The sequence below is a fragment of the Nomascus leucogenys genome, chromosome 5, assembly GCF_006542625.1.
Source record: "Nomascus leucogenys isolate Asia chromosome 5, Asia_NLE_v1, whole genome shotgun sequence".
Classification (NCBI taxonomy): Eukaryota; Metazoa; Chordata; class Mammalia; order Primates; family Hylobatidae; genus Nomascus; species Nomascus leucogenys.
Genome location: NC_044385.1, coordinates 31,922,618 through 32,210,975, shown reverse-complemented (window position 1 = coordinate 32,210,975; position 288,358 = coordinate 31,922,618). Strand labels below are relative to the sequence as shown.

Below are 288,358 nucleotides of genomic sequence, written 5' to 3'. Positions count from 1 at the left end.
AGATAAATATGTTATTTGTATTAAAGTGTTATCATCTCTTTCCACCTTTATGTGAATTATGTGACAAAGCTTCTATTACCCTTGTTTAGTGAATGATGGGTTTAAGAGCAAATGAGATCAGGTAGTTTGTACAATCTCAGACAGCTGGCATGGGGGCAGAACCAGGAATGAATACACTAACTCCATGTGGTTTCCATTCTACCAGTCTATGGTTGTGCCAAGAATATTCTAGGCTCCTTGAAAACAATGATTATTTTTAACATTTATGTTTCATTTTGTGCCAAATACCACTCTGGGAGTGGATGGTTTGATTTCCTCAATTTATGACACTACTTTCTAGGGATTTGTAGGTTACTATACCAAAAAAAGTCAAAATATGAAACTATAAAAACCCACTGTCTAACATCTTGTGTTCTTTGAATAAAGTACTGTCAAGAACTGTGAAGGGCCTGAGATTTCATCCTACTTGTAAGCTATCAAGTTAGTCTATCACAGCTTCCTGGAGGCTGGTAGAAGACACAGATTCCTTAGAACGGTAGCAGTAGCCAAAGCATCAGCATTTCTCATGCTATTTCCCTGAGCCTCAATTTCTACAGAGTACTGCCAAGAGGGCCAGATAACAACTGCACATGTAATGGATTGCATTGTAGAAGGGGAATCCTGAGCCCAAGATTACCCAAATCTTTTATAGTGGGCAGTGAGCATGCCTGCTCTTTGCTCCAGAGGGAGACACTATCTCTATCTTCCAAAGTTGTTTACTTACAAACATCCTTGAAATGATAGTCCAGAACAAAGGGCAGTTAGGCAGCTTGCAAGATGTGTACTTGCAACTCGAAGACAATTCATGGAGGATTGTCTCAGAATATATTCTCAATTCCTTACATATTTATATAATCAAGCTTCTCCTTACCTCTGCAGCCTCCTTTAGAGATCCTTCCAGCAGCACTTGCTGTGCTCTGGGCACTCCAGTCCTTTCTTAGCTCTTGAGTTGTGCCATGCTCCATTCCTTCAGAGGTCTGCCACAGGGTTTCCTCTGTGCAAAAGTAATCAACCTCCACCCTTGACTCCTTATTCTTCAGGTCCCAGCTTCAATCTAAGTTCCTTAGGAAAATTTCTGACTTCCCACCAGCCCCTCGGTGCCTTGAATGATTTGAGCTATTACCTTATGTGTAAGCTAACAAGTTACTCTGCTAGTTCATAGATGCTGGCAGAAGACATGAGCCTCCTGGGTCAGATATAACTTCATTACTCACAGTACAGCAGGCAGCCGAGCTGCATGTTCTCCTCAGTTTCCCTTGTCCCTGAAGTCTCATTAGGGTGATGCAGAGCAGCCCAGGTCAATGCTGCACACAAGTGGGTTTGCATCAAAGCTGAGGAAACTTGAGCTTAAGAAACCCTGATATTCTGGAGGAGAATGCCAGCAAATCTGTCCAATCTTTTCCCTGGAAGGAGACATTGTCTTTACTGTACTAGTCAGGAAATAAATCTTCCCTCTGCTTCAGAAAGAGGCATTATCATTATCTTCCAAGGCTGTTTATTATACAAACATCCTGAAAAAGAAAGTTTTGAACAAAAAATGAGAAAAGATGTGCATAAATGTAAAAGACCCACACACGACAGTCTTCCAACACCTCTCCACTACACTGTCTATATTACAGTAGGTTTACCTTGTAATAAACTTTTACAAAGCTGTTTATTTCTTGATAGCACTTCCTACAATTATATTTAGGAAAGTGTTAGTGCAATTATTTGTTTAATTTCTATCTTCCTCACTAAGTTCTAAATTACATGCCAATAGAGACCATATTTATTTTGTGTCATAAACATGTAACTCTTTGCAAAGCCTATCTGAGCTGTACTGTAGAAGCTTGTTGAATGAGGAGGGAATATGATCACGGCCTCCCTGATGGCTTGGAGCCTCCTTTGCGAAGCCTCCTAGCATTACAGTCCCTGTACAATTGCAATGATTCCTTTGCTTCTCTGAATCGTCTACTAGATTTGAAGCTTCTCCACAGCAGAGTCATCATTTCTTTCCCAGTGGCTAAAACAATGCCTTGCACAGAGTAGCAGCTTAGTGAATATGTATTTTTATCAATACATATGTAAAACTCCATATTAAAGCAGTCTTAAGATGGTAAACTGCTTTTGCAGCTCATTTCCTAATGTCCTGTAAGAAAAGAGATAAATGAATAAAAAATCTAAAATTATATCATTTTGATTCTGTGTTTCATTCATACTTAACTGAAAGTGGAAAAGTAGGTAGCTTATTTGGACAGCAGCAATTGTTTGATTTGAGATTATCAAATCTTTATCAAGTAAATGTGATCAATAGCTTAGATTTTTAAATTTTCTTATGTATCTGACATTTTTAAATTATTTGTTTTATTTATTACCCCATTGTTTAAAATATTTAGCTCAAATTGTTTTTATTTTAATGTGTGGCATCATAGCTTTCTGAAAGTGAATGGGCTTTGGATTGGAAACACTAGGATTTCAATTTTGCCTTGGTCATTGTGAATTCAGATAAGTTGTACCTCTTGTTTTTTTTCAACTCAAAAATAGGGGGATATTATACTTGTTTTATTGTGCCAGGAAATGAGCACTTATCATTTGTTTGGGAAAAACAACATCCTTTGGTTTAACATTGGGGAAATTCTTTACCTTGTGTTTTGGGGGTGGTGGAGACCTCCTTCCCCTAGAAAGCTGGAGATCACCTTTATACTAAGGCACAGGGATGTAACAGAGGATCTGCTAGGCAGGTTCACCCACTCCAGTTTTTGACTTTGTAATTAGTGACACAATATAGTCACTAGTGACACAATGTGCTTCCTCTCTGTCCCTCTTTCTGTTGAAGTGGTCAGTAGCCATGATCGTGAGGCATAGGTCTTGGCACAGAAGTGACAGGGTAGGAGAGGGAGCCAAGATGGCTGAATAGGAACAGCTCCAGTCTATAGCTCCCAGCGTGAACGACGCAGAAGACGGATATTTCTGCATTTCCATCTGAGGTACCGGGTCCATCTCACTAGGGAGTGCCAGACAGTGGGTGCAGGACAGTGGGTGCAGCACACTGTGAGTGAGCCGAAGCAGGGTGAGGCATTGCCTCCCTCGGGAAGCGCAAGGGGTCAGGGAGTTCCCTTTCCTAGTCAAAGAAAGGGGTGACAGACGGCACCTGGAATATCAGGTCACTCCCACCCTAATACTGTGCTTTTCTGACGGGCTTAAAAAACGGCACACCAGAAGATTATATCCCACACCTGGCTCAGAGGGTCCTACGCCCATGGAGTCTTGCTGATTGCTAGCACAGCAGTCTGAGATCAAACTGCAAGGCAGCAGCGAGGCTGGGGGAGGGGCGCCCGCCATTGCCCAGCCTTGCTTAGGTAAACAAAGCAGCCAGGAAGCTCGATCTGGGTGGAGTCAACCACAGCTCAAAGAGGCCTGCCTGCCTCTGTAGGCTCCACCTCTGGGGGCAGGGCACAGACAAACAAAAAGACAGCAGGAACCTCTGCAGACTTAAATGTCCCTGTCTGACAGCTTTGAAGAGAGTAGTGGTTCTCCCAGCATGCAGCTAGAGATCTGAGAATGGGCAGACTGCCTCCTCAAGTGGGTCCCTGACCCCTGACCCCCGAGCAGCCTAACTGGGAGGCACCCCCAAGTAGGGGCAGACTGACACCTCACACGGCTGGGTTCTCTTCTGAGACAAAACTTCCAGAGGAACAATCAGGCAGCAGCATTCGCGGTTCATGAAAATCTGCTGTTCTACAGCCACGCTGCAGATACCCAGGCAAACAGGGTCTGGAGTGGACCTCTAGCAAACTCCAACAGACCTGCAGCTGAGGGTCCTGTCCGTTAGAAGGAAAACTAACAAACAGAAAGGACATCCACACCAAAAACCCATCTGTACATCACCATCATCAAAGACCAAAAGTAGATAAAACCACAAAGATGGGGAAAAAACAGAGCAGAAAAATTGGAAATTCTAAAAAGCAGAGTGCCTCTCCTCCTCCAAAGGAACGCAGTTCCTCACCAGCAACGGAACAAAGCTGGACGGAGAATGACTTTGATGAGTTGAGAGAAGAAGGCTTCAGACAATCAAACTACTCCGAGCTACAGGAGGAAATTCAAACCAAAGGCAAAGAAGTTAAAAACTTTGAAAAAAATTTAGACGAACGTATAACTAGAATAACCAATACAGAGAAGTGCTTAAAGGAGCTGATGGAGCTGAAAGCCAAGGCTCAAGAACTACGTGAAGAATGCAGAAGCCTCAGGAGCTGATGCGATCAACTGGAAGAAAGGGTATCAGTGATGGAAGATGAAATGAATGAAATGAAATGAGAAGGGAAGTTTAGAGAAAAAAGAATAAAAAGAAATGAACGAAGCCTCCAAGAAATATGGGACTATGTGAGAAGACCAAATCTACGTCTGATTGGTGTACCTGAAAGTGATGGGGAGAATGGAACCAAGTTGGAAAACACCCTGCAGGATATTATCCAGGAGAACTTCCCCAATCTAGCAAGGCAGGCCAACATTCAGATTCAGGAAATACAGAGAACGCCACAAAGATACTCCTCGAGAAGAGCAACTCCAAGACACATAATTGTCAGATTCACCAAAGTTGAAATGAAGGAAAAAATGTTAAGGGCAGCCAGAGAGAAAGGTCAGGTTACCCACAAAGGGAAGCCCATCAGACTAACAGCGGATCTCTCGGCAGAAACTCTACAAGCCAGAAGAGAGTGGGGGCCAATATTCAACATTCTTAAAGAAAAGAATTTTCAACCCAGAATTTCATATCCAGCCAAACTAAGCTTCATAAGTGAAGGAGAAATAAAATACTTTACAGACAAGCAAATGCTGAGTGATTTTGTCACCACCAGGCCTGCCTTACAAGAGCTCCTGAAGGAAGCACTAAACATGGAAAGGAACAACCGGTACCACCCACTGCAAAATCATGCCAAATTGTAAAGATCTTCGAGGCTAGGAGGAAACTGCATCAACTAACGAGCAAAATAACCAGCTAACATCATAATGACAGGATCAGATTCACACATAACAATATTAACTTTAAATGTAAATGGACTAAATGCTCCAATTAAAAGACACAGACTGGCAAATTGGATAAAGAGTCAAGACCATCAGTGTGCTGTATTCAGGAAACCCATCTCACGTGAAGAGACACACATAGGCTCAAAATAAAAGGAGGGAGGAAGATCTACCAAGCAAATGGAAAACAAAAAAGGCAGGGGTTGCAATCCTAGTCTCTGATAAAAGAGACTTTAAACCAACAAAGATCAAAAGAGACAAGGCCATTACATAATGGCAAAGGGATCAATTCAACAAGAAGAGCTAACTATCCTAAATATATATGCACGCAATACAGGAGCACCTAGATTCATAAAGCAAGTCCTGAGTGACCTACAAAGAGACTTAGACTCCCACACGATAATAATGGGAGACTTTAACACCCCACTGTCAACATTAGACAGATCAACGACACAGAAAGTTAACAAGGATACCCAGGAATTGAACCCAGCTCTGCACCAAGTGGACCTAATAGACATCTACAGAACTTTCCACCCCAAATCAACAGAATATACATTTTTTTCAGCACCACACCACACCTATTCCAAAATTGACCACATAGTTGGAAGTAAAGCTCTCCTCAGCAAATGTAAAAGAACAGAAATTATAACAAACTGTCTCTCAGACCACAGTGCAATCAAACTAGAACTCAGGATTAACAAACTCACTCAAAACCACTCAACTACATGGAAACTGAACAACCTGCTCCTGAATGACTACTGGGTACATAATGAAATGAAGGCAGAAATAAAGATGTTCTTTGAAACCAACGAGAACAAAGACACAACGTACTAGAATCTCTGGGACACATTCAAAGCAGTGTGTAGAGGGAAATTTATAGCACTAAATGCCCACAAGAGAAAGCAGGAAAGATCCAAAATTGACACCCTAACATCACAATTAAAAGAACTAGAAAAGCAAGAGCAAGCACATTCAAAAGCTAGCAGAAGGCAAGAAATAACTAAAATCAGAGCAGAACTGAAGGAAATAGAGGCACAAAAAAACCTTCAAAAATTAATAAATACAGGAGCTGGTTTTTTGAAAAGATCAACAAAATTGATAGACTGCTAGCAAGACTAATAAAGAAGAAAAGAGAGAAGAATCAAATAGACGCAATAAAAAGTGATAAAGGGGATATCACCACTGATCCCACAGAAATACAAACTACCATCAGAGAATACTACAAACACCTCTACGCAAATAAACTAGAAAATCTAAAAGAAATGGATAAATTCCTCGACAAATACACCCTCCCAAGACTACACCAGGAAGAAGTTGAATCTCTGAATAGACCAATAACAGGCTCTGAAATTATGGCAATAATGAATAGCTTACCAACCAAAAAGAGTCCAGGACCAGATGGATTCACAGCTGAATTCTACCAGAGGTACAAGGAGGAACTGGTACCATTCCTTCTGAAACTATTCCAATCGATAGGAAAAGAGGGAATCCTCCCTAACACATTTTATGAGGCCAGCATCATCCTGATGCCAAAGCCGGGCAGAGACACAACCAAAAAAGAGAATTTTAGACCAATATCCTTGATGAACGCTGATGCAAAAATCCTCAATGAAATACTGGCAAACTGAATCCAGCAGCACATCAAAAGGCTTATCCACTATGATCAAGTGGGCTTCATCCCTGGGATGCAAGGCTGGTTCAACATATGCAAATCAATAAATGTAATCCAGCATATAAACAGAACCAAAGACAAAAACCACATGATTATCTCAATAGATGCAGAAAAGGCCTTTGACAAAATTCAACAACCCTTCATGCTAAAAACTCTCAATAAATTAGGTATTGATGGGACGTATCTCAAAATAATAAGAGCTATCTATGACAAGCCCACAGCCAATATCATACTGAATGGGCAAAAACTGGAAGCATTCCCTCTGAAAACTGGCACAAGACAGGGATGCCCTCTCTCACCACTCCTATTCAACATAGTGTTGAAAGTTCTGGCCAGGGCAATCAGGACAAGGAAGTAAAGGGTATTCAATTAGGAAAAGAGGAAGTCAAATTGTCCCTGTGTGCAGATGACATGATTGTATATCTAGAAAACCCCATTGTCTCAGCCCAAAATCTCCTTAGGCTGATAAGCAACTTCAGCAAAGTCTCAGGATACAAAATCAATGTGCAAAAGTCACAAGCATTCTTATACACCAATAACAGACAAACAGAGAGCCAAATCATGAGTGAACTTCCATTCACAATTGCTTCAAAGAGAATAAAATACCTAGGAATCCAACTTACAAGGGATGTGAAGGACCTCTTCAAGGAGAACTACAAACCACTGCTCAATGAAATAAAAGAGGATACAAACAAATGGAAGAACATTCCATGCTCATGGGTTGGAAGAATCAATATTGTGAAAATGGCCATACTGCCCAAGGTAATTTATAGATTCAATGCCATCCCCATCAAGCTACCAATGACTTTCTTCACAGAATTGGAAAAAACTACTTTAAAGTTCATATGGAACCAAAAAAGAGCCCGCATCGCCAAGTCAATCCTAAGCCAAAAGAACAAAGCTGGAGGCATCACGCTACCTGACTTCAAACTATACTACAAGGCTACAGTAACCAAAACAGCATGGTACTGGTACCAAAACAGAGGTATAGATCAATGGAACAGAACAGAGCCCTCAGAAATAATGCCACATATCTACAACAATCTGATCTTTGACAAACCTGACAAAAACAAGCAATGGGGAAAGGATTCCCTACTTAATAAATGGTGCTGGGAAAACTGGCTAGCCATATGTAGAAAGCTGAAACTGGATCCCTTCCTTACACCTTATACAAAAATTAATTCAAGATGGATTAAAGACTTACATGTTAGATCTAAAACCATAAAAACCCAAGAAAAAATCTAGTCATTACAATTCAGGACATAGGCATGGGCAAGGACTTCATGTCTAAAACACCAAAAGCAATGGCAACAAAAGCCAAAATTGACAAATGGGATCTAATTAAAGAGCTTCTGCACAGCAAAAGAAACTACCATCAGAGTGAATAGGCAACCTACAAAATGGGAGAAAATTTTTGCAACCTACTCGTCTGACAAAGGGCTAATATCCAGAATCCACAATGTACTCAAACAAATTTACAAGAAAAAAACAAACAGCCCCATCAAAAAGTGGGCGAAGGACATGAACAGACACTTCTCAAAAGAAGACATTTATGCAGGCAAAACACACATGAAAAAATGCTCATCATCACTGGCCATCAGAGAAATGCAAATCAAAACCACAATGAGATACCATCTGACACCAGTTAGAATGGCCATCATTAAAAAGTCAGGAAACAACAGGTGCTGGAGAGGCTGTGGAGAAATAGGAACACTTTTACACTGTTGGTGGGACTGTAAACTAGTTCAACCATTGTGGAAGTCAGTGTGGCGATTCCTCAGGGATCTAGAACTAGAAATACCATTTGACCCAGCCATCCCATTACTGGGTATATACCCAAAGGACTATAAATCATGCTGCTATAAAGACACATGCACACGTATGTTTATTGCGGCATTATTCACAATAGCAAAGACTTGGAACCAACCTAAATGTCCAACAGTGATAGGCTGGATTAAGAAAATGTGGCACATATACACCATGGAATACTATGCAGCCATAAAAAATGATGAGTTCATATCCTTTGTAGGGACATGGATGAAACTGGAAAACATCATTCTCAGTAAACTATCACAATGACAAAAAACCAAACACCGCATGTTCTCACTCATAGGTGGGAATTGAACAATGAGAACACATGGACACAGGAAGAGGAACATCACACTCCAGGGACTGTTGTGGGGTGGGGGGAAGGGGGAGGGATAGCATTAGGAGATATACCTAATGCCAAATGACAAGTTAATGGGTGCAGCACACCAACATGGCACATGGATACATATGTAACAAATGTGCACATTGTGCACATGTACCCTAAAACTTATAATAATAATAAAATAAAAAAAAAGTGACAGGGTAATGTCCAATGCTTGATGGTGGCAGCAACCCTTTCCTCATCACATCAGTCCTGCAGCACAGTTTTGGTGATCATTTCCAAAAACACATTCAGCTTGGTTCTCTACACTCCCGCTGATTCTGAGAGCTTCTTTTGATACCTTTAATTTCGTTTTCTGCCTACTCAGTCCAAGTCAGCTTCTGTTGAAAACCTCGAGTGATACAGTACTCAGCAGATGCATCATTCCAGTTTATGTAGGTCCAATGGGTTTGGCATGTGAAAGTCAGGCTCGTAGGATTAGGTTAAGCCTGGGTTAGGAAGCTTCCAGCGAGCCCTGAGCCTGGGGCCTTAAATGGCTAATATTATAAGCATTGCATACAATTATTTGGTTCAGAAAGATGAGAATGGGACAGTGTTCTATGATTCAGGCAAACACATATATTCTTTCTTTTGACTTTGTTTTTTCTAACATTTGGTCTGACTTAATGCTGAGAATCAAATGTACTGTTCATCTGCCAGGAAAGTGTGGACAAAAGATGTTCAGTAAGTATGAAATGCTGCTGTCTAAACAGGAAGGGACAGCCAGTTTGGGGGACACTTCAGTAACTCCATTGAAATGGAAGCACTTAAAAAGTTCTCAAATTGCCCAACATTTGCACCAAACTATGCATTTTGGGGTGGAAGTGTTTAGTTTCCCTGATCATTAGTATGAAACTTTATGTGCAGAGTTAGCCTTTAATTTTGCTTTTAAAGAGTTTGTAAATTCTCTAACACTACAAAAAATAATAAACTATAAAAAAATCTACACAATTCAGCTTTAGAGAAATCGGGGTGTAAAAATGAGAGACAAGGTGTCTTTTAGAGCCCTGGACTTAGACACATGAGGCTCTGATTTCTTCTCCCCTAACTCACCTACTCCCCAGCTCTACGATAGATAGCAAGATGCTTACACCCTCCTTGCCTCAGTTTCCCCATCTGTGAGAGTGGGTAACAATTTTTTTTTTTTTTTTTTGAGAAGGAGTTTTGCTCTTGTTGCCCAGACTGGAGTGCAATGGCACAGTCTCAGCTCACCGAAACCTCCACCTCCCAGGTTCAAAGGATTCTCCTGCCTCAGCCTCCTGAGTAGCTGGGATTACAGGCATGTGCCACCACGCCTGGCTAATTTTGTATTTTCAGTAGAGACAGGGTTTCTGCATGTTGGTCAGGCTGATCTCAAACTCCTGACCTCAGGTGATCCTCCTTGACCTCCCAAAGTGCTGGGATTATAGGCATGAGCCACTGTGCCCAGCCTAAATTGATTTTTTTAATAGACTTTGATTTTTAGAGGAGATTTAAGTTCACAGTAAAATGGAGGAGAAAGCACATAAAATTCCCGTTTACTTCCTTCCCCACACATGCACAACCCTTCCCACTGTCAACTTCCAGTGCCAGAGTGGCACATTTGTTATAATTGATGAAGATACATTGACACATCATCACCCAATTCCACAGTTCACATTAGGCTTCACTCTTGGTGTTGTAAATTCTATAGGTTTGGACAAATGTATTACGACACATATCCACCATTTTAGTGTCACACAGTGTAGTTTCACTACCCTAAAAGTCCTCTGTGCTCTGCCTATTCATCCCTCCTTCCTGACTAATTCCTGGTGGCCACTGGCCGTTTTACTGTCTCCATTGTTTTGCCTTTTCCAGAGTGTCGTATAGTTGGAATCATATAACATGTTGCCTTTTCAGATTCGCTTCTTTCCTCTAGTGATATGCATTTAAGATCCCCCCATGTGTATTTATGTCTTGATAGCTCACTTTTAGCACTGAATACTATTCCATTGTCTGGATGTACCACATTTTATTTATCAGTTCACCCACTGAAGAACATGCTGATTGCTTCCAAGTTTTGGCCACTAGAAATAAAGCTGCTATAAATATCCGTGTGTAGGTTTTGTGTGGACCTAAGTTTTCAACTCACTTTCAACTGACTCCTAAGTACCAAGGGTGAGACTGCTAGATCGTATATTAAAATCTTGTCTACTTTTATGGGAAACTGACAGTTTTCCACAGTGGCTGTACCATTCTGCATTCCCACTAGCAATGAATGAGAGTTCATGTTTTTCCACATCTTTGCCAGTTTTCGATATTGTCAGCATTTTCGATTTTAGTCATTCAAATAGGTGTGTAGTGGCATCTCATTTGTTGTTTTAATTTGCAATTCCCTAATGACACTTGGATGTTAAACATCTTTTCTTATTTGCCATCTATATATCTATTTTGATGACATATATGTTCAGAACTTTGGTCCATTTTTTATTTGGATCTTTCATTTTCTTATTGTTGAGCCTTATAAGTTCTCTGTACATTTTGAATAATAGTCCTTTACCAGATATGTGTTTTGCAAGTATTCTCTCCCAGTTTGTGGCTTGTCCTCATTCTCTTGAGAGGGTGAGTTGATTTCGATTCTGAAACTATTCTGAAATCACTGAAGGTGAGCAATAGACCAAAGATTTTATATAGTACAAGGGAGAAATGTAAGATTCTTCTGTTTTGCCATTAACACAGATTTTCAAAAAAATATTCCTTTTGCTATTTGTATTTTTTCACAATCTTAACAAATGAACCCAAACCTATTGTTTTAAGTCTTTATTTTTATAAGGGAGTGGAATCCCATAGCTATTCCTGCTATGGGAACAGCAGGACTGGGGCTACAGGGAGACAAGAGTCAAATTATAAAGAATTGGGACTACATAGACAGAAATTTGTGTCTTAGTGGTTGGAGGGAAGGTGGCATGGGAAGTGAGGGGTAGCCTGAAAGGGGGAGCAATCCTATATTTGTGTCTTTGTTTTCTGCTTCTGAGCAGCAACACTACACATGCAATACGGATCAGCACTCCCTTTCTATCTTCTCTCTCAAAGCACAGGAACAATTTGCTACTGTCCTACAGCTTGCAATTACTGAATCTAAACCCGCACATACTAATATCAAGAAGGAGTAGCAGTTACAGGTTGAAAGTATTAAAGAGCTGAGAACATTGAAGAGCTGGTGTTATCTTGAGAAACCCCTTTGAGTTTGAGTGGATAGACGTGTGTTACATGAACTGTCTTGGAGAAGGGGATTTGCTTGTGCTTTGTTGTGTGGCCAGAGTTATTCCTAGGGCTTCTCATTGTGTAATGCTGGCTTGAAGCCTTTGCTTGACCAGGGCCAGCTCCTAGCTCCTCCTGCCAGCTGCTATTGTTAGTGCTGTCTCCCAGCATTCTGAGACAGCTTTGTCCCAGCAGTGCTTCATTGCACTCTTAAGTTATTACTTTTTCTTAGTACAATCTTGCTCAGGCTATTTCAGTTTTCTTGACAATCTCTTGTGAGAACTGTTCTATTGGGGAATGAGATTCTTCATCTTCTGCCTGGAATTCTAAAAAAACAAAAGTTGTTAAAGAACAGCAAGGGAAGTCTTGCTCCACAGCATCAGGCACAAACCTTCATGTATGTCATTAGTTCTGTGAGTGGGAATATTTGCTGTTCATGGAGCCTCAACTCAAGTAGCATGGATGTCTTTGTCTGTTTGGAGCTGCTATTACAGAATACCACAGACTGAGTAATTTACAAAGAAAATAAATGTATTTGCCACCGTTCTGGAGGCTGGGAAGTCTCATATCAAGTGCTGGCATCTGGTGAGGGCCTTCTTGCAGTGTCATCTCATGGTGGAAGGGAAGAGGTTGACAGAGTGAGAGAGGGGCAGCAAGAGGAAGGCAAACTCACTGTTTTCTTAATCTCAGTTTTTGTTTACGCTTTGCCGCCGGCAAGCTCACTTTTACAACAAACCTGCTCTCAGGATAACAACATTAATCCATTCACGAGGACAGAGCTCTCATGGCCGAATCACTTCTTAAAGGTTCCAACTGTCAACATTGTTGCATGGGGACTAAGTTTCCAACACTTGAACTTTAGGGAACACATTCAAACCACAGCAGTAGATGTGCCTGGCTCAAGGGGCTTCTCTTGCCTGTGAAGGAGGGGGCTTCCTTGGAGTTCTTCTGGAGTCCCTCTGAGTTAGGCGCCTCAGAAAGGCTTCAGGTATTCAGATCCCTACCTGAGACTTCTAACTATCTCAATGTTGAGTCAAGGGCAAGGCAGCTACTTGAAGAGCTCATTCAGGGGCAGAAATGCTCCTTTCTTATGGCTACACCACTGAGCTGTTCACCTTCTCTTCCCCTCCTGGACAGCTTGTATTTCTCCCCTTCAACCAGATTTCCTTGCTTTCATCAGGAGATCTGCTTTCATATAGGATACAACATTTAACTGGGCATTTGAAGCATTTTTACAAGCTGATACTGATTCTCATTTATCTGCAGGTAAAGTTACCCATCTTCTCCTTCAAGTTATATTGAGGTTCCCCCAAAGAGACCACTTGAAGTAATGAATAGCTTTGGAATTATGCAGTCCCAGATTTGATTCCCAACTCCGCTTCTTACAAGCTTTGTGAACTTGGGGCTTAATCAGTTTCCCCAAGCCTCAGTTTTAGCATCTCAAAAATGGGGATAATGTCTTCTATCACACAGGATTGCTTTGAAGATTACATAAAATAATGGTTTGAAATCACTTGACGTATCTTAGGCACTCAAGAAATGTGAGTTCCCTTCTCTTCATGTTTGGAATGATTACAATTTCTCCCCCTTAGGGATGACTCCACCATCTGTTTTCTGTATGTGCCATGCTAGGGAGATGGTGCTGAATTACATACTGAACAATTCGGCAGTGTTGTCCAGTAAAAAACTAATAAGACCTGTTAATCAACTAGATTTTTTTCAGCCCCATGCTTTTGTAGAACAAGACAAATGAAAGTGATTAGGAAATGATTGTCATATCAGCTGAAATGAAAAGGAGATTTTAAGGCGTGCACTGAGAGCTTGTGTTCGGAATGATCTCAGTTGTATGCGTAGTATTGTACTGGGGTCACCAATGAATGTTTTGAGTGTTAACTCTGAACACACTTAGATTCCTAATTACCAAATAAAAACACCACATTCATTATTCACTCTCATATTTGATTGGCCTAGATGATTCTGATGATTAGAGGATTCCAAATTCTTGAACTTCCAGCTAACCAAGGTTTCCTTAAATAAATGTCCAATTAGCACTAGTAACCACTGCTTCACTTAGAGATGAAGACTGGTTGCCAGAGATGGATACTGACTCTCATATAACTAATTTCAAGGCCACAATAAAAAAAATCCAGAAGCTTCTAGTCAGAGAGTAACAGCTAATTACACTCAAGATCCCATTAGAAATTTTAGCTTCATTTAAATATCTTTCTGATTTAAATATAAGTGTTAGTAATTTGGTTATAATTTTTAGTAATTTAGTGTTAAAGTATAAGAAACAGTAATGTAATAGACGACAAGGCAAAACTATGTCTGCATGATCACTGATGCATTGCTATACTATTTCCAATTCAGTAGAGAGTCAATTTATTCAAAAATTATAATACTAAGTCTAATATTTTCTGAGATGGCAGGATTTCATCAGGGTGTATCTATAATGATTTTCAATGGATTGGCAAATTTATCAATAAGAGACCAAAGTTCTGCCTCAAAATTTAGCATACTTAGTAGCAATTAGACTTGTATATGAAGTATCAGTAGAAAACACCAGCTATGATTTGAATGTGTCCCCCAAAATTTATGCATTGGCAGCTTAATTCCCAGTGTGACAGTGTTGGGAGGTGGGGCCTAATGGGAGGTGTTTAGGTCATGAAGGCAGAGCGCTCATGACCTAAACACCTCCCATTATCTGAGTTTAAGCAACTCAGATAAACTGAAAAGAACTTAGACATGAGTGATGAAAATGATGAAGGAGGTGGAAAAACTGATTTATGAGGGAAGATGAAAAGATTTTTAACATGGATAGCTTGGCTAAGTGGAGAACGTAGATCCTTTGATTAATAACTATGCATTCTTGAAGTGCGTAAGCACTAAGAAAAAATCAGTAACATTTTGGGTGTGGAAACATGAATAATGGAATCAATTAGCTACAGGAAAATAGGCTGAATATAAAATTTAAAACATCTATTTCTGGATTTTTCAGATGTGCCTCCTGAGGCGCTTTCAATGTTAAATATTTTCAAGTAAAATGGATAGGTTCTTAATATTTTTAAGCTTAAATAAAAAAGCAAAAGAAGCAAAAGCTCTGAAGGGTTTTTAAAGGATACATTTTGTTTGCAGGGGCAAGTGACTGGATTTTGTATCCTAAACCTAGTATAATTGTGTGTAAAGCCACAGAAGGGATTCTAGTTTCTCTCTGGAAAGTTTATCTTGGGGATCTGGAGGAGATTGAGAAAAATGACTGCCAGAGCTTTGCCACTAGTGATTCAGGCCTGAATGCACTTTGTCACCTTTTATGAGCCATCTGGTTTCATTCAGAAGTCGGGAAAGTCTAGAATTCAAAAATATTAATGAAATATATTGGCATGATGATACTAGGATGTGACTGCCAAGACAGAGGCTGCAAATGACCTGAGATAGGGCAGGAGGGAATTCAGAGATTCCAGGCAGGGTGGCACAATGACTTAACAGATGTATTTGGATGTCAGTCGACCCCAAAAACCCAACACACCTTGAAACTCAGGGTGCACATAACTTTCATTTCAGGCAAGTGCCTAAACTTTCCAAGCCTCAGTTTCTTCTTCTGTAAAGTGGGGCGGCTCTAGGGTTGTTGTGAGGATTATATTCAAGATTGTATGTAGTGAGCTCAGTGCAGCACCTGATTCATAGTTCAGTAAGTCTTGGTAATTGTTGTTATGAGCCCTGCACTCTATGTCCTACTCACTTTGGCCACACATCTTCTATAGGTGAGTATTAGTAATGGGCCGCTGGGGAGGTTGATCTGGGAGAGAAGAGATTCTCATCAGTCTATGAGAAAGCATGGGCTATTTTACATTTTCTGTGTTACAGTAAATCCTCCATGGTTTAAACTAAAATCTGAATAACCTGACATGCTTCAATTAAAATATTCTAATAGGATTTTAGTTTTATAATATTTCATTATGTATAATTGATCTGTTCATTTTTCTTCTTTTCCTGACTCTTAATTTTCTAGCTTTATTTGTATTCCTTCTGTTACTGATTTTTAAGTTTCTAATTTATATTTTACTACGACTTTGTATTTCCTGGTCTTCTTATAAGTTACCTAAATTCCTTTGTGGAAGAAGTTAGGATATAAACAAATAAATGAAATATACACAGTTTAAAAACTTATAAAACATAGTTTTATATATATATAGTTTAAGTATATATGCGGTCAGGCGTGGTGGCTGACGCCTGTAATCCCAGCACTTTGGGAGGCTGAGGTGGGCAGATCATCTGAAATTAGGAGTTCGAGACCAGCCTGGCTAACATGGTGAACCCCCATCTCTACTAAAATACAAAAATTAGCTGGGTGTGGTTGCCGGCGCCTGTTTCCCAGCTTCTTGGGAGGCCAAGGCAGGAGCTAATCACTTGAATCCTGGAGGCAGAGGTTGCATCAAGCCGAGATCGTGCCACTGCACTCCAGCCTGGGTGACAGAGCAAGACTTTGTCTTGGCAAAAAATCAAAAGCAAACAAACAAAAAAGAAAATATGCTTGTGGCATCCAAGAATAAAGAAATTCATGTCGATGAAAAATAGCAAATTCAGGATGCTGATTTCTTCCTGGGGAAGAAAATGGAATTTGGGAAAGAGAATCCAGAGGACTTTAGCTATCTTGGTAATGTTTTGAGTGGATATGGGGAAATCAGTGGAGTGTAGGCTTGGATAAAATGACACGATCTTCACTTTCATGAAACTGGGAAAGTTGTGTAAAGGCTGACTAACAATACTAATATTAACAATCCAAAGGTGATGAGGATTCTGAAGCACAGTTGGCTTCTGCACGTGTGATTTGTTCTCTGTGCTTCAGCTTGAACCTTCTGATAGTGCTAATGTTCCTTGCTGGTATGAATATTTTGTCATTATTTTATTTTCTGAGAACTCTCTGTACATACAAAGGTTCTATTAACAGCTTTGACATCTAAAGTTGTTAACACCAAATGCTTTACAAGCACCATCTAATTCAATCACTACTTAAATATCTTTATTTTCTCCTCCTAAGTTCTTTGTGGATTCTATTCTCAGAGCAGAATCAATTAAATTGAAAGTCTGTCCTCTCCAAGAAGGATACTCAGCAGTGATGTCAAGGAATGCATTTTTAGGTATAGGACTTGGCTGAACTGGCTTGCCTGGGTTAATTGCTGTGAAAGCATAGCTCTGGATTAGGAAGGCCTAGAAAAGGAGCAATTGGAAATTAGAACTGGAAATTGGAAAATAACAGGAAAAGAGATTGAAGCATAAGATGGGATCTGTTTGCCAAGCACAGTTGGATACCTGGACAAGAAATTAAGTTTGGTAAACCAATAAACATCTAAAATGTGAGTCAGATCAGAACATCAGATGAGGAAACCAAGGCTTTGAGAACATAACTTATATGTTGATGGCCACATAGCTAGTAATTGGCAGAGCTGGTCTCAAATATATATCTGTCTTACACTAGAGCTCCTTCCCATGATCTCTATGTTATGAATTTATGTACAAATATTTGTTACTTTTACTCAGCTGAGCAAATATGTAAATTCATTTGTTTTTCTATAAAAACTTAATTTCTGTCTCAAGCCCTTGTTTCTGATGCAAACATTTTAATTTAGTCATCATCAGGGAATCTCAGTCACATTTATGTTTGCTGTCTGTCATTTCAGGTTTGAAGTTGTTTGACTGCACCTTTCTTTTCCCTGGAGTTAATGCTGTACTCAGAAGGCTATGCAAATGGAGGAGAGATGTTTATTTCATGATTTGGATTTGTCTTGGTGGCCTGCTGGGGCCCATTCATTTGGCCCTAAGGCTTGTTTCTACCATAATGGTGCCTGTGACATTTTGACAGCATTTTCAGCAGAACCCCTACAGTATGGGCCACCTTGCAGTCCCTGCATCAGCACTCCTGTTGTAGTTTCCTGCAGCCCGCTAGCTCTCTGTCTTTCAGACAACTGCTATGCCCAGTCTAGGGAACCTCAGCAACCTTTGTATGGTTTCCTACTGCTTCTAGGGCTAGGTGCCCCCAGATCTCCCCTTTTCTACTCTGTGATGGCCACATCCCATTGGCAGAGCCAACTGCTTTCCAGAGACTTCACCTGAAAATGGGCGCCCTGATCCTCTTAACTTTGGATACAAACATTTAATTGAAGGGCTGAAGGCATTTTTGGCTCCCCAGGGGGCCTGAGCCTGAGGACGCAAGGAATTAGGAAACAGCCTCCTTGACCCCAACCCCTCTCATGAATTGTTAACTCTCACAGCATTCTCTATCTAGACTGGGGTAGGGGTGGAGAATCAGTCTGACAACATCTACTTCCTAATCCTTTGGTCTTATTGGTGGATCTAAAAACTTTTGAAATTGCTTGTCCAGTTGTTTCTTTGTGAGACTCTCTCTCTTAGGGCAAAATGGCCTCTGGGATCCCAGTCTAAGTAGGGGAGGGCCACTTCAGTGAGGGGTAGGGACAGAACAGTACAGTTAGTACTTGCATGTCATTTTCCAATTTAAGTGAAATAATTACACCATGTTAGAGACATCCTTTTCGGGGGAATTACTGAGAATTCATAATATTTTATAGAAGTTGCTGATGTTGAAAATTTGCCTAAATACTTAGGACATTATAAATTTAGCAAAAGTTACTTAATGTGCTGCTCTACTATTCAGGAACCTTGACATTTGAGGCAAATAAAAGGGAATAGTTATGTAAGTTATAAAATTAACAAGTCTCTGGCAGTTCATGAAATACCTGAACCAAGTTTGTCTTAGCGCAGGTGTTGGGAATTCAAGGGTAAGAAAAAGTTAGCATTGACAAGGGATGCTGATTATGTAGGCTTGTGCAGCGTATACCATCAATCATCCCCGTATGCACAAGAAAAACCCCTGTTACATGATTCTCAAGGAATTGTCCAGATTCTTTTGTCCTCTTTTAAATGGTCTTATCCTGGACTCTTCTGTCATTTCCACATTCAAGCAGAAACCAAATGCTATCTCCAAATATTTGTCCTGGCTTTTCTATCCACATTAATACCACCTTAGTTTAGACCTTCATCATTGCTTGCTTAGAATATTATAGTAGCCACCTGACTTTTCCTGCTTCACCCAGTCTATCCTCTGCTTATATCAGGTATTCTTTGTAAAATACAAACTTGATATTTACTCCCTCCTTTAGAAACTGTGATCGCTCTCTGCCATTTACAGAGTAAAATGCCAATCCCTGAGCAAAGTGTGCAAGCAGTTTTCTTTTTGTGTCCAACCTGTGTCAGCATGTGGATATGTATTCATTCATTCACTCATTCAATAGATATTTATTCAATGCTTTATGGAAACACATACAAATATAAATGGACACAATTTCAGCCCAGGTGAGGGGGGAACACAAGTGAGAAATAGGCAGAAGGGAAAGATATATGGAAACATGCAAAAGATATAGTGGAAACATTGGACAAATTCTTCCAAGAAAGTTGGGAAAGGCTCATCTTCCCCTACTACTTACTTTCCTTCTCCAATGTGTGCTTTAATTCAGCTGCTCCACGTGCATGTTCTTTTACCTCTGCTAGATTGTGAGCTACTTGATTGGCAGGTTCTTCTTTCTCATCTTTGTATTCTTGGCATTGCCTAACACAGTTCTGGCACATGGTGGCACACGGCAACCCTTGATTGAATTAAAACATTATACCTAATTTTCCCTGAAATAAACGAAAGTTGGGAGATATATTTGTTATTGAGGGATGTTCAATACACAATGTACATTGTAAATTATGTAACAAATGCATAATAAATGGCATTTGTTACTGACAAATAATATAGTTGATATTTCCCCTTAGTGCACCTTTAGATTTTTGCCTTAATAGCTTCATTCCTTTTGAACCACAGCTGAAAGCTATGTGTAATTTATTTATTCATGCTAATCATCTAGACTCTATACTTAGCATTTTCAAGGTGTGGAATTCTGATATTTGTAGAGGGGTAAGCTACCTGATGATAAGAACAAACTTAATATAATAGAGCAAATATGGTGGCAAAAGTACTGAGGAGTGGAGGAAAGAAGTCAGATTGGTCATAGAAAGCTTCATGGAGAAAGTAAGCTTCAAGCCGGATTTTCAAAGAGGGACAGGTGAAGAATGACAAGTTGAAGCCAGGAGAAAAATATCCCATGAAAAGCAGTTCATATGCAGAGATCAGAATTATGCTTAGGGTATGAGAAACAAATTGGTAAGACTACAGGTAGTTAAGAGGACATTTAATATTTATAAATGCTTATATTTGTGCTTGCTTATATTTAGTTTTTAAAGATCTATTTTGTGCTTATGAGGCACTTGGTCAGCAATTTCTTGATTGCCTGGATTAATGGCAGGTGGTAGGAAAAAAAGGAAAAAAATTAAAGTTCAGATAGAATAGCTTGGACACTACATTAAATTAATTTTAAATGCATAATGTTTCTTATTTTAAAGCAGAATTTTAGTATAAGCTGGTACAGTGAACCATCATTAATGTCTCCCAAACTGCCCTCCTTGCTTCTAGAACAGCATTCCCCTTCCTTTTGAAAGCCTCTCCAATCCCCTTTTGTACCTTGTGTTCCTGCTGGAAGGTTTGAATATTAGTAACCTCTTGTCTGGACATAGGGGTTAACATCGGACCCAAGCTGAACCAGTTCATTCCAGGGTCTTTCCAAAATGGACTAAGGGAAGAAAGGTAATCCCTTTTGGTGATGCGTGAAGCTCTGAGATAAGAAGTGAGGAGCAGTAAACTGACCTGTTTCTGACCCTCTAAATAAGGCAGTCTGAATGAAAGAAGCTGGAACTCCAGAGAGAAGACATGAGAGATTGCAGAGCATCCTGGTCGTGCTCATTCTGTTGGTAATGAGCCCCACCTATTTTCTTTAAATACAGCTGACATCTGGCACTATCCACAGCCAAAAAATTCTCCCTTTTGCTATGCAGGGTTCAGTTGGGTTTCTGTCATTTGCAGTAGAAGCTGACCTGGGTAGCTGAATGACTAACAGAATGATAAAAGGGACTTTATATTATTGTCAGGAGACTAAAATGAGGGCTAATCAGTTTTTACTTTCTACTATTATCAATGTCTCTGATTCAAAAGAATGCCCAACCATTGTTAGGATGGTCTACATTAGAGCACCAATCCCTCAACTTCTAGAAATGCAGGTCGTTAAGAGTCATCTTCTCGCACTGGGTCTGAATATCAGCTTTCTCAGTGTGGTACCAAAAAAAAAAAAAAAAGACTTTAGACTGTAGAAAAGAGAATCTGTTTCCTGGCAACTCAGGGTCCAATAGGCTCTTGTTGCTTTAGGTGCATCTGACATTCTACAAGAGGACAAAAGGACCCCTGCCGTGGCCAGATTGTTTTCATGTTTTATCTGTTTTCTTTTGGAAAAGATTGCACCGTCTACTTTGTTTTGTGATGTCTAGGGGTGCTGTGTTTATGTGGTTTTTGGCAAGTTTGCTTGACCCTGAATTCCTCAAAGTGTCGTTCTCTGAAGCAACAGAATACGTACTGAAGACTCTCTTAAAAAACAAAAAGCTTTCAGGAGGCCCTTGATTGGCTAAGGGGTAATTATTAGCCAGAATGAATATACTATTACTGAAACATTTTGAAGTAGAAGCAAAACATTAAAAAAAATCCAGCATTAATAAATCCATGCAAGAATGCTAGGATGTCTTTCAATGATCTCTTAAGACTTATATTATCATTACCAACTTTGCATCAAACATTGATTTAGTAGGGTGTAATAAAGAACATTTTGCCAAGATGTGGGGATACCAAAATGAATATATTTCTCAACTTGTAGGGGACTACAGTCCTATACAGAAATCAAGACAAAGTTTGGTATAACCAGAGTATCCCCAGGCTACACAGGAAAAAAAGTTCACAATAGTAGTAAAAAGCAAATACCAACACTAGCAATATTTACTCTAGCTCATCTACTATGGATAGTGGCTTAATATTTCCACCTCAAATTTCTCACAGCTAGTTTAGGAATCCCTGAGAAAGGATCTCTCTTGTAATAACCAACACAGACTTTTTGTTTACTTAAGTAGAGTCCGAGGGTCTCATCATGCCTTGCTGGGAAAGGTCTTCTGGCCAGTTGGAAAGCCTAACATGTTCTCTCTTTTGCTTTTGGTTTTTCCTGGATGTCTTGCCAGCATTTATCTGTAATGTCATCCTCTCTTCTTCTTTCCATGTGTAGGTCAATCTGGCTTCCTAATCAGGCTTCTGTGATTCTCTCTCTTTTGATGTCTCATGGATCCCTGCCTCCTGCTCAAGACAGGAAAATGCTTTCCATGCCCACTTGTTGTTATGGCTTATTGCCTGGGCTAAAAAGAAGCATTGCTTTGTATACTCTGTGTGTTATAGAGATCCTAATGGAGCAGCACTTTTATTTATTTACTTTACAAACTCTAAGTCTCCAAATTTCTGAGTAAGTTCTGCTAGAGTTACTGGACAGCTGGGCCAGGGGACAATGAAAATAACACACTTCAGGTGGCCCTTAAAACTACCCTCCTCTCCCACATGGACCTGCTGGGCTTGAATGAATCTTTGTTAATAATAAATTACTTTCATAAGCTGCTTCTTTGCCTTTTAGGCGTATAGGTCTCCTGCTATCTTACCTCAATGACTCTCTACACATCTATTTATTCAATAAAATTATATCAAGTACCTACTACGTATCAGTTACCATGCTAGGGCTTGGGGATATGGTGGTTGATGAAAGAGTCTCAGTTTCTGACATCATGTATCTTAGCAGGAAAGATTACAGCTCCAAATGTCTGAATATTTAGTGGATAGACACCTTTTGTTGGCTTCTAACCTCTGCTGCAGAATAGATGAACAGAAGGTTGTATTTGTTAAATGCCAAAGAAAGAGGTGCCATAGGATTGTAGAGAAACAGTTGATCACTGCAAAGGCAGGACCAAACTCTGTGAAGGAGAAGAGAATTGAGACTTGAGGGAAAGAGAAGACTAGATATCTGGAAATGAACAGGAATGGCATTCCAGGAAAAATGCATATGGCAGGTCCAAGAAGAGAGACGCCATATAGTACACATGCAGGTCACGAAAGATGCTCAGGACATATGGAGTCACACTGACCTTGATTGAAATCTTAGTTTGGCCACTTGTATGGATGCATAACCTTAGACTAGTTCATTAAATTCTCTGAGCCTCAATTTCCTCATCTGTAAAATAAGGATATCAAGACCTACTTCTTGGGTTTTCACAAGGATTCTAAGAGCACAAAGTCTATAAATAGAAATAAAACACAAATAATAGTGTCTAGCATGTAGTAAGTGCTCAAAACCTTATGGGTATTGCCAGTTTGGTGGAGCAGATGATGAGTGTAGGGCAAAAGAAGTATTACTCATTTTGTATTTCTTTTTTCAGAGTTTACCCATTGCTGTTGAGTGGGTGAAAATGACTAAGAAACACTCTTTGCTTTGTTTCCCACAAGAGGAGAAAAAAAATCAGATGAAAAAATAAATGAGGGAAATGGACTGTTTTCTTTAACTTCTATCAACCTCTCATGTGTTGAGAACTTGAATTACTGAGGCTGATTCTGTTTGTGCACAGGACAAGACACATCCTGGACAAGCTGGAGGCTGGGGAAGGAGACTCCTTTCTCCCAATGCTCTTTCCTTGCCTGACAAAGCTGGGGGCACTGAGGAGGGTGGACTATTGTAGATTTTAAGGCGATCTGACCATATCACTGTCATGTCAGAATATCAAGTTGAGTCACTGGAATTTAAAAAGCTATTAATAAACAGGGCTCTATGCTTCTCCTTCCCCTCTTAAAACACCAGTTTCTAAACACTCTGCTTTATTTGCTCCAATTTTGTCTTAACCATTTATTTGTGGAAAAATGAATTTTACTGACCAAGTGAACTTGCTCAATCCTACTGTTGGCTTCTAATCTGTTTCATTCCAATCACTTTAACCTCAAAATCAATTGTAGTGCCATATAAACGACAACTTCAAAGTAACGATTACATTTTACACTGAAAGTACAAAACAGATCAACACCTACATTTCTCTTTTAGATTCTTCATACACAGGCTTCAAACAAGTCTTTGTTGAAATCTCATCCAAGTTGCTGTTGGAGGTACAATAAAGTGATATTAGCAGGATCAGAACCAGAAATAATAAGTGTGGTTCTGTTTAGTTCTTAATGTCTCTTTGCTAAAATAATGCAAACTCATCCCAGAAAATCTAAGAAAGAAAAGCCGAGAATTATCAGTTGGAGTAAGACATTTGATAGTTGCAATAGAAATAACCAAAGCCAGGAAGAAAGTGAATGTATTCTGTAAAACAAAAGAACAAAAACAAAAAGTAGGATAAAAGAATCATTCACCATAGGTGAATAGTCCACAAATAAGACAAATCGTAAAGAATTATTGCAAGGACAATGGTACACCAATATTGGGGAATGTCTTTTCTGAACTAAATGAGATAGAAGCCATTGAGTCTAAGGGATTGATTATAAGAGGAAGAATCAAATGGAATTACTAATTCCAGTGGGTTACTTTTATTTTGAATTACCAGCAGATAGAAGAGCTCAGATGATTTAATTAGCCAAGGCATCACTGAATTTTTATTTCCTGCCCTTTATGTTCCTATTATGGCTTCTTAGCCTTTTTTTTTTTCTGATTTTAAGCACCATTGTATTATAGTAAATTGATTAAGCATCTCGTTGTGGCTTGCCAGTGAGAACTTTGAAGGCATGAAACATGTCATGTTGAGTGTCCTGTGCCTGACTCAAGACTGGGCATGAATTAGGTGTTCTGCAAAAATTGTCATGTGAATGAATAAATGAGTGTCCCTTTTGCCTGACCAATCATGCTTTCAACCCACTTCCTTGAGTACTCTTTAGACAGTCTGTTTATTCTTTCATGTCCTCTCAGTGAGAGTGAATTACCTCTGAAATCCAAGAAACATTCAAAAAAAAAAAAAAAAAAAAGGAAATACAAAGTCACAAGACTTTGATTCCCAAAAGGATTTCTCCACTAACACAAAGCGTTTCATGTGTGTGAGGAGAGAACCAAAATCAGTCTGGCACCTTAGTGACAATAATTGACAGGCTAACAAGCCATGCTTTGCCTGATAAATCGCAGAGGACTGGGTGTGTTTTCATACCCTGCCAGTTTTAAGCTTCTATCTGACAGCTGTCTGTCAAGCTACAGCAAGAAGAATGGGCCCCAGGGAGACCCAGTGCTGCTCCCGAAAGCCCGGCTGGATATGAAAACTGGCCTTGCTTTCGCTACGATGCCATCTTTTTCTCTGGGTCTGAAACCTGAGATATTTTCATTATCTCAATTTGTTAGAAAGGTGGGTCTCTGGGGTTTAGAGTCAGTTGCAGTGACAGGAACTTGCTTGTCCTTAAATTCTACTGCCTGGAGACAGCCTACTAAAGGAGATACAGATTTGAGAATCAGAGAGACAATTTTAGGTGTGTGAAAGTAAGCAAATATCAATGCATTCATGAGTCTGTCAATAAGAAGTGTGTATGACACTTGTTTCACAGAACTGTTGTGAGACTGGAGGTAACAAGACTGGAGTTTTGTTTGGCAATGTCTAGAGACGTTTTTGTCTGTCAGAACTGGTGCTGCTGGCATCTAGAAGGTAGAGACTAGAGATGCTGCTCAACATCCTACAATGCACAGGCCACTTCCTCATAAGAAAGAGGTGTCCAGCTCAAGCGTTATAGTGCTGAGGCTGAGAAACCCTGCTGGAGACCACTCCTGCTCTAGCCCTGTGCAGAAGCTCATGGGTTTACTTTCTAGAAAGTTTGCGGCCTTTTTCTCTTTAAATAAAGCCCTCTTTGGAAACCCACCAGCCAACCAGTGCTCCCCATTTAAAAAGGATTTGGGCTTTAATCTCTTAAAATTAGGTGAAACTAAGATTTAATTTTATATGTTCTGTAACAACTCTATTTTAGTGATTCAAAGAGCCATGGTATTCCTCAGATCTGAAACCTGTGCTATCTTCTTATGGTCTCACAAAATCCTCCGGAATATCTCCTCATACCAATGCTCATCCCTGGACACTCTCCATGGTGTGATGTGTGGGGTGTCTGCTCATGTGGGATCTGCTTTCTGGCTCCTCGCTTACTGTAATTATGGTGTCATTTTGTTGGAAGTGTTTACTCACCACTCTCAGTTTACTGGTCTCTTATGGGCTGAATTGCCAATCCCCCTGCAATTCATATGTTGGAGTCCTAACCCCTAATACCTCAGTATTTGGAGCCAGGGTCTTTCAAGACATAATTAAGTTAAAATGAGGTCAGATAGATGGGCCTTAATTAATATGATTGGTTTCTTTATAAGAAGAGGGGATTAGGACACAAACACAGAGAGAAGACCATGCGGAGACACAGGGAGAAGATCGCCATCTATAAGCAAAGGAGAGAGGCCTCAGAGGGAACCAACCCTGCTGACAGCTTGATCTCAGACTTCCAGCCTCCAGAACTGAGAGCCAATAGACTACTGTTGTTTAATCCACCCAATCTGTGCAACTTGGTTATGGCAGCCGTAGCAAATTAATACACCAGCCTTCATATTAAGTACACCATCCTCTAAGTGGAAGTAGGTGCATGTCTTCTGATTTATCCAGTCCTTCTTTTTACTTCTTCTGCATCCCTTTCTTTTTCTGTTCTTTCTTTCTTGTACTGGCCTGAGCTCTCCTTATACCACACTAGAAATCATGAAGGGAACTTTGAGGGAAGGCCTGTCCTTTCACCTTCCCTAGGTTTTCATCACTCCTGAAGTACACAGTGTTTTAATATAGTGGTATTCAATGTGTGGTCCCTGGGCCGGTAGCATCAGCGTCACCAGGGAACTTATTAAAAATGCAAATTCTCAGGCTCTCCCTCAGACCTACTGAATCAGAAACTCTAGGGATAAAGCTCAGAAATCTTCGTGTTTAAGACTTCCTGGGGATTCTTATGCATACTCAAATTTGAGACTCTAGTAATGGTGTCTCAAATTCTCAGAGAATTCTTTTTTTGTTCTCCACACAATCACTTCTGCCTACAAAGACTCTTCCATATCTGAATCTTGGAGATCCCCCCCAGAGTGACATATCTTCCTTTCATTCAAACATCCTTCAGCTGCTTTAACACAGGGAAATCAGCAGTAGGTTCAAAGATATGGTGGCAGAAAACTCAATTCTCTAATCATCCTTCCACCAAGATAGGAGCATTGGCTATTGCTTCTCCTGGAAGTTATTTTTCCAGTTATTTAAAGACAAGTAGAAATGTCTTTATCCCAAGTTGCAATGTTAAATATCCTTTTGTATTATCATCAGGCCAAATTTCTGTGGTTTCAGATGAAAGGAAGAGGGGTGGGGATCTTAGTCATTTTAGATAAACAGTAAGAACTTCAAATTGTAAAGCATTTCTTAGGTACAAAGCTCTTTTTACATCCTGAAACATTAGTTTTCTGGTCTGTAGAGTAATACAGATAAGTAGATAAGTAAAAGAGATAATGAACTCACAAGTTTATTTTAAAGCCTTATTAGCAAGCTAATAAACTAAAGCTAAAGCTAAGCTAAAGCTTGCCCATAAGGCTTTAAAACAAACTTATGAGTTTCATTCTCTATCTCCCAGATGGGAAACTGAGGCTCAGATAAGTCATATGACTCAAATGGTCAGTCCTGGAAAGAGATAACTTGGGCCGCATTCTCTCTAACTGATACTATCTGCTATGGTTTGGCTGTTTCTCAATCCAAATCTCATATTGAATTGTAGCTCCCATAATTCCCATGTGTTGTGGGAGGGACCCGGTGGGAGATAAAATTGAATCATGGGGGTGGTTTCCCCCATACTGTTCTTGTGGTAGTGAATAAGTCTCATGAGATCTGAGGGTTTCATTAGGGGCTTCGGCTTTTGCATTCTCCTCATTTATTCTTGCTGCCACCATGTAAGAAGTGCCTTTCACCTCTTACCATGACTCTGAGGCCTCCCCAACCATGTGGAAGTGTAAGTCCAATTCAGCCTCTTTTTCTTCCCAGTCTCAGGTATGTCTTTATCAGCAGGATGAACATGGACTAATACAGTAAATTGGTACCAGTAGAGTGGGGCATTGCTGAAAAGATACATGAAAATGTGGAAGCGACTTTGGAACTAGGTAACAGGTAGAGGTTGGAACAGTTTGAAGGGCTCAGAAGAAGACAGGAAAATGTGGGGGAAGTTTGGGACTTCCTAGAGACTTGTTGAATGGCTTTGACACAAATGCTAGTAGTGATATGGACAATAAGGTCCAGGGTGAGGTGGTCTCAGATGGAGATGAGGAACTTGTTGGGAGCTAGAGCAAAGAGGACACTGGTTATGTTTTAGCAAAGAAACTGCTGGCATTTTGCCTCTGCCCTAGAGATATGTGGAACTTTGAAATTGAGAGAGATAATTTAGGTATCTGGCAGAAGAAATTTCTAAGCAGCAAAACATTCAAGAGGTGACTTGGGTGCTGTTAAGGGCATTCAGTTTTAAAAGGGAAGCAGAGCATAACAGTTCAGAAAATTTGCAGCCTGACAATGTGATAGAAAATAAAAATCCATTTTTCCGAGAAGAAATTCAAGTCGGCTGCAGAAATTTGCATGAGTAACGTGGAGCCAAATGTTAATCCCCAAGACAATGGGGAAAATATCTCCAGGGAATGTCAGAACTCTTCATGGCAGCCCCTCCCATCACAGGCCTGGAGGCCTAGGAAAAAATGGTTGTGTGGGTTGGGCCCAGGTGTCTGCAGCCTAGCAACTTGGTACCCTGCATCCCAGACACTCCAGCCATGACTAAAAGGGGCCAAGGTACAGCTCAGACTGCTGCTTCAGAGGGTGGAAGCCCCAATTCTTGGCAGCTTCCACATGGTGTTGAGTCTGAGGGTACACAGAAATCAAGAACTGAGGTTTAGAACCTGCACCTAGATTTCAGAAGATGTGTGGATGCCCAGGTAAAAGTTTGCTGCAGGGGTGGGGCCCTCATGGAGAATCTCTGCTAGGGCAGTGCACAAGGGAAATGTGGGGTCAGAGCCCCCACACAGAGTCCATACTGGGACACTGCCTATTGGAGATGTGAGAAGAGGTCACTGTCCACACCCCTGAATGGTAGATCCACTGACAGCCTGCACTGTCAAAGTCGCAGGCTCTCAATGCCAGCCTGTGAAAGCACCCAGGAGGGGGATTATACCCTGCAAAGCCACAGGGGCAGAGCTGCCCGAACCATGGGAACTCACCTCTTGCATCAGCATGACCTGGATATGAGATCTGGAGTCAAAGAAGATCATTTTGGAGCTTTAGAATTTGACAGCCTGTTGGATTTCAGGCTTACATGGGCCCTGTAATGCCTTTGTTTTGGCCAGTTTCTCCCATTTGGAATGGCTGTATTTACCCAATACCTGTACCCTCATTTTATGTAGGAAGTAATAGCTTGCTTTGGATTTTACAGGCTCATAGGTGGAAGGGACTTGCCTTGTCTCAGATGAGACTTTGGACTGTGGACATTTGGGTTAATGCTGAAATGAGTTAAGACTTTTTTTTTTTTTTTTGAGATGGAGTCTCGCACTGTCGCCCAGGCTGGAGTGCAGTGGCGCGATCTCGGCTCACTGCATGCTCAGCTTCCTGGGTTCACGCCATTCTCCTACCTTAGCCTCCAGAGTAGCTGGGACTACAGGTGCCTGCTACCATGCCTGGCTAAGTTTTTTTTGTATTTTTTTGTAGAGACGGGGTTTCACCGTGTTGCCCAGGATGGTCTCGATCTCCTGACCTTGTGATTTGCCTGCCTTGGCCTCCCAAAGTGCTGGGATTACAGGCGTGAGCCACTGCGCCTGGCCTGAAATGAGTTAAGACTTTGAGGGAAGTATTGGGAAGGCATGATTGGTTTTGAAATGTAAGGACATGAGATTTGGAGGGGCTAGGGGCAGAATGCTATGGTTTGGCTCTGTGTCCCCACCCAAATCTCATCTTGAATTGTATTCCCATAATTCTCATGTATTGTAGGAGGGACCTGGTAGGAGGTAATTTGAATTATGGGGACAGTTTCCCCCATACTGTTCTTGTGGTAGTAAATAAGTCTCACGAGATCTGATGGTTATATCAGAGGTTTCCGCTTTTGCATCCTCCTCATTTTCTCTTGCCGCCATCATGTAAGAAGTGCCTTTCCCCTCCTGCCATGATTCTGAGGTCTCCCCAGCCAAAGAGAACTGTAAGTCCAATTAAATCTCTTTTTCTTCCCAGTCTCAGGTATGTCTTTATCAGCAGTGTGAAAACAGACTAATACACTATCATTAAAAAACCAAGACAAAGCCCATTTGCTTTGTTTTTAGTACTGAACAGGAACAGTCCTGCCATTCAGGAGTCTTACTGACATGTGCTTGGGAAATGAATTATGTTTCTTTCTTCTTCTAGCTATGGATTCATGGCCTCACTATATACAACTAAGCTGTGTATCCATGGCCTCACTATAAGTAACTAAAATGTACAGGCTCTGAGGGCCCTGCTTTCAATTCTTTTCTGTAAATTTACAGAGGAAAGAAGACAGAATTCTTACTCTAGCTAATTGGGACTAGAGCTGGCTGAGTTAAAAAAAAATGAGTTGTGACAAATGCAAACCATAAGTAGCATGGTACTGTCAGTGGTAGTGGGACTTTGGAGGGCTGGTGACAAACAGCTGCAGGATGCCCTGGAGATGAAAGTGCCTTTTCCTGAACTCACTGGTCGCCTACATAAAGGAGCCTCAGGAACTTCAGGGAAGGAGGTGGGACACAGTTCTCCACAAGTGGGACAGTTGTTTCTATATTTGAATATTGACCATTGTCTGATGCAAAAACTCTGGTTGACACTACAAATAATTTACAAATAATTACTGAAAAGGCAACAAGATACCTTCATGTAGAACACTTTGCAGGAAACTGGAAAGCCCTGCTGAAACTTCAGTGGAGTAGCAGAATGAGAGAGAGTGGTTCTTGTGTGTGCATGTGTGTGTGTGTGTGTGTATGTATATCAGATTGTCCTTGCAGAAACACAAATTTCTCAGAGCCATGGAAATAGAAATGGAATTTTCCTAGGTTCTCTTAAGGAGAAATGGATGCCAAGATTTAGGGTATAATTAGAATTTGTTAAAGTGTGTTCTTGGCAATCACCTATTTTGTAGGTATTTTATGTCTTTTTTTTTTTCACCCTCCACTTCAAGGTGAGAGTCAATTGTTTGCCATTTTTTAGCTTTACTTTAAATATTTTTAAAGAAGACATATGTTTTGTTGATATGATGAAATATGAGCAAAAAAGTCATGGCATATCTGAAAACCACATTAAGTTGGTATAGAGTCATGTTTTCTCCCCGGGAGTTCACCAAATATCTACAAAATGTGTTCACGGAGAAATGGGTTAGATTATCATTTGTGATTGACAATAATTTTCTCAATTCTATAAAATCGTATCTACCTCAATGAAGGCAATCTACCCTAAATGCCATATTGAGCTTATTTGCATAAAAAGCGCAAAAATCACCCAGAAAGCAAGAAGCATAGAGAAATAGAAAATATTCTAATGGGTAAAGATAAGAGATACAGAGGATCAGTACTGAACTTCAATATCCAATTCATAGGAATTCCGGAAGAGTGTAATAGAGAAAAGCAAAGGGAGAAAATTACGGAGGAAATAATAGAAGACAGTTTCTCAAGACTCAAGAATGACATAAATTTTTAATTTGAAAGAGGATCATTGAGAGCCATGTGGAATGAAGGGAGACATCTAGACACAGCAACAAGGGTAAGAGAAGTGACAAAATACCCGAGGAAGGAAAGTAAAACATAACTTAAAACAAATAAAAAGTACCTCATCTTTCTTACTAGCAGCAGCAGTCCTCCAGTTTCTGAAGAATTATTTGAAATTTAAAATGTGATGGCCTGTAAAATAAGAAATCAGGTATGACAAATTAATAATCAGGTGTCCTTTTCAGACACACAGGTAAGTACTCAGAAAGTTTATATCCTGGAGACTTTGCTGAGAATGTTCTCCAGAAAAACCAAACAAATAACTGAAAAAAAAGAAAAAAAAGATGGGAACAAGAATCAGTGGATCTATCTCAGGGACTCAATGAAAATAAAGTACATTTCTATGATAATGACATTGGGGATTGTCTCTAGATTCCCCACCCCTAAATGTGGGCAGGTATATTCCTTCTCTTAATGTGGGAAAGAGGAACAGTTAGGAAGTGAATGCCTCTAGATCTTCAGGGACTTCTTGAGTTCTGTGTTTAGTCAATTTCATACCAAGCAAATTGTACTATCTGAACTCTTGTGTGTTTTGTGAAAGTACACACAAATTGATATGGAGTATTTTTCATTTACCATAGAATAATGCAATCCTGTATTTTATGCGATTGCATTTTTTTGGACTCCAGTCATTGAGTAATGGTGTGTTTTCTGTGAATCCCAGAAAAGAAACATTATGTGCAATTCATGTGAAAAGCAAATGATTCAACAGTTTTTTAAACTTTTACTTTAGGATCAAGAGTACATGTGTGGGTTTCTTATATAAATAAACTCGTGTCACAGGAGTTTGTTGTACAGATTATTTCATTTGTTGTACTGATTATTTTGTACCCAATAGATTATTTTTTCTGATCCTCTCCCTCCTCCCAATCTCCACCCTCAGGTGGGCCCTTGTCTGTTGTTCCCCTCTTTGTGTCCATGTGTTCTCAAAATGATCCATATTCTTATTGGTAGCCTATTACTCCCTTACCACTGAAGCATAATTTTGACTTTGCTTCAAGAGCACCATGCCTTCCTGGTTGTCCCAGTACCTCGTAGCCACCCCTTCTCAGACTGCTTTGCTGTTTCCTTGTTGTTTCATTCTCTAAAATGATGGAAGATCCCGGACACAATTCTTATATGGCTTCTTTTCTCTATCTGTACTCATCACTCTATACTCACTCCCTGGGTGATTTCATCTCATCTCGTGGCTTTTGATACCATCTCAATACAGATTAATCTAAAATTAATATTTTCATTTCAGAATGTTCCCCAAATTTCAGACTTGTTTATCCAACTGTCTGCCTCTTGTTTGTTTGGTGGGCCTATTAGATAGCACCCTCTTGACACATCCAAAATGCAACTACAGAATCTTTCAGTAAATGACAACCTCATTCAACAAAGCTTTAAAATGTGCCGTCATTCCTGACTCTTTCTTCCACATCTCACATCTATTTCCTCAGCAAATCTTGCTAGCTGTACCCTCGAAAACTATCCAGGGTCTTAATGTTTCTTAGCATCTTCACTGCTATTACCCTCCAAGCCACTATCATCTCTTGCTGGAATTATCACAGCCTTCTCCTCACAGTTACCCTGTGTGTGCACTTTGCTTCTCATGTTCTATTCACAAGGCAACTGACGGAGGGATCCTCTTAAAAGGCAAACCAGATCTTGTTATGCTTAAAACCCTCCACCAGCTTCCTAATTCTCCCAGTGTAGCAGCCAAAACCATCTCCATGGCCAGCAAAACTTTACATGATCCCTTGAGGTGACCTCCATTGCCTCTCTGATCTTGTCTATTCCTCCCCCTCTCCTCTGTCCATTCCAGTGGATGCCTTGCTTTTCTTCAAGCATGCGAGGGAGGTATGCTCCCAGCTCTGAGGCTTTGTATTTCCTGCCTGGATTCTCTTTCCCTGAGTATGTCACCTCCCTACCTCCTTCCTGAACTGCCAGCAGCATCTGATAATTTATCACACTTTCTTTCTTTCTCTTGTAACTTCAAGTCACCACACTCTCTCGATTTTTCAACTCAGTCATTTTTGCTAGTACCTTCTCATGTATTTGAGTACTAAACATGTTCTATTTCATTCTATGCCCATTCCTACATGGTTTTGTCTATTACCATGGCTTTAAATACCATCTATATGTTGATGACTCCCAAATTTCTGTCCCTAGACCCAACTGGCACCCTGAATTCTAAAGTTCAAACAGACACTCAAATATTTACTCACCATATTCATTTTGATGATTAATAGGCATCCAAAATGGAGATCCTGTGTATTCCAACCCATACCTCCTTCTTTATGGTCATTCCTATTTGAGTTGATGGTAACCTCATTCTTCCATGAGCAATGGCCAGAAACCTTGAGTTACCCTTGGCTTTTTTTTTTTTTTTCTCTTTTACACCACATCCAAGCTGACAGCAAACTCCGTTGGCTCTACATCAAAATGCATCCAGAATTTGACCACTTGACATCTTCTCCACTGCCATTACTCTGCTCCATGCCATCATCAATGTTGCCTGGATCATGTAGGAGCCTCCTAACTGGTTTTGCCTTTTCTCTTGTCCCATGGAGTTCATTGGAGAATGAACAGCACCAGACTGATCCTGCTAAACCTTAGTTAGATCTTATCACTCCTCTACTCAAATCTTTTCAGCGATTTCCTCTCTAGCTCAGAGTATAAAACAAAGCCCTTATAATGATTTAAAAACACTTCCATGATTAGCCCACGATTATCTTTTGGATCTAAATTCCTACTCACTCTGTTCTTGCCACACTAACTTCTTTGCCATTTGCTTAAACACTCCAGGCATATAGTTCCACTCCAGGTGGTTTTCGCTACACTTGAGCTCTCTTTGCCTGGAGTGTTTTCCTCCAGGTATTCACATTGCTTCCTTCCTCACGTCCCTGAAGTCATTACTCAAAGATCACAATTCTGGTGGCATGTTATTGTACGTTATAATTCTCTCCCCTGTGGTTTCACTCTCCCTTTCATTTCTTTTCTTTTTTCTTTTTTTTTGAGACTGAGTTACTCTGTCACCCAGGCTGGAGTGCAGTGGTGCAATCTCGGCTCACTGCAACCTCCACCCTCCCAGGCTAAAGGGATTCTCCTGCCTCAGCCTCCCAAGTAGCTGAAATTACAGGCACCCACCACCACGCCTAGCTAATTTTTGCATTTTTAGTAGAGGCAAGGTTTCACTATGTTGGCCACACTGGTCTCGAACTCCTTGTCTCAAGTGATCTGCCTGCCCTAGCCTACCAATGTGCTGGGATTAAAGATGTGAACCACCGTGCCCGGCCTACTGCCTTTCATTTATTTTCTTCTTGCCTTACAACTCAGCACTATCCAACATTTGGTTCATTTTATCTACTTCTGTTGCTCATTGTCTCTCTTCCTTACTAGAATATAAACTTCAGGAAGGTGGAAATCGTGCCACTTTTGCTGTATCCCAGCATCTACAGCAGTGCCTGGCACATGATAGGGACTTCATAGGTATTTATTGGAAAATAAAAATGAAAAATGTGAGCTCTTCATTTCAAAAAAAGTATTTCCACTCATCCACAGGTCTAAGGAATAATTTAAAATTCTTATACTTTTAACAAAGAATTTACGTGTTTTTGCGACAACTTTGTTAAAGCCTATGCCTCCCTCTTGTTTCTTAGCAACATGAGAGCTGCAACTGGGTCTGTTTTGCTTACAACTGTCTAGGGTGAGGACTAAGTGAGGGAAGCAAAGTACTTGTTTTGGGCATAAAAATAAATTTGGGGTTGGCGGTGGGTAGAAGAACAAGCCCAAAGGACTCCATAATCAAGATAGATTATATATTTTAATGAAAGATTTTTAAAAAGTCAAAATTAATGCAAAAATCTGTGATAACATCATACCCAAATTTTGAGTAAAATTGGATCAGTATTACCAAATTCCTTCACCTCAAATTCCAATATGACTCTGTTTGGTGTTGATTGTATCCATTGGCACCTGATAATCATTTGTTGAATGAATAAATAAACCCAGCAGAGGTGCGGTAGGGTAAGAGGATATCTCTTGTGCTTTGGCTTTAATAACTAGAGCAACCAACACTGACTATGGCTCAGGCACTGATCAAAGTGTCACACACATATGACAACTTATGTAAGCCCTCCCCAAACCCTATAAATAGTTATTATTATTAGCATCCCCATTTACAGATACAGAAACTGAGGTCCAGAGAGACAAAACAACTTGTGTGAGTTCATACACTAGTAAGTGGCAGAGCTAGGCTTGATAGTAGCATTGTCAGGTCTTCTATGGATAGGAAACCTGATGGGTCTGCAAGACACAAGGAGACATTCCAGGAAAAGGGAATCTAAGCAAATTCCTTTTAACATTATACAGCAAGTTTGTACAGACACCAAAATGAATCATGAAAACATAGGAAAAAGCAGATGTCACGATCCACACACTAGGCTGGAGAAACTAATGTGGAATTATTTTATGAAGCATGTCAAACATATGGAAGAAATTACAAAGTAGGGCCATTATAGTTGTTTTGCTTTTTAAGTTCCATTGGCTTCAAGAGCCAAGGTATAGTATAGAAAAAGAAAAAAATGAAGGAAAGGAAATTATCCTATCCTCTGTAGTAGCAGACAGAGGTTGCTCTGATTTTTTTTTTTTTTCATTATAAACTTTAAACCAGGGGTTCTCAACCCCCTGGACCATGGACCAATATTGGTCCATGGCCTGTTAAGAACTGGGCCACACAGCCCAGCAGTGGTGAGCAGTGAGTGAGCAGTGGGTGAGTGAGCTTCATCAATATTTACTTCATCTATATCTATATTTACTGTATCTATATTACTATATTTATATCTATATACACTTGATCTATATCTGTATTTACAGCTGCTCCCCATCACTCATATTACCGCCTGAGCTCTGCCTCCTGTCAGATCAGCTGTGGCATTAGATTCTCGTAAGAGTGTGAGCCTTATTGTAAACTGTGCATGTGAGGGTTCTAGGTTGCACACTCCTTATGAGAATCTAATGCCTGATGATTTGTCACTGTCTCTCATCACCCCCAGATGGGACCATTTAGTTGCAGGAAAATAGGCTCAGGACTCCCACTGATTCTACATTATGGTGAGTTGTATAATTCTTTCATTGTATATTACAATGTAATAATAATAGAAATAACGTGCACAATAAATATAATGTGCTTGAATCAATCCAAAACCATCCCCCCTGAAATGGTCAGTGGAAAAACAGTCTTCCATAAAACCAGTCCCTGGTGCCAAAAAAGTTGGGGACCGCTGCCTTAAGCCATCTTTCCCAGTGAGAAATTATTTATGGTATCCTTAGGAGAATTCAAGCACCTCACTATGCTCTAAATGGTTTTGCATATAAATGGTGAGATCACAGGTGGAGATCACTTGCTAGAGATTATTTACCAGTCTATTCATAGCAAATGCCATTGACTTTAGCCACACTAATTTAGAATTTATGCTACAGGGGTTCTGTTGAGGTTTATTATCCTATAGAAGAATTACCATTCAAAATGTGTAAGCAAGTTTTTAGGAAGTAACATTAGCATATTTAATCTAATATAATCTCTATACCCTTATCAGAGCATGGCCTCCCTTGCTGTGCGTGAAATAGTTTTATTGCATTTCTTGAATGTTGGGTGATAACAGATATAACAGATAATAGATGTAAGTCTTACAGAAACACATTAAGGATAAACAAATGTGGGAGGACTTTCCTATTTGAAGTCTATATCTTGAAACAAGTGGCAAAATACTTGAGTAGTCACATCAATTTGAATTCCAGGCCTTCAGCAAAAGCTTTTGATTCCCCTTTCCTGACCCTTCCCAAACCTTGCCTGCAGATGTATATTCAACTTGGACCCTGAAGCCACAGGCTCACCCTCCTGGGTGCCAAAACTATCCACACTGGCAGTTCCACCTATGTGTTTGCACTAGAAAAAAATAAGAAAATAGAAAAGTAAAATAATAATAAGAAAATAAAAGAAAATGTATCCAACCTTGGTCTCCAAGTGCAAGTTTGTATTTTAATCTAACTTGTTTTAAGATGTGTTAAAATAAAGTCAGATTTTCTTTACTCCGCTTTTATTTTTACATGAATTTCTGGGACCCTTTGGGAGCCCAAGGGGATTGACACACTGCTTAGTGGTTTTCACAAGACTCTGTGGGTGCTTACCCACCAGCACCAATTTTTTGCCATGTGTTCTTGGGAAGTGAAAGTCAGATTTGTTGATTTTTGCTAGATGCAGGGAATGATTCTTGTCTAGAGTCACTAAAAGCTCCCGTGGAAATAGACACATTTTAAAGCAATGATTTCAAAAGAGGAACATAGGCCCAAAGTGCCATTTTTCAATGTAAGATGTAAACTAACTTAGTATCTCTCAACAGCAAAATAAGATTCAGGGAATGCTGAGACCGGGTTTCTTTGATATTTCTTCAACTAAGCATATGGCTCTAAGAAAAAGCAAGAGATTTATAATAGCGGTTCTGTTAGGCAATATCAAAATAGATTGCAGTCCTAAGTTACAGGCTGTAAGAGGGCTGAGGCAAACTTGCTAAAATCACTCTGCTATAAATTAGTTGTGTGGCCTTGGGCAAGACGTTTATCTTTTCTGGGACTTGGAGTTTTGTGGGGTTTTTCTTCCCTCTATAATTTTTTTCTCACATTTATGTAAGATGAAATTAATAAGTTCTCAGATATAATTTCATTTATCCATTTGCTGAACAAATAAATGTATATTGATCATCTACTTTGGGACCATGCTATGACCAGGTCCTGATAATTCAGTGACAACTAGGACCAAGCTAGGGTTTAGAATTTAGTGAGGAAAGACATACATTAATCAAACATCATTTGAAAGGAAAGTTATAAATGTAATAACTTCAAAGGAGGAAAATGCTTTGAGCTATGAAAGCACCTATTAATAAAATGGGAAACTGAGCGAGTCTACCATGGGTGTTATATTTTGTGCAAGGGATAATTTAGGAAAAATAAAGTGTTTATGATCATATTTTTTCACTCAAAAATAGCTTTACTAAATTTCATAGAACAAAATTTATGTTCTTACTTCATAATAGGGAGGAAAAATGTTTTAGTAGCATATATGAGAACTGAACTGCCTATAGGTAAAAATACAATTTCATTAGGAAAAACTAAGCTCTCAAAGCCTACGTATAGATGAGAGAGAAAATGGGGCACATTTCTTCACAGCACTGAAGATGTAGGATAAGGAGAGGCAATGTCTGGAGCGGAGTGGCCAAGATGACAGTTGGTGAAGCAATGTGAGATGTGCCGCTCTTATGATCCTTTAGGCATTAGGGCTACTAAATCCCACAAATCAAGGCTGTATGTCTTTGGGCTTTGACAAAAGTATAGCATTGGCTTTGAGGTAAAGTTCAATAAAATTTCTGTGGGGAAGTGGGTCCAGAAAAACGTCTGAATTATACTATAATTCAAATTATATGGTCGGGCGTGGTGGCTCACGCCTGTAATCTCTGCATTTTAGGAAGTAGAGGCGAGTGAATCACCTGAGGTCAGGAGTTTGAGACCAGCCTGACCAACATGGTGAAACCCCATCTCTATTAAATACAAAAAGATTAGCTGGGAGTGGTGCTGCGTGCCTGTAATCCCAGCTACTTGGGAGGCTGAGGCAGGAGAATTGCTTGAACCTGGGAGGCGGAGGTTGCAGTGAGCCAAGAATGCACCATTGCACTACAGCCTGGCCAACAAGAGCGAAACTCCATCTCAAACAAATAAAAATAAATAAATAAATAAATAAATAAATAAATAAAATGCTATATTAAGTAGAAGAGTGCTAAAGAGAAAATCAACCCTGGTTTTTAACTACTGAAATGGTATCTGGTCTCTCTGATGCTTGTATTCACGTCCTCTCAGCTTCGCTTCAATGTGGACTTCAACACACCTCATGACAATAGTATTTTCTCTTATGTGTACATTTCTTTTTACAGGTTGAGGACTACTCACTTGTCAAACATTTGTTTGTACCTAGAAGTGAGCAGATGAACACCTTGGGGCATCCCTTAGGGAATGTGGGAACAGATGAATAAATTCCCAAGCTGATCCTCAGGTGAACAATTCTAAGAGGCAATAATAAGCTTTTCATAAGGCCTCCAGCAAGACCAAGTGTTCATTATCCATAGCAGTGACGTACTAAAAAATTAGATTTTCCCTTTTTCGTGATTCTTTCCATTCCTTCTCTCCTGCTCCTTGGAATTACTCCTCAAATTGACTATCTACAGACAAGTCCTTATCTCAGGATTTGCTTTGGGGAGAAAGCCAAAGTATGACAAAAAATAAAATCTGTGCATTATTTGGAAGAAAGCAACCTGGATGCAGCTTTCTATCTTTTGACCTCTGAATTTGTTAAGTCTTTTGGAATTCACAAGGTGATGTCATATTATTATTGCATTTCATCCTTGAAATTATCCTGAGTAAGAATTATTATTATCCTCACTGTAGAGATGGAGAAACTAAGCCTCAAAGTGAGAAAGTGACAAGTGACTTGCTCAATGGCACGTGGAAGTTGCCTACATAGACCTAAGATTAGGAAATCCATTCAATAAAACCTTCATGACATGCCTATTATGTTCCAGGCCCTGATCTAGCCACAGATGCTCTCTCTTCCCCTCTTCCCCCTGGACTCTCTCTCTTTATGTCGTAGGTTCTTTTCTTTCATTGGGCTGCCCTAGACCATGTCCAGAAAAAAAGGGGCACACTGGCTTCAGAAGTCTCCAGCCCCTGGAAGGACTAATTGTTAGGACACTCAGGGTGCCATCTTCCCAGTGATGCTTCTGCCCTCAGAGGGCCAGAGACCCAATTTCTTCTTCCTTTACCTCAGGGGTGGCTTTGCCTCTGCCTTGATTTTACTCTTTGAGGCATGCTCAGGCTGACAGCCTAGGATCAACAATTCTAAAAGACTCCTCATCAAAAAGGTTGTCTTGGTAGCTTTTCTTTTCTAATTCCTCTGGTTGGTAAGTGTTAAAATGTTGTGATTGAAATTAGATGATGGAATTTATCTCAAGGCTGTGTAGATCATGGTTCACTCCTAACTGTTTTGTTTTTGTTTTTTTTTGTGGGGGATGGAGTTTCACTCCTGTTGCCCAGGCTGGAGTGCAATGGCGTGATCTTGGCTCACTGCAACCTCTGCCTCCCGGGTTCATGCAGTTTTCCTGCCTCAGCCTCCCGAGTAGCTGGGATTATAGGCCTAATTGTTTTGAAGTGTGTTGACTCTACTGTAGGTTATGAATGAATATTAAGTTATTCTTCAACCACAGACAGGGAACAACCAAGTACAAATGGTCTAATTCCTAAAAATGAACCATAAATGTGGCATAAAATTTAAGTAAATTGATCCTGATTTGGATCAATAATACTGAACTGCCAGCTGGCAAACTAATATGTATGCCCTTTTTCAGAAATGAGAAATAAGAAGGATGAAAATCAAACCACTGGCAAGGGCATGGTGGCCCATGCCTGTAAGCCCAGCACTTTGGAAGGCTGAGGTGGGCAAATCACTTGAGGTCAGGAGTTCCAGACCGCCCTGACCAACGTAGTGAAACCCTGTCTCTACTAAAAATACAAAAATTAGCCAGGCATAGTGGCATGCACCTGTAGTTCCAGCTACTCAGGAGGCTGAGGCAGGAGAATCACTTGAACCCCAGAGGCGGAGGTTGCAGTGAGCCGAGACCACGCCACTGCACTCTGGCCTGAGCAACAGAGCAAGACTCTGTAAAAAAAAAAGCAAAAAACAAAAAACAAAACAACAACAACAACAACAAAAAACCCGAAACTCTGGAGCTTCTGTAGTTCATAAATTCTTCACTTTAATATCTTACTTCTTAACATCTCCATACAGTACTTAACAATTTTACATGGTACAAGTTTTGTATATAATAGCAAAGGGAAATAAATGATTATACATATAAAACATCGTGTATCTATATATAACTCTATATAATTACATATAAATACATATCTCTTTATATAAAAGTACTTATGTCTAACCATATGTGTAGAATTATACACATACATATATACACACAGATGTCTTACCTGGACTCCCTTGAAAATTGAGCTTGAGACAAGAGTTAAATGCTAATGTTTCATTGGGAAAAGAATCCCAAGATGACTAGAGTAAGGGAAAGGAAAAGGAGGCAGAGAAAAGTGGGAGGCAAATACAAGACAGTGTGTTACCATGCTGACCATGGCTTCACAAAGATCCACAAAGAGACACAGTCATGCCATCATCAGCTGCATCCCTGCTTGGCCTGTGTGGCATTGTTTGTACAAATGGTGTGGCAAAACTCTGCATCTAAACAGCCATCTAGGGGAAGAAGTGAGATGACACTGGTATGCCACCTCTATTCTATCTTCTGCTTGCTGTGGGTGAAAGTTTGCCCCCTGGAAGTTGTCTCCCCAACACTTAAGAAGTTGAATTACTTTGTCCTTTGGCAGCTTTGGGGAGAATTACTTTGTCCTTTGGCAGCTTTGGGGAAGCCAGATCCTACTCCATGTGGTGTGTATTTCTGGAATCTAAGTTTGGAAGTGATTGGAGGAACCAGGGACTCCAGAAATGTTGCTTATTTGGCCTCAGGTATAAAACCATGCAGCAGTCTCAAACATAGGGGTCAGGTCAGTGGCTGAGATGGAGGAAGTTGCTGAGAGTCTGAGAAGTAGGTGAGATCAAGAGAATATATAGGACTATAAGGTGTGTTTGACACAACACAAGTGTATGTATCTAGACACAGCAATAACTATAGTATCAACATAATATACATTTTTAAATTTCTGCGTTAATGGTGAAGAAAGAGCTGTATATAAGCTTGTATAGAATAGAATACAAAATATATCAAGCTTTAGAATTTGTTTTTGTTATTACTGAGATCCAAGTAAAAGCCTAAATACAGAATAATAAAGACATATTTAGAAGACCTGGTTTAGGAAGCTAACGAAAGCTATCTTTACCTCCCTATTTTTGCCCTTGGGTTAACCACTTGCAGTAAAATCATGGTTTCCTGGAAATAGACAGAATGGTCTTCCCCAAAATGCCAAGAATAAAATGCCTAGGATGAGATTTCTTCCCAGAGCAGAAGAAATAGATCTTTGGATTTCAAAGAGCTTCCCTCCAGGTTGCCTAGAGAATAAACAAAAAGAACCAAGGAGCCAACCACGCAAGTGAAGAAGCTGAATCAATAAACTTAAAATCCAGAAAACTGCAATGTAGGTAATAGACTTTTGGTATACAAGACCAAGAGTTGTGAATACTTAATTATAAATATATTTTCCAGATGCTATAGGAAGAGATCTATGTAGGAAAAAGTTTGCATTCTGGAAACTAAAACTGTAAGACATCAAAATACAATTGTTAGACCAATATACCTATAAACAGAAATTTAATACGTGATCAAATGTCAAAAGTAAGTTGATTTTAAAAATAAAGGGCAATTAGGTTTGGGGTGGAGTTCTGGAAGTACCCAGCCAAGTTTCATATGGAGAATGGAAGAATGCAAACTCTTGAAATGCAAAAGGTTTGGGGAGATAAAAGTACTTTTTTAGAAGTCTTTTTTTTTTTTTTTGAGACGGAGTCTTTAATTGTGTGTTTGGTACTCAAGAATGCTGCGATCACTGTTTTTATTTATTGATGTCAGTCCTAGTACAGGAATTTGGACAGCCAGTTTAAGATAGATAGAGGTTGCCCCATGGAAATGAAACCTCTACAGTCTGGAGTTCCAGACTGGTGGCCTATGGGGTAAATCATGCCTACAGGTGTTTTTCAAAGTGTTTTAAAAATCAGGAAATATTACATAAAATTTCAGGCTTCTTTAAAAAAATTTAAGATCTGGCCATTCTATGCACTCAGTCCTTCAGGGAAACCATTGGCTGGAGTTGAGTAGCCCGAGTGCCTGTAATACAATGCTCTCCAGTGACCTTATTCTCACCACTCTTTTATATTGAATCAAATCCATTCAATCATTCTTGTCTCCTGTAGGCAATTGATGTTGTGACTGCTCTCCTACCCAAACAACCGTCCTTCTTAAAATCACCCCAGAGAAATGTCATCTTTTAACTGCTTGTTAGTGTTTGTCAACTTTGGTTCCACCATTCTGAGTGGTTTTATTTCGTTCTAATTATATGTTCTTCATTGCGGTGTCTGGCCATATCTCTAACTCAGTTTCTGACACAGGTGTCATAGATTGGTGTTTTGTCTGTGCTTTCTTGGGACACATCCCACCCACTCCAACTTGGGGTTTGGTTTCTCTTTTCTGCCCTGGTACTGAAAGCTAACTCTAGTTTCACATGTTGAGGCATTTGATACTGTCCTGGGTCCATCCAACTGACTGAATATGACTCGCTTCCTACCATCAATGTGCCTATGGTTAATTGGTTGCATGAATAGCTCCAACTTTCCATGCCTCCATATATGCCCACATCCCTTGGTAGTGAGTACCTTCCCACACTGACTCTGAGTTTGACCTTGTATCTTGCTTTGGCCAATATGACCTTAACAAATTGACCCAAATGCAGGCTTTAAAATGTACTCGTCCTTTTTCACTTCCCCTCTTGGCTCTGGTTGCCTTGAAATCATGCTTAAGTTAGGTTAAGAACATGCTTGGGCTTGCCTGTGCAAGGAAAATGAAAGATCTGTACAAGTGAGGCAACCTTATATCAGCCTGCAGTCAGCTCACTTTCATGTTAATGAGTTTGGCCAAGATCAGCAATCACCTACACAACCTGCAACTCACTGCCCGAATGAGCCCAGATGAGATCAGAATTGTCATGTTGACCTGTAGAATAGCAAAAAACAATAAATGCCTATTGTTCTAAGCCATTCCATTTTGTAGTAGGTGTGTTGTATAGCAATATCTGATACAGTGTCCCAATTAGTGAGATTTTGGTTATATTTATGACATAACTTTCTCATGAGAAATGAGCCTATTGGAAGAGCTTGTGCAGTTACACACTTAACAATATGCCAAAAATAATTCTCGTTATATTTTGAAGTCACCCAGAAGAAAAAGAACAGAAAATAATTGAAGGGTTGCTTTGGGGTAGGTTGTTTAGATTCTGGAGAATGTAAACATGGCTCATCTAAAAACTGAACATATTCTGGGGACATTCAAACCCAATGTTTGTGTTGTAAGTGGCGTTCCAAACCCATTTCCACAAAGGTAAGAAGGATTGTGGGCTGGCATACAGAAAATATTTCCAACAAACCATTGAATGTCCTGTTACTTCGAGGTCTTTATGTAGAAATGCAAATGGATATAAGTGCATTGGGGGACCTCAGAAGGTTTGGCAGTGCATTTTAGATGCTTATCTGAGCCACACGAGTTAGGAATCTGGGATGGAAATCTCCTAAGAATAACCATTCTCACGAAATTTCCAATCCCTCTTGTTTTTGGCAGAATTTAAAATTCCGTGGAAATGGCTCATGTCACAAGACTTCTGTGTGGTGCTGGCCAGCACCAGGAAGGAGAGCAGCCCAGGAAAGGAAAACCAAACCAATGTGGCTGCATGTTTTCACGCCTTTGAAAAGGTTTGGGTTTGGCTCAAATGAAGAAAAAGCACTTGGGGTTTTTATTTTGTGCCAGCTTTTTCAAATACCATTTACCTGACTCATGAAGCTTTGAACATCAGGAAGAAACAAGGGAGTGAATAAATTTTCAATATTCTTGAGGTTCAAACCTACTTGGAACAGGACTCCTTGCTGGGAGAAAGAACAGAATACCATTGGAGCAAGATGTGTTCATCCCCTCCCTTGCTGGGGGTCACAGTGACAATGCAATTTGTTTATCAGTCAACTCATTATGTACCAGTAATAGAGGTGAGATCAAGGTGTACAAGACTTAGTTTTTCCCTTTAGATAGATCACATGAGTAACAGGGACTAACCTGGATTATCCTGTCATTTCCAGAATTCCTCTGCAATTTTATTGTTTTTTTGTTTGTTTATTTTTGTTTTTGTTTTGTTTTGTGTTTTTGAGATGGAGTTTTGCTCTTGTTGCCCAGGCTAGAGTGTGGTGGTGCAATCTCAGCTCACTGCAACCTCCGCCTCCTGGGTTCAAGAGATTATCCTGCCTCAGCCCCCCGAGTAGCTGGGATTACAGGCCCGCGCCACCATACCTGGCTAATTTTTTGTATTTTTAGTAGAGACAGGGTTTTACCACGTTGGCCAGGCTGGTCTTGAACTCCTGATCTCAGGTGATCCACCGACCTCAGCCTCCCAAAGTGCTGGGATGATAAGCTTGAGCCACTGCACCTGGCCCTGCTTTGGGATTTTAGAATCCAGTAATGCACATTATTTGTGTTTTTGAGAATAATTTTGCCATTTCACTCATCTCACTATTGCATATGCTAACTCCATGGCCTGTAATGTTCTACCACCTGTCATCTGCTTGGAAAACTCCAGTTTCTCTCCCAAGTCCAGTTAAGACTCATCCTTAATCTTGCCAAATGGAATTAACTCCTCCCTCATCTTTGCTACTTCCCTACTTTGTACATATTTATATTATTGCATTTAACACACAACATTGCATTCTTAACACAGTGCCTGGGGCATAGTAGATGGTGGATAAATAGAGATGGATTGCGCAATACACCACTATAAAAATTTTCCCTTTCTGTAACACGGAGGCCCTCAATCAACATTAGCCTCATCCTTATCTCTCAACCAAATACTAATCTACCATTTGTCATTCCCGACATGACTGTTGTCTCAGCAGCTTCCACACACTTTCTCTGTCCTTCAAGTCCCTCTGTCAGCCTTCTCATGTACAAATATAAAAGGTCAGCAAATGCTTGTGGAATAGTACTTTTCCATCAGTTGGCCCAATTCTAAGGTGCTAATTTAAAGCGATCTTAACTTCCGGACACTAGCACCATTTATAGCGCTGCATTATTTAATGTCTTATGTTATGGTAATATTTGGATTTACAATACAGAAACTCTTTCCCATGAAGTTATAACAGGAGAAGGATAATTTGATTTAGTTTCTTTTTCAGGTTGCCAGTGACTGAGTACTTCAGATTATAGTGTGAGATAGTACTGATGAGGCAAAGGTCAGGGGTTCACATCTCTGTCTGGTCCACGTCATATTATTATTTTTCAATTCTCTTTCCATTCCTCTCAATCTCAGCCAAATTTCTTACAAATTAGGGCAATTGAGTAAAGGGGTATCCAGAAAACAAGGCACAAGAAGGGCCTAGTAAAAACTTATTACTGGAAAAAAGCAGCTGACAGTTTATGTGCTATTGCTGTGTGTGTGTATATGTGTGTGTGTGTGTGTGTGTGCACATGAATGTGTGCCCATGGGAGGGTCATTTTTTGCATGTGCACAAAAATAAGTGTCTATTTCTCATATGATCTGAAAAGTATTCATTATTTCAGTCAGATGGAAGGATTATGTTACTTGAACACTGGTATTTAATGTACATTATCACATTTATTACCATATCAAAACCAGATGTTTAAAATTGGGGCTAGAAATTCCATCATACAGATTGTGTTACTTCAGGACTACCCCACTACCTAATGTTCAGCTGTATTTTGTTATGGCTTTAATAGAGCAATAATGTGTTTCCACAAGTCTTAGTCTGGTATTAGATGACATGTGGGCTAAATTTGGTGGGTTCAGCAGACTGGTAGGGGGTTATACAAACCAGAGCAACAATAAGCAAATATGTGAAAAATTACTGCTAATAGTCAAGGCCTCTCCCTCTCTCTCTGTTGCTCTCACTTTTGCTGTCTCTCCTTTTCTCTTCTCTTCTCTTTTATTCACTTTTCACTCCTTAAGATTTGTTGTCGTTTTTACTGTCTCCAAATGTCCCTTAAACTTCTTCCAGAGGCAGAATCTACCTCTAATTACTAACTTTCTTATCTCAGCAAAAACTATTTAAAACTTTCCTCTTATTTGACTTTTTTACATGGCTTCTATACTAATAAAACAAGCATGCTCAGAAAACTGATAACATTTCTGATTTTAAAAATTATAATCAATGCAGTTTAGATAAGGTAAGATAAAAAATAAAAGCCTATGTGGAACGCAGCCAACGATTCATCTGTTTGCATTAATAGGTTCCAGCAATGGTACTACAGGCACGGAAAGCCAAGCCGGTTTGCCACTGCACTTAGCAAGCACATGAGCTTAAAAATAAACTTTTGACAATGCAGATCTCTTTGTCCTTTCAGGAATGGAAAACATTATGTACTTCAAAGCATACTAAGCCTGATTTGAAAATATAGTTGGGATATTGTTACTGTAGCAATTGGGAGGGTCTTTAGCCTGCACACAGTACGTGGATGCTTCGTGTGTAAATGCTTGAGCCACAAACTTGTGAGAATAAGTGACGCTGGCAACTTCGATATGCTCATTCATAAGGAAGAAACTTCTGTCTTTTAAATTCTCTGGAACAACTGGGATATAGTTCCTCATTTTAATCAGGGAATTTCTTCCTGAACCAGACTGTAAAAACAGAGGATTTGAGTAGCATATTTCACTTGCATACAGCAGTGTTTGTTCATTTTGAGTGTTTTTGTACAGGAAACTGATCTACAGGGTAACATTCACACACAAAAAGGAAACAGTATGGGACGATGGCTTGTTAGTACAAGTGACTCTGTTTTGGAAATTACGGACAAGAAACCTTGGAGGAAGAACGGCATTAAAGATCAAAAGCATGATGACTCCTGATGAAAACATCACCAAATGATGAACCCACGAGCAAAAAGGAATTTCTACTGTGAGTATCTTTGCAATAATCAAGTACCTTGTTTGTTTTGAAATTTTCTAGAGTAGGCTGAGTAGATTTCCAAGCAAGTATTTGATGTAAGGAGTCTTCATTATATAAAAGTCTATAATTAAACTCATTGGGTGGTTCCAACAGAGGGTTAGTTGCTGGAATTTTTTCCATGACCTTGCAACACTGAAATAAATTGCACATTAATTCGAGCATGTTTTATACAACAGGCATGTTACATCAGGCTTTTATTTGTGATGTATTACTTCTGGCAATGTAAAAATTGATCAACATGTGTATCTATAAATTCCATTGCATTTAGATTCTGGTAATTTATGTTTACTTTGGTTTCATGCTGTGGTTAGTCCTGTCATCAATTTGTTCATATACGGATTTACACATATTATTTGTAGTTTACTTAGAATATTAGTTATTTCCTGAGGGAATCTTATGTGTATAGTGGGAAAAAGGTGGCTTAGAATCTTGGAAATGGGGAAGAAAAGGTATGATAGTTTAAACTAAATCTTGAGAACTAAGACCTAAGTTCTTTTTACATTTCCATAGTTTATTTAGCAAGTAGTCGTATTTGCAATTATTTAGCTGTCTTTATATAAGACTTCTCACCTCACGAGAATACTGTTGTGGTCTTAGAAATGTGAATAAAACTCATCAAAGTATAATCCTATGTACATATTAAATGTAGCAAAGTCCATCTTTAGTGCCTGTCATATAGTATGTACTAAATAAATATTTTTTGAATGCTGAATAAATGCTGGTGTTGGGTAATAGGACACGTTTCCTGTTTGTACAGTAATCATTTTAAAGCAGGGTTTAATTTTATGAATTTATCTTTGAGTGTGATTGAATTCTATTTAACAAGAACTATATAATAATGGCATTACATTGTGTCACTTCTTTTCCATAAGGAATTTTCTCAAAAATGAAATTTCTGGTTAATTGCTATTCTTCATTGTTTTTCTCTTGAAATACAGAAGAGTTTGTTCCACATATTATTTGGAAGGGTATCACTAAGTTTGGGGACCAAGTCACTGTATATATATATATATATATATATATATATATATATATATATGCTTATTTCCAATTAGTATGTAATGTTCAGGCTCTGTTTTGTGGCATTGGGACTTGGAATCAGCACTTCTGGGGCCCCCTTTGCTGAGGGTTGATGGGTTGCACAAGACACTGGCCAAGTCCTCATGGGATGAAGACTACTTTTTAGGTTTAAGGAGCATGAACTACTTTTTAGGTTTAAGGAGCATGAAAATAAACTCAGAGGTGAAGATGAGAGATCAAAAGGCTCTTGGAGTTAAATTGAGTAGCTCTTGGAGTCAAATTTCTAGAGTGGCAGAAGAGAAACAAGAGGTATGGAGAGAGCTGGAGAGGTTAGGTCAAGCTACAGATGCCATCTCCATCTTATCTTGTGCCAGCTAACACTGTTCTAGTACTCTAATTTCTTCTCATATCACTTAGTATAGACATGTGCTAAACTGAACACATGTCCTTCTGCTGCCACAAGTAGGAAACAAAAATGCTGTATATGTGATTTGATTGCATCTGATTAGAAGTAGTGGTGAAATCCTTTGGGTAGAAACTGACCTCAACTTCAACTAAGCAACGGTTATTATTAAGGTAAACTACTTTTGGATAATCATCTATAGCATTGGATATAAGCTTAATGTTGGATAAGCTTATATTATATAAATGTATATAACATCATTAGATAAATTTAAATTATCCCATCAACAGTTCTGTTCAGTCTATTACAGTAAATTAATCCAGGCAAATTGCAAATCTTTCGGATGCAATTCTAATTAAAACAAGGCATTCTACAGGAATAGCTTGGAAGTTCTTTTAAGAATTAGGAAGTTGGTTGATAATCTACATGAACACTTTTTCAGGCTAAAAGCATCTGGATTTATTATGCAAAATTCTGGGACCTTGATCAAGAAATGACGCAATATTACAGAAGTCCTAAGTCTTTTTTTTTTTTTTTTTTTTTTTTTTTTAAGGAAAAGGAAGCCATCTGATTATAATTTGAAAGCCAAGTAAGGTATGGTAGAATGATTATGATTTTGAGGATTATCTTCAAAAGGAAAACTGTAGGTTTAGATCCTCCCACAAGCAGGATCAGGATGTAGTTATTGATGACAAATGATAACTTTAGTTTTTATGGCATGCTATATTTTTTTCTGGTTACTTGTTTGACATCAAAATATCTATAACTAGAGCCATCTAAAAATTTGTTGTTCCAGGAGGAATGAGTTTCCTGCCACTAGTGAAATGTAGATGAGGGGGCTCAGCAAGGAGGAAAAAGCAAGTATTTTCAGTCAGACAAATTAGTGATGGAATTCCAGACCTCCTACTTATAAACAGAGTGACTTTGGGCAAGTTACCTAACTACCAAGACTGTGGTTCCCCATATATAAAACAGGATTAATAGTTCTTCCCTCCTGTACTTTTTGTGAAGATTAAATGAGATAATTAATGTCAACTTTTTGGTAGATAGTAAGCATGTGATAAGATGGTTAAATGACATGGGCTTCAGAGACCTTTCTAACTTTGAGGTCCTAGAAATTCTAGTTGTTTAAAGTAACCTAAATTCCTCCATTGTGCTCAATACTATTCAAAGTTGCAACTCAATAGAAATATCTATTCTCCACCTAGTAGATTTCTAATAGAAAGTTGTAAAGCAAATCTACATGTGCAGTAAAAACATGAGTAAGGCAATCAGAATGAGTGATTTTTTTTTTAAAGAAAGTAATGTGTTCTTTTTGCTTTAGATGTTTTAGATGTGTAGGTGATCTAAATCAATTTGATTTGCCATTCTATAGTCCTTGATGATTAAGAGAGTGGAAACACCAGATTGACCATTGCTAATTGATTTTCCCTTTCATCTTTGGAATATAACCATGTCTAATCGTCTTAGAAAAGCCACTGTAGCCAACAAAGTCATTCTCAGAAGAAATGATTTTTTTTTGAAAGTTTAAGGGCTGAAACTGTTCATCTTTAAAATGTATCCTATAGTAGCTTTCTATGGTGTCTGCAAAAATCACTATTAGGTGGGGAGTGTATTTTGATGATTCAGTTTATTGTGTCGATTTGTTCCAAACACATATGCAAAGCACTTGGGCAGAACCACCATTTTTATACTACTACTTAAACTGGCTTAAGCGATGCTTACACATCACAGATATGAAATAACAATCTAGCTGTTAGATTTGCTATCTGGAAAATTACTGTATTTGTGAGAGTGTCAGCAGCAGCTATTAAAGAAAATAATATCTTGCATAGATATAGTGCCATTTTCTTTACAAAACCATTTACATATATATATCGTTTCATTTTATCTCACTTTGAAGTGGAGAGAGAAGCTATGTTTACTTCATTTGCTGCATAATGTGAATAATAAGCCCAGAAATTAAGCAGAGTTGTCCAATGAAAACGGATATGGAGTAATGAGACTTTGCATCTAGTATAATTTGTTTAATAGTCTTATGGCCATCTCTGATTTTTATCCGGAAATATATGATTCACCTCCTTCTCTAATGCTTTAATAGTGGTCTTAAACTTGAGAACTAATTAACTCTTACTTTGTATTATGTCATCCACAGAGGCCCAACCAATCTGGCACAAAAAAAGATATAGCATAATTGAGTACAGGCCCAATTAGGTGTGCAGAAAAACCTGAGTGTCTGGAATTCTCTGTCTCCTCTACTATAAGTATATCCCAGACACTTCAAGAGAATGAAGTTACTCGTATTTATTCACTTATATTTTTCATTTTACAAAGGAGTCAATTACAAATGTGCTCTTGCTACCTTTCCTGGCTGCTGAGATAACATGGACTTGGACAACTGTATTTTATGTGTGTATGTGTCTCAAATTAACAGTGACAACATCAGCTAAAACAATGCTTCACAGTTCCTCAAAAGCTGATAAACTACCTCTTAATAGGAATAGATTTTGAGGCTTGGGGCATAGTTACATCTGTTTATTTGAGTCTAGTAATCAGATGTCTTCCTTGGTATGAATGAGAGTTTCAGCCAGGTGCAAGAGAAAAACATAAAACTATGAAGCAGCAGGTCCAGATATTTTTCGCAAGTTAACCACCAGGTTATTTAGAAGAGAAGTATTGAATTTTTTATATGAGTAGCTATGTATTTGCAATATTCTTTTAGTTCGGTTTTTAATTTTCTTTCACTTAAAAGCTTAACATTACGCATTCTGTACAATGCTTCTGATTGGTGGCATTTCATGAGAATGCAGTCTTAAAGAGGAAATCATAGAATAGAGGGCTTCGATGCATTTTGAATTTCATTGAATGAATCTTAGAGAAGAACTTGCTCTGCATGTGCATAGCTCAGACTGTCTTATCCTTATTATTCCTCCCTCCTATGAGAGAAACAGACTCTAAGGTTAGACTAAGTGCAGCAGAGCTAATAGAGGTGCGATTACAGGTCATTAAATACCATGACGCCAAAGTGTTTTGTTTCCATTAGGCTGCTTTTGTTCTTTTGAAACCCGTGGTAAGAGGTCAAGGTGAATTGAACTGCAATGTGTAAAAAGCAACCAGCAACTTTTCATACCTTGGCTTTCAAGAGTTCTGAGTAGTGTGAGCCTGAGTTCTCACTTCTTTTCCTTCATGTTTTTAAGGTTTGTTTTATTTTTGAGAAGGGTATAGGAGCCTCACTCCTTCAGGGTAGGATTGTCTGCTCACAGGACACAGGTTTTTTTTTTTTTTTGTGTGTGTGTGTGTGTGTGTGTGTGTGTGTGTATGTGTGTGTATATAAACACATATATATTTAAGTTACTTTATATTAACTAATATATATTATATATTACATAATATAAATAGAATAATAAAATATACTTATATATAATATTGTATTAAATATATATATTTAAGTTACTTTTAAATTTACATCAAGTAAAATTCACTATTTTTTGTGCGTATAGTTCTATGAGTTTTGATATAGAGTCTTGTACCACAACCACAATCAAGATATAGAACAGGACCTTCACCCCAAAAATATTCCTTTGTGCTGCCCTTTTGTGGTCAAAACCTCCTCCATGTCAAACTCCTGGGACAACTTATTTGTTTTTTGTCTTTATAGTTTTACCTTTTCTAGAATTTTAGTATAAATGAAATCATACAGTTTACAGTCTTTTGAGTCTGATTTCTTTTTTCGTTGAGACAGGGTCTCACACTGGTTGTCCAGGCTGGAGTGCGGTGGCACTGCCTTGGCTAACTGCATCCTCCACCTCCTGGGCTCAGGTGATTCTCCCATCTCAGCTTCCTGAGTAGCTGGGATTACAGGCGCACACCACCACATTGGCTAAATTTTTATATTTTTAGCAGAGATGGGGTTTTGCTATGTTGCCCAGGCTGGTCTCAAACTCCTGGACTCAAGAATCTACCTGCCTCAGCCTCCCAGAGTGCTGGGATTACAGGCGTGAGTCACCATGCCCGGCCTTGAGTCTGATTTTTTTTTTTTTTTTTTGAGATGCAGTCTCACTCTGTCGCCCAAGCTGGAGTGCAGTGGCACCATCTCGGTTCACTGCAACCTCTGCCTCCTGGGTTCAAGTGATTCTCCCGCTTCAGCCTCCCTAGTAGCTGGGACTACAGGCGCGTGCTACCACGCCCAGCTATTTTTTTTTGTATTTTTAGTAGAGACGGGGTTTCACCATGTTGGTCAGGATGGTCTTGATCTCCTGACCTCGTTATCCACCCGCCTCGGCCTCCCAAAGTGCTGGGTTTACAGGCGTGAGTCACGGCGCCCGGCCTTGAGTCTCATTTTTTTCACTTAGAGGAGTGCGTTTACATTCATCCTTCTTCTTCTTGTTGTTGTGTGTGTTTATCAGTAGTTTGTTTCTTTTTATTGCTGAGAAGTATTTTGTTGTACCAGGGTAACTCTGGTACAATAAAACACCAGTGAAGAACATTCAGGCTGTTGCCAGTTTTTGATGATTAGGAACAATGCTGCTTTTACTGTGCTCTGGACATAGTTTTTTTGTATAAATGCAAGTTTTCGTTCTTCTAAATACCTAGGAGTGGGATTGCAGATCATAAGGTAAATGTACGTATAACTTTATGAGAAATTACCAAATCGTTTTCCAGAGTGGCTTGACCATTTTGCATGTCCACCACTAGGGTATGAGGGTCCTAGTTACTTCGCATTTTTGCCAGTGCTTGGTATTGATGGTTTTTTTGTTTTTGTTTTTATTTCTTATCCGTTCTAATAGGTGTATAGTGGAATCTCACTGTGGTTTTAACATGTTGAATATCTTTTCATGTGTTATTTGCAATCTGATTATCTTCTTTAGTGAAATATCTGTTCAAATCTTTTTTTTTTTTTTGAGACAGGGTCTTACTCTGTCACCCAGATTGGAGTGAAGTGAACAATCATAGTTCACAGCAGCCTCTAACTTCTGGGCTCAAGTGATCCTCCTGCCTCAGCCTGCCAAGTAGCTGGGACTACTGGTGCACACCACCACACCCAGCTAATTTTTTAGTTTTAGTTGTTTTTTTTTCTGTAGAGTCTTGCTATGTTGCCCAGTTTCGTTCATCGTTATTTTTTTTTTAACTGGACAGTTGCTTTCTTATTGTTGTTTTTGAGAGTTCATTTTAAATTAAGGATTTAAGCCCTTTATTAGATTTGTGATTATCAGGTATTTTCATTAGGTTGTGTTTTTCATTCCCTTAGCCATCTTTTATGGAGAAAAAGATTTTAGTTTTGATGAAGTACAATTGATCAACTTTTTTCTGTTATGGGTCATACTCTTGCTGTCACAGTTAAGAATTTTTTCCTAATTCAAATTTCTGAAAATTTTTTTTTGTGTTTTCGTTTTTCATAATATTTGTAATTTTATGTTTTACATTTAGGTCTATGATTCACTTCAAGTTAATTTTGTATAATTCAAATTTATGAAAAATCTCTTTTGTGTTTTCTTTTTTCAAAATATTTGTAATTTTGTGTTTACATTTAGATCTATGATTCACTTCAAGTTAATTTTGTATAAGATATGAGGTGTGGGTCAAGCTATGTATTTTTTGGCATATGAATGTCCGATTGTATTAACACAATCTGTTGGAAGGATTATCATTTTTGTATAAAATTGCCTTTGCACTTGTACTAAAAATCATTTGACTTGTATACCATAATTTAGTACCACTAATATCATATTGTCTTGACTGATACAGCTTTAGTGTAAGTCATGAAATCAAGTAGTGTGAATCTTCTAAATTTGTTCTTCTTTTAAAAAAATGTTTTCTAGGTCATTTATCTTTCCACACAAATTTTAGAATCAGCTTGACAGTATTTATGAAAACCCTGCTGGGATTTTACTTGGGGTATGTGTTCAATCTATAGATAAATTTGGAAAAAATTGATATCTAAACAATACCGAGCCTTCCAGAAGAAGTGAGCCTTATTTAGCTCTTCCTTGATTTCTCTTATTTGGCTCTTGTTTGATTTCTCTTTGAAAACCACCAAACAGATTTTGCATATTTTTGTTAGATTAATATCTAGGTATTTCATTTTTAGGGCCATTATAAATGGAACTTTGAAAAATGCCTTTTTCCAATTTTCATTGCTAGTATATAAATATATGCTGGATTGATTTTTGCATATTGACATGTGTCTTACAAATTTGCTAAACTCATTTCTTACTTCTAGAAGGTTTTTGGAAAATTATTTAGGTTTTCTATATCAATCATGACATCTATGAATAGGATAATTTTATTTCTTCATTTCCAGTCAATGTGCCTTTTATTTCTTTTACTTACCTTGTTGAACTGGCTAGGGTTTCGGTACTATGCCAAATAGGAGTTGCGGGAGCAAACGTCTTTGTGTTCTTCCTTACATTGGTGGGAAAAGACGTAGTCTTCATTATTACATGTGTTAGCTGTAGTTTTTTAAATAGATACTCTTTATCAGGTTAAGGAAATTCTCTTTTTTCTTAGTTTGCTGAGAGTGTTTATTATAGATGAGTTTCAGTTTTTTCAAATGCTTTTCCTGCCTCGTTTAATATGATCATATGATTTTTCTCCTATCGTTTGTTAGTATGGTGAATGATATTGATTGAATTTTGAATGTTGAGCCAGCCTTCCATTTCCAGGATTAACCCCACTTAACTGTAAGACATTTCTCTTTTTTGCATACTGTTGGATTAAATTTGCTAATATTTTGTTGAGAATTTTTACATATATGTACATGAGAGGCATTCATCTGTAGTTTTCTTTTTCTATACTGCCTTTCTCCTGCTTGGTGTCAGTGTATTTTTGGCCTCAAAAATGTCAAAAATTCTCAATTTAAGGCTCTCAGAATGTACTGATGGTATTGTAGTGTTATATTTAAGTTAACGGAAATTAATGATCAGCTGTGGAACAATACTGTTCCATCGAGAGGATAGTAGTCTAGAAATATGTAATAAACAAAAACAAGTGAAACACATAATTGATCAAGTTTAATGAACTGGGCTCAAAAAATTGATTGTTTATCATGCAATCCAAATGTGATGTGAATTAAGAAACCACATCCAGCCAGAAAGACTGCTCATTCTCACCCCACTGTAATCAGGTTTTACTTATACAAGGAGTCCATCTGGTAATTTTTCCATGAACTGATAAGGGTGTGTTCCTTTGGTGTTTCCATCTGTCCTGAGCAGCATAATAGGTAAGTTCCATAGAGAGATGAATTTTCCACTGTTGGTGGAAACCCATATTTATCTTTCTGTCCAGTTGACAATACAGCTGTAAGTTGTTTTAATGATATTATGATGTCAAATATAAGAATATTAGCTAAAGAAAGAGAGCTCTAAACTCCGAAATTAGAGTAAGATAGGCTAGTATTGTAGAAGTCAGCCCCTTTCATCTAGGCACAATGTGAGAGGTCAGGAAAGCATATCATAATGGTTATGAAAGTGAACTCTGCCCTTAGATTGTCTGGTTTGAACTTGTGAGCTGGCTGACGTTAGGTAAGTCACTAAACATTATATTGGACGTTTTAAACACAACTAGTTTAAAGGTCCTTTCAATTTCTCTCTTATCTCTAGTGTCTCAGATGTGAATTCTCTGTTTTTGGGGGTCTGAGCCTTTGGAATTTCTTTTCTTTCTTGGACTCCCTCATGTTATATCCTTAAATTCCTCACTTTGCTAGGAAAAATTTCCTCTCTAGTCCATTGTGTGCACTGGCTGTGGTTCCATCTCTATGGAGTGATTTTTGGTAATCCCAGATCATATCTGATTGAATTAGCAGGTTCTAAGCCATTTTTCGTGTCAACTTTTTAGCTTGAGATTTCTGAACCACATAAAATTGAGGCTTCCACATAAACCATACAGGCTCTGGGGTCTTTGGCGGGTAACTCTGTATCCATTCATGACCTGAGATTGATAATTAATTTCTAGATGAGCCCATGGTTAGCAGGTGGACATTTTTTCTTCTCTGTTAAAAATCTCAGTGACAGAGATGTGTGCTCCCAGCATCATTTTGCCCATGGAGCTTCAATTCTTTCTTATCACCTTTGACTCCCTCTCAGTTGACAGCACTTGTAGATTCTTTGTTGTGTTAGAGCTGAAAAAGTTACAAAAAGGATCTTTAATGTATCGAAGGGTTAGCAGAAACTAGATGAGATCCAAGAGGAACAAGTAAAAGCAAAGAAGAATAACTATGGACTGAAATGATAATACTGAGCAAACATAAAATTGAGGGTTACCTTGGAGGCAAATACCAATACCAGTGCAGAGATCACGAGCTTGGTCTCTGTCTCAACTGGAAACCTCTCCATTAAGTAAAAGCCTTGGAAGGAAGCTAAAGTGGTTTCAGATCAGTAATCCCTCTAGCTTCTTTCTGGAGAAAAGCATTTCCAGGTCAGGCCCCCACGATCAAGTGAAACAAAATGTATATGTATAATCAAAACTTACTGAATACCCAAGGCAACAAGCCACATGACTGAAAGTCAATAAAAACAACAAACAACAAATTAGGGATCTAGCAACTAAAAATGTAATAGTTGAAACACAAAACTCAATTAACAGGTTGAACACAAAAGAGAGGATTAATGAATTGGAAGGTATGTCTAAAGAAACTATTCAGAGCATGAAGCATACGGAGACAAAAAAATGAAAAATACAAGAGTTAAGAGATATAGAGGATGCAATAAGAACACATAAGCAATCTTGAGCAAAAAGAACAAAACTGGAGGCATCACATTCCCTGATTTCAAAATCTACTATAAAGCTACAGGAATAATAAAACAGCATGGTACTGGTATAAAAACAGACACATACACCAGTGGAACAGAATAGAAAGCCTAGAAATAAATCTACCAGTTTATGGTCAACTGATTTTTGACAGATGCCAAGAACACACAACAAGGAAAGGGCCAGTTACTTTAATAAATGATGTCGGGAAAACGGAATATTCACATGCAGAAGGATAAAATCAGACCCTCATCTCACATAATATATAAAAATTAACTCAAATGGATTAAAGATTTAAACATAAGACCTGAAGTTGTAAAACCCCTGGATAAAGCATGGGAAAACTCCATGACGTTGGTCTGGACAATGTTTTGTATATGAACCCCAAAGCACAGGCAAATGAAAGCAAAAACAGACAAATGGAATTACATCAAACCGAAAGCTTCTGAACAGCAAAGGAAACAGTTAACAGAATGAAGAGATACTGTAAGGAAAAGAAGAAAATATTTGCAAACAATTCACTAATAAGGGGTTAATATCCAAAATATGTAAGGAACTCAAAGAACTCAAGAGCAAGAAAACAAATAACCCAATTAACAAATGGGCAAAGGACCTGAGTAGACATTTCTCAAAAGAAGACATACAGACTGGTGTATAAAAATATGCTTAACATCACCAATCATTAGGGAAATGCAAATTAAAACCACAATGAGATATCACCTCACCCTATCAGAATGGCTATTATCAAAAAAGATGAAAAATAACAAGTGTCAGTGAAGATGTGAAGAAAAGGGAACTCTTACACACTGTTGGAGGGAAGGTGTATAAGTACAGCCCTTTTGGAAACAGTATTGTGGTTCCTCAAAAATTTAAAAATAGAGATATCATATGAGCTAGCAGTCCCACTGTTGGGTGTATATCCCAAAGAAAGAAAATCATTTTATCAAAGAGATAGCTGCATTCCCATGTTTACTGCAGCACTATTCATAATAGTCAAGGTATTAAATCAACATAAGTGTCCATCAGCAGATGAATTGATAAAGAAAATGTGGTATATGTACAATAGAATACTGTTTAGCTGTTAAAAAAAAGTAGGAAATCCTATCATTTGTACAAATGGATGAACCTGAAGGACATTGTGTTGTATAAAAGAAGTCAGGCAGAGATGGTAACTATTACATGACTTCACTTATATGTGGAATCTCAAAACATTGAGCTCATAGAAGGAGAAAATAGAATGGTGGTTACCAGAGACTGGGGTTTGGGAAGATTATAGAAATGTTGGTCAAAGGATACAAAATTTCAGTTAGACAGGTGGAATAAATTCAAGAGATTATTGTACAACATGTATAGACTATAGCTAATAATGTATACTTGAAAATTACTAGGAGAATAGATTTCGTGTTCTCACCAGAAAACAAGTATGTGAGGTAATGCATATATTAATTATCCTGAATAGCCCTTCCACAATGTATACATACATCAAAACATTATGTTATACACCATACATGTATAATTTTTACTTGTCAACTGAAGTAAATAAATAGTGTCCAACAGACACAACATGAAATGCCAAAAATGGTGGGCAGATACATGTGAAATACTCCTTGGACAATTGATAAAGGATGAAAAAATAACACACATCAAGTATTCAATTAGAGATGTATTTTGAGAGAATGAAGGAAAAGTAGTCTGCAAATAATTAGTGGCTGATAATTTTACATAAGTTGCATATGCACAATTGAGAACATATGTAATAAAGTATGTATGTAATAATATGTATGATGTAGATATCAATATATTTCCTAGCTATGTCCACTATAAAGGTCTAGAAAAAAATTATCAGACATCCAGTAGCAAAATAAATCTTCAGTGTTAAAATTGTGGTTTTGATTGCGAATGAGAATCTTTAGCATCAAAGTTGTGGTTTTGTCATTTTCCCACTAAAAGAATCCAAACATCTTTGAGAAATGCATGGGTCCAAGCGTGGATCAAGAAATGTAGAATATCAGCCTGGAACATCTTACATTAGGTAGTAAAGAAGCTCTCATGACTAATTATAGGGTCTTGTGATTGGTTCCTGCCTGTCGAACCAATTTTAAAAGGCCACTGTTAGTGGGACAATTTGAGCAGGATAATAATTGCAATAAATGGAAATCCATCAAATATTTAAATGCGTGAGTTCATGATGATAAGAAAATAATTAGAGACTCAGGGAACTCCTCTTTAAAAATGATATTTAAGGCCGGGCGCGGTGGCTCACGCCTGTAAACCCGGCACTTTGGGAGGCCAAGGCGGGCGGATCACGAGGTCAGGAGATCGAGACCATCCTGGCTAACACGGTGAAACCCCGTCTCCACCAAAAATACAAAAAAATTAGCCGGGCGAGGTGGCGGGCGCCTGTAGTCCCAGCTACGCGGGAGGCCGAGGCAGGAGAATGGCGTGAACCCCGGGGGAGCAGAGCCTGCAGTGAGCCGAGATCGCGCCACTGCACTCCAGCCTGGGTGAAAGAGCGAGACTCTGTCTCAAAAATAAATAAATAAATAAAAATAAAAAGCAAAAAATAAAAATGATAGTTAATTGGAAATGGAAGGGTAAGTAAGATAGAGCCAGTGAGAATGCCACAGATAGTATATGTGCACAGTATGAGGATGGAAGGATTCAGTCCTGTGTATTGGGAGACAAGTGAGTGGACAGGAGAGGGGTTCAAAATGAGGTTGGGGAATTACGCATGGCCAGTCATTTCAGGATCATTTAGTCACGCTAAGGATTTGGTCTTTCAATTCTAAACATAATGGGAACTTCTTGGAAAGTTTCCTGCAAGTAAGAGTCATGATCAAATTTGCATTCTTAAAAGATCACCTTGGCTGCTATGTGGCCAATGGATTGGAGGGGTCAAGAGCAGAATCACAGAAGGGGAGAGCTCAGGGCCACTGCAGGTGAGAGATGAAGCTGGCTAGACCTGACAAGCACTTGTGGGGTGCAATTCTCTCTCAACATGAAAAAAAAAAACATTTAAGAAAGACCCTTTGCTCTCTGGAGTAACTTCATAACTTGCCATGTCCTACGTATCTGATAAAATGAGCCCTCTTGTCCTTATTCCACTGTTATCGATAACTGGTTTTCTCCAACAGAAGGTAGATTCCATGTAATGTTTATACTTATAGTAAAAAATTGGTAGGTCCTCTTCAAAGAACAGCTGTCTAGTAGAGTTATATCACTTTGCTTTTAAAGTCTTCTGAGCAGATAAAATTGCCTACATTATACTTCGTTTTTACCTTTTCTGATGCAAACTATAGACCTTCAAAAAAAGCATGTTGCAATAGAGATTTTGTGTTTCTTACTGAGCTCACATATATAGAAAAAAACTTGTTTGTATGTAAAAAGGAGTTATTCTCCCCTAGAGAAACACCATGAGCAGGGCTAATAATCAGCTGAGACACCCAATATGACAATGTCAGTTAATGGCTAGTGTCCATTAGTTGCCGCATCTGTTCCGACTGGTCAGTGTCTATGCGCTCATGGTTGTTAAGTATTTAAAACTCATTCTGTTCATGAATATTGAATCATATTTGCAATTTTCATTTGGAATACATTTTAATTCATTCACCTTCTATGTGATTGGAATTAGAGGGAGAGAATAGACAACATTCAGAAATGCCACATACAATCCTTTCTTTGGAGAGGCAAGGAAAGATTGCTAAAGAGATTTATTGTAGACACATTATAGGCTGTCTCTTCTTGCATTCTCTGGTTTTTGGTATGCTTGGTTATTCTCCATGAAGAAACATTCTATGTGCCTTGCCTCTCTTATGCTTTTCCTCCTTTCTTTGGCACAATATTATTGTTCTGTTTTTAAAAAGGAGACTATAATTTTTCAAAAATTTCAAGTTATATTTTAGATATAGAGGGTACATGAGCAGAGGGACCACTATATATATATATATATATGTTTACCATATTGTATTTAAGAGAAAAAAAGAATAAACAAAATAATTTATTTCACCCTGAGTCGTTATAGATCTATTCATCAAAGTTCATAGCATTAATTATCCCTTTTTTCCCCTTGTTGAGTGAGTGTACATTTTCTACCATTTCTGCCAAACCCCTGGTAATTCGTTAGGTTCCTTTCAGAGGTGTGGCGCTTTGGATGTTTTCAATGGGAGCATTCTTTAAGGATGGCTTTGTGCTGTGAACTCTGTTAATAATGCTTTGGACCAAATCTATTGAACAAATGTATCAAGCTTAAAAATATTATTAATAATCAAAGATAAAGTCTGGCTACAAAGATATTTAGACTTCTTGAATGGCTTCTAAATTGGTGATAACACTTATTTTCTTGTGGGTCTCATATACTGTCTCAGAAGCAAACTTCGAAAGAGGAATCCCCAAAATATGTTGAGCCTCAGTACATTTCTTTATTTAATTTACTTTTTGACACAGGGTCTGACTCTGTTGCTTAGGCTGGAGTTCAGTGGCACAATCTTGGCTTGTTGCAACCTCTGCCTCCTGAGTTCAAGCGATTATTGTGCCTCAGCCTCTTGAGTAGCTGGGGCTACAGATACGCGCCACCATGCCTAGCTAATTTTTTGTATTTTAGTAGGCACAAGATTTCACCATGTTGCCCAGGTTGGTTTTGAACTCCTGAGCTCAGGCAATCCACCCACCTCAGCCTCTCAGTGTTAGGATTATAGGAGTGAGACAACATCAAACCTCAATACCTTTAGATCTCAATGGTTTTCCAGTGTGACAACTGAAAAATGATACTCATTTGGATGTGTAAATTATAGAGTTTGCTTTATACTTTATGCTATGTTCTCACCATATACTGTCAGATGCATTATTGGGATTAAAGACTCTCCAAGTAAAATGTCATACATAGGATATCATCTTTCAATTTCACTTTATAAGTCTCCTGGTCTGCCTACCTCCAATCTTCTAGTATAATAAAAAAAAATTCAATCGTGGTGGGAAGACAATAATTTCAATTACTTTAAATAATTCAAATTTTTTAAATCACAGAGTTTATATTTTCAATGATGGATGAGAGTTGGATATTAGATATTAAGAACATATTTTTTAACTTTACAGTAATTTTCATCTATGTTTAGACAGTGAAAAATTATGCTTCAGGTAGTCATATTAAGTACCTGCAATGCTCAGCTTACAGATGCAACTATTTAACAAATATGATTTTATTTTTCTATAAGTGAACTTAAGTTATATTTCAAGTTCCCCATTTCATCTGTTTGAAATTCAATCTTGGTCAATGGGATGGTTGATTTTAGGTGTCAACTTGACTGGGTTAAGGGTTACCCAGACAGCTGGTAAAGCATTATGTCTGGACACATCTCTGAGGGTGTTTCCAGAAGAGGTTGGCATCTGAATCAGTGGGCTGAGTAAGGAAGATCTGCCCTTACCCAAGGTGGGCAGGCACCATTGTATTTGTTGAGGTCCTTGCTAGGACAAAAAGGCAGAGGAAAGATGGATTTGCCCTCTCTTCTGGAGCTGGGACAACCATCTTTTTTTTTTTTTTTTTTTTTTTTTTTCTTTTGAGACGGAGTCTTGCTCTGTCGCCCAGGCTGGAGTGCAGTGGCGCGATCTCCACTCACTGCAAGCTCCACCTCCCAGGTTCATGCCATTCTCCTGCCTCAGCTTCCCGATTAAGTGGGACTACAGGCACCCACCACCACGCCTGGCTAATTCTTTTTAGTATTTTTAGTAGAGATGGGGTTTCACCATGTTAGCAAGGATGGTCTCGATCTCCTGAGCTCGTGATCTGCCCACCTCGGCCTCCCAAAGTGCTGGGACTGCAGGCGTGAGCCACCGCGCCTGGCCACAACCATCTTTATCTGCCCTTGAATATCAGAATTCCAGGGTCTTAGACCTTTGGGTTCTGACACTTATACCAGCAGCACTCAGTTTCTTAGGCCTCAGCCTTAGGCTGAGACTTACGGCACTGGCTGCACTGGTTTTCAGGCATTTGGACTCAACTGTATTGTACCACCAGTTTCCTTGGTTCTCCGCTTGCAGATGACACACACTGGGACTTGGCCTCCATAATCATGTGAGCCAATTGCCACAATAAATCCCCTCTTTGTCTGTCTGTCTATCTATCTATCTATCTATCTATCTATCTATCTATCTATCTATCTATCTATCTATCATCTAATCTATCTATCTATCCTATTGTCTCTCTTTCTTAGGAGCACCCTAACAGTCAATTTGGAGTTTCTTCCATTGTTTCAAGGTCTTTTCCAAGTCAATTCAGGATCTTCCCAAATCCCATGTTTTCTTCTGGGTTCTAGAGCTTCAAAAGGCCCAAGATCTTGCTGTGGTTATTTTGACATCTGCCTTGGAAGTATTTGCTGTGACATCACTGTTTGTTTAGTCCTCCACAGGTTGTGACCATGTCTTCCTTGTGTTATGTATCAGATCTCTTCAAATCTGCTTGGCAATTTGTGAGCTCCTCTTGTGAGACAAGAGACGTGTGGCTCTTCTCTTGTGCCATTCTAGGTCCACAGGGGATTTTCAAATTTGTCTCAGCCTTTTTTTGGCTGAATACCTTATGGAGCCATTACTATTCAAATGCTATCATGCTAAGGAGGGTACAGAATATTTTTTTAAAATGCCCTCCCTTACTAAGTTCCACGTCACAGGCTCCATTGAAATCCCTAAACTTGTCTGAAGATGTGCAGCCTTCCTTCTGCCTAACTTGGCCTATGGTTTGGGGAAGGTACATGGCCCTTTCCCAAAAAGCCAGGAACATCTAATTGTCTTCTCCCTGATTTTTCTCTTCTTTTCCAGCCCAGATAATCTTTATCTTATCTAAAATGGGAAAGAAAGAAACAAACCCTGGATTTCACAACTTTAATGTTTATGCAAAGGACTTTGACTTTTAAAGTGAAAGTCAGTGATTTACTTCTTCCTTCTTTCCTTTCTAGAGGCCGTGAATCTAAAAGAGACTTTATTAGTGGAGTTAGAATCACATGGGTAAAAAAGAATTACTAGAAATGAAAAGAAACAACTCAGTGATACAATATCTAAGTATGAGCAGTATGCCCGTTAACACGTGGATTTCCACAGCCTACAGATTTTGAAACTGAAGTAGCTGGCCCTGAAATATGAGCCTTTTGTTTCAATGGAGCTATTGCTACTGTAAAACAACTGTATAAATCCTTTCCAAAAAATCCCTTCTTGCATTTTAGGAACTTTCTCTAAGGCTTGTTATTATTATTTTTTGTATCTTTTTTTCCTGTATGGTGAGAGAATGAAATTTGTTCTTGGAAATACATAAGCTCTTTGGGCTCCGGCCAGCGCTCTACTACAAAGGAATCTTCCTGTGCACTTTTCTTGACAAAGAGAACCCTGCCATATAATCCAGCTGTGCATAACTGAATGTGCCAGTTCAGTAATCCTTTAATGAATCACCTTTTAAAATCTGCCCCTCAGCCATAAATATGTCACTTCAACATCATTTTATACTCTGAACTGAGTTACATTAAAGCAGTTAGAGCATGGAAAGAGGCAAGAGTATTTTACATTAAATCACTGGACAACAATCATAATCAATAGTTGAGTGCCCTAGTTAGTGAGCCCGACCATGTTATAAACTGATTTGGCATCGAAGACTCTTCTAGCTAAAGTCCAGCAACCAGTGAATGTCATTGCGTAAGCACCAAATTCCTGAATTTGTTTTGACATATATTCTCATCAATAATGGCAATGATGCGGAACAATTGCACAATTTTAAAAATAAAATTTTTGGTTTGCAAAACACTTGGCTTTCCAGGTGAAGAAATTTGCATGAGAGGTGGCTCAAAGCTATGTTGATTTAGATGCAGCTTTTATCTGAGATGTGTCCAACCTAAATCCCACATTATGATCTATTTTGTTTTGCTTTGTCTCCCCTCCACTTCACCTTGCTGCCTTTAATGTTCTTGTCATTAGGACACAAAAGAGGAGAAGGATGAAATCTGCATACCTAGCTCTGAGGATTTTCCTAACCATTGCCAGGAAAATCTGGCAGAGTGCAGAAGTAAAACTGCTGCCAAGGAGTAGGCAGGAGAAAGGAAACATGGTCCTTTATGGATGGGGCATTTATTTTGCTTCTGGCAGAGTAAGGTGGCATGAACTTCCTAAGGCAGGTATAAGGATCTGAGTGGAGCAAGTGCTTCTGCACTGACACCTGACACCCTGTGGACTCACTAGAACTACCACATGTTCCATGTGGAACAAGGGTAACAAGAGACACATGGAATAAAACAATCTTTGAATGGGGCCAGTATTTGGTTAAGGACTTCCAGGCTGGAGCCAAGCCTAGGACTATCCCTGGTGTCAAGGCTGCATCCATATCAGCCTCTCATAGGGTTATTGCACAGTTTTAAGAGGTCCAGTATTGCAGGAGCCCAGTTCATTTATGCAGTGAACAATATGTTTCTAATCCTAGCATTCAAAGCTGTAAAAGCCTATGCCGTCTTTCATACTTCTAACATTGCTTTCATACAAAAACACTTGCTATAGCCCAGGTTATTGAAGGAGTAGGCTTAAAGATGTCTTGCAATATTTTGCCATAATTTTTTTCATGTTATTGTTCTGACATCTCAAAATCTTACCTATATACTAAGTGCCACCTCCTTTATAAAGCTTTTCATGCCTGGAATTCCCATTGAATAAATGTTGCTTAAATATCAAAGAGCCCTAAATGAGAAAAACAAAACAAAACAAAACATGTCAGCAAATAATTTTTATACACTGTGCAGGAGACTATCTTAGTACTTATCAAACATGTTTTAGTGATATATAAAACCAAAACCAATTGCCCCACTCTTGTCTTTATATCCATCTCCACCCACCAGAGCTAACAAATTTAATAGCCTATGGACTAAACTACATCTTTCTTCTTGCTCAAACAAATATATGTCTATAAAACATATGCTCATTATGTATCTACAGGAGTTTTTTTTTTTACTGAAATAAAACTGTATTATACATATTATGTTGCAATTTGTGAATTTAGCCTTATAATACGTCTTGGACATAAATTTGTTAAAAGCTAAGCTATCTGATGGTTAAGTGCCAAGGTTTTAGGGTCACAGTGCCTGGGTTCAAATCCAAACCCTGGACCTAAATAATCATATAACTGTTGATAAATTACTTACTTAACCTCTTAATTTTCTCATTGGTTAAATGAGGATTATATTTTCAATATTATTGTGGGATTATGGTGGTGGTTAAATAAGTTCAGACATATAAAGTACTCTAGAAGAGCACACTCAATAAAGGTGCTATGCATTGCTCCTCCAGGTCAGAAAATATGCATACACACAGACTTTTATACTTTTACGTAAGTGATATTATTATAAGGCTTTCTTTTCAGTATAACGTTTTCTTTCCTTTTTCTGTTTCCTTATTTGTTCCCTATTCCCTGTCTTCACTCTCCTATATTTACCGCTCCTACACCACTTACTTTAAGTAATATAAATATTAATACCTGTAAACTCCCTGAACTAGTGTGGACTAATATATGTTATTCTGTATTATTTCAAATGATTACCTAAATTTATGTCACATTATATATTATGTGCATACATATACACATATATGTGGGTATGTTTTTGTCATTATTTGCACTACAGAAATAAACCATATTGTACACAATTTTTCTTGCATCTTACTTTTTTCTGAATCAGTAATAACTTTTGGAAATCCATTAGGTCCGAAAGTATAGCTGAATAATATTCTGTGCTGTGGATTACCATGATTTATTCCTTTGTGTACATATTTTTGCCACTACAAAGAGTGCTGCAATAAACATCTGGATTCATGTGTCCTTATTTACTGGCAGCTGTATTTCTATGGAATATATACCAAGGAGTGGGATTGCTTGGTCAAAAGGTTTATGTATTTTTACATTTTAATAAATGTTGCCCAATCGCTTTCTTAAAAAGCTGTACCAATTTACATTTTTAGCAGCAATGTAGAACATGCTTTGTTCCACATATCCCTACCAACAGTGTTATCACTATTTAAAATTTGTGTTGGCCTCTTAGGGTTAAAGTGATCATTTATTATTACTTCAGTTTCTGTTTCCGTGTTAGTGAATTTAAAATATATATACACACATTTTTTGGCCATTTGGAGTTGCTCAACTGTGAATAGCTTATTTATATCTGTTGCTCATTTTTCCCGTCAGGTGGTTGTTTGTTTCTTATCCATTTTTAAAGCTCTCTTCATTTAATTATAGCTTTTAAACTCTTATCTGTCGTCTGCATTGCAAACATGTTTCCTACATCTACCATTTGTTTACTGTCTTTATTAATAATATCTTCTGCTACACAAGTTTTTTATTAGCTTCTTTCCTGGTCTTCCGCAGAAATCCTAGTAAAACAGTAATATCATATTTATATTTAACACTTTAATCCATTTGATGTTTTTGTAAATAACATGATACAGGTTTATTAATTTTTTTAGAATGAATACTTGGTTTGGGGAGAAATTTTTTAAATAGGTCACCTTTTTTTCTCCCTGAAATTGAATAACCCCTGGACCAATATTCAATTCTAATGTATACACTCTGTCTTTTCTGGATTCTTTCTCTGTTCCACTGATTTACTTTTTCGTATATCTGCCATCCCTATATTGTTTTGATTTCAGTAGCTTTATGGTATATCCTGATACCTGGTTAGGCAAATATCCCTTTATTCTAATTTTAGTTTATCCATAGGCATTTTCATTCCATATGAACTTTAAGTTTTTATGCAATTGAAGTTGAAATGAAACATAACTGGATCTTGGGATTCTATTGAGAATGACATCATGTGTGTGTGTGTGTATGTGTAAACAAACATATACATACATCTTTATCTTAGGAAGACTAATTTTTATGTTAATTTGTTCCATTTGAAAACAGGGCATGTAATTTTATTTTTTCAGATCATTTTTCATTCTTACAACAGGATTTACAGCTTTCATGGGCTCTATCCCTCGCTTATTCTATTTAGTTTACATGGTCATTTTCAAGGCATTTTTTTTCTCCTTTCTTTTTCCAAGTATGTTATCAGGAAGGAAAAATTTATTAAGTCTGCTTACCTTGTTTATACACAGTTGTTCTATCAAATATTCTTATCAGTGCCAGTAGTTTTTTTCTGTTTGTAAATCTCTTGGATTTTTAAGTACATAATCATATCAGCAAAATGGAGATCATTTTTTCTCTTCATTTACAATATTTCTAACAACTCATTTCCTTATCTCATTGTTTTCATTGGAGTTCACAAATTAATATTGAATAAATACAGTGATAACAAGCTTTCTGCTTGATTCCTGGGTTTTATTGGATTCTTTCTATCGTTTTGATGTTGAGAATACATTGACTCTTGGTTTTGGTAAATATTGGAAATATTTCCATTATTAACTTTTCTGTTACCTAAAGATTTTTATTGGGATTAGATGTTAAATATTATCAAATGTCATTCCAACATCTATTAATGTGATCATATGAGATATTCTGGAATTTGCTGAAATACTAAATTATGTGGATGCTCATTTGAACCTCTTGCACACCCAGAGTAAACCCTACTTGGCCAGTTTGGGGTTTTCTGTTGACATACAGCTGGGTTCTATTTGTTAATATTCTATTTAAAATATTCATGTGTACATTCCTCCGTGTGATTGCTCTATTTCAATCATGTTCATACTTAATTTATGCTAGATATATATAAAATTGGGAAGCTTTCCATATTTTCTGTAGTATAGATAGAATAAATTTCATTTTTTAAAAGGAGGTTTGATAGACCTCATCTATGAGACTATCTGGTGGATCTTACTTGCCTTCCATTCACTTCTGTAGAAATCGGCCAACACAAGTTTCTTTACTTTACATTGATAACTTTGAATTTCACTAAATGTGAAATTTCAAGTTAAATGCCATAGATTTGTTCACAATATATCTTTATATTATTTTAATTCTTTCTGGAGTTGTGTGTGGTTGTCTCGTTTCTCATTCCTAAAAATATTGTTTTTTCTTTTTTTTTCTTTTGGAACTAAGATTAACATATTTATCTAATTTAATGTTCTTTAAAAATAGCTTGGGCTGGGCGCGGTGGCTCCCGCCTGTAATCCCAGCACTTTGGGAGGCCGAGATGGGTGGATCACCTGAGGTCAGGGTTCGAAACCAGCCTGGCCAACGTGGTGAAACCCCAACTCTACTAAAAATACAAAACTCAGCCGAGCGTGGTGGCGGGTCTGTAATCCCAGTTACTCAGGAGGCTGAGGCAGGAGAATCGCTTGAACCTGGGAGGTGGAGGTTGCAGTGAGCTGAGATTGTGCCATTGCGCTCCAGCCTGGGCGACAAGGGCAAAACTCTGTCTCAAAAAATAAAATAAAATAAAAAAATAAAAGAATAACTTTTGGGATTCTGTCTCAATTTTATTATTATATTTTATAAGATGTTTGCACTTTAATCTCAGCATCATGTTTCTTAATTTCCTCCTTCTACTTTGTCTTGTTTTGTCATTGTCGTTTTAATTCTTATGAAGCCTACTAACCTAAATTACTTTTAGTTCTTCCTCTTTAATAACAGAGACATTTAAAAACTATGCATATATCTTTGAATAAAATTTTCATGTTTGACCTATTATATTCAGTGAAATGCACAAATCATAAATGTACAGTTCAGTTTTGATAAATGCATTTACCATGTGACTTATATCCCATTAAGATAAAGAAAATTTTCACCACCTCAGAGAGTTCACTCATGACCTTTTCTAGGAAATCCCTTCCCACTCCCAGGCAACATTGTTCTGATTTCTATACACCATAGACAGATCTTGCTGTGTTTGAATTTCATATAAATTGAATAATTTAATAATTCATTTAAATGTAAGCTTTATTTCATTTAGAATAATGTTTTTGAAATTCACTTATTTTAAAACACAGTCTTTTTTTTTTTTTAGAAGAGTTTTAAGTTCACAGCAAAATTCACTGAAGGGTACAGAAATTTCCCACATACCCCTTACCCCTGCCTCCATACATGAAAAGCTTCCTGCAATATCAACATCCCCCACCAGACTTTTTTTAAAATTGGCAAACCTACGTTGATACATCATTATCTCCCAGAGTTGATAATTTAATTTAGGGTTCACTTTTGGTGTTGTACATCCTATGACTTTGAACAAAATCCACCAGCATAGTAATCATACAGAGGAGTTTCATTTTCACTGCCCTAAAAATTCTCTGTATTTCACCTATTCATCCCTCCCTCCCCAACCCCATGGTAACCGCTGATCTTTTTCCTATCCCCATAGTTTTGCCTTTTCGAGATGTCATATACTTGGAATCACATAGTATATAGTCTATTTGGATTCGTTTCTTTCACTTAGTGGTATTAATTTAAGTGTCGCTCATGTATTTTCATGGCTTGACGGCTCATTTCTGCTTAGTGCTGAATAATATTCTGTTAAGTATTTATATAAATAACAGAATATATTTAGATATTTAAATATAAATATATCCAAATATATCAAATATATTTATATATTTAATATACAGATATAAATATTTGATATATTTAACATATTTGGATATATTTAAATTTCCATAACAGAATATTATTTTTAAAATTAAATTACTATCACTTAATATGATTATTAATATGAAACAAATTAATATCATTAAGTAAAAGAAGCCAATCTAAATAAACTCCAGACTGTATGATTCCACAGTGTATTTCCATCCACCTCATGAAAGACATCTTTGTTGCTTGCAAGTTTTGACCATAACAAATAAAGCCTCTATAAACCTCTGTGTAGGTTTTTGTGTGGACATGTTTTTGATTCCTTTGGATAATAAGAAGGAACACGATTACTGGATCATATGGTAGGAGTATGTTTAGCTTTGTGAGAAATTGCCAAACTGTCTTCCAAAGTGGCTGTACTGTTTTTCAAGCCAGAAATGAACAAGGGTTCTTGTTATTCCACATCCTTGCCAGCATTTGATGCTGTCAGTGTTCTGGATTTGGGCCATTCTAAGAGGTAGTATCTTATTGTTATCTTAATTTGCATTTTCCTGATGAAATGTAATATGAAGCATCTTTTCATATGCTTATTTGTCATTTGTGTATCTTCTCTGATGAGGTGTCTGTTACAGTCTTTGACCCGTTTTTTAATTGGGTTGTCTCTTTTCTCATTGCTGAGTTTTAAGAGTTCTTTTATTTTGGAATACAGTCCGTTATCAGATACATCCATTGCAAATATTTTCTCCCAGCTTGTGGCTTGTCTTTCCCTTCTCTTGACAGTCTCTTTTGCCAAGCAGAAAATTTTAATGTAATAAGCTTTATTGTTTATAAATGCTTTCTATTATGGATTGTGCCTTTGGTATTGTTATCTAAAAAGTCATCACCAAAGCCACAGCCAGCCTGCTTAGTGTTTTAATGATAATAATAACAAATTTTCTATGTTACTTATCTTTTTTTTTGAGACAGAGTTTCACTCTGTGGCCCAGGCTGGAGTGTAGTGGTGTGATCATGGATCACTGCAGCCTCAACCTCCCAGGCTCAAGTAATTCTCCCACCTCAGCCTCCCGAGTAGCTGGGACTACAGGTATGCACCACTATAGCAAACTAATTTTTTTTTTTTTTTTTTTTTAGAGACTGGGTTTGTCATGTTGCCCAGACTGATCTCAAACTCCTGGGCTCAAGTGATCTGTCCACCTCAGCCTCCCAAAGTGCTGGGGATTATAGGCATGAGTGACTACATCCAGCCTCTTGTGTTATCTTTTACAAGTTTTATAGTTTTGTGTTTTACATTCAGTTCTGTGATTTCTTTTGGGTTTTTATGAAGGATGTAAGATCTGCATCTAGATTCAGTTTTTTTTACATGTGGATACTCAGTTGTCCAGCATCATTTGTTGACAAGACCTTTTTTTCTCCATGGTATTTCCTTTGCTTCATTGTGGAAGAACTGTTGACCATATCTATATGGGTCTGTTTCTGGGCTTTCTTTTCTGTTCCATTGATTGATTTGTCTATTCTTTCTCCTTATTGTCTTGATTACTGTAGCTTTATAGTAAGTCTTGAAGTCGGTGATTATCAGTCCTCTGACTTTTTTACCTGCAATATTATGTTGGCTATTCTAGGTCTTTTGCATTGCCACATAAATTTTAGCATCAGTTTGTTGATAGCCACATAATAATTTACTGGGATTTTGGTCAGGATGGCATTGAATCTACAGATTAAGAAGCTGTGAAGGACTGACATCTTGACTATATAGAGTCTTCCTAGCCATGAACATGAAATATCTTTCCCTTTATTTAGCTCTTCGATTTCTTTCATGAGTTTTGCCATTTTCCTCCTAGAGATCTCATATCATTTTTTAGGCTTACACCTAAATATTTTGGGGTGCTAATATAAATAGTACAGGTTGAGTAACCCTAATCTGAAAAGGTGAAATCCAAAATATTCTAAAATCCAAAACGTTTTGAGCACCAACAAGATGCTTCTTATTTTTGGATTAGGGTGCTGAGTTGGCATAATGCAAATTCTTCAAAATCTGAAACAATATGAAATCCTAAATATTTCAGTCCAAAGATTGGAAATAAAGGATATTCAACCTGTATTGTGTTTTTAATTTCAAATTCCACTTGTTCATTACTGGTATATAGGATACCAATTGATTTTTGTATATTAACTTATATTCTGCAACCTTGCTAAGATTGTTCAGTAGTTCCGGGAGTTATTTTTTTAATTCTTTTGGATTTTCTTATTATATTTCTTATTTTACTTTTTAAAATGCTTGTCCTAGAGTTTCCAATATATGTTTACAGTTAATCCAAGTCCACTTTCAAATAACATTATACTACTTCACTGCTAGTGCCAGTACCTTATAATAATACAAAATAATTCTAAATTTTCCCTCCTGTTCTTGTATCATTGCTGTCAATCATTTCACTTGCACATAAGCATACACAATCAAGTACAGTATATTGATGCTATTATTATTTTGAACAAACTGTTATCTGTTACATCAATTAAGGTTTTGTTTTTTTTTTTTTAAAGACAGGCACAGTGGTTCATACCTATAATCCTGGCACATTGGGAGGCAGAGGCAGGAGGATCACTTGAGCCCAGGAGTTTGATACCAGCCGAGGCAACATAGGGAGACCCTGTGTCTACAAAAAATGTTTTAAAATTAGGCGGTATGGTGGCACATGTCTGTGGTCCCAGCTACTAGGAAGGCTGAGGTGGAGAATCGCTTGGGCTCAGTAGTTCAAGGCTGCAGTGAGCTGTGATCATGCCGCTGTACTCCAGCCTGGGTGACAGAATGAGATCCTGTCTCAAAACAAAAACAAAAACAAAACAGTAAACATTTTTTTTTATAATTTTACCTTCACTTATTCTTTCACTTAAACTCTGCCTTTCTGTATGTAGATTCGAGTTTCTGATCCATATCATTTCTCTTCTCTCTAAAATACTTCTTTTAACACTTTCAAGGAAGGCCAACTAACAACAGACTTCTTCAATTTTTGTTTGTCAGAAAAATATTTCTCCTTTACTTTTGAAGGATAATTTCCCAGGGTATGAAATTGAGGTTGGTGGATTTTTTTTCTCTCAGTATTTTAAATATTTCACTCCACTTTCTTCTTGTTTGCATGGTTTTCAAGAAGTTCGATGTAATTATTATTTGTGCTCCTCTGTAGGTAAGGTGTTCTTTTTCCCTCTATCCTCTCTAAGAATTTTTTCTTTATCCTAATTTTTTTTGTAGTTTGAAAATAATATGCCTAGGTGTAGGTTTTTTTGACATTTATCTTGAATGATGTTCTCTGCGATTCCATTAATTTGAAGAAATTCTCTGTCATTATTGTTTCATATATGTCTCCATTTCCTTTCTTTATTCTTTCGATATTCTCATTATATGTAGGTTACACTTTTTGTAGTTGTCCCACAATTCTTGAATTTTCTGTTCTGTTTTTCAGTCTTTTTTTTTTTTCTCTTCACTTTCAGTTTTGGAGGTTTCTATTGACATACTCTCAAGCTCAGAAATTCTTTCCTCATACATGTCCAGTCTATTAATGAGCCCGTCAAAGGCATTCTTCATTTCTGTTACAGTGGTTTTGATCTCTACCAGTTTCTTTTCTTTTATTTCTTTTTTGTTTGTGGTTATTTCTAAAAAAATTAATCTCTCTGCTTACATTGTCTCTGTTCTTACATGGTGTCTACTTCATCAATTAGAGTCCTCAGCATATTAGTCATAGTTGTTCAAATTCCCAATTTGATCATTTCAGCAGCCCTGCCATACTTGAATTTGGTTCTGATGCTTACTCTGTCTCTTTTAACTGTGTTTATTTTTTATTTTTTATTTTTTTTGCCTTTTGGTATGTGATTTTTTTTCTTGAAAGCCAGACATAATGTACTGGGTACAAATAACTGTTGTAAATAGGCTTTTAGTAATGTGGTGGTAAGGTATGAGGGGAGGAGAAGTATTTTACATTGCCATGATTCCATTTCAGTCTTTTAGCAAGCCTGTGCTTCCAACTGTGACTGCGAACTTCACACCTGCTTCTCCGTACCTCAGTAACTCCCCACCCCATTAGATGGGACAGGATGGCTAGAGGCCTGGAGTTGCTTATTTCTCTTCTTCCATGTGGAAGGATAGAGGGGACTGGGGTTGAATATTTAGTCTCTGATAAAACCCCAGCAGGTAGGCTCTGGTTAAATAATTTCTCCTGAGGGCAGATCTTCCCTAGTAAGAACAGAATGCTCTGATATATTTCAAAATGATTCCTTATTAACTTTTGCCTGTCTGAAGCATGAGGGCATTTCTCCCAGTATTCACTGTTATGGGCCCCGGATACTCACAAAACTGTGGGGACCTCCAATGACTGGATCCCTTTGCAAGTTTTATCTCTCAGTCTTATCTACACTATGTCTTCAGTAATTCATCAATTACATTCCAGGTTTCCCTACATAGTTTCCTTGGTGGTTTCTGTTCCAGTGAGTTGCCCTTCTTTGTATTCTCCTCTTGTTCTCTCCAATTTAGGGGGAATAGGTTTGTTCCATGATCTCAATTCTTTGATGGATCTAAAAAGAGTTGTTGACTTTTTTAGTTTAGTCAGCTTTTTACTGGTTAGAATGGAGTGGTGACTTCCAAGTTTCTTATTTGCCAAGAATAGAAACTGGAAGTTCATGTTTTAAAATCTCTCAGTAATTCAATACTTTTCATTGATGAGTAGTATTCTATTCTATCTATATACCAAAATTGTTTGTACTCTCCCCAATTGATGGACACTTATATTGTTTTCATTTTTTTTGCTAGTGTGAATACAGTTACTATTTTGTACAAGTTTTTTGTGACCTTATTTATTGACTTCTCTTGATTCAATATTAAGAACGGAGTAGTTGAATCCTAATGTAAGCATATATCTAACTTTATAAGTAACCGTCTGTTTTTTTGAAGGAGTTTTTATCATTTTACAGTATCACCAGAGGGCTTGAAAGTTCTGGTTGCTGCACATGCATGCCAATATTTTGTGCTGTCAGTCTCTGTAATTCAAGTCATTCTAATGTCTAGTTGTTCCAGCACCATTTGTTGAAAAGACATTTCCTTCCTCCACTGAAATTCTTTGATGCCTTTGTTGAAACCAGTCATCCATCTATGTGTAAGTTTGTATTTGAACTCTCTATTCTGTTTCATTTATCTATTTTTTATCTTTCCATTAATATTGCTTTATCTTTGGACAGAACAAGGGAATGTATGAATGTTTACTAACCCATGTACATACATATCTCTATATTTCTGTATCTACTTATCTGTAATATTTTAAAATATACATGCATTCGTGTTTGTATTGATTATCCCAATCCAGCCTCACGGATTCTAATTGCCCTCACCTATTGCTTATTTGTAACACTTTTTCTCTGACAGTGAAAAACCTGGCTTCCATTATCTACAATTTATTTACTTATTGGTTCACTTCTAGTATACATATAGTTTCAAATTTGCTAAGTCCTACCCCTGTGAGAAACAAATTTACTAACTCGATTTAGTGTTTGTATACACATAATTTTGTCTTTGTACTTACAGTATCCAGTAAAAACAATTTCCCAAAGTTAAGTCAAAAAGTTTTTTACCTTTCAGTGATGTAACATCAAACATTTGTTAAGACTTGTTTGTTGTAGTCCACATGCTATCCTGTCAACCCCTGACATCCTGGTTAATCTTTATAAGTTTGCAGAGTTCACTTTTTGTATTGTACAGTTCAGTGAGAATTTGACAAGCACATAGAGTCATGAATATACCACCCCAGTGCCATACAGAATAATTCAATCACTCTACAAATTCCTCTATGTAGCTCCTTCGTTGTCTTCTTTTTCATCTTCTAATTCCCGGAAACCACTGATCTGTTCTCCTTTCCTATAGTTTTGCCCTTTTCATAATGTCATATGATTGAATCTTACATATGTAGTCTTTTGGTCTGCCTTCTTTCACCTGGCAAAATATACTTAAGGTTCATCCACATTGTTGCACAAATCACCTGAGTAGTAACCCATTGTATAGATATACCATAGTTTGTTTATATATTCACCTGTTGAATGAAATCTTGGTGGTTTCCAGTTTATAATATTTGAATGAAGCTGCCATAAACATTGGTGGGCAAGTTTTTGTATGAACATATGTGTTCAATTCACTTGTGAGAATAGAAGTGAGATTGCTGGTTTCTATGGTAAGTATAGGTTTAAATTTATAAGAATATGTTAAATTACTTTCGAACCCAGCTGTGTATTTTCACATTTCCAAAAGCAGTGAATGACAGTTTCTATTGCTCTGCATCTTATCAGCATTTGGTATTGTGGATTTTGATTGGTTTTGAGGAGTTTTTTTTTAATATATTCTGAGTATTTGTCCTTTGTCAGATATATGCATAGGAAACATATTTTCCTAGTCTACTGTTTGTCTATTCATTTTCTCACCGATATCTTTTGATATGCAGAAGGTTTTAATTTTGATGAATTCCAATTTATAATTTTTTTATGGTTAGTGCTGTCTGTTAACTGTGTAAAAAATCTTTGCCTACTTCAAGATTATGAAGATGCTCTCGTGTTTTTTTTTTTCCTAGAAAATTTATAATTTTAGCTTTTACTTTTAGGTCTGTAATTCCCCTCAAATTGATTTTTTTGAGTGTGTATGGTGAGATAAACATCATGATTCATGTGTTTTCCATACGGATATCCAGTTGTTCCAGCACTATTTGTTGAAACGACATTCCCTTCCTCCACTGAAATTCTTTGATGCCTTTGGTGAAACCAGTCATCTTGAACTTCTATTCTGTTCCATTGATCTATTTTTCTATCTTTACATCAGCATGGCCCCATCTTAACATTCGCTTCATAAAAAGTTTTAACATTAGTTTAAGTTCTCCAATTTTGTTCTTTTTTTTTTAACTTTGTTGTAGCTATTCTATATATTTTGGATTTTAAAATATATTTTAGAATCAGCTTGTCGATTTCTTTAGTGTGCCTGTTTAGATTTTGAATTGACATGTGTTAAATCTGTAGATCAATTTGGGGAGAATATTTATGTCAACAGGATTGATTCGTCTAATCTTTGAATATGTTATAACTCTCCATTTACTTAAATCTTTAATGCCTATCAACAATGTTTTGTAGTATTCAATGTACGGATTTTACAAACATTTTATTAAATTTTCCCTTAGTATTTCATATATTTTGATGTTTTTGTGTATGTTATTGTTTAGTTAATTTGATTTTCCAATTGTTTGTACTAGTATATAGAAATTACACTGATTTTATGTTTTCAGCTTGTATCCTGCAACCTTGATAAATTCACTTATTTGTTCTAATATTTGCTTTGTAGATGCCTTAGAATTTACTAAGTGATGCCATCTGTAGATTTATTTTACTTCTTCCTTTTCATTCTTAATGCCTTTTATTCCTTTTTTTGCCTTATTGTACTTGCTAAAATCCCAGTCCAATACTGAAGTGGTAAGAATGAATATTCTCATCTTGCTCCTGATCTTAGAAGGGCAAAGCATTTATTTTTCAATATTTCATCATTAAGTGTGCTATGAGCCATAAGGTTTTGGTGTTTCTTGTTTGTTTTCTTTTTGTAGTCAATTATTTATCTGGTTTAGAAAATTGCTGAGAGCTTTTTCTTTGTGATTATGAATGATTGGTGAGATGATTTTTCTATATCTATTCCAATGATTGTATGATTTTACTTTATCCTTTATTATTTCAATGAAGTGAATTATACTTATAGATTTTCAAATGTTAAGCCAATCTTTTGCTCCTGAAATAAACTCTGATTGGTTGTGATGAATTGACTTTATTATATATTTCTGGGTTTGAGATATTAATATTTTGTTAAGGATTTATAGGTCTAAGTTCATGAGGGATATTGATTTCACGTCTTCTGTTTTATAATGTCATTGCAAGATTTTGATAAGGGTTATCTTGACCTCATATGTTAAATGTTAAATATGTTAAAATTCCTTTCTCCACTATTTTCTGAAAGAGTTGTGTATATTATTTCTTACTAAGTGTTTGACAGAATTCACCAGTGAAGTTACCTGAGCTTAGACCTTTCCTTGTGGGAGGTTTTAAATTGTGAATTTAATTATATCTTGAGATATACCTTAGGTGGTAGAAGGCAGCTGGTGTGTTCAGTGATGTAGGTTGTCAGTCTTCTTCCAAGACACAAGGAAGAAGCTTCTAGCTCTTCAGTCTCCTTATGTTCTCCTAATCTGGGGGCAAGAGCAGAAAATTCAGTCTACCTCTTTATCTTCAACTCTTTATCTTAATTTTTTCTTCAACTTTTTAGAGATTAGAGACCCTGAATCTCATTAGGAGCATTGTAGACCCACCAATCCCCTCCAGGGCTTTAAAAATCTCAGCAAGTAAGCCTCCCTATAGTAGTCCTCATTCAGTTCCTTGCCTTAGGGCTCATCAATATCATCCTCTGAGCTTTAGTCAGGTCCCACATGAAGGAAGTTCATGACTCTTTTGTTCATGTCACCTAGGAAGGTCTTACTTGCTGTTTCCAGCAGGTGCTGGGCTTTCAGGAGATAGAGAACTATGGTAAGAGTTGAGAGTGAATGGAAATAGTATGTTCAGGGGGTAGCCCCTTCCATTTTCTGGGTCCAAACTTTATTCTTTAAATTTAAATTTGTGAACATCATCTAGAAAGTTCTGTCTAAAGATTCACCTAACATTTCCAGCATTGAAGACAAGCTCTGGAGTCACTCCTTGTTTTTAATCTCTATATATCTAATTTTGTTCCCAATGAGTTTGCAAAGGGACATAAAAACAGAACCAATGGATTATACTTCTAGAACAGGGAAGCCTTTTCCTTTGTTCTTTGGTATATTTTAAAGAAATGTTCTTAATTAATGATAAATGTGTATGATTATCTGAAATTTTCTCTCAATTTGATCCTTCTTTAAACATCACTGAAACCACTGAAAAACATTTTATTCCCAGCACTTCTGCTTTTTGAATGCCACTTTATTTGCTTCTATTTCTCCTCTCTCTCTCTTCTGTTATAAGGTCATTTACATAAAAATGGAATCTTCAGATGGTTTATCAATATGTTATGATCATTTTTACCTGCAGCAGAGAATACTCACATTTGTTGTTGCCATGGAAGCAATTATGCTATCAAAAAGAAAAGAATGAAGATTTCAGTTTGGGTAGAATTTAGGTTGGACTGACAATGTCGGAGAAATGAAAAGATGCCTACTATTTGTACCTGAAGGAAAACAAGATACAAATCTGATAGTAATTATTCATTTTGTTTTAAGACTATCTATAAGAATGCAAAGTCAAATTTGGAATCAATTTGTAAGTCTTGTCCATACACTGAAGCTAACAAGAGAGTGCCATTTGGTGTCCTGATTGGTCTTTAACCTTTATCAACTACATTGACCTAAAAAAAATTACTCCAACTTGAATATACTCCTAACAAGCTAATCTTGAAAAACAAAATTAATCTTGAAAGATGAAGGGTAGCTCGATCAGCCACTTATCAGAGGAGCCACTGAGTTATACAATAATTTCCTTAGCACCTCCGCTTGGGATAATCTTTTTTCTAGTTTTGCAATAAACCCCATCTATAGTTATGTTTCCATTATATTCCAAACTAGAAAGGAATCATTGCCAAATAACATAGTATTGGATGTTGAAGAGAAGTAACTTGAAGGTAAGCTATTTTGTAATTTGATAGAGGAACTCAGTTGAAATATAAAGGTAATCACAACACTTAGAGAGGAGGCAGAGAAGAGAACACTTTATGACTTCAGAATACCATTAACATTATCCTCAGAAACCAAACACAATTTTTTTAATGGACGATTTAAATATTTTTTCTCTTTAAATTCCCTTTCTACAAGTGCTTTTCTCAATTCAGACTGTGGATAGTTCAGAACTTGGATCTTTGCCATCGCATGCAATTTGCTTTCTAATAATTTTTTATTTACATCCTGGAGAACTCATCTTCTCTGAATATCCTGAGATCTAGGTGCTTGGGACAGAGGAGGGAGGAATGAAGGCTTTTTCTATCATTGTTTGTTGCCTTCCAGGAGAGTGGAATTTCTACAGTGATTTACAATTAACTGGAGACTGAGCAATCTGGAAGTGCCACTTTGCAGAACATTATGGAATGCCATTCTTTGGACATTTTTACAAGTGGGGAGGGATAAGCATGGTATAAGAGAAGGAGCTCTGGATTGAGGTTTTAATGTATTTCAGTTCCCGTGCTAAGTACTTTACATCACATTACAGTGACACCATGGTCACAGGCTTTTGAGCCAGGCAGTCTGGGTTGGATGTGAGCTCCCCACTTAGCATTATGGGATGTTAGGTGAGTTATTTAACCCATCTCTGCTTTGTACCCTTATCTAATAAGAAAATAATAATTTATCAGCCTTAGAAACTTGTTGTAAAGCACAGTGTTATACAACATCTGCTCTTACCATTAATTCTTAAATGTGTCCATAAGACAAATAATACTATTGTTTCCACTTTACAGATGACAAAACATGATTAGAGAGGTTGCATAACTTGCCCAAGGTCACACTCCTAGTTCAATGGCAAGATGGAATCTGAGCCTAGGCCAGTTTGACTTTAAAGACATTATTCATTAGGATTACACCAGATGTGGCTCAGCTTCTAAGTAACTGTGTGATATTAGGAAAGATAATTATTCCTTCAGAGCCTCAATTTACATAACTGTGTGGCTAATGGGAATCCTGGGGCTTAATGGAAACAGAGATACTTCCAGTTAATGGAAGTATCTGCTCATGAAGCAGGCAAGTGGCTATCACTAGAAGTGAAGACTACCCCTGTGAACTGGCATGATGTAGTAGGAAGTGCTTTGTGGGTTTAGATACAGTGTGGCCACTTGCTAGCTATGAGGTCTTGAGCAAACCAGTTCTCACATCTGTAACTGAGACTCAGCTGGATATCAACTTTCAATGCCCACCAGCATTAAAATATACAACAGATGTGTCAAATTCTGAAGACCGTTTGAGATTCAAATCCAACATTTGACAGGACACCGCTGTTTGGGCAACGTCTGTGTTTGGCAAATGTGAAGGAACCATGCTCTGTGTGGAGTGCTCTTTGGTCATTCCCCAACTTGAACTAGCCAAGCAAAGAAGGTCTGAATGAGAACTTCAAGCAACAGCATGAGACCTCAGACCCAAGGCTTCACTTTCTTTTGAACTTTTGCATACTTATGTTTCACTCTTCTCCTCATCTACCATCTTATTTCTGGCTAAATTAAGGAAAACCATTAGATGTCCAGCATCAGCACTCATTGTGTCAGAAATCAAACACTCACTTAGAAGATTATGCCTCATTTCATTTTTCCATTTTGTTTTCTTTTTGGAGATTAAGTAAGTGGCTCTGCCACTTCTTAGCGATTTATTTAGAGTAAGTAACTTTTCTTCACTAGGCCTCAGTTTTCCTGTCTATAAACTGAGGATAATAAAAGCCACTTCCAGAAGTTGTAATAAAAATTAAATATGATAGTACACATAAAGTTCATAACAGAGTGCCTGGTACATAGTGTGTGCTAACCTGTAGTTAGCTGGTAAGAGGAGCTCAGAAGTATAAAATGAGGTAAAAATCAAGTGTTGGTAAGTTTTGTTTCTTGTGAGCAATTCTGATCCACAGTGATAGGAAAGGCCAACTTAACTTTTTCCTAAAATGAGGTTGGGAAACTTTCTTGGATTCATATTATCTCTATCTACCTTAATGTGGACACTCAAGAAAATCATATGTAGTCAGATTTTGATATTAGCTAGCTGAAAATGTTGAATTTTAAACTCAGATATTTGCCCTTAAACTATGTGTTGAATTATTTAATTTATATGTGCCTGGATTATGCACAAAGTTAAGACTTCATTTCTATTCAATTGCCTCCCACAGGTTCCCTCCCATGACTCGTGGGAATTATGGGAACTACAATTCGAGGTGAGCCAAGCCCTATCAGATGCTATAAGATGTATGCTAAGCAAATGCAGAAAGACACAGATAGGACATAAGATCAAGGACACATGTACTGAGCAAATAATATTTATTCAGAAATACACAGATAGGACATAAGATCAGGGGCACAAGTACTGAACAAATCATTCCGTTGCATTTTGTAGATGTGGGTTGCCCAGACAGGGTGTTGTCATTGGAGGCCCTAGTTAAGAAAACAAGGGGTAGGAAAAGAAACTTGGTAAGGTTCATGGAGGAAGAAGAGTGTCACAGGATGGGTCAGTGATAAAGTCAAAAGGGCCTGATGATTTGTGGAAACAAAGAACATATTCTGGTCCAAATAAAACATTGAGAAAGGGCATCAGCAGAAGTAAAATGAGTAGACAAAGGAAGCACTGAATTAATTTGACTAAGCATAAGAGTAGAAGAGTAGAAAGAATAAACACTCTGTTTTTACAATCACATTTTAAAATTTCAGTCACTGGCACTATTGCTTGATGCTTATTCAGGACACTAAACTTAGTGTCACCTTTTACTTCTCCCTCTTTTATCACATCCTGCTTCTCATTTTATAAACCCTCTTGGGTTGGTGTACCTACTTTATTCTCTCATAAAATCATGACTTATCTTGACATTTCCTAAGTGGGCTTACCTCCAGAAAATTTTTTGCAAATACTGTGTTTTAGCCTAATTAACTTTTTCTAAATTCACAATGGCTCCTGCTTACAAGGATACAAGACAAAATGCCAATGTATCCTTCCATTCTAGGCTCTCTTGTTGAATTTAATGTTATCTCTTATGACATTGTATAACAAACATTTACTATGTTTATTGCTATGCAGCCTCTATGTATTTCCCACTCTCCAGGTGCCCATGATCATGTGATAAACTGGTATGTGCCCTCACAGGTCTAGCAGTCAATATTCAAATCACCTCTTACAATGCAAGTGACTTCTTAGATGGCTATTAGAGGGAAAAAAGCAAAAATTAAGAAGTGTTAGAGAAGATGTGGAGAAGCTGGAATGCTTGTGCACTGCTGGTGAAACTGTAAAATATAGCTGCTGTGAAAAACAGTACGGTAGTTCCTCAAAAAACTAAACATAGGATTACCATTGATCCAGCAATTTCATTTCTGGGTATACAGCCAAAAGATTTGAAAGCAGGGAGTCGAACAGATATTTGTACACCATGTTCATAACAGCATTATTCACAATAGCCAAAAGGTGAAAACAACCCAAATATCCATCAGCAGATGGGTGATAAACAAAATGTAGTATATGCATACAATGGAATATTACTCAGCCTTCAAAAGGAAGGAAATTCTGACACATACTATGACATAGATGAATCATAAGAACATTATGCTAAGTGAAACAAGCCATTCACCAAAGGACAAATACAACTGCCCTTATATGAGATACCTAGAGTAGTCAAAATCATAGAGACAGAGAGTAGAATGATGGTTGCCATGGGCTTGGGGGAGGGAGGAACAGAGTTAGTGGTTAAGAGGTACAGAGTTTCAGTTGAAGAAGATGAAAAAATTCTGTAGATGTATGATGGTAGACGCTTGCACAACCATCTGAATGTATTTAATGCCATATACTATACAATTATAATTGGATGAAATGCTAAAATGTTATTGTTATGTATATTTTACCACAATAAGAAGTCTAAAGAAATCTTGGGGTAGTAAACAAAAAGTTAGATTCTTCCCCCAAATTGACTTAGCAACATTAACGACAAATGCAAGAAATCTGTAGATGATGCCAAAAATATTAACACAATAAAAAAGATGAGAGAAAAGATAGATGTATAATAAGAATCTCCAAAAGATATAGAAAATAAGGGGATCAAACAAAGATAACAAATAAGAATAATGGAAGAAAATAAGAAATAGCAGAGAAATTTTGCTGAGTTGAGGATGGACACAAGGTTACAAAAATGTACAGGTTCTTTAAGTACAATGAATTAATGAATATGGAAAAGAACCACATACTTTAATGTGTTTTTTTTCCCAAAGTATGTTTAGGAAAATACTAGTCCTACATGCTAGTCTGAGCAGGCAGAGAAAGGGCAACCACATGTTAATAATTTTCGGAAGCAGTGTAAATATTATACCCTTCTTGGTGCTTTGTACAAAACATCAGATCTAGGAATTCCAGTGGTGAAGAAATCTGTTAATCTTTATTAAGTCCAGAATTTCCCTGGTTTAGTTGAACAAAACACCTAGTAATATCTCAATACTCCCTTTGGAAAGAATGATGTAATTGATGAAAGTACACGGGATTTTTGAGTTAGCACCTGGATTTGCATGTTAGTTCTCTGTGTCTCTCGATTTTCTCATATCAAATGGGAATGATAATAACAATAATAATAATACCTATATTATAGGTAGATATTTCCTATTAGGGTGCACATTAGAAGTTGTGGTTGCTTGGTAAAGTAACCCATTAATTGATTTAATTAATAGATTAACCAATTATCACCGGTTATAATACCATGCAGTAAAAAGTGAAATCCTGAAAAAGTGGAACTACAAATTGATACCATTTGATGGGAACATATAAAAGTTGGACCATAATTAAGGATCCTGATGGGCTGTGGTGGTTTTCTATAACTAGGTACTTGGGTGTGTGTGTGTGTGTGTGTGTGTGCATGCACATGTGTGTTGATGACGAGTTGGCAAGAATTTCTTAAAAGATTAACAGAGTTAGGCCAGGCGCAGTGGCTCACACCTGTAATCCCAGCACTTTGGGAGGCCGAGGCGGGTGGATCACGAGGCCAGGAGATCAAGACCATCCTGGCTAACACGGTGAAACCCCGTCTCTACCAAAAAAAAAAAAAAAAAAATACAAAAAATTAGCTGGGCGCAGTGGCGGGCGCCTGTAGTCCCAGCTACTCCGGAGGCTGAGGCAGGAGAATGGCGTGAACCCAGGAGGCTGAGCTTGCAGTGAGCCGAGATCGTGCCACTGAACTCCAGCCTGGGTGACAGAGCGAGACTCCGTCTCACAAAACAATCAAACAACCAAAAAACCAAAAAAAAAAAAAAAACACACACACACATAAAAAACAAAAAACAAAAGATGAACAGAGTTAAAGGCAACTTTGGGACTATCCAAATTGTGAGGCAGCAACTATTCTTATCAATAAAATAACCCTTGGTAGTCCAATATGAAACCCAATACTGGCGTTGGGGTGTAATTTGTCTGGGTCTTTGTACTATTAATTATGTCCCTGTATGAGCTGCTGGAGGAATCTAATTTCATTTCTGAATGTGACAATTTTCCTTTGCAAACGAAAATTCAAAGAGAACTGTAATCCTGCTTGTTGCTGTTCATCAAAAGATGACCTTGTAATATTTGAGATAATGATTTTTAAGGATTATGCATATCTTGGCTTATTCCTAAATGCATATGAAATAACTCAAAATATCCATATAACCCTTGTTTGGTTTGATAGACAGCATATGAAAAACCTGTCCTTGAATTATCTAAATGCCCTCTTTAATTTGTGTAGAATGTGGTCTTGAATAATTTTTTTAAATAAAATAATGCCCCTTAATAGTTATTCAAGATGCTCTATGTGTTCACAATAGGTTTTCCTGGGCTCTCACCTATAAATAAATTTTCCATTCTATTGTCCTTGGATTTGCCGTGCTAACAAATGTGTGACTTCTGTAAAAGTGCTGATGTGTGTTTTATGAACGTGTCCCTTGATGCTAATATCAGTACAGTCAATTTGCAGTAATTACTCTGTTGAAGAATTCACCACTAGCAAAACACGGACACACATTATATTGTAAAAATACCTCCAGAATGTAACACATGGAATTCTACAGCTTTCTGCTGGTTGAATTACACATATTAATGGTTCATGTAACCATGGAAAAATCTGGTATAACAAGAATTGTTCACAATACGGGAGTGATTTACAAATATTTAGATCTTAAGCTGTACTCAGACTTGTAAATTCTAGGTCATTGCCAGGAAAATAGGCCTAATGGAATTGTCCTCTGGAGTGAATAGAAATATCTGTTACCAAATGTTTTTGATTTGGAAAATATGATTTGAGAAATACGGCAGCTCTACATTTAATAGAGATGGCCCTTGGCATAAAAAGGTATGTATCTGGGAAAAATCCTCGAAGAATATATACATATACACAAATATGTGTATATATTCATGAATTTTGGTTTTCAATGCTATATCAGTTTAATATTTTCCAGGTCTTGTGAATATAGTTGGGGACTATGTTTCACTAAGGTCAAGTTTGATCTTAGTATTTAAGCATATAGAACTTGGGGAGACTTCATTTTCTGATATAAAATACTCATTTTGTTGCTTGTACTTTCAACTTTGAAAGCTCACAGGCCAAAAACTACATATAGCATAGTTAGGAGAAGGCTGTTGTTAGAATAAACAGGTACAGGTTTTTTGGATTATCGCCATATTCATAGGTTCAGATCAGTTTTCTCAGCTTTTAAAATCTGTATTACTTTGTATAAATAAGATGTTATGTCTTCCTCTTATGTAAAATTTAGAAAAACAAATAACATGACTTAAAGACTAAGGTAATGGTAAAAAAATTACATCAAAAGATACATTTCTTGGCTTTACCATGGGATATGAGTTTGAGCTTTGGATTTGTTTGCTTGTCACAAGCTTTTGATCCAAGGAAGTATTGAAGTTTGAGCAGGTTATAGATCACTTTCAGTGTTAAGCTTGTTGTAAAAAGAGAAATGAATATTTCTGAAAATGGAATGATGACTTTATATATCCCTTGTTTCAGGGGTTAAAAACATCTCTATAGTGATGTTCTAGAAATTATCTAAGATGATCAAGACAAAGTTAACTTCACAACTTCTTAGAGTCTGGAAAACATTGAAAATCATTAAGAATGTGGCTCCTTTTTAAACTCAAAATTGGAAATTTCAGCATCATAATGGGAAACTATTGCCTGATTTTAACTTACAGAAAATTAAATATGATTTAATGTTCTCCTTGAAAAGATTTAACACAGAGAATGGACAGCTATATTAGCATAAATTCTCATAATAATAATGGGTTTTGGACAATACTAATAAAAATAATGTCCTAACTGAATACTTGCCATGTGGCCATTGTGCTAAGCATTTTGCATTAGTTTTAAAAGATACAGAACTTTAGCATCTTTGAATTTTGTAATTTAATTCTGAAAACAACTGAAGAAAGAGTTAACATAATTATCTTCATTTTAGAGTTGAGGCATAGTAAGGTTTAGGAACTGAAGTTTTGAGAGATTAGGTAACTTGCCCAAGGTCACACACCTAGCAAATAACAGAACCTAGATTTGAACCTAGATTTCTTTGATTTTTAAGTCTTTAATCTTAATCATAACTTCAGAGTATACATCAATCCTATTAAGCAATGTAAGCAATGGTATTGATGTTTGCTCCCTCTATTAGTACATTAAAACTTCAAATATCCTAGAAAATTTGCCAAGCTTCTGAAAATTACTTTTTACATGTTAGAGTAATTGAACTTTTCCTCTTTTTTAAATAATGCATACACCTCAGCTCTTATCTTGCACATCGAATCAATCATATTTTCCCTTAACAATTTTTACATGGAATGAAATATTTCAATATAGATATATTATATGTCTATAGATAGAACTCTGTGAATAGTGGTTAGATATGTATCAAGGGAGGCAAATAAGCTGGTGTTTCACACACTGTGCAGAGTTTGGAAGTCAATGTGTGTGGATGAAAATGCAGAGAATTTCTCCACAATATTGTTTTCTTCATGGAATTTTACCAACCATATTGATCAGAAACCCAGAATTTATGGAGTAACGTCAGTGAACATTCTGATAATATTATTTCCAATTAAGTTTATTGGCTTGACAGGCCTTCGAAGATATGCCTGGGTTTTAATAGTGGCCTCCTTGGCTTAAGAAAACAGTCTTTATTTTTCCCATACTTGAATGAACACATAGCTGCGTACAATCCCTCATCAACAGATGCATCACTACTAATTACAAAAAAAGTTATACTTTTTTCTTTTATCAATTGTGAATTTGTTATTGACTCTAAGTCATCAGTTCAGCACTTAACCATAGAATTGAAGAATAAATATTGTGAAGATCTTTTTTTGTTTTCTCTCTAAGCAAAGTGTGAATAGCATTCAGACTAAAAGCCTTCATGAGAACTCCAGTGGTGTGAGATTTAAAAAAAATGCTTAGTAATTAAAGGGAAAATTTCATGCGAAATTTTCAGAGCCTTTGTGGTTTTCTGAATATATGTCTAACACCAGCTGATCTTACGTGTTGCTGAGAATCATACTTTAGCAAAAAACAATTACGTACAACAACAACAAATAAAACCTCTCTCACATTTCTGTTTTTTAAAAAGGCTTGTATGAATTTTGACTTAGATTTTATTCAAGTCAAATGGGCCACAAGTGTTTTACACAAATAATATCCAGAGAAAACTGTATGCCCTTTTTTGCTAAGACTGTGCCTTACCATTGAGTGCTCAACTGAGAGGATAGTCGGGATTAAAATCCAGCCCTACTAATTCATAAAGCTCTGTTCCCTGCTCAGGCTGCGTCAGCCTGGGAGAATTCATCCCAGCCTGGACATGCATCTGAGTTTGCATGTATCAATAGCTTATACTTTGTTTTAATCGCTGAGTGGTATCCCATGGCATGATGTACCAAACTGTTTAACCATTCACCCATCAAGAGCATCTGGGGCACTTCCAGTGTTTGACTATTATAAATAAATCCACAATGGACATTGCATGTAGGTTTTTGTAGGCACATAAGTTTTCATTTCCTTGATGCAGAAGAACACAATTGCTGGGTCTTAGGATCATGTTTTTATAAGAAATTGTCAAATTATTTTCCAGAGTAGGTATAATATTTTACATTCCCATCAGCATTATATGAGTGATCCAGTTTCTTCACATTTTTGTCAGCATTTGATATTGTCACTAAGTTTTATTTTAGCCTATCTGATAGATATATAGTGATAGCTATCAGATATTGTATTGTGCTTTAATTTGCATTTTCCTAATGGCTGAATGAAGTTAAACATATTTTCATGTGCTTACTTGCCATCTTACATCCACTTCAGTGAATTGTGTTTTTCCTGTCTTTTGCTCATTTTCTAACTAGATTTTGTTTACATTGTTTTGAGAGATCTTTATATATTATAGATACTAGTCCACTGTCAGATATTTGGTTTACAAATATTTCCTCCCAGTCTGTAGCTTGACTTTTTATTCTTTTAACAGGGTCTTTCACTGAACAAAAGTTGATCATTTTGATGAGGTCCAATTTATTAATTTTTTTCTTTTATGGATTGTGCTTTTTGTGTCAAGTCAAATAACCCTTTTCATAGCTCTAGGTCTTAGAGCTTTTCTCTTATTTTTCTCTAAAAGTTTTACACCTGTACATTTTACAGTGAGGCATGTATTTCACTTTGAGTGAATTTTTGAATAAAATATGAGGTTTAGATTTAAGTTATTTATTTATTTATTTTTTAGCCAATGAAAGTCCACTTGCTTCCCTACCATTTGATGAAGATCTTTCCTCCTTCCATGAAATTGCTTTTACATCTTTGTGAAAAATTAGTTGGGGCTATTTGTGTGGATTTATTTGTGGGTTCTCTATTATGTTCTCAGAATCTGTGTGTTTATCCTTCCATCAATATCACATTACCTTAATTACTATAGCTTTACAATAGGTCTTCATATTAAGTAGAGTGATTCCTACCACTTTATTCTTATTTGTCAAGATTGTTTCAGTTATCCTAGAGCCTGTGCCTTCCTCCGTAAATTTTATAATAAGCTTATCTATGTCTATAAAAAGCTTTGGTGAGATTTTGATAGGAGTTGTATTAAACCTATAGATCAACATGGGGAGAACTGAGATTTTTGCTATGTTGAGTCTTCTAACCCATGAAATTCTATTTTTTGTCTCCTTTGATTTTTTAATTAACATTTTGTAATTTTCAGCATACAGATTCTATACATATTTTTGTTAAGGGTATATCTAAGTATATCATTTTATTTGGAGTAATCATAAATGGTACTGTATTTTAATGTCAGTTTCTACATGTTAATATATAGAAAAAATGACCGATTTGGGGGTTTGAATGATTTTTCAAAAAGTTTTCCGAACTCAAAGATCTCTTGTAGTGTTATGTTGTAACTATTCATTAGTTAAGTCATTCAACAGATATTTGCTGGGAGACTTCTCTGTTCCAAGAAGTACTATAGGTGATGGGGACAGTACAATAAAAAGAAATAGATAAAGTTCCTGTACTTCATTCTTTCATATTTTAGTAGAGGAATAGGATGAAAGGGAGGATACAGAGAGATAAAAAGAGAGACAGAACCATTAAAAAAAGTTTGATGTGCCAGATGGTGATTCATGCCACTGAAAAAAATAGTGCAGATTAAAGCTATGCTCAATTTATCTTTCAAACTGGGACATTTTTGAGGATGAGAGCTGTCAGTAACCAAATGACATATAAAATCAAGAGGTGTAATCTTGGACTCTCCCCAGCAAACTGAGACATATGATCATCTTACTTAAGGTCATGTTAAGTACTCATTGGAGTTGGGGGTTGCTATTGCCGATGTCCTCGAAGCAAGTCCACTGTAAACAAACTTGTATTTGAACAAAGTTGAGTTTATTAGCTCCTGGCATCATTACACTATGGGGGAACTGTGGGATGTCACAGTAATAGGTTGTTAACAAGGGCTTATTATTGTATTTGAGCTTGTATGAGGTGGATGTTTCAAGGAAGTGTGGTTTTGATCTTGATTGAGTACTGTCAGAGAGTCAAAGCAATTATTAAAAAGATTAATAATCTTTTTAAAGCTTATTTATTTTTATTTTGTAGACAGGGTCTTGTTGCCCATGCTGGAGGACAGTGGCCATTCACAGGTGCAATCATTTTATACCGCCACCTCGAACTCCTAGATTCAAGCAGTCCTCCTGCTTCAGCCTCCTGAGTAGCTGGGATTACAGATGTGCACCACCATGCATGGATCTTAATATTAATAATTTTATGTGGAAGATGGAAGGAACAAAGTGTACTGAAACTAAAATTGATGAAGATAAAGCAGTCACTCATATTAGCAGGAACAAGGAAAATATTTGAGTGTTTCATTAATTTTTCTCTGCTCAGACACAATTACAGAGCTGTCTTGTTTTTGTCTTGATCCATTATATTACAGAGTAAATTTGTCAAATGTGGGTGTACTATAAAATTGTTTATATTCAAAAGGGGAATGCCATACCTAGCCATTAGAGCCAGGGCAGCTCCAAGCTGACAGTAGCCAGGAGCTGCTTTTTCTTTCTTATTACTGTCTATAAAGTAATTGATGACAGCCCTTATGACAAGAGGATGCTTGACCAGAAACCTGGAGGACATGAAAGAGTGAGTTCTGGGATATCTGGGGCACAACATTCAGGCTTGGGAAGCAGCAGATGCAAAGTTCTGAAATGGGAATGTAGCATGTTTGGGAATAAAAGAAGATCCGTATATGGCTAGAGTGAAGTGTGTGGCATGGGAGGGTTAGAAAATTATGTCAAGAAAGTAGTAGTTGTCCAGCTCAGGGGATCTTGCAGGTGATTGGAACAGTTTATACTTTAATTCGAGGTGAGATAAGAAAATTTTGGATTGTATTGAATAGATTTGGTAATATAAAAACAATATATTATTTTAAGTAAAGAATATGCTCACCTGCAAACAGATAACATTTATTATTATTTCTAACATTTAGTAATTTATTCATCCAGCAAACATTCATTAAGTACCTACTATGTGCCAGGTGGCTGCTCTAGCCCATGGGTGATATTGCAGTAAATAATATGGATATGATATTTCCTGTCATGGAGCTTACATTATAGCAGGTAAGACAGGTGAAAAATGAACAAGTAATATAATTTCAAATAGAGATGATGAATGTAATCACACCAAAAATTAACACGGTGAAACCGGTGAAACTAGAGAATCATGGATTGGGGGAGGTTTGTTCTAGATGATGGTAGAGTGAGCATTTCTCAATGTAGCAAGAAGCCATTGGAAGTTTTTAAGAAGAGAAATTTCATAACTTGATTGCAGTTTTAAAAATATCACACTGCCTATAGAGCAGAGGATGGACTGATGGGATGCCATGGAAAATGACTGTAGTGGTCCAAGTGAGAGAAGCTGCGGCTTAGATCTAGGTCACATGATGGATTTTGTGGGAGAGATTCAGATTCAGGATAAACATTGGAATTTCAGCTTTCAGGACTTGCTATTAGATTCAGTGGTTCTCAACAGGGGGTGATTTTCAACCCCAGTGGATATCTGAAAATGTATGCTGACATTTTTTGGTGATAACTGTGGAGGTGCTACTAGCATACAGAGGCCAGAGATGCTGCTAAATATCCTAAAATGAACAGGACACCCCCCTACAACAGGAATTCTTAGCCCCCTAAAAGGTCAGCAGTGCCAAGGTTGAGAAACCTTGGATTAGAAGTCGTGGGAAAGGATTGTAGATTCCTAGGTTTGGGACATCAGCAACGAGAGAATAGTATTTATTAGTCATTTATTTTTGTAATGAGGAAGAATGGAGGAGGAATAGTTTTGCATCATGACTATTGGGTAGAATTAAGGAGCATATGATAGTTGAGCATAATTGTGGATATTTCTCTTGAGCTTTTGCCAGAGTACCAGATTCCTCTTTTTTTCTTTTCTGTAAACAGTAGTTATGTGAAAGTTGGATGGTTGGATGCAGGAGATGAGCAATAATTTACTCATTTTCTCCAAAGTCAGAGGATGCAAACTTCTCATGTTCTCACCTGCAGGTTTTTTTGGTTTCTTTTCTTTTCTTTTTTTTTTTTTTAATTAATTTAATTTTAAGTTCCAGGATATATGTGCAGGACGTGCAGGTTAGTTCAGCCATTTAACGATGAGTCTGTGGCTTCCATCTGTAAAATGCAGGCAAGGTGAACAAGTCCACGGAAAGACATGAAAACCAAACTCTCAGAAGGGAATGCTACGTGCCTCCTGGAAATTCTCCTGGGATAAGAGTGACAGTGATTGATGCATCTTCCCTAGATATTGTGGGTGGTGGGAGGGAGATAGCAGAAATGAATTAGTCAACTGACAAATGTTTGAGGCTCTAGCGTGGGCTAGGACCTGGGTTTAGCCATTGGGAACTTTGTTGACTAAGCAGTAAATGAACAAATGAACAGATAAGTGGGTGATAAGAGATAAAGTGGACAAGGCAAATTAAAACAGGTGGTGGAAGATGTTAAATGTACAAGATATTGAATGTTTTTTTGAACAGAGAATTCCTCTGGAAAAGTGATATTTCTATGCTTGAACTCAAATCACAATTGCAACTAGGAAATTCTAGCAAAAGAAAAATTGATAAATAAATGAATGCTTCCTCTCTTTTGCATTGTGTTTCCAGCTTACAAAGGTAGAGCAAAAGCCTTAGATAGGCATTCTTGAACTCAGTACAATCCCTGGCCGAGGCAGGCAGATCACTTAAGGCCAGGAGTTTGGGACCAGCCTGGCCAACATGGCAAAACCCTACTAAAAATACAAAAATTAGCCGGGCATGGTGACGCATGCCTGTAATCCCAGCTACTTGGGAGGCTGAGGCAGGAGAACCTCTGGAGGCCGGGAGGCAGAGGTTGCAGTGAGCCAAGACCGCACCCCTGCACTCCAGCCTGGGCGACAGAGCAAGACTCCATCTCAAAAAAACAAAGTACAATCCCTGACTGTTGTGCTTTGAGTGTATTGAGGATTTTAAAGCTGTGTGTTTTCTCAGTTAATCAAAATGGGTTTTCACCTTAAATAAATGACAGCATAGACATCATAAGATACAAGTCTGTAATTTTTGAGCTGCAGCTATATTATTCGAGCTGTGCTATTTCTCTAGGTATTAATTCATGATTAAAGAAACCTATGATTGCCAAGATTTCCCTTAATGCAGAATTGTCAATGTCATGTTCTTTGATGGAGAGGAATTTGGTAGTTAGAAGACTGTCAAAGGGAGTTTTGAGTCCTTCTCCACCAAGTCTGAAACAGTTACTTACACACAGCTCCTTTTAAATGTTAGCTTTGATTGCAGAAACCCCCAGCCCAGTTTGGAAAACTGGTGAGAGTTTTTCAAAGGCTGCTTTGTTTTCAGGACCATCCCTGCACCAGGAGCACATAATTCATCACATGAGTATAAAAGGTGCTATATTCTGTTCAGTGTATAGGGAACTTAGCTTCCTCACACATATACCAAATGCATGTTTGAGATTTCCGATTCTCCCGTAGGCTGCACTGCCCACCCACCACTGTTCTACCAAGCTTTGCTGGGGACAGGAAAGCACCAACCATGAGTTACTGTGCAGAGGGAAAAGTTTGCAAGTTCTGTGTCAAGGTAGCCAGTGTATCTTTCTATAAATAACAAGTGATAATGGAAATCATGTAAATCTGTGGAGACAATGAAAATATGACCTGAATGGAGACAGGTTTTGAGTTAGAAGGGGGAAATTTTTAGCCTTTTTCCACACAAACCAATCAAGGCTTGCTCAAAAAGACTCTTCTCAGTGCATGTGTGCTTTAAATTGTTTTTCATTTTTTCTAATGTATTCTTCCTACAAGGTTTGTTTCTACTTGTCTTTACCAAATACTATGAATGTTCATGAAACCATATCATTAAATCACTAATTTGAACGTTGAGCACACAACTTAAGTGTTAAATCACTAATTTGAATAATGAACATAGAATTAAAATTCTGTGGTAATTGGATCAGATGAATTGCTTATTTAAGCACATTATATGAATATCATAACTTATTATTAAATCTAAAATACATGGAAACTCTGAAAGTTTTGACCTTGAATAACTAGTTTGTGTTATTTTAAAAGTATCTATGGTACTTTGTCTCTTAAAATATACTACCAGTAGACCTGGGTACACAGCAAAGAAAGACTTAAGATTTATCACTATTTGAGTCTGTTTATGGCACCTTTACACAAATGTCTTTTATGTCCCAATCACTGTTTGCAATTAGAAATTCTCACTAGATGCTGAGAATGTGTCCCCATTTCACAGAGGATATGACAGATATCAGTTCTTCACGAATACAAAGTAAGCTGTGAAAAAGAACTAACAAAGGAATGTTGCACTGCTCATTGGTTTTAAACAAGATGCAATATGGCATCCCCACAGAACTGCTTCTGTAGCTTCAGGTACATTCTCAGGAGCTCACATAGGTAACAGAGGAAAGGAACTGGCTTTTCTAGTTACTGGTTGAAGAGCTTTCATTTTATTATAAGGAAGTAAAATAGGCCCCAGGATGCCCTTTACAGATTCTTATATTCTTTAAGGTCTCACTTTTCTCCACTTGAATAAAGAGAGAAAGTTTTCTAGTCTTTCTTCTTTCCATGCTTTCCTCCCACCCTCTATTCATGGCAGTTCAAACCCTTTGCTTCCTGGTTGGATTTCTGTATCTGGTAGGAATGTTTGTTAGGTCTAGCAGAGGAATGCTTAGCACCTGCCATTGACCTTTTGATGTACTTGAGAAATGGCTACAACCAATGAGCATGGAAATTTAAATTCAGTGATCATACATGGCATCATCCTTGATGGAGTCCTCCCTTGTGGCACAGAAAACTCCTGGAGATTTCTCTTTTATGTACAATGGCTTGTGGGCTGCAAATCCTAAAGTATACATTTAAAGCCTAAGGTCACCTCAAAGATAAATTCATCTGCATTTCATTTTTAAAAATATGTCAGCCGGGAGCGGTGGCTCACACCTGTAATCCCAGCACTTTGGGAGGCCAAGGTGGGCAGATCACCTGAGGTCAGGAATTCGAGACCAGCCTGACCAAGATGGAGAAACCCCGTCTCTACTAAAAATACAAAATTAGCCAGGCATGGTGGTGCATGCTTGTAATCCCAGCTACTTAGGAGGCTGAAGCAGGAGAATCGTTTGAACCCAGGAAAGGGAGGTTACAGTGAGCCGAGATCGCGCCATTGCACTCCAGCCTGGGCAACAAGAGCGAAATGCCGTCTAAAAAAAAAAAAAAAAAAAAAAAAAAAAAAGAAATTCATATTACCTGAAGGGAACACTAGAGGCATAAGATTATCTAGAGTAGCTTGTTGTGTACATAAACTGGGAGATGGAGGTTGCAGGGGGCAAAGATTGTACCAGTATACTCTAGGCAACAAAGTGAGACTCAGTCTCAAAAAAAAAAAAAAAAAAAGAGAAATGAGTTAATGCAATAATGCCATAGTCATCTAAATGTTTTAATGTATAAAACAGTTGTAAAGGATAGTATCCACTTTTTTTTTTTGGTAGTGATGGGGTCTCCTTATGTTGTCCAGACTGGTCTTTCACTCCTAGGCTCAAATGATCCTCCTGCCTCAGCCTCCTGAAGTGTTGGGATTACAGGCGTGAGCCATCACATCCAGTCATCCACTCTGTTTTCGAGGCAGGATGTATATGGGGTAAAAAGTTCAGTCAGGCTGCAGAGACCACAGAACCACATTCAAATCCTGCTTACTATCCCAGAAGCTGAACTGCTTTATAGGTAGAATAGGAATATATGAGTAATTATCTAAAATGTTTACTATCCAGAAGCTAAGAAATAGAATATATGAGTAATTATCTAAAATGTTTACTATCCCAGAAACTGAACTGCTTTATAGGTAGAATAGGAATAATATGAGTATTTATCTAAAATGTTTATTTAAGAACTACATGTAAATGACTTAACATCTATCTAACTAAGAGTGAGTTTGTGTAAGTTTATTACTTTGCCCTTTCATTCTTTTTTAAATGTAGACACCGCTACTCCTTTCCTAAACCTGCCCCTAGCCATTTCCTAGCTATATTCATTGTGTTGCCTATTACCCCAAAGTTGGATTAAGCCCATGCTTGGGACAATAGCAAACCAGAGGTACAAGTATTTTTTTTTTTTTTTTTGGAGTGAAGTTGGGATATGCATATTTAAGCATAGAAGAGTTATAGGATAATCATATTTAAAAAAAAAGATGAAAAATGATCTTTTAAGTGCTTATAATCCTGGTTAGAAATGTGACAAATGTCCTATAAATGCAGAGGAACTGAACTGGAGGTCAGGGCAGAAGGAGTAGAGTCTCTGCAGACAGCATGGCTTTGGGTGTGACAGCTGAGGCAGGACCCATGTGGGTGACAGTGAAATATACGGTTTCTGCCTCAATCTGTTTCTGTACATCAGGAACAGTGATTTTGTGGAGTGGAAGCTACAGTGACCTGCTTTTATGTCGACTCCGCCACTGAAGTTCTTTCTGCTTGAATAGTCTACAGCTTCTATCTTCTGTTTATAATAATAGAAAATTCCATATTAACAATGGCAAGATGGAAGAAACAAAGGTAAGAGAAGAAAGCTCAGGGGCTGCATCAGGGAGAGAAAGGGCAGTGCGGGAAGGAGAAGGGTGCTGTACAGCAGTGGAGGACAGGATGAGAACACTGGCTTCAGAGTTAGACAGACCTGTTTGCACATTTTGGCTCTGCTCCCTGGCCTGGCAACTTTGGGCAAGCTGCTTCATCTCACCAAGCCCAAAGGGGGTTAATCATATCTTCCTTACAGGGAAGCTGCAAGAAATAATTCAGACAATAAATGTGTACCAGTTTAGTGCTCAGTGAGTAATAATGACAATGAGGGTGATGGTGAGGGGGATGCTGACAATATGATGATGAGGATGATGAAGGGCAAAAGTGAGAGTAATAAAGAGATGGAGAAGCAGCCCCAGTAGTAGGGAGTGGGAAAGTAGACTATAAGGAATGAAAAGTGAAAAGGAGAACATGAGAAATTTGTTTTTGAATGCTAGTGGACCTAATTGAAGCTTTGCCTCAAGCTCTCTTCAAAAGATACCATCTCTCTGTCCTCACAGCCATGCCCCCTCACTAGATAAATACTTGTGATTCACCCATTCACTGGTTGGCAGAGGTCCTCACTCCTCATGTTTGTGACTTTTTACCCCTTCCTCTTTTCCTTTTAGGAGATTCAGGATTGCATCTTGCACTTGTGTCTTTTAGCGGCAGGAGCTGAGAGTTAATTGAAGACAGAATCCAGGACCATTAGTTATGCAGATTGGAGATGGATATATGCTTTTTCTCCTCTATATATCTTTTCAGAGAATTCCTTATTCCTCTTTCCCTCACCCATCAATACATTCTAAATCCTGTTATTTTTACTTCCAAAGCATGCACTAAACTTATCCGCTACCTGTTTCTACTACTATCTCACTACCACAAGGATTTCTATAATGACCTTTGTTTCCATTTTTGCCGCCTTCAATCTTTCTTCAAAGATAAAGTAATCCCCCACTTCCAATTAAACCTTTGCAATGGCTTCCCATTATACTATGTTTAAAATCCAAACCCTTTCTCCTTGTCTACAAAGCCCTACATAATCACCCCCCTGACCTTTCCAATTTCATTCCACTTTTCTCCTTGCAATCTACCCTGGAGCAACAGTGAAGATGTTTTTCTCTGTGGTTCTTCAACTTGCCAAGTGTTGTTCTTTTCCCCTTTAGGGGCTTTTGAATGCCTGTTTCTTTTCTTTCTTATCTTCGTAGCCAGACTCCTTCCTGTCATCCTGATTTTAGCTTAGAAGTCACTCTCTGAGGGGCTTTAGATTACCACTCCATGTGAAAGTCACTCAATCTTTTGAGTCACAGTCCACTATTGTGTTTCTTTACATGAGGTCTTCTCACTTGTTTTTCTGTTGTGTGTATGTGAGTGTATGTATATATGTGTGTATGTACATATGTGTGTGTGTGTGTCTATATATATATACATGCACATATATATATATATTTTTTCCCCTGTCCGTAGAATTTTAGCTCCAGGAGAGCAGAGGCCTTGCCCATCTAGTTCACAGAATCTTTCCCCAGTGCCAAGATATGTGTCTAGCATATAATCTGAACCTAATTATTACTTTAGTGAACGCTGAATTAATGATTTAACCTCTGAACACAGAATCCTTGCCAGCATTTGAAATTTATAGGTAATCAACACTATATTTAAGCCAATAAGTGTGAGAGCCTTCTGAGTGCTCCCTTAATTTGGTAAGTTAGTAATGAGTAAAATTTGCTAAGTCAATAGTCAGAAAATAACATGATATACTATATAGAGAAAAATATTAAGAAGATATTTTCTACTTTCAATGTACACACAGTTCTCCCAAATCAGCTCAAGGTATCCATCTACCCTGGGGTGAAATTGGGATTAGAAATGTTTGGAGACTGTTGAAAGAGAAATGATTTTCTAAAATTCTATAGCCCCCATTTAATGGTTCAAAAGACCTGGCCCAACTAGATCACAGAATTTTATTTATGGGCAAAAAGAAGAGGAAGTAAAAGAAAAGGCCACGTTATCTGGGCCTAGACAAGGGGAGAAAGATAGAAAAGAAGAACTGGGAGGTAGAAGGTCAGAACCCAGAAATGCATCCTCTTTTCTCCTCTGGTCTGAACCCCAGGACTTCAGATGTGTGTTTTACACAAGCCTGGGGAACACCCACGGCTGACGGTCTGTGGCATCTGTTCCCTTTTAGTGAAGAGACCCTCCAGCAGGGAGGTTCTGAGGCAATGTAGACAGGTGGGCGTGGGGCTTCCGATGCAGTTGACAGCACATCAGCATGGCCAGAGACATGGAATGTCCAGGTTGCGATAGAAAGTAGAGGTACTCCCTCTTCTTATTTGTGATGTTTGCTCCCTTCACTTTCCCTGTGGCTCAGGTACTGAGGTGAGAGCCAACAGACCTGCCCTGGACCTGTAGACTTGGCAGAGATTCAGTCTGCAGTGCCAGCCAGAAAGCGCTGAGAGGAGGCTAAATGAGCAGGCAGAACCTCGGCTGCAACTAAGCAGAGAAAAATGAGTCTAGATGTATTGGCCAGAGGAGTCAAGGGGAGATGCTAGCAGTAGGCTCCAGGAGAGACCAGGCTGATACTTCAGAAGCATCAGCTAATGCAAAACGAAGGCGTGGCATGACCAGTTGTTTCTATCCTCCTGCCACCAAGAGATGAGGTAAACATTTTCTTGTAGCCTAGACACTGTCTTTGAAAGGATCAAAAGAAGAAAAGAGTCTGAAGGCCAGTGCAAATGTTCCCAAAGGACTGAGTAACACCTAGATGCGGGATATACATTATTGGCTCAAAAATATACTTTAAAAGTTAATTGGATCCAGTTTCCTTTTAAGAAATGTTCATGCCATGTAGGAGGCGAGGGCTTTGAGGAAGATCAGAGTAGCTGTAGAAAAAATTATGAATCTATATTTATCTACATGCCTGAGAGCAGTGTGTGTTACTTTTGTATCATCTAGTCCACAGTGTTCACCTGAAACTCATTCTTTGTTCTGATGACTTGGGTATTCATTGAATATAAATTACCTTCTCTATAAAATATGGGACTAATAATATTAGCACAGAATCTGGTTTCTTAGGTACATCACTATAAAAATATGAAAGAATAAGTTTGGGAAGACAATGAACTATTTAAGCTAAATATTAAGACTATATGATTGTGCAACTAGAAGATTATTTATATATTTTTAAAATTTCTAAGTAAGTTTTCTAATTACAGAAGACGTGAATCTTAGGAAAACTTGGATCACACAACTGTATTTTAATAGAAATACATACCTTCAAAAGTAGTATTTAATGTGTATATAATATACAACAACATATAGATATTGTGATTTTTTGACCATTGCTCTAATGATGAACATAAACTTACTACACAATTTTTCCTATTAGAAATACTTTTGTGTATACATAAAACTTTGCAATTTTATCTAATCAGTCAGGAAATGGTAACATGTTAACTAGCTTATATGAGAATGAAAGTTCAGTATTAATGGATTTGTCATTACCACCAAGTATCAACTTCAAACAATATGGCCTTGGCTTAATTCTCAAAATGTTTTGAAGCATCTGCTTTCAGCTTTTATGTAAAAAAAAAATCAAGTTTGTCATTCTTTAAATTTTGGAGTTAGTTAGAAGTGTGAGTTTTCCAGTATTTATATGGTTTCTTTTTCAAATTGAGTTTCAATGTTCCTCTTAAAGGGACTTTGGTTTTTTGGGAGGAAGGGGTTCAGAAATAAGACTATCACATGTTTCTGGGTTTAAAAGTTAAAAGAAAAAAAATCTCCAGACAAAGAACAAGTATTTTAATTGCTTTATTGGCATGGGATTTTTGTGATTCAAAAATCATTTATAAAGCTTAAAAAAGAAACTTCTGATAGTCTGTCAAATATGCAAATTGTCTTGAGAATTAAAAGTTAATCAATTCACTAGCAGCAACTCTTGGGGCCTTCATATAAAAATATTTTAGAGTTAATTTTGTAGTTTGGATAATTCAACAGATTTAAAAGGGATGTAAATTGTTTTTTAAAAAATTTCAGAATAAAAGATGATTGTCCTTGTTACTAGTTAGTTTTAATAATAAAGGGTAAGACTGAGATGCCATGGCTCAGGATGCTTCTTAGGAGAAAATGATATAGGAAATTGTCTAGGGGTAGGAGGAATAAAGAAGGAATAATTAGTGGATTTCATTTGTTTTACTTTTAAAAGGAAATCATCTTGGAATTACAGATTGATTAAACACGGACTCTAAATTCTAAAAATTATTAATAAATTATACAACAGTTTGAAGTAATTTGTAATATAATAATAGATGCTAACAATCTTCAACACAACATTATGATTAGAATGGTAACACTCTCCCTTTCTGCTCTAACCAATACATGGCTTTCATTAAATACCAGACAGGTCTCTGACAGAGTTAATTGTCTAACCCTGTTCAAAAGGCCGAAAATTGCTCTCTGGGAATAAAAAACATAATACTGGAAACCAAAGACAAGATAAGAGTCTGGGCTTTAATTTAAAGAGAGGAGATGAATGCTGTGCAGCAAACAGAGGCAGTCAGTACTGGTTTGAACTTTTTTTTTTTTAATGTACCACTTTGGATCAGTTTAAACTATTTCAGATATGAAGAAGGCATGTGCTCAGCTCATGAGCTAAACTTGTTGAATCCTATGGCTAGTACCTTAGCTAGTCTACCACATCAGATATTTACACACAGGTAGAACACACTGGGAAAATAAATATCGAATCAGGCTTCAAAAAAGGGCAACCTCTAAGCGGAAGGTGGGATGAACGTAGAAACAAGAACTCTACGCCTGAAATGATTTAGATAGTAGTGATTTAGATACTACCTAAATCATTTCAGGCGTAGAGCTCTTGTTTTAGGCTTAGAGTTTTATTTATGATAATTAGATGTGGGATGGGCTAAAGTTAATTTTATCACTATTGAGACAGAGTTGGCTACAGAACTGTGTAAATAAGACCACAGAAGTTTTGCTTAAAGGCCTGCTTTTACATTGCTTTGGTATTTTTAATTTTTGCTGATTCCAAACTCGTTTATTCACTTTTTAAACATGTGTTACAACACCAACTCAACTATGTTTTGGGTGCTGGTCAGAAATTTTGAAATACGGGAAGGAAAAGATAGAGACCCTGATTTTATAGGAGAATGAACACGCCAGAAAACCAATGAGTACACACAATATAGTGGGATGAGAATAAAAAGGATAAACTTGGGTCTAGAAGAGGGATTCCAGAAAGGTTCCTGTGAGAGAAGGAAAAACAGGGAAAGCAATGCTCAATCTTGAAAGGAATTTTGAAGGTTGAGTGGAAGTTAGCCTGATGGATTTGAGTCAAGGAGTGAGAGAATGAAGAATGGGAGAGTGGTCTGTTTGTGGGAATGGTGAGCAATAAACAATAACAAAGCTGGGAACTAGGGTACTGCAGCAGCAAGGCAGTATACAAAGCTGGAGAAACATGCAATTGAAGAACCTTCTATTTCTTGCCAGTAGCTTGAATTTTATCCCTAAGGCTGTGAGAAGCCACTGGCAGGTTTTCAGCTGGATTGTACTATTGTCAGAGCTGTAGTCTGACCACAGCAAGGAGAAAAGATTAGAAACAGATATGGTGGTGGCAGGAGCACCAACTTGGAGACTGCTGCATTCACCCAGGTGAACAGGATGAGGTAACAGGTCCATCTCACTTACCTGTCCCCATCCACATCTCCATGAATGCTTGCATTTTGGATTTTCTACTCAACATATCATGATTACCTGAAAGCTACCTTCTCCTGCTTTTTCAGGGAGGAACTGTGCTAACAGTAATAATACTATTAAATTCTCTAAGGAAGACCTCCTTGAAACGCACCTATATTGTCTGAAAGAAGCAATGATCATAAACGAACATACCATGTTAGCTAGTCCTCTCTCGATCAGACTCCTCTGAAAGAATGGCATGCAGAGCAGGTCTCTTGTGACTGGGACGAGAACAGAGGAGAGGTATATAATACATGGTATGTTAGCTTTCTTTTCCTTAATGGAGTGTCATACTGAGGGTCCTGGCAAGCATTAGAACCGGAGGGATAGGGTGCCAAATGGAAATGGAGAAAGAAAGCAAAGAAACAGAGCTCCCTTCACAATATTTTCAAAGGGAAACCAAAATTAACAGCTGGTTAGATTTGTAAAGGTCACAGATAAAGTGTCACCAGAGGGGCAAGAGGCATACGGAGCATGTCTGGGAAGATTTTATGGATGAAATCACTTGAGTAGAGTTCAAACGTAGGAAAAGTACTGTGATGTGTGTATGAGGGGAATGTGTGTGTGACAAGACTAAGGAAAAATAAATCACTGTTATCTATCAGGTTTTTAGCATTTTTTTGATCGTAATAGAAAGAAGCTATGTTGATTCACTTGTGGTGGTGCAAAGAAAATTAGAGAAAGGAGATTCTGTGTGAAACATTTACGCTAAAGTACCGCTTTTACCTGTAACATTTAAAATATCTTGATAACTGAGACAAAAGTGTGTCAATTTTGCATTTTCAACAATTTTTTGTGCTATAATGCCTCAGGGGTGTGTGTGTGCGTGTTTGTGTTTGTGTGTGTGTGCATGTCTGTGTTTCTGTGTGTGTGTAATATGAATCCAACCAAAAAAAATTAAACAACTGGATTTCATGTAGTTCAGAAAATTTAGAAACTGCCCAAGTCCTAGACAGGATGTTTGACTGCATCACCTCGGTGAAGAAACTGCAGTATCCACTGCCTAGATTTTGCACGAGGCACCATTGGCTTCCCTGAGTGATTCCAACAGGCCTGGACTTGTTCAGTATTTTCCAGGGAGCTCACTACTCAGACATAGAGCTGATCCGTAAAGAAATGCAGGTAACACAGAAAACCACAGCTTGCTGGCACCTGGGTCAGGGAAGAAAAGGATGATACCATCTAAGAGTATAGTCTTTAGGGAGCTGAGAAACAGGGACCACTCTGTTTTTCTTAAACATCAAGGCCAAGCTTCATTGACAGCACAGTTGTTTTATATTGAAACGTCCACTCTGAAGTCCCTATCTTGTAATTACATTATATTATTACATTCCTTTGCCATTCCAAACAGAAAAGTTTCTAACTTCCTCTTCCTCCCAGTTTCTTGCCCCTGTATGCCTTCTTTATTTCTTGTGTTTGTGGGATGCCACAGTATTGTGTTAAAGTGTTTTAATATTAACTGTGTTTTGTCAAACAGATTCATTTGTTATTTGATTTGGAGAATCTTTGAAAGTAATACAGGATTTAAACATTTTAGGTATTTCAATATAGCATTTATTTAAAGTAGTTCTAAGCTGGGAAATTAGACGTTATATAATCAAGGCTTTGTTTTCTTACTCTTACATAGCTATCTAAATACTTTCAGAAAGTATTTTAAAAATTTCTTGTAAACAGAACTCTGAAAATGGAACAAGATTTTTAGGGGCACTCCTAATTTGTAGAAGCCCTGAGATAAATCTTACAAAGCCAGTGGCTGTCATCTATTTTATCTGTTTTCAAAGTTTGATTTTGTACATTTGTTCTTTAAATATGTACACCTGTGAACCAGAAGTTACGGAGAAATTTATATGCTCTTTAAATTTCCACAAATGACTTAGACTTGACCTTTAGCCTTACTCAAATATTCAGAAAAAAAAAGAAAAGGAAGAAGTGAAGTTAAGCATCAAATTCATGAATTGAGATATGAAATATATTTATTGGAGCATTTAGGACCTCAAAACCAAAGTTCTTTCCTTAGCAGTGATTGTCTGGTTACTGACTAGAGGTGAATTATGACTTAATGTCTCAGTTTCATGTTAAATGAGAATTAGGTGCCCAGGAACCACATGGTAAAAGGGACTTTGTGAAGGCAAATGATTTTAGGAACTTGTTCATGTAATTAACTACCAAGTCTCTCTAAGTCACTGCCTTGTTCTTACAAATGTTATATATCTTTATTAGATGGCAAAATTTGGACACCTTGCCTCAGTAACCCATGCTTTGACTTGGTCTGGCTAGTGACAAGATATATGTTTTTGGAAGAAAAGTGGGAGGAAAGAAAGGAAGGATGTCTCTTCTAAAATTTCAAAGAAAGCCAGATGTAATGACATGCATCTTTAGTCCCACCTACTCAGGAAGCTGAACTGGGAGGATTGCTTGAGCCTAGAAGTTTGAGTCCAGCCTGGGCAACATGGTAAGACTCTGTCTCTAAAAAAATTGATGAAGCTGGAAGCCATCATTCTCAGCAAACTATCACAAGTACAGAAAACCAAACACCGGATGTTCTCACTCGTAAGTGAGAGTTGAACAATGAGAACACATGGACACAGGGAGGGGAACATCACACACCAGGGGCTGTTGGGAGGTGCAGGGCTAGGGGAGGGATAACATTAGGAGAAATACCTAATGCAGGTGATGGGTTGATGAATGCAGCACACCACCATGGCACGTGTATACCTATGTAACAAACCTGCACGTTCTGCACATGTACCCAGAACTTAAAGTACAATAAAAAAAGATATAACTGATATTCAATAATTTCCTGTTTGAATAAAAGAATAAGTGCACAAAATAATTAATAAAAACATATGATATAACTGTTTAAAAGGCTACCAAATTTACCCCTGTATTCCTGTTTATTTTGGCTACTGAATGTAACCAAAATCAATATGGATACTGAGAAATGTTATTTAATAAAGACATAAATTAGACTGCTAAAAAAAATTAAAGAAATTTCAAAAGAGAATCCACCTCTCTTCCTTGCCAGTGCTCAAAAGTGAGTGTGAATCTGGTGGTTGTGGGGCTGTTTTTGGTGTGGCTCTTTGGGCCAGCCTGCCTGGTGATTCAAGCCTGCCTCTCATTTCCGATTCCTGGCTCCAAACTCGGGATTTTTTGCTTCCATGCAATAGTCAGTAGAGAGGACTGAGCAAGGTAGTCTGATAGTGTGAAAATGTGTAAAAAGGACTCTTTGCCCCTTTTTCTTTGCCTTGGAATCTTCTTTTATTTTTTATAACTTCAGGCCAGGTAGTAGATTTTGGAGGATAAGGATTTTTACTCTAAATTTGATTAGGGAAAATGTGTCATTCAGAAAAAGCTCTGCATGTCTCAACATGTGTCAATCTTGACAACATACATTTTCAATAAAAAAAAAGAAAGTTGAAAAGAATTCATACGATGTAATTTTTGTAAATTTTAAAACACTGTATATTTTTATGGTCACATACATACATCAGAAAAATACATTTATTCCCACAAGAAAGATGAACACCAACTCCAGGAGAATGATTATTTTGTGGAGAGGGGGAAGAAAAAAACAAACGGGGTGGACTGGGCTGAACTGGGACTATGGCTGTAACTGTTTTTCCTCAAAAGGAGGAAATCTATCTAAAGCAAATCTGCCAACTGTTAGTACTTTTAAAATCCAGGTTTATACTATTTTCAGTTCTTTTTTGTACTTTGAAATATTTACTAATTAAACATTTACATAATTCATATATCAAAATATCACATGTATCCCATTAAGTATGTACAGTTATTATTTATCAATTTAAAAATTACATGATATATATAATTTTTTAAAAAAGTCTCTGAGGCTGCTGAAATAGTTTGAGAATCTACCATGCATTAGATATTGAGAACACAAGTATCAGGGTTATGGGGACTCTACCTGAAGGACCTCATTGTCAAGAGGGAAGAGGGATATAACAAATACTCACAATAAAATGTGATGATCACAATCATATGTAATGGCTTCTAAATAGAATGATTGACTCTATGATGACCCTTTCCTAGAAAACTTTGAGGAAATCTAGGTCAGAGTCATGGCAAAAAAATCATCACACTTGTTGAATTTTTAAAAATTTACTTTCTTGGGAGGCTGAGGCGGGTGGATCACCTGAGGACAGGAGTTCAAGACCAGCCTGGCCAACATGGTGAAACTCCATCTCTACTAAAAAAATATAAAAACTAGCTAGACTTGGTGGTAGGTGCTTGTAATCCCAGCTACTCGGGAGGCTGAGGCAGGAGAATTGCTTGAACCCAGGAAATGGAGGTTGCAGTGAGCCAACACGGTGCCACTGTACTCCAGCCTCAGTGACAGAGTGAGACTCCATCTCAAAAAAAAATTACTTTCATATTTAATATTTCAAACTAATTGCAAACAAAATATTGTTAGTGAGAGATCCTCAAAATACAACTGGGAAATGCTCCCATGTAATTTATTTCAATAAATGTTATCTACCTTAGCATATGTTTCTATATGGTCTTCTCCAAGTCTGTTGTCTTTATGTTTCTTTTCCTTTTTTTTTTTTTTTTTAATTTCTTGGAAATGTATCTCCCAGCTAGATATCCAACTCTTCAGTAAGGGCTATCTGGTTTTCATATATTAATCACCCACTCTCTGGAGTGTTTAGTGTAGTACTATATAAATGATAATGATGGTTCAATTCTTATGTAATTCCTACTATGTGTTATGAGAACACAGTAAAGGGGTACTCAACCCCAAACTGAATTTTTGGGGCCACTCTCTCCAGATAAGACATGTGGAGTTAAGATTCACATTGCCAGAAATATGCAGGTACAGTATATGAAGAATATAATGCCACATATGAAAATGGTACAGAGGACATCCATCACTTCAGGTGAAAGAAACACTATAGTTAATTACCAAGAAGGTTGGCAAGGCATTCTGGAATCTGAACAATGCACTATTGGCTCTCAATAGAAAACACTAAACACTAAACAAGTTTTTTTTTGTTTTTGTTTTTCACTCAACAAAAAGACACCAAAAAACTTAGCATTCCATTGTTGGGGTAGATAGAAAAACAAACAAACAAAAATATAATTTATTCTATTAATAGCTACACTTGGTGGCTGGTAGATTTTCATTGGCAATTGTTAAAAATAGAGCAGTAAACATTTGACATCTCAGTCTTAATTAAGATGAGCATAATGTGATACTGGGGTGATAGGGATAAGGGACATCCCTGATAAATCTGTAAAGAAGAAACAGATATAACATATGAGTCTTAGTAATATATACCTATTATACCTGTTGACTTAATAGAAAACTCCCTTCCTGGGGCCCTTATTGTGTTTATATGTTATTTTCACACTTTGTTCCCCTTAGCAATCAGCTACTTGGGGTTACAAAAGTTTTACTTTAACTGAAATCCTGTTTGTGGAAAAGTTTTATCAGTGTCCAGAAAACAACATTGATAACAATGAAAGGAAATAAAAATCAAGCAAACCCAAAGCATTTAAAGCAATCATGGTTGCTAAGGAGATGGAAAATAAAGTCAACACAATTTAATGGACAGTTTCAGATAGCGGCAGTCCAAATGTACTCAGGGAAATCTGAGTATGTCCATGGTAAAGAAGGTGGCATCCTCACATCTTTAACAGTGAGGATAGATGCAAAGACACCCAGTGTAGCCTTGTGAACACCCCTACTGTCTCCCTTTCTAACGGAACTGGCTCTCACCTATCTGCCCTTTTTGGCTGCATCTTGGTAAGGACTTCTCCCACATCAGGGTGTCTAGCAAAAGCTCCCCGCCCTAGGAAGGAGCTGCCTAAGTTGCAGGGTCCTCTCCTGTCTGGAATAGAGGGGCTGGAATTTGACTCCCTCTTTTGCAACCTGAATTACCTGATTACTTCCTGAATTGCAATTGCTCATTTGATTCCTAAAAGCCAGCTTCCAGTGTTTTCTGGGCCAAGCCCCAGAGGATAATTGGCCTCCTTCTTTTTGTGTTCTCTTCCCAGACCCATCTTCCTTCCCTCTTTCTGTGGTTCAGTTCTGTCAGTGGTAATACTAGTATTAACAGTGACTAATGTTTATTGAGTTCTTAATATATTTGGGCACTATTCTAAACACATTTTCAAATATTAACTCTTTTGGGTCTCATTAACAAGTTGGGGTTTATATAATTTTCACCCCTATTTTGCAGCTGAAGAAACCAAGGCACAACTAACAATTGGCTGGGCCCGAATTCAAATCTAGGTAGTTCACAGTCTTTATCTGTAAACAATGCTGATTTTCATGTGAATCTATGTTGTAATAGAATTACTTGGGATAACGAAGGTCATGGAAGGAACACGATGACTTTCCATGTACCCGAAGTCTCTTGGTGTGAATTAAAATGCTTTTTGATGATAAAAGTCATGGTTATGATGAAATCTTTCTTGGAGTTAATAAGAACTGGTGATTTTGTGTGTATTGGGGTAATGGTGGTTACTTACACTCATTAAAAAATATTTGAATACTCATCATGTGCACTAAGAAATCAAAGAAGAATTCAGATGAGATGCTGTATTAGTCTGTTCTCACACTGTTGATAAAGACATGCTAGAGACTGGGTAATTTATATAGGAAAGAGGTTTAGGCCAGGCGCGGTGGTTCATGCCTGTAATCCCAGCACTTTGGGAGGCCAAGGCAGGCGGATCATGAGGTCAGCAGATTGTAGCCATCCTGGCTAACACGGTGAAACTCCGTCTCTACTAAAAAAAATACGAAAAGAAATTAGCCAGGTGTGGTGGTGGGTGCCTGTAGTCCCAGCTACTCAGGAGGCTGAGGCAGGAGAACGGCATGAACCCAGGAGGCGGAGCTTGCAGTGAGCCGAGATCATGCCACTGCACTCCAGCCTGGGTGATAGAGCGAGCTTCTGTCTTAAAAAAAAAAAAAAGAAAAAGAAAAAAAGGAAAGAGGTTTAATTGACTTACAGTTCCACATGGCTGGGGAGGCCTCACAATCATGGCTGAAGGTGAATGAGGAGCAAGTTATGTCTTACATGGTGGCAGGTAAGAGAGCTTGTGGAGGAGAGCTCCCCTTTATAAAACCATCAGATTTTGTGAGAGTTAATCACTATCACGAGACCAGCACTGGAAAGATTTGACTCTGTGATTCAATTATGTCCCACTGGGTCCCTCCTATGACACATGGGAATTATGGGAGCTACAATTCAAGATGAGACTTGGGTAGAGACACAGACAAACCATGTCAGATGCCTTCCTTCAGCTGCCCAATTAGCCTTCAGTTTAGTAGAGGAAGTCAGACATATAGACAAAAAGATACACAGCATAAAAATGCTATGAGCATACATCAAGACACATGCAATTACGAACAAATTTATCAGAGGTAAAGAAGAGGGAAAGTTTCACAGAGGCATATACTCAGAATATATGATCAGGCAATTGTCCTGAGCAAATTAAATTAATCAAATCAATTATTAATCTAATTAAATTTTTCTAATTAATTTACTTCTAATACACGAAGAAACAGATTCCATGGGAACTTGCGGCCAAGCTTAATTTTCCTCATCATATCTTGTTCTTATTCAAATTATAGTTACCAGAATTCTGAACTAGTGGAGTTTCCATGCTGGTTCCAATTGTTCTCCCAATGGTGTTTTGACAGTCCATAAATATATTTGCATAATTGGCTACGTTAGTTCTGGTGTGATTTTGACATGTCTTGTGATTCTCAAGGTCTGAGAGAAGCTTGTGACAACCCTGAATCAACATTTTGTCCTCAGTTATTACCTAATCATGCACATTATCACATAGAGGGGTTTGCAGGGATGATAGATGAGAGTGTCTATATTTTGAGTGACTGCTTTGGAAAGGTCAGAAGTGCTTTCTATAATATCAAGCCTTAAAACACTTCAGATGTGATTTCCGAGCTGAGAGCTGAATCAACATAAGAGCATTCCATGGTAACTAGCCTGCATCTGTTATGCATCAGTAGCAGGCTGTTGCAGGACTAGAAACACATCCCCATCTGAAGCATCTAGTAGTGTTGTAGAAGTCAGCAGGTAATAAGCAGGAGCCTAGGAGAAAGCTATAATTATAGCAATTCCATCAGAAGTGAGTGGTACCACCTTGTAGGAAAAGAAATGATTTATTCTTTCAGAGAAGGGAGATGAACAGAGAATCTGCAGAAGGCATAAATCGCATCATCAAAATTTCAGTGCGGTGCATGTTTGGGCATAAAATTTTGGGTGGATGAGGAGCTGCTTCTTTTGTCATGTACCACAATACCTGGAGCTCCAGGAAGGGGGAATCAATGCAATAGAAGATAGGTCCCATAAACAGTGATCCAGCGGCGAGGGTAAATGTCAGTGAAACAGGCAAGCAGGCAAGGATTAGGGTAAGGCGAGTGAGGCCAACTTGTGCAAGTGCAAGGTTAGATCCTGCCTTTGTCTGTAATTGTAATCTTTTGTTCATCATGGAGTTTTGTATTAATGTTGATTTTTAAAATATTGCATTATTTATTTTGATTAGTGTATGTTTTGACACTATTTACATTTTGCTCCAGAGGAGAGTATCTCCTTAGTGCTGGCCCTGCATGACTGCTGTTGAAGTGAGATATTTTAACACTTACACTATATGAGTAAATAGAACCGTTGCATTTTATTGTCGGTGTGATCTCACAGGATATCCGATGTTACCTGTATTAGTCTGTTCTCATGCTGCTAATAAAGACATACTCGAGACTGGGTAATTTATATAGGAAAGAGGTTTAATTGACTTACAGTTCCACATGGCTGGGAAGGCCTCACAATCATGGCTGAAGGCGAATGAGGAGCAAGTTATGTCTTACATGGTGGCAGGCAAGAGAGCTTGTGCAGAAGCTGCAACCAGGAGAACTTAAGACCATGTTTAGCCTGCAAACACATTTTATTTGCCATAAACAATGTTTATTTTTAAAAATTGAATTAGTTGCCTCTCTTAAAATTGGAAAATTTCTTCTAAAAACAATTTGGATGTCAGGCTTCTCTTGAAAAGTTGGAAGGTCTAACACACTGGATCTATGTTCTCTCACAGCAGTAATCAACTAAAGCTGATGAGAATATTTTCTCCAGTTCTCTGGGCCCACTTCATGTGGACATGTTACCTGCCTGGTGCTGTAGGTATCGGAAATCCGGAGATTCTGAATTCTGCTTAACTACAGCGTCCTTACAATATACCTCTTAAAGATAGTCTTGCATTCTTTTAATAAATAATGATTTTTATGCATACTACGTGTAAAATATTGTGCTGAGGAACAAGATGACAAGGTCCCTTGCCTCTTGGAATTTGTTTTGGTCTTATAGGCAATGTTATGGGCTGAGTTTTGTCCCCCCACTACAATAAATAGAAAAGATATGCTGAAGTCCTAACCCCAGTACCGTAGAATGTGGCCTTATTATGAAATAAGGTCTTTACAGAGGTAATGAAGTTAAAATGAGGTCATTAAGATAGACCTTAATCCAATATGACTGGTGTCCTTTAAAAAGGGGGAAATTGGGCCGGGCGCGGTGGCTCACGCCTGTAATCCCAGCACTTTGGGAGGCCGAGGCGGGCGGATCACGAAGTCAAGAGATCGAGACCATGGTGAAACCCCGTCTCTACTAAAAATACAAAAAAAAAATTAGCCGCGCGTCGTGGCGGGCGCCTGTAGTCCCAGCTACTCGGAGAGGCTGAGGCAGGAGAATGGCGTGAACCCGGGAGGCGGAGCCTGCAGTGAGCCGAGATGGCGCCACTGCACTCCAGCCTGGGTGACGGAGCGAGACTCTGTCTCAAAAAAAAAAAAAAAAAAAAAAAAAAAATGGGGGAAATTTGGACACAGAGACAGATACACACGAAGGGAAAAGGATGTGAAGACACACAGACAGAAGGTGGCCATGAGACTGGAGTGCTGCGTCTACTAGCCAAGGAACGCCAAGGATTACTGGTAAGCCCCAGAACCCAAAAGAAGCAAGGAAGGATTCTTCCTTAGAGCTGCCACAGAGAGCAAGGAATTGCAGACACCTGAATTCCTGACTTCTACCCCGCAGACCACGTTTCTGTTACTTTAGCTACATGAGTTTTTGGCACTTTGTTATAGCAGCCCTAGGAAACACAGAAAGTTACTAAATAACAGTTGGAACAAGCACTAATAATTCTTGCAAAGGGGTAATAAATGGAGGGTGCAGAGTGCTGTGAGTGTATATATTGGGATGCATTGGTTGATCTTGTTTGGAGGTTAGGGGAGCTTTTCTGAGGAAGATGTGTTTTTATTGAGGTCCGAAGGATAAATAGAACTGATTTTCTGGTAATGAGGGAGACAGGTACAGCCTAGGCTGGAAGGACTTGTATGTGTGGAGGCTCTAAGGGAAGAAGGAAGAGTAAGATATATTCAAGAAACTGGAATCTGGCCAGTGACTAAATCACAGAGAGAAAATCATGGAGCCTGCAGGTGTGGGCCCTGTATAGCAAGGTGTATTGACTTATTTGCTGTGCTATTTTGGGGAAGTTACTTAACTTCTCTGAGGATAACAGCAGTGTTTACCTCACATGGGTCTTATTAGGATTAGATGAGACACTGAGTGAAATGGCTGGACGTGGTAAGCCGTTTATAGCTGTTACTTAATATAATGATTCCTGTTCTTGTTATTATTTTTGACAGGGCAGGGATGTTTATGGCCCTGGGATGCCCTTAGTGATGTAGTCTCTATCCTGAAGGCAATGGGAAGCTAGTATGGGATTTTAATGAGAACTTCAATACTTCAAGCCAGATTTTGTTTGTAAAAGTTCCACATGACTCAGTGTGGAAAAGGGACTGGAGATCGGTGGAGTAGAGGCCTGAGGAGAGGTGACTGAGGTAAGGGTGGTGGCAGTCTTGCCTTGATCACTTTGTACAATTTGGGGAGATCACACAACCATCTTAACAGATTTTGAAATTCCACAAAAGACACTTTCTTCTATGTTTAAGGGTTTTCTTCTAGAACAAAATGCCCCAGGGTGATGCATGGATTTTTAATCTCAATCCTTCCATAAACTTAACAAGTGGCCTTAAGCAAGCCTCATATGGCTCATTTAATCATGATGCAAAAAGGTAAAAGGGAAAGTTAGATTCTATATATATAGGGCGAAGTCAATATCTTTGGTTAATGAACACATTTAAAAATGTCTTTAGGAGATTCCAAATACTCACATCCTCTTTTTGCTTTTTTATTCCATTTATGTCTTGTGAATTCATTTTAGAAGGGAAATTGTATTGATTTGCTCTTCATAAAGCCACATTCAGTGGCAACAGAATTTGTGATCTCAGGTGAAGGCAAAATGCTGGACTGACAAATGTTCACAACAAATATAAGTTTTAAATAAAGTACTGGATGTGCTAGAAATTCATTAGATAATGAAAGCCATCAAGAAACACTGAGAATGCTGTGGTTCATTCTGGATTTATGGCTGATTCTTTTAAAAAGCATCACATTTGATATAATTGCTTTGCCTACTATTGGCACACTTAAAAAATTATCTGACAAATTCATTGTTGGTGGAGGATTGTCAGTGGAGGATTTACCTGTGATGCCAGAGGTAAGAAATGTTAAAGTCTAAATATGCTGCATTCATTTCCTAGTGAGAGTTTATTATGTCACTCAGCTTTGAAAGGGAAAAAGAAATCCCACAGCAGAATTTCCTCCCGAAAATGGAGTAAATTCTAATGTTTTCTGAATTTATTCTGTTATAACAGAGTATCATTAAATAAAGATTTCTTTTTATTACAATGCCCTTATTCAATATCTTATTCTCTGTTGGGCAAAGTTAAATATGAATGTAATCTATTTTAAATAATTAATATATGCTGTATGTATACTGATTAAAGCACTAATCTTTATATGCAAAACATGGGTGTTTTGACCTGCATGAATTTTCAAAACTAAAAAGAAATCATATCAGACTAAGAACTATTATTAGAAAGCAAAGACCGTTGTTTACATTTAAAAACTTACCTTTCTTCATATATTTGGGTGTATATGTTTGTTTTAATGTAAGCAAATATGCAAAGCTGTTAAAAAGATATTGTTGAAGGTCATGTATTTTAGGAATTTTTATTTTTATGAAACGAACCAGCCAATCTTAATGAATTTTGTAAAGTTTTATGGTAAAGTAACATTAAAAAAAAAATTTCAGGGTGAGGCACTTTAATTTGAAACCCACTCAGGAACTCAATGGTGTTTTACTGAATAGATATGGACACAGTTTCACTAGTGTCATTCTTTCCTTAGTATGTTTACTCCATGATGACGAGGATTTGTTGCATCTTTTTGACCACTATATCCCCAAATACTGGAAAATCTCTTTCTGCTACATAGTAGGTGCTTGATAAATACTGGTTTACTGAATGAATACATATATTTATTGGCATAAATGGCAAAAAATTTGTAGTGCTGTTGCAAATCAAAAGAACTTTTGAACTTCATACTTTTAAGCTTGAAAGTGGATATTGCTGTGTGCCAGTGTCTGCCACAAATTTCTAGCCAGCCATGTTGGTAGAGGACCTGAGTTGCCATGTAGCCCAGGTTCTCAGCACTGCCCAGTTTCTCACAACTGCCAGTTTCTCACCACCAAGCTATCAGGGCAGAATGAACTAGAATCCTGCCTCTCATCCAGTGGTTCTCAAAGTGTGGTCCCTGCCCTAGCAGCATCAGCAGAATAACCGGGGAACTTATTATTTATGGCCCACCCCAGACATGACACATCAGGTACTTTGGGGGTGGGCCCCATAATCTGTGCTCTAACGATCCCTGGAGGTGATTCTAATGTACATTCAAGTTTGAGATCTACAATTGTAGACAATGCTTGTACGGACATTGCTAACATTTACCTCTTTCCTCCCTTTTCCATTCTTCCAGTGATGTCCAACTCCCTTCTCATTAACACATTCTAATTTTAGGAATATGAATCCTTCAAAATAAATAAATTTTGGCCTTTGAAAAATTGCCTTCTTAAAATAATTTGTGTATCAGGTCTGAAACTTTATAGTCTGGCTTGGAATTAGACTGTTAGAGGTTATATTAGTTATCTATTGGTGCATAGGAAACTAGCCCAAAACTTAGCAGCAAAAACAAGACTCATTTATGATTTCACAGTTTTTGAGGCTCAAGAATGCAGGAGCATCTTACTTGTGTGGTTTTGGCTCAGGGTCTCTCAAATGGCTGAAATTAAGGCGTTGCCTGAGGTTACTGTCCTCTCCAGGCTTGACTGGAGAAGGATCTGCTTTCAAGCTCACTTACATGGCTGTTGGAAGGCCTCAGGAGCTCCACCTGCAGGCTTACTCACATGAACCTCTCTTGAGGGTTGATTTATGATGGTGAAACTGGCTTTTACCTCAGAAAGAGAATCGAGAGAGCTAGAGAGAGCACAAAGGAGAAACCCCAGACTGTTTGTAACCTAATACTGAAAGGGATATTCCATCACTTGTGCCATATTCTATTTATCAGAAGGGAGTCAGTAAATCCAGCCACACTCGAGGGGAAGGGGGAAACACAAGGGCCTGATACTATGAGGCAGGAATCATTGGGGGGTCAACTTAGGGACCCCCCACAGAGCTGAGTTGTCATTTTCTCCTATTTCTTGCATTGCAATGTTTCAATTAAGGCTCTTGATATCAAGTGTCAGACATCTCAACACTAACTGGCTTAAACAAAAAGAATATGTATGTGGCTTAAGGTGTGGTTTGACATGGAGGATTGGTCAAATGTTGTCACCTGGACTTGGTCATCATGGTTCTGTTTGCTCTGTATTGCTTCACTCTCAGGTAGCTTCTCCTCTCCTCTTAGCATAGTAGCTTCCAAGGCTTTCAGGCTCAAGGTCAGTGGTATAGAGCAAAAGTTGCATTTCTGAGTGTGTTATAGGCCCATGCCTGAACCAGTTGAGAAGCTGAGAAATTCTGACTGTATTGGTTGAGGCCCAAGACACACACTCCATTCACAATCAGGGATGAGTCTCATATAAAACACAACAGCTATGAGAAGGGGTGGTAAGTGCCTGGGGAAGGACATCAGAAAGACATTTCATCGAAGTACTGCCTAAACTGTTGTCTCTCCCTGAGTTTTTAGTCAACTGGAACTTCTAGGAATATGCCTACCCTCTCTGTCACCACCCACTCCCCACATCCAGTGCGACGCAGAGCCCTGTTGATCTACTGGCACCTCTCCAATCTACTCCCAACAATATCACTATGAAGCCCTCACCTGGGTTAAAGCAATAATGTCCAAATTCACTTATCTACATGCTTACATTCTTTGTTCACCTTCAACCTGTTCTGCACATAGCAACCAGAGGGATTTTTAAAAAATGCACTTGATGAGATTTCTTCTGGGATGAAAATTCATCCAGGTCTCATTAATTAAAATCCAAATGCCACCTGACCTGGTTTCTACCTGCCTCTTCAGCTTGATTACTGTCCACCACCAAGCCTCACTCTCTGAGCTTTCCAAATTCTCCCAGCTTCTTCCAACTGCAGTCTTCTTCCAAGCTCTTCCCTCTGTTGGGGAAGCCCTTTCTTTCCATTATGCTTCTCCCTTTCCACCCTTGCTCATCTCATCTTCAGAATCTAATTTTTACATCACTTCTTTAGACCAGCCTTCCCTGACCCTCTAGAAGTAAATACTCCCACTTTACCTTGTGCCTTCTTCTTATGGCTCATCAGAATTTTAAGCACTCAGTAAATATCTGATGAATGTGATTTATTTTTCATCTTCTCATACCTATGCAATTGTGTTACTCAGAAGATTAAATAAATGGCAAGATTCATTGCAAGGCTGTCCAACCTTTTGGCTTCCTTGGGCCACATTGGAAGAATAAGAATTGTCTTGGCCTCACATAAAATACACTAACACTAATGTTAGCTGATGAGCTAAAAAAATCATAAGAAAACCTCATAATGTTTTCAGAAAGTTTATGAATTTGTGTGGGGCCACATTCAAAGCCATCCTGGGCTGCGTGCAGCCCGCAGGCTGCAGGTTGGACAAGATTGTATTATAGAGTTGGAATTCATTTGTGTTCTTGCTTGGTCAGGAGCTCCCCTGGTTCATAGGGTTGATCAAACGCAGGAGATAATAAAACTCTTTTTAGAACTGAATTGGTCTGTTCTCACAATGCTATGAAGAAATGTCTGAGATTGGGTAACTTATATAAAAAAGAGGTTTAATTAATTCATAGTTCCGCATGGCTGGGGAGGCCTCAGGAAACTTACAGTCATGGCAGAAGGCACCTCTGCCAGGGCAGCAGGAGAGAGAATGAGTGCCAGTAGGGGAAATGCCAGATGCTTATAAAACCATCAGATCTCATGAAACTAACTCACTCTCATGAGAACAGCATGGGGGAAACTGCCTCCATGATTCATTTACCTCCACCTGTTCCCACCCTTGACATGTGGGGATTATGGAGATTACAATTCAAGGTGAGATTTGGTTGGGGACACAGAGCCAAACCATATCAGGAATGGACATACTGAACACATAAATGCTGTCTCACTTTGATTCTTACAACAATCTCTTGTGAGTTCAGTGTATTGTGCCCATTTTATAGATGAGAAAACTGACGTTCAGAAAGAAAAAATGACTTCTTCAAATTCACATGGCTCAGAAATCGTAGAGGCAGAATACCCACAGACGTCTCTTTGACTCCAAAATCCTAGATATGATTGGAACTACAAGAAAAGGCAGTGACATGCTTATTTTTTAATTTTAATTTTCACTATGACATTTTGAATAGGCCAAGGTCAAAAATCAAAATAAACATAAAAGTGAAGTCCTGTAGATTTCCATGCTGCTAGTTGGAGCAGAACAATAGATCTGAAAGCACCAGAATAAGGGCAGTATGGAATTCTGGAGAGCTAAATTTTTTAATTATATATTTCAGTTTTCTTATTGATGAAATTAAAGTTAAGAGGTGTTGAGTAGTCCTGCAGCATGGAAGAAATATATTCCATCTTTTCTTTCTATTATACTTTCGATGGGGCTTATATATATTCAGTGAATTAGTCCATTATTGCATTGTTACAAAGGACTAGCTGAGACTGGGTAATTTACGAAGAAAAGAGGTTGAACTGATTCACAGTTCTTCAGGCTGTACAGGCAGCATGGTTGGAAAGACCTCAGGAAACTTACAATCATGGCAGGAGGTGAAGGGGAACCAGGCACATCTTATATGACTGGAGCAGGAGGAAGAGAGTGAAGGAATGATTTCACTCAGATGTTTATCAAACACATATTTAGTACAGATGCTAGTTACTGCAGATATTAAAAGCGCTTACATATTTTTAAACAACCAGATCTCGTGAGAACTCATTATCAGAACAGCAAGGGGAACATCTGGCCCCATGATCCCCATCACCTCCCACCAGGGCAATCCTCCAACATTGAGGATTACAGTTTGACTTGAGATTTGGGCAGGGTCACAAATCCAAACCGTAGAGACTCAGTGATGCAGGAATAAAGCTAAACAGGATAAACCATCCTATTTCCTCGTTCCTCCAGTTGCAATGACATACAAACTAGTATACTACATTTTTTTCCCTCTTACTTCAAACAGCATGAGTAAGTCTACATTTGGAACAAGAGGGCTTTTAATGGGGGCAGACTATGGGAGGACTGGGTGGTTTCTTGATTCTTTCAAATTATTTATGAGGCTGAGCCTTTGGCTTGTTGGGGTGATTCCTGTTAATGTTACAGTCTGAAATTTTATCTTTTTATCTTAACATCTCTGTAAGTTACGTCACTTCTCCCCCAACCCCCAAGCACCCTACATGAATGTGGGGCCTAATATGAAAATAATACAAAGGGGAATATGTAGGACAACTGCTACGTATGAATTGATAGCAAAAAGCAGGGAAGATGGCAATCCAGCATTTGGGATTCATGATGAGACCTGAGTTCCATGAGTCTGGAAAAACAGAAGCACTATGCAAGCATATATCAAAACGTATTTAATCTATTAAACAGGCATATTTAAACTATTAATCTTCCAGTCTAGTAAGCATTAGCCAGTTTGACAGAGGACCAGTGCTGGGTGAGATGTGGTTAAATTTGCAGAAAACTCAGAGGGGGGAATGAAAAAGAATCATCGAGTTGCAGACCAAAATGGGAAAAGTGAAAAGAATATTCAAAAAAATTTGAGGAAATCTCATCTGGAGAACAAAGAGCCTATGAGACAGGGTAGAAAATGGTTCAGAATATAGTGAATTCATCTCATTTCTCATGTATGTAGGATATACCCTGGTTCCGAATACCTGGGGGGAGACCAGGTGAATATAAGAAAATGTCAGCTATTTACTAGGAATAACGATTTCACTCAGATGTCTATCAAACACGTATTTAGCAGCAGATGCTAGTGACTGCAGATATTACGGTGAACAGAGAGATATAGTTTATGCCCTCACTGAGCATACAATCTAGTTTAAAGAAGCAAAACATCATGTGACAAGTACAAAGATAGATGAAAGACAAGTTGATCTGGGAAGCAAATAGTAAAACACCTGACTGGCCAGGATTCCAGGGAAATTTCTGGACAGCATGGAGATTTGCAGGATAACACCTGTCATGGTTAGTTTTATGTGTCAACTTGACTAGGCTACAATGTTCAGTTATTTAATCAAACACGAATCTAAAATCTAAGTGTTGCCGTGAAGGTGTTTGGTAAATGTGTTCAGCATCTACAGTAAACTTCAAAACGAGATTGCTCTAGGTAATACTGGTGGGCCTATATCACAAGCAATTGTGAGCCAAAAATTAGATTTCCTGGAAAAGAAGAAATTCTGCCTTAAGACTGAAGCATCGACTCTTGCTTGAGTTTCCAGCCTGCCAGAGCTGCCCTGTAGATTTCAGAGGGACCTGCCAGCCCCCATCATCCTGAGCCAATTCTTTAAATCTGTTACCCGACACACGTACACGCAAATGTATGTGTGTGTGTGTGTGTGTGTACATATGTTCCATTTCTCTAGAGAAGCTTACTGATAAAATACCTTAGTCGTGTAAAGTTGGTGTGTGTGTGGGGTGTGCACTGAGGGAAGGTGACTGCCCAGGAAGACAGAGTGAAAAAGATTTAGCCAGATCAGGAAGCACATTATAGGTGACATAGAGACTTTGTAAGGATTGTTGAGAGGATCAGATTCACATTTTAGAAAGGACATCTGATTGTATTACTTTTGAGCACATAAGTTGAGAAAAATGTGTTTGAATTCCAGCAGGAAGGATAATAGGAAGATTTTTTTTTTTTTTTAAATAGGGGAAAGAGGTGCTGGGTGCCTCTTTCCAGGTGTATTCTGGAATCTAGAAAAAATTGCATTTTTATCATTGACGGTAACAGTTTTGCAAAAGATTTACAAGGTTTTTTTTCCTATAATTACGTCTATCTTTTTCACTAAGAAGTTCTTGTAACTGGGAAAATACTCCAATCTGGCCGAGCAGCAGTTATGGAAGAAAAACTCTAGCAAACAGCAGTTGGGGTGGGAGGGTGGAGGTCATCAGGGGATTCCCGCTGAGAAAGTGGGAAGGAAGAGAGTTTAGAAACGGATCGAAGTTCCCCTACATCACGTGTGTTGTGAGAGAATTCGCCTATTACGAGGACGGCAACGTCTGATCTCCTGGCTTTCTTCCCCTCCTTGGTGGGTTCCGTTCCGTCCCCCTGTCGCTGCGAGTTTGGCTGTCCCTGCGCCGGGGTCTTGGGGTTTGGACGGGGTCTGGTACCTGCCAAATACGGATCCTGATGGGGAGGAGGTCGGGGAGCGCTGAGTTCAGGCTGGAGTTTGAGTTCTCCCACTCTGCTGCTCCCACCCACCGCGCTTAGAAACCTATGTCTCCAGCAAAGGGGTCTTGTTCTGAGAGAACCTAACCGGGTTTTCTTCCATTCCCTTTGCATCTGTAGATGTCTTCGCCCTGGCTCCAGGTGTGTTCCCCATCCTTTTCGGTCCGGGACGTTCTGCTGATTATAGCGCCCTGCTCAAGTCCAGCACCGCCAGAGGTGAAGTAGGGCGAGCTGGTGACTCCTTAACCCTTCCTGAAGGTGTAGACTGGAAGAAGCCAGGGTCTTCATTACCTCCCCTACTCCAGGGGTCTCAAGGCGCCAATGGGGACACTTCCCTGTACAGGTCCGGGGGGCCACGAGGGCGAGGAGGACGCCCAAGTGCAAGGGTCCAAGGACTCGCGTCCCAGAGCTTGGTCCCACACCCGGTCCCACACCCCGAACGCTGGTCGGGAAGGAGATAGGATGCAGCGCAGTGCGATGTGGATGCCAGATAGCGAGAGTGAGGATTTTGCGGGGTGGGGATGGGGGTTAGTGGAAGGGGCTGAGAGGGGAAGAGCCAGCAGGTGAGCCAAGGGGTTGTGCCCCCAGGAGGAGGGAAGAGAGGATCTTTAGAAGGGGGCATCTTGCAGGGGCGACGCAGGCAAGGGTAGGGCTAGGAGGAGGTGCGGGGAAGCAAGCCCTGGCGGTGAGACAGGAGGGGGAGGAGGCGAAGAGGAGGGAGTTCCGAAAGGAGGGAAACGAGCCGGCGAGGGGCGACGGGAGCGAGCCGGGAAGGGAGAGCAGCGGAGGGCTGCAGAGCTGCGGAGGGCTGCAGAGCTGCGGGCGCCCGGACCGTGCCACACACCCCCCGCGGGGCACGGAGGGCATTGCGGGGGGAGACACACAAAGACATGCGAAGAGGGGCTGAGCGAGGCTCGCGCACAAAGACGCCGGGGCGCACGGCAGCTGGGGCTGCACCCACCGCCCCCGCGCCGTGCCGTGCCGGGGCCGGGCCAGCGAGGAGCCCGGGGCTGAGCGCGTGGCGGCGGCGGCGGCGGCGGCGGGCAGGCGCGGGACCCGGGTCGCCCGCGCTCTCCGGGTGACCCGGGCCCGGCAGCAGGCGCGCGCGGGGGCGGCGGCGCCCAAGCCCAACTTGGCCTCCGCCTCGCCCTCTGCCCAGCCCGCCGGTGTCCCCTCCTTCCCGCGATTTCGTTTCTTCTCACGCTCCCCCCCCCGCCCCCTCCCGCGTCCAGCCCCGCTCTCCCCACCTTGTAAAACAAAGCCGGGGAAAATGCCTGCCCGTGCAGCTCGGAGCGCGCAGCCCGTCTCTGAATAAGAAGTGAGTACAATGGCGTGTTTGTAAAAAAAAGCTTCAAGTCCGTCTTTTTCAAAAAACATTTTGAATGCTGCATGCCTCATGCTTCCCAGCGCCTCGCGGGAGAGACCCGGCTATAGAGCAGGAGGTGAGACCCCCCCTCCGGTACCCCCACCCCTCTGGCCGCACGCTCTCCTGCCCCAGCCTTTTCTGGGAGGACTGCAAATGCCCCCTCTCAGCAAGCGGCCGTTTCCCATCTTCGCTTCGCGTCCAAAGTGTTGGGTCATAATCTGGATTTGGAGGCAAACCCTTGCCAGATCCTCTCCTCGCCGCTTCTCCCCCCTCTCCCGCCGGTGCCCGGGGGTTTTTGCATCTGCCTAAGGTATGGGTTTGGAACACCTTGGGGGAGTTTCCCTTGGAGAAGGAGGGTCAGCCCTTGGGAGTAGCTGACAGGCAGGACTCATGGTGACCCTGGTCACACTTGTTGCCCATTGCCTGGTGGGACAGGCAGTGGTGCTGAAAAAAGCTTGTTTCCCCTGCTATTCAGTGGTCAGTCGCAGCTGGAGTGAAGACATATCTGGGTGAGAACAGAAGACCGGGATTAACAGAAGACTGTGATGAGCTGGGGGAGGGGAGTGGGTAGTGACGGTGCTGAGTGTGTGTGGAAGGGGCAGCTTCTCTCCCTGATCATACATCAAATGGCGTGGAGGTGGAAACCAAGAGGTTCCCTGTATTAAAGATTAAAGTCTGCTTTTATTTTTTTTAATATTATTTTGGTATTTCATCAGTTTCTGTCCATTCTGTCTGCCAAATGTACATTACATATATTTCTGCTAATTAAAAAATAAGGCAACAGATTAAAAGAATTAAACTACTTCTGGAAATGTATTAGGTTAATGCACACACACACACACACACACACGCACAATCTTTTAAAAATGCCTGCCCCTTTCCCCAAAAAGCATATAATGGCAATGTGGCAATGTCTTAATGGAATTTCAGATTGGCATTTGGTGGCATCAAGGTAAGCAGTCTTAGTGCTTTCTGATTCTGCAGAGTGTAAACCACTGATGAGAAAAATCACAAATAGGAGAGCACAGATATCTGGAAGTCTTCATTTAGGGAGATAATTGTGGAACTTCTACGTGATTTTTTTGTTGTTTTTGTTCCAAAGATGGCTAAATTTTAAATTATGACTTTTGTTTTTCACTCAGACTCACTAAGCAGCTAGGAGGTTGTAGGGAGTCTGCAGATTATAGTGATTTTAGCTATTATCAGCACTTCCATTTTAAGTTTTTTTTTTAATTATAGCATTAAACACATGCCCAGTGCTAATTTTGAATGAAGGTGTCTTTATAAATATTTTAAAGGTGTCTACTAGCTTGTGGCTTTATTTGGAACAGGTGAATGTATCAGGAGAGAAACATGTGCATTCCTCTGTGTAGTAGGTTGAACCTTAGGAAATTGCTGTAATAAGCTATATGTACATGGAATCTCCACTTGGAGCCATGGGTACAGAAACCTCATCACAGCTCTAATTTCATCTCTTCCAAATCAGATCCATTCGGAGCTTTGCTGATTGAGGATCCTGCCTTCTGCCATCATTTTACAACACTACTTAGGTCTAGTGTTTTAAATAGCTTTGTTTGCAAAGCTTCTTTTTGATGGGGAATTAGAGATGTATTTTATGAATTAAAACTGTGGTAGTCTACATTTAACTCACAGTGTTAGGTAAGAGGGCAGGGTAGGTAGCCATGTGAAAACTGGCATTTTTTATTAGCTTCTCATACTGAAGTAATTTCAGGTGCCTGTAGGGTATTTGAGTGCAATTCCATGGGTATTTCTTATATACTTACCTGAAAGTGTGTTTTAGATAAGATTATCATTTTATAATCTATATTATATACATGATAGCAAGTTTACTGAAATCTGTAACAATTATGGACTTTAAGTTGATTATTCTGTCTGAGTTGATGGTTTTTAAAAGTCTTATTTTTCAGCCATTCTATTAACCTTTTTTAGTTCAATGTTGTCTTTCCGTAAAATGTCCTGTAGTAGGTGTTTTATTTTCCTCTTAGCAAGTAGAAGTCTAGTATCTCTTATATTTTTGAAAAGGAAATCCATTAATGATATTTTTGAACAGCTGTGATAAATAATAAATGGATTTATAGTCACCTCAGAGTATATGGCAATTTGTAAGAGAACCATATAAATCCACTCTAATGGAGCAATTAGCTTTGAACAGAGCATGTAGAGTCTAAGGTGTGAGCCACGGTTTTCATTTTTTTTTTTCTTGATTTTGTTCACATTTGAAAAGGAAGGTACTTGTCTTCTCTTGGTTGTGTCTAGGATTGACACAATGGTTAGCAGTAACTTTTATTTGTAAAACATGTCAGAGATTGAAAAACAAAATACAGAGAATGTTTCATCATGAGCCCACTTTGGAGGACAGGCAAAAAGACAAGATTCGACCATCGAGTGGTTTATTTACCACAGTGTTTTACCAGAAAATGATGAATGATTTATTTTGAGCAACAATGTTTGGATCACAAATTCTCTTATAATGCAATTCATTTATTGTAATAAATTTTAAAATGAAAATAGAGAATGTTCTTTATATTGCTTGCTTGTGATATAAAGTTCCTGAGAACGGGAATAACCATGAGCTGTCTTCCTGAGTATTCAAATATCTGGTTAAGTACCATCAACTCTTAGGAGTTCAGTATCTCTTTGTGAACTGGCACAATGGACAGATGTAAATTTAGAAATTGATTAAGAAGCCCTCAGGCATTCTTTTCTTTTTTTGAAGTTTCTTCTTCGACTCCAGTTTTTTTCCTCTCATTTTGAACTCCAATAGCAGCAGAGAGCACAGATCCAGCCCCCTTTCCTTGAACCCATATATGTGGTCCTGAGATCTAGTGACAGCACTCCTGGTTTGGGTTCCAGAGCTTCCACCAGGAGAGCGAGTGGAATTCAATCAACCTTCTCTGACCCCTTAAAGAAGAAGCCAGACCAATTCCCTTCTCATCTCCTCCAACCTAACCCTCATTCTCTGTTGTTGTCAGTGGCGGCACCTGACTTGCTGGATCCTAAATCTGCCGCTCAGAACTCCAAACCGAGGCTCTCGTTTTCCACGAAACCCACAGTGCTTGCTTCCCGGGTGGAGAGTGACACGACCATTAATGTTATGAAATGGAAGACGGTCTCCACGATATTCCTGGTGGTTGTCCTCTATCTGATCATCGGAGCCACCGTGTTCAAAGCATTGGAGCAGCCTCATGAGATTTCACAGAGGACCACCATTGTGATCCAGAAGCAAACATTCATATCCCAACATTCCTGTGTCAATTCGACGGAGCTGGATGAACTCATTCAGGTAATGGCATGGGAAGAGTTGTTACTCCTTTCCCCCAAATGGGAAAGAAAGTGATAGGAGGAGACAACTTGTAGCCCAGTGTATTACGGGTGTGCTGGTGGGAGCCCTATCCCACCTCGTTTGCCTTAACATATAGCTCTTTTCTCCAGTTTCTTTGTCTCATTTCCACTTCTCCTGCCTATATTCTCGCTTCTGCCACGTTTTCTTCTCTTCCTCTTTTAGTTCTCTCTCCCAGTGTTCTCACATCCTCTTCTGCTTCTGTTCTTCTGTATTTCTTTCCTGTTGTCTTCCTGCTTTCTTTCCCTTTGCCCTGTCTTAGAAGTGCCAGTGGACATCCATGGGGTTGGGGTTACCACGCCGAAGGTCCTCATGGTTAGGATGATCATTGTCAACTGAGAAACATTGCTGTGGCAAAGGAGAGAAAAACAAAATATGCAGAAATGTGCTTTAATCTTGGCAGTGGCCATCATAAGATAGAAAAGATGAATTCATGATGTGACCCTCTTGAGATGGGTACCCCTCAGGTCAATAAGTTGCAGCTTACCTCTTTAGCCAAGGTGTAACTTTGATGACTACCTTTTTAAAGTATCTGCAGATAAGTGATTAATTATTGCTTCTCTAACTCCCAGCTAAGAGAAATTTACTACTACACAGAAAAAGAGTTTTTGAATAAAACCAACTTAGTTCTAATTTACTCTATAATAGCAGAACAACATCCTTACAGAAAAACATTTTGTTTTAAAAATTAATCACAATAAGTTTCAGTTAGGCTCTTTAGAGATGGCAGTATTCTGTTTTTTGTAGATTTCTTTTGCATAAAACAATTCATTGGTCAAATCAGGATCTTAGTGAAGAAGAAAACTTTAGAATTTTCTCACAAGGAGTGACTTGACTGGTTGTTGAAAATGTTTTAATTGTATACACATTTGTTTTCCTATAGAGCCTACTTTTCTTACCTGATTTAATTCAAATTGGAATGGAAATTATTTGTGAGTCATCATCTGCGCATGTTCTTTCTTATTTCGTATTTGGTTTTGCATTGTTTGAATGAGTTGGAATAGTGGATTGAGGGGAAAAATTATTGTTGGCTTTAATCCTGCTTTTTGTTTGAGGACCCTTTCTCTCATTTCCTCTTGCCTTGGATCCCAAGATACTATCTCTGCCCTTCATAGTCCTCTCAGTTTACAGCATATGCATACACGTTCTTACTCAAGTTTTATTGAAAGATATCAAAACTAGTGTTCTCTGACACCTATTTAGTTTCTACCACATTCAGAAATTTCTGCATCTAAAAATTTGACTTAAGTTTTGAAAATGCTGTTCACTTATATACTGCATTCTCTATGACTTTTAGATGATGGTGACCTTTTTAGTATTGGCAGTGAAAGTGTCAGCTAACATTATTGTCCCAACTGCCCCCTTCCCTGGTCCCATGTAAGATCACTTTCACTTCATTCTCTCTTTGGGCCACATAGACCTATGAGGTACTAAAAATCTTCGAAGAATCCCCACTTTCCTCGGTTTCTGAAGAAGAGCTCTTGGATATCTTGGTGGAGGCAGCATGGTGTAGTAGTAAAAGCTTCAACTTTGGGAGCAGGCAGGATGCATGTTGAACTGCAGTTGAGTGCTTTGTTAGAAGTGTCATCTTAAACAAGTAGTTTTCCTCTTTAAGCCTTAAATGATCTATCTGGAATGAGGAAAGAGTATCTATCAAGTAGGGTGGTTGTGAGGTAAAGAGATAATCCACATAAAGTGTTTCGGTGCTCAGAAAGTGTTAGATTTGTTTTCTGTGGTTATTGTTTTCCTCTCTTGTCCCTTCATTGGATTGTAGCCTCTGATTCATGTAGTTGCATTCTTATCACCTGGAGTGAGATGCTTGGTTGGACAGGACAGGAAAAACAAACAAACAAACAAACAAACAAAAAACACGACCAGCGTTTCAGGACAACACTGGAAGAAATTATGTGTGAATTTGAAAATGGTCTCACCATCCAGTATTACCCAGATTTATTCAGAACTCTAAAGATAACTTGAAGGTCATGGCAGGTAGGAGCAATCTGGTGGTGAATACTGGTCACTTTTTGCTACATTGTCTTTGAGATGGAAACAAGCAGAAATCAAAATATGACCTAATTTTTTTCTTTATGCTCTGCATGGGCAATCCATTTTAGCTTTATTAATTTTCTCTGCTGATAATTTTTGCTTCATAAAAATCTTTTTTATGCTGATTCAATATTTTTCAATGCAGAAATTACCTATTATTTACTCTTGTACTGTTCATCTTTATAACCAAATAGTTTTGATAATTATTTTTTCTTTTTTTCTTTTATTATTATTATTATACTTTAAGTTTTAGGGTACATGTGCACAATGTGCAGGTTTGTTACATATGTATCCATGTGCCATGTTGGTGTGCTGCACCCATTAACTCGTCATTTAGCATTAGGTATATCTCCTAATGCTGTCCCTCCCCGCTCCCCACACCCCACAACAGTCCCCGGAGTGTGATGTTCCCCTTCCTGTGTCCATGCATTCTCATTGTTCAGTTCCCACCTATGAGTGAGAACATGGGGTGTTTGGTTTTTTGTCCTTGCGATAGTTTCCAACCCAAATGTCCAACAACGATAGACTGGATTAAGAAAATGTGGCACATATATACCATGGAATACTATGCAGCCATAAAAAATGATGAGTTCATGTCCTTTGTAGGGACATGGATGAAACTGGAACACATCATTCTCAGTAAACTATTTTTTCTTTTTAAACATAATTTATTTTGATAAAAGAAATTGTTACAATCCCATGACTTCAAGGATCAAGATTAGTGTGTAAACAGGGAGGAAGGTAAATAAGCCAATAATCATGTATTAGAATGACACTTCCTTCATATGATTCTTATAAATTTTCCAATTTTTTTTTCACATTTATTTTCCCATTTAATCATCCCTTAAAACCTCGTAAGTGTATCTATTGGGCAGCAATACCACAACATTAAGGATTAGATAGCATCATTCGGGTGGGAGTTCAGGTCTTCAGAATCTTTTGGTCAGGCATTTTTCCTAGAAGTCTCTGCTCTTTTGGAGCCTACCTTCTTTCAGTGCTGAGGGGGGAAACAGTTGGAGTAGTTAGCGTTTCAGTTCTAGTGTTGTTGAAGAAATTCTGCTACATATTATGGAGAGTGAGGACAGAGGAGGAAGTGAGTGGTCTGACAGTGGGCCAATATCAGGTGCAGTTAGTCTAATCTGGTCTCAGGCATTAGGTTATTAATTACTCCTCTGGTTGGACTATAGCAACTTGATTTCATGCTGTGGTTGTGTCTTGGGGTGGGGTTGGGGAGGTGAGGGAAGATATAGGTAATGGAGCATTAAGGCAGGTGAGATCAACTGCTTCTTTTATTATAGAAGCATGTGTGTATGTACTAAGTGTTGTTTTTGGCACTGGACCTTCAAGACAAGGTTGAGGAGGGGCAAAGATATCAAAACAGATACCTTTGCCAACCTGACATGTTTTGAGCAATATGATTTTCAACTCCCATTACATTTAAACTAATGTGATGTCAGTACAGAAACATGTATGGCAAATTGTTCAGGTTTCCTTTTTTTTTTTTTTTTGAAACAGAGTCTCGCTCTTGTTGCTCAGGCTGGAGTACAATGGCGTGATCTCGGCTACTCCTCTGCCTCCTGGGTTCAAGTGATTCTCCTACCTCGGCCTCCTGAGTAGCTGGGATTGCAGGCATGTGCCACCACGCCCAGCTAATTTTGTATTTTTAGTAGAGATGGGGTTTCTCCATATTGGTCAGGCTGGTCTCGAACTCCCAACCTCAGGTGATCCACCTGCCTCAGCCTCCCAAAGTGCTGAGATTACAGACGTGAGCCACTGCACCCCGCCTGTTTAAATTTTAAGAGCTATGGATACCATTAACAATAGCCAAAATTTAATTAGCACTTACTATGTGCAAGGCATTATTCTAACTGTTTACCTATATTATCTCACATAACTCTCTTAAACAACCCTAATAGGTAGGTGCCTTATTATCTGCTTTTACCTTATAGGGAAACTTAAGTAAGGGGTGCTTCAGTTTCCAAGAGTGCGTGGTGGAAGAACTGTCATTCAAATCTTTGGATAAACTCTAGCACTTAGTTCTGGTATTTACTAATTTTAAAAATAATTTAATAAATATTTGATGTAAAGTTTCCTGTTATTCCTTATGTTAAGGTATAATGAATATTATAGTTCTCTGTACATATAGCATATCTTTCTTTCCAAAATGAAAAGTATATAAACTGAATCTTAATATTCTTTCTGGACAACAGGATTATATCAGTATTTTCCCATTTAAATGTGGCAAACCAGTAGAGGATGGTCACATTAGACATATCTGGTCTTCATTTATTTCCGTGTTAGTTGAATCAATTATAGGGTTAAAAGATAGAGTGAAATCTACGATCTATATATTGACAATAAAAATATATTATAGGACATTTGACATTTTTGTTTTCTAATTTGAGCCCCACTCCTTCTTGAGCTAGGTTGGGAAGATATTCTATCTGTTTTGTGGTGAAGAAACTGACGTGTTTGGACAAGGTCATCTGGTGGCCTCAGGTCTGGATCTTCAGATTCTTCCTGCTGAGGGGATTATCTTCTCTTTATACTAGGCATCTCATTTTGGTTCATCCAGTGGCATTTACTGAGGACCTCCAATGTGTTTACCTCAATGGTGGGTGTTGAGCCATTTAAGATGATGGAAAAAAAAAAACATGGCTTCTCTCAAGGTGCTCCTTCCTACATGTCAATCAAAGGAGATAGCTATTAACATAGGTACAATAGCATTGCCATAGAAATACTTACAGACTGGAGCTGGGATCCCTACATGTTGGGGCCCTGAGGAAGAAATTAAGCATTTAATGAGAGGAAGATACAGAAGATGTGAAAGGAAACTTGATTTTAAGGTGCCTCAAAGTGCTCTAGGGGAAGATGAGGGGACTAGTGGACATTCTAAGCAGAATGGGCGTGGTATGTTCCAGTAACTGAATATCTGGGTGTGAGGGGCAGGGGCATGAGCAGGTTTAACAAAGTAGACCATGGAGCGTTGTTCCATGCCAGGGAGGTGGGCTTTATCCTAGGCCTACTCTCCCACCTGGTGTCAGTTTTGTGGGCACTTGGCTGTGTAGCAGAGGATACTTGGAGCTACAGGATAAATAAATAAACATGCCTTCTCTAGAATACCAGTGACAGTGGCCTTTAAAAACAAAGCAAAACATTGTTTTATATTAATTCCATAATCATTCATTCATTCAAAAACATTTGTTGAATGCCTACTGTGTACATTGTCCTAAGTGCTGAAAGACAGTGGAGAATAAAATCAGATGAAAATTTGTACCATCAGTGAGTTTACATTTGCTGGGGAAGGTAATATGTTTGATAGAACAAGTTTCAGGAGAAAAAATAAAGCAGTGGAGAGGGCTAGGAAATGTTGGATGGTGTTGGTGATTCATTCCAGATATGGTCACTAGGGAGGCTTCACTAATAAGGTGACTTTTAAGTAAAGAGTGAGGGAAATAGCCAAGTAGCTGTCTGGGGAATAACACTTAGGCAGAATGCTCACCACATACAGAGGTTCTCACCGAGGGGAGAGTTCCTGGCATGTAGAAGAACTACAAGGATGCTGGGATGGAAAGGTAGAAGGTGATGTCAGGCAGGTAATGGGGGCCAGGTTATGTAGGGCCCTGGAAGTCATCATCATAAGGAGTTTGGCTTTTTGGTGCAGATAAGTATCCAGCTCCGGCTTACATTTCAAGAGGATTTCCCTGGCTGTGGTGTTGAGAATAGACCACACAAGGCAGTGGGTAGAAACAGGGGAGGCAGGCAGGAGGCTGTTGTAATAATCCTGGTAAGAAATGCGGGGGGGCTTGAACTACGGGATTGTGAGATATGATCAGATTCTGAATGTATTTTAGAAGGAAAGCTAATAGGGTTTTCTGATTGACCAGAGGTGCAGTGCAAGGGAGAGGAGTCAAGGACAACCCCAAGATTTTTGTCCCAGGGAATGAACGGAATGGGGCTCCCACTTCCCTGGGATGGGAAACAGTGAAGAAGAGCTAGTTTTGGGCATAATGTCAGGAGCTTAGCTTTGGACATTGCACTAATTGTGTCAGTTATACATGTTTTAGTTACTGAGGAAGATTTATGGGATGCCACATAGCAGGGCTTACAGATCCACAGTTTATTGCAGGAAAATGATAGACATATAGCAACAGTACCCAAGTAAAGCCATGCATCAGAGGCAAAGGCTGCATGACAGCAAGGGGTCTGCAGAGGCCAGTGCCAGCTCCAGTGATACTTCCTCTGCAAGGCCATACCAGGACAATCCTCTCTTGAATCAAGAACCACTGATGTGTGCATGGAACAGTTTGGAACCAAATAGCCTAAAATGGGGTGTCAGCCAGGGCTTCTTATATCTTGCTGGTCACATAGCGATGTGTTTCCTATGTAACCAGCCCCAGGGACATAGCTCCCCAGAGTCTCACCAAGACCAGGTGCAAATCATCCATTGCACTGTTACTAATAAGCAATGCTGACAAGCTGGTACCCACCTCCCTGAAACTCCTCAGACCATGGCTATAAAGTGGTACTCTTGGTTATTGTGTCTCATGCCTTTACCAAGGGACAGTGCTGTATTTAAGCGAAACAGCTCAGACTGATTTCAGGTCAGCACGCCATGTGAAATTTGAGTTGATTATTAGGACATCCAAGTGGAGATGTTGAGTAGGAAGCTGCAAATATGAGTTTGGAGTTTGGGGGAGGGGCCAGACTGAAGATACACATTTGGAAGTCATCATTATATAGAAGCTATTTAAAATCAAGACGCTGGATAAAAACATCTGGGGAATGAGTGTAGGTTGAAATGAACAGAGATTCTAATGCGATTCCAGGAGCACTTCAACATGTAGCAATCTGTAAGGACTAGAATCCAAAAGATTTCAAGGATATTTCCCTCATTTTAGGAAACTGTACCACTATATATATAAAATATACAGATTATGTACATAATCTATATATAAAATATATAGATTATGTACACAATCTGTATATTTTATATATAGATTATGTACACAATCTATATATAAAATATATATAAAAGATTTTTATATATAAAATCTATATATTATATATAAAAGATTTATATATATAAAAGATTTTAGATATAAAATCTATATATTATATATAAAAGATTTATATATATAAAAGATTTTAGATCTAAAATCTATACATAAAATATGTAGATTATGTACATATCTATACATAAAATATAGATATATACATAATCTATACATAAAATATATAGATATATACATAATCTATACATAAAATATATAGATTATATACATAATCTATACATAAAATATATAGATTATATACATAATCTATACATAAAATATATAGATTCTATACATAAAATATATAGATTATATACATAATCTATACATAAAATATATAGATATATACATAATCTATACATAAAATATATAGATTATATACATAATCTATACATAAAATATATAGATTATATACATAATCTATACATAAAATATATAGATTATATACATAATCTATACATAAAATAATATATAGATTATGTACATAATCTATATATTATATTATGTATATTATATATATAATATATATGGTTGGTGCAAATGCAGTTTTTGTCATTACTTTCAATGGCAAAAACTGCAATTACTTTTGCACCAACCTAATACAGTGATTTGGTGGCTGTCATTCTGATTTGTGTAAGCACTCAGATATATTAGATATTTGACTTCAGTCTTAGAAAGAGTACAATTATTTTTTATTTATGGAGAGATAACATGCTGTCTTTAGAAAGCATCTAAAAAGACTTTCTTTTCTTACCAGTGGTTTTACTCTTCTCATAAAACTTTTTGTACCTAATTATAGATTTTAGGGACATAAAAATAGCCTGCAAAATGTCTAAACATCCCATAAATACTTTATGTCCTTTGGGTTAATCTCTGGAAAAAAGCACTTTAAAGCAGTGTCATTTGTAACCTTCTTGGATGTATATTAACCTAGCAGCTAGAATTATTTTACCAGATTAACTAGATGCTACTTAAATGTCAGTGCTCCAAAAGTGAGAGTTCCAAGAGGGAATTGGGCTACCAAATGGGGATATAGAAGTCTTAAAGAAAACCGTGTCAATTTCCAATTTTCCTAGGACTCCCCCACGTGCTACTTTCTTAGAGGAATAAATCATTCTTGCTTTCACTCTCTGCCCATATGTTCATGCTGGCTTGCAAAATACTTTTTCTTGTATAACTACATCAAGTAGCAATTGAGACATTTTCATGTACTATTTATTAATAATTAGGTTTTTATTATAAAACATGAAAGTAGTCTGTCAGAAAATTTTATCTTTGAAGAATATATGAAGATTAACAAGTTAATATTGGATACAAAATGAGAAAAATGCCATATGAGTGGTATATATCAATAAAATATCACTCAAACTAATGTGATTAAAAAGGAATATTATTTTAAAATAATGGCTAGAATATTATTTGATAGATGGGATGGTTATTTGAGAATGAGAGAAATTATTCTGCATGTAAATTTTCGTATACTTCAAAATATTTTTTGGCAGAAAACTTACTTAGTCTAAGCTAAAAACAAGACTTAAATGTAGAGCTCAACAACAATGATAGACTGGATTAAGAAAATGTGGCACATATACACCATGGAATACTATGCAGCCATAAAAAATGATGAGTTCATGTCCTTTGTAGGGACACGGATGAAACTGGAAACCATCATTCTCAGCAAACTATCGCAAGGACAAAAAACCAAACACTGCATGTTCTCACTCATAGGTGGGAATTGAACAATGAGAACACATGGACACAGGAAGTGGAACATCACACTCTGGGGACTGTTGTGGGGTGGGAGGAGGGGGGAGGGATAACATTAGGAGATATACCTAATGCTAAATGACGAGTTAATGGGTGCAGCACACCAACATGGCACGTGTATACATATGTAACAAACCTGCACATTGTGCACATGTACCCTAAAACTTAAAGTATAATAATAATAAAATAAAAAAAAGAAACTGAAAAAAAATGTAGAGCTCCATCAAATAAACAGTATTAGAGTAAGGTTAGACCAATGTAGATCTGTCAATATTAATTATAATAATAGCTCTAAAATTCTAAGAGTTGTATATTCCACATTTGTGTATTTTATCATATATTTGTATATCATTTTACACTTTAAAGTAAATTATATTACTTAATTCTCACATCCCTTAGGCACATATGTAGTAATTCGTATTTGTAAAATGGAGAAACCGAGGCACAGACAGATTAAGCGCCTTGCAGTTCAGAAAGAAACAAATGCCACCTTAACCAGATTCTTCCTTATGACTCCATCTCCAGTGCTTTCCTCTTAGACAGTTATACAGGAATGCATGCAACACATGTCTAGCAATAATAGATACCCAATAAATATTTAGTTCAAGTCTGCATCTTCCTAGAGATACTTTGATAAATCTTCTGTCTTGCTTTGTTAGGAAACAGAAAGGTTTTTCTTCATGATCACCATTTTACAGATGAGTAAATTGAGGCACATATTGTTTAACCAAGGACCACTCTGCCTGTTTCAACTTGAGATGCTGAAAGTGGCACAGCAAACGTTAAAATGGCAGAGCTTCTATTCAGGTGACTCTAACACTTCTTTCCACAGTATCAAATGGCCTCTTTAGAAGCTATGTTATTGGGTTGCGTTTTTTTCACCCCGGGCTCCTGTTTTACCCAACCCTACAAACCAAATCAGATTTATGATCTGTGCATCTAGGACATGCTTCCTTAATTTTAAATTGCTGCTGGATTGTAAACCCAGTAAACACTGCTTAAGTCGTCTGTGTGCTCTGTGCTGTACTAGCAAGGATGAGCAGTTGAAGACACAGCAGGTCTGTAGATGCGAAGGCAGAGCATTTACTCATTGTAAACTGAGCACAATTACAAGGACACAAAAGGGCAAATAAAATATTTTGCTAAAACATGTGTGACTGGGCATTCTTCATGCTGGGGCATGACTAGGTGAGGTAAATCAGGGAAGACAAGAGGGGGGCAAGAGGAAGTAGTTGCAAAGACACACTAAATTCATGTGCTACCTGTTGGATTATACGACTTTTATCTTTTCTTGCTTGCTAGCATTCACAAAGTAATAATAGTTTTTTGTTACACAAAATTCAAATAATGCAGGAAGGTAGAAAGAAGAAAGCAAACCTCTCTTTAGACCTATAAGCATATTTGGATATACCAAGGTGTGTGTGTGTGAACATACACACATACACATCTTTCCACACATGATTTTACACGTATGGGATCACGTATGTATGCCATTTTGCTGTCTCCATTTTTCAATCACCATTGTTAGGGGATGATTTAGTAACATTTTTTTCCTACTAAAAATATTTATTTAAAAATTTTTATGAATACACAATAGTTGTACGTATTTATGGTATACCTGTGATATTTTGATCCAAGCATACAGTGCGTAATGATTATATCTGGGTGACTGGGATATTCATAACCTCAAACATTTATGATTCCTCTTCATAGGCAGCAAATAATTTTCTAATTCTTGTTTTAAAATATAGTCTTCAAGGGCTTTGACACAGAGGACTTAATACAGTGGGGTTCTGACTCATGAGTCCCCTCCTGCTGGTGGGGCAGGGTAAGGTGGATCATAGGGAACCTCACACAGTGGCTGTTTGTGGTAAAGTAGCTTTAAGAATCTTCATGACATGGACCATTTTGAATTCACGTTTTGATAGGGCAACACAGACAACTGATACAACACATTTTTAAAGATATGGAACATGGAGCTAAACCAAAATACTGAGTTTCTTCTAGTAGAAAACTTCCCTCTCCGATTTATGATGTTTTTGAGATACCTCTGATTTCACAATGTTTGAAACTGCATTAAGTGGAGCCTATTACAGTTGTCCTAGGACATGCTGTTTTCTTCTCTCGACCCTTCTAATTTTTAAAAGTTCTTCAACAATAGTGCTTTGCTTTGTGTTCTTTTGAGGGTGGAACCTGGATCCTTAGAGATAGAAAACCCAGTGTCTAAGTGGAATCTGCCTTTCAGTCCTGCTTCCTCATGAACAGCAAGCAGAATAATTAATGGATCAACTGAGAAGGAGGGAGTTTTTACCTAAAATGCATTTGTAAAAATCTATACCTGCAGGTACTAAGAATAGTTCTCTTAGGTGGTGGATAATGGTAAAATTTAACCAATGACATATTAATGTCTGGACTAAAAGTATGATTATGGTAAAAATAATACTTTGGAAAGGCATGTAAAAGATTTTAGACATGTCTGGTAGTGCAGAAGTAAAAGTTCTTAAATTGACAGCCATGGTTTTGCTCTCAGGTTAGGACTTACAGACATGTGCTTCTTTCTTCCTTCCTCTTCCTGCCCCCTTCCATTCTGATACCTTCTCTTCCCCTGTCTTTCACTTCCCTCCCCCATTCTTACCTTCCCTTTTTTCTTTAAAAAAAATTAAATGGCTCTTTTGTTATTGGCTATGGCTTCCTTTTGGGGTGAATGTTAATCAAGAAAAATGGTTTTTTTGGCAGCATTTGAAATTACATAATTTTCTTGCCCTCTGCTACCTTTGTGAGTTCATTCCTTATGGTTTCATGCAGTTGCTTTAATTTTGACAATTTTCTCTAATGGTTAGTAGCAGATAAAGTTTAATGGTTACTTTCTAGAAGGTGTCAATTCCATTATGATATTTGGTTGGGATTGTGAAAGTGATGGTGTGATTCTTTTAAAGTGAAGTTTAGAATTTGAAGATGAGCAACAAAAATTTATATTTCCTTGTGGTCCTTTGGTCCAAATGGCCAATTCTTTTAATAAGTAAAATATAGAGGAATAGAACCTGTGACATGGCAAAAGAGACTTCTGGGAAATGAAAGGTGGCTCCTTTCAGCCATTCAACTGGGGTCTGCTCTGAACTCATGGGCATGGTTGATGGTCTCCTTCATGCCTATTTTATCATTGATTAAATATCTGCATAGCTTAGGTAATATTCTTACCAGTAAGAGAATTGGATGATATGATCACATCTAGAATTAACTCTCATTCAACTCTTTGTTTTTATAATCCATGATCATGTGTATCTTGGGTCTTTGTCTTCCTAGTAGTTTTGTTTTTTAATCTGTTCCTTGGCAGTTATAGTGTCCCTTGCCTATTTGAGTTGTCCTTTGCAGACATACACTCTGCTTAGTTAAGACTTTGATAAGTGTCAATTAGAACTGTGGGCAGTATTCCAGAAGAGGAGAATCATAATTTACCATGGGTGGCTTTTTGTTTTTTCTTTCTTTTTAAAAAAAATTCTATTATCTCCCTAGTGATATTGGCATTGTTTAATTATGTCCTTAGGTAAAGATTCATGGTGACTCTTGAGCCTTCTTCTAGGTCACTGGAATCACTATTTGAAAAGGGAAGCCTGCTTGTTTTCCCCCAAATCCATTAGTTTTCACGTGACAAAGATGAGCTTCAACTCTCATTTATGTGTCTCTTTCTCCTGGCTTGTGAGATTTTAAAAATTTAATTAAACATTGAATATATTTCTCATTGTTAAAGATCATGGTGATATTTCCAGACTTTGATATTTCCCTTTTCAATTTTATATTAAAACACCACAGAACAGATATCTAGCATTACACTTATCTCTTCAAATATATATTTATTTTATCTACATTTTTTAACTGTTTTTAACTGTTAAAATTCTTTCTTTTAGATCTCTGGCCAAACATACTTATTTGTACAAGGAATCAATTATCTTTCAGTCTTTGTAGATAATCTTCTTTTTATGACAACTTACGTTTTGTGAATTGATTTTTCTCTCTGTCTTAATTTGTCACCTTATAGTAGCTATTTGATTGGTAGAGGATGGTTTCTCTGTACAGAGCTGTTTTATTTTTCTCTATGACGACTTAGGAGTGCATATGTGTTCAAAGATTATTATTATATTATTCTTTCTGTGATTTCACTCTGTTTTGCTTTAAGTGTTTCTCAGAAAACTAGGTTTTCTGTTTTTCTTTTATGGATAAATTATATGTATGCATGTATTTATCTAACTTTTAAGCTCAGGGGTACATGTGCAGGTTTGTTACATAGGTGAACTTATGTCATGGGTGTTTGTTGTACAGATTATTTTATCGCTCAGGTATTAAGCCTAGTACCTGTTAGTTATTTTTCCTGATTCTATCCCTCAGCCCATCGTCCATCCTCTGATAGGCCCTAGTGTGTGTTATTCCTCTCCATATGTCCATGTGTTCTCATCATTTAGCTCTAACTTATAAGTGAGAACATGTTATTTGGCTTTCTGTTCCTGCATTAGTTTGCTAAGAATAATGGCCTCTAGCTTTATCCATGTCCCTGAAAAGGACGCGATCTCATTCTTTTTTATGGCTGCATAGTATTCAATGGAGCATATATAAGAAAACTAAGGATTCTTTTGGATTTATTATACATACATGAGAGAGTTCTAGTTAGTGTATCCTCAGTCTACAGTAATGTTAAGTGAAAGTGCTACTATTTGTGGACTGCTAAGTTAAAAAGTTTGTATTCTTTTTAGAAGTACTTAAGGAATGAAATTCACCAGGAGCTTGTAGAAGTATAATGTGTAATGTATTCTTTGGTGATGTGGCAGTGAAGGAAAGCTTGGGGAAATAAGTAAAGCAGTACATGTCAGGACAGAGGAAAGGGAGGGGGATCTCAGTAGATCCCATCACATGACCACACAGATTAAGGTGAAGCATATTTTAAGGAAAAATGTCTTTAATTCTTAAATTTTTCATTTTTAAGGTCTCAACATAGTTTCTTGGCTATTGTAAAGTTCCTCTTCTACAGTTATGTATCTGTTCTTATTATTTAGCTAACACTTCCTTAGAGGAGGAAGGGAATTCATCAAGAACTCAGAATTGCTAAAACAGGGCATGTTCCCATTGGGAAAATAAAAAATTCTCCTTTCCTGTCACTATTATTTATATGCAATAAAGGGTGATTTGACAACATTTGATTTCAGTGACAGATACAATAAAATTAACTTCTTTTTTCTTTGGACGTCGTGTGGTTTCTGCACCAGTGTGCTATTGATAGCACCAGGAAAGTAGATTCTGAGATTTGTGAATAAAGAGGCACAGGTTTGTGTCCATGTAGGCATTTTGGGGTTAACTTAGAGGGCAGAGGTACCTCATTTATCTTCTAGATGTGGAGGGGAGTCCTTAGTAAGGTTTTGTCCTGTTAACCCAGGAGTCACTACACCATGCGTCTATGGTGTCGTGTGTGTTCCCAACAGGGTAACAGTGTGGTCAGGATGCCTAAACAGATTTCCAAGCAGGGCAGCCCAAAATAGGTGAGAAAGGAGAAGCATAGTTATTAGATGAATTTAGAGTTCATATATTTTATTTTGCATTGGGACTAAATGGAACATCTTATTTTCCTCAAAATTGCCGTAGAGAGGCTTACAAATTATGTTTAGTGGGCAGCATTTGTTTTATACAGCAGGATCTCAGATGCCTGCAACCTAGGTGTTTTTTAAGCATTGAAGCCAGTGAATATGATGGAGGTCTTGTTGACCTTTACTTTAAAGCTTAATTTGGTGACTTTGCCTCTTTTAGTTAAAAAAAAATTTACAATGTTAATGGCATCACAGTCTGTAAAGAAATTTAAACATTGCTGGTTGCAGTTCTGATGTTCGTATTGTACTAGGAGATGGTTTCTCAGAACACCCAATTTACTCCTGCTTCTCAGAAAGTGAGGCAGGCTTCTGCTGTTTTCCATTTGTTGCAAACCATCCACAAACCATCAAGTGCATAACGAAAACATGGGAGAAAATTATTCCCAGTTGTTACTAAGTAAAATTTTGTAAGACAAAGTTATATTTAATTATTGCTCAAAATAATTTATCATTCATATAAAAGAAAAGGATAATTGATTTGCAATATAGTTTTGTGAACCTGAATTTGTTTGGACATTTGGAAACATACCAATTATTTTGAATTCTCTTTCTGAACCCCTACTTAGAAACATTTTTGCATTTATCTATTTTATTCAGATAGCATATTAGCTGTTATAGAGGCCTGAGGTAAGATAGTTGGTGTGATGATCTACACATCTAAAGCAAGAAATAGTTAAAATTCATGTTCATTCATTTATCCATTCTGTGTTTCTGTTTTTGAAAGGCTTCGTTCTATGCATGGGATATAATCAACATTTAACTAAACTGAGAGTTTTGTTCTCATGGAGCTGCTATGCTAGTGAGGGGTGACTAAAAATTAACAAATATCTACTTGAACAAGATAATTTCAGAAGGTGCTAATCATCTGAAGACTAAACAACGCCTAATGAGATAGAGCTGGGAGGTGGGCTTCTTTAGATGGGCCATGTTGAGTAAAGTTTTCTCTGAGGACATGACATTTAGAAGAGGTTTGGATGAGGGAAAGTCAGTCATATACAGGTTTTTTGGGGTGGGCGGGAAGTGTTCAAGGAAAAGGCAGCACATGCAAAGGCTAGAACATATTTGATGTGTTCTAAGACCCATAGAAGGTCTGATGTGATTGGGCCATCTCTGGTGGATCAGGACAGCTGTAGGGGATGAGGCGAGGGAGGTAGACCTGGTAGGACAAGTGGTCTGGGCTTTAGGTGCAATGGGAAGTGAACAAATAGAAAATTTCAAAAGAAATAGACAATTGCATCATAATTGTGCTAGGCAAATACAGTCTCATGCCGCATAATGACATCTTGGTCAATGATGGATTGCATATATGACGGTGGTCCAATAAGATTATAATGGAGCTAACAGTTCCTATTGCCTATGACGTAGCCATCAAAATGTCATATCTCAATGCGTTACTCAAGCGTTTGTGGTGATGCTGGTGTAAACAAACCAACTGTACTGCTAGTCGTATTAAAGTATTGCACATACAATTATATACTACCTAATAGTAGATAATGACAATAAACAACTATGTTACTGGTTTGTGTATTCACTATACTATACTGTTTCCATTATTTTATTTTGTTTTATTTATTTTAAAAATTTTTTGTTTTTAAATTGATATATAATACTTGTGTGTATCTTGGGTGTACATGTGATATTTTGATGCCTGTATACAATATGTAATGATTAAATGAGGGTAATTGGGATCCCTTATATTAATATACAAATAAGTTAACTGTGAAAGTGTCTCAGACAGGTCTTTCAGGAGGTATTACAGAAGAAGGCATTGTTATCATAGGAGATGACAGCATCATGCATATTATTATTCCTGAACAACTTCCAGTGGGACAAGATGTGGAGGCGGAAGACAGTGATATGGATGATCCTAACCCTGTGTAGGCCTACGCCAGTATGTTTGTTTGTGTCTTAGTTTTCATTAAAACCGTTTGATTTAAAAAGTAAAAAATAAAAATAAAAAAGCTTATAGAATAAGGATATAAGGAAAGAAAATCTGTTTGTATAGCTGTACAATGTGTTTGTTTTAACCTAAGTGTTATTATAAAAGAGTCAAAATGTTAAAAAAAATTTAAAAGTTTGCAAAATAAAAAGGTTATGATAAGCTATGTTAATCTATTATTGAAGAAAGAAAAGTATTTTTAATGGATTTGGTAGCCTAGGTGCATAGTGTTTATGAAGTCTACAGTAGTGTACAGTAATGTCCTAGGCCTTCACATTCACTCACCCTCACTCATTTATTCTCCCAGAACAACTTTCAGTCCTGCAAACTCCATTCATGGTAGATGCCCCATACCAGGTGCACTGTTTTTTTTTATCTTTTCTATATTTAGACACACCAATACTTACCATGTGTTATAATTGCCTACAGTATTCATTACAGTAACATGCTGTATAGTTCTACAGCCTAGGAGCAAAAGGCTCTGCCTTGTAGCCTGGGTGTGTAGTAGGCTATGCCATCTAGGTTTGTGGAGGTATACTCTATGAAGTTCACACAAGGATGAAGTTGCTTAAGGATGCATTTTTCAGGACATATCCCCATGTAAGAAACATGTGACAGTCATGCAGTGCCTGTTAGAGGGATTAGATCAAATACATTTAGATAGATTAATTGGAGAAATGTTTATGAAGGTTGGTTTGGTGAAGAATTTTCAAGAATGAGGACCAAGAGGGAACACACAGGGTTTGGGATAGTAGGAGAGGAGAGAACTTTTCAGAAAGAGATACTTAGGGTGATGAGACAGGTAATATGTGTATCTCTGGGACGATATAGGGAGAGAGGAGATGGCTGGTTAAAGATTCTGAAGCTGGTACTAGGTATTGAATTTAGTGTGTCTAAGATTCCTCAAGAACAAGATAAATTTTTATGAGCATAGATGATACTAGATGATTCTTATGCATGGGTTCTGTGTGGTAGAGCTCTTTATTTCTGTTTTCTCAAAACAAATTCTAACATCTGTTTTAACATAAATGATGTATATTTCACCTCTAAAATTTATTTTTTATTAAAAATCTTCCACAAGATTGATATTACTGGGCATATTATAGCTTACATGCTACCAGAAATGACTATATAATTATTTTATTCTTAATAAATATAGGCTTCTTATTTTCTCTCTGGTTAACGAGTTCCAAAGCTTCACATCAGTTTTAATTTCTGGGAGATGTTTCATCAGACAATGACATTTGGCTCTTGATTTAAGCAGGCCTAAAAATCTATTTCATAAGGGTAATTTAAAATAATTTGGCTTAATTAAAATGGTAAATGATGTTATTTTATAATAATGATATCATTCCTGAGGCACATTTTTCTTGGACAGCTGTACTGTGCTATTATGCAAATAAGTATTTTTTGACGGGACAATAACTCCTGCTTTATTCTCCATTATTCAAAACCTCGCAATCATATTATTTCCTGATCCACAGACAGCTTGTGTGTCTGTGTGTCTGTTTTATTCCCTATCGTTTTCCCCGATGCAGGATTAAATTGCTTCAGATAAGCCTTCTTAATAGGAACATACTGAGATTCCTTTCTATTGAAGAAGAAAAAAAAATAAGCTAATCTTATATATAGGCCAAACTGGGATGAGTGTTTTTGAGTGTAAAAGGAAATACAAAGAACCAGCAAAAAATGGTGACTACATCTGAAAGGCAGGCAATTATAAGAAAGAATCTTTCAGCAAAATTGTATCAAAATATATTTCGAATTAATTGCATGTAACATTCAAAGGCATAAACTCATGGAATTTGGAACTTGGGATCTACCATAGATATTGCCTATTCAAACTCTGTCATTTTAGAGCTAAGAAAATAAACAATTTGTTCATTTTCCTAAGAGCATACTGCTGGTTAGCAATAGAACAAACACTGGATCTGTGACTTCTGGTTTTTCAAACTCTCCTCCTCTTAATGTCCCCTTTTTACTTTTTCTTTCTCTTATAAATACCATCATCGTTCTAGGATCAGAGCTAGCTATTCTAGCACTTTTCATTTCTTTGAGTCAGTAATCCATGTATCTTCTTCTTTGCCCTACACAGCAGCAGTTTGCCCCAAACTCCCTGCAGGTGTGACTCACTGTTTTGCATTGATCATCTGTTCTCTTGCTAGTGCCTGCTTGCTGCCTCCTGTGCATTGCTGAATGAATTAGTGAAACGTCTGAGAATTTTAGAACTAGGGAAAAATCCTCCTGAATCTTGGGGAAAATAAAAGCAGGTGGTGTCTTTATGAAGTATCTCATCACCAAAACGCCCAAGTGAGGTTATAAATGGATTTTTAAAAAGGACTTCACAAATTAATGGATCATAAATGCAAAACATGTTAGTAAAGAGAAGTGAGACAACTTAGAATTTTAAAAATTATTTTGTATGGTAGATGAATGAAAATTGTATGAATTAAACAAATATTTATTGAGTTCCTACAATGTGCCTAGCATTGTAAGGGGCTATGGATTTTTTTCTAGGCAAATTGTGTTTCATCTTACATATTCTTTCATAACCTGATTATCTCATTTTGTAATATATCATGAACATCTATCTGTATCTCTAAATATAGATTTGTAGAACCCTTTTTAGAGGCTTTGTAGTATGCCTTTTTATGGATGTACCATCTTTTTAAACTGTTCTCTTGTATCAGGCACTTAATAATTTTTTAGTTGTGGGAAAAAACATATAACAAGAGCTCTACTCAGTTAACAAATTTACAAATGTCTAATACAGTATCGTTGACTGTGTGCACATCAGCATCATTGACTATCTGCACAGCAGATCTCTGTAGAACTTTTCATCTTGCATGACTGAAACCCTATACCCACTGAACAGCAAGTCTCCCTTTTTCCCTTCCTCCACCCACTAGCAACCAGCACTGTGTTTTCTGCTTCTATGAGTTTGGCCATTTTAGAGATACTTCATATAAGTGGCAACATACGGTATTTGTCCTTACGTGATTGGTTTACTTAGCATAGAATTATCAAGTTTCATCCATGTTGTAGCATATAACAGGGTTTCCTTCCTATTTAGGGATGGATCATATTCCGTTGTTTGTCTATACCCCATTTTCTTTCTTCATTCATCCATCGATGGACATTTCCACCTCTTGGCTAGTGTGAATAATGCTGCAATAAACGTGGAAATGCACATATTTCTTGAAGGTCCTGTTTTCAATTCTTTTATTTTTAATTATTATTGATTTATTTATTTCAACTTTTATTTTAGATGCAGGGAGTACATGTGCAGATTTGTTACAAGGGTATATTGCATGATGCTGAGGCTTGGGGTATTATTGATCCCATCACCCAGGTACTGAGCATAGTACCCAATAGTTTTTTAACCCCTGCCCTCCTCCCTTCCTTCTTCCCTGCTCTAGTAGTTCCCGGTGGCTGTTGTTCCCATCTTTATGTCTGTGCATACTCAATGTTTAGTTCCTACTTATAAGTGAGAACATGTGGTATTTGGTTCTCTGTTTCTGCATTAGTTTACTGAGGATAGTGGGTAAGCTGTGTCTACACTGCTGCAAAGGACATGATTTTGTTCTTCTTTATGGCTGCATAGTATTGCATGGTGTATATGTAACACATTTTTCTTATTCAATCTACTATTGACAGGCACCTAGATTGATTACATGGCTTTGCTATTGTGAATAGTGCTGTGATGAACGTATAGGTGGATGTGTCTTTTTGGTAGAATGATTATTTTCCTTTGGGTAAATACCCAATAATGAGATTGCAGGGTTGAATGGTAGTTCTATTTAAAATTCTTTGAGAAATCTTCAAACTGCTTTCCACAGTGACTGAACTAATTTACATTTCCACCAACAAGGTACATTTTCCTCTACAGTCCTGCCAACATCTGTCATTTTTTTGACTTTTTGATAATAACCATCTGACTGGTGTGAGATGGTATCTCATTGTAGTTTTGATTTTACATCTTTCTGATGATTAGTGATGTTGAGCATTTTTTGTATGTTTGTTGGTTCCTTGTATGTCTTCTTTTGAAAAGTGTCTGCTCCTGTCCTTTGCATAACTTTTAATAGGGATATTTGTTTTTTTTTCTTGATTTAAGTTCCTTATGAATTCTGGATATTAGGTCCAGAGTTTGTTGGATGCATGGTTTGAGAATATTTTCTCCAGTTGTGTAGATTGTCTGTGTACTCTGTTGATAGTTTCTTTTCCTGGGCAGAAGCTCTTTAGTTTAATTATGGCATGCTTGTCAATTTTTGTTTTTGATGCAATTGCCTTTGAGGACTTAGCCACAAATTCTTTGCCAAGATTGATGTTGAAAAGAGTATTTCCTAGGTTTTCTTCAAGGGTTTTTATAGTTTGAGGCTTTACTTTTAACATTTTAATCCATCCTGTTAATTTTTGCATATGGTGATAGGTAGGGGTCAAGTTTCATTCATCTGCATATGGCTAGCTAGCTATCTTAGCACCATTTATTTAATAGGGAGTTCTTTCCTTACTGTTTATTTCTGTTGACTTTGTTGAAGATAAGATGGTTGTAGATGTGTCACTTTATTTCTGGGCTCTCTATTCTGTTCCATTGGTCTATGTGTCTGTTTTTGTACCAGTACCATGCTGTTTTGGTTACTGTAGCCTTATAGTATAGTTTGAAGTCAAATAATGTAATGCCTCTAGATTTTTTTTGCTAATTTTCTTAGGATTGCCTTGGCTATTTGGGCTCCTTTTGGTTCCATATGAATTTTACAGTAGTTTTGTCTAATTCTGTGAAAATGATGTTTTTAATTTGATAGGAATAATGTTGAATTTATAGATCGCTTTGGGTGGTATGGCCATTTTAATGGTATTATTTCAATCTATGAGCATGGAACACTTTTCCATTTGTTTATGTCATCTATGATATTTTTCAGCAGTGTTGTGTAGTTCTTCTTGTAGAGACTTTTCATCTTCTTGGTTAGATGTATTCCTAGGTATTTTATTTTTTTGTATGACTATTGTAAATAAATACCTTGAAATAGGATTGCAGGATTATATGGTAGTTCTAGTTTTAATTTTTTGAGGAACTTCTCTACTATGTTCCACAGCTGCTGCACCATTTACCTTCCAGCCAACAGTGCACAAGTGTTCTAATTTCTCCACATTCTTGCCAATATTTGTTACTTTCTGTTGTTTTGATGATGCCATCCTAAGGGGTATATGTGAAGTAGTATCTCATCGATTTGTGTTTTTCTGATAATTAGTGATATTGAGCATCTTTTCATATACCTGTTGTTCTTTTGCATGTCTTCTTTGGAGTAATGTCTATGCAAGTCCTTAGCCCATTTTAAAAATCAAGTTATTTGTTTTTTTTTTTCTATTGAGTCATGTATGTTCTATGTATATTTTGGGTATTAATCTCTTATCAGGTATAGTCAGCCTTCTGTATCCATGGGTTCGGCATCCAGGGATTTCAACAAACCACAGATGAAAAATATTTGAAAAACACTAGTACAGCAATAAAAATAATGCAAATAAAAACAGCACAGTATAACTACCATTTACACAGCATTTATGGTGCATTAGGTGTTGTAAGGCAGCAGTCCTCAACTTTTTTGGCACCAGGAACCAGTTTCATGGAAGACAATTTTTCCACAGACCAATGGGGGTCAGGGGAGGGTGGTTTTAGGATGAAACAATTCCACCTCAGATCATCAGGCATTAGATTCTCACAAGGAGCACACAGCCTATTATAGATCCCTTGCATGCACACTTTACAATAGGGTTCGAGCTCCTGTGAGAATCTAATGCCAGGACTGATCTGACAGGAGGCAGAGCTCAGGCGGTAAAGCTCCCTGGCGGCCGCTCACCTCCTACTGTGCAGCCTGGTTCTTAATAGGCCATGGACTAGTACGGGTCTGTGGATTGGGGGCTGGGGACCCCTGTTTTAAGTAATCTAGAGATGATTTAATGGATGTATGTAGGTTATACGCAAATACCATATCATTTTATATAAGGGACTTGAGCATCCACAGATTTTGGTATCCGTGGGGTGATGAGGTCCTGAAACCAATCCCTCATGGATACTGAGAGACAATTGTATATGGTTTCCAAATAGCTTTTCATATTTTATAGGTTACCTTTTCATTCTGCCGATTGTTCCTTGGCTTCCCAGAAGCTTTTTTGTTTGACATAGTCCTATTTATCTATTTTTGCTTTTGTTGCTTAGGCTTTTGGGGTCATATCCAAGAAATCATTGCCAAGGCCAATGTTATGAAGCTTTTCCCCTGTGTTTTCTTCTAGAAGTTTTATAGTTTCAGGCCTTATGCTGAAGTCTTTTTTTTTTTTTTGGTAAAGGGTTTATTAAGCAGGGCTATTTTTAATACCAAAAGACAGAAGACAGCTCAAACAGTCACTAACAGAGGACTGGTTGTTAAAATTATAGTATACAAATAAAACAGTAGTATTCATCTGTGTGGGGTGGGATGGGTGGGTGGGTGTGGATGTGTATGTGTGAGGGGTTGGGGAGAGGGAGGGAGAGATGAAGAAATATCTTCATGTACTAACATGGAGTGAACTTCAGGATATAATGTTATGTAAAAGGCATAAAGTGGAAAAAAACGAAAATAGTTTGCTATTACCATTTAGTTTTTTGAAATGTAAAAGTGAATGAATATATATATGCATATATATATAGTTCATTCATATATATGCATATATATAGTTCATTCTCTTAATTAATTTTTTGATACATTATATTTGTACATAGTTATGGAGTACATGTGAAATTTTGTTGCATGCATAGAATGTGTAATGATCAAGTCAGGGTATTTAGGATATCTGTCACCCAAGTGTCTATCATTTTTGTGTGTTGGGTATATTTTAAGTTCTCTCGACCAGCTATTCTAAAATATATATTAAGTTAACCACAGTCATCCTACTCTGCTATCAAACATTAGAACTTATTTTTTCTGCCTACATATATGATTGTACCCATTAACCAACCTCTCTTAATTCCCCACCCCTCTCCGGCCCACACACCCTTCCTAGTCTCTAGTGTTTTTCTTTCCACTCTCTACCTCCATGGGATTTACTTCTTTTAGCTCTCATGTAAGAATGAGAACATGTGAGGTTTGTATTTCTGTACCTGGCTTATCTTAATTAATGTAATAATCTCCAGTTCTATCCATGTTGCTACAAGTGACATGATTTAATTCTTTTTCATTGTTGAGTATTATTCGTGTGTGTGTGTGTGTGTGTGCGTGTGTGTGTGTCACACCTCTTTTTTATTCATCTATTGTTGGGCACTTAGGTTGATTCCGTATTTTTGCTGTTGGAAATTGTGCTGCAATAAACATGGGAGTACAGTACAATATGTCCCTTTGATATATTGATTTCTTTTCTTTTGAGTAAATACCCAATGCTGGACTAGATTGTATAGTAGTTCTATTCAGCTTTTGGAGAATCTCTATCCTGCTTTTTATAGTGGCTGTACTGATTTACATTTCCACCAGCAGTGTATACAAGTTCCCTTTTTGCTATATTCTTGCCAACATCTGTTATTTTTTATCTTTTTAATAATAGCCATTCTAACTCTGTAAGATGATATCTCATTGTGGTTTTAATTCTCATTTCTCTGATGAGTAGTGACGTTGAGCATTTTTTGTATACCTGATGGCCATTTGTATGTCCTCTTTTGAGAAATGTCTATTTATGTCTTTTGCCTATTTTTTAATGGGATTATTTAGTGTTTGTTGGGTTGAGTTTCTTGCACCTTCTGGATATGAGTCCCTTGTTGGATGAATAGTTTGTAAATATTTTCTCTCATTCAACAGGTTGCTTTTTCACTTTGTTGATTATTTCTTTTGCTGTGCAGAAGCTTTTTAGTTTAATATAGTCCCATTTGTCTATTTTTGTTTTTGTTGCCTGTGCTTTTGAGGTCTTAGCCATAACATTTTTGCCTAGATCAATGTCTTGAAGAGTTTTCACTGTGTTTTCTTCTAGTAGTTTTATAATTTTAGGTCTTATGTTTAAGTCTTTAACTCATCTTGAGTTGATTTTTATGTATAGTGTAAGCTAAGGGTCCAGTTTCCCTCTTTTTGATGTGTATATCAAATTTTCTCAAAACTATTTATTGAAAAGACTGTCCTTTCCTCATTATGTAATCTTGACACCCTTGTTGAAGATCATTTGATTATATATGCATAGCTTTATTTCTGGACTCTTGATTCTGATCCATTGGTCCATATGCCTGTCTTTATGACAGCATCACATGGTTTTGACATTTATTTTTGTTTTGTTTTAGATTTTTTCACATTTTCTAATCCCAAACATTTTTAAAAAATTTAATATACTATTTTTAAAGCACTTTTAGGTTCATGGCAAAATTGAACAGAAAGTGCAGTGATTTCCCATATATTCCCTGCCCCCACACATGCAGAGCTTTCTCCATTATCAACATCCTTCATCAGAGTTACACATTTGTTACAATTCATGAACTTACATTGACACATCACTATCACATCATTGTCATCATTATCACCTAATTGCTTACATTAAGGTTCAGTCTCGGTGTTGTAGAGTCTATGGGTTTGGACAAACATACAATGTCATGTGTCCATTATTACAATAGCCTAAAGAGTAGTTTCACTGCCCTAAAAATACTCTATGCTCTGCCTAACCCCTTAAATCCTGACAACCCCAGTCTTGTTACTGTCCCCATAATTTTGCTTTTTCATATAGTTGGAATTATATAGCATGTAGCTTGGTAAGATTGGCTTCCTTCACTTAGTAATAAGCACTTAGGTTTTCTGCATGTCTTTTCATGTAATCTGAGAGCAGAGGTAATTTCGTGTCTTCTTTTCTGATTTGGATGTGTTTTATTTCTTTTTCTTGCCAAGTTGCTCTACCTAGGATTTCCAGTACTATTGGAATAGAAGTGGTGAGAGTGGGCCTCCTTATCTTGTTCCCGATCTTAAAAGAAAAGCTTCAGTTTTTCACCATTGAGTATAATGTTAACTGTGGGGTGTTATATATGACTATTATTTGTTGCATATATTCATTCATTTGATGGCGTATCCTCTGTCCCTAGGCTTTCTTTGCTCTTTTAAATTATTTTTTCCTTTTGCTCTTTTAACTGTATACTATCAAATGATGTTTGTTGAAGTTCACTGTTTTTTTTCTTGTGCTTGATCAAGTCTGCTGTTGAACTACTCTAGTAAATTTTTCCACTAAATTATTGTATTCTTCAGCTCCAAAATTTCTGTTGGGTTCTTGTTTATATTTTATGTCTCTTGTTGACATTCTTATTTTGTTCATACATTATTGTTCTGAGCTTGTTGAACATCTTTATGATGGTTATTTTGAATCTTTATGAGATAATTCATATGCCTCTGTTACTTAAGGATCAGTATGCGGAGATTTAGTTTGTTCTTTAATTGGGCCATGTTTCCCTGTTTCTTTATGTGCCTTGTAACTTTTATGATTGGATCTATGCATGTGAAATAAAGAGTCACCTCTGTAAATCTCTAAGGACTCGATTCATGTGGGTAAATACCTAATCACCAATCAGCTCTAATCAGCCTGCCTAGAGATTCTGTGGGCCTCAAATCTTTTTTATAGTTGTGCGTTCTCTGGACTCGTGCATGTAAGTTACCAAGTACAGGAATTTACTCTTCTTTTTCAGGGGCTTGTAATCTCTTGCTCTCTCTGGAGCTACCACATGCTGCTCAGCTCTTCTTTGTTCTCAGTGGCTCCCAGACTTCTAGAGCATGTTAGGTCCTGTTAATGCTGTTAGTTGGACAAGACAGGCACCAGTCCCTCAAGAAGCCTTTTGGAAAGTCTGCTTGTTGGACATTTGTTTCAGCCAGTCTTCTCTTTCCCTCCCCTGGGAGAAACCCAGTGAGACATGATTAAGGTGGAAGATGGTAGTATCGACAATCCTGACCTTGTGCAGGCCTAGGCTGATTTGTTTGTGTCTTAGTTGTTTTTAAAAGTGCTTAAAAAGTTAAAAAATTAAATAGTTAAAAAAAGATTATGGAATAAAGATATAAAGAAAAATATTTTTATACAGCTGTACAATGTGTTTTTGTTTTAAGCTTAGTGCTAGTACAAGAGTCAAAAAATTAAAAAGTTTATAAAGTGAAAAATTTACAATTAGCTAAGGCTAATTTATTATTGAAGAAAGTTAGTTTTATTTTAAAAATAGATTCAGTGTGCCCTAAGTGTACAATGATGTCCTAGGCCTTCACATTCACTCACGACTCACTCAGCTGGCTCACCCAGAACAACCTCCTGTTCTGCAAGCTCCATTCATGTAAGTGTACCATTTTTTACTTTTATACCCTATTTTTACTGTATCTATCATATGTTTCCATATGCTTAGATACACAAATACTTACCATCGTCTTACAGTTGCCTTAAGTACTCAGTACAGAAAAATGCTGTACAGGTTCATAGCTTAGGAGCAATAGGCTATACCATATAGCCTAGGTGTGCAGTAGGCTATCGCATCTGGGTTTGTGGAAGTACTCTCTATGATGTTCACAAAATGATGAAATTGCCTAACAACACCTTTCTCAGTATCACATTTCTCACTATCACAAACTGACAGAATACAGTGTAGTCACATGTCACTTAACAGTTGATGACTGTACTGTATTCTGACAGTTCATGACAGTGATTTTATGTCTACTCAAAAATCAGTAAGCATAGAATATGCTACAAATGATTCTTGAGTAGTTAGCATTATACTGGACACATAGGCCATATGTGACGTAAACATATAAGACAAGACCGGATGACTATTTAGAATGCATCATACACGTGGCTAAAATAAAATGTTCACCAACGTTCAAATTTATGAGTTCTTTAAAAAATTCATTTATAAATGTATTTTTTTTGCTTAGAACTTTCAGTATTTCCTCATAGAAATAATATTGTAAATGATAGCTATATCCAAGGTGAGGCAACCAAAGCAGTAATACAACTGAATTATTAATATAACCCCAAGACCTGAACCTGGCTTGCCAAGTTATTTTATTATTCTTTTGGCATATTTTACTTATTTTGACCAAGTGACCCACTTAGCCTCTTTCTGCCTCAGCTTTTGTGAAAGATAAGTATGTATCTGATTCCTCTTAAGTAACACTATATGCATAATGCTCACAAGGTTCTGGTGAAGCCCCTCAGGTCTTGCACTGCTGTTTCAAATAGTTAGCTTAAAGAGAAGTAGCTGTCTAGAGGACACCCAACAGATATTATTTATTTTTATTTTTTTGAGACAGAGTCTTGTTCTGTTGCCAGGCTGGAGTGCAATGGCACGATCTCGGCTCACTGCAACCTCCTCCTCCCAGGTTCAAGTGATTCTTATGCCTTAGCCTCCTTATTAGCTGGAATTACAGGTGTGCACCACCACACCCAGATAACTTTTGTATTTTTAGTAAAGATGGGGTTTTTCCATGTTGACCAGGCTGGTCTTGAACTCCTGGCCTCAAGTGATCTGTGCAACTCGGCCTCCCAAAATGCTGGACTACAGGCATGTAATCCCAACAGATGTACAGCCCCAACAGATATACAGCAAGTGATTAAAAATGAAAGTGTGAGTGAGGTTCAAGTGTATTTAGTCATCTTCTAATGCCCATAACCTTTCCCCTCCAGGCCTCTTCTGAATCCTCAAGAGACTGCATGTCGCTTTTTTGTGACTTTTTACTCTTCTCTTTCCCTGCTTGGTTTAAAAGTTTTCTGCGTGTTTCACCAACATAAACATATTCTTGGATTGTGGGAGTTAGGAGACAGATGAAGTGGAGAGAAGACCCACAAGCCTCATGCTTATTATGAGAATTTTGAAGCATCTTCCCTTTCATAGGGTGCTGTGCTCTGAAGCATTGTTGAGATTAGTATCCTAGTTGTGAATGAAGACGAACAATACAGCATAAGTGAGTGACTAATGTAGAAAACATGAGGAAAGGTGCCAAGTTCGTTTTCAGCGCTGATGGTTGTTGTGTGACACTCTCATGCCAGCAAAAGAGGTGCCTGAGGGAAAGGTTTAATTGCATTTTTGTGTAATAACTACTGGACAGGTGTCAAAGGGTACCTCCATTATTCCAGTTGGCTCAAAAAAGGGCAAGAAATTCTATCAGGTTCTTGTTTCTCAAACAAAATGGAGTTCAACCAATTCAGTATTTGCTATAACTGGTGAGTGTATGGGTGTGTAATTGAGAAAGGCGGGGGAAACTTGGAAAAAGCTAAGAAGCTAAGACAGAATCAGTATGAATCACTATGTTTTGGGAAGTTATACATTATTTTTGCTGTCTTGATTTTGTGACATTAAGCCAAGAAATATAAACATATTAACAGTTTTGCAAGACTTCCTTTTCTCTGCATAATGTCAGCAAGTCATTAATAAACTTCCTCTGCAGTATATTAAGAAGTTTTACCTGGAGCCTAAAAGCACAGAAATTTCTTGTAGGTTATTAATGGCAATGAGTCAACTCACTCAAAGTGAGAAATACACATTTTATGGGGCCTGAAACAGGATCTGTCTATCAGAATATTATTGGAATGTCTTAGTATAGTGCCTTTACTCATGACTAATTTGGGTTGTAGGAAGTTTGATTTATTCAAATATAAATTGTGTTAACTGGTTACTTTGTCAGGTGTATGTGTGTGTGTGTGTGTGTACAAAGCTTGAGATTTTCAATCATCACTATGATATTTTAGTTACTATGATTTTTTAATTTCAGTTCTCACTATGATTCTGGAAGGACAGGAAAAAATCCTTTTGTTTTTAAAACTTACATAAAAATATTGCCTGTCTGTGGAAACTTGAATAATTTTTATAACTATTTCCCCTGCCTGTGATTACCTTTATATAGGTATAAAACACTTTCTTTTTGTTTAAACTTGTATCCATTATGGAACTATAGGCTTAAGTGCACTGGGAAATCAAATGAATAGAGATTAGTGACATTATATTGGAAAAAAACAACAGGTTTTCCAAATTTAGGAACCCTATGGATGTGTGTAATTGACAGAAAAAAACATCCTTTTTCACATATTAGCCTTTTTCTTCTCATCAGTTTAGAAATTCAGGCCTTAGAAAAATAGTGTGTAAATAAATGTTGGTTAGTGTAGTGCGCCTTGGGCAACGTGGTATGAAAATATTGTTTCAGGTACTGTCTCCCTGATCTCAGTCTCCTGCCTACTCAAATCCTATTTTAAGGACAACCTCTTTTAAAGGAACTGTCTAGATAAATATCTTACTCTCCTAGAACTGTGTCTTCCTTACTGACTAAACAACCTTGATCTTTTTCCTCTCTCCTTGCCTTTTGATTTCTTTCTGACTTCTACCTCCTTCTCTTTTCATGCTTTCCTCTTTTTAAACAAAAAATATTAATATCTTTCTTCCACTCATGCTGAGATGGGGTAGAAAGTGGCCAGAAAGATAGACAAAGATTAATAGTCCCATAAGATATTATTCCATACAATAATATGGAATCTAGGAAGACTCATGGAAAAATGCACACCAGGGAAATGCCGCTTCAGTGTGCTTGCTTCACATATGTAGTCTGGCTCCTTTAGAGTTGCACAGGGTCTTCATCATGCTTTTTTTTTTTTTTTTCTATACACCACTGTGCTCATTTCATTGAGGCTCAAAGAAAAAAGAATTTCAGTGTTTCAAGTTCAGTCCTTGACTGATACATAAATCTTCTCTGTAGCAAGTCAGCTAATGGTTACTTGCCCTTAGACATTAGACAGGTTTACTCAGTAATAGAGGAATAGTTATGTAAACTATATTAAATGTAGCTACTCAATGAGATATTGCAGTCTTTAAAAATGATAGCTCTGAAGACTACAAAATGCCTTGGAATATGCTTATGTTATATGAAAAGAGTTTTCAGCAGATTTATTATTACAACTATTAAAGCATGAATATATGCATGTTGCAAAATACTGTTTTAGGAACCGTGACTGGTTTTTTTTTCTTTAGTATTATTTTTCCAAATGTCCAATAATATGTACATTACTTTTATGATTAAAAAAATCTCCCTAAATGGATATGACCAGGAAAGACAACCCAAATACCCAGCAGTATGCTTCATGGTTTCTGGCCCTTCAGTGATATCTGCTCTCAAATCTGTTGTTCCCTGCTTTGGATTTTAAGCTTTTGTTTCTACTAACAGAAAATAAATTTACACTTTCAAAAGAGCAAGAAAAAAGCTGTACACTTCATTAGTCTGTTTAAAAATAGCTTTGACACTCAATTGCATAATCCCCAAATGGAAGGAAATATATGAGAAGGTAAGCAAGATATTTACTTTTAGACGTGCTTCCTTAAAGTCTGGTGTGCAGAAACTGCCTTCTGTAGAAAATAATATCCCTTTTAAGTAATAAGAATTAAATTTTGTTTTTAAAAAATCTTCATGAAATGAATATATTTTGACTCATAATTTTTCCAACGAAAGCAATGGATTAAAAACATTATGGCATATTGTTTCTTACAAAAATCTTCCTTACAAAATATGCTGGGGGGGAACCTTGAAAATATGCTTATCAGTCTCTAAATATAGTATGATTTAAACACCTATGTTTTGTATAAAATATGCAAAGTACTACTCCATCTTTTTTCTCCACATGAAATCAGAAATATATTTTTATAAAGGAAAAAGATTATTGATGCCAGGTTTTGAAAATCTAATATTTGTCAATACTCTATAACATTTCATTTAATTGTGGAATGTAACTGTGACTTCTGCATTTTATATTTAGGCAGATGCCTCTATTTTTCCTGGAAAAAAATAAAACAAGTACCATGTCCATATAACTACAGAATTTCTGAAAAACTAGTTTCATGTAATGTGTCACAAAATTTGATATCAAATCACGGATATATGAATTAACTTCTATAAAATTTAATTATCTTAAATATTAAATATTAAATCTCTGGATTTCTCAGATGTATGCAAAAATGGAATACAACTTGAATTTCCAATAAGGATTCAACAATCAGTCTATGTTCTCTCAGAATAACATTCTACGCAATAAAGGGTTTTCCTTTAATAAGTATGTATCCTTCACTGTAGAACTATAATGAGAGCCTTATCGATTGATTTGTTAGTAACAATGTTCTTCCTGTTCATGGAAATTAGCCTTAAATCTGCAGTAATAAATATCACACTGCAGTGAAATTTAGTATGTTATTACACACTGTGCATCAAAACACAAGTACTATTCTTTTGCATGCTCATATTTAATTGCCATTGTGCATGCACCAAATGCTCAAATATTGGCAATTTTATATGCTTCAGCCTAGTGTTAGCATTAACTGAGAACTGCTCATGGAATATTCTTGAAGAGCAATATGCTAGTGTAGTGTGGTTTTCAAGAACTTGTTTGCTACCTTGTTCGGTTATTAAGGGTCCTAGTGGCACTCGACAGGAATATTATTTTATGCAAGGAACCCAATGACACACTTTAATTTCCAGAATATCATGAAAGGACAAAGAGGTAAAGAAGATGGGTCTAGTATCCTGCTGCCCCTTAGTGGAACCTAATTTGATATGTAAAATGGCCCAAGAAACAGCCCAATCATTGAGACTTCCACCTGTTACTGACGGTAGAGGAGGAGTGTCTTGTGTAAATGATGTCCATAAATAACATTCCAGATATATATGTCCAGTAAATTTTAAAAATACTTAGAAAATGGATAATCCAGTGTGGTTCCTCATTGTTTCAAACATGCCAGTCAAGGTTGCCTAGGCTCCACCAGTGCAGTCTGTGAAATTCTGAGCCTGTAAGAGTAAGGGCCATGTTGAGATACTCTCTGGTTTTAATAGCAGGACCATTCAAAACAGCTCACATCATCTGGAATAAGGTAATCATAGTGTTGACACATAGCCAGAGGTTAAGAATGAGATGCATGAGGATCCTGTAGCCTTTGGCAACAATACTCACACATGACTGTGTATTATTGATGGGTGATGATTATTTTTGTGCTGCAACCATAAATCGTAATGATACCTACTATTATCTTCCCACAAAGTCTTTTGGCAATGAGAACATCATTTATTATTTTACTTTCCTCATCCCACATTCTTCAAGTTTTTAAAAATAATCTTGCTTACATGGGTTGAAGTGGTCACATGCAGTGTTGTGGATGTGTGATTGGATTCCTTCTCTAAAGACTAGTTTCTTCTCAGGGTGGAAACTGTTTTCCCCCGCAAAGAAATGGTCGCAAATAAACATCTATAATTGCAACTACCAGAAATTTGGCAAGACAATACTTGTTACTGTTTGAGGAGCTGCGTAATTGTATATATGTCAGTATAATTATAAGTGGATTTGGCCATTGTACAATTTATTGGAAATTATGTCTTTTTTAAAAATGGAGAAAAAGTGGAAACAATCTTAAATATCCAAATAAATTGGCATCGAACCAGTTATACATACATCATTGGTATAAACTAATTAGGTGTTATCCCCTTGTACCTGCAGTTCAGAATTTTTTTATCACTTAAAAGTGTTCAAATTGTTAATGTGATTTACTTTTAGGATGATAGGTGTGACAGCATATTTTAATGAAATTCTGATGATAACAGAGGGGGAATTTGTTCAAAACATTCTGTACTGTTTTGATGAACATAAACATCTCAGAATAGGAAAAAATAAGTAAAATCAGAACTTCTTGTGCCATTTGTATTTTAAGATCCACAATATAGCCTGCTCTGAAAGCAATACATTCTTCAGGCTTTTCCAAAATTGCTAAATTCCCTGTATCTTTTTCTTTAATGAAAACATGGCCATTCTAGTACTTTATAGCACACAAAAAGCTGTTCCTTGGAGTTGGACTGACAGAAACATTTTCATGATTGTCAGTCACTTCCTTGAATGCCAAGTCTGTACTAGTCCCATATACTTACAAATAAGTGTGTTTTATCATTGTTTGGTGTTAAAGTGAATAAAGCTCCAGAATGCCAGATGGCATTGAGACATCAGCATTTACAATTCAAGAATCCACAAATTCACAGCGGAACTTTGTGAACTTTGATTCTAAAGCCGCCATTGTCATGGAAATCAAGATTTTCCATAATTATCTTCATCATGTGTATGAGTATAAGCCTCCTAGAGCTCTATTTCTTAAGTTTAATGCTGCACTCTTAAGTGGAACCATGTATTCAACTAATTTTCCTCAGTGTACATCCCATGCTTGTCTATAAACTGAGGAGCAAAATTAAATGTGAATCCAATCAAGATCATCTTTTACTGTTTCTATGGCAAGTTTTAAGTTTGGAAGCCCTTTCTTATTAATCAGCACTTCAGGTAATCATGTATTAGGGTGAAATACTTAGGATTCCATCTTCGCTTATCTTAACCTAAACCATTCAACTTATTCATAAGTTGTCAACAGGACTTGATTGTATAGAAATGTTGCTTTTAATGAAAAAGTGAAATTTTATTATCTATTCGGTGATTATGTTACTTTAGCCACATAATGTGACACACCCAGAAACAGTTCTCATGAAGGCATTGGAAAAGTACTCTGATGACCTGAACTGATGTTGAAATTTCAGAGATTCTTAGCTCTACGTCAGTGAGTGGGAAAGGACATCCAGTTTCCTGTGGATGTTGACCAAGACACCTCATACAAAAATACAAAATAGACTTACAAGAATATTCTAGAGAAAAGACCTCATGGTAGACTCATTCTCATAGTGATTTGACATACCCTCAGCTCTATCTCAAACCTCTGTTTCAAGAATTACAGCTCTGTGATAATTATTTACAACCCACATGTTGCCAGACACTACTGTTTCTGATTATAGGTCTGCATTTGCTTCTTTTGAATTTAAATAATTTGTGGACTTTATCCAAGTGTCTGGGTGATGTTGTAATTCATTATTGATGAGAAATAGAATAAGCTAAAATCATAGTGCTGGTTATGAAGGCTATATTAAATCAATTGCTGTAGTCAATAAAATAATTTTAATTAATGGGGGCGGAGTCTGAAGACTTACCTTATCTTTCTCATCTACAGCACCATGTATGTTTCTTCTTTTCTGTTGCTTCTCCATCACCTAGTACCATATACGACTGCTAAATATTTTTGAATAAATGAATGTGTTGAAGAAATGTACGTAAAATCTAAAAATATACTTTTGATGCAAGTATAATATGTCTAAATTCCCCTTCCCTGATTTTTACTGGAAACATTTAGTTCTTCCTGAGAGTTACAAACCTAGATGACCTTGTGCCTGTGCCTAATTGTTTGTGTGCACGTGAATCTATGGCATTTCCATGTTTATTAACTGTGAAGCCATTCCCTCCAGAGTAAGTAGATAACAGCATGATTATCGCAAGCATCTCTTTCAGATTTATGAAGCCTTGATATATATTTTTAAGCTACATATCCTATGAGTTCACTAGATTAGAGTATATGAACCAATAACTTTATTTGATTTATGCTAAAATTGAACCATTTTATATTTCTTCACTTTTTACCTCTGTTCCATCCCCTATATGTTTATTGCTATCTTAATTTTTTGCTGTTATTTTTTAATTTTTTAAAGCTTTATGTCTTTTTTTGTTTTCTTGTTGTCATATTTTATTTAATTAAATGCCATTTTCTTGCCGACAGCCAATATATTTAGTGATTAAACACTTAAACCATTGATGACTTTATGTGACAAAAATGAAGAATCTGCTGTCATTATTCTTATTTAACTTAGCTCTGGAAAGACTGTTTAGTCCAATAAGCGATGAAAATCAATAATACATAGCTATTGAAAGATGTGGAGATAAAATGCCATTATTTTAAAGTATTGTTTACTTTGGTTTTCCAGGTAAAAACCGAAATCAAACAAACAAACAAAAATAACAAGTTCACTACAGAATAGTTGTTTTCTAAATGTGGTCCTCAAGACCCCCTCAGAGGTTTGTTAAGATCCAAGTTATTTTATTTATTTATTTTTTGAGACAGGGTTTTGCTCTGTCGCCCAGGCTGGAGAGCTGTGGCATGATCACAGCTCAGTGTCCCCTTGACCTCCCAGGCTCAAGCAATTCTCCCACTTCAGCCTCCCTAGTAGCTGGGATTATGTCACCAGGCCCAGCTAATTTTTTGTATTTCTTATAGAGATGGGGTTTCACTGTATTGCCCAGGCTGGTCTCCAACTCCAGAGCTCAAGTAATTCACCTGCCTCAGTCTCCCAAACTGCTGGAATTAAAGGCAGGAGCTGCCACACTTTGCCAAAGATATTTTCTCTATAGTACTAAGATGTTTTTGTCTCTTCAATATGAAAAATACGTAATAATGTGTCTCACTTTTTGAGTGAAGTCTGCCAGCGGCTATGTGATGTGCTATTCCAACAGATTGAAGGCAGAAACATATTAAAATACACCTGTTTTCTATTAAGCCAGGTATTAAAAGAGATTTATAAAATTGTAAAACTGCTTCTCTTCTCACTATGTATTTGTTTTAGAAGACATAATAATTTATTGTAAAAATAGATCAGTTAGGTTAACACATACGGGCTTTCTTGATATTTTTACATGAACATTTTAAAAATCAGAAATTCAAACCAATACAGGAAATGTGAATGGTTATAACTTACACAAACAGAAGATCTTTCATATCTTCATTAATTTTTGAGACTGTAAACTGTTTTAAGATAAAAATTTTGAGAATTGCTGGTGCAGAGGATTAGCAATATATATTTATGTATACAACAGCAATAACCAATTATAATTCAAAGTGGAAAAAAGTGAAATATTTGGGAATAACCTTATAGATTGATATGGTATATATAATCAGTATAGTATAGGGAACTCAATACAAGATGGTAAGAAGTTTGAGTATTATAATAGTGTTTACTTTTTAATTTATAGATTTCATCTATTTCCAAACATTTAACATATGTGAAGTATTTAACATATTTCAATGGAAATATGTTAAATCTATGAAAATAAAAGTTTTTATAAGATTTAAATTCTAAAGTTTATACAGGAATAAGAGAGCAATAACTACAAAAACATTTGAAAGAAAGATAATGAAGGGAGACCTGCCTTATCTGATACTATAGTTACAACAGAGAGTCAGATGAATAGAATTAGCTATCTCAAGCTTCACTGTGTGTTGTGCATATGTGTGTATATGTATATACTTCTGTGCATTTAATATTAGATAATGGAATCATTCGTGTTCAGTATTATTCATGATAAGGGTTATACAAATGGAACTATATTTTATCACTTCATTAAAGATAAATGTCATTAATATTAGAAATATTGCTAAGCATTTGTAAATTGTTGGGGGGCAGTTGTAAATTGAAACAACCTTGTAAGATAGCTATTTGCTACTACACATCAAATGCTTTAAAACATTCATAATTTTTTTTTTTTTTTGAAATGGAGTCTCACTCTGTCGCCCAGGCTGGAGTGCAGTGGCACAATCTCAGCTCACTGCAAGCTCCGTCTCTGGGTTCACACCATTCTCCTGCCTCCGCCTCCCGAGTAGCTGGGACTACAGGCACCTGCCACCACGCCCAGCTAATTTTTTGTATTTTTAGTAGAGACGGGGTTTCACTATGTTAGCCAGGATGGTCTCCATCTCCTGACCTCGTGATCCGCCCGCCTTGGCCTTCCAAAGTGCTGCTGGGATTACAGGAGTGAGCCACCGCGCCCCACCGAAAACATTCATAATCTTTAATGTGACAGTTTTATTCCTAGCAATCTCTCCTGGGGAAATGTTCAGAAATAGGAAAATATTTATACATAAATATGTTCACAACAGCACATTTTATATTAATTCAAATTTTAGAACAACATATATATCTACATATTGGGCAATGATTAAATAAATATAGTAATGACAAAAAAAAAACCTGCATGCGGAATAGTATTAACTAAGAGTAGAGAATACAAATATGTAAAAGAGGATATAAAACTACCAGGGGTAGATATTGTAATACATTAAAAGTGGTTATCTCTGGATTCTGGAATTATGGATACTTTTTATTATCTTCTTTATGCCTTTTTGTATTTTCCTATTTTTTTTTTACAAAGATCATATGTCACTGTTAAAGTAAATAAAATCAATGCAATTTAATTAATTTTACACACAACTATTGATATTTTAATTCATAGATTAAGACAAATCAGACATATTTCATAACAGTCAGTTCTGAAATGAGATTTTATATTACATTTCAGCTATGGGTTACCTGTTCTTTTTCATGTGCCTGTGACTTCCTTGAATAGTACCCCATTTTCAGAGTGTACTTATTGTCCATTTGCCAGCAAACTATGTAACCTTAAACCAACCACTTTTCTTCTCTTGGCCTTTAATCTCCTTATCAAATGATGTTTCTTTCAATTCTATAATTTGAAAATTAAGTAGTAAAGATCTCCAAAGCTATATTTCCAACCGAAGCATCATCCCCGGTAATCTGTCTCTCTTCTACTATACATTTTCTCCTAACATATTGTCTTATCTTTTGTGCTTCTCCTCCTCCAACCCCCACCTCCCAACATGTGATGATTGAAGAAGGGATATAATGTCATCTTTCTGTCTTTCTCTTAGTGCTACTCAACACTCTCAGCAATAGATCTTAGTGGTCTCTATGTAATATTGCTGACAGATTGTCATCTACAGAGCTTTGGTGATTCTCGTTGTCATAGAATTTATTAAAATCTGTAGAAATTCTAAGAGTCTAGATGTAATGGACTGCCTTAAGCTTGAAAGTGAAGTCCTGTTGCCTTTTCCTTTTCATCTTAAGTTGTTTTGCTAGCTCTTTTTGATATAGGCTTGGTACAGTTATAGCCAACCCAGACTTGGATCATATATTTAACATTTGAAATGGGCAGCACTTTGAAAATACTTTCTTTTTGATGAAGCTGTTATATATTATTGTAACTATAGTTTGCAACCTGCTATTTTTACGCTGTGGTGCTTACTGGAGAACATTGTTATATTTAGTTGTTAATTCCAATAATCATTAAATATGTTAATGGATGACAATATGAATGCCTGTTGGTACAATATTACAACCTTCATGCCAATCAATTCACTTGATATCACATGTCAGTTTCTTATAACTTAACTGTTATTAAATTCTTCAGTATAAAGTTTTAAGCTATATTATACATTTTAAATGGAAAAGCAAAACGTTACAGTTGATTCTCTTTGTCAAATAAGTCATTTCTGGGGTGGAATATATGCTGTTTGATGCCTCTGTGTGATTCATGTGTACTGATAAATTTCTTTTTAAACTTGCAGCAAATAGTGGCAGCAATAAATGCAGGGATTATACCTTTAGGAAACACCTCCAATCAAATCAGTCACTGGGATTTGGGAAGTTCCTTCTTCTTTGCTGGCACTGTTATTACAACCATAGGTAGGAGACAACTTATTTTTGTTTTTTGTTTTGATACCGTTTGTGAGCTAAAATCCATTTGTTTGAATTTTTTGTATAGTTGGGCAAAATGATCTACTTAAGGTAGAAAAACTAGATTATAGTAAATTGATTTTGAAAAGGGCATTTAAAGATTTAAACAAAGGAATAATGGAAATGAATTAGTTGTTATTTTAGAATACTGAGTTGACTTTAAAATACATGTGAAACAGGAGCAATGCAGTCAGTCATTTGACTAATGGTAGTAATGTCAAGAAACAGCTTAAAATGATTATTTCTTTAGACAATTAGTTTTTAATTTTCCTGAATTTTTGATACTTTTTGTGTAGCAGAAAAGGTTTTAAATACAATTTTGACATTCTTTTCATGGAAGTTCTTACGTGATATCACCTTTTTGAATTTGTAAATTTTAACTCTACATTTTAACAGATTGTGCCTGTTATATGGTCATTTATGATGATTACTTCAGGGCTTGTTTTTTTATACATTACATTTTGCCAGTAGCACATATATAAAAATTTAACACTGAAATGTGAGGATTATGAAAAGTATGAAAGTTTAGGCCCCTGATGTTTTACCTTTTAATCGCATTGTTTGTTATAATGTTGAAAGGGTTGCATAATGGAAAGTGGTCTCTTTTTTCAACTCACCCACACATATGTTTGGCATCTTGTAAAGCGGCAGAATGGGTACATGTAGATGTCCTCTCTCTGCTAGTTTGTCGTTCGGTGCCCAAAAGCTATTCAGGAAACCTAAACACAGACCCCACAGTGAAAGCTATGTTTGTCAATGAGAACACTTGGACACAGGAAGGGGAACATCACACACCAGGGCCTGTTGTGGGGTGGAGGGAGGGGGGAGGATAGCATTAGGAGATATACCTAATATAAATGATGAGTGAATGGGTGCAGCACACCAACATGGCACATGTATACGTATGTAACAAACCTGCACATTGTGCACATGTACCCTAGAACTTGAAGTATAATATATATGTATAATATATATATATAAATCAAATAACATTTGGAAAAAAAAAGAAAGCCATGTTTGTCATTCTGTGAGACTTGGGAAGGGTAATAGCTGCCTTGCTCATGGAAAGAGATGCATTTAAAGCATATTTTTTAAGAAAGAGAAGGAAATGGACTCATCATAGTTATGAAGGAATTTCAAGTGTGAGAAAATATATGTAAAAAAGGGAGTTCTTTCTTTCCACATACCTTTGTGAAGAAATTTTCATCTCATGGGACTAATTTCAGATTATGGGATAAATTGAAATCCTAAAAGTTTCAATCTTATTTTTTTGATGTCATTCATAAATTATGACATGTATAACATTTTACATCAGTAGATTATATCAAAGTACTAAATAGGAGAACATGGAAAATTTATGGATGAACTCTGACTTAAAAGTTTTCCTTTTACAGGTATTTGTACTGTTCTATCATTATGAGTCCACTATAGTGCCTCTTTGCCCTGGATCGCATGCCAGCAAAATACATACTTTAGCATGCTGATTTTTTGCCTTTTTTAAGAGGTCAAGAAACTATGTTTACTCTTACATTTCCATCAGCTAGGTCAAAAGTTGTGTGGCTGTGAAAATCTGGAAGAATGGCAACCTTGATTTCTAACCATAATAACAGGTTAAGTTTGGGGCTTAGACATCTTGGCCATTTCTACTATGGAAATAACTATTTATTGTGTAAACTACTTAGAGTCTAGAAGAAAAAAAGCTTACAGACTGAGTGAGAATGGTTTGTTTCTGCCAATGAAAATTCGAAAGTCTAAGTTATAACTCATCATGATCACCACTAAATTATTTTACAGGAGACTCAGTCATTATACAGACTTACTGTTGCCCTGTGTGTTTATAAACAGTCTCATTTTTTGAATCCCCAAATACAGTAAGTTAAGCAGACATACACTTCAACACACGAAAAAAAATAAACCATTATTACCAGCCTTACTCCAAATTATAGCCATTAAGCACAGTAGCTGATCATTTAGGCCCTTTAGGTAGCTGCCTGACAGCCCAGATCTCCTACTGTTCCATCTCAGGCTTTAGTCTTCAGTGGATTAAGTCATTCTGAGTGACCCATATGAGGACTTTTTACTGCATGGTCTTTTGCTCTTGAGGTCAACACCACGTCCTCTAATCTTGGGCTAGTTTATGGTGGTCTTGGGCAAGGGAAAAAATTTGGCCTCTTTCATTAGTGTGCATTTGACATTAAAGTCATTATTCCATAAAATTCAAAGTATAATTAATAATATTGCTAATGATAATAATTGTGTGAACTTTGAAGTGATTTTTAGCAATCATAGAAATTATGACCTTTAGCAATAGCTGCATTGCATAAGACATTTTAAAATGACATTAGAAGTTGGGAGGGTTTTGGAAAATAAATTGCAGTGGCTTTTATAGGGTTCCTGGTACAGGCAGTGCTTCACGGAACTGAGTTGGCCACAGTTGTCCAAGGATTTTGTGTTCAATTTTGTCAGTTTTTCTAAGAAGCAAACATGATCCTTACTATTCCTTGGAAATATGCCCAAGGGAAGTTATACAAAATAAAATATTAAAATTTAAGACCAAATTTTAGAATTCTCTTCATATATCTAAACATCCTTTCCAAAGTTATACCCTTCCAAATTCTTCACAAATTCTATTCCATAGTTGCACAGACTGAAATCCATTCTTGACCATTCCTTTTCTCTCATATGCCACTTCCATTCCATATACCAGTCCTGTTGGCTTTGCCTTTAAATTAGATTCATACTTTAACCACTGCTCCACATACAAATTGCCACCATTTTTGTCCAAAGCAGCATCATCGCATGCCAGCAGCATTGCAGAAACCTTCTGTTCAGAACTCTGCTGTGGTTTCCAACTCAGTCAGAGCAAAAGCCATAGTCCCTTGCTGATTTTTCATAGTAAAATGCAAGCTCTATGAAGTTAGGGATTTTTAATTATTTGGATCTTGTCTGTATCTCCAAATGCCTGATACATATTGGGTGCACAATAATTGTTTTTGAAACTAAAAACAAATAGGCATTTTATATGGTCTGAACTATGACTTATTGGAAATTACAGAACACTATATTGATACCTGTGAGGCTAAATTAATAGCCCTTTCAACAGATTTCATTGCCAGTTTGTTTATTTATTAATTCAACAAATAATAAAACACTATCACTCTGTTGCTGTAAAGATAAAAAATAAATTCCTTGACTTTAAGTTGTACATAGATCAGTCAGGGAGAAGTGTGAGTAAACACACATTTACAATACAGTGTGCCAAGAGTTGTGAGTTAAGAGCATTTAATGGGAACATATTGGTGCAACCCTTTACATAGATAGTGGGTAGGTAGGTAAGTGAGAAAGAGTTGAGGGATTCTTCCTTTTCCTTAGTAGGCATTGTCCCAGTGGACTGGATAGAACTAGGAATTTGCTGGGTGAAGAAAGTTGGAAAGGGAGGCTTGCAGGCATCGGGAGCTCATGTGGAAAAGACCAGAGGTAAAAGACAGTGTGGTCTGTTTGGCTATTGCCAGTTATCTAGAATGGCTGCTGGGAGTTGACGGGATTCATCCTCAGAATCATTTTAATCAGTAAGTCAATGTAAGAAGCTCCTCCTGGATCTGTGTACAGGAGTACAAAGGAAGTAAGGATGTAGTCCCTGCTTGCAATCTCATTTGGGAGACAACATTTCCACATATGAAATGACGGAAGAATAACAAAAATAAGTCTTGGATAATCAAATGTAACACAGAGCAGGGGTTTCAGTGCTATGAGAACTGAGAAAAACGGAAGAACACATGGGCTGCAACTGAAAGGAAAGGCTTAAGTGGGGAAGTTGGATTTGAACTGTGCCTTGAAGAAAATGTTTTGATTTAGACTGAGGAAGGGGAAAAAACCTCCCAGTCTGTGGCATGGCTAAGCAAAAATCCAAAAAGAGGAGTGAGCTGGATTTGTTTTGGTGATAGAAAGGTAAGTGTTAGAGTAGACTTGTTTAAAGGAATTGTTTAAAGAAGAATTGTTTAAAGAAGTAGTGGGAAATAATGTTGACTGCTTTAGATGGAAAGAATGCATTGCAAATAATCCCATTTTTGAGGATCTACTATAATAAGATGGAACATGGATTTTTAATAATAGTGAAGTAAAAGTTTAAAAGTGACATTTGTCAGGAAGAGGATTAGCGAATACTGACAGTTTGTCTGAGAGAGCAGTTAGGAGGCATTGCAGTGACCCAGGGAAGGAGGGATGTATTGACTGGGATGATTGGAGTTGGTGTGGAAGGACAGGAGTAACCACAAAATGTCGAAATAATTAGATACAAGAATCAACAGGCCTTGGTGACTAATAGAATGAAGAGACAAGAGTCAAAATATTGAAAGTGAAGTGAATATTTAGGCAGCAGTCTTGTAACTCATAGACAGTGCTAGTTGATTTTTTTTTTGTGAGAAAGGAGTAAAAATATGTCCAAGATTTTATATGTTGTATTATTTTAGGAAGATTCATTTTAGTCATTCCCTTCTCCCCCCACCCCCATTTTTTGTTTGTTTGTTTCTTCTTGAATTCAGCAAGACTAGAAATATTGGGGTTGAAGAAACCAATGATCAGTCAGTACATTAAAAACAAGACCATGAATGATTGCAATAAATGTAGCAAAAGAAACTCACAATAGAAAGTAGATGATGGAGCCAGAGCAGGGAGTGGGAGGTGTTCTAAAGAGGCTGATTAAAGAACTCTCTGAGGAGGTGACATTTAAGCTGAACCCTGAATGATGAAAATAAATCAGCTATGTAAAGAAAAGTGGAAAGATTAATGAAGGCAAAGGGTACAACAATGCAAAGATCTGGGTGGGACAGATTTTGGCATGTTCAAAGAATACAGATGAGGCAGTGCCTGGGGGACTGGAGGAAGGGGAGCAGGAGAAAGAAGTGAGGTTAGCGAGATAAGAGGCAGCAAGATTGTGTAGGACTCTATAGGTCATGGTAACATTCTAAATTCAGTAGGCAGCCACTGAAAGATTTAAGCAAAAGACAAACAAGCATGATGTGATGCTGGCTGTCATTCAGAAGGCAAAAGCTGAAGCAGAAGACCAGTGAAAAATGTGGTATAATACAAAAATATGTTTGGTCTTTGACCCAGGTTCTTGGCCCAGAGCTCCTAGAAACCTTGGGATTTTCTGAGTGATGGGAATGTCTTCTGTTATTCATAACAAGCCTCTTTCAACCATGTCTGAGTTTATGCTAATGAGGTGACTACTGGTAGGCTGCTAGATAGCTTCAAGATGGGGGCTAATAGCCAGAGAAAGCAACCGTGTGATTATCAGATTGGAACTTTCAGCCTCACTCCCAGGACTCTGGGGAGGGAAGAATGGCCAGAGGTTGAGTTTAATCACCAATGGCCAATTATTTAATCGTCAGTCCTACTTAATGAAAGCTCCATAAAATCCCCTAAATGATGGAGTTCAGAGAGCTTCTGGGCTGGTGAATACTGGTGGTAGGAGGGTAGTATGGCAGGGGAAGCTGTGGAACATAGAAGGTCTATACCCCCTACTTCTGTGCACACCCAAATGCATCTCTTCCATTTGGCTGTTCCTAAATTATATCCTTTATAATAGACCAGCATTAGTAAGGAAAATGCTTTCTGGAGTTCTGTGAATCTTTCTAAAGTTAACCAATCTGAGGAGAGGTCCTGGGAACTCCTGAATTTGCAGTTGGCCAGGCAGAAATGTGAGCAGCACAGCATTCCATTTGCTACTGGTGTCTGACCTGGAAGTTGTCCTGTGGACTGAGCTCTTAATCTGTAGGTCTGGACTCCTGTAGAATTGAATTGAATTGTTGTTGTTAGAGAATCAGAGAACGGGGTGGAGGAAACACCTCACAAACATGTTAATGTATTAATCCATACGGGAAAAGATGCTGACTTGAAATAAGGAGGTAGCAGTGAGGAGGGTGAAAGGTGGACAGATATGTGGTCTTAAAAAAAGTTTACAGATGGAGATATATTCCTCTCAGAATAATGCTTTAGAGGGCTTAGCGTTTAATTTTTAAGTTTTTTTTATTTTTAAGTTTTTTTTAAAGCTTATCAGTTAAACTATGGGAAAGGCAGTTGGCAAAAATGACGTATGGACAACTGTATTCTATTTCAAGACCAATTTAAAGATTAGAATAAAATGTAAGAAGATTTTATTACTTGAAAGCATTAAAATTATAATTTTTATAATTATATAAATATAATATCAATTTATTATATCTTACATATCAATTATATTGATGTAGTAATATGTAATTAGTATATTTATATTTTATATACTTACATTATTATGTATTATATTCATATATTATTTTATATAAATTATATATTGATATTAATGTATGCAAATTATTAATATAAAAATTATATTAATTATAATTATATATTAATCTAGTTATATATTAATATAATTTAATATAATTATATTTAAAATAATAAAATATTCTCCAGTGGAAAGTAAACTGCAATGTCGGGGTTAGGAGTTGCCTACATTTATCACTCAATTATTGTATCTGAGTGTCAGAATGCAAATAACAAGAAGGCCACTATGGTCTACAGTGACTTTAAGATCCCAAAGCATTTCTCTTCAGTCTTAATGAAAAACTTAATTTTTCCTTAGAGCAACATTTCTCATATTTTCAAATGACTCTTACTTTCTGTCACTTGAGTATAGGGATTGAATTTGGCTAAACAGTTTCTGTGATTTTTTGTTTGTATTTTTGTTTCTCTATTTTGAACCTGCCACTGGGGCTTTCAGTTGGCTTTTACCTAGATTGAATTGCTAAAGCTATTATGATAACAGTCACAGACTTACTGCAAACTTGTATTTTTCCAGTTTGGTATAATGCTTAAGTAATTACGAAAACAAAACAAAACAAAAAAACACCGGGAAGAAAATTAAAAGTTTGCAGTAATTTTAACAAGCAATTCCAGATAAAAAGGAGTCACTTTTGGAAACACAGAAAGTATATTGAACACCGCAAAGTCTATGCTTGTTTTCAGCAGGGAGTCTAATACCTTTCTTTCTGTTGGATGTGGGACAAAACTGCAACTTGAAAGGATGAGGAAAAATTGTGTTTTCTGTTCAACTTTATGACCACAGAAGTCACTGCCTGAACTTGGAAATGAATGGACTTGAAGCAGTGGTGTGGAATTTGTCAGTAAGCCTTTTCCCAAAGGATGACGTCATTGTAGCTCTGCCTGTTGGGTGCTAACTTATTAACTTAGTACACTCATAACTCTGTGGCATTTCACTAGTCTCTTGCATGTTCTCAGAGAATTGTGTATTGGATTTTGGGAGTCCATTAAGTTTCTCTCAGGCAGCTTAAAAGACAATGAATTTTGCAAGGTGACTTCCAGTTCCTACTCCACAATCTCATTGCATTTTTCTTTATGCAAGCTCGTGAAAGTAGATGATTATTTTTCCAAAATATGTACTTTCAGTATTGTGTAGTTGAAATACAAAAATTGAAATTAAAATTGGGTCTTTTATTCTGTATTATTTATCCCATCTACTTAAATTAATGAAAACAAAACCCGTATCAGGATATTATTAATAACATTTGCTCCTGCCACTCAAAAATCTTCATGTAGGCTTATTTATTTTCTAAGTTAAAATGTGTTTCTCAGAGAAAATTTCTTATGAATGATAGCTAAGTTGGCAGAGTGCAAAAGTATATTTGATAGGGTATAAAGCTGAATTACTACATAAATAGTATTGTAGACTCCAAAGCAATAATGAAATAGATTAGTCATCTCTTCTCATTGCATATGTATGTTACATCAGGCAAGAAGAGCACCTAGTACCCAGAATCCTGTGCCAACTGTAAAGGGATTTGAGAACATTAGGGATATAATCTTCCCAGAAGTTAGGCATAATTTGTTTTGTTTTGGGTTTGTTTGTTTTTGGTAACAGGAGAAAACATAACAATATATTATAGATCTGACAGAAGCTCCAGCAAGAGAAAGTTTGGGCATTGAGTACCAGCATCATAGTTGCCCATATCTCTAGTGTAATTCAAGTCAGGAATGGCTTGTATTCTGAAACAAAACACACTTTCACCTATTCCTGAATAATTTTGCAAACTTTTCAATAGCATATTTTAATCTTCTGAAAAGCAATCACTGTTAAATGTTGTGATCTTGAAATTATCCAAAAATTGGAAGCAAGGAATAGTCATGAAGTTCATGCCCTGAATAAATACAGAACCTATTTTTTCTTGTCATTCCCCCTTCCTAACTTCTGAAATGCAGAGTTGTTCATTCTAGATTATAGATTTTGTAGAGCATCTGACTGACCACCAGACATCCAAGTATTGCTCTGAATGTGATTAAAACTAGGTGTGATGATTATCAGCAATTTTTTTTGTATGTGTCTCGGGTGTTTCGTTTGATAAGAAAGGAATGTGACAACGTTTGTTCAGGCCTGTCTACTTTCAGCTGGTAATTAGGCTGCATGTTTGTTTTCTTCGTAATTCTTTTTTTTTTAAAATTTTAGACTTGTGCAATCTTAACTTACTCTTGGAAAATTGGCATTGTTATTTACGTGGTAAGGTGCATATTGCATGATGTTTACAAAAAAAGTACTTGTGCCAAATGAAGTTCATGTTTAACTATTGTAGTTTATGTGCACCTAAAGTACAATGCTGATGTGACTCATTCCAAATGGAAAGGAATTCCATACAGCCAACTCTTGGTTCTAACAGAGCATTGGGAGGACTAGTGATGATATGAACTACTGAAAGCCACAGATTATCCAAAAATGCACATTAATTGCTAATCTTAAATTTCTTCCCCTTCCAACTTTAATGTTGAAGCAAAAACAACAAACAAGAGGCCAAGTTTGGTTGGTGTGTCCTACCTCTCCCCTCTAGGCATAAATATCCCTTATTGAAGATGCTAACAAAGAGTGAAATTGCCAAAGCCAAGCAGCTAGAGAAGAAAAAACGAAAGTAGGGGTGTAAAAGAAAAAAAAAATTCTCCCACTGTGTTCTTACCACTTGACACAGGACATTTCTGACGTCAGATGTGTGGGATTTTTCTGCATTTCTCCACTGGACACCAGCTGGGTTTCTTCTACTTCAATTCAATTCTGACACTGTCTACCTGGAATTAGCATCAGATCCCACAGGTGAAGGGCTCAGTCCCCCAAGACTGTCCCCACTCCACATGCCAGTCACAAGTTCGAGCCTCCCTGGGTTTCATCTGGAGCAGCTCACAGAACTCAGGGAACAGTTTACTGACATTTACTGGTTTATTACAAAGGATATTACAAGGGATACATAAGAAAGATATACATAGGGAAAGGGATGTAGGAAGGGGTGAGGAGGTTCCACAACCTCTCTGGGATGCATCCATGTGTTCTGCAACCCCAAAGCTCTCCAAACCCCATAGTTCAGAGATTTTTATGAAAGCTTCATCATCTAGGTGTGGTTGATTATCAATCTCCAGTTCTTCTCACCTTTCTGGAGAATTGAGATGGGGCTGAAAGTTCCAAACTTGTAGTTATGGCTTGTTTTTTTTCTGGTGACCAGCCCCCATCCTGAAGCTATCCAGGAACCCAGTAAGAGTCACCTCATTAGAACAAAAGATGCTCCTATCACCCAGGAAATTCTAAGGGATTAGGAGCTCTGTGTCAAGAACCAGGATCAAAGACCGATTATTAGAATAAAAGATCCTCCTAGTAACCCTTTTGCTCTGGAAATTACAAGGGTTTTAGGGGGCTCTGTGCCAGGAACTTGGGATGAAGACCTACATATGTATATTTCTTATTATAAATTATAGTATGATGAGGAATATGAAATAAGTCATATTCGGCCTAAATAGCCTCTGTTTAAAGTATACATGTTTTAATAGATAATTTCAGTGGTACCTAGACAACTTTATGAAGCTATGTTTTAAATTGATGGAAAAAAAGACTGCAGACATGACCTCCTAATTAGCATTATACTACAACTAAAATCGTGTGCTGTACATGTTGATGCAGACTAGTTTTGCTTATGCTGCTTAGAAGGAAAATAACTACATTTTTTTTAAAGGAGTGACACAGTACAAGGAACATCAGATTTCACTTCAGAAAACTTAGATTCAGGGTTTTGCCTTTGCCACTAGCTAGGGTTGCCTTTCTGGGCAAATCACAGTTCTATTATCCTTAATTTTCTCATTTGTCAACTGGGACTAGTATTTCTCAAGAGTTGTGAAAACTAAATGATGTCGCATATATGAAAATAGTTTGTATATTGAATGACTCTATACTAATTTTTAGGGTAGGCTAACTTTATTATTGACTAATTTTTATTATTTTATTATTAGAGTAAGCCAATATTTTTTACATATTTATTTCTGCCACTAATATTTAAAAAATAAAATTGATTGTTTCTTACAGCTTTAATTCATACCCTTAATTTTTATAACATAAAAAATTTTTAAAAATTGTTTAGCACAGTTTGAATGTAAAAAATTCAGTCCCAAACCAGTTATTCCCACAAGGCTGTGTCACACTTGACTATTTCTTCACCTAGTTAATTTTTATTTTGATTTAATGAAATGACCAACCAGTTATTTATTTATTTATTTATTTATTTTTGAGACGGAGTCTTGCTTTGTCACCCAGGCTGGAGCGCAGCAGTGCGATCTCGGCTCACTGCAACTTCCGCTTCCTGGATTCACGCGATTCTCCTGCCTCAGCCTCCCGAGTAGCTGGGACTACAGGCATGTCATGTGCCACCATGCCCAGCTAATTTTTGTATTTTTAGTAGAGACGGGGTTTCACCATGTTGGCGAGGATGTTCTCAATCTCTTGACCTCGTGATTCGCCCACCTCGGCCTCCCAAAGTGCTGGCATTACAGGCTTGAGCCACTGTGCCTGGCCTACCAACTAGTTATTTTAATGATATGTAGATAATCCAAAATGTGATCATTCAAAATATTGTATAATGTTACCACCTTTTTTTTTTCTTTTGGAGGCAGAGTCTCACTCTGTTGCCCAGATGTAGCATGACGCCGGTTCACTTCAACCTCTACCTCCTAGGTTCAAGTGATTCTCCTGCCTCAACCTCCTGAGTAGCTAGGACTACAGGTGTGTGCCACCATGTCCAGCTAATTTTTTATATTTTTAGTAGAATCAGGGTCTCATCACGTTGCCCAGGCTGGTCTTGAACTCCTGAGCTCAAGCAGTCCACCCACGTGGGCCTCTCAAAGTGCTAGGATTACAGGTGTGAGCCACCACACCTGGCCTCAAAATAGCATATAATGTTATCTTGAGGTGTTTCTTTTAATTAACCAAGCATAATAAAGATTAATATTAGTATAAACCTTTTTAAATGATTTTTTAATCTATGCTTTTATATTAGTTAGGATATGCTGAGATATATTCTGTGACAATTCCCATATCATGGTGGCCTTACAAAAGAAGTCAATTTCTTGTTTACAGTCAGTGTCCAGTGTTGGATAGGCAAGAGGGTTCTCCTCATTGTATTTGCTAAGAGACCTCTGCAGGTGGTGTTGCAGGTTCTTCCATGATCCCTGTGGCTTAGGGACCAGAACGAGGCACATTGAACACTGCTAATAAAGCTTCATACAAGTGCACATGTTGTTTTCACTCATATGACGTTGGCCAAACCAACTTCAAGGGTGCTCAAGTGAAGCAGGGTATCTGATGACAGCCTTGATGACTACCATAATCTTTTTGTAAACATGTATACTAATTTTATACCCTCCTTTAATGTTATTCAATATCAAAGTCATTAAACATGATAAAAAAACTGTATTTTATATTTTAATTTGCTTTTCCAAACTGTGTCTTAACTTTATTAATGCAAAAAAAATTTAATTTTTTCCATGTAATATTGACTCCTTTTGTGTTATTGAAGGGGATTATGTTTCAAAAGTACCTTCCTAGATGATGGTTTCATCAGTGAAATTGTCTCAAAATAAAAATGAAAATTAATATGTAACAGTTTTATCATAGGTTTTTGGCAGAGATTTTGCTGTTATTGGTGATGATATTACTTAGGGATTCCATTAGCATTTAGAGTATTGTATCAATGATCATTTAACAAGGTCAGTATCACGATGATAAAAACATTCAAACTATTTAGGAAAATAAGTTAAAAGATTTAGGTCATTTATTTTGTAGAAGTGATAACTCAGGGTCAGAAAACTATAACCCATGAGCAAAATCAAGCATGTCACCTGTTTTATGTAATTTTTAGAACACAGCCATGCCCATTTGTTTTGTATTGACTTTGGCTGCCTTCGTGCTATAACGGCAGAATCAAATACTTACAGCAGAGACCATATGGCCTCCAAAGCTGAAAATATTTACTACCAATTCCTTTACAGAAAAAGATTGCCAAATACTGGACTAGAGGAAAGAATGTAAGGCGAAGAAAAATAAGATTTATAAATAGAATACCTGATTTGAATCCTGATTCTAATATTTTTTCACTTTGTGCTTTTGACCAGGTCATTGAACTTTTCTGAGTTATTTACTTCCTTCAGGTGAATAGTCTAAATGACTTTCTAATAGATGAATGATAATAATTGCATTTGCTATCTCACAGGGTTTTGTGAAAACTCAAAAGGATAATGTATTTAACAGTGGTAAATAACCTAATTACTATGCAAATAAAATTGCTCAATTTTAAATAAGCTGCTGTATTTGTCTGTTTTTCCCTATTGTTCATCGAAGATTGAAATAAGGTTTGTGACTCAATTTTTATGAACTATTGGAAGACAGCTGGATAAGCTTTAAGAGCCTGTAATCATGTTCTGGAGAGAGGGTCCACAGCACATGTCAGATTCTCAAAGGGGTCCATAAACTACAAAAGGGTTTAGAACCATTGGCTTGTATAATTTGTTTTAATTTTCAGATTGATAAAAAGTGCAATTTTGTGCTACTTCAAAAATTGAGAGAAAATACTGTATTAGAAACGTAGTAACATGTTCCAGTGTAGGTGCTAGCAGACAAAATAACTGCTTCAAAAACTGAGTATATAGGGCTCAGACGGAAACCACATGGAAATGTATTTCTAAAAATAAGAAAATCTCATTCTACTGCTTAGCTCTGGGTGATGTTATAGTGTCAGATATTTTCACTACTCCTCTCCTGCAGATTCTGAGTTGTTTTCTGTAAATATGATACAAAATGTTACATTTAAGAAAACTAGAGTGCTACCAATCTCAAGCCATGACATTCTGGTTTAAAAAATTCAGAGTTTGGGGGAAAAATTTCAAGAAAATGAAATCTAAGTGTCAGAAAAAGGGATCATGATATTTTTAGAGGAAAAAGTCAGAGGATAGAAATTGTGGGTTTATAGACCAGGTACAGTGGCTCACTCTTGTGATCCCATCACTTTGGGAAGCCAAGAATTGCTGAGTTCAGGAGTTTGAGACCAGCCTGGGCAACATTGCAAGACCCTTGTCTCTACAAAATAAAAAATAATTAGCCGAGCATGGTGGCTACAGTGAGCCATAATCATGCCACTGCACTCCAACCTGGGCAACAGTGGGAGACCCTGTCTCAAACAAGAAAATTATAAGTTTATGATAATAGAAAGGAGGTTGTTATGATAAAGCCACTCTTGATGTGGATAATGATAGAAAGAAAAATAATAGCATAGACTTGATTGCAAATCACATCTCATACACTCTTTGTCTTTCTACAATATTTCCTGGCTGACTTTTATAAATGTTTGCTGAAAGTCTAAAGATGTGCAGTGCTAGTTATCTTTTTAAATTCATGGAAACTCTAGGAAGGGCATATAAATCAAGGCAACTTAAGAAAGGTGCTTTGTTTATGTCAATGCAGAAAGAAAATCATATTCTTTCACATGGCAACTTTGGGCATACAAATAGTGAGGAATTAATAGCATACTCATTTAAAGTAAAATACTGTATGCTTTCATTAAAATTAATAAGGAGTGTCTATACATCATTAAGCAATAAGAAACAAATAAGCAGTGTAAAGAATGTAGAGTGACAGGTAAGTCTTCCTCCTGCAGCTGATCCTTCAGTGTCTCATCTCCTACAGAGTCAAACATGATTACCATTTCTTATCATTCTAGGAATCATTTATGTATGGATATGTGTGTGTGAAAGTGTGTGTGTTTATAATTAATATAGATACATTCCTTTATTATACAAGTGAAGCTCACTATACCTTGCCACCTCCACATAATAAGAGGTCATGAAATTTTAAAAAATCATTTGTTGAAGATTTGCTTTATTGTTTTAGCAGCTACATAGTTTTGATTTTAGGCGTAGGTCATAATTTCATTAATCCCATGTTGACCATTTTTTGTTTGCAATGGGTATTTTTTTAAAAAATGTATACATGGCTGGGTGTGGTGGCTCACACCTGTAATCCCAACACTTTGGGAGGCCAAGGTGGGTGGATCACCTGAGATCAACAGTTTGAGACCAGCCTAACCAACATGGTGAAATCCCATCTCTACTAAAAATGCAAAATCAGCCAGGTGTGGTGGTGCATGCCTGCAATCCCAGCTATTTGGGAGGCTGAGGCAGGAGAATTGCTTGAACCCAGGAGGTGGAGGTTAAAAAAAAAGTATATGTATGGTATGACATATATATATATGAGTTAATCCAGTACCAGTTTTTAATGACTTTTTCCCTGATTTTTAAAAATATTATGAGGTGACTTGTTATCGAAGTATATAGATAGATTGGTCTTTTCTCATATATGGTAATATGTGATTAACATAAAAATAGGATAATACAGAAGTGTATAAAAAAGGGAAATAACTAGATAGGATCATGTTTCTTTTACAGTGATTTTCCTATGTATAGTTGACTTAGTTGATATTATACCATAATCACTGATTTTTAGAGATATTTAACATGCCAATATCATTGGTCTTTATGGATGTTATAAATTTGAGTTTGCTGGCATAAGTATCTGTCTTTGATTGACTTATTAGGCTTCAAAATGAAAATATAAAAATAAACAATGATTCAGGTATTGTAATATGAACTTAACTGATACAGAAAGTCATTACTTGTCATTTACAGTAGCTACTAGTTATACTGTCTGTCTTTACTTTTCTAAGGGGGAAAAAAAGTTTTGTTGACTCATTCTTTAGGCAAGGTGATCAAGTCATCTAAATTGTTGTATCATCCAATGTGAGATCTAATATATGTCACTTAAACTGTGAGAAAAACAGTGTGATGTGCCATATAAATACAGTCATGTGTTGCTTATCAACAGTGACATTTTCTGAAAAATGTGTCATTCAGCAACTTCCTCACTGTGCAAACATCATGGAGTGAACTTACACAAACCTGGATGTACACACCTAGGCTATCTGCTATAGCCTATTGCTCCTAGGCTACAGACTGGTACAGCATGTTACTGTACTAAGTACTGTAGGCAAGTGTTAGATAATGGTAAGTATTTGTGTGTCTAAACATACCTAAACATAGAAAAGATGCACAAAATAAATGGTATAAAAGATTTTTTAAAAATAGTACACTTGTGTAGGGACTTACCATAAATGAATCTTGTGGGACTGGAAGTTGCTTTCATGGGTCAGTGAGTGAGTGGTGAGTGATTGTAAAGGCCAAGGACATTGGTGCACAATACTGTAGACTTTAAAAACACTATTCACTTAGGCTACACTAAATTTATGAAAAATATTTTTCTCTCTTCAATAATAAATTAACTTTAGCTTTCTGCAACTGTTTTACTTTATAAACTCTTTAATGTTTTTGAGCTTTTTAATTCTTTTGTAATAATACTTAGCTTAAAATACATTTTACAGCTGTACAAAAGTATTTTCTTTACATTCTTATTCTATATGCTTTTTTCTATTAATTTTGAAAAACTTTTTCAATATTTTTGTTAAAAACCAAGACACAAACACACACACTAGCCTAGGCCTACACAGGGTTAGGATCATCAATATCACTGTGTTCCACCTCCATATTTTTTCCCACTGGAAAGTCTTTATAACATGCATGGAGCTGTCATCTCCTATGATAACAATAACTTCTAGAATATCTATTATGGTTAACGTTTTTTCTTATAAGTAGAAGGAGTACAATCTAAAATAATAATAAAAATTATAATACAGTAAACACATGAACCAGTACCATAGTAACATTTTCTATCATCAGGTTTTATGTACTGTACATAATTGTATGTGTTGTACTTTTATATAATGAGAAGTGCATTTAAATAATATTTTCTATATCAGCATCACCACAAACATGTGAGTAATATGTTGTTCTATGATGTCACTAGACGATAGGAATTTTTCAGCTCTGTTATAATTTTTTGAGACTGCTGTTGTGTATGTGGTCTATCCGTGACCAAATGTTATGCAGCACATGACTATATCTTGTTATTCTGAAGATTTATCTCACAATTAGCTTATATAACCCTCAGATACTTTTCTTAAATGAAGGTACATAGGTGCAATAAATATTTCATACTTGCAAATGGCTTTCTTTTGCTTTCACACATGAAAGCTAATTTGGCTGGGTATAAAATTCTGGGATCACAACTTTTCCTATCACAACTCTATAAATTGTTCTCTATTGTCTTCTGGCATTTGCAGGAAGAAGTTTAATATTAACCTGATTTTCTTCTTTTATTAGTAATCTATTTTCCAACTAACTGCTGTTTTCATTTTTTAAGAGATTTTTTTAAAATCTTGCACTTATTCCACTTAATTTGTTGTTTTTAAAGAAAGTTTTCTATTATATTATAGTTTCAGCTATTCTATGCTAATGGTTCTGCCTTTCTATCTTCAAAGATGCTGGAAAATTTTATATTGCTTTCATATCCTCAGTTCTCTCTATATTTCATTTGTCTTTTAAAATTCTTTCTTCCATTACTTTTTTTCTGTAATTCTGGGAAATCTTTTATATTCTGTGAGCTGCATCACTGACTTGAGTTTGTACTATTTCTCTTCTGCTCCTTAATTACATTGAATACAGATTTTAATTTTGCAATTGCATATTCAGTTTCCTTTCAATCATCTATTTTTTTACTCATCTGTTTTCCTAATTTTGTCTTTAAATCACAGTGAATTTATTTTTTGTTGGCTTTATGTTTTATTCTCTCCTGTTGTGATTTCCAAACATATTCTGGGTCCTGCAGTGTACTATTTTTGGAGACATGCTCTTTTGAATCATTCTTTCATTTCCTCACAAAATATTTATAGAGTTTTCATGGAACAACTTCTACATGGTTGGAGTACATAATCTAGAAGCATTATATTAAAATAGACAAAAATTTAGTTAGAAACTTAATAGGAAAGTAAGTAATATAGCATGTTATGTGTTAATTATATAGCTTTGGGGAAAAACTGAACAGCAAAATAGACTGGGAATGAGAGGAACAATTTTAATGGAGCCTAAAAGGTGATCTTTCTATTCTGTTTTTTTACATTACTTGTTTTTACCTTGGATTTGTGTTTCTAATTTGTGGGCAGACAGTGAAGTTGGAGCCTCGAATGTTCTTTCTACTTGATTCAATGTGAGCAGGCTCAGTAGTGGAATAGCATAGTTATAGCTGGTTGCCAATGAGTGCATTTCAGTCTACTTTCTTCTGCTGAGTATAAAATTTTACATATTCTCTCTCTGTAGGCTCTGAATTGTTACGGAAATGAAGAAATATTTTTTTTTCTAGCTGCTTTTCTTAGTTGTCTTTGAAAGTTGTCTTGTTGATTTCTTGCTAAAATCCTGGGTTCCAGCGTTTGCTTTTCTAATAGACTAAATTTAGGATAAAGGATGTAATCTGAGGTAGTCATCATAGCTGTGAAGAGATTACAGAAAGGGGAAAATACACTAAGAGTCCACATTTAGAGTAAGGGTGGGCCTTCTCATAATTATCTTTTTTGTGTTTGTACTTCACTTCAAGATCAAATGAGAAAGTGTGTAGGAAACTAAGGTGTGAAGATGAAGTGTGATGTGGAACAGCGGCTTTCATATTTCTTCTCTGCCTCCCAGGCCCTAGAATCCTTTTTTTAAAATTGAATTTCTAACATGTATAGAACAGATAAATAGATGTATTTGTGCATGTGCTGTGCGTGTGTGTGTCTGTGTAAGTGTATCTGTGGTGAGGCAGAAGTGGAAGTGTTTTGTATCCAAGGGAAGGCTTCCTGTTTCTATAGGAGGGCAGGACTTTGAGGTCACACAGATCTGCCTTTGTACACTGGCTGGGCCACTTTTGATTTGCCCTTAACATTGTGAGCCTTGGTATCAGTGGGTTTTAAAATGTCATAGGTCGGAATAATTATGGCATTAGATTGAAAGACTTGCCTTTTTTATGGTCTCTTATGTAACAGTATTTAGCATGTGGTATGTGCTAGGTTTTAAGTGTTTTACATATGTTATGAAATTTCATTCTTATAACAACCCTATGAGGTGGTTGTTTCCATTATTCACATTTTTGGATAAGTACACTGAAGGATTGAGAAATTAAACAATGTGCCTAATCATGCAGCAAGTACATGCCATTGTGGTGTTTTAAGCCTACAGAGCCTAGCTTGTAGTGTTGGCACTTATAACCTCTTAACTCTGACCTCTGCCTCTAGTGGCCAGGGGAGCCAGACCTGTATTGAATTACATTTTGAAAAATGTAGGCTATATATGTTGTACCAGAAATTTTGAGTGAACTGATGATATATGTTCACCTTTTCTCCTAATGGTTTAGGGACTTAGTTCTCAGACTCTATCTTTCTAAGTGGAAGGGCTATGCCATCGTTGCCTTTGGAAAACACTTTCTATAAGTAAAAATTGTCACCTTTGGAAAATTATTGTCTACAAGTAATTTGCAAGAAATCAGTATTGAAAACACTGGACTATATCTCTGATGTGTCTCCCAACACTTTGTTTACTTGTAAATATTGAATTAAGTAAAGTATATCTGCCTTTACCATGTGTGAGAAAACCTTGTATGATATTTAGCCTAAATGGCATTACTCTTTTGATGCTGATGGTATAGTTTTTAAAAATGTAAACATATACCCTTTTTTCTAATGTGTATCTTTTAAAAACTAAGATACAGAAATAAATTATTTTGAAGATATTTGTCAAAAAGAGTACATGGGAGCCGAATCCCATACCAGAGATGAATTTTAAAAATGGTAATGGATATTGCATTACATTGAGTTTAATCGATGCCCCTTAATGGTTTTAGTGATGTGGCCTTTCATCTAAATGACCCAACTTCGGCTGTCATCACTCAAATTCAGGATCTGCATAGTTACACATCTTTCAGGTGGGTTGACTGTCACTTGCTTTCTATCTCCTGTCTGAGACAGACAGTAGTTCATGAGTTTTGAATTGCTACCACAAGGTAATAGTCAAGGCACAGCTAGTTCCTTACGCCCTCATTTCAAGTAAAATTATATTCAATATAGATAATCAGTACTTGAAAACTTTGAGTTTTATCTCTTCAATCTATTCTGCCTTATTGCCACCAATATTTCATTTTTTTTGGCCTCAGTTTTCCACTTTGTGTAGTGATGGGGTTAGAATTCTATTGACTGTGTCCATGCTTACATTTAATGATTTTGCTTAAAAAATTCAGAGGCTTTTCCCACCTCAGTTCATGGTAGTTTATATTGTGAATATAAAAAGTAGTAGGCCATCTTAAACAAGATACGGTCGAGCAATTCTATGAGGGATGTCAAAGTTAACGCCTTCAAAATAACAGGCTTTGCTGTCATAAAATTATTATACCACTCACTAATGAAGGATTAAATATTCTGACAGCTGCTAATGTCTGCTTGGCTAGGAGAATGAAAGGTAACAGTAATTTAGAGCACTTCATTTCACAGATTATTTGACTGGATATCAAATAGCTGTTTTCTGTGGTTGCGTTTTCTGCAAAGTGAAGAGTGTGAAAAGAGAATTTTGACTCAACCCCTCCTTACTTGAAATATGTTTCAGGAGAGAAAGTGCTATCATCATTAGCATCATCATCATTGCCACCATTATTTTTTATTGACATCAGACCCTTATTCTGAGCTTCAGTGGTAGTACCTGAGCTATGCTTGGTGGCCGTGAAAGTGACTTTAGCTGGCTGATACTCATGGACTGCTTACTATGTGGCATGCTTCATGCTAAGTTCTTTATGTTTCTTATATTATGTATTCCTTTTACTGTTTTGCACATGGGGAAACTGAGGCACATAGAAGTGTAGTAACTTTCTCAGTGACAGAGTAGCAGAGCTAGGATTCAAACCAAGACACCCGGGCTCTAGAGCCTGAAGTCTTAACTGCTGTGCTACATTACCTTCAGTACACTTGAAAATAAATTTGAGTAAGTCTATTTGCAGTTGAGAAAAATTATTGTGAATCAAAGATAGCATGGATTTCTTGGCACTTTAGATTACTTATGTCTACCAAGGTCTAACTTTCTAAAATGAAAAAAATATATGTCTAATGTGTTACTTTAGGACAATTTGATGACAGAGGAATTACATAGTTCTATCAGTTTACTGCTATAGTAGAGTTTCATTTATTGATTTTATGGTTTATTGTTTGATGCCAAGTCTGGTCAGGAATACAGCATCAAATTATATTGGAAAAGTCTTTTAACAATACTCTTTAAAGTGTGATTTCCAGAAAGTGCTTTGTGATAGAAGTTCAGATTCTTAATTTATGATCTCTTTCAATATGTAGGAAAACTTAAGTTACTCAAATTTTGTGCTAAGAAATAGTTCTCCATTTCCTTAATGCTACAGAATTATTTTTCTTCTCCTCTTGGAATAAGAGGAGAATCAGATCATCAAATAACACATGAATTTACAGCAATTAACAGAAATATAATTTTATTACGCCTTGAACAGTTCTCTCTTGATTGGCTTGAGCTTCAGATAAAATAGTTGGCCAACATTTAGTGCTCCTGTTTTATTAACAAAATGCGTATCTTTAAACACTCGAAATGAAATCCAGAATAGTTAAATATTCTCACTGTGAGACACTTGTGGAGCCTGAGAAGGACTATGAAATCAGCATGCATTTCCAATGTACTCAGGAAACAGCTGGGGAAGTTTGGAAACAATCTACAGGTAGATTATTATTGTTCTTTGGCAAAATTTCTTTGCAAAGGAATAGCCCCTCAACATTTAGCTGAAATTCTAGGTTATATGAATGTATCTTGTTACCAAAAAATGTTTGGTAGAAGCTCATTCAAAAAGTAACATAAGAAACTTGTAACTTCCTGTAGATTTTGAAATTTACAGCTGTCATGTAGGATTTTATTATGTAAGTTGCAACTAAAAATAGCAAGGGAGCCATCTTGTGAAATACTGTTTGAACTGCAGGCGCCGTTGTTTCTGGGCCAAGAGCAAGTTTGATCACTTAAAGTTGACGCATCCCTTTGATTTACCTACTTTAATCAATGCATTTGTTTTGATGCACCTATATATACATACTTTCCCAGTCTGACAAGATAAAACAGTGCATATTTGCAGAATGGCATGTTCCAAACCAGATTTATATGTTGTAGTTATGCAACTGAGAAAAACGCTAAGTTTGAGGACCCATATCTCTAGCCTTAATCTCAAACACTTGCTCCAAGCAACTGAATTAATAGTTCAAATCTCAGGTTTAACATTTAACAATTGTTTAACTTTGTACACATTACTTCACTTCAGTAAATCTCACTTTCCACATTCAGAGAGTGGGGATAACTAGTTGTACTTAAACCTCATAGGATTGTTGAGCAAGTTAAAATAAGCGTACACACGAAGGGATTAGCATGGTATCTGATATGCAATGAGATTGTGAGCATTCAAGAAATATTCGCAATTACCCTTTTTATTGGTAATGAAAATTATTTTATTATTGATAATGAAAATATAGTAATAGAGTGATGTCATTGCAGTCTAGAAGAGATAAATCTAATCAATATTGTTCTGTGTACAAAGAGACAGAGGCAGATTTACCTCGAGACTGAAAGTTAAGACTCCTCATTTGTATGGGCCTTCTTTTTAATTTTTATTCATTTTTTTCCTACAGAGCCTCATATAGCTTGCGACCCATAAACACTGCATCTATGACAGGGGCATGAATCAGAATCACCTCTGTAGATATTTTAAAATGCGCATGTACCATCCTCCTTCCCAGAAGAAAATAATTTAGTTGTTCTGAAGTGGGTTTTTAAAGTTCCATATATGATTTTGCTATGGATCCTTAGTTTAAAACTGGTGTTACAGAGGAACAGTGTACGATGTGTGAAAATTCTAAAATGAACAGATCTTTTCACAAAGATATTGTTTCGTAATTAGAATCATGTTTTTCTGGAACCATATTTCTTCTTCAGTGTTTGATTAGGCTCTTTGCTCTGCATAACAGTAGCTTTGACTCACTTTTCTAAAAACACGAGATGTGGCCTGGCACAGTGGCTCATGCCTGTAATCCCAGCACTTTGGGAAGCTGAGGCAGGCGGATCACCTGAGGTCAGGAATTCGGGACCAGCCTGGCCAACATGGTGAAACCCTGTCTCTACTAACAAAAACAAAACATTAGCTGGGTGTGGTGGCAGGTACCTGTAATCCCAGCAACTTGGGAGGCTGAGGTAGGACAATTGCTTGAACCCAGGAAATGGAAGTTGCAGTGAGCCGAGATTGCACCATTGCACTCCAGCCTGGGTGACAGAGTGAGACTCTGTCTCAAAAAACAAAAAACAAACAAACAAAAACACGAGATGTGATTGTCATTTCACTCTGATTTCTAAAAGGCTTGCTCTTTTTAGGTTACTTATTGATGGCATCTCCTAAATGTATGTTGCTCTTTTTTCTCATCCTACTTTCAACTCTTTTGCCCTATATTATTAATGTTGTTTTTCTGCCTCTAAAGTAATTTAAATGGTTCTGTATTCAAATGATATTTTAATTATTTTTTTTTATTTTCTTTTCCTTTCTTTTTTTTTTTGTCAGGGTCTTGCTCTGTTGCCCAGGCTGGAGGTGCAGTGGTGTGATCATGGCTCACTGCAGCCTCAACTTCATGGGCTCAAGCAATCCTCCCACCTCAGCCTCTTAGGCTACTGGGACTGCAGGTGCATACCACCATACCTGGCTAATTTTTTTTTTTCAAAGATGGGGTTTCTCCATGTTGCCCAGGCTGGTCTTGAACTCCAGGGCTCAAGTAATCCACCTGCCTCGACCTCCCAAAGTGCTGAGATTGCAGGCATGACACACAATGCCTGTACATTAATTATTTTTAAGGGTGTCTTTTTTTAAGTATGTATGTATCAATAATTTTGCTTTTTCTTGCCTGTCCAGAATAAAATAAAAATGAGTACAAGTAATTAGAACAGTAGAACTATCTAGATCTGAACATGTCTATTCAATTAAAATATGCGATATTAATAAAAACCTATAGATCACTCTTTTCAATTCAGCATATTTTCTTGAATATCTGCTCTGAGCAAATCCCTATACAAGATATATAAAGGAAAGAAAAATAATTCCCAGAGATTCTCTGCTCCCAACAAGTTTATGAATAAGAAGAGAGACAAAGCCTGTAACCAAATGATGAGAGTTCATGTTAGAGTAATACATAGTTCCTCTAATGGCAGAAAAGTACTATGTATGTTGAAAGAAGGCAAGATCACAGCTGGTTGAAAGGGTAAGGAATGACTGTGTGTGAAAGTGGTGTGAGGTGGGAGGAAAGGACAGACAGGATTTCAACACGATAATTGAAGGTCCACCCTTGTGTCAGCTAGAAGGAGAAAACAACATAAAAATGAGGGAATCAGAAAAGTTCAGCTTATTTTTTTCAGTGAGTAATGATGACTGAAGTTTCTAAAAGGTAGAGAGCAATTGCACACCGGGGAGTCTTGGCACAAAGGGAGTGATGATTTGTGCTGAGAGATTTTGGAACACTTAAGGGTTTTGAAACTACAGAATCTCAAAACTGAAGCTGTGCCTTAGAAAGAGTTGGTTATTAGGAGATGGATTTGTGTGAGAAAAAACACAGACAGGCTGTTTTAATGCTTTCAGGTAGGGTGGTGAACTGCTAGGAAGCAGGGAAGGAGAATGGAGGGATTGTGGTGGTAAGGAGGTCTGCCTCATTGCCTACAAAGCCTTCTGTGGTCTGAGGATGAGTGAGATTCAGGAGCTCTGGCCCTGTGGTGACAATTTATGTTATTTAAACATAATCAAATGGTGACGGTAGATGCCGTGAGTGTTCCGGAGAAGGAAAAGATTAAGGTATTCCCCAGAGCACACAGAGTTAGGAGACTTCCTCGGCACATCTGTCAATGGGCATAGGGATACTGGAGAAGAGACAATCTTCTGTGAAAAAGATACTTTATGAAGAAAGTGTTGTAATGCAACCCATGAGGTGTTGGTCACTAACAAAGAATGGCAAGACAAAGTGAGTTATGACCATAGTTATCTGCTAGCCTTTCACTAAGGTCAAAGCTGAATTACTAAAGGGAGGAACATGAAATAAGCTAGTATGATTATTTTTAAAGGAAGCATGCTAATCAGAAGTTAACTCAATAAATACGAAGTGCAGATAAAACTCATGTGCGGAAGAGATTTTGAAAGATAATCAGGAGTCACTAGTGGGATATCTTCATGTAATGTTTTTCTTAACCCCACCATTTCAGTGAAGGCCACATTGAAAAGCTGTTTGACAATTAGGTCCACACTCTGAAACTTTATCAGGTATTCTTGAAAACCTCAACATTCAAGATGAGAGACTGCCTGAGTAGAATGTAGAGAGGGCTACCAAGAAGCATAGACTGTAGGAAGATAACTTTAGGAAGCATTTAGGTTTTGTTTAGATATCCAGTGGGAATACCAGGGCTATCATGATGACTAAAACGTGGCCCCTGACCATATGGAACTTCTAATTATAGAACCAATCATTATGATCTAGTAAGATTAGTTTTAGTAAAGGGAACCCTGTATGCAGCAGGGGTTCAGATCCAGTCTTGGGACTATGTATTGAGGGCTTAAAGATGGCTTCTTGGAGAATTGATATCTAACCCAAGTAACAACAAAGTAATTCTTAGGCATGAGCCAGGTAAGAGCAGTGGGAATGGGAGAATGTGCATTTGAAGCAAGGAAAGTAACATAATCAGAGGGGACCAATAGGGAAATATTTTGGTTTGGTTAACTTATTTGTATCCTATTTGTTATCTTATGTGTATTTTGCCTGTTGCTTGTTTTCACATAGGGTGAAATTTTTTTCTCCGAAAGAGTAATCAATTTCTCCATCACTATTAATTGAAATAATTGTTTAATTTCCAACGTTTGTGATGTTTTTAAATGTAATGTGTATTTTGCCTGTTGCTTGTTTTCACATAGGATGAATTTTTTTCTCTGAAAGAGTAATCAATTTCCCCATCACTATTAATTGAAATAATTGTTTAATTTCCAACGTTTGTGATGTTTTTAAATGTAATGATACATTTAAAAATTAGTATGAGTATTCCTGACCTTATTCTGTTCTTTTCTGCTTCATTTCATCCCATTCTACACTAGCTCAAGCTGTTCTCTAAAGTTCTTGCATATAACTTACAACGATTACTTTTAGGTAATTTTTATATTTCCCTTAATATCATGAATAAATATTTTTCCATTTCACTTAGCACATTTGAGATAATGCTAAAATATTATAATGATGTTGTTTTTCTATTTTAATCATGCATTCAGCTATTTTACTAAGCTTTTCTTTATTCATATTCCAATTTTCTTTATTCAATTTTCAATATTCTCCTTTACTTACTAGGTATTTAATTCCACGCACAACTAATATATTTGTCTCCTTCTTTAAAATAATTATATTTTTATTTCTTTTCTTTCATTATACCTGCTAGAACTTTCAGAGTAATGATAAAAATAGTTGTAAAATGGATATCATTTTTCCTGATTTTAAGAGAATTCATCCAGTTGTGCTTTAATATTAAATATGATATTAAATACTTTGAGATAGATATTCTTTGTCATGATAAAATAATTTTATATTTCTAGTTTTTAAAGAAATAAAAGAAGTAGTACAGACTATTGTTCAATGTCTTCTTGATCTGTAAATGTAATATATTTATAGGTATTCTTTTCTCTCATTTTTTTGCTGTTGGTTAATATTTCAAATATGTAGAAGTGTCTAGAGAAAAAAATATTGCACATCTACCTTTATCAGATCTTAACATTGCTTCATGCTGTTTTGTTGTTATTATTGAACAAAACACAATATAGACAGTTGAAGTCCCTTCCAATCTCATTGAGTAGGCCACCCTTATTCGTTGGTTAGTTAATCCTCCTAATTTTGGTAGAATCTCATGCCTGCAAATATGTTTAGTTCTGTTTCTGAGCTCTTTATTCTTTTGGATTAGTCTGCCTTTCTCTGTTCAGTACCCTGTCCAATACCATATTGTCTTAATCATATTGCTTTTTAATTGCTAATGTGGATCTTGATACCATGTAGGGCAAATCTTTTGACTTCATTATTTTTTGTCTACTTTTTGAACATTTTTAGATGATTTTTATATAAGTTCATGAAGTTCCACTGAAAACAATTGCAAAATATTTATTGTAAAGTGCATTATATTTATGCATAAATTTGATAAAAATCGATATCTCTTCATTCCTCCAGGTCTTTTTTTATGTCATTCATTTTGGAACTTTTGTTTGTAATTTTATCCATACAGTACTTTCATATTATTGTATTTATTCTTATAAATCTTTGTTGCTGTTGAGGTTTTTTTGTTTGTTTTGTATTACATTTGTGATGGTTATTTCTGGGAGTGTAGGAATGTTGTAGTGTGGGGAATAAGAGCCCAGGAATTTTAGCCTAACCATGCTTACCTTACTTATTGAACATCTATATCTTTTTAACTCTTGTCCATTACTTCATGAAATTATTCTCATTTACAGTAATTCTTCTTCTAAGTGTTGATTGTATTTACCTTTGTAAGCATTTGATTTATTCATGGACTTTTTGTTTAGAGGGTTATGTTGAGTAGGATGGCTTTTGTTCCATTCTTTTGTTCACACTCCTGTAACTCCTCACTCCTCATTTTTCCTTAGATCCTTGCAGAATTCCCTGATATAGTACATTAACATGTTTTTGTCCCAATATGGAGTTATTTCAAGGCTTGTCTTGAATTTGTTCTACTCTCAGTGCCTAAATGCTGCATATTGAGAGCGTGTGGCCTCTGAGTAGATAGAACATTTGAGTAGACCTAACTTAGGGATAAATTATGATGGAGGTAGAGAAAATGAGACATATGGCACTACCAGAAAATGCACCACAACTGATAGTAGAGAAATGCAAAAACAGTTTCCTCTCCACTTCCTAGTTGGCTTGCTCTTGCGTTTCAGAGATCACAGTCATCAGGAGCCCAAAATTATACTGTCCCAGCTATTTAAGTGCAGTGTTTTAATGAGAATGTTTCTCATATGCATGCTGTCTTCCCTGGTTTTCAGTGTAGCAAATCTTTGTCTCTTTGTGTGCCTTCATTAATGGTATAAAGAAAAGCCAGTGGGTGGCATATTTAGCTGATTTTACTATTAATTTTGAAAATTTTGTATCAGCATTTTCTTCATCTGAGTTTCCTCAGTATCTAGCATGGTTATTGGCAAGTGGTATTCAATGAAAGTTTTTTAATTGAACAGAAATCTTATTGATTGCTGTAGCGATATTTGATTTGTTTTTATGTATAGCTTACTACTTTATGATATAGAGATAGAGTAACATAATAGTATGCACTTTTTTTCTTATCTAAAATTTCTTTCCATAAGATTGGAGTAATAGAGTTCTACCTCCCACATTTTTAGTCAGAATTACTTACAGGTTTTTAAAAATGTGTTTAATTCTAGAAGGGTCTATACCAACGCAATTTTAATTTATTGTTGCTTTTATCATTACTGTTGTCAATAAATGTAACAATAAACTACTGCTTCCACATTTAAAGCTGGCTAAGAGATTCAAGATTTTCGGGAATTGCCTATTAGTCAACTAGAACTCTTCAATCCAGAGCATATAAACTGCACCCAACAAGTCTAAACAGTTTAACTCTGTGACTTAATTTCAGTAAATCTCACATGGAGAGTAGAAAGGCTGCTATTATCCAAAAGTGTTGCTTATTGCTTATTACAAGTTTAGCCTGACATCTTTCAATGGAGGTGAACTTGTTTGTAAAAGTCAGCTATTTGATAGGCTTTCATTAAGTATCCCAAGTAAACATAAACAAAAACGTATGTGGGGTTTGTCAATTTATCATTATGGGTATCTGAAATTTCTCAGTAACTAGGTATATTCTTAAGTCACGATCCAAAGTTTAAATAACTGTGGTGGAAGACTAAATTAGGGGAATATCTCAAATTACAAGTGCAAACATGATGGATCTGGGCCATCTTCAGTCCTGAAAATGAAATGAAAGCTTAGCTTTTTGATCAAAAAGAGTCCTGGTAGGACCAATTACAGAGATGTCTGGGTCTTTCTTTACTGCCTCTTGGCAAAATCATTAGGCCTTTGCATGCTGTTTACATTCTTCTTTCCATGTATAGCATTGTTATATATATATATATATTTTTTTTTTCTCTGACATCTTTTTTTAAAGTTTAATTTAATTTTTTTTAAATTTTACTCTAAGTTCCAGGATACGTGTGCAGAACATGCAGGTTCGTTACATAGGTATATGTGTGCCATGGTGGTTTGCTGCACCTATTGACCTGTCCTCTAAAATTCCCTCCCCTCACTCCCCACCCTCCAACAGGCCCTGGTGTGTGCTGTTCCCTTCCCCGTGTCCATGTGTTCTCACTGTTCAACTCCCACTTATGAGTGAGATCATGTGGTGTTTGGTTTTCTGTTCCTGTGTTAGTTTGCTGAGAATGATGGCCTCCAGCTTCGTCCACGTTCCTGCAAAGGACATGATCTCATTCCTTTTTAATGGCTGCATAGTTTCTATGGTGTGTATGTACCACATTTTCTTTATCCAGTCTATCATCGATGGGCATTTGGGTTGGTTCCACGACTTTGCTATTGTAAATAGTGCTGCAATAAACATATGTGTGCAAGTGTCTTTATAGTAGAACGATTTATATTCCTTTGGATATATACTCAGTAATGGAATTGCTGGGTCAAATGTTATTTATGGTTCTACATCCTTGAGGAATCTCCACACTGTCTTCCACAATGGTTGAACTAATTTACCCTCTCACCAACGGGTAAAAGTGTCCCTATTCCTCCATAGCCTTGTGAGCATCTATTGTTTCTTGACTTTTTAATAATTGGCATTCTGACTGGCATGAGATGGTATCTCATTGTGGTTTTGATTTGCATTTCTCTAATGGTCAGTGATGCTGAGCTTTTTTTCATATGTGTGTTAGCCGTATAAATGTCTTCTTCTGAGAAGTGTCTTTGCCCACTTTTCGATGGGGTTTTTTTTTCTTGTAAATTTGTTTAAGTTCATTTTAGATTCTGGATATTAGACCTTTGTCAGATGGGTAGATTGCAGAAATTTCCTCCCATTCTGTAGGTTGCTTGTTCACTCTGATGATAGTTTCCTTTGTTGTGTAGAAGCTCTTTAGTTTCATTATATCTCATTGGTCAATTTTGGCATTTGTTGCAATTGCTTTTGGCATTTTTGACTTGAAATCTTTGCCCATGCCTATGTCCGGAATGGTATTGCCTAGGTTTTCTTCTAGGGTTTTTATGGTTTTTGGTCTTACATTAAGTCTTTAATCCATCTTGAGTTAATTTTTGTATAAGGTGTAAAGAAGGGGTCCAGTTTCAGTTTTCTGCATATGGCTAGCCAGTTTTCCCAGCACCATCTATTGAATAGGCGATCCTTTCCCCATTTCTTGTTTTTGTCAGGTTTTTCGAAGATCAGATGGTTGTAGATGTGTGGTGTCATTTCTGAGGTCTCTATTCTGTTACATTGGCCTTTATGTCTGTTTTGGTACAAGCACTGTTATATTTTTCGTAGTCATATTTATCCTTTGTTTTCTTTATGGCTCTTACCTAGCAGTTACATTTAAATAATTATTCTCTTGTTCTTTTTTCATAATATTTTACAGCCATGTTTTTAAATATTTGATGATTTAATCCATCTGATAATATTTAGTGTATAATGTGAGATAAAGACATAGTTTATTTTGAAGTAGCCTACTACTTACCCCATCACTATTTAGTGAATAATCAACTCTTTTAAAATGACTTAGAATATCATATTTATCAAATATTAAATTCATTTACATACTGGAGTCCTTTTTATGCTTTATATTGTTTTCATTCATTAATTTGCCTCATAATCTTAATTTTTAAAACTGTAGATAACATCTTTATAATTTGGAAGCAACCTTTACCTCCTATTAGTGTTCCTTTTAAATATTTATTGACTATTGTTATTCATTTTATTCCAGATGGATTTTAGAATAATTTCATTAAATTATATAATTTTTAAAAACTATGAATTTTGGTTGCAAAGATAGTAAATTTGTTACTTATTCAGGAAGATATTTATTCATTCATTCATTCATTCATTCATTTATTTAGAGACCGAGCCTTACTCTGTCACCAGGCTGGAGTGCAGTGGTGTGATCTTGGCTCACTGCAACCTCTGCCTCCTGGGTTCAAGAGATTTTCCTGCCTCAGCCCCTTAAGTAGCTGGGACTACAAACATGCACCACCACACACAGCTAATTTTTGTATTTTTAGTAAAGATGGGGTTTCACCATGTTGACCAGGATGGTCTCCATCTCTTGACCTCGTGATCCACCCACCTCGGCCTCCCAAAGTGCTGGGATTACAGGCATGAACCACCACGCCAGGCCAAGAGATTTAATTTTTTAGTGAGTTCCCAGAAAGAAACATTGTATTTCACTGTTTTTCTTTTACTATACCCACTCTCTAAAGTATCTTGAGGTGTTTGTATTTGAGTGTCAATCAGTCAAGAATATTTATTGATGGTCAAGTATGCATTAGTTAATAAGGAAGTACTCATGCAAAGTTCTGGAGTTATAATTATAAAAAATTATGTGTGTGTGTATATATTTGTAGATATATTATAGGTTGTGTGTGTGTGTATATATATATATATATAATGTAATCAATCAGTCTATACACTCATGGAGCTCAAATTTGAGTGGGGAAGATAGACATTAAAATGAACTGTTGCAAATAAGTATATAATTACAAAGTAAACAGTATTGATGGAAATTTTATTTATTTGTGGTGTTATTAAGTTCTGATCAGAAAAATGCCTGTTCACTTGAGACTGTTCAGCCAGGAGCAGCATATGCAGGCCTCCTGTTAGATGATCCCCTTACCACTTGCAGTGAACTTAACAATAGCTGTCCATGAAGGCCTTCCTTGAAAGTGATGTGAAAAAGAAATACTAACTTTTCTGTGTGATATACTCATCTAAATTCCAGAGGCCTTGGCTTGGCATCCATCCAGCTCTTTGGCACAGACTGCCTACAGTCCCCTACATTTGACTCTGTAATGTGTTGGTAAATGTTAGCTGGCTGATGGGGAAAAAGATCTAAATTACAGAGCTTGCCAATTTCTGTGGTACAAATATTTCTACTGTATTAGTCCATTCTCACATGGCTATAATGAACTACCTAAGACTGGGTAATTTATGAAGAAAAGAGGTTTAATTGACTCACAGTTATGCAGGCTTAACAGGAAGCCTCAGGATACTTACAGTCATGGCAGAAGGTGAAGGGGACACAAGCACGTCTTACTATGGTGCAACAGGAGAGAGCTAGAGAGAAAGGGCCAAGTGCAACACACTTTTAAGCCATCAGATCTCATGAGAACATGAGAACTTACTATCACAAGAACAGCAAGGGGAAAGTCCACCCCCATGGTTCAATCACCTCCCACAAGGCCCCTCCTCTGACACTTGGGGAGTATAATTGGAAATGAGATTTGGGTGGGGACACAGAGCAAAACCATATCATCTATTAAAGATAATTTCAAGCCATCATGCAGAATTCCTTCAAAAATGTCTCTAGCAACCATTATACTGAGCTTTAAGGCTGAATCTGTCTCAGAGGAGACATCCCTCACTGGGTGACCACTCCCCAAGGCACAAAAAGAAGTGACCTAGCTGTTTTCTGACACAAACGGCATGATTAGAGCTCCCCAAACAGCTGCTAAGCCAGCTGTAGTATTAAACCTCTTCTCCCTACCAGATCCAAGGTGCAGTCCTCTGGCCACTGCCCCTCCCCACCTCCTTGAAGATTATGCGTCATTAATCTGCAATCTTTTCTATTCCTCAAGCTCTTTGGAAGCCAGAATGACTGCCATTCCTTCCACTCTCTTGTTATGCATATATTATGCCATAAACTGAAAGCTTTACTTTCCTCAAGGGAAACATTTTGAGTATGAATACCTTATTTTAAGAGTTAAAACAAAATTTAATACTTTTCTGCCCATTTTTCTTCTTGCTGTGGTAGTACTATTTTACTTAAGGCAATGAAGATGCTGCTGATTGACCAGGGAAAGGATCAATAGTCCAGACAATTACAAATATTAATATTTTAGAAAGCTCAGTCTACTCTACTGCTTATAGTCAATGGACATCTTTCATCTGATGCCCATAAATCCATTAACAATATCACATCATTTAATTAGCGTCTGTATTCATTGGTTAGAACCTGTGGTACATTTGTGGAGGGAAGTCTACTTTTATTGTACACAAGGAAGAGAGGGAAGAAAGCATCAGGAAGCCTTCTCTAAAGAACCACCTGATTGGGTCACCAGGAGAATGTTTGGGGGAGCTCTAATTAAGCCCTTTGTGTTGAAAAACTGCTAAGTCACCTTTTTGGTGCCACGGGGAGTAATCACTCTGCGAGGGATGCCTCCTCCAAGACACAGATTCAGTTTTAGAGTTCTGTATAATGGCGGCTAAAGAAATATTTGAAAAGTGAAGCAGAGAATATTCAGAGAAGGGTTCTATCAGGATCCCTCATTCTTCCTCTCTTAGGTCGCTCTTCTGTTGTCTGTCATAGAGATAATAAAATGAAGTGCAAATACCACAAGGGACTTGTCTCCATTTTGTGGTTAGTGAAAAGTAGATTGGCTATCCTAACATCTAGAATTCTCTTTGGATTTTGGGCCGTTTTATAGGTGATGTAGATAGACTTCCTGAGGATATTCTTGGACAGATTTTCTGAAGATGTTTCATAGTGGCCTCCAGGCTAAATCTGAGTCACTGATTGATGTAAACTTGGAGTTCTCATTTCTTATGCTCTTTTAATTACATGGGGTAGATCAAATTAAGTCCTCTTGACAGCTAGGCTTTTATTATTAAAACAGTAAAGCCTATTTCTAGCCATGCCACAGTGAGGATAAAAATAAAACCAAAGTTGTATCTTTTGTTTATTTTTTCCCTGATCCTTCCTGGAGGTAGGTTACTTCTTATCAATATGACTCTAAATACATTTTCCATCTTAGAGATAGGTTACTTCTTATGAATATAACTCTAAAGACATTTGTCATCTTATGCAAAAAGCAAACAAACAAAAGAGAATTGGATAAAATAGGATAACTCAGATGCCTGCCCTACCCCAGGCCACATAGTTATTGACCCGGAGAAGGCAATAAAGGACAGTGTTGGATCTTAGCAGGACTCTCAGATAATCAGCGAACCCGTGTCAAAATAGTGCACCCTGCTGACTTGGCAAGTCCTTCAAGTTTTTGGTACTCAGTTTATTGATGTTAGAATAGAGGATGGGTTAGAAGTTGTTGAGTTCTAGAGTTCTATTCTTGGATTGTGTACAGAAATGGTTCACCCTCCCAAGTAGATCAGTTGAACATTTCCTGACTTCTTAAACTTTGAGATGGCCTTTTTCATCTTTAAATTACCTTCATGCAAGCTTTCTAGGCCTTTATCATGCTTGCCCTGATGAATTATTTGTGCATGTTGCTCTGCTGTAGAACATTACAAGGCATAAGTGGATAAGAGCAGATAAGAGACAAATGAGTTAAGGGCGGAGACTCCTTACATCAAAGCCCATGGTCCTGCCAGGCTTTCCTAGGTGTCAGGGTGCCGGTCATGGCAGATTCTTTATCTTGACTCTAGGCACCCTTCTGTACTCCAGGGCTCTCAACTTCTCCTTGTCCTCTGCGCAGAGTATATAGGAACTTCTGGATTCTTTTCAATTTGTGGAGGTTTCTGAAGCTGTGTTCCACTGAGGAGACACTGGGTGGACAAGAATGTTACTTGCATCTTCTCTAATTCCTTCTTTCCCCTACCAGGATCTACTGGGGACAGAAGGGGACGGTTATAGGGTTTTTTTCTACTACCTAAAATAGAAAAGTACATTTTTAAAGAAGAATATCCTTGCTATATATGTAATACAATTGGGGAGCATTTTAAAGGATTATTATCTTATTTACTATCCTATGGTTTTATTTCCCTTCATGTGTTCTTTTCTAGCAACATTTGCATTTTTGTTTTTTCCTGATACTATAACTAGTGCATAAAAGTTTGAGGAACATAATATTTACATACTCGTACTCTTAAAGTGTTTCCCTACAAATAACTTATTAATTGCAAAAGAAAAGAAAAGTTACTTTTCAGTAGTGAAACCTTATGGACCTGCCTTAGCCAAGTTCTCAAAGTCAATATCATCTCAATAGGACAAGCTAATATCATATACCCAGATGTGATGCACTGAGAAGGATGTGGTATTTCAGCCCCAAATGCATAACTTAAACCCATTTGTGAGAAAGTATCAGACAGATTCAAATCAAGAAATATTTTACAAAATAACTGCCCTCCATTCTTCAAAAAAATAAAAATCACAAAAGATGAAAGAAGGTTTATGGACTACTTTGGGAGATTAAAGGAGACTAAACACATATGCCAGTTAAATACAATGTATAATCTTGAATTAGTTGGAAGAATTTGAATGTAGACTGTAGGTTAAATGATAATACTGTATTAGTGTTAACTTTCCTGAATTTGATTATTGTACTTTGGTTACTTAGGAGGAAGCCCTGTTTTTCTTAAGAAATAACACAGCAGGCCGGGCGCGGTGGCTCACGCTTGTAATCCCAGCACTTTGGGAGGCCGAGGCGGGTGGATCACGAGGTCAGGAGATCGAGACCACGGTGAAACCTCGTCTCTACTGAAAATACAAAAAAAATTAGCCGGGCATGGTGGCGGGCGCCTGTAATCCCAGCTACTCGGAGAGGCTGAGGCAGGAGAATGGCGTGAACCCGGGAGGTGGAGCTTGCAGTGAGCCGAGATTGCGCCACTGCACTCCAGCCTGGGCGACAGAACGAGACTCTGTCTCAGAAAAAAAAAAAAAAAAAAAAAAAAAAAGAAATAACACAGAAGAGAACTAAGGGATAAAATGGCATGATGTCTACAGCTTACTATAAAATGGTTCGAAAAAAGAAATGTCTGGATGTGGAGAGAGTGAGAAAGCAAAGTGGGAAAATATTAACATGTACAGGAAGCATATACAGGAGTTCTGTGTACAATTATAACTTTTCTGTGAGTTAAAGATACTTTGAAAATAAAAGGTAAAACAGAAAAGAAAGAAAACAGGCTCCAGGAGCACAGGTTTATTGTATGGCTTTTCCTTCCACTGCTCCACGGAAATGACCACTTCTGACGTCATTGATACCCAATTTGTTGCTAAATCATTAGACATTCTTCAGTGATGATCTTATTTGACCTTTCAAAAATAGCTGGTGATATTCATCATTCTCTTCTTTTTAACTTGCTCTTCCTGTGACTTTCCTAACAACTCACTTCCCTTTATCCTTTTATAACCAGTCTCTTTGAGGGCCCTCTTTGCCATCTCTACACTTTAAGTGTTGGTGTTTTTTGGAATGTTGTCCTAGGCTCTCTATTCTCCTGAGTTTATACATTCCTGCTGGGTGTTTTATCTCCCCCATAATTTGTAGATCTAGTTCAGGTTGCTCTTGGGTTTCAGACTTACACATGCTATATTCTGTGGCTCTCTCCTTTGGTTATTCCTCTGGGCGTATCAAAATCAACCTACTCCAAATTTGTTATCTTTCTTACCTTCCTTGATCCTACCCTGGTTTCCCCCAGATCTGGTCATTTTTCATTGTGTTTGTCTCAGAGAAATGTTGCCAGGACATCCATTACTCATACTGGAACCTGGAATTGACACGTCTTTATTCTTGCCTCTCTATAAACATCTTCCTCTTTATAGCCAGAATAAACATGTAACAGGATCCATCTAAAAGTCTTGTGTTGGTCATTCAGCCTACATGATAGAGACCAAACTATTGAGCATAGATATGATTCTTCATTATGTAGCTTCAGCTTTCTTTTCTTCCTTTATCTGCTGCCACTCTCACACACTCTCTTTTCTAACCATCTGAAATTCTTTCAGTTTCTCAAAGATGCTGGATTACCTTTGATTTTTCCTCCAAGACCTTATATGTATTGTTCATCAGCCTTATCATGAACCCTACTTATTTCTGCTACCTGGGAAACTTTTTTTTATGGGGTTACGCTTTCTCCCTCTCTCTCTCTTTTTTTTCTTTAAAATTATACTTTAAGTTCTGGGATACATGTGCAGAACATGCAGGTTTGTTACATAGGTATACATGTGCCATGGTGGTTTGCTGCAGCCATCAACCAGTCATCTACATTAGGTATTTCTCCTAATGCTATCCCTCCCCTAGCCCTTAGACCCCAGCCCCCAACAGGCCCTGGTGTGTGATGTTCCCCTCCGTGTGACTGTATGTTCTCACTGTTCAACTCCCACTTATGAGTGAGAACATGTGGTATTTGGTTTTCTGTTCCTGTGTTAGTTTACTGAGAATGATGGTTTCTAGCTTCATCCATATCCCTGCAAAGGACAAGAACTCATCCTTTTTTATGGCTGCATAGTATTCTATGGTGTATATGTGCCACATTTTCTTTTTTTTTTTTTGAGACAGAGTCTCGCTCTGTCGCCCAGGCTGGAGTGCAGTGGCACAATCTCGGCTCACTGCAAGCTCCGCCTCCCAGGTTCATGCTATTCTCCTGCCTCAGCCTCTCCGAGTAGCTGGGACTACAGGCGCCCACCATGACGCCCGGCTAATTTTTTTGTATTTTTAGTAGAGACGGGGTTTCACCGTGGTCTCGATCTCCTGACCTCGTGATTCGCCTGCCTCGGCCACCCAAAGTGCTGGGATTACAAGCGTGAGCCACCGCGCCCGGCCATGCCACGTTTTCTTAATCCAGTTTATCATTGATGGGCATTTGGATTGGTTCCAAGTCTTTGCTGTTGTGAATAGTGCTGCAATAAACATACATGTGCATGTGTCTTTATTGTAGAATGATTTATAATCCTCTGGGCATATACCAATTAACAGAATTGCTGGGTCAAATGGTATTTCTGGTTCTAGATCCTTAAGGAATCGCCACATTGTCTTCCACAATGGTTGAACTAATTTGCAGTCCCAACAACAGTGTAACAGCATTCCTATTTCTCCACAGCCTCTCCAGCATCTGTTGTTTCCTGACTTTTTAATGATCGCCATTCTAACTGACATGACATGGTATCTCATTGTGGTTTTGATTTGCATTTCTCTAATGAACAGTGATGATGAGCTTTCTTTTATATGTTTGCTGCCTACATAAATGTCTTCTTTTGAGAAGTGTCTGTTCATATCCTTTGCCCACTTTTTGATGGGGTTGTTTTATTCTTGTAAATTTGTTTAAGTTCCCTGTAGATTCTGGATATTAGACCTTTGTCAGATGGATAGATTGCAAAAATTTTCTCCCATTCTGTATGTTGCCTGTTCACTCTGATGGTAGTTTCTTTTGCTGTGCAGAAGCTCTTTAGTTTAATTAAATCCCATTTGTCAATTTTGACTTTTGTTGTCATTGCTTTTGGTGTTTTAGTCATGAAATCTTTGCCCATGACTATATCCTGAATGGTATTGCCTAGGTTTTCTTCTAGGGTTTTTATGGTTTTTGGTCTTACATTTAGGTCTTTAATCTATCTTGAGTTATTTTTTGTATAAGGTTTAAAGAAGGGGTCCAGTTTCAGTTTTCTGCATATGGCTAGCCAGTTTTCCCAACACTGTTTATTAAATAGGGAATCGTTTCCCCATTGTTTGTTTTTGTCAGGCTTGTCAAAGATCAGATGGTTGTAGATGTGTGGCATTATTTCTGAGGCCTCTGTTCTGTTCCATTGGTATATATATATCTGTTTTGGTACCAGTAACATGCTGTTTTGGTTACTGTAGCCTTGTAGTATAGTTTGAAGTCAGGTAGCATGATACCTCCAGCTTTGTTTTTTTTGATTAGGATTGTCTTGGCTATACAGGCTCCTTTTTGGTTTCATATGAAATTTAAAGTAATTTTTTCTAATTTTGTGAAGAAAGTCAATGGTAGCTTGATGGGGATAGCATTGAATCTATAAATTACTCAGGCAGTATGGCCATTTTCACAATATTGATTCTTCCTATCCATGAGCATGGAATGTTTTTCCATTTGTTTGTGTCCTCTTTTATTTCCTTGACCAGTGGTTTGTAGTTCTCCTTGAAGAGGTCTTTCACATCCACTGTAAGTTGTATTCCTAGATATTTTAGTCTCTTTGTAGCAATTGTGAATGGGAGTTCACTCACGATTTGGCTCTCTGTTTGTCTATTATTGGTGTATAGGAATGTTTGTGATTTTTGCACATTGATTTTATATCCTGAGACTTTGCTGAAGTTGCTTACCAACTTAAGGAGATTTTGGGCTGAGACGATGGAGTTTTCTAAATATACAATCACGTGATCTGCAAACAGAGACAATTTGACTTCCTCTTTTCCTTTTTGAATACTCTATTTCTTTCTCTTGCCTGATTGCCCTGGCCAGAACTTCCAACACTATGTTGAATAGGAGTGGTGAGAGAGGGCATCCTTGTTTTGTGCCGGTTTTCAAAGGGTGTGATTCCAGCTTTTGCCCATTCAGTGTGATATTGGCTGTGGGTTTGTCATAAATAGCTCTTATTATTTTGAGATACGTTACATCAGTACCCTGTTTATTAAGAATTTTTAGCATGAAGGGGAGTTGAATTTTATTGAAGGCCTTTTCTGCATCTATTGAAATAATCATGTAGTTTTTGTCATTGTGTGATGCATTATATTTATTGATTTGCATATATTGAACCAGTCTTGCATCCCAGGGATGAAGCCGACTTGATTGTGGTGGATAAGAGTTTTGATGTGCTGCTGGATTCAATTTGTCAGTATTTTATTGAGGATTTTTGCATCGATGTTCATCAGGGATATTGGCCTGAATTTTTTTTGTCATTGTTGTGTCTCTGACAGGTTTTGTATCAGGATGATGCTGGCCTCATAAAATGAGTTAAGGAGGAGTCCCTCTTTTTCTATTGTTTGGAATAGTTTCAGAAGGAATGATACCAGCTCCTGTTTGTACCTCTGGTAGAATTTGGCTGTGAATCTGTCTGGTCCTGGGCTTTTTTCGGTTGGTAGGCTATTAATTACTGCCTCAATTTCAGAACTTGTTATTGGTCTATTCAGGAATTCGATTTTTTCCTGGTTTAATCTTGGGATGGTGTCTGTGTCCAGGAATTTATCTGTTTCTTCTAGATCTTCTAGTATATTTGTGTAGAGGTGTTTATAGTATTCTCTGATGGTAGGTTGTATTTCTGTGGGATCAGTGGTGATATCCCCTTTATCATTTTTATTGTGTCTATTTGATTCTTCTCTCTCTTTTTTATTAGTCTAGCTAGCAGTCTATTTTGTTAATCTTTTCAAACAACCACCTCCTAGATTCATTGATTTTTTTGAAGAGTTTCTCGTGTCTCTATCTCCCTCAGTTCTGCTCTGATCTTAGTTATTTCTTGCCTTCTGCTAGCTTTTGAATTTGTGTGCTTTTGCTTCTCTAGTTGTTTTAATTGTGATGTTAGGGTATCGATTTTAGATCTTTCCCACTTTCTCCTGTGGGCATTTAGTGCTATAAATTTCCCTCTATACACTGCTTTAGCTGTGTCCCAGAGATTCTGGTACATTGTGTCTTTGTTCTCATTGGTTTCAAAGAACTTATTTATTTCTGCCTTAATTTCATTATTTACACTACCTGAGTAACTTCTACTCAGATTCAGATCACAGCTTCAGGGTCACTTATCGTGTGCAGCATGTCTCATTCTCTTACATCCTGTGCATCAGGAACATTCTGTACTTTCTGTGGCACACAGTTATCACACGTTTGTATCAGTCTCTTGCAGGTGTCCTCACTGGATTTTCAACTTGAGAGATCAGGTCTGTCTACTTCATAGCTGCAGCCCTAGTGCTTAGCACAGTGCCTGGCAAAAAGTAGATGCTTAATAAAAAATTTTGAATGTATGAATGAGTAATTGTAATCCATGGCAAAAGCAGATATTAAAGAACCTTACTCTTATTATGTATGTACATTTGCCCACTGATTCATAACAACTTTGTATTATAAGGAATCCCAGAAGACCATCAGTCCAAAGTATTAAACACTGCAAGTCATTATCTGGCTTCTGTCTGACTCTTATAGTCATTTACTCTATTTTGGCTGCAGTTACTTTAGCATGAGTTCGCTTTCCATATCTTGCACCAGTTGCTTTTGTTCTTTGCCTTGAAGCATCAGAATAGGTCTGTTTCCTTTTCCATGTTTTAATCATTCACATAGTTGGAATCAGCTAGCCTGCATCTTTCTACTCTCAGCTTTCTTTTCTTCAGCACAAACACCTCCAATTCCTTCAACTTTTATATGTGAAAAGTTGCCTTAGCATACAGCATGCTGTTTTGCCATTGTCCCTTATAAAGAATGGCATCTGTAGTTTGACAAAACATTCAGAACATAGTGGAAGAACAATGTGTAATCATGACTGCATTAACCTGGCTATTAAATAGTTTGCTTACTGATGAGGCTAAATACATTGATCCTCTAACCTTTGCTTCTACAAATATATATATATATATATATATTTTTAAATGCTTTTTATTTTTATTTTATTATTATTATTTGTTATTATACTTTAGGTTTTAGGGTACATGTGCACAACGTGCAGGTTTGTTACATATGTATACATGTGCTATGTTGGTGTGCTGCACCCATTAACTCCTCATTTAGCATTAGGTATATCTCCTAATGCTATCCCTCCCCCCTCCCCCCAACCCCACAACAGTCCCTGGTGTGTGATGTTCCCCTTCCTGTGTCCATGTGTTCTCATTGTTCAATTCCCACCTGTGAGTGAGAACATGCGGTGTTTGGTTTTTTGTCCTTGCGATAGTTTGCTGAGAATGATGGTTTCCAGCTTCATCCATGTCCCTACAAAGGACATGAACTCATCCTCTTTTATGGCTGCATATTATTCCATGGTGTATATGTGCCACATTTTCTTAATCCAGTCTATCATTGTTGGACATTTGGGTTGGTTCCAAGTCTTTGCTATTGTGAATAGTGCCACAATAAACATACATGTGCATATGTCTTTATAGCAGCATGATTTATAATCCTTTGGGCATATACCCAGTAATGGGATGGCTGGGTCAAACGGTATGTCTAGTTCTAGATCCCTGAGGAATTGCCACACTGACTTCCACAATGGTTGAACTAGTTTACAGTCCCACCAACAGTGTACAAGTGTTCCTATTTCTCCACATCCTCTCCAGCACCTGTTGTTTCCTGACTTTTGAATGATGGCCATTCTAACTGGTGTGAGATGATATCTCATTGTGGTTTTGATTTGCATTTCTCTGATGGCCAGTGATGATGAGCATTTTTTCATGTTTTTTTGGCTGCATAAATGTCTTCTTTTGAGAAGTGTCTGTTCATATCCTTTGCCCACTTGTTGATGGGGTTTTCTGTTTTTTTCTTGTAAATTTGTTGGAGTTCATCGTAGATTCTGGATATTAGCCCTTTGTCAGATGAGTAGGTTGCAAAAATTTTTTCCTATTCTGTTGCCTGTTCACTCTGACGGTAGTTTCTTTTGCTGTGCAGAAGCTCCTTAGTTTAATTAGATCCCATTTGTCAGTTTTGGCTTTTGTTGCCATTGCTTTTGGTGTTTTAGACGTGAAGTCCTTGCCCATGCCTATGTCCTGAATGGTATTGCCTAGGTTTTCTTCTAGGGTTTTAGGTCTAACATGTAAGTCTTTAATCCATCTTGAATTAATTTTTGTATAAGGTGTAAGGAAGGGATCCAGTTTCAGCTTTCTGCATATGGCTAGCCTGTTTTCCCAGCACCATTTATTAAATAGGGAATCCTTTCCCCATTGCTTGTTTTTGTCAGGTTTGTCAAAGATCAGAGAGTTGTAGATATGTAGCATTATTTCTGAGGGCTCTGTTCTGTTCCGTTGGTCTCTATCTCTGTTTTGGTACCAGTACCATGCTGTTTTGGTTTGCCAAGTCAATCCTAAGCCAAAAGAACAAAGCTGGAGGCATCACACTACCTGACTTCAAACTATATACTACAAGGCTGCTTCTACAAATATTATTATTAATAGAGATTATAAGAACTATTATCATACCTAACATATATTGAGCACATGTAGTATAGTAGAGTAAGCACTTTTCACATAGTACTTTATTTGGTACTTAAAACTCAATTAAGTATGTAGTAACAATATGCCGTTTTAACAGATGAGGAAATAATTTGCCCAAGGTCACATAACTAAGGAATGATGGTTCCGGGAATGGCTATAATATACTGCTAAACTGTTACTAGGTTTTGTCTTGACTGATATCTTTCAATTGGTTAATTTTAGTACTTAAAACTCAATGAAGTATGTAATAACAATATGCCCTGTTAACAGATGAGGAAATAATTTGCCCAAGGTCACATAACTAAGGAAAGATGGTTCCAGGAATGGCTATAATATACTGCTAAACTCTTGCTAGGTTTTGTCTTGACTGATATTTTTCGATCAGTTAATTTTGGGCTGTAATGTAAAATGGTTTTAAACAAAATGATGTGTGATGACCTTATTGTAAACCTGTGGAATTTTTGTTAGATAATCGATATCTAACATCTTAAAAGACTTTCGTAAATTCAGAGATTGAATTCCTTGTTTATGTAAACATGCAATTACCTCACATCACCAAAAAGTTGCATTGAGATGAAAGAGACATAGAAAAATAATTATTAAAAATTTCCATAATGTGCTCGAGGGCAGGGAAAATATTGTGACCGACACAACAGGAGTGGATTTGGGGATGTTATGAGTCATATAGATGCAGAGGGACCATGAACACTTTTTGAGTTGAGGAGCCCATATCCCCCATAGAAGCAAAACAGAGGATTCAAAAAATGAAAATTTCCAAGAGAACTTCATAAAGTCACCAAAATTAAAAGCAGAAGTGGGTCCAAGGGCAGTCAGCCTATAAATTAGTTCAAGTTCTGTGGAACCACTAATCCTCACTTTTTGGTAGCTGCCTCCGGTCTTTGCCTGCAGAATCAAGCTGTGTTTTCCAAACAGAGCTGTGTTACAGATATTCCCAGAGCAGGCAGCAGGCCTGAGAAACAGTAAGGCAGCTGTACACTGGTGGCTGCTTTGAGAATTGGGAGAACCCGTCCCCAGAAATCCTGTACAATGCACTCCTACATGAAAGTCCAGACTCCAGTCTCCCCTCTTTCACCAGCACTACTTCAGCCAGAGCTCCTTGAACCAGAATCTTCCTTATACCACCAGAAAAATCATGATTCTCACCGAGGCTAGAAAATAAATTTCTACTAAAATACTAACCAATCTAGTATTGTATTTTGCTTATAAGTGTGAGGATATGACCAGGCGTTCTCAACTACTCATAGAAATTGTCCTAAGTAAAGAAAGTGTAGGATTTCTCTCAAGGAATTGAATTACTACATGGTTGAACACTGAAAAAGAAATTAACATAATTATTATTTTCATGGCATGAGAACAGGCTAATGGAAAAAATAGTCACAGTTCTTGAACATTAGATACATTAAAAACAAATCCCTCAGTAGATGAGTTGACTAGCAATGAACACAGAATTGACTAACTGTTTGAGTAGGAGGAAGAGAAAGATGGAAATATTGTAGGGAAAAACATATGGGTTAAAGTGACTAAACATTAGCTCACCCTCACTCCATGTTCTTTTTGTATCAAACAAATAGAACATTCATATTCTTTTCAAATAACAATGAAATAAATATAAAAATTGACTATAATAAAGCCACAAGGAAAATCTCAATGGATTCCAACAAGTAAAAATCACACAGCCCATAATCTTTGACTACAACAGTCATTAAACTGGAAAGTAACAACAAAAAAAACCAATCCCAAAATATCTGCTCACATTTTTGAGTAAGAGATAACTAAAATCAAAGTTCCAAATTAATTTAATATGAAGGACAGTAAGAGGTTTGCTGATCAAAAGAGGTACTCTGTGTACTTTTAGAAGTATATTTTTTAACCCAAGCATATATGTGTAGACAGTGCTTCTGCTATTAAAAGTAAATGAAGTTGAGCTACTTGAATGGTAACAAGTAGATATCCTTGCACAAAACTGTAAAGGCTTCAAGATCTTTAAAACTTTAAAGAAGTTTAATAATTTTAAGTTTTTAGATATTGCTTTTTGGTAAATATTGAATAAAAATATTTTAAAGTTGCTACTAAACTTTAATCTTTAAATAACTTAAGCATATCTGAATGCTCTCGAATTAAAGCAATATAGTCTTCTCAGTGCGTTCTGAACGATAACGAAAGCTTTATAGTCAACAAGATTATCAGCAATAGAGAGACAGAGTAAGTTTAATGTGCCAAAAGCAGTTGCAACCAAAGCCAACGTTTATGGGGTATAATTAAGCCAAAGAGCTTCTTCACAGCAAAAGAAACTATCATCAGAGTGAACAGGCAACCTACAGAATGGAAGAAAACTTTTGCAGTCTACCCATCTGAGAAGTCTAATATCCAGAATCTACAAGGAACTTAAACACATTTACAAGAAAAAAAAAAAACATCAAAAACTGGGCAAAAGATATGAACGGACACTTCTCAAAAGAAGACATGTATGCAGCCAAAAAACACATGAAAAAAAGCTCAACATCACTGATCATTAGAGAAATACAAATCAAAAGCACAATGAGATACCAACTCATGCTAGTCAGAATGGTGATGATTAAAAAGTAAAGAAACAATAGAGGCTGTGGAGAAATAGGAACGCTTTCATACTGTTGGTGGAAATGTAAATTAGTTCAACCATTGTGGAAGACAGTGTGGTGATTCCTCAAGGACGTAGAACCAGAAATACCGTTTGACCAGCAGTCCCATTACTGGGTATATACTCAAAGGATTATAAATCACTCTACTGTAAAGACACTTGCACACATATGTTTATTGCAGCACTATTTACAACATCAAAGTCATGGAACCAACCTAAATCCCCATCAATGATAGACTGGATAAGGAAAGTGTGGTGCATATACACCATGGAATACTATGCAGCCATAAAAAGGAATGAGATCATGTCCTTTGCAGGGACATGGATGAAGCTGGAAGCCATCTTCCTCAGCAAACTAACACAGGAACATAAAACCAAACACCACATGTTCTCGCTCATAAGTGGGAGTTGAACAGTGAGAACACATGGACACAGGGAGGGGAACAACACACACCGGGACCAGTAGGGGTGGTGGGAAGGGGAGGGAGAGCATTAGGACAAATAGGTAATGTATGCAGGGCTTAAAACCTAGATGATGGGTTGAGAGGAGCAGCAAACCGTCACGGCACACGTATACCTAGGTAACAAACCTACACATTCTGCAATTGTATCCCAGAACTTAAAGTAAAAAAAGAAAGAAAAAAGAAATAAGTTTGATGAAAATATTATTTTGAAAAAATAATAATGATAATGAAAATATTATTGCATGTGTTGTCACCTCAGTTTTCATCATCTCACAGTTTAATTGGAATATTAATTATTTTTGCAATATTTGCTCATAAGAATAACATATTAGAACATATCAAAATAATATGTAATACAAATGGATTCTTAACTAGTCAAAATCAATTATTGATATCTTGCAATTTTTTGGAGTTTCTGAATCAATCTTGAGTTCATATGTTTTAAACAACTATTATTCATTTATAAACAATGTAATTTTTTTAAAGGATTTGGAAACATCTCACCACGCACAGAAGGCGGCAAAATATTCTGTATCATCTATGCCTTACTGGGAATTCCCCTCTTTGGTTTTCTCTTGGCTGGAGTTGGAGATCAACTAGGCACCATATTTGGAAAAGGAATTGCCAAAGTGGAAGATACATTTATTGTGAGTATGATAGATATTTAACTACATATATTTATTATTTGATTTTTTTAAAAATTATATCTTTCTGTCACCTCAGATACAATTAGACATTCAATTACTAGGGCTTCCATAACAATTTATATGCATCTCTATTGGCATGTAACTCACTGTATTTTAATTATGTTTATACTTAATCTGAATGAATAAATTAATGCATGAGAAAAACTTAAAAGTATAAACAGAAAAAAGTAGAAATTCAAATGTCTTAGATTCAAATCTTTTACTTCTTTTCTTTTTCTTTCTTTTTTTCCTTTTTTTTTTTTTGAGACAGAGTCTCGCTCTGTCACCCAGGCTGCAGTGCAATGGTGCAATCTTGGCTCACTGCAACCTCCACCTCCCAGGTTCAAGCAATTCTCATGCCTCAGCCTCCTGAGTAGCTGGAATTATAGGCACCCGCCACCATGCCTGGCTAATTTTGTATTTTTTAGTAGAGATGGAGTTTCACCATGTTGGCCAGGGTGGTCTTGAACTCCCGACCTCAAATGATCTGCCTGTCTTGGGCTCCAAAGTGCTGGGATTACAGGCTTGAGCCACCGTGCCCAGCCAGATTTAAATTTCATATGTAGTGTCTCCTAGCTATATTCTCTTAAACTAGTTATTATCCCATCAAACCTACATTTTCTTATTTGTATAGCTTGAATAATGGTACTACGGAGGCATCACTCTGAGGGTAGGTGGCATTATAAATTGAACTTTAACATAAGTAGTAAATGACTGACTGTACTTTATTATTTTCAAATTTGTTTTGGTACCCTTATAAAGCCCGTTTGGGAAAGATGTAGTCTAAATAGCAAACATAATAAAGGAGATCATATAACTTAATTCAGTAATGCCATTGATAGGAATGTATCTACACAACGTAATTTAGTAGAACCAAAGGTGTAGTATACATGGAGATCTTCAAGTTGTATTATAGTCAACAAAAAATGAGAATACTTTTGTTAGAATTGTAAGTGAAAGATAAGAATACTATGATTATAAGCTTGAGTTATTGGAAGAAAATTATGGAAAAAGTAACTGTTCCTGTTAAAGGGTGGGATTATAAAGGATTTGTTACTTCTAGCACCACTGTTGCAAATAAATTTTGTTCATTGTTTAGTAATGTTTTATACTTTCACACAAAGTTCAACAAAATATTTACATTTAACTCTACTGATGAAATAAAATATTGAGTATTGTTTTCTCAATTTGGATTACAGTTCCAGTTTTAGCACTAGTCATGTTTCAGATTTAAGATCAAAGTTAGATCTCAAACATTTTGTTCAACATTGTGTTGAAATAGAATAACACAGTTATTCCAAAATTGGAGTTTTATTCTTTTTTTGTATTATACTTTTATTTAAAAGAATTGTTTATATTAATCAAGAGGGCAGATTGACAGCATAAACATGGTAATGTTGAATTCTTCATTCATTCATTCAACAAATTTTTGAGTGCCTCCTAGATGCTGGGTAATATTTTTTATGTTGCATATACACCAGTGCATAAAAAAAAAGTTCCATGCCCTTATGGTGATGACATTCCAGTGATCATGGTTCAGCGTTTGGTACCAAGCACTATTCTATAATCTTTATAAACATGAACTCATTTAACTCTCACATGTAAGATGAGGATGGTTGACTAGAGGAATGTCTATGTACCCTTTCTATTCTGTGATTTCATAGGTCTTTAAAAATTCTCAAGCTCTAACATTCAGTGATTTTCATATGGTGTAGTTTGTGACCTATATTTTTTACAGTAAATAGGACAGATCCAGTCAGATTTAAAATATATGGTAACTAGCCTCAAAGAGAAAGCTGGATATAAACTGTTATATATATACCAACTTCATTTAATACTTTACACTATAGAGATTTTTTTTACTGGAGAAGGAGTTTTAAAAAATGGGTATTCTGATGACAGCTATGGCCTAGGGGTATTGAAGACTTATCCTTACCTGCTGATCTTATAGCTTTGTTAGTTACGCAATTTAGTACCATAGAACAGAGAATTCACCTGGTTCATGTTGGAATCAAACTGTGGAGATTAAGCTGTTAGTATTATGCTGTAATCAATTAAATTAATGATAGGAAAAAGTGATGGAAGTGACAGAGAAAAGTGACAGAAAAAAAACTTTATGAAATTAATGTTTATCAACATTAATTTGTTTATCAACAAACAATTGTAAATACTTAATTCTTGTTTCAGTGTCTCCATTTTCATACGGTTCTGGATTGTATTTGGCCTGAAATCAGTTGTATGTATGACTATAGAATAGAAATATTTCAAAAGTACTCTAGGTAAACAAATGATGCAAATCTAAAATTACATTCTCAGGGCAAATGTAATTTACCCTTTCAAAAGAATTTTACCTGTTGTAAAGCTATGTGAGGATAAAATAGCATCATTATTAGCATTGATTGATTTATTGATGATACCTAATTTTCATAAGTAAAGACAATTAAAAACTAAGCATAAAAGAAAATAAAATAACATGCTTACTTGCTAATTTGCTCATAATAGTGTATAGGTTAACTTTGTGGGTATGCAAGTAATTTCTCTCTCTCTCTCTTTGTCTCTCTCTCTCTGTCTCCCCATGTATATACATATATATATATATACACACACCTTTCTGTCTCATCCCTAGAAGTGGAATGTTAGTCAGACCAAGATTCGCATCATCTCAACAATCATATTTATACTATTTGGCTGTGTACTCTTTGTGGCTCTGCCTGCGATCATATTCAAACACATAGAAGGCTGGAGTGCCCTGGACGCCATTTATTTTGTGGTTATCACTCTAACAACTATTGGATTTGGTGACTACGTTGCAGGTAAGCTTTTCCTGGCACCCATGTTACTCTTCTAACAGGGGTTTATCAGATAGATTTTTCACTTAAGTTTGTAACAAAACACAATGGCTGTATGAGTTTTCTAGGGCTGCCATACCTAAGTACCATAAAGTGGGTGGCTTTAAACAATGCAAATTCATTTTCTCACAGAAGTTGGAAATCAAGGTACCAGCAGGGCCATGATTTCTCTCAGACTCGGTAGAATTTTTCTTAGCCTCTTCCTAATTTCTGGTAGAGGTCATCAGTCCTTGGCGATTCTTGGCTTGCAGCTTTATCACTCCCATCTCTACCTCCTTCAACACATATTTTTCTTCTTGTGCCTCTCTGTCTCTGCAGCCAAATTCCCTTCTGCTTATAAGCATACCAGTCAAATTATATTATAGGCCCATCCTACCCAAGTATAACGTAACCACATCTTAACTAATTACATTTACAAGAGCCTTTTATTATTATTTATTTATTTATTTATTTAGTTTTGAGATAGAGTCTTGCTCTGTCACCCAGGCTGGAGTGCACTGGCACGATCTTGGCTCACTGCAACCTCTGCCTTCTGGGTTCGAGTGATTCTCCTGTCTCAGCCTCCTGAGTAGGTGGGATTACAGGCGTGTGCCACCAGGCCCAGCTAATTGATGTATTTTTAGGAGAGATGGGGTTTCACCATGTTGATCAGGCTGGTCTTGAACTCCTGAACTTAGGTGCCTCGGCCTCTGAAAGTGCTGGGATTACAGGCACAAGCCACTACACCTGGCCTAAGAATCTTATTACTATTATTTTTTTAAATATATATATTTTTATTATACTTTAAGTTCTAGGGTACATGTGCACAACGTGCAGGTTTGTTACATATGTATACATGTGCCATGTTGGTGTGCTGCACCCATTAACTCATCGTTTACATTAGATATATCTCCTAATGCTATCCCTCCCCCCTCCCCCACCCCACAACAGGCCCTGGTGTGTGATGTTGCCCTTCCTGTGTTTGTAACAAAACAAGTTTTCTCATTGTTCAATTCCTACCTATGAGTGAGAACAGGCAGTGTTTTGTTTTTTGTCCTTGCGATAGTTTGCTGAGAATGATGGTTTCCAGCTTCATCCATGTCCCTACAAAGGACATGAACTCATCCTCTTTTATGGCTGCCTAGTATTCCATGGTATATATGTGCCACATTTTCTTAATCCAGTCTATCATTGTTGGACATTTGGGTTGGTTCCAAGTCTTTGCTATTGTGAATAGTGCCACAATAAACATATGTGTGCATGTGTCTTTATAGCAGCATGATTTATAATCCTTTGGGTATATACCCAGTAATGGGATGGCTGGGTCAAACGGTATGTCTAGTTCTAGATCCCTGAGGAATCACCACACTGACTTCCACAATGGTTGAACTAGTTTACAGTCCCACCAACAGTGTACAAGTGTTACTATTTCTCCACATCCTCTCCAGCACCTGTTGTTTTCTGACTTTTGAATGATCGCCATTCTAACTGGTGTGAGATGGTATCTCGTTGTGGTTTTGATTTGCATTTCATGTGTCTTTTGGCTGCATAAATGTCTTCTTTTGAGAATTGTCTGTTCATATCCTTTGGCCACTTTTTGATGGGGTTGTTTGTTTTTTTCTTGTAAATTTGCTGGAGTTCATTGTAGATTCTGGATATTAGCCCTTTGTCAGATGAGTAGATTGCAAAAATTTTCTCCCATTCTGTAGGTTGCCTGTTCACTCTGATGGTAGTTTCTTTTGCTATGCAGAAGCTCTTTAGTTTAATTAGTCGCATTTGTCAATTTTGGCTTTGTTCCATTGCTTTTGGTGTTTTAGACATGAAGTCCTTACCCATGCCTATGTCCTCAATGGTATTGCCTAGGTTTTCTTCTAGGGTTTTTACGGTTTTAGGTCTAACATGTAAGTCTTTAATCCATCTTGAATTAATTTTTGTATAAGGTGTAAGGAAGGGATCCAGTTTCAGCTTTCTACATATGGCTAGCCAGTTTTCCCAGCACCATTTGTTAAATAGGGAATCCTTTCCCCATTGCTTGTTTTTGTCAGGTTTGTCAAAGATCAGATAGTTGTAGATGTGTGGTATTATTTCTGAGGGCTCTGTTCTGTTCCATTGGTCTCTATCTCTGTTTTGGTACCAGTACCATGCTGTTTTGGTTACTGTAGCCTTGTAGTATAGTTTGAAGTCAGGTAGCATGATGCCTCCAGCTTTGTTCTTTTGGCTTAGGATTGACTTGGCAATGCGGGCTCTTTTTTGGTTCCATATGAACTTTAAAGTAGTTTTTTCCAATTCTGTGAAGAAAGTCATTGGTAGCTTCATGGGGATGGCACTGAATCTATAAATTACCTTGGGCAGTATGGCCATTTTCATGACATTGATTCTTCCTATCCATGAGCATGGAATGTTCTTCCATTTGTTTGCATCCTCTTTTATTTTGTTGAGCAGTGGTTTGTCGTTCTCCTTGAAGAGGTCCTTCACATCCCTTGTAAGTTGGATTCCTAGGTATTTTATTCTCTTTGAAGCAATTGTGAATGGGAGTTCACTCATGATTTGGCTCTCTGTTTGTTATTGGTATATAAGAATGCTTGTGAGTTTTGCACATTGATTTTGTATCCTGAGACTTTGCTGAAGGTGCTTATCAGCTTAAGGAGATTTTGGGCTGACAATGGGGTTTTCTAGATATATAATCATGTCATCTGCAAACAGGGACAATTTGACTTCCTCTTTTCCTAATTGAATACCCTTTACTTCCTTGTCCTGATTGCCCTGGCCAGAACTTCCAACACTATGTTGAACAGGAGTGGTGAGAGAGGGCATCCTTGTCTTGTGCCAGTTTTCAAAGGAAATGCTTTCAGTTTTTGCCCATTCAGTATGATATTGACTGTGGGTTTGTCATAAATAGCTGTTATTATTTCGAGATACGTCCCATCAATACCTAATTTATTGAGAGTTTTTAGCATGAAGGGCTGTTTAATTTTGTCAAAGGCCTTTTCTGCATCTACTGAGATAATCAAGTTACATTCTGAGGTACTGGAGATTAGGACTTCAACATATCTTGGAGGACACAATTCAACCCATAACAGTGGCAAAGACAAATAGTGACTCTGTGACACTGGAGGTATACAGAAAGGTGGAGTTAAATATTTATTTTTATTTAATGAAGGGAATATAATCACTGGTTGTTCAGAATTTTACATTTCCATTCTAATTTTTGATACCAAATATCTGCCTCTGATTTTTTTTGTTTTGTTTAGCACATATTTTGACTTTTTTCTTAAATAATTTCAACTTTTATTTTAGATATGGTGGTACATGTGCAGGTTTGTTACCTGGGTATATTGTGTGATGTTGAGGTTTGGGGTAAGATTTATCCCATCACCCAGGTACCGAGCTTAGTACCCAATAGTTAGTTTTTCAACCCTTGCCCCCTTCCCTCCCTTCCCACTCTAGTGGTCCCCAGTGTCTGTTGTTGCTATCTTTATGTCCATGAATACACATTGTTTAGCTCCCACTTGTAAGTGAGAACATAGGGTATTTGGTTTTCTGTTCTTGCATTAATTCACTTAGGATAATGGTCTCCAGCTGCATCCATGTTGCTGCAAAGGACATGGTTTTATTCTCCTTTATGACTGCAAAGTATTCCATGGTATGTATATACCACATTTTCTTTACCTCATCCACCACTGATGGACACTTGGATTGATTCCATGCCTTGGCTATTGTGAATAGTGCTGTGATAAACATATGTGTGTATGTGACTTTTTGTTAGAAAGATTTCTTTTCCTTTGCATATATAGCCAGTAATGGGATTGCTGTGCTAAATGGTCGTTCTGTTTTAGTTCTTTGAGAAATCTCCAAACTGATTTCCATAGAGGCTGAACTAATTTTCATTCCCACCATCAGTGTGTAAGCATTCTCTTTTCTCCAGAGCCTTACCAGCATTATTATTTTTTGACTTTTTAATAATAGCCTTTCTGACTGCTATGAGATGATATCTCATTGTGGTTTTGACTTGCATTTCTCTGACGATTAGTGATGTGGGGCATCTTTTATATGTTTGTTAGCAACTTGTATGTCTTCTTTTGATAAGTGTCTGTTCATGCCCTTTGCCCACTTTTTTTTCTTCAACTTTTATTTTAAGTTCAGGGGTACATGTGCAGGACGTAAATGTTTGTTACAAAGGTAAATGTGTGCCACAGTAATTTGCTGCACAGATCAACCCATCACCTAGATCATCTATTAGCTATTCTTCCTGTTGCTTTCCCACCCCTGCACCCCTGACAGACCCCAGTGTGTGTTGTTCCCCCAATGTGTCCATGTGTTCTCATCGATCAGCTCCTACTTGTAAGTGAGAATATGCGGTGTTTGGTTTTCTGTTCTTGTGTTAATTTGCTGAGGATAATGGCTTCCAGCTCCAACCATGTCCCTGTAAAGGACATCATCCCATTCCTTTTTATGGCTTCATAGTATTCCATGGTATATATGTACCAGGTTTTCTTTATCCAGTCTATCATTGATGGGCATTTGGGTTGATTTCATGTCTTTGCTATTGTGAATAGTGCTGCAATGAACATATGTGTGCATGTATCTTTATAACAGAATGATTAATATTCCTTTGGGTATACACCTAGTAATGGGATTGCTGGGCCCAGTGGTATTTTTGGTTCTAGGTCTTTGAGGAATAATCACATTGTATTCTACAATGGTTGAACTAATTTACATTTCCACCAATGGTGTAAAAGCGTTTTTATTTCTCCACAGCCTCGGCAGCATCTGTTGTTTCTTAAATTTTTAATAATAGTCATTCTGACTGTCATGGGATGGTAGCTCATTGTGGTTTTGATTTGCATTTCTCTAATGATCATTGACGTTGAGTTTTTATTCATATGTTTCTTGGCCACATGAATGTCCTTTTGAGAAGTGTCTATTGATGTCTTTTGCCCACTTTTTAGTGCTTTGCCCACTTTTTAATTGTGTTGTTTTTTGGTGGTTGATTTGTTTAAATTCCTTTAAGATTCTCGATGTTAGACCTTTGTCAGATGCATAGGTTATAATTATTTTATCCAATTCTATAGGTTGTCTGTTTACTCTGTTGATAGTTTCTTTTGCTGTGCAGAAGCACTTTAGTTTAATTAGGTCCTATTTGTCAATTTTTGTTTTAGTTGAAATTGCTTTTGAGGACGTAGTCACAAATTCTTTCCCAAGGCTGATGTCCAGAATAGTGTTTCCTAAATTTTCTTCTAGGATTCTTATAGTTTGAGGTCTTACATTTAAATATTTAATCCATCTTGAGTTAATTTTTGTATATGGTGAAAGGTGGGGTCCAGTTTCATCCTTCTTTATATGCTAGCTAGCTATCCCAGCACCATTTATTGAATAGGGAATCCTTTCCTCACTGCTAATTTTTATTAACTTTGTCAAACATCACATGACTGTAGGTGTGTGGTTTTATTTCTGGGTTCTCTATTCTGCTCCACTGGCCCATATAATATATATATATATATTTTTTATTTTTTTTTGTAGCAGTACCATGCTGTTTTGGTTACTGTACCCTTGTAGTGTTGTTTGAAGTCGAGTAATGTGATGCCTCCAGCTTTTTTTTTTAGGATTACTTTGACTGTTCAGGCTCGTTTTTGGTTCTATATGAATTTTAGAAGAGCTTTTTCTAGCTTTGTGAAAAACGATATTGGTAGCTTAATAGAAATAGCATTGAATCTATAGATTGCTTTGGACAGTATGGTCCTTTTAAAAATATTGATTCTTTCAATCCATGAATATGGAATATTTCTCTATTTTTTGTGTTACCTATGATTTCTTTAAGCAGTGTTGTGTAGTTCTTGTAGAGATCTTTCACTTCCTTGGTTAGACGTATTCCTGTTTTTTTTGTGGCTATTATAAATGTGATTGTGTCCTTAATTTGGCTCTGATATTGAATGTTATTGGTGTATAAAAATGCTACTGATTTTTGTACATTGATTTTGTATCCTCAAATGTTACTGAAGTTGTTTATTACAGGAGCCTTTAGGCAGAATTTTTAAGGTTTTCTAAGTATAGAGTCATATTGTTAGTGAAGAAAGATAGTTTGACTTCTTCTTTTCGTATTTAGATGCTTTTATTTTTTTCTTTTGCCTGATTGCTCTGGCATGGACTCCCAGTAGTATGTTGAATAGGAGTGGTGAGAGTGGGCATCCTTACCTTCTTTCTGTTTTCAAGGGGAATGCTTCCAGTTTTTGCCCATGCAGTATGCTGTTGACTGTGGGTTTGCCATAGAGGGCTTTTATTATTTTGACATATGTTTCATCAATGCCTAATTTCTTGGGGATTTTTATAAGGAAGGGGTGTTATATTTTATTAAAAGCTTTTTCCACATCTATTGAGATGATCATATGGTTCTTGTTTTTAATTCCATTTATGTGGGAATCACATTTATTGATTTGTATATGGTGAACCAACCTTGCATTCTAGGAATGAAGTCTACCTGATCATGGTGAACTAACTTTTTGACGTGCTGTTGGACTCAGTTTGTTGAAGATTTTGCATCTACATTCATCAAGGATAATGGCCTATAGTTTTTCTTGTTATTGTGTCTTTTGCCATATTTTGTTATCAAAATGATGCTCGCTTCATAGAATGAGTTAGGGAGGAGTCACTCCTCTTCAATTTTTTGTAAAGAGTTTTACTAGGATTTGTACCAGCGCTTCTTTGTACGTCTGGTAGAATCTGAATGTGAATCAACCTAGTCCAGGGATTCCTTTGGTTGGTAGATTTTTTTTTATTACTGATTCCATTTTGGAAGTCAATATTGGTCTGTTCAGGGTTTTAATTTCTTTCTGATTCAATCTTGGGAGATTGTGTGTTTATGGGAATTTATTTCCTCTCTATTTTTTAATATGCATGCATAGAAATGTTCATGGTGGTCTCTGAGAATCTTTTGTACTTCTGTGGGACCAGTTGTAATGTTACCTTTGTCATTTCTGATTGTGCTTATTTGGATCTTCTCTCATTTTTTTCCTTGTTAATCTAGCTAACTGTCTATTGATCTTGCTTATCCTTTCAAAGAACTAACCTTTGGTGTTATTATTTGCATGGATTTTTGAGTCTCAATTTCATTCAGTTTTGCTCTGATTTTATTCTTTTATTTTTTGTCTGTTCTAACTTTAGTCACCTCTGCTAGCTTTGGAGTTAGTTTCTTCTTGTTTGTCTAGTTCCTTTAGGTGTGATGTTAGATCTTTAATTTGAGATCTTTCTAACTTTTTGAGGTAGGCATTTGGCAATATAAACTTCTCTCTTAACATTGCTTTTGCTGTATATTGTATATTGTGTTTCTGTTTTCATTTATCACAAATAATTTTTTTAATTTCTAGTTTAATTTTCTTGTTTACTCAACATTCATTCAGGAGCAAGTTGTTTAATTTCTGTAAAATTGTGTGGTTTTGAGAGATCTTCTTGGTATTGACTTCTATTGTTATTCCACTGTAGTCTGAGAGTATGGTTGGTACGCTTTTAATTTTTTTGAATTTATTGAGATTTGCTTTATGGCTGAGCATGTGGTTGATCTTGAAATATGTTCCATGTGCAGATGAGAAAAATGTATATTCTGTGGTTGATGGATGGAGTATTCTGTAGATGTCTGTTAGGTCCATTTGGTCAAGTGTTGAATTTAAGCCCAGAACTTCTTAGTTTTCTGCCTTGATGATCTTTCTAATGCTGTCAGTGCCGTGTTGAGGTCCCTCCCTCTTATATGGCTAGCTGAGTCTTTTCATAGGTCTGGAAGTGCCTGTTTTATGAATCTGGGTGGTCTAATGTTGGGTGCATAAATATTTAGGATAGTTAAGTCTTCTTGTTGAATTCAACCTCTTATCCTTATGTAATACCTTACTTTGTCCTTTTTTACTGTTGTTGGCTTAAAGTCTGTTTTATCTGATATAAATCAGTGACCTGTACTCTTTTTCGTGTTCTGTTTGTGTGATAGATCTTTCTTCAACCCTTTGCTTTGAGCCTAAGGATGTCTTTATCTGTGAGATGGGTCTCTTGAAGTCAGCAGATGGATAGGTCTTGGATTGTGTTTCCAACTTGTCACTCTGTGCCTTTTAAGTGAGGGCATTTAGACCATTTACATTCAAGGTTAATATTGATATGTTAGGTTTTGATCTGATTATGTAGTTGGTAATTGGTTGCTTTGTAGTTTCTACTTTGTGGTTGCTTTATAAGCTCTGTGGGCTATGTACTTAAGTGTGTTTTTGTGGTAGCAGATATCATTTCTTTTTTCCATGTTTAGAACTCCCTTAAGTATCTCCTGCAAGGTTAATGTAGTGGTAACAAATTCCCTTAATGCTTGCTTGTTTGGAAAAAATATTTTATTTCTTCTTTACTTCTGAAGCTTAGGTTGGTGGAATATAAAATTATTGGTTGAAATTTCTTTTCTTTAAAAATACTGAAAAAAAACCTCCATCTCTCCTGGCTTGTCAGGTTTGTGCTGAGAAATCCACTATTAGTGTGATGGTGTTCCCCTTATATATGATTTGACCTTTGTCTGTAGCTCCCTTTAAGATCTTTTCTTTAGCATTGACCTCAGGCAGTCTGGTGACTATGTGCTTTGGTGATGTTTGTTTTGTATAGTATCTCACAGGTGTTCTCTGGATTTCTTGTATCTGAATGTCACCTCTCTAGCAAGATTAGGGAAATATTATTGAATTATTCCTTCAGATATGTTTTCCAGGTTGTTTTCTTTATCTCTGTCTCTCTCGGGAATGCCAATAATTTTTTTAGATTTTGCCACTTTACACAAGCCTGCATTTCTGAAAGACTTTCTTTACTTCTTAAAATTCTTTTTTCTTTATTTTTGTCTGACTGTTAGTTCAAAAGGTTAGAGTTCAAGCTCTGAAATTCTTTCTTCTCTTTGGTCCAGTCTGTTGATAGAGCTTTCAGTTTTATTTTGAAATTCCTTAAGTGAGTTTTCCAATTTCAGAAGCTCTGATTGATTTATTTTAAGATGTTTATCTCTTATACTTCCTAGATTGCTTTAGAAGTTTCTTTGTGTTGATTTTCAACTGTGTACTGGCTTTTGTTAAGCTTCCTTGCAATCCATGCTTTGAATTCTTTATCTGTCATTTCTGAGTTTCCATTTTGGTTTGGGGCCATTGCTGGGTAGCTATTGTGATCCTTTGGTGGTGTCACTACATTCAGATTTTTTCATGGTGCCAGAATTCTTGCCCTGGTTCTTTCTCATCTGGAGACACTGCCACTTCTAATTATTGTAATTATTTTTATATGAATAGCATATTTTTGTTTTTCTTTCTTTACCTATAATATTACTATGTTCCTCTTTTCTTTCTTCCTCTCCCCTGCTTTTTACATGGGGTGTGACTGTAGAGAATGCTGGGCAGGGTATTTTGACTTTGCTTCTATAGCCCTATGTACTTCTCTCAGCAGGTTTTATCTTGAGCTATGCTGTCAACTTACAAGCCAGTAGATTGCACTTATGGGTAAGAGCCAGCTGTGGCCAGTGAGGCTGGGTATGTACTTAATCCTTGTTTAATGGGAATATCTTTCTGTTGCATAAGGCAATGGGCTGATTTTTGGATTGCTCAGTGTTTTGAGCTCTCTGCTCAGGCTAGGGGAGGCCAAGATAGGCAGGGCTGGGCTTGGTAGGTTTGCTTACAGGTCCCCTGATGGCAGGTACAGGCACCAGCACTGAGGGAGAATCCAGTGCATGGCCACTGAGTGTCCAGAAGTGTGCCTAAGCATGGAGCTGGGGAACTCCTTGACCCCATGTTCTCTATACAGGGATGGGGGAGATATAAACTCTTAATCCAAGAGAGTAGTTGCTCCAGATGCCTGGAGATCTACCTGGGCATGCAGCAGAGAGTGCCCCCCTGCACCAAGATCTCTTCAAAGGAGGGGTGGGATGACTCAGGCTGCTGAACTAGGCAAACAGATGCTCTGAATGCCTGGAGATCTGCCTGGGTGTGAAGCAGAGAGGGCCCCGCTGCACCATGATCTATGCACAGGAAGGGTGGAGCTGGATCAGCTGCTGATCCAGGTGAGGAGGTGCTCCAAATGCCTGGAGCTCTGCCTAGGGTTGGAGTGGAGAGGGGTTTACTGCACAACAATCTGTGTCCAGGAAGGGTTGGGCAGCTTAGGCTGCCGAGCCAGGGAAGTGGGTGTTCTGAATGCCTGGAGTTCTCCCTGGGGTTTCAGTGGAAAGGGCCCACTGCACTACAGTCTCAGGGCAGCATCCTGGGCACTCAGTAACGACACATACAGATTGGTACCAGGGCACCACTCTGCCCCTGCCTGCAAGTCTCCTTGCCCAAGAGAAACTGCAGCAGCAGCAGCTCTCCCCACCCTACCCAGGCCTGTGATGGAGGAGAGCACAATTCCAGCACCTACTGCTGAGGCACTTTCCACAGTTTTGGCTGTGGAAGCTCCTACCCCACTCCAGAGCAAGTACTCCAGTCTCTGGCCTGAGACTAAAATCCTGTGCGGGCACGCTACTAGGTCACCACAGAATTGTTGACTTTATGTTTGTCCAGATTAAAAATGGCCTCCTGCTCTCTGTCCCAGGTCTGGGAAAATGTCTGCAGCTTTTCCCAGTGTCTTTCCCTCACCGCATTTCCAAGCTCTCCCCAAGTTAGTTCCAGGGCTTGGGAGAAACAACCTTTCTCCCTTGGCCTGGGTTGCTTGGATCCCAGTGGAAGGTGAGTCTCAGAGGGAGGCTATCTGCCTCTCTCACGTCCTGAGGGTTCACTCATTTTTATCAGCCAGATGCTGTCATGGGGGCTGTTTGCCCATGTTCTCCTCCCCAGGTTCTGGGGTTTCCTACATGATTCCAGTGAATTCTCATTTTCCTTCTTGAATTAAAGCTTACAGGGTTGATCTTTATGCACTGTCTTGCTATTTTCAAGTGGCTGAAGCACACTAAAAGCCATTAATCATTTTTTCCATCTTGGGGAAAAAAATGAATCTATTATTATTATTTTTAGTGGCACAAGAATTCAGGTTTAACTTATCTTTGCCCTTTCTACTTAGGCTCTTTTCTGCCTTAGTTTTAAAAACAGCTGCAAACTTCAGAAGAAGTTCTTGGCTACGTAAAATATTTTTTTCTCTAAGATATTTACCCATTTAATTTTCAATCTTAGCACAGCATTTTTTAACTTAACCTAAAATAGGTCATGTAGACCTAAAGTGTCTACGTTTTTCTACTAAAATTTTAAAAACTTTTCCTTTTCTATATGTGTTATTTCAACTGCCATTTGCTTTATTGTTGTATCTGTAAGGTCCTATGTGCCTATTAGTTCAGTTCTCTTTTTCCCAATTATATTTCCCACTATTATTATTGTTCTAACTCCAATTTTAAGTAAAATACAATAATGGTAAAAGCAAGTGTGCTAATCTATTATGGATCATTTTTACCAGGTACCACAAATCTAAACCATTCTCTTAAAAAATTCAATTTGAAGTATTAAAAAACATGGTAAAAATTAGAGTAGGAATGTGTTATTAAAATTCTCAGAATAACCTCATTAGCCTAATTTAGTTTTAAGAGAGTTTTATACTTTTTGGCTGTTTACTGTTCTTCATTGACGCAAATTTCTTACTTAAATATATTTAGAACAGAAAATACTTTCTGAAGTTCTGTGAGATCTCAGAGAGGGCTAATATTTATCTGTTTCTATCGATTTGTTAATTAAGGTTCAACCAGGCAAAGCCGCTAATATCCATGAAGATGGGGACACTTTTATGAACAAAGCTTTGCTTTTGGTCAAAAATACAGTGTACACCTCTCTGTACACTGTAGATGTACAGAGGACATCTACAGTGTAGATGTACCAGTGTACGTCCTCTCTGGATGAGGACCCTGGGAAAGGAGGGTGCATCACTCTGCTGAAGATCTTTTAGTTTCATAATTAGCGGAATGTGGGAAGGAGAATTTGAGACATTTCTAACTCCATATAAGATAAGCTTGTGTCCTGAAACACTCATTTTTCTACCTCTTATTCAAGGTGTATAACTGGCTTAAGTAGAAATGGAAAGTTTGTTATTACAGGAGAAAGTGAGACATAGTGATGATAACAAAAATATACTTGTGATGCATTAATCTTAGGCTGTCTTATCACTTTTTAAATATAACTAACAAGGCCTTATAGCAACTGTGGAATATATAGGTATTATGTGACACATTTTATATATTCAGGCCTGACATCGTATTGTATGTGGTTGTATTAGTCCATTCTCACGCTGCTAATAAAAACATACCTGAGACTGGGTAATTTATAAAGGAAAGAGGTTTAATAGACTCATAGTTCAGCATGGTTGGGGAGGCCTCAGGAAACTTACAATCATAGCAGAAGGGGAAGCAAACATGTCCTTCTTCACATAGTGACAGGGAGAAGAAGAATGAGAATCAAGTGAAGGGGGAAGCCCCTTATAAAACCACCAGATTTCATGAGAACTTACTCAGTATCATGAGAATAGCATGGGGGAAACCACTCATATGATTCAATTACCTCCCATGGGGTCCCTCTCATGACAGGTGGGGATTATGGGAACTACAATTCAAGATGAGATTTGGGTGAGAACACAGCCCAAACCATATCAGTGTTGTTTTAAACAACAGTGTCAATTCAGTATGTGGCCCTCATGACCTGAGACCAAAAAAAATACAAAAAGTATGAATAAAAATGAACGTGGGTGGAGTCCTAAACAATATTATATTTGTGACCATTGTATAAACCAGCTTAGGAAAAAAATATTTTTCTTTATGGTTTTGTATAAGATGAAAAATTCAGAGTCATGGCATAGTATCATAGGAGAATAGGAGAATGATAGCTGTGTGCTAATAAGAATAATAAAATAAACAACTTTATTTTTACTAGCTTTTATTCTATTGTTACCCATCTTCAAATCTGTTACTTTAATTTTATTTTTATTTGACAGAGGAAATAATACAAACTTGTAGAAATATACGTTGATTATAATTAGCATAAGAATTTGATATGATTAATATGACAGATGCTGAGTAAGATAAATTGACACTATTTTTGCTGATTCATTGCTATCTCCTTAACTTATATATTTTTGTGGCTGTGTTGGTCTTTGTGAAGCTATGATACCCTGTTTCTAGTACTGTAATCTTTACATTTCAGGTTCTTGTGTCCAGGGAGTGTTTTTGGAATGAGAATGTGGATTGGGGGGCAGATGTGGCAACGGCTGGGTAGCAGATGTGTGCCCTTTGCGAGAGTCTTTGGAAAAACAGAAATTGTGAATTTTTTTAAAGGATCTTGGAAAAGAATTGCCTCATATAGTCCAATAGAGTACACAAAATTAGACTTTGCTTCTGGGTACCTTATGACTGTAAAATTAGCTATTGAGTTTCCCATCTGGGAAATATCAATTATTTACTGTTTAGAACTTTCCCTCTTGCTATTAGATGTCCTAAAGACGGTGTTCTCACTTAATTTTGCTATTTTGCCAGGGAAAAGCAAGAGGAATTGCTCTAACTTGAACCTCCTCATCTTTCTATTGGGCTATAAATCTCATAAGGAAACAAAGACGTCCCTTGCATAATGCACACTTAATATTTGATGTCAATCTGCAAAACCTGCAAAATCTGCTCTGAGGAGGATCAGGGTTCAGCTACATTGTTATATTGAGCTTTTCCGAAGGCAACTTAAAGAATGTATTCTTCAAACTGTGGTGTTATTAAAGGAAAAGAAGTATATTTTGGAAAGTGATTTATAAATGTTTAGGATACAGATTGTAATAGATCTGTATTTCTTAACATCAGTATAATTATTAGAAGCGTCTTAAGAACAAGTGATGATGGGGTGGTTTAGACCAGAACTCTGAAATAGTGCTTGTCCCCAGGGAATGAGCAAGAAAAGTAGATTTTCTACGATAAGAGAACATGACGATTAGGCTGGGTGTGGTGGCAAAATGGCAGACTTGAGAGGCCAAGGCAGGAAGATCACTTGTGGCCAGAAGTTCAAGACCAGCCTGGGCAACATAGTGAGACTCTTGTCTCTACAAAAATTTTTAAAAATTAGCTGTACATGGTGGCATGCACCTACAGTCCTAGCTATTTGGGAGGCTGAGGTGGGAGGAGCTCTTGCTGCAGCGAGCTATGAAGGTGCCACTGCACTCCATCCTGGGCAACAGGGCGAGGCCCCATCTTGAAAAAAAAGAAAATATTTCTTTTTCTATGTATTTCTAAATCTCATTACTTCTTCACTTTTTATTTTTATATATCATAATACTTATAGTAGAGCATGATACATTTCTAATTCATAAGTAATGTGCAATACTTCACCACTTATCACTGTGAGTGATGAATCAAAAGCATTTAGAGATCACCGGCGCAGATAAATAGGCAGTGCTCAGGTGTCTCTGTGTATGTGACTGAATATAGGAATTCAGCATTTAGTACTTTCTCTACAGGAAGAGATCTCCCAGAAAATTTTAACTTCATATTTATTTATGCAGAGAACATGTTTCAGTGACTGGTTACCTTAGTGATTGGTATCTGTCTGCTCCTTCCCGATGGCACTTTCTGTTCTCTCTCAGTGCTCAGTGTTCTGGGGCTAAAAAGCATTTGGGAGGCCACAGAATCTGTAGACACTTTTATTTGACATATTAGTAAGCAGACCCCTGTTGCTAAGAGTGGCAAGTGCAGAGTAATTCTTCCCAAAAGGTGAGAAGAGAGAAAGGAAATTATTTTGCAAAGTGTTACTTACTTAATTTTATTTTATCTTTTTATTTTTATTTTCTGAGACAGAGTCTCACTCTGTAGCCCAGGCTGGAGTGCAGTGGTGTGATCGTGGCTCACTGCAGCCTCGACATTCTGGGCTCAAGTAATTCTCTTGCCTCAGCCTCCCAAGTTGCTGGGACCACAGGTACATGCCACCATACCCAGCTAATTTTCTGTGTTTTTTGTAGAGATGGGATCTCCCTTGTTGCCCATGCTGGTCTTGAACTCCTGGGCTCAAGTGAACTTTCTGCCTTGGCTGCCCAAATTGCTGGGATTTTAAAAGCATCAATAATGATGTATAATAAAATTTGTATAGATAAGTTAAAGTTAATGGCAAAATTGTATGTGAGAATTAGTGTTGATTCCCTACGTTCTGTTTCCTAACTTTCGTCATTTTATTTTTCATTTGGCTGGACGTCTGGGGTGATAAGTTGTTAAGTCATGCTTGCCTTCCTGAGAGCTAAATCAACTTTTCTCTTTCTTCATTAAAATCTAAGAAGTCTTATTAATTATATAGTAATGTATGAATGCTTGCTTTTTTACAACTTGTCTTCTTTTACAGAGATCCAAGACTTAAAAAAAAAAAAAAAACATAAAGTGTTACTTAGTGATTCTTCAAAATTAGAGAAAAGTGAAATAATTACCCAACCTAACACAATTAAAATTCCTTTTCAAGGCTGGTATCTCCTTTAATATAAACCCTTAGGGTGTATACTTTAAAGGGGTCATACGAGCCAGTGAATTCATTTCCACAGCTTGTTTAGAAGCTGCCCAGTGAAGTCCTTAAAAACACTCCTTTTCAGAATTACAGGAATTCGAGGTTGCAGTGAACTATGATTGAGCCACAGCTCTCTAGCCTGGGTGACAAAGCAAAACCCTGTCTCAAAAATTTTTAAAAAAAAAAGAGGAAAGAAAGAAAAAAAGTACTCCTTTTCATAAACCTGAGGTTAATATTTTGTAAAGGGTAATGTGAAAGAGTGAAACAGCCAGAGAATAATTTACAGTTTCACAAAGCAGTGTCCTCACATTACCTAGTTTTCTAATAAAATCCAAAAGTTCTAGGCAAAAATCCAGATGTTCTAAGAAATCCTCATGATTAATATTCTGAAAACACATATTCCATCTGAGCATGAATTTATTTAACCATCCAAATACATCATCATGGAATTCTGATCAGTGAAATTGAGTATGTTTGGTTAAATAATGAAATTTTCTTCATCACACATGTAGTTTTGAATGCTTACTAGGTCAATCAGGCTTCATGCTTAGTACCTTGTGCTCCCTCATATAGAGGTGTAATACAGTTTGGGACTTTCCCAGGTAAAATTTTTCCTCTTCTGACATATTTACCTTTACTACATTTTTATAGTTTTTCACAGTGTTATAATCATTTGCCATCACATTTTTTACTTGGGAAGCACACATTTGTATGTCTCATACGGTAAGGACTCAGTTTTCTTGGAATTACATTTTCAAAGTCATTATTGGAAATGTAATTTTTAGTAACCAAACTATTTGCTTTCCTGTATAACTGAAATTATGACTCATTCGGTGGAGTGCTCAGAGCTTGCTCAATTTAAGAGAATTTTATTATGAAAACATAAATCTCTTTAAAAACCATGGCATGTTTCTCCCCTAACCCCCAAGCAGTTAGTTCAAGTAGAGACCCTCTAGAAAACAGCACCTTGTGTTGACTAAGAGTTTTGCAACCATGTCAAAGGCCAGGTATTAAAATTGCTGTTGTTGAGCTGATAACTGAGTAGAAATTTGCCAGGAATTTAACAGATAACAAGGAAAGTACCTGATAAAGAGTGAGATCTGTTGAAGAGCAGTCATTACCACCATCACAATGGCTCAGAAAAATTGCTTTGTTTGGAAAAGGAGGCTTTGTGTGACTGCTAGGGAGATGTTTTATATTCATTGGTCATTTGCTTGTTTAGTTGTTTAATGGACACATATTGTATATTAGATACTGTGCTTAGCACTTAGTGACAATAATTGCTCTAGTTCCTGTTCCTGTGAGACAGAATGTATGAAATCCAGGAGCAACAATTAAGTAGGGAATCTTTTTCTCTTCCTGGTATTTGCTCTGTTTTATAATACAGGAAAATTCTATAGAGGGTTTAGTCACTCCCTGATTTAACTCGTGACTCTCAGAGAACTCACAACACAAATAGTGGCCATCTGCATGATTAAATAAGTGGGATTTGACTCAAATGGTTCAGAAGTCTTAGGGGCTGTGGATAAACCAAAAAGTAAATTTTAGGGTTCTGAATGGATATATAGAAGTATTGTAAAAATGTGGAGAAAAATTGAGGAGAAAAGCATTCAGTGATTGATAATTACGGCTTTGTGGGGCAGGAAGTAAATTGTACTACATTCCATGAAAAATATTCCAAATTGTTCTAGATTGAGATTTAAAGATAATTTCTAAGAATAACAATTGGGTACATCTATATACTGTTCCATCTTTATAAAGGATGAGTGAGTGACATCATGTGTTGATTTTTCTTTCTTTATGATCATGAGACTGCTGTTCTCATGGCAGTTTTCCCAATTTAAGAGCAAGTACCTAGAGGGACATGGACAACTTCTTGAATGCTAAAATTTAAAATCCCCAAATATAAGTTCAAATGACACCTTTTTTGGCATTCTGGTTTTCTGACTCAATGGCATATGAAAAGTTTAGTTTAGTAGGTAAGCTATTGTTTAATACTGAAGCCATATTTCCATTTGTTAAAAAGAAAATAGGATTTATAACATCATTAAAAGGGGTTCTCAGTCCTTGAAGCAGTGAGAAACACCTTATTTAGTTAAATTACTTAACAACACAATAAGATATACTAAAACAGAAATTAAGATTTTCCCTCCTTCATATTAAGACAGGATAGCTTTAATTAATAAAAGTAAAGTCAAACAAACCCCTCAAAATTAAAATCCCTGTTTGATATTTAAGCTAAAATACTTACAGGCCCATTTAAAGGAATGATCCCCACTTTCTTTAAAATGGAGTTATATATCTACGTTTATATTCTATAACAGATATGCCATTTTAGAAAAACAGAAGAGGTGTATGGAACTGATAACTTAGTCCGGAGTGGCTAGGTTATCATTTAAAACCAGGGTATATCTTTTTTCTTTCTTCATAAATATTTTGTCATTCAGAAAAAATTCACAGAAAAAGAAAATTATGTTTAAGTGAGAGGGGATGTTGTATGCCCAAGTTCTTTAGCATGGAAGAGGGCCGGTGGCTGGGAACTGCTTGAGAGGGGACAGAGCAAGGTAAGGAGGCTCTTGGTGCAATGATGCTTGTCTTCAGACCCATATGGTTTCTAGGTGAGAACCTTGAGGAGAAGAGGTACGCCTTGTGCAATTTAGTGTTTCCTGCCTTAGCTAAGTACTTCCCAGGCAGTATGAGCAAAGTAGCTTGGTGGATAAATGATAAGAAGGACAGTAGGTGACATCATAGGTGACATGGACCACTGGGTTCAATGAAGGAGCCTGTGTTTTGGAACTATTCAGACACCTCTGTTGAACTCTAGCTCTGCTACCCCTTTCTTGGGTGGCCAGACATATGTTATTTTCTCTACTGAGATTGTGATATCCCTATTTTAAATGGGGATACTTACTGTTGGGATTTCAAGGAGCCAATACAAACTGGTCTTTCATTCCTGAGTTCCAAACAGACCATAAGAGTGATGGCAATTGGATCATCAGCTTTATTGCTGCAAAAAGAAGCTGGCAATGTGACTTAATTCTATGGCCCCATGGTCTTAATAATAGCCCTGCCCTAAGTCAGTGGAAGTGTGAAGCATGAGAATGCAACTCCCCTCAACACCTACCCACAGGGCATTAGGATTGAATGATTTCATTTATGGAGGTAATCAGTAAGTCTTCCTTCTCATCCCACTCTTCCAATCTGATTTTGAATGTTCTGTAAATCAGTGGAAATGAGCATATTAACTGGGTTAGGCAGGGTTTATGGAGCCAATTTTCTTTCTTTCCTTTTTTTTTTTTTTTTTTTTAAGTCTTCTAGGGGCCAGGCATGGCGGCTCATGCCTGTAATCCTAGTACTTTGGGAGGCCAAGGCATGCAGATCACTTGAGGTTAGGAGTTCGAGACCAGCCTTACCAACGTGGTGAAACCCTGTCTCTACTAAAAATACAAAAATTCGTCAGGCGTGGTGGCAGGTGCCTGTATTCCCAGCTTCTCGAGAAGCTGAGGCAGGAGAATCGCTTGAATCTGGGAGGTAGAAGTTGCAGTGAACCAAAACACACCACTGCACTCTTGCCTGGGTGACAGAGTGAGGCTGCGTCTCAAAAAAAAAAAAAAAAGCCTTCTAAAAGGTATCTGCCATGGCCTCATGGGTTGTTCTGTTGCCTAATCAATGATTCTTTGGAGCCAGCTAGAATAGGGCTTTCTTAATGCTGGGTAGAGGGACTGTTTCCAGCAAATGTTTAGGAAACCTGCTTTGTGGAGATAATGGTTTTCTAGCAATAATACCAGCCTGAACTTTCCTGAGCTATATTTTTTGTAGTTTAATCTTCTAGATTGGATTAGGCTCTGACTGAGTTCCTTACACAAGCGTTAAGGGCAAGGGATCCGGAGAGAGATTGCACCATCTAAAAGCTGTCACATGTCATATAAGAATGTCAGGATGAGTAGACTTATTTTAACTACTTGGAAAAGTTTATAAGATTCCCAAAACCTTTATACCTCCACACCTTTTTGTTATTTTTCTTACCATCTGTTTACTGTCCTATTATGATTAGCCAGAAAGCTCTTAAAATGGAAAGGATTTATGTGCATGTATTTAGTGGTAGTAAAGAAAAAAGAGCAGTGGAGTGAATATTTCTGCCAGGTCAGTGGGGGACCTAGGAGGGGAGAGTAGGCTGTAGCATCTTGTAGGCTGCTTCTGAGAAGTCTGTGGAAAGAGAAAAAACAGAGCATGGGAGACAGGGGCAGGGGCCCTGTCAATAATAAGAAGTCAATAATAGAAATTACACTCGGTTCTTAGTAAGCCAGAGACAAATAGGTAGGTTTCCTGAACATAGCTAGACTGAAATTAATGCTTGTAAAAGTCAAGAAGTTTTTTAAAAAGTATTTCCTAATTTATTCCTAATTTAAAAATAAAACAGTTTTTCTTAGTAAGTTATCCTGACATCACAGATATGTTAATTTGGATAAGATTCTTAGATGAAGTGAATTGATTAGTGTAAAAGTTAATTCATGAATCTTAGATATCAGCAAGTGAGTAGGATTTGGGAGCTGTTTGACAATATTTCTTACATGTAGTATTTGTTTTTCCTAGATCATCTGACTGCCAGTATTTCATCTTGAGAATGGCAATTTAAAAAGGAAAAACATTTTTTTCCCCTGGGCTTAGACTCCACTAAAACTTGTGGGTTGAACGTTTTACCCAAATATAGACCTTTTAGTGATTAAGCTAATTTACTCTTTTCAAACTGTGACATCCTGTTTATAAGAAAGAAGACTTATAAAAAGTAATCTGAGCATGAACTAACTCTTCTAAAGTCAACATCTTGGTGAACTTATGTGTTAAATGAGTCACAAATATTTGGATGAAGATTTTTTCTGGTTTTGAAAGAGAAAGTACTTGGGAAAAAATGTCATTTTGGTTTCATTGAAATGGAAACATTTGAAAAAATGAAATTCGCTAGTGAGCCTATCATGTAACAGGTTTACACACATATTTCTTAAGTCAGTCCTGTGAAGTTTTAGAGCTGTATCCTCCATGGGCCAACTCTTAACTATCACAAGATGCATTTATAATTATTCCCAGAAATGAGTTTTTAATGTTGCACAAAGTAAAAATTTTATAATATTTGAAAGTAATATTATTTACTTTGTAAAATGTGTTCTTAAAATTATTTTTGTCCCAAAAGAAAGCTGAACGATGCCTATTCAAATTATTTACCTGACAGAAAAATGCTTTTTATTGACCCTTTATTATTTGAAAATGTCATTATGAGCAACTTAAAATTTAATTTATCTACAATGTTATACTCAGTATTTTATACTTGATTTAATATATACTTGCAATTCATACTTGATTTTTAATATATACCTGCAACTTATTAGCAAAATTAAATTTCTCTACAATAATGTTATACTCAGTATTTTATACTTGATTTTAATATATACTTGCAATTTATACTTGATTTTTAATATATACCTGCAACTTATTAGCAAAATTTAATTTCTCTATAATAATGTTATACTCAGTATTTTATACTTGATCTTTGATATACTTGCAATTTACTGGTTGAATTTTTGTGAATTGGGCAAATCCATGCTCTGTTTAAGCACCTCCAGTCTCTATGCTGTTGGTCCTAAAATCCTTATCTTCTGCCCTGTTCTATTAAGTGTTAGATTTGCATGTAAGGATCTTGTTGGTTATTACCTCAAGCACTTCGAACCTGTCAGTTCTGTTTTAATTCCTTTTTTTTTGAAGTCACTCTTTCTTCCCCTATTCAGTTACAATGTGGGTCTTTGGTCACCAGAGAGCTCTTCCTCTCACTTATCCCACCAAGTAATTGGCCATCAATCCTTGATGATTTGGCCTGTAAAATGACTCTCCTTGCCATCTCTGCCCTAACTCAGACACAATAATTTCTTAGCTAATTCAGAACAAAAGCTTCTCATGGGGCTTCCCTGTCAATTTGTTCTTCTCTGCCACTAGATCTTTCTGTGGAGATAGTCAAACACGAATATATAGGACTTATCTCCCGAGAGACTTTTACCTATTCTCCATTGAGTTAAGATCAAATCTTTACAATCTGATACAGCCTACTTTTTCTAGATTTCTCTCTTCTACTTATCTGCTCTTTGGTCCATTACATGTGGAGATTTATCCATGACTAAAAGTCATTTGACTATACTATATATTTTCCACACTGTGCTATTCCATGTTTTGATCCTCATTACTTAAGACTCACTTTTCCCCTTCTTACTTTCCTTCTTCCAGAAGTAAAAATCACTTCTTCTGTGTCCTCTCATAGTACTTTTTTATTCTCTTTGCCGTCATGCAATACACGTCATTGAGGTTAACTGTCTATATGAAGATTTCTTGGGCTAAATTATGAATTTTTCAAGAGAGGTATTTGATTTCTTATTTGTGAAAATAAAAATAGTTTCACTGTTGGGACTCAATAAATGCCCCCATATTAATGGGATACTGAACAAAGGGTATGTTGAAATGAACCCAGATTCTTACAGGTATTATTGTTCCAAGTGGATGGAGAAGAACTTCAAGGATTAGAGTTAAAAAAAAAAAAGAGCCTTGCCAATTTTTTTTTCTTGAGAGCTACGGTTTTTTTTTTTTAATGACAGTCATGGGAATTTCTCAGAAAAGTCAGAGAATAATGAATGGTAGTATCACCTGCAAATTTCTATTTGTTCTCATTCGAACCATCAAGTCATTGTTTCTGGCATTTGTCAGTGATTCATTGTACTGATGACTTTAAAATAAGAACCATCACTAGAGTTGTTCACTTGCTGTTCAGTTTGGCATTAAGTTGATTAGTTAGCATGTATTTATTGGCAATGAGGTAAATAATGCTAAGTTAAATGCACACCAACAAAAGTGTAATCCCTGTCTTGTGTTTGTTAAAGTAGAGGTGGAAAAAGAAACAGTACACATAGAATAATTAAGTGCTAGACTGAGATGGATTATATAAATGTAAATGAAACATGGAGCAAGGAAAAATCATGATGATCTGAAGAAGCAATGAAAGATTTCATTAAGAAAAACTTAACTTGTTCTTGAAAAATAGGTAAGAATTACGAGTGAAAATGAGAAATTCTAAATGAAGAAAATAATATAAGTCCATTGACAAGAATACTAGATTTCTATGTTTTGCAAACCAAAATTTAGTTCGTAATTTTAGCAATACCTAGATTGTTTACTTTTAAGACTATGAAGCTATTTTGTTTTACTTTGTTTTGTCTCCAGGTGGATCCGATATTGAATATCTGGACTTCTATAAGCCTGTCGTGTGGTTCTGGATCCTTGTAGGGCTTGCTTACTTTGCCGCTGTCCTGAGCATGATTGGAGATTGGCTCCGAGTGATATCCAAAAAGACAAAAGAAGAGGTGAGAATTAAGAAGTGTGCAAAAAACTTCTATTTAGTTAATTCAATAAAGGTTTTTTAAAATTATTTTTATGTTTACATTTAAAATATTTAAACATTTTAAAATGTTAATATTTTCTATTTGGCATGAACTTGCTGTATGAGGCTATGAGCAAATATATGAGTTGTAATTTATTCACTTAGAAAATGTTTCTATGCCAATTGCTGTCTCAGAACTGAGGGTAATTTCTAATGAAAAAGGATGTAACTAAAAACATTTTCTTTGTTATTTCTTTTTCTTTTGTTTTCTCTCTTTTGTTCTCAAGGGCACAAAATAAATTTTATTCTGTAAAGAAAAATATAATAGAAAATATTCGTATCAAGATATCAGTAGCATGAAATAGTGGATGTTTTAAATAATGTGGGAGGTTTTTTACCTTTAGCTTATTTTATTTTTCTTATGTCTATATAAATTTGTACATACACATGTATATATATTCCAAAGCAGTACGCATTATGGCCGTTTTCCCTGTGTATAGATTTTAACAATTTTAAAAGGTATCAATTTACTTATCTTATACAACTATACATATAGAAGTGAATATTAGAATTTTGACCCATGAAATTTTGGAAAATTTGAAATTTAAATATTGATTTTGAAATTCTATTGTTTGGAAATTAAATTTTGATTTCATATTTACATATCCAGGATCACTATTAGTTTGAATGTGACAGGGTAATGTCTTATTATGAAATGTGTATTTCTTGCTTCTGGGTCTTAGTCAAATTTGCTAATTGTTTCAGAGAACAACAAATCTGTAAAACCTGTCCCTATAGTACCCATTGCCTTCCTTTAACTATCTATTCCTAGACCACAGATATCAGTGTCAGATTCTTTGATGGCTATAAGCATGAATTCTTTAAGCGTACACGCAACAGAAATAGAATAAGATAGAAAATGACGAAATTAACTTCCCTTTACAAATGTTTTCTTTGAAAATTATCAAGTCATATAATTTTTTTTTTTTTTTGAGACGAAGTCTCGCTTTGTTATCCAGGCTGGAGTGCAGTGACATGATCTAAGCTCACTTCAACCTCTGCCTTCCAGGTTCAAGTGATTCTCCCACCTCAGCCTCCCGAGTATCTGGGACTACAGGCTCGCACCACCATGCCCAGCTAAATTTTTTTTGTATTTTTATTAGAGACGGAGTTTCTTCTTGTTGGCCAGGCTGGTCTAGAACTCCTGACCTTCAAGTGATCTGCCCGCCTCTGCCTCCCAAACTTCCAGGACTACAGGCATGAGCCACCATGCCAGGCCAAGTCATACAATTTTTTTATTTGTACCCAAGTTGCCTGTGTGAACTAGCAAGAATGTAAATTATCCATACTTTACTTCAAGGATACCATATTTCCTAATTGAGAATTTACTTATTCAGTCTGTATGCATTAGTCTATATCTTAGTTGCATCATCAAATAGAAATATTTTTATTATAAACAAGTCAGTAAGACAATATGCTTGACACTGTAATTTAAATTGTATGAAAAGCCTTGCTTTGAATAGGACCTCAATGGATTTGCCTCAACCTTAGGCTCATTGTAGGTGGTGTGCGTGTGTGAGTGTGGTGTGTGTGGGGGTGGTGGGAGATGGAAGAGAGAGAGAGAAATATAATAGATGGTTATTCTTCACATGTACTTCATGTGTATCTTGAGATGCTAAGGGAAAAAATGGAAATTGTAGCTAGGGAATGTTTTGGACAACATAGCTAAAAAGAGAACTACTCAAACATCAAGCAATAATCTGGCTTTCAAATGGATTTGAAAACACATGCACACAAGCATGTATTTCTTAAATAAAATAGACTTGGGCAGAGCCTATTTCATACAGTCAGGTAGTTAGGAAAAGTATTGTTTTGTGATACACAAATACACACATATAATATTATAAATAAACTATGTATTATATACATACACACATACATACATACTTAATATCTTAATATTTTTGTGATCCACAGTCCAAAAATTTGAAAGCCACTAAGGCACAGATAGTACAGAGGGAAATTTTATATCTTTATGAATTGATGAAATTGGTATAGAATATCTGCTTAAATGTTTAAAACTCGTATTACTGAAAAACAGTGCTTTTTGTGATAGGACTAGCTGGGTCAAAGAATTAGCATACTTTTCCAAAGTAATGAGTCTGCTCTAGCTGTTGCAACAAAATATGACAGACTGGGTGGTATAACAACAGACATTTTTTTTTCCTCACAATTCTGAAAGCTAGAAGTCCAAGAAGGTGCTAGCAGGGTTGGTTTCTGGTGAGGCCTGTCTCCTAGGCTTGCAGGTGGTGCCTTCCCACTGTGTCCTCATATGGCCTTTTCTCTGTGTGCATGCATGAGAGACAGCGAGGATCGTGTAAGCATGCACACTCTGGTATATTTTTCTCTTCTTAAAAGGACACCAGTCCTATCGGATTAGGGCCCCAATTTTATGACCTCATTTAACCTTAATTACCTTCTTTAAAGCCGTGTCTCCAAATGCAGTCACACTGGGGCTTAGGGCTTCAACATATGACTTATGGGGAGACACAAATCAGGCCATAACACCATCTTTTCAAATAAATACAAATTTCTACATAACTGATTTATTCAAAATGAAAAACAAAACTGGGTGGGGTTGCTTACGCTTGTAATCCCAGCACTTTGGGAGGCTGAGGCGGGTGGGTCACTTGAGCCCAGTAGTTTAAGATCAGTCTGGCCAACATGGTGAAACTTCATCTCTACTAAAAATGCAAGAATTAGCTGGGCGTGGGGGTGGGTGCCTGTAGTCCCAGCTACAGTGAGGGTGAGGCAGGGGAATCCTTTGAACCTGGGAGGTGAAGGTTGCAGTGAGCGGTGATGGCGCTACTGCACTCCAGCCCGGGTAACAGAGCCAGACTCTGTCTCAAACAAACAAACAAACAAACAAAAAAGGTTGTGTGCCTATTTATGAGTGATCTTCATGACCCTCAACTGAAAGTGTGAGATGTAGCATTGTGTTTTCATGCTCATTAAACATTGCACGGTTTTTTGGTTTTGTTTTGTTTTTTGTTTTTTCTTACCACACATCTTTTGGCATCTACCTAATATTCTGGGTAGCATGTACTTTCTGGTGATTGCATCTGTCGAAAGCTCACGAGTCAAGGCTATGACCAGAGCTTTAAGTGAACCCTCCGAAGCTGCAGCTGCTCTGGACAGGGGAGCCAGTTGAAATGAAGCTTTCAATTGGAGTAGATATGTATATTTTCTGATTTATAATGTAATTTAGGGAACTGCAAAATGGGGTCATGAATTCAACAGAGAATGTGAAGAAAGACAGGGAAAGGCCCCTTATAATTTTCAAAATATTATCATGGCCAAAGTTTTTATAAACAAAATACTATTAAAATTTCTAAAGCAATGGAAAATGATTATTAGACAATTTTAGTTTTGAAATAACTCACTAAAGGGTATAAATCAATAAAAGCCAGCTAAATATATTCTAGTTGTCATCTCTGTGTAAAAATGAACCAATGCCAGGTGACTGCTCAATAGATATTCCTTACTTTCCATGCCCAAGTCATTCCGGGCACTGTTAGTTTTAAAAACTCCCAAAGTGTTAAGAAACAACAAGGTTATTTCTAGTTTTCAGTTTTGATGAATAAAAACACTAAACATTTTTGATAACTGGGAATCTTCTTCACTAAAAAATTTAACTGGTACAAAATATAAAAAATACAAAATTAAATATAGCTTCAAATTTTCCAAGTGATAATACTTGGAAACATGCTTTCCCTGAATGAAAAGATTTTGGCTAATAACCCCAGTCTTATATTATTTTTTCAAAAACAAATATGCTTAAACCATATTGGTTTAAGTATGAAAATATAGATCTAGTCATATATGCCCTTATTCCATTTCTGTTTTTTATGTTAAAACATATTCTGTTTCCAGCCAGGCGCTGTGGCTCACGCCTATAATCCCAGCACTTTGGGAGGCTGAGGCGGGTGGATCACCAGAGGTCAGGAGTTTGAGACCAGCCTGGCGAACATTGTGAAACCCCATCTCTACTAAAAATACAAAAATTAGCTGGGTGTGGGGGTGGGTGCCTGTAGTCCCAGCTACTCAGGAGGCTGACGCAGGAGAATCACTTGGACCCGGGGAGGCGGAGGTTCCAGTGAGCCGAGATCATGCCACTGCACTCCAGCCTGGGTGACGGAGCAAGGCTCCATCTCCAAAAAAATAAAAATAAAATAAAAAATAAAATAAATTCTGTTTCCAATGAAGAATAGTTTTAATGAAATTATGTTTTGTTTTCCATCAACATGCTGAAATAAAACATGGTATAGCTAATCCATCTGAAATATTTGAAGAGGAAATGATTTGTTGAAACATACTATATATTCAAAAGTGCCACATACAATTATCGTTGATCTGCATCAAGGAAAACAATAATGAGCTTGGTAATTTTCCAGTTTTCCACGGAAACATATGCATTTCTGTAAAAGCGTTTCTTTGTCTATTTTTTAAGCTCCAATGGAGGGTAGGCACATGTTTAACAGAAAGGATTGGTAAGCCGACTTATCTTTTCCATGAAACTATGTACTCTCTTCTGAGTAAATAATGTTTCCATTCACAAAATAAAGCTTATTTAGATATTCTGGATAATACAATAATACTGCTACCTGAGGGAGGCATAATAGAAATAAGATGTGACCACGAAACTCAGAAGGTAAAATCTGTGCTTGCTTAGGAGGAAAGCAGGGAGTAGAGCATCGTTACTACACACAGGCATACCTCAGGTTCCTACTGTTTACATTTCTTGAGCTTGAAAGGGCCTGTGATTTCTACATATTTCTTCTATCGATGCCCATGCACCAGTGTTTGGGTGCTCCTGTGCACATATGAGATAAACACCACCATGGCCCACACCATAGCATGCTAGCGTTGTCGGGCTTGGTGGCACCACAGCTGGCCACAGTGAATTGATAGGCAAGCAATGCTTCTCTACCAATATCATTTCCTTAGTCTCTGGAGATGTTTATGCAAATAGAGGCTCTCACTTTAGTAAGTTGGCATTGTATTGTATGAAAACTACACCCTTTGACTGGACAACGCTAGTGCCAAGAAGCCTTGAAAGACTGTCCCTGAATTTTTATTTCACCCCAATTTTGTGAAGGGGCCTGAAAATTTGAAAGAACATAGTTCTGTTTTGTTTTGTTTTGCTAATTACCTGGTGGCAGCATTTGATCTCCTTTAAATTTCACTCTGGGTGGCAATGACTGTTTCAGGAAAAGAGCTGGGACTTGGAGGCTCTTTATCTTTGCCAGAGATGAGCAATTAAGAAACAGTTGCAGACTGGGCCCTGGAAAGTTTGCAGTAGATCACTTTATCATTATTTCTTATGGGAGAAGTGCTTTCAATCTGAAAGATTTTATATGCCATTTGAATAGCTTAGACTTTATTCAGAAAACTTTAGGGAGCCATTGAAGGATTTTAAGTAAGTGGAATGAATGATGTTGGCAACAGTGAGGAAGATGAATTAGTTGCAAACAAAGCTGGATTCAGGAAAATCAGTTGAGAGAGTTATTGCAGGTATCCAGATACTATCAAACGAAGGGTCTAGGGTAGCAGTGGGATAGAGATGGAAGTTCAGATTTCAAAAATATTTGGGGGATAAAAGGAATAGAATTTGGTAACCCATTAATTGTGCACAATAAAGAGGAAAGGAGAATGACATCCATAATTCTAACTTTGGGTAGGATTACAGAATGCTGGAAAATGAGAGATTTTGCATAAATTGGAGCAATGAGATAGTTTTATTTTGGACATGTTGAGATTGCAGACGTAACAGATATTCAGGTAGTTCAATTCTAGAAAATTGCATCTGCATGCCCGGAATGTAGGAGAAATTAAAGCTGGGAAGATAGTTTGGGGCCATCACTACCTGAGAGCTGTGAGTATAGATGAATTCACCTAATGAAGATTCGTAAAGGAAGTCAATAGTGGAGTTAAAAACAGAACCTGGAGTAACACCTTCACTTAAGGTGTGGGATGTGGAGACTATTTAGCAAATAATGTAGTTAAATAAATTGATTTGTGGTTGGGTCTGTTGGAAAGGCAAAGGCATTGAGGTTTTGAAGAGAGGAAGATGGTTACAGTGGTAGATCATATTGGCTAAAGAAAATGGTGAAGAAAAAGAATCCAAGAAAAGGCTAACATAATAACATAAAATCGATGAATAAAGTAACTAGAATTCCGCATTAGGTTGTGCTCCTGATGCACCACTCTTGTAGAAAACAATGTAAATCTTGTTCCCTGGCATGGGTGCAATACAGTAGCTATATCTTAAGATAGTTCTGGCCACATAAAACACAATTTCAAAGGGCAACAGTCACAGTGTTTTTATGGAAATGGGAGCCTTTGGAGACTGACTAATAGAAATCCGTATGAATGGTGCCCTGGGGAATTGAGCCATGGCATGGAGACCAGTTAGGAATTAGAATTATTTAATGTTGAGTTCCTAAATTATTAATTCATTCAAAAAGTGCTATTAAGTTCTTACTATGTGATGGGTGCTGTATTGGGTGCTGTGAGTAACTCTTCATCTGTGGTAGTTTGAAGTCCATCTCTTTATTGGGAGGATTGCGTAGGTGGTCTGTTTGCTTACTGATTTTTATAATGCTTGCTTTATAATGCATAGTATTCACTGACTGTAAAATTTCTCAGGTTTATGTCTTACACATGTAACTCTTCTTTGACCAAAGGATAAGAATAAAATAAAATAGAAGCAGGAAATGTCACAATGGGCTGTTCAAACTAAGGAATACATAAAAGACCCATCTTCTCTTTCCCACGGGGAGAGGGGTGTCCCTCACTATGTGATGGGGAAAAGATCAGAGCAATCAGATTTGAGGTTCATCTGCTGGTCAATGTTGGCTCTGCCTAATCAAGCAAAGGAGAAAGTTCTTTCTTTCTCTAGTCACAGTCTGAGTTCAGCAAGTTATTGTCTATTTAGTAAATAGGCAATTGGAGAGGAGAATAAAACAAGGCAAGAATTAAATTATGCTTGAAGGCAGCATTAACTGCCAGAAGCCCAGACATGTCTAATTTCTAAGTGAATTGTATGAGCACTCATTTCTGCAGAACCAAGACCCTAATTATGTCTCTATGTAGCCTCAGTATTATGTTGCATGTATGAACCTTTGTGGTTTGAACTTCAGGAAGGCCTTAATAAGTCAAATGTGTACTAAAAATGAAATAGGATTTGAAGATGTTCAGAAATGGAAACACTTCTAGAATACATTTTAAGTTATTTCCCTTTTAATACTAAATGAGAGAATGATGTAAAATGCACAGCTGTCAAATAATAATGGCTAATAAGGAAGCAGAAACACACAGAGGTACACTGACTTGTGAAAGGTTATACAGCTAGTAAAGTGGAAGAGTCAATAATGAACTCAGATAGCTTGACTCCATGGCCTAGCCTTTTAACGTTTTAGCTATGCTGCTTCCCAAGTGCTCACAATGTTTCTTATCTGTTGTTGTTACTATTTATTTCTGCCTCTGCCTTCTCATCTAACTTCTTCCTGTCCTCCCCCATTCTTCTCCTCCCTCCTTCCCTTTCCTCTTCCTTTCTCCTTTCTCCTCCTTCTTTCCTCTTTTCTCCTTATGTGGGTAATACTGACTCATCAGAAACCTGCGCCCGAGGCTTACCCATCTGTTATTGTGTAACTACAGAGAAGGGCTTTTTGTATTTAATTTGGTTACTAATTATTTATGGTATAGATCAGTGAAATCTCGAAACCTAAAATTTTTACATTCTTTCAAGTGAAAAGAAATGATTTGTATGATTTCTGAAAAGTGAATGGGTTTTGAGGCCAACAGAACTGAGATTTAATTCTATCTCAACTATTTACTAGCTCTGCAGACATCACCAAAATGTCTAATCTCTTTTGAATCCCTATTTCTTTTTTGGTGAAATTAAGGTAATGATACCTCCTTTATGAGTTTGCTGTGAAGATTTGGTGAGGAGTGTATGTGATGTGGCTGAATGCTTACTGAATGCTTGTTTCTTTCCACGTGGGTTTCTGAATAAATTAATATCAAATTATCTCAAATCAAATAGTTTTATAAAGTTTTAAGACTATATATATATAATATCATCATATATTGTTCTATGTAGAACATAAAATATCATGAGCGCTTATAGGTCTAAACATTTTACCTGGTTGAAATAATAAGTAAACACAAAAGAAAAGATAAACAAACAAAAACTATTGAGGGCATGTATATTGCTAGAATTTAATCACAAAACCAGAGACCAAAATAGCCTAGAAAAAAAATGAATATAGAAATTTCAAATATGTTGGATATTCTATGGACTTTTTAAACAACTAGTTTCTACATTAAATGTTCCTAAAATCTACCCACATGCTCTTTTTTTTGTTGTTGTTGTTGAATTAGACCCACACATTTTCTAGTGTCTCGCTGTCTCAATTGAGGTAGACCTTGTCTGGATTCTTCCTTTTATTAAACCAAGAGGCAATAGCTCAATGTTTTCTTAAAAAAATAAAAATGTGCAGGAAGATTACTTTTGTTTTCTTCCTTTTTTTAAATTTTAGGTTGAATTCTTAGTATAAATGGTAACTTTTTTTTTGATTCATGTATTTCACAGAACGTCATCTGGTAATGGAAATTCAGAATAATTTTTTTTCTATTCCTTTGTAAATAATAGGAAAATAAGTTAATAGTTTCTGCCTCAAAGCTCTTTATAAGTAATTTCATTTTCTTTAGCTAGAGAGCACATTATGAGGATTTAGTGCATCATGATATAATATTATTTTTCTTTTTTGACTATTTGAGACTGTTACCTGTTTTGAGAATTTGTGTTACGAAAAGTGGTCACCGTGAACTTGGCTTTCAAAATTGTTTTTGGACATTCTTCAGCAAACCAAAGTATTGCACTTGCCTGTATTCAGAGCTAAAAACAATCTCATTTTACAAAAAAATCAAGCTATGTTTGCTGAGAACAGAAGAAAATGTGTTTTCAAACATAGATCAAAATGAACTTGGTTTTAGTTCCTCTTTAAGATGGCTTTTTCTAAATGAATATTAGCTTGTGATTGGTTGGGACTGAGAGTAGGGGGCATTTAGAATAATCAAGTCAGGGATTATTTAATCATCTTTTGCAACAAAGTATGATGATTTGTTTAGCGTTCAGTGGATGAAATCCTAATTATAATAAGAGAATTTAGCTCTTCCTGCCTCAAACTTGATTTGAACCAAATGAACGGCTTCTAATAAACGACTCACATGCATGTGTGTACATGCACATGTGTGCCCATGTGTGCATGTGCACACACATAAAATCTATTTCAAAACAAGGTAGAATGTCTATTCTTTCTCCAGCAAAAGTGCTAGTCATCAGTATTGATCATGAAATATTTTCATTTGACTCTTTTTCCAGATACATATTAGAATTGTTCTTCCTCTTCTTTTTTGTGTTTGGTTAACCATATAAATAAATCTGGCCACGGATTTGTGGGCAGAATTCATATGAGTGAATGGGAAGATGATTTTTTTTTTTTGAGAGAGAGTCTCACTCTTTTGCCCAGGCTGGAGTACAGTGGCACAATCTCGGCTCACTGCAACCTCTGCCTCCCGGATTCAAGCGATTTTTCTGCCTCAGCCTCCCAAGTAGCTGGGACTACAGGCACACACCACCACACCTGGCTAATTTTTATATATTTAGTAGAGATAGGGTTTCACCATATTGGCCAGACTGGTCTCGAACTCCCGACCTGACCTCAGGTGATCCACCCGCCTCGGCCTCCCAAAGTGCTGGGATTACAGGCGTGAGCCACTGCGCCCGGCTGGGAAGAAGATTTAATTGCATCTGTGAGTGCCTCAAGATCTTCTTGCCCTCCAGCACAATTACCATAGGAGATCACGGATGCCATGTCAGCCTGGGTCCCTGAGTAACTACAATGAGCAGAGTCCCCTGCTGACTTGTCGTGGATATTTAGCCAGAACAAGAGATTAACCTTTGTTGCTTTAAGCCACTAAGATGAAGGGGCTGTTTGTTCTATATAACCTCTGCTATCCTGATTAATTTGGTAACACACCATAATCATTGTTTGTCTAATTCAAGGACAGAATCACAATGATAATATTATTATTTTAATAATAGTATTGTTCAAGGAAAGAGTTAAAATAATAACTTGGGATATTTAGACTTTATGTGCCACATTCATATTTGGTAAGTTTTACATTAGCTTCCAAATCTCTGGCAGGCTTAGGTGTATTATCTACATTATCTTATTTAAGATTCACTAGTAGTTTTAGTAAAATGGAAGCATCAAGGTAAGAGTTCAAGTAAAATAGAGCAACCTGCCTTTTAAGAAAACCCTTCATGGGCTGTAAATTCCAGAGACCAGATCCTGTAAAAAGGCAGTTTCTGCTCTCAGCCTTACTGTTATCTCTGTTTCTGATTCTATATACTCATATGAGATTGAGTCCAGTGATGTTGAATCTGTTTTGTATGTAAAATTTCCATAAGAAGGAATATTGAACTGAATGTGTTTTCATAAAATCAATGCATATCAAAGCATTCAGATATGGAAGAGTAGAATACTCTTATATAATATTATTTTTGAAATTTATTAAGTTGAACTGTGTGAAATTATTGACATTCAACTGTTTTTGACCTTAAAAATCACAGTCTCACATAATTCAATGTAATATTCTAAGGAAATATATTTGAAACTCATATTTCCAAGTCCTATAAAATCTATTCACTAGATTATAACCTTTACATTAGGGAAAATCATATTTAGCCACACATCTATGTTATATTTTCTTTATTCACTAGTTAACTAAAACTTTTCAAAATCCTATTCTGATTACATACAGACTATGGAATAATTATTGCATCTCAACTCGACAGACCAATGTGTTGCACTTGCATGTTACACAAATCTCTACCTTTTAGACTTGTCATGTGTCCCTCTAAGACTGTCACTCCAAGTTTCCCTCTTCTTTGTTCACGTGAGCACATCATAACTGCTTCTCCTGCTGCTGAAGCTCTCTCTGGGGCCATGACATTCTAATAATGCATGTTGATCCTTCACTTTATTTCCTGTAACACAATTAATATAAGGCTGAAACAGATTATAACTTCATAGAAGTCCTGCGGATAATTTAAGGGAATTACAGAGCAGAAAATAAAAACTCCATGCTTGGTAATCAGACAGTGCTGTTTCTAGAATCTCTTGGCTATCTTCTTAAAGAATCTCCTCTTGGCCATTTCACTTCTCAATCCTTATAGGGCTCTGCTTTCCACTCCAGACAAATTCATTCTGTTGGATATCCCCTCCCCTGTGGTACAGAGGCCACACTAGCAGAAGACCAGTTGACACAATGATAATGTATGTGCAAACATACTCTCCCCCAGATGGAGATAGCTTTTTAAATCAGGGGTCCCCAACCCCTGGGCTGAAGACCAGTACTGGTCCATGGCCTGTTAGGATCCAGGCCACACAGCAGGTGGTGAACGGTGGGTGAGTGAGCATTACTGCCTGAGCTCTGCCTCCTGTCAGATCAGTGGCAGCATTAGATTCTCATAGGAGCGGGAACCCTATTGTGAACTGTGCACACAAGAGACCTATGCTGCACACTGCATGTGAGAATCTAATGCCTGCTGATCTGAGGTGGAAGTGTTTCATCCTGAAACCATTCCCCCAGCTCTGTCTGTGGAAAAATTGTCTTCCATGAAACCAGCCCTTGGTGCCAAAAAGGTTGGGGACTGCTGTTTTAAATGATTAACTGTGATACTGGCTGTCTTAGTCTGAAGCACATGCATTTGAATTGTTTTCTCATGTAAGGTTGTTCCCAAGAATGGTGGAGAGGTACTTGACTTACATGTCTGTGAGTAAACAAGCAAATAAATAAAGGAATACGCTCACCAAAGTAGTCACTTTCATAATGAAGGAGGTTTTACTACACTGATAAATTCTAGCTCCCATCCAGCATATCAAGTTATTTTGGATTCCTAAAATGTCTGGTTTTTCACCTTTAATTAAATAGCAACACAAGCATATGGAAAAAAAAAAAGTTAACACTGATCATTAGAGAAATGCAAATCAAAAGCAAAATTAGATACTATTTCATACCAGTCAGAATGGCTATTATGGAAAGCCAAAAAACAACAGATGCTGGTTAAGTCATGGAGAAAAAGGAACACTTATACACCGTTGGTTGGATTGTAAATTTGTTTAATCATTGTGGAAAGCAGTGTGTGGCAATTCCTCAAAGAGCTAAAAGCAGAACTACCCTTTGACCCAGCAATCCCATTACTGGGTATATACCTAGAGGAATATAAATCATTCTATTATAAAAACAGATGCACGTGAGTGTTCATTGCAACACTATTCACAATAGCAAAGACATGGAATCAACGTAACTGCCCATCAATGACAGAATGGATAAATATACACCACAGAATACTACACAGCCATAAAAAAGAATGAGATTATGTCGTTTGGGGGAACATGGATGGAGCTGGAGGATATTATCCTAACTCAGAAACAGAAATCCAAATACTGCATGTTCTCACTTATAAGTGGGAGCTAAATGATAAGAACTTATGAACACAAAGAAGGAAACAACAGACACTGGGGCCTACTTGAAGAGGGATGGTGGGAGAAGGGAGAGGAACAGAAAGATAATTATTGGGTACTGGGCTTAATACCTTGGTGATGAAATATTCTGTACAACAAACCCCCACGCCACGTGTTTGCTTATGTAACAAATCTTCACATGCATCCCCCATCCTAAAATAAAAGTTTAAAAACAAAACAAAAACAACAGAAATGCTTCTCACATCTTGCAGCTGTTTGTTCATAACCACTGTAGTTTTGCCATTTTCATAAGCTCCCGACATCAGCAAGCACTTGAGTATCTTCTTAGAAAAATGCTACGTATGAAATATTGCCCTAGGTAGAAAATGAAGTTTATTGGGATATCTTACTATATAAAGAAATCCATTTTCAAAATTGGAGACTGTGAGTATAAACATGATGATTTTTTTCAAGGAATTTCTCACAAATGTCGAAGTTTGTAATATGTCAGTGGCCCCTTCAATTTCCCTTTGCATATTCTTTTATTTTGTTTTGTTTTGAGATGGAGTCTCATTCTGTGGACCAGGCTGGAGTGCAGTGGCACGATCTTGGCTCACTACAACCTCCGCCTCCTGGGTTCAAGCAATTCTCCTGTCTCGGCCTGCACAGTAGCTGGGATTACAGGCACCTGCCACCACGCCCAGCTAATTTTTGTATTTTAGTAGAGATGGGGTATCACCATGTTGGCCAGGCTGGTCTCAAACTCCTGACCTCAAGAGATCCACCTGCCTTGGCCTCCCAAAGTGCTGGGACTACAGGTGTGAGCCACTGCACCTGGCCCTGTTGCCTATTCTTAAGAAGCTATTTCTTTTAGTGAGGGCATTTTTTATGATATCTAGTTTTATATACATATATATACACACACACACTACATGTACACTATAGATATACTATATGTAAATATATGTACTATAAATATATAGTACATATAGTATATATATAGCGTGTGTATGTACATATGTGTGTGTACACACATACGCACATGTATAAATTCATCTTAGCTCTCATTTGTGTCATTTCTACCACACTTTGAGAACCTAATGAACGGATTTAACTTAAACATAACTTTGGTTTAATAACTACTGTTTCATGTTCAGTACATGATTCTGAATGAACAGGCAAGGCAACAAGGTCATATAGAAGCAGGGCAGGGTAAGAATTGCTTTCCTGTTCTGAAGCTTCATGAAGTGCAGTATGCAAACTATGCAAGTTCAACAAAAGTCAGTATAGTCTGAGTACAGAAAAAATAATGATTTTGCTGAATAGTGTCTCTGATTTGCAAGTTGAGGACTATTATGAAAAGATACATAGCACTAATTGTTTCATTCCAGGAGTACTCATTGATTTGTTTGTTCATAGACATGTTTTTATTGTTGTCCATGATGTGTCAGGCATTTTACTAGGTGTTGGGAATGCAGTCATATATATATATATAGTAGCATTTTCCCTCAAGGAGAAATTTATAGGTACAAGGGAGTATATAAGCATCTACTAATAATCACTACAGAGTAGATACTGTAATAGAGATATGCAGGATATGCTTTACATGCAATGGTGCACAAAAATGGGAATTACTAAATTTAACTGGGTGAACTGGGGAAAATTGCATAAAGTACTACCCCGACTTATCTCTTTCTTTCCTGTTTTACATTTCATCTATCAAGTCGTCCTACAACAGTGATCTGAAAATGTATCCAGAATCCAATCACTTCTCACTTGTTTCATCATTTTTTCCTGTGCCACCATGAGCTCACACTAGATTATTGTAGAGACCTCCTAGCTTTCACCTTTGCTTTATGTAAAGTTTATTCTCAACAAAGACGCCAGAATAATCCTTTGAAACATGAGTCATATCATGTTATTTCTCTGCTTGGAAGTTTTTGATGGCTTCCCTTTTTCCTCAGAGTAAAAGCGAATATCTGTAAAGCAGCATATAAAAAGGTTTAAATGATCCAGCCCCCATTCCTCCAGCCTCTTCTCTTCCTCTTCTCTTTCCCGGTGCTCACTCTGTTCCAGCCTTGCTAGCACCCTTGTGATTCCCTTAGCACACCAGGAACACTCTTGTCCTGCTGCCTTTGCACTGACTGTTCCCTCTGTCAGCAGTGCTCTTTTCCCAGGTACCTACCTGGCTCACCTCCCAACATCGTCAAATCTTTTCATCAAACACCACTTGTCAATGGGGCCCACCGTGGCCATTCTATTTAAGATTGACACTCCTTTTCCCTAGGCACCCTTGGTTCTCCCTTCCCTGCTCTGCATTTTCATCATATTCACCGACGTCTAACATTCCATGCAACGTACTAACTTACTACGTGCCATTGTCTACTGGCTGTCTCTCTTCCTAGAAAGTATTTCTCGTAAGACAAGGAATTGTTGCTGTTTTGCTTTATCAAAATCAAGTGAAATGCTGCTTAGCATATAACAGGCACTCAATAAATGCTTGTTGAATTGAATGGATGAGTGGGTGTAGAGAGAAAATGATTCAACTCAGAAGGGGTAGAATTCAGAAAAAAATGGATAAATCTTTAATAATCTAGAGATTTTGTTTTTCATGCTTATTTTCAATATTAGTATATCTATATCTCACTGATAAAAGTCGAAGGGCTAGATTTTCATCTCTGTCAAACTAAAGGTAAGATTTTAATTTTGTTCATTTTTAAAAATGTTTTCAGTAGAACCAAAGTGTACTTATTTTGGTGGCTTATACTCATTCTATTATTGCTTACAGATATAAAATCAAATGACAATATTTAAGGAGTGATTAATTTTATATTTGAGTAGCTTGGCAAATAAGCTACTTAAAATTTTCAAGAGGCTAAAATGGTTCATGTTTTAATAAAGAAAATCTTGAGAAATTACTGTAAGAGGTGGTACAAAGTTTGATGTATCAAACAAGAAGCTAGTTCAAAACTTTATAGCTGCAGCAAAATGTCAGGAATATTTCATTTTTATTCCTGATGTGATGGTTTTATGGCTGGAAGCTTTTTTGCATGTTTAATACTTTCGTTGTTTTACTTTTAAATAATTGGTCCTTAGGACTCCCTGTTTTCTAGCTAAAGAGTACCCACTTCCTACATGTGAAATGCCCCTTATAACAACTGATTCTATTTTAAGTATTAATAACATTTTCAAGAAGGTTTTTAAATATTTTTAAACTTTCTAAACTATGTAAAATGACAAATTTGCTAATTTGTAGGGCATGTATTTGATTTGAAAGGTGAAATCTATGGCTGAGTGAAGAAAAATGCAGGCAGGTAGGGCTATTTTTATCCAACTGATATGTTTCTAGAGAACAATAAGCATAGTAATAGTATTGGATAAAGTGAAAGGGTGCTTAGAGAAAGTGTGTTCTTAACATGAAATTAATTCACTATGGTTCTCTAAATGAGGAATTGGTGTGTTTTTCCAACCTCTCCAAAGAGAAAATATAGTTACGTTTGATGGATAATGCTAAATAATCTACTGCTTCTATTTTTAACTTAAAAACTTTTGCTCAGAAATGCTGGCTTCACAATGATTGTTAATTCCAAATAACACAAATTTTCTTCTTCCAGTGGAACTTAGCAGGAATGTTCTTTATTAGAGATGATGTATCTGAGATTCCCTTTGATCCACTTAGGAATTCTGAATGAGCAGCTCCAGGAAAGAATTAGTTCTATCTCTCCCTCCCTTTGTCAGTGTTACATACTAAAAGATCTTCGGAGTACTGATGCTATTTCTGGCACTTGAATGCTAATGTGGATATTTTATATTAGTGCTGCTTTAAGGACTACACGTAAAACAAGTCAGTATGTTTTTTCACAGTTCGAGAGGGAAAAGTGAGGGGGTCTTATGCTTGACTGGAATAAATGCGTTCCTTGCTTTGAGACATCATGCAGTTTACAGGCTATCCAAATGGAAATGTTTTATATAGTTTTACATCCAAGATAGACAATGCTTTTGTTCCTCTGCATTTTACCAGTGGGAATACTCAAACGCATCCTGCAGTTCTTTTTGTGTAGAGGCAGGGTAATGGTTTTTTGAAGGGAGGCCTAATAAAAATTTGCCAACTAAAAGCACTCTTCTTATTTTAAATAAGCAGATGAAACTTTATAAAAAAATTCTACTGGGCTGGGCGTGGTGGCTCACGCCTGTAATCCCAGCACTTTGGGAGGCCGAGCTGGGTGGATCACCTGAGGTCAGGAGTTCGAGACTAGCCTTGCCAACATGGTGAAACCCTGTGTCTACTAAAAAAATACAAAAATTATCCAGGCATGATGGCGCATGCCTGTAATCTCAGCTACTCAGGAGGCTGAGACAGGAGAATCGCTTGAACCCGGGAGGCAGAGGTTGCAGTGAGCCGAGATCATGCCATTGTGCTCTGGCCTGGGTGACAAGAGCAAAACTCTGTCTCAAAAAAAAAAAAAGTTATCCCAATTTTACTATAAATTACTATTGAATAAATTACTAATTAATTACTATTAAATGAATAGTAATTAGCTAAAGCTGAATCTCATGAAACAGTATTTCCTTAAAATACACAGAGGAATTGTTAGACATGTAAATTTGAAATTGCTTGTAGATCGCCCCACCCTGCCAAATCAACCCGAGGATTTATGATGAAAAGTGTAGATTCTATAAATTAAAAGCAACTAAGTAAAAAGTGTTGTCTCAAAAGTTCTTGGGTAATGTCAAAGCTCTCAATTTTATATTTAATAAATATTCTAACTTAATCAATTTATTCTATTGTCCATTTGTGGATCTTTGCATTCATCTCTAATATGACACTGCTAATTGGAGCTGAAACAACTCTACATTTATATTTCTACACCATTGCCTCTTTGAACCTGTTTACTGTTACAAGTATGTTCTATTTATCCATGCTCGGCATCTGTATTAGTCCATTCTTGCAATGCTATGAAAAAATACCTGAGACTGAGCCATTTATAAAGAAAGGTTTAATTGGCTTACCGTTCTACAAGCTGTACAGATGCATGGCTGGGGAGGCCTCAGGAAACTCACAATTATAGTGGAAGGCTAAGGAGAGGCAGGCATGATTTGCATGGCCGCAACAGGAGGAAGAGAGAGTGGGGGAGGGGCTACACACTTTTAAACAACCAGATCTTACAGTAACTCACTCACTATCATGAGAACAGTAAGGGTGAAATCTGTCCCCATGATCTAATCAGCTCCCACCAGGTCTCACCACCAACACTGGAAATCACAATTTGACATGAGATTTGGGTGGGGACACACACCCAAACCATATCAGCATCCATGAATAGCATCATATTCTTGTGTTTACTAGAGCTATCAGGTCGCTGGGTATGTTGTCTCACAAAGCAATCATGGCCAGACTCAGTGACTCATGCCTATAATCCTAGCACTTTGGGAGGCCAAGGCAGGTGGATCCCTTGAGCCTAGGAGTTCAGGACCAGCCTGGGCAACATGGCAAAACCCTGTCTTAACAAAAAATACAAAAAAATTGCCTGATGTGGTGGCATGCCTGTACCCCCAACTACTCAGGAGGCTGAGGTGGGAGGATGGCTTGAGCCTGGGAGGTCGACGTTGCAAGGAGCCCAGATCGTGCCCTTGCACTTCAGCCTGGGCAGTGGGAGTGAGACCTTGTCTCAAAAAAATAAAAAATTGAAAAACCAAAAACCAAAAAAAAATCATGTCTATATGGATTGTCCCCTATTGGAGAAACTGGCAGTTTGAAGGTATTTTAAAACTAGAGAAAAATGAACTGGTTAATTCTCTCCTCCTTTCTCTTTCTCTGGCAGCTTTTATCTTCCATTACTCGAAATGCATGAGCAACCAACTTTTACATCTGAAAGAAAGAAGATAAGGGGGCTAGTGAGAGAGAAACTTGGGAACAGTTAAAGCCTTTGAGAGCTTTGTTATGAGCCTTGAAGATGTTAAAATCAGACAAAGGCAAAAAAGTTCCTTCTTACTAAGCATTGATTTAATAAGAGATAATGAAGCTAATGAAGCTAGGGGGATTTTTTTTTTTTTTGGTTAATACCAAATAAAAGGCAATAGATAATACTGGTAAGGCACCAGGAGAGGCATTTGAATTTGTCTTTGCTTCTCCTCTGCCTCTTGTCTCCTTCTTGAATATTTCTTACCCCTTTATTACTTGATGTAATACAGGCTTCATAAAATAACTAGACCAAGGTTTAACAGAAACCCATTATAACACAGCTCCCTGTTAAATGGATACAAAAAAATAGGTCAAATCGTGTTCTCTAAAGCATAAAGTGATATCATAAGTGCTAAATATGAAAGTTTGCCTGAGGTGACTAGCGGTGGGAGTGAAGGAGTTCCATTTCATTTTCTCTCTTGTCACAGTCCTTGACTTTTCATGGAATATAAGTAGATGCTTTGGACAGCTCTGATGGCCACAGACAAAGGGTGGCCATGCGTGTGTCTATCATGCTACCTTAGGATACTGTTTAGGAGCATTTGTTAAAAGGACACTAAAGTATAGCTCTTTGATTTCCTTTCACAATGGAAGAGTCCCATATTTTATCCTTACATTCAGAGGCATTATTTTTCCCCATATTCCAAATTCAGAAGTCATCAGTGGACACAGCTGGGGAGACAGGCCCACGGCACTTCTGATCTGTTTCACCAGGCTCAGGGTAAGCCCCTGCACTCTTCTGGGGTGAGATGCCATCTTTGCCTTCCTGTCACCTCCACAATATTTCCATTGTCTGTTATTTTATTTTCTGCCTTTTCTTCCTGTTTCTTAGGCATCCTCATTACAGTTTAGCCAAGTTAATTAAAATACAGCAGCATGCTTGTAAGACAGGGCATGTCCTGCACAGTGAGCAGCATTTCTGTAGAACTAATTTGGCAGTGCTATATTTAGTTTGGGAAAGGCAGCTGTGAGCATTCACTTAATGTGCGTGAATACTTTGCATTATTAGACCCTCACTGCTACTTTTACTTGTTGAAATAGGATGAGGCATATTTCTGATTTTGCATTGTTTTCCAATTTTGGTTTATTTTCTTGATTTCTGAACTTTTTTTACATATTCATAAAAGAATAAAAGCATGATTTATTGTAGTCCAGTTTAAAGATGGTGTTGAAGGGGCTCTGTGGACTAGCACTTCATAAAGTAACCACTAATATAGAATATATATTAATATTGTATATTAGATAATATATAATATATATTCTATAGTGCATATAATGTATTAATATTGTATATCATATATGATATAATATATATTTTATATATAAGATTATACATAATATAATACATTAATATGTTGTATTTTTATACAAAATGCTATTATATATTATACATGTTACTTGTATGTTATATATGTTATATATCATATATAGAATGTTGTATTTCTATTTCCAATAAAAATAGAAATGCAAGCCACACATGTAATTTTTAATTTTCTAATAGTCTTACTAAAAAAGTAAAAATAAACAGGTAAAATTAATTTTAATATTATATTGTATTTAACCCAATAGCATATCTAAGCTACTATCATTTGACATGTAAATATTGAATAATATAAAAGTCATGAGATATTTTATGTTCTTTTTTAATAATAAATCTTTGAAATCGGTGTGTATGTTACACTTAGAGCACATCTCAAATCAGACTGGCCACATTTAAAGCACACAGTAGCCACAATGGCAGTGGCTCTGAAGCAAACAGCAGAGCTATAGACTAAGATCAGAATTGCTGGCAGTAACCTGTCTTAAACCAAAGCTGTTTCTTCTGTGCTAATGATGTAGATTGTGTTTTTCCTCCTAGAAGTGTTATGGTCTGTAATTGATATCATTGCAAACAGAAAGAAGAGGAGTAAAAGACTAACTGCAGGGACAATGACATAAATGTATCAATACACATTACTTATTTTTTTCCAAATCTAAAGCAAGTCTTGGAAAATATCTTTGGGCTTATATTTCTTTTGCTGCCTGGGTATTTCATTTTATCCAGTGTCAAAGGGAACACTGGCTCATCAGTGGATTGTCAATTCTTTCAGAGGATTGCTATAAATGTCCACCACCCACTCCCAATTGTACATGGGAGAGTTTACTCTTAAAACAAATTTCTGGAAGCAATTTCACCTTTGAAAAAGAAACTGGAAAAATCATTTTCCTGGATCTGCTTAAACCATGTTGAATATTTTCTCCCACATTGCATTAGGCAGAGTTTAAATATGATAAAGATATTATTAAACCAATGGAGCATGTATTAGATATACATGCATTAACCTCTGAAAACAACAGCAACGAAGAACCACAAAATGAAGACTTGTTCTTTTCTCACTTCTTTATTACTCACTTCTCATCTTCCTTTTCACACTCTTAAACTCTCCAGCTGCTCATCTGTAACTTGCACTGACACTAATTCTGGTAACTCACTTGATCAGAGACTACTTTAGCCCAAGAAACCTAAATAATTTTTTCCTTTGATTTCCCAGGAAAAAGAAATCTGTCACTTCTTGGAATAGAATTTCAAGGATGAATACAAACTAGATTTAATGGCTTTAAATTTTAAAATAACCACCTTTAGTTTATTAAACTGGATTTTTGAGCACTGATAAGTCTGATTTAAGTATTATGATGGACTTAGGGTAGTTTAAAGAAAAAGCAGTAAATTTTATCTGCACAATTCAGGGTTTTAAAGTTCTGTTGGGCAGCCATTATATTTCAGGCACTGAGATTGGTGCTAGAGATAGAAAGATGAATAGGACACAGTCTCAGCCCTTAGTGACCAGAGTCTAATAGGAAACATGATGATAGACATGAACCAGTAGCCATGATACAGTGCTAGAATAGAAGTCCAAAGAAGAAATTCATAAGACCCTGGGACAGTGAAGAGACGATGTTTCACAGGGGAATAGAGAAATGAAGGAAGGAGTCAAAAGGGGACCACTTCGCTAAGGCACTGATGAACCAGCTGTCTACAAGACTTAATGCAATCACAGTATAGGATAATAGTGGAAGTAGAGTAAAATAGCTGGAATGATTAGAGTTGTGGTCAGAGATTAGATCCAGTCTATGAACATGGGAGTGGATATTGACCTACAGCAAAGGTTAAAGTGCTGGGAAGTCTGAAGGTGAGTCACTGACATAGAAATGGAAACTCCCCCAAGAGGATGGCAGGAGCTGCTGTGAAGGGGAATATTTTATAAATCAACCACTTATTTACCACCTCAAATTTAACATAACCCACAGGGAATCCTAGTATCGCTACCCCACAATGTCCTACTCTAATGTCCCAGTCTTAGTAAATATCACCCAGCATTCATCCAGTTGCTCATGCCAGAATCCTCTCAGTCATTCCTGATGCTGTCTTCTTTCTCACCCTCATGGCTTATGCATCACAAGTTCTAGTGATTCCATGAACAAAGCATGTAAATGCTGTCCTCCATTTTCAGTCTCTATACCACCACTTTGATGCATGCTTTGCTATCTCCAAAACTACCATTTTCATCTCCCTGGTCCATCATAGTAGCATCCCTCCTACATGTCCTGTTTCCCACCTTACTTCTCATCAACTCCTTTCTTTTCTCCTATGATTTAAGTATTTTTCTTGTAAATTATTAGTAGTAAAAAAAATTTTAGCATGTGCCTGCAATGTATGCATATTTATAAGTTGCAAAGATGTACTACTGTTTCTGTACTAATATACATGTTTAAAATGTGTGCAACAATACAAATGTTAAATATGAGTATGAAATAGTGCTAAAATATTTTAATTATACTTATTGATAATACAAAACCTTTTTGCTCTCACTAAACATTAATAATAGGAGAAATGTGATTTGTATGCTTATTTTTTCAAATCTGGATTTAACACTTGTAGCAAATCCCAATTCTGCTTCGTCATGCAGTTTATTTTGATGATTAATTTAATAGCTGTCATGTCTGAAAAAGGTAATTCCCAGAGATACATAGATCTAGATGAAAGAAGTACATCGTTGATTTTACCAACTAGACATTTGTGTCAGTTCATTCTTGTGTGGCTGTAAAACCTACCTGAGATTGGATAATTCATAAAGAAAAGAGGTTTGTACTGGAGTTGCCCAGCAGTGTTCCAGAGCACTGGCCTTCACATATGTGGCATGTGACCTCTCTGAGGATATTTTGAAGATCCAGTCCTGTCCACGCCTATTTTAAGATTTTAGTTTAAATCATAAATTCTTCATTTTAGGTTAAATAGTTAGGAAAAATATAATTATCACTGAAATTTAAATACTGACATTTAATTATAACTATTATGTATCTCCTTAAATGTGCCACTGAAATATAAATATCAAAGTGAATTGATACCCAACATAAGGCTAAATAGCACAGGAAAAGCTCTTCTTATTGTATCTATCGGATGACACAGAATTTTGATTCTTCCCATGACTCATGATATTAACCAGATGACAGAAGGTGCTGTCTGCCAGCCTTTTCCATTGGAAATCTCCTCTTTTCTGTGTGTATTTAATGCATATTTTTTTGGAAAGGCATTTTGAGATTTTATGGTTGTCCCTTTCATCATCAAACTGTCAATTTATTGTTTATTTATTTATGTGAATACAGACTCATGGGTTTCTGCTGTAATCGATGGGTTACAATCTCTTACAATCATTTATTTTGATCTTCAAGTTGTCTAAGGCTTGGCCACTGGGAGCCCCTTGAAACTTCTCTGTCTTTTTGGCATATCCCCATTATTCCTTGAGCAATTCCTCATACTCCAGCACATTAAATGTTCCAGACTCAACTTACAGTTTCTCTACCCTAGCCCTGAATCCTCCATTTCTCCAAGGTGCTGTGATTTCTTTTAGTGGATAAAGGACAATAATATTTAGAGAAAAATATTTGAGTGTTTATTGCTAATGGGGGTATCACTGCCCTCACACACTCTTAGTTGACAGAGCTAAGGAATATATTTTATACTCATGCATACACATATTTCCACGTCTGTTTATTTTATATCTATATATTTTGAGAACCATGAATTCATACTGGTATCTCTAGTCCCAATCTGATATAATAGAGTTACTTCTGGTTTTCTGCTTTTTTATATTTGTAATTCCTTTCTCATCCATGGTGAAGCTTCTGATTCTTGTTATTCTCAATATATTATTTGATCAGTCTCCTTGTATGTAGCCAATCTTGAGTTGCCACTACTGCCACCACCAGGAACCCTGCAGGGACACCCTCTCCACCCTGCTTAGTCTCTGACACTGTGTGCTGGGCCTCCCTCTTTGGGTTGACCTCATCACCCATCTCAGACTCTGACACCCACACTCTGCTGCCACCCCTTGAGTAGACATTCTTCTCATGCTGGTCTGGCTCTGACATTTCACTCTGGTACTATGGCCCTCTCCCAAACCAGCTGCACGGATGGCTAACTAGTTCTGCTCCATTTCACTGCTTTGGGGCTGAATTGTTTAGAAAAGGGAGAGGAAGAGAAAAGGAAGCAAAACCATGTTTTAGTGGACTGGTCCTGTATTGCTGCAGGGAACCTAAAATGCCATTTTGTTATAAATAAATACTATTAAATCTAGGTTTCCTGAATGAGTTTTGAAGCATCATTAAATGTTTTGATTTTGCTAAATACATAATGAATGCATATTACAGCAAATGACTTTAAGGTTGCAGCCGACCTCTTTATTCAGTTGTTACTTTTGACTTGGTATTTTTTGAATACCTTAAGAACTTGAACTACAAAGAGATGATTACCCTCCACTGCCTCATCACTATACCACCCGGGTCATCAGACCGTGGTACTTGTAGAGTTTCCACATTGTCCTGACAAATAACAATTTATCCTTGAACAATGCAGGAGTGAGGGGCACTGACCCCTTTCCCTGCACAGTCAAAAATTTTTGTATAACTTTTGAGTCCTTAAAAAACTACTCATCTGGGCGTGGTAGCTCACGCCTGTAATCCCAGCACTTTGAGAGGCCAAGGCCAAGGTGGGTGGATCACGAGGTCAGGACTTTGACACCAGCCTGGCCAACATGGTGAAACCCCGTCTCTACTAAAAATACAAAAAGTAGTCAGGGATGGTGGCAGGTGCCTGTAATCCCAGCTACTCGGGAGGCTGAGGCAGGAGAGTTGCTTGAACTGGGGAAGCAGAGGTTGCAGTGAGCTGAGATCACACCACTACACTCCAGCCTGGGCAACAGAGTGAGACTCCATCTCAAAACAAACAAACAAACAAACAAACAACAACAAAAAAACACACACAAAAAACTAATAAGCTACTGTTGAGAAGCCTTACTGATAACAGTCAATCAACACATACTTTGTATAATTATTATGTACTATATTCTTACAGTAAAATATGCTAGAGAAAATAAAATGTTATTTAGAAAATCATAGGAAAGAGATAATATATTTACTATTAAGTGGAAATGAACCGTCATAAAGGCCTTCATCCTTGTTTTCTTCATGTTAAGTAGGCTTAGTAGGAGTGGGGGAAAGGGAGGGGGTGGTCTTGCTGTCTCAGCGATTGCAGAGGCAGAACAAAATCCACATATAAGTAGACCCAAACAGTTCAAATGCATATTGTTCAGAAATCAACTGTATCTAGTTACTATAACTCAATCATATAACAGTGTATGAAATTTTATCTAAGTACACAAATTATATTGTTTCGGAAATTCAGTATCCTCATCTATATTTAGGCTGTTCTTGCATTGCTATAAAGAAATACCTGAGACTGGGTAATTTATAAGAAAAGAAGTTTAATTGGCTCATGGTTCAGCAGGTTGTACAGGAAGCACCTGCTTCTGGGGAGGCCCCAGGAAGCTTTTACTCATGGTGGAAGGCAAAGTGGGAGCAGGCGCGTCACATGGCAAAAGAGAGAGTGGGGTGGGAGGTGACACACACTTTTAAATGACCAGATCTCGTAAGAACCCACTACAGTGTAAACAGCACCAAGCCATGAGGGATCCACCCCCATGACCCAAACATCTCCCACCAGTCCCCACCTCCATCCAGCATTGGGGATTACGATTCAACATGAGATTTGGGTGGGGACAACTATCAAAACTATATTATCATCTTTATAATACAGTAAGATATTGTGTAATTTGGATGAGCTTCATAAAATGGATTGTTAAAGAAACCCCAATAGCAGAGCAGTGAAGAGAATTTCAAGGATGCTCAGTGATATGATGACAAAAATAAGCTGAGTTTACTCCACAACAAGTGAGTGGTTGGTTTTGCAGCCACACCTCATCATTAAGATGGTTAGCACTGTATTTCATACTTAGACATTTTTAGAAGAAAGATATTATTTAAAATAATGCTGTAAATTTTAGTATTATTTTTATTGACATTGTCTTTATTTAAAAAGACTAAGTACTCTTGTAATTAATCTTTACACAATTACATTAATATGTGTAACATTAAGAAGTAGAGAAATTGCTAACCAAAAAAAGCAGGTTAGGTTAAGAAGACCTTATGAATATTACATATACTTTTCTGAAAACCAGAGAAAACATCATGTACTGTTCTGTCAAGATAATGTGATACTTAAATAATCCTTTTAGCCTTTTTTTTTTCTTTAAACCTGGTTGGTAAAGAGAATAATTGGAAATGTTCCTTTTACCAGCACAGTTCAACAATACAATGAAATGTCAATACTTTAGAAAATGAATTAATGATAATTGTTAGGAATTTTAGTCTAGGCAACCGCTGAAATTGGAATGCAAAGTAGGCTTCTAATTATTTTTACAAATTTAACTAGAGGGATGTTTTTAGCTCAGCTACTTTTAATATTTAACTTTCCTCAAAGCATTAAGGTATATAAGCATTTGAGCACTGAGAAAAGCAAATTAAAATTAAAATACCACCGCCAAAAGGCACAGGAAAAAATCCTGGTCAAAGATCAGGAAGACTTCAGTAGTTTTATTTCTGGTGAAGAAAATTTCCAAATGGCCATTCTTAAATCCTAAATTCTCAGCTTTGCTTCAGATTATTTTGAAGCCATCCCTTATGTGGAAAAGGTTCCCCACATCAAAAATAATGATTATATCTGTACAGAATAAGCTCTTTGATAAAAAAAAAAAGAAAAAAAGTCAAAACTCTTACAAGTATTATCGATACTTGAGTTGGCTGTTGGTAATTGGAAAAACCTTACAGAGTTTCAGGTAGAAATCCCTTATCTAGTGATGATTCTGGGACAGGGACTGGCTTACCTTTGACAAATGACAGTTTATAGTCAGTTGAAGATAAGAAGAGAAAGTATAGCCAATTCAAATGAAAAATATAGATAAGGCAGGGTAAGCTCCATAGGAAGAAACTCATTAGGACAAGATTGTAGAAATGCAAGGGGAAAAAAATGACCTTGTATATAAAGTGAGAAGGGAAGGCCCTGAGTCAAAGGATGCATGGTGGAAGGGGCTTTGAGAGAAAGAAAATGTGAATTGCTTTCTCATCATAGAACACCTGGCAGAATTGCTATTTCCACACTTCCAAATCACACTACATGTTTCTGTTCTAAGGTGGCTGACTGCAAATAATTGTAATAATGCTGTTCGGACACTCATCTTTTGGAGATGGACTATTTAGAAAACTAGAAAGTTTTATTTTTACACTTCTATTCATGACCAGAAATCAAAACTCTATAAAGAGTATTGCAGGATTTCAAAGCTCACAGGTAGCTGGGGAAAGTATGCTGGGTAAAAAAAACTGAAGCAGAGAATGTTAGGTTTTCCAATGTATGGAAAGGCGTGGAAGTGCTAAAGCCTTGTTCAGGAGGACAGAGCTTTGGATGGCTCTGAAAGTCAAAGTGAAATAGATAATTAAGCTAAGTAAATTATTTTGTTTAGAATTAGTCTAAATTTGAGGAGTTGTCTAAGTTTATATAGATAAGTTAAGCAGCATATTTAAAATGAAATGATGTCCAACCTCTTGGTGATTATAGAGTTTTATGGAAAACAGGACTCATGCAACAGCATTATCTAAAATTGGAGAACCTCCTGTGTATTAGCTACTATTCAACAATGAAATTCTAGGTAACCCCAGTTAGAGGGGAGACAATCATTTCTGCCATGTGGAGAAGACATTTTTACATGAAACTGACTCTGGATGCTATTCTATCAAAAGTCATGGTAGGATGATACCTACTCCTGTCACAGATGCACGGCTCAAAAACAGCAGAGGGAGAAAGAAAGTATCAAGAAGTACTGCTCCTCAAACATTGGCTTTACTTTCTTGCAAAACTAGGGAGTTGGCATTTTGCAGAGTTGTTTGGAGGAAAATCATCTCCTTAGACATGCAGTTAATAAAGACCAAACACTTAAAAAAATGCAATGAAAAAAATTTTTTTTTTCAAACTGAAAAGACTGAAAATTTTCTTTAAAACATGTTATACTTTTTGTGACAAGGAAGTAACTACACAAATGACCTGGAGTAGAGCTAGAGAGAGCCAAGGAAACTTACAAAAGTGAAAATATTATGCAAACATGAAATTCGCGACTGGTAACTACCCTTTATCACACTTGCGTGTGTAGTAAAATATAATGAATTACACTTCAGTCAACAATGTAGAGCTACAATTTGGAAATATAGACTCAAATAATCTCAATCATTTTTAAATTTCTTTACACCATTGAAAATTAAATACCTTCTTCAGGTATTTTTTTACTGTGATATCTGAATCAGAGAAATTCCTGGGGGCAATTGCAGATGCTGATATTTAGGTTGTGTTGAGCAAATAAATAGCACCCCATAAAGAACTCTGCCTCCCCAAGGTTTATTTAGGGCTGGATATGCTGTGTACTGCATAAGATAACACCAGTAAAGGGAGACTTAAAAGGGAATAAAAATACTACTTAACTTTTTACCTCAAGAAAGCCAACACTAAGCCCAGGACTTGGCATATAATAGATACTCAATAGGTAATTGCTAAAATCCATAGTTTTCATTTTTATGTACTTTGTATATCATTACATGCATCCATTATTTTATAAAGCTGTAGTCAATTGGTAAAAATGCAATTTTATTTCTTTATCACTTTACTTAATACAACCATAGTAGTAAGAAAAATGGTTTCTGTAGCTGACAGGCTTCTCATAAACATTGACTTCATACATGACATTTATTAGCCTCAAGATTATGCTATTAAAAATACGGCTCAAAGAATATCTTCTTACATACTTGCCTTTTCCTTTGCTGGAAATTCGTGGTCAGAACTAATTTCTATAAATTATTGACTTTTATCAAAGGACATGAAGATTTTAGTCTGATTAAAATTGGTTTATAAGTTGCTTTCTCTTCAGGCTGTACCAACACACACTGGTGGAGAACCTATGCAAATATCACCTTTATATGAAAGTTCCAGAATGTTTTTGTGCAGGAGGAGGGCTATGTCAGTCAATGGTCACAGATTTCTCTTACCAGTCAGTTAGAATATATGTAGGAATCTGGTCTATTCAAATTACCATGTTGGGTACTTTTATGAGGAGAAGAAATTAGTAGAATGCATAGTCTCTGTCATTAATTTACCATCTAGTTGGGAAGACTAAACTTATTTTATTAAATTACTATACTCATAGCACTATCCAAGATGTTGCAGTGTGGAGAGGGTAGGAAGGAAAGTTGAACTTGATAAGAAACAGAACAATGATGCTTACCTTCAAAAAATTGGCCATGTAGCTGACTGGAGTCAATGGAGTAATAAATATTCCTTGTGGTTATAAATGAGCTTACTGTAAACTTCATACATTGCAAACTTCTAGAATAGAGAAATTTTATCCTTCTTAGGCCACCCTATCGATCTTATGTACTTCAGGAAAATTACTCTAAAAATGTTGAAATATGGCAACGGCTTGTTTTTAAATTATGTTACCGTCATGACAAGGGCTTTCTTGACATTATTTGGATACGTTAGATAACCTGAGGATGGTAGGGTTTGGAACCATTATTGAGGAGGCAGATTCTAGGCCTCTGTAATCATGAGACTTTGCTCCATTGAAAAGCTATCAGAGGATTAACATTTATAGTTGCAGAGGAAGATGTTAGTGATTCTTCCAAAGTGAAATTGTTAACATATATTTTTTTGTTTGTTTTGTTTATTTGTTGTTTTTTGTTTTTGTTTCTGTTTTTTTTGAGACAGAGTCTCACCCCGTCCCCAGGCTGGAGCGCAGTGGCACGATCTCAGCTCATTGTAACCTCCGCCTCCCGGGTTCAAGCAATTCTCTTGCCTCAGCCTCCTGGGTAGCTGGGACTACAGGCACGTGCCATCATGCCTGGCTAATTTTTTGTATTTTTGGTAAAGACGGGGTTTCACCATGTTAGCCAGGATGGTCTCAATCTCCTGACCTCGTGATTCACCCACCTTGGCCTCCCAAAGTGCTGGGATTACAGGCATGAGCCACCGCTCCCGGCTAACCTTTCTTTAACTTCAAAGATTGCATTCCGTAAAGATGATAAAGCCCAGGTTCTGGAATAGCCTGGTGAGTTATTGTCATGAGAAGTGGTGAGAGAGGTGAAAAGAGTTAGAGGGCTGGTAAGGAGAAAGGAAAAAAAAAGAAAGAAAGAAAATCTGATTTAAAAGATCTATATATACAATAGGCGTGACTTTCTTCACTTTGAGAATGAGATATTAGCATCATAGGCTTCTTAGAATGCTAAGGAGTCTCTGCAATGACTAAAAAGTTAGTTTGAGGAAACATATTTTGGACCTTTACTATGAATAGAGATGGCTATGAGTCAGTGCCTTTCACCGGCTGCATCCTCCTGCTGAGAGGATCAAGATTATCCCATCAGAGTCAACCAGGAAGCACATTCTTTCTACTGGATTGTGTATCAAAAATGTGATTGGTTCATTTGTCCTTTATTCACTTACCCATTTATTTGTCCAACAAGTACTGACTGAGTTCTCACTATGTGCACTCTTCTAGGAGCTGGGAATACTGAATAGAATATGGTGGACATATCCTTTCTAGTGTCATGAAGTCAGGAGAGCAATCAGACTAGTAATTGTAATAAGTTGTGTTGAGCAGTAATGCTAGGGAAGTACAGAGGGGTATGGGCACAACTAGGAGATGATTCTAGTGTATTCCAGAGGATCAGGAAATGGCTCCATGAGGATGTCCAGTTTAGCATGAGTAGGAAATATCCTAGAGAGGGACTGGGAAACAGCGTTCTGGATGAGAGAAAAACAGTTAATGAATGAACGAAGGCAAAAGAAAGAGAAGAATTTTCAGGAAATAAAAGAAACGTTCAGGATGGCCCCTGACATGGAGTTTGAGAGGGATGGTAATTAGAATTGAGGCTGAAACAGTAGGTAAGCCCTAGATTACATGAGTCATTTTAAAGAGTTGGAACTTTATTGTAAGTGAAACAGGCATCAATTGGTTTTATGCAGGGGAAAGTACTAGGTCGATTTGTGTTCATTACAGGGCAATTTGGTGGCTGTGTGGAGAATGCATTTGAGGGGATAGGGAATTAAGTCAGCAAGATTGGTTAGCAGACCACAGAAGTAATACACATGAGACAAAATGGTGGACTCTTTCACAGTTTTGACAATAGGAATGGAAAGAAGTGAAGGAATTGAGAGGAAAAGAGGTAAATAAGCAAGAATTGGAGCTGGTTGTAAGATTTGCTTTAATGAACAAATTTGAATAAGAGCTTGATGTAAGATTCAGTAAGAGGAGGAGCAAGGGACTATATTGAAGTTCAACTTAGGAAATTTAGTGATACCACGATGTGATATTAAGTTAAAAAAAAACAAGTTAAAGAAGTTAAATGATTTCACTTAGGGACATAAGTTTGAGATGCCTGGGAGCCATCGAAAGTGAAAAGGCTTAATAAGCAGTCAGTTATACAGATGCGGAATTCAGTAAAGATTTGACCTAGAAATATGGATTTGGGAGTCATCAGCAAATAGATGGTAATTGAAACAATCGGAAGGATGTGATTATCCAGGGAAAATGAAAATAGAACCCTGCAGAACAAAGGTAGTTAAGGAGGAGGGTAAAGGAAAATGAAGCTACAAAGATGATTGAGAAAATTGACCTGAACAGTGAGACAACAGCCATGAGAGTGTGCTGACTCAGAAACTTAGAGCAAACACTGATTGGGAGGGACAGAGCAGTGCCATTTGCAGCTGCGAAGCTCCGGCGAGTTAAGGACAGAGAACTTAGTGAGGTGGATGAGAACAGTTCCAGTAGAGTCGGAGAACAAGTGCCTGTTTATATATAGCACTCCATTTCCTGCCTTTTCTTTTGTAAATCGGATCACCTGGGCTGTGAACATCATGTGAAAGTTAAGAATACATGGAATTCCAGTAAAGACCTCTTTCTTCTGTAAATTACATGACCTGTAGGAACATTCATTGTGATTTTTTGGAGCTGTTTTTGCTCACGTTTTGTCCTCAGCTTGGTTTAGTAAGTAATGCAGATTGCTTGGTCATAGGAAGATGAAGTACTATTTGATTAAGTTACTGAAATATTTTTTATAAAAATCTGATGAAGCAAAAGTATTTTAATGCACAAAGATTAATTTTAATTATCCAGAACACCAAAAGCATTATTTCTATTAAAAAAAAATTTTACTTATATAAATGTGATATTCTCAGGAATTTATTTTTGAATTTCTTTGAAAACAAAAAAGCATCTTTAGAGTTTGAGTAGATAATTTTATCACCAGGAAAAGATATGAGTCTGTGCATTAGGGGATTATGTGTTATTTGGTGAATAATGACTACATTGCTATAAACCAAGCTTGTCTAACCCATGGCCCATGGGCTGCATTCAGCCCAGGATAGCTTTGAATACAGCCCAAAATAAATTCATAAACTTAAAATATTATATTTTGCAATATATTTATTTTTAGCTCATCAGCTATCATTAGTGTTAGTGTATTTTATGTGTAGCCTAAGACAATTCTTTTTTTTTCCCATGTGGCCCAGGGAAGTCAAAGGATTAGATACCCCTGCAATTTTATAAGGTCAAGATTGTTTTTCCTTTTTTTTGAATGTGAATGATTAATTCTTTCTTGCCTTGGTTTAGTTTTTGAGGGACTCTATTTTCTCTTTTTTTCCTCCTGATTTTCAAGCTTTGGGTTTGCGCAGTTATATTCCTAAAGTATTGTAAATAATAGTAGAAAGGGCACAACAGAGAGGGAACAGGCTGGTACTGTGGCTCACACCTGTAATCCCAGCACTTTGGGAGACTAAGGCAGGAAAATCATTTGAGCTCACAAGATTGAGACCAGCCTGGGCAACCTCAGGAGATTCTATCTGTACAAAAAATTAAAAAAATTAGCTGGGCATGGGGGGCATGCACCATAGTCCCAGCTACTTGGGAGGCTAAGCCAGGAGGATTGCTTGAGCCCAGGAGGTCAAGGCTGCAGTGAGCCATGATCATTGCCACGGACTGGAAGACAGAGTGAGACCCTGTCTCAAAACAAAGAAAAAAATGTGAAAAAAGAAAAAAAAAAGATTTAAAAAGATTTTTTTTTTAAAAAAAAGGAGCAGATACTATTATTGGTGGTTTAGATGAGTTGCCCAAGTACACACTTTTATGAGTCAATGTATTGTTTTCAGTATCTTTAGGAAATTGAGGCAGTGTATCCTCACCCTAATGTAACCCGCTATAAGGTAGATTTCTATATAGCATGAATTTGCCCTGCACTCCTCTAAAAGATGTTTAGGCCTTAGAAGTAATAAATAATTAAAGCACCCTTGGCAAACCATTATCATCTTCACCTATCATCATAATTAATAATTGTGTAGCCACTTATATTTTGAGAACACAGATATGCACACACACAGATATATATATGTGTGTGTGTGTGTGTGTGTGTATATATATACACGGGCCCAGTGTGTGTGTGTATCACACACACACACACACACACACAGGTCATGCATCTCTTAAAGATGGAGCTATGTTATGAGAAAATGTGGCATTAGGCAATTTCACCATTGTGCCAACATCATAGAGTGTACTTACACAAACCTACATGGTATAGCCTACTATACACTTAGGCTGTATATTATAGCCTATTGCTCCTAGGCTACAAATCTGTACAGCATGTTACTGTAGTGAATACTGCAGGCACTTGTAACACAATGGTAAGTATTTGTGTATCTAAACATACCTAAATATAGAAAAGGTACAGTAAAAATATAGTATTATAGTTTTATTGGATCACTGTTGTATATGCAGACCAAAAAATCATTATGTAGCTCATGGCTGTATATATATATATATATCTCATTCATTTGTCCTGTGAAATAGGTTATTAGCCCTATTTTATAGGTAAGAAATCTGAAGCTCAAAGAAGGTTAAATTGCATGGCTGTAGGCACATAGAATGTGGTTACAGAGCTAGAAGGTGAGGCTTCCATTCATCCCCCCACCTGTCCCACCCCATTTCTGACAGATTGTTACTACAGCTCTTATGATTTGCAGAGTTTACTTTTCCACCTCTGGGAATTCTACAGAAATGAGAAAAAAATATGTTTCCAAAATTAGACAAAAATACCAGCCTCTGACAGAAATTGAATGCAATTAAAGATAACTAAGTATTAATAATTTATGGACTCCAACAAGTCTGAGCTTTTCTTGCATTCAGCCTTTTCCTAATTGGCAGGAATCACTAACTGGTAGAAGCACTCGGCTCTACATGTTCCTGTTTCCTGTGTGTTTGCCATTAGTGCAACCTGTGAGATCACGGTGACTTTGTGAAACTTCTCGAGAAAATTCAGTCAAGTCTAAGAAAGGTTTTCATTCTTTGTCCAACTTATCGGGACCACTTAAGATTCAAATTGCAATAAAGAGATGATTAAAATATTTAAAATACTTTCTATGCAGGTGCCAATGATAAGGTGCTTTTTGCTACAAAAATGTGAAGGTTATACCTAAGTGTGCAGAAAAGAAATGGTGAGCCTGCTGGGAATTCTGAGTCTGAAAATAATGCTCAATAAATACCCATAATAAAAAGGACTCTCACTGGTAATACAGGTCTATGTCATGAGATTGTGTAAAATTTTGTGTGTGTATCTAGTGCCTGCTATGTGCTCAGTGTTGCTCTTTTAAATATATTAACTTATTTGATTGTTATACCAACTCTATAGGGAGGATTCTGTTGTTTCCCCCACTTCACAGGAGAAACTGAGGCTAAAGACGTTAAAAACCTTACCCTAAGACACACAATGAATATGTGGTGGAGCCGGAATTCAAACTTAGAGGTTTAGATCCAGCACATTATTCTGCCTCTCCAGTAAAATCAGACTGAAAATTCACAGTGTCTGCAAAATCAGAAAATATTTGTATTAGTCTGTTCCCATACTGCTAGTAAAGACATACCTGAGACTCGGTAATTTATAAAGGAAAGAGATTTAATGGACTCACAGTTCCACATGGCTGGGGAGGCCTCACAATCACAGTAGAAGGCGAAGGAAGAGCAAAGGGACTTTTTACATGACAGCGGGCAAGAGAGCGAATGCAGGGGAACTCTCCTTTATAAAACTATCAGATCTCATGAGACTAATTCACTATCATGAGAACAACAAGGGCAAGACCTACCCCGGTGATTCAATTACCTCCCACCCGGTCCCTCCCATGACACATGGGAATTATAGGAGCTACAATTCAAGATAAGATTTGGGTGGGAACACAGCCAAGCCACATCAATGCTCATGCCTTTCGACCCAGTGTTTCCACTTGCGGTAATACTTTGTACACATTACCAAATGTGTAGGTACAAGAATATTCACTGAAGTGTTATTTTTAATAGCTAAAAAAATTAAATCTATCCAAATGTTTACCAATAGGGGAATGATTAAATCATGCCATTGCCATTATCCTTGGGGATTGCTAGGTGGCTGATATAAACTATGAGCTGAAATAATGAGTACTAACATGGAAAAAGGACTAAAATTGGATGAGAAGAAAGCTATGTACAAAACAATGTGTGTACTATAAGACCTTTTTTTGCAAAATATTGATGATAATTGAGATGGAAGAGGCAGAAAGTAAGATTAGTGTATACAGATAGAAGAAAAACAATTGATAGCATGTGTCCTATAAATACTACTGCCAATTACTATCATTGTGGTATGAGATTACAGAGTATGTGTATTTCCAGTGATAAATTTATTCATTTAACAGGTACTTATTGGAAATGTGCTACATAAGAGGTTCTAGGTGCTGAGGATGTATATAGAGCTTACATTCTCATTAGAAAAGGCAGACAATTAGCAAGTATATAGGTGAACATTTGAATTTTGATGCACAAAGCCTATTACTTTTATATTAAAAAGATATTTTTTAAGATAACACAAAAAAGAAGACAATTACCAAAGTAAAGTGGGGGCGGTTTCTGTGACAGTCTACAGCCCTTCTGTTCATGAAGGACTGGCTGTGAGGTAAGAGGCTGGTGGTAACCAAAATAAAGCTGATGGAATAGATTTCATTTTAGGTCCATCAGTTCTGACTGTGCCCCAAGACTTGAGACATGACTTAGGTAAAAAATAGAAAAATAATATAAACTGTGGGAGGGTTTATTTGTAAGTGTGTATGGAATTTGTAGGAGCCAAATCCGAATGACTGGGTGTTACCACTGATAGATAACTGCCTGTGCCTTCCTAACCTGGGAGTCCCCCCAAAACAGAATTACATGTTTAGTAATCAGTTCTGTATCTAAGTATAGTTGGACAGGATCCCTTATAGGAACAGTAAGTATCTCCAGGATAAATTCTTGTAGATTTGCACCACTTTCCCAGCAAGCTTCCCCTAAGTTGCCTCAGTGGTTAAGGAAAGCTTGATTTTGCTGATTCTACATGCCATAGAGTACTCATTTTTCCAGCTTTGCTTTTTTTTCAGAGCCAGACCTAGATATCAAGCAATTATTTCTTGTTAAGACAGTATAACTAGGAAATAAAAGGCCTGTTAAAATAAAAAATAGATCCCCAAATGTATGTGTATGTATGATTATGTGTGGATTAAAAAAAGAGTTGATTTGCCATGTACCATCCTCCTATCTGCCTTGGATATTTGAAGTTTCATTTCTGTTTTTGAGTACACACACACACACACACCCACACACACACACATTTATATCTATAGCCTTACTTCCAAGTATGTGTACATATCATATTATAATATACATACATATCTATCCCCTCCAATAATTCAGATGAGTATAAACATTTAGAAACTATCAGTTATATTTCCTGTGTTGATTTTTTAAAAGAAAAATCAAGAGGGCAAAAATTAAATACATTAAACAGAGCTGTAGTTGTTTGCTTGTGAAGCAAAGGAAAGCCTGGGTCACTTAAGAAATGAGTTCAGTGGGTTTCCCAAGCTGAAAGCAGAAGTGCTAGAAGAAAATAGAGGAGTTGTTCCATATTAGGAGATTATTTTAAGTGATAGTCTAGATTATTAAATTCTGGTTAGTTAAGAGGATTATAAAGATTCCCATAGGATTGGTCATATTTTCTGTTTTAGGACACAAACATACGGACGCAGTTTTGAAAGAGGTCAAAGAAAATGTCTGATGGACTCAGGGTGATTGATGGCACATTTTTTTCTTTAATTCTCAAAAGAGAACTACATAATAATAAATGCATAAAATCTTGCAGTTTGTAAAGTTCATTAGCTCAGCCATCCTGTTAGGTGTGTACTGTGAAGATGTCTGTCCTACAGCTGAGGAGGTGGTAGCCCACAGGTTGAGTAACTTCACGGATTCCACAAACATTTTTTGAGAAACTGTGCCTTGGGTTTAACTGTTTCCCAAGTGGGCTTCAAGGTGGGCTTAACAGTTATTATTTATTTGCATTCCCTGAAAGCAAAAACAAAATATTTTGTTGCTTAGTTAGGAAAAAGAGAATTCCTAAATGACCAGTATGAGGTTGGATACAACGCTCTTGCACACACCTTTTCTGATCTCTGAAAACTAGGTTCACATCTGAGCAAACAGCATTGCTGTTTTCAGAACTAAACAAGGTCACCTGGGTTCATATTGCAGCCTATTTTATTCTGCCTTGCTCCTTCTACTATATCTTAACTGCCCTTTGTACATTCCAATACTTCTTGAAATAAGATACAAATGAAAAAAACTAAAAATATTTTTAAAAAGCTAGAGATTGCCTTTTTACAGCATCAAAAATTTCAATGACAGGATTCCTGTATAAAAACCAAGCACATCTAGAGCCCCTGAAATATAGTTTGATTCATAGAGTTTAAGTTCATAGATTAATTTTAGAGCCATAACTATATAAGATAGAATCCTTCTGTGTATACCCTGCCTAATTCCATCAATTCTCATACCACCAGTGCTGTAAAAGATTACTCCATTCTTCTTTTTAAAATCCCAAAATAAAATGAACAGAAGATAAAGCATAGAAAATGTTGATTGGCATGTCGATATCTTTATCGTTTCTCTGCTTGTATGTTCCAGGTGGGAGAGTTCAGAGCACACGCTGCTGAGTGGACAGCCAACGTCACAGCCGAATTCAAAGAAACAAGGAGGCGACTGAGTGTGGAGATTTATGACAAGTTCCAGCGTGCCACCTCCATCAAGCGGAAGCTCTCGGCAGAACTGGCTGGAAACCACAATCAGGAGCTGACTCCTTGTAGGAGGACCCTGTCAGTGAACCACCTGACCAGCGAGAGGGATGTCTTGCCTCCCTTACTGAAGACTGAGAGTATCTATCTGAATGGTTTGACGCCACACTGTGCTGGCGAAGAGATTGCTGTGATTGAGAACATCAAATAGCCCTCTCTTTAAATAACCTTAGGCATAGCCATAGGTGAGGACTTCTCTATGCTCTTTATGACTGTTGCTGGTAGCATTTTTTAAATTGTGCATGAGCTCAAAGGGGGAACAAAATAGATACACCCATCATGGTCATCTATCATCAAGATAATTTGGAATTCTGAGCCAGCACTTTCTTTCTGATGATGCTTGTTGAACGGTCCACTTTCTTTGATGAGTGGAATGACAAGCAATGTCTGATGCCTTTTTGTGCCCAGACTGTTTTCCTCTCTCTCTCCCTAATGTGCCATAAGGCCTCAGAATGAATGAGAATTGTTTCTGGTAACAATGTAGCTTTGAGGGATCAGTTCTTAACTTTTCAGGGTCTACCTAACTGAGCCTAGATATGGACCATTTATGGATGACAACAATTTTTTTTTTTGTAAATGACGAGAAATTCTTATGCAGCCTTTTACCTAAGAAATTTTCTGTCAGTGCCTTATCTTATGAAGAAACAGAACCTCTCTAGCTAATGTGTGGTTTCTCCTTCCCTGCCCCCACCCCTAGGCTCACCTCTGCAGTCTTTTACCCCAGTTCTCCCGTTTGAATACCATACCTTGCTGGAAACAGTGTGTAAAATGACTGAAGTGATGATGCCCGAAGAAGAAATAGATGCCAAATTAGATGGACATTGAAGCAACACTCAGCGTTGCCTAGTGTTAAAGGCACTGCAGAGAAATGAGGTGCAGAGGTGGCCCCTCTGAGTATTTATTTGACTCAGGTACCAGTGGTACATATATACAGTGTAATTATGACCAGGCTGGTAAAATTGGCTGCTCCCAAACAATCCCCTTTTTTCCTGGCAGTATTTGGAATTTATCATTTATTAATAACTATACATTTTTAAAGGCAGAAGAAGAAAATCTATCTATCTATCTATATAAATGACCTGACAGAAGAAAACTGTTAAAAATGGATATTATTGGAGGCGATTTAAAACAGTGGGTGTGAATTATCATTCTGATAGAAAGAAAATAGCAGAACAATGTGTTACAAGTATTTGCTAATAAACAGTATACTGCCAGCTTCTAACTGCTTTTTGATGTATGAAAGGCTTATATAATTTTCTTTTCGTTGGATGACTTTTGCCAGATGAGAGGAGGTGGCACAGTGGTGAGTGCAGGGCCCAGTCCTAGCCTTCTGTGGGTGTACTTTTGGAGTTGTGACTTGGCTGTGAGGGCAGAAGTTGAAGTTGGGATCACTGTGACTTTGCACATGGAAAAATGCAGATTGCAGGCATAATTCATCTCTGACATTAGAGAAAAAGCTGTTATAGCACAATTTAAATTTTGAGAGTTTGCTGTGTTTTTTTTTTTACATAAAAGAGGCTGATTATTCTTTTTAGTTTAATTTTATATCCTGTAATTCTTTGGATGGTTCCAAGATTCAGAAAAAATTCAGTAAATGCACCCCGTAAATTGCTACCCTTTCCTTTATTTTCATACTTAGATCTGCTGTACATTGTATATATATATAATTTTTAAAATGCAGAAAGAAAATAATTTCCCTAAATATAATTGCAAACTGATTTCTTTTACTTTTTTGTGTGTGGGGGTGGGAGCTGTATCTGAATAAGTGGCATTCAGATTAGAGTCTTGAAAAATAAACCCAGAATCTTTAAAAAAAAACAAATAATCTAATAGATGCTTATTTTCCAAAATTTAAATTTAAGCTAGAAATGTAAATATTCAATTAATTTGTTAAAAGTACTTTTATAAAGTTAAAAAAAATCCAACCAAAATTTTAGAAAGTCAGGCTCTTTTAGAAAGAAAGCTACACTCATTTCCTCAAATAACTGTTCCGAAAATTTATATGGTGGAATGCACCATGTATAAACTGTGAATTGTATTGACAAATAAAGTTTGTAATTAAAGTCAGCATTTTCTGAGTCTCCTGCTTGCTGCTGAGAATTTAGATATGATCTAGGTAGGTAGAACTCCAGGATGTTACTTTTCATGCTGAGTTTTTGTCACTCCTTTATTCAAAATATTTAAGAAATATTTTTGATGCATTGATACTACCCTTGCTAAATACATGCAGACTGTTTTCCTCAGTGGCTACTCCTTAAAACCAAATATACTGAAATTCATTTTTGAAATAAGATATTTGAAATCGCATATAGATTCAAGATTGTTTCTATTATATTACATATATTTATGCCATATTTTATCATTGTTAGACCTTGTCTTAACACTGAAGTAGACTGAATGCTGAACACAGGTGCCTGAACGTGCTTTTTGTAAGAAAAAGACAATTAAGCATCCTGGTGGTATTGAAGTCTAAAGAAGGTAGTTACCAACCGATCTTCTAGACCTTATATCACAAATGTTTGGACTACTTATCTTGTTCGTATCCTACATAGATTTATTGATTAATTCCTAAACAATTTGATGCTCAGTAAGTATTCTGAAACTAGCCCCCAACATTATCCTTAGGATTAGGGGAATTTTAAGAAAGCATGTATTATATGAACGGAAATCACTTTTATTTTCTCAAGCTTTATTTTGTTTATTTCTTGTAGGGAGAAACTTGATAAAGATTTTGACAAAACGTGGAATCTTCTAGTGAGTTTATTTTTCCATTAGGCCAGTATAAGGGTGAGTAGTTTTTCTTGGAAAGGTATTAGAAAAAAAACTACTAGACCAGAAAGTATCAGGGACTTCGTAATCTATATCCCTAGATGTAGATTCTAGAATACTCTCTCTATCCACCCTTACAGCCGCTAAATGTAAAAGTGGTTCTTTTGGAGTTCTTTCAATTTCTTACACAGTTCTATATACCATGCTACATAGTTCATGTGACACACCTTGTTTTCCAATAGTATTTCACTCTTGCAATGCAGAAGAAAGTAAAACTTCTGAGGCCAAGAGGAAATTGAATAATGTGCATCTTGGCCTTCAAAAAAAGAAAGAACAGTGTGTAGGGCTTTATTTATTTCTCAAATTTTAAGGAACACATGACATAAAAGACCAAATCCCATCTAATTCTGTGTCAAAAATCAGTAGAATTATTTGAGTCTTAAAGCTTAAAGTTCAAAGAGACTTAGGGAAATTTTAAATGGAATACCGAAAAACAAATTTAGACATTCTGAAGGTTTGAAATAGCTGTTTATTCCTAAGAATTAGAGGTCTAGATCAACTCCTCTTTCTTTTTTTGTTGTTTTTAATTCTTGCTGGTCTAGTAAAGTTATAAGTTATTTGTGATTTGCATTTCTTATTAAAATGAAAGTATGACTTTGTTTTTATATAAACTAAAGGGTTTTTTTATTTGAACGTCCATAACTCCATTAGAATTAATGTGTGATATTTGCTTTAGCATGAGTTTACTTAAATTTCCTCCCATAGTGAAACTGGCCAGGTGCAGTGGCTCACACCTGTAATCCCAGCACTTTGGGAAGCCGAGGCAGGTGGATTACTTGAGGTCAGGAGTTCAAGATGCAGCTGGACAACATGGTGAAACTCCATTTTTACTAAAAATACAAAAAAAAATTAGCCGGGCATGGTGGCACATGCTTGTAGTCCCAGCTACTCGGGAGGCTGAGGCAGGAGAATTGCTTGAACCCTGGAGGTGGAGGTTGCACCACTGCACTCCAGCCTGGGCAACAGAGCAAGACTCTGCCTCAAAAAAATAAAACTAAATAAATAAAATAAAATACAATTTCCTCTCATAGTGAAACTGGCCTTGCATATGCTCATGTGTCAGTGCCAAGATAGAACGGGATAACCTGGTTATTTCTGACAGAAACATTTGAGAGTAACCTATTGTAGTTATCTTAATATAGGGGAAGCTTCGTAAGCTCCACTTGCTTTCTTCCTTGCCCAACCACCTCAGTGACCCTCTCAAAGATTTTCCCCTCCTGTTTCATACATGATACTTCCCCAGCCATAACTCAACTATCCCTTCCTGAAAGACAGGGGTTGGTTTCAAGGAGCAGGAGTTTTGGTCTTGCTCTTTTGGTTTGACTCAATTCTGTTCACTAAAACTCTGCTTTTACAATTTCTAATATTTATAAAACCATTTATTGTTTTCCTAGTATTAGCTTTACAAAATGTTTTCGTTGTGTTAGGCTTGCCTCAATTTACAACTATTTTTTTCTTTGTATCTGACATTCCTTGTCAAAGTATTTTTGTATAGTCACCAAAAACTCACTGCCTAGTCTTTATTCTGTTTATTTTGAACCTTTAGACTTGGATTTCTTGCTCTGGATTCATCAAGCTAACTCACATGGGTATCTTCAATTCTAAAAGGGGCCTCAACAGAACCAAGACTCTTTTATAATCTTTCCCCACACCTGGCCTTTTTCTGGTATCATCCATTTGAGCGGATGGCATGACCAGCCCTCTGGCTGGGCAAGTCATCCTTGACATCTTCTTCTCTTCCTCAACTGTATCTCCACCTATCACCAAGCTGTTGACTTGTAACCTAAATATGTTTTGAATTTGTACACAGCCATTGCCTTAATCCAAGTCAACACCATCTTTTCCCTTCACTCAACTGCTTTTATATCATTCTCTTCTCGTCACTGATGGTAAAGAGTTCTTTTTAAATTTGCAAATTGTCTACAAGGCCTTCTTCTAATTAGTCTACTTTATGCCACCCTCTCCAGACTCATCTTGTATCCCTCTCTACCTCTCTGAATCCCAGCTCCACTAGATTTCTCCCTTCTGTCACAAGGTTGTGTTGATGTTGTCCCGTTACCTGGAATGCTCACTCTCTTTTTCCTCCCTAACCTTTTTCACCTAAAAAACTTCTACTCATCCTTCAGAACCCAGCTACACTATTACTTTCTCTGATAAGCCTTCCTTAACACCAATTCAGGTAACTTTGTAATATGCTCTATAAAACCTCTTTCTTTCCTTCAGTTTGTGATTAGATATTCATAACTATTCTTATTTATTATATGTCTCCATCACTAGCATGTAATTCATTTGTTTTAGCTTACTATTTTATTCCTAGATACTAGCAGAGTACATAAAATAGGTGCTCGATAAATACATGATAAATGAATGAATAAAGATAAAAACAGGGATTTGGCTGTTGTAAACATCTGAAGTTTCCTTGTGCATAAATAACTCAAATTTTCTTAGCTCCGCATTTATCTGTCTTCTTCCACTGACTTACTAGTAAATGAAATACAAACAGCAGTTATTTCTCCTATTAACTGATAAGCTGGTACTAGTTATTGTGTGGTGTGTGCGTGTGTGTGTGTGTGTGCATGTGTGTGTGTGTATGAATTAAAGCCAATTCTCACACTAGACAGACTTGCAGTTTATTAGTCATTATATACTCTTGCTACTTATAAGCAAGAAATTTATTATTTGTATTTCTAAACTTAAACTTAAAATAGATACTATCAAAGCTTTTCAATTATAGTTTAATCTTGAAAATTTGTTTAGAAATTAACTTCAAAACATATTTGCTAATGCTAGTAAGTGGATGCCTTTTATTAGTAGAAAGCTAAATGCACAATTATTATCCTTGCCAAATAAAATCCAGCTTTTTCATGCTTAAACAAATTTATAAACAGTCTTGGAAGCAATCCATTATTTGGCACATTTGAACAGTATTCAATAGAGAATATTAATCACTTACATGGTGTGATTTTAGAATTAATTCATAGAATAAATATCATATTTCATTCAGTTGATTCTTGATTTTGTATATGGTATCCCTTTTTGGACTATACAATTAATAGAGAATAATACATAGATGGTTTTTATCATTCTATCTAATTTGTTTAAAAACATTTTACACTTTTAAGTTATTTTCACATTAGACTGTATGTTTTGGGATTTTCATTGAAAAATTTATAACAAGTATTACTAAGTGACATTATCTGGTCCAGATTCAAATTTTGTCATTGACCAAGTACTTCAGGATTGGGAAGACACAACACCAAGATACTGTCAAGACATCTAAATAACTCATTTTGATTCTCAGTCAGTTGGGAACAGCAATTCAGAATTTACACGTGCATTGAAAAACTTTCTCTAATATTGCCAGGATCTAGACATGTAGACAAGTAAATTAGTCAAATGTATGAATTTCTTCACTGATTAAATTGTATATGCAAACAAAATATTATGTTGCTCATGGTTTATCAAGTCAACATTTATCAAGACTCTTTAGAGTGCCAATCATTAGATACTAAGCCAAATCAATTTTTGCTGTCTAGGAAATGGCAAGCCATGGGTAAGACAACAATGAAAACAAATAACCAAAATATAAGGCAATAAATATTACAATGAGGTGTGCAAAGAAGTACTAGGAGTAGTACAAGTACTCGGAGGAAGGAAAAACTATCAACTTGAGTGGAAGAAAGGCTTTATTGAGCAACTCATGTCTGAGTTGGATCTCAAAAGAGCTATAGAATTTCATTGGATTTCAGATATAAGGGCAAACAAGTTTAGCATGATTAGGCACTAGCAGATTGTTTTGTGTGGGCTGAGCAGGGTGTGTGTGTGATGATATTGCAAAATGCTTAAGAACACAAAGTGTGGAACCAGTCAGCCTAAGTTCATTCCTCTGTCCTGCCACACCCTAAGCAAGGTTTTTGTTTGTCAACGTCTGTATACCTTATTTTCCTAACATGTAAAATGACGATGAGTTCCAAATCTCAGGATTATTCTGAGGTTTAAATGAACAAATACATGTAAAGTGTTTAGTGCAATTCCTGGAACATTTTAAGGGTTCAATAAGTATTTGCTAATGATGATACTACTACTACAACTAATAATAATAAATCCCATATACATCAGAGAAAATGAGGCTAGAAGAATTGATGGGAACTGGGTGGTGAAGGTGTTCAGCTCCCAGAGGTTGAGGTGGTCAAGTAGGACAAAGAAGTAAACTTAAAGTGACAATCAAGCCTTTATTCACTTACTGGAAGAACACATGAGAAAGGCTCCCCAGTGTTCCATATTTCCCCATGGAACGGCACTGGGTGAGAATCAGACAACTCGTAGCACAGATAGGGGCATCATCTCAGCACTGAGGAGTTCCCAATCAAAGCCTCCTGCCTCTCACAGACTGGAGGCTGGGGGCAGAAAGTGGAAGAAAAGAAGGGATAGGAGTTGAAATATTAAGCCAGAGTTGAGAAAAGTTCCTCAGCCCAGGCTCCCAGTAAGGAACTTTCCAAATGGAAGCTCCTGAGTTCCTGATTGCAACTCCCGCCAGAAAGTTCCAATGCTTTGGCTGTGCATCACATCTAATATGGCGAGGCACCCTTCCCCATGGGTCCTGCCAGGCAAATCTTTGAAATTGCCTATGGTTGGGCCTGAAAGATCGCACATAGGATTTTGGCCTGCAGCCAGGCTCCTTAGAAGGAACTGTAATTCTTTCCCGAGAAGTTTAGATTTGACAGTGAAAAGTCACTTCAAACTTTAAAATAGGGAGTGATGTGAATAGATTTGTGCTATAGAACAGTCACCTTGGCAATGGTGTGGAAATCAATGCTGAGGGGATGCAATGTCTGGCAGGAAGTCAGAGGACTCTTGGAGCAGTCCGTGAGCGGGATTTGAGTCTGAACCATGCGAGGGGCACTGGGTGGATACTGGTGCCTTCAACTCAGATTAGGATCATGAAGCTACCAGAAAGGAAAAGAAAGTTTGAAAGTGAAACAGATGATTTGAAGTTATGGTGCCAGTGGGATCACCAAAGTGAAAACCCTCCATGGGCAGTTAGAATACTCAAATGAGCTCAGGTCAGGGGTCCCAGGTAAAGAAACAAATGTAGGCATTGCTGATATTACAAGAACTTCACATTAATAATGAGAAGTTGAAGTCGCTATAGTTAATACTGCTAAAAATAAAAGACTCTTCTCTTCTAAATATTAACCCAGCCTCGAATGACCTATGTAAGTTAGGTGTATTCATTGCAAATAAAAAAAAACCTCATATGAATTAAATAAGATGATCTTAGAACATTTTCAACCTAAACATTAATCAAGAATTACTGGCTGGCACTATGGTAATTACTGTATACATTTTCTTTATGGTAAACAATTTTCATCAGCAGGGCATGTATATGTGTTCATATTTTTTATCTCTGCCAAACTATTTCTTTTGGTTTTATTAATCTTAAGATATGTTCCCATGACATCTCTTCTTGAAAAAGAGAAACACAACTAACTCATGCATGAAACTGGAAAAACATCAATGAAATCATGCATGACAACTGCAGTGGACTCTGTTGCTGCCTGAGCCAGATTGCCTTTACTGAGTTGGAAGCCCTATCATCAGCTGCTCTTAGTGTTAGATGCTAACAGTTTACAGCTGCTGCATTTTCTGAAGCACACTCCTCTGCAGACTTGAAGCTGCTTCAGTCCCACCCCAACATGGGTGACCCACAGCCAATAATTGCCATAAGGATGACAAAAAGCAGACTTACACTCCAGAGCTCCCCACGAGGCCAGGCTGAGGCTAGACTCTAGCTAAGACCACATCTTTGCTTAGAGCCTCTCTCTGTCCTCTCCTGTTGCCTTCATCCTCTTTCTTCATCCTCTTTGCACACACCCAAATATCACATGCACCTGAATCCCTATCTCACTCTCTGTTTTGAAGATGACTGTAGAAGTCATATATTGGAAGAGAAGGTCAGGTTCAGGGTGGGAGAAATAAACATTTTTTTAAAATACAGAAGTGATGACTCGGCCATTTATGTGGCTCTTAGTCTCTGGGCAACCATAGTGAAAAGTGAAACATTTATCAGGACTTGGTTCTCATTAGCAATGATGAGAAAGTGCATCCAGGTCTCATGAAAACAGAGCCTTTTCATAACTGAATTCTAATAATACAATTTTACATATGGTTTCATATAGGTAACAGAGAGCAATGAAGGATTCCATTTGGAATATTTTTCAGCTAGGATCCTGAAAAGGTTGCGACAGACACAAAGAAATATTGGATGCATCAAAATTATATAGCTGTGGTTTAGGCTGGAGGGATTTGAAGTTTTTCACTTAGCTTATGCACTTCAACAGAAGCAAAGTGAAACAAGCGGGGTAAGCCAATCATGAAATGGCTATATTAGTGAAGTTCAATCATATATAAACTATGACTAGGGGAGAGTGATTAATAGCTAAATGCAATACACAACTTGGAAAAATATAACTTGGCTTCCAACTATATCAGAGTTTCTTAATCTCTATTCTATTGATATTTTGGAGTGGATAATTATTTGTTGTAGGAGTTATCCTGTACACTGTAGAATGTTTGGTAGTGGCCTCTACTCACTAGATGCTAGTAGTGCCCTCCAAGATGTGGTAGCCAAAAATGTCTCCAGACATTGTCAAATGTTCCCTGCGGGGAGAATCACACCTAGTTTAGCACCACTGAAGTAAACTATTATATATGTTGTCTAAGGAGTTAAGTGATGTCAACCAAGAGGAAGTTACATGCTCCAGGAATATAAACAGGTGAGTATTTGATTAAACATATGCAGTTCAGAGATACTCATGAACTAAGACATACTGTTATAGAATTGGTTCAGGTCAAAAATTAGTTCAAATCAAGATGAGATCGACAAATGAAGGAAGCTAGCTAAGTTGCCTGCAGTTTCATTGACTTGACTTGACTTAATTCACGGGCTAAACAGAGAGCTTCCTTGATTATGTTCAGATTGAATGAAATTAAACTCTTTTCTGATATTGTGGTCCAAAATTACATTGCCTCATCCATGGGCAACTGTTAAAACCAAGGGAAGTGGTCAGATAGTAAGCAGTTCCATCTGCTGTGTTTGCGTTTTGGAGTTAAATAGCCTAGGAATAAACTTTTCTTCAAACCCTTTTACCCAAAGAATCATGTAATTCCTCTTTGAGCCTTTCCACATGTGTTATCCGAAGAAGCCTGCTGCAATGGCATAGTCTCCGTGAAATTGTCTTAATCTCATCTGAATTCAAGTAGCAATTTTCTTCAGCAAAATGAGGCTCTTCGAGTTTCAGAAGGGAAAGAAAAAATACATTTCCTATTAATCTGTAAATTCTCTCCCCATGGCAAAGCTGAATTATAAAGGCTTAACATTTGCAGCATGATAATTTCTTACAACCAGCTATGGAACATGACCAACATTACCATGAAGGACATAAATTTTCATGAATT

General features: G+C 37.1%; 1 protein-coding gene across 2 annotated transcripts; it reads left to right on the top strand.

Annotated features, from left to right (window-relative positions):
- The first annotated feature begins 125,568 nt into the window (after nt 1-125,568).
- KCNK2 (potassium two pore domain channel subfamily K member 2) lies at nt 125,569-280,141 on the top strand. Of its 2 annotated transcripts, none has more exons than XM_003265111.3 (7): nt 125,569-125,650; nt 128,692-129,002; nt 167,751-167,868; nt 213,963-214,123; nt 216,789-216,975; nt 239,712-239,851; nt 277,905-280,141. In XM_003265111.3, coding segments are annotated over exons 1-7 (1,236 nt in total). In that variant the 5' UTR covers nt 125,569-125,649; the 3' UTR covers nt 278,223-280,141. The 2 variants fall into 2 exon arrangements, with proteins under 2 accessions (XP_003265159.1, XP_003265158.1); XM_003265110.3 differs by having other exon boundaries at nt 125,579-125,774.
- Nucleotides 280,142-288,358: the final 8,217 nt, after the last annotated feature.

Bases quoted from the DNA above. Each gene is read 5' to 3' on its own strand.
- KCNK2 (XM_003265110.3), top strand. From the start codon at position 125,729: ATGCTTCCCAGCGCCTCGCGGGAGAGACCCGGCTATAGAGCAGGAG. The intron at 129,003-167,750 runs GTAATGGCATGG...TTAAACTTGCAG, and splicing joins AGCTGGATGAACTCATTCAG to CAAATAGTGGCAGCAATAAA. The intron at 239,852-277,904 runs GTGAGAATTAAG...TGTATGTTCCAG, and splicing joins CCAAAAAGACAAAAGAAGAG to GTGGGAGAGTTCAGAGCACA.